At 40.3% G+C, this 288,358-nt stretch overlaps 2 protein-coding genes and 1 long non-coding RNA gene across 6 annotated transcripts in view; all 3 read right to left on the reverse strand.

Annotated features, from left to right (window-relative positions):
• Positions 1 to 20,664: 20,664 nt before the first annotated feature.
• On the reverse strand, positions 20,665 to 149,734 carry LOC117483113 (chemokine-like protein TAFA-5). Of its 2 annotated transcripts, none has more exons than XM_034131273.1 (5): positions 149,620 to 149,734; positions 71,518 to 71,667; positions 34,403 to 34,530; positions 26,422 to 26,641; positions 20,665 to 21,548 (listed from the first exon to the last, which is right to left on the reverse strand). In XM_034131273.1, the coding sequence occupies exons 1-4, from the start codon at positions 149,729 to 149,731 to the stop codon at positions 26,633 to 26,635; spliced, it is 399 nt and encodes a 132-aa protein (XP_033987164.1). In that variant the 5' UTR covers positions 149,732 to 149,734; the 3' UTR covers positions 20,665 to 21,548; positions 26,422 to 26,632. The 2 variants fall into 2 exon arrangements, with proteins under 2 accessions (XP_033987164.1, XP_033987166.1); XM_034131275.1 differs by lacking the exon at positions 149,620 to 149,734 and adding an exon at positions 104,231 to 104,872.
• A 103,928-nt stretch (positions 149,735 to 253,662) lies between these two features.
• Positions 253,663 to 258,724, reverse strand: LOC117483136. Its single transcript, XR_004555956.1, has 3 exons — positions 258,668 to 258,724; positions 258,286 to 258,336; positions 253,663 to 253,683 (listed from the first exon to the last, which is right to left on the reverse strand). It is a non-coding gene; the product is annotated as an uncharacterized LOC117483136 (long non-coding RNA).
• An 8,674-nt stretch (positions 258,725 to 267,398) lies between these two features.
• tbc1d22a (TBC1 domain family, member 22a) overlaps positions 267,399 to 288,358 on the reverse strand; it is a 112,167-nt gene continuing 91,207 nt past the window's right edge. For all 3 annotated transcript variants that reach the window (XM_034131438.1, XM_034131439.1, XM_034131437.1), the window contains one exon: positions 267,399 to 270,520. In XM_034131438.1, the coding sequence (XP_033987329.1) occupies positions 270,392 to 270,520 (129 nt within the window). In that variant the 3' untranslated portion in view covers positions 267,399 to 270,391. The remainder of the gene's footprint in view (positions 270,521 to 288,358) is intronic.

Below are 288,358 nucleotides of genomic sequence, written 5' to 3' on the forward strand. Positions count from 1 at the left end.
TCACATCTGAAACTCATCCTGTCTTTCATGGGTGGTTGGAAGACTTTGAAAGCCCACTTGCCCTCATGTGAATATGGCTTTTTATTCAATGGCTATTTATCCATCCTGAACAGTTACCTAACAGCGGCTCAGAGCAGCGTTTCCAAGGCAAGCTCGCTTTGAGCTTCAGTACAGTGAGAGTAATGGCTAATCAAAAGCTACCCCCGACTGTTTCATTCCAAGAATCACGTTGGCAACTACCAGGTAAGCAAAGACACTGCATTTAACATGTGGGCGGTATTTTCATGGCTTTGAAAATAGTCCCTTTCATACCAGTAATGCATAATGTTCCATGAATGTAGGACTCTTATTCGCAATGTCTGCTGGCGCTATAGGAAGACCTTTGTATACAGCTCAACATTAAAGCATGTAAACATGTCACAGTAGAGTCACAAAATACAAATATGAATCTGAAGATGTCATGAGCATATGTCCTCCTGAAGACTTGTATTGTCCTTATTTTATTCAAAAACCAAGACCCTATCTGCAAAATGAAATGACACAAATGGAAACAAAGCATCTCACCTTAATTTATGATATTAATATTTGCCTCTTGCCACTCAGTGACACGTAGTTTGCTATGTTGTTTTTCGATTCATTTTCAGAGTCATGTCATTATAGTCATATGTCACTGTGACTGACTTTACTGCTACAGAACAGCAAGACATAACTAATGTGACAAATTGATCAAACACACGTATTTCTATTCCACTTGACCTGCCCATCGTGTGAATGGATGCTGAGTAGATAATAGCTACTTCAATGCAGAATCTGCTCGGGTTTTTTAAGCTAAAATAATGACTGCTAGCCTTAAAAAACTAATTCAAACCTTCAGCTTTTGTTCGAGGGCACAGAGACTTTCGTAAGGTGTCAGGGTGCCACCATTAGATCATGCTGTGAATTGTGTCAATGTAACACCCCCCCCCCCCCCCCCCCCCCCCCGATACTCTTGCAAAGCTGTTAGTGTGCTAATCCCCTCAGCCCCGCTCCATGATCTAGGTGCAGTGTGCCTCACCTGCTCTTTTGGGAACACTTTCATTTCTCTGTGTTCCGTTCATGGTATGCACAACTTAATGTATAACAATTATTTACAAAACATGTCTCTATAAACACACCATACCCGAAAAGGAGCATGGAGAAGAAAATAATCTTATATTACCTGCCCCTTTCTCAAAAACGTATAATAAATATAAATAGATGCTCTGTCCTTCATATTTTCTTATTCACAGCAGTATAACAGTATGGTAGGAAAATAAGAGAAACAGAAAAACGTACAAAACAAATACTTAGTTCCCACTTGACAGTTAACGGAAAGAAAAAAAAGCAACAAAACATCACATGTACAAGGAAAAGTGCAACATCCTCATCCGAGTCCTACTTTGAATAAATTGATGATAGCAACAGGAAAGTATTAAAGAGTTGTGACTGACATCAAACAGTTTACTGAGTCATCCACTCTGTAGCAGCCTGCTAATCATTTTATAAAGAATAATATGTTTTATTTGAATAAATATAGTTTAGCAGCAGTTTGCTTTTACATCACGTTAAAGGATGCAGTGACTCGGTCCAAACTGGATTTTTTGACATCTATTATGTGGATTACATGGGTGGTTATGAAAGGATGAATCCTATTGGCTTTGGTTTTCCCCTTGAATTTCTTCTATCGCTAAATTGAGGCATTCATAAGAGATAAGATATGATGTACTTTATTGATCCCAATTTGGGAAATGTTTGTGTTGCAGCAGCATAAAAATACATGGCATTGTACAATACAAATTAAAAGACAAGAAATAAACAAGAAAGTAGAAAATATACAGTAACAAGATATAAAGCAAGGCATTATATATACATAAGTATGTGACAGATGGCATATTAAATATTAAACTGAATATATAAATGTAAAATGTACATGGGTTGTTGTAGGAGAAAAAACTCTATTACTGGATTTTTCCCTTGACACATTTTACATATTCTAAATATGTATGTTCTTCATTAAGATTAAATGCAGATACTTTCATGATCAAAACCTTCCTGATCTAGCATCTTACATCAATAAAACATTTCCCTGCACTCAGTTAACAACTCAATAACTGCCGAACTTGAATGGCATTCGGAGAGAATTTGTTATTATTTACATTGCTTTTAAAATCGTTCTGTGTGACACGAAAAAAATGGCGAAATCGTGTTGGTGAACACGAATCAATAGATTAATTTCGTGACTATAACACGAAATGCCGTGAGACTGCGTTGCTACTTTCGGTCTTGTTATTAGCCTACAGTGTGTGTTTTGTTTTATCCTTGGAGTAGATCTGTCTGTAACTATACATACCTACCTGTGTGCTTTAGTTATATGTTTAAAAAATGCGGTTAAAATGATTGTGTTGTTTTCAATGTTTTAAGATAAGCTAACTAGCTGCTAAGCTAACTAGCTGATAGGCTAACAGACAAAGCTAATTCTTAGCATAGGCTTTTGCTTATGCTGCTAGGATTTAATGGTTATGTTACTTGGTTTATTTAAGTTACATAGCTTTACTGCATTATACTGTACTCTATTTTGCATTATTGTTGCACATGTATTAAGTTAATTGTGTAACTTGAATTGTATTGTTCAGTTTATTCTTGCAGTTTTACAAACATAAGCCTCAGTAAGCGCTTTAATGTGTATAATTTGTGGTATAAGGTATTCCTTCTTTGTGTGACAATCCCTACATCGTAGCTCAATATGGCGTGTGAAGGTGCACAATCTATCGTACATATGGATGCATGTGCAAGTACCTATTCTTTAACTCTCTATTTTCCCCTACTTGTTCCATATTTCATTACAGGAAAGATTATTCCAAAAAGCAAGAACAATTACCATGAACTCTCATTCAAACGCTCCTGATTAAAAATCCAACTCTCCCTTCCTCAGATCGTATATATGAAAATACCATATAGGAAATTTAAAGAACACTCATCTCTGCTTTATCATTTTACCAAATGGAATTACAGTCGTATATCCATTAAAGCAGAAAGCAATTCAAAGTGAAAGTGATTGAAAAGTATACTTCATAACGTTAGACTAGTTTTACATACATGCCGACATTGCTGCAAGTCTCCAGCAGAGAGGGATATGATGATAATGATAATAATAATGCTATTACATCTCTCTGCTCTGTAATTTTGCCAAATTACTACTCTAAACCCGGTGGCCTTCTCTTATCAAATGAAGCTGAAAAACATACTGCATATGAGCAGTTAACTACTAAACGTCCACAGAGCGGAGTGTCTCGCCGCTTCACACAAACTGTCACGACCACAGAGTGAATTATAGTCTGATATAAATTCCCTGCATGGAAAAAAAACAAGACTGAGGAATTTATATGGAATTACTGAGATTACCGAGGCAAAGAGGAACACGGACTGCCTGTCGCTCTCGTCGAAGATAGAATACAGCCATTAAAGGCGTTCTTTTATAAAAAGCCATTACATAGACAAGAGATTCACTTCACTGTTGTGACACGAGACGTCTTTGATGATGCCGTGGAAATGGCGATTTGATGCGAGGGTGTGCTTTTGAAGTAATTACGGTGGCTTGACAATGCTGAAATAGAGTTGTCAAGCTCCTGACCCCATTATGGCTTGACATTTCCTAACCAACTTCAATCCTTTTGAAACACTGAAGAATGACAAAGCGATCTGAATGTGATCTAAAGCGCTCTGCCCTTGGGTACTTTCTACAGCGGGATGGTTAAAGCTTGAATTTACAGACTTTGTATTGAAATAAAGAGCTCCAGGTCTGCTTTTATTGAGCTACTCCTTCAATTTTCACATTGGTGTCGCTCTCTTGAGTAAAGTAACATTAGGTCATAAAACTGTTTAAATGCGTTGTGTCTGTCCCTTTCAAATAATTAAATATATCATCATTCCACCATGTGAAGCTGCTCCATTACAAGGGAGCAAAAATATACGCAGCATTGTTGCAGTCATCAAAAAGAAACAATACAATCAGCCACAGAGGTTTAGCAGTGAGACATTTCAACTATTCATCAACAGTCGTCACCTTAATGACATCCAATTAGAACAATGCCTAATCAGGTCACCAATAAGAAGTGTTTGTTATCAGATGACTGCATGAATAATAACGGATATGATGAAGGGTCTCAGTTCAGGGATTAATGCTGGCTTTTAATAACCTCAATGACATCTTTAGTTGGTACTACTTTATATACAATATTAATAGTTAGTTAAACTTAAAGGGGACCTATCATGCAAAATGCACTTTTGTACGTCTTTTATACATGAATATGTGTCCCCGGTGTTCCAGGGAACTCACCAAGTGTCAGAAAACACAACCCTCTCTATTTTCCTCCCTACCCAAATCTCTAAAAAAGGGGCTGCAACGGATCTGATCAAAACTGATCCAGATTTGAACACTGTCCTGACGTCAGGACGGTGGCGCTACGGCTATTGGACCAACTCCACCAATCAGGAGGAGACAGCCACGGCCATTGCCGTTCGAAAGCGCTGGAGACGCTGTAGTACATATGCCAGGCCTGTAGATGGTGCTGTTCTCACTGAATCTGCCCTTGCTAAAACAGAGCTAGAAATTGTCAAATTGAGCAAAATGAGGCATGGCTAAAATGCATGATCTGTTTGGTATTTTGAAGAAAAAAATATATATGCCTTATATAGGTATGGTCCTACACTATATTATTCAAATATAGCATGATAGGTCCACTTTAAGTCAATTTTACTGTGACAATTAGGTAACAATCAATTATGCTGACTCTTTATAAGTAATTCTAATTTATGTTATACATAAAAATGTATTGTTGTACACATTTTTTAATATATATATGTTTTTGTCTATGATTATAACATTAATTAGTAAAGCATATATAAACATTACATAGACAGATAGAACATATATTTATAAATAGCTCTACTTAATCTTTTTCAACTAGTTCAATATTAATACACACAATGTATTCAGACATCGTACAAGAAAGATAATTAAATATTTCATAACACACTCTTAGTTAATTATACATAAGCCATTATTTTAACAGTTAAGACATTCAATGGGAGCCTTGTTAATAACCACATGAGTGATATAGACTTTTGCTCATTTATTTTGCGCTGTTGGTGACCATTTTTCCCCTGAAGGACGGAGGGTATCACAGGTTCAGGTTGTCCAAACTCTCCAGCGATGTGACGCTCCGTGGCAGGGGGTGCAGTGATGGAAGGACTGGGCAGCAGTTATAATTTGTACTGTTGGAAAACACGTACACACGTTTCAATTCAACATTTAAAGCTTTATTGTCATATGCACAATAACTACAACTTTATTTAAGCAATGAAAACCCTAACCCTAAGTCCCAAGCTCCTGCAATATACTTCAGACATAAAACAATAGATAATTGAAACACTTCACAGCGCTCAGGAGTTTAACGGCCTTATTGCCTGTGGGATAAACTTAAGCTGTATAAACTCAATAAAGACATCTTTAATACAGTGTTAGAGAACATACCTGCACAGCACTCCACCACGTCTTGGGTTTGTCTTAACGGCCTCCAACTTCGTCTCACTTTGAGTTTTTTCAGAGGCAGTGATACATTTTTCCATATGATCACTTGTTACCTGGTGACAAACATATATTAGGTCATTCAACCTAAAAAAGCACAACAAATAGTAATACAGCATGAATTAGATGTCCCCTGTTATACTATATATTATAGGTCTCAGATATATACAGAACATGTCTCTGAAATGGCTCGAAATACCAAACAGATCATTGTAGCATCCCATAATCCCCTCTGTTTCAGCCCTGTTTCAAAAGTGCTGATTCTGGGTGTTTCTCAATCGCGAGTAAAGCTGCTGCAGAGCCACTATTTCAAGCATACTACGTCATCGAGTGCCGCCGAAGTACTGTTCCAATCTCCAGCATACTTGGAAATCTACCGAGCCCGGTGTACTCCGTTTGGAGAAATATCGAGGCTGCACATGAGTAGACTCCGCGGTCTTAAAATCCCCACAATGCTTTGCGCACGGACCAATTTCCAAAATCTGTGGCGGAAAATGTAAGGCGGGGCCTCTCATATGACGCACACCTGCACACTTGCTAGCCTGTTCAACTCTTTGTTTTCCAAATGTCAGGAAGTATTCTTGACTCGCTTCTGAAGCAAGATGCTCGGCAGACATGTGCTACCAAGCAAGCGTACTCGCGATTGAGAAACATCCTCTCTGTCTGTTACTTTAGATGAAAATAAGGAGCCCCTCCCCACGCCCCTCTGAGAGATATTTGGTTAAAATGAACCCAATGGTGCTCTAGGAGGAGATTCAGGTGATAAGGTGTGGGGGGGGGGTTACCTTGGTTGGTGATTGGCTAATGGGTACACAACCCAAAAAATCGTTATGACATCATAAAGTGGCCAAAATCTGATCAGCTCATTTTCATTTTTATATAAATGGATCAGGAGAAAAAGTGAGCAAATCTTTTCTCCTGAAACTTTCAGAATCTCTTTACACAGAGGGGACACATGTTGATGTATAAAATACTGTACATGCAAAAGTGGATTTTGTACAATAGGTGACCTTTAACATAGAAGTTATCACTGTCATAGTATATGATCACTAAATAAGTAAGTCTAAGGAAAGAAAACAAAAGTAATTATTAATCACCTGGGCATCAGTGGACTCAATGGTCTCAGGGAGCGTGGACTCGGTGACTTGTCTCAGAATTTGAGGATTTTCGATGCAGGCACTGACAGGTCGAAGCTGCTGTGCATTGTGGGAGAGTCCTCCAGAGGCAGGTGTCTGTTCATCCACATCCATGTTTGCTACTTGGTGACTTGTTATTGTCAGACAAGCAAAGTCAGCTGTTAAGTTGTCCATACCATCGCAAGATAACTGGTCACTTTTTATTGGCAGTCTAGCCATGGCAGCCGTCAACTCGTCCATATAATTTAATGTCATATATTAGGTCATTTAACCTTAAAGAACTAAACAAAGAAAGAAAAGTAATTAAGTATTTGCAATGAATAATCATATACATTATCACTGTAATATTAAATGATCACTTAATATGTAGATAAGTAAATCTAACCAAAGTAAATATCAAACAAATCCACTTAGTAAACTTAGAAAAATAACCTAACTGTGACACAGACATTTTAAACTGCTTGTTCAAATGCTGTTGTACATTGTCTTTTCTCAGCACATAAGGATGTATAAGATTAAAAACGTATACAAGCTACAAAAAAGGAGACTTTGCATTTTTATTTCAATTACAAAAAATCAACCAAATGAATACAACTTACTGTGTTGCCACTTAATTACTTCTGGTATCTTTGTCTGGTATATATCAGATAAATATAGGTTTGTAAAGTGTTTTCTCTCTCTCTTGCTATATCTCTGGTATAAAAACTTAGTTTGAATGACTGAAATTCAGTTGGATCTCCTTCCTGTGTTCTTGACCATCGGAACCTAGAACTGCTCTCTGTTATGTTCCGGAACACTGGAACACTTGGAACAGCACCTATTACTAAGCCTAAATGAATGAAAACAATATAATAGCAAATAATCGCGAATAAATCGAGGTCATAACCCATTGACCATAACCATTTCTACCCTTTTAGAGTTTTTTTCTGACCAACATACTTATCATCACCTAGCTTGTTTTTAGTAGCAATATTGCTTACCATCTCCCAGTTCATTTACATTTACTCAAGTAGTGTTCTGCAGTATTTTTTCCACAAAATTGTACTTTAAAGGGGACCTATTATACTATTTTTCATCAATATATTATAGGTCTCAGATATATACAAAACCTGTCTCTGAAGTATAGATCATGCATTGTAGCATCCCATAATCCCCTCTGTTTCAGCCCTGTTTCAAAAGTTCTGATTCTCTGTCTATTACTTTTAGATGAAAATAAGGAGCCACTCCACACGCCCCTCTGAGAGATATTTGGTTTAAAAGAACACAATGGTGCTCTAGGAGGAGATTCAGGTGATAAAGTGGTTGGGGGGGGTTACCTTGGTTGGTTATTGGCTAATGGTTACACAAGCCAAAAAATCGTTATGACATAAAGTGGCCAACATCTGATGAGCTCATTTTCAGACAGGTTTTTATATAAATGGATCAGGACAAAAAGTGAGAGAATCTTTTTTCCTGAAACTTTCAGAATCTCTTTACACAGAGGGGACACATGTTTATGTATAAAAGACATGAAAAGTGGATTTTGTGCTACTTTGTACTTCCACTCCACAAGGAAAATGTAATACTTTTTATTCCTTAACAATGACATTATACTATAATTTTGTATTCTTTTTTTAATATAATACTGTTAAATAAGCCATTCTGCATAACTATTTATTTTACTTCTGATACTTTAAGTACATTAATGGCGCGTTTCCACTACAGCGCGGAGCCCGGTTTAAGAGGGCTGTGACGTCAGCGGCCCGTTTTTGGTTGCGTTTCCACTTGGCCTAGTACCGGCCGGCGGGTCCTAATTCACAGTTTTTCTGGCCTCATAAAATCGCGGGTCTAGGGCCAGAGACAACGAGGCTGAGTCGGGCTGAGTATGCTAAACTAGAGAGAGCATCGCTGGCAAGGGGGCTACAACTACAACAAGATGGACATATTTGACCGTGATTTAATTGTAATACACGTTTCAAAATGATGCCGAAGTAACAACATACTGATACCGGTTAGTAAAAACCATGAATTAATGCTTTGACAAGTCTGCAGACAGACGGCAGGCGAAAAACCTTTTAAAATGCGTGTTTTCTAAATGGAGATTGGCTTAGCTAACACAGTATATGCTCCGACCGTCCACACTCACAACAACGGCCTATACAGACATAAATAAAGCAGCGACTGTATTCACCATGACACAGGCAGTCTGTGGTTTGTACTTGTTTAACTTTTGTCTAGTTTCTGAACATATATGAGGAGCTGTGAGCTCCGAGTGCTAACAGCTAACGGCTGTGTTGTTTTTCTGGGGTTCTCTGAAGATCACGTCACGGCTCCGCCTACACTGCGTTACTATAGATACTACCCCAGTTCCTAAACTGTAATGGAAATGCGCCATAAAGTGAGCCAGTCCTAACGAGGCCTAGCCATACCGAGCGGGGCCGAGCGAAGCGGTGTAGTGGAAACGCGCCATTAGCTGATAAAGCTTATGTACTCTATACAGTATTCTGAAATGGGCCATTGAGCAGAATGAGTACTTTGTCTACTTTCAGTACATTTTCATGCTTATACTTCTGTACTTAAACTAAAGTTAATTTTGAGTACAGGACTTTTACTTGTGATGGAGTTTTTAAGACCATAGTTTGGTACTTTTACTAAAGTAAAGGATCTGAGTACTTCTTCCTACACAGTCATCTCCCTAGCATAAAGCTACATTGTCACTGCCAATGGTTTAAAATAGTTTCTGTTGGCTTGTGACAATTTACACTACTGGTTCCCCTTATGTTCTCTTCAGAGGTCATTTAAGACTGAAATCTTTATTTGTCCATTTTGTATTGTTTAGTTTTCCCAATACTCTCTTGTGTTTGGATGAAAGTTACAAAGTCAGTCCAGTTATAGGTTTTATTCCTGCTACTTTTTTTCCAATAGTAAATGTTGTATTTCTATCTTCTAGTGATTTATATACACAGATGCAATTGATTACAGTTGAAAGACCAAATGAAGAAGCAATGCTCATTTTAAAATGTAATATGTGTATATTGAAAAGCTGTAGGTGGTTCTTACAGAGTTTACGGGGGTGATAAATCCTGCGCTGCTGCCGCTGACAAACGTTGTCTTGGTCCTGTAAAATAATCGAATTTGATTACATCACTGACTTTGAGTAATATGGCTTATACTGGTTGCAGTGATCAGTAATACAGAAGTTTTTGAAAATCCATTCCCCCCCTACGAGAAACGCAGACACCGTGACATTATTTACAACACGGACACACCATGCGAGATCTTTTAAATAACCGGACAACTGAATGACTCTAATAACCAAATAAAAATCAGGCTGTTATCTTGAGTTATGTTGAAGGACCGGGCTCATGCACCTCCACTATTATACTCCTGGGTCCAGGTCATCAATCCTGCCTTTAGCACTAAATCCTGGCCGGGATCTATGAAGCCCTATTGGTATTGGATTTCAGGACAGCCATGAAACCCTCAGTCAAAGCTTTAAAACATCATCTTTGTCTTAATCCACTGATCGATAGAGCTGACGGGTTGAAATAACACAATAAAGTAGATTTAGTAGTGTAGCAATGTGGGGACATTTCATACTTCAGATTAAAGGCTGGTGCATTGTGTTCTGAAAGAAGACGTAAAACACTGTCACTGCGACGAGAACACACCGGATCAGAACAAAATGAACAATAGAAAACCATTAAAGAAGATAATAAAGAGCATGTATACATTTAAAGAAAAGGTTATGGTTGTATTATACTGCATCTATTGAGCTATAAGTCAGCTTTATACCTTGAAGGAATTGTTAGTCAATATTTGACACAGCTAAGATGAGATAATGGGCTCCCAAACAACCTGATTTTTTCAATATTATTTCCCCTATTTGTCCTGCGCAGATGACTGTAATTATATATACAGAACAGATGTTACATCAACGTCTTACTACATGCTGCATTTGCATTATAAATGTGTTTCAGAAGGACATTATTATTGGGACAGCACTAATGAATAAAGCTGTCTAATATCTCTTTTGTATAATTTGTAATTGCATACTTAAGCTAATGAATAACAGCACATTTCCATTTAGTTTGGGATTTATCTGGGATGCATTTGGAAGAAATCTCTCAAGAAGTTGAGAATTGTTTTTGGATGTGCAATAAATGATTTTTGTCCAAAGGTCACACTAGAGTGGCACTTGGTTGGATCAAAGAGGAAACTATTTGGCATTAGTGATTTGGGCATTTGGGCGGCTGAAGCATTGAGATGTCACTTTGGGCTCAGATATATTCCAAAAAAGGCCAGTTTGGCACCAAAAGATCCACTGCTGTAAATGCATGTGATCAGTGTTGTTAAAGATAATGGCAAAAGTCCTTTTGCTTTAAGAAAAATGGCTTTTGCTGTAATACAAGTCTGTTTAATTTGACATGATCCACCATGCCCAACCAGCTTTTTTAAAATCATTTTGTAGTGTTCTTCTGCCTATTTTCTTAAATCACTGCTGGTAAAGATGCTATTAAAAATCCATACTATACAATGACGTATTTTTTTCCATTTTTCGACATTCTATACTATGTTATATTTTTTCATATATTTTTACAGAATATATCATTTCGTTTTTTTGCATTTTTTCCAACATAATGTACTATATTGTTTCTTGTATAATTTCGACATACTATACCATGTCGTTTCTTTGCATTTTTCGACATACTATATATACTATGTCGTTTTTTTATTATTTAGATTTTGTATTTGTTGTAAAGCAGTTTAGGTCAAAAGAAATGTGACCAAGCCAATAGGAAGGACATCCTACAACCTGTCAAAAAGGTTCTTACTTAAACCTCCTTGAAGCACATGGGATTCGAGCAGCAGCACTACAGCAAAGTCAAAAGGCTTTGCACTGATGTTCTAGCTTAATCCCACAAACAATATTCTTGAGTGTCGCACTTGACAGAGCTTTTCCTATGTGTCAGAAAGCCAAAGAGATTATCTGCAGAGGTAGTCTGCCACCATTAGCAACAAGCAGTCTGTCATCTACCTGATCAATCCAACGTATACATTCCAGGCGACATTGCGTTGACACATAATCTCACGTAGATGCGAGTGCCGCTCAAGAAGACAGATTGAGACTGGAATCTGATGTTTTTTTGGTGGTGTAAATTACACTGCTTGACAAGCTGCCACCACTGGTAAAAGCCCATTTAGATGTATATATAGGGGCGCCATGTTGAAATGTGTTGCCTGGAGGTTAGGGGAAGTGATTCTATCAGGAAGGTTCCCCCGGGGGCGGTAAGGGGCTGAGCCACTGAGTGCTCCCCCCATGGAGCCTATTGTTAGTCTAATGAACAGACAGGATTTGATTAAAACATTTCAAACATCATTTGGCCCGCAATGCGTTGTCGAGAGTCCCCCCCGCCGAGCACACTTAACACCCCGATGATCTGAGGCGGGTGGCCTCGCGCTCCCCGCTCAAAGGTGAGCCCACAAATCACTGTAATGCATTCAGCGGGGGTCTCTCTCTGTTTCCCGCCTTGCTTGTCTTTGGCGCTCACCGTTAAAAATGCATTAGACGCTGTTTGTATCGCCTCCTCAAGGATGTCACCCTTGATGGCCGACTGTGGAGGAAAAAGGCAACTTCCACATGCCGGAGGGGGTCTGCAGCTCCTCGTGTTTGCTGAAGTACTCTCCCCTGATTCCACGTGTGCTTCAGATCACCATGTTGCAGACATGTTGGCCGTTTGAAGACGCGTCCTGAATGCCAACAGACTATGACCTCTGACGGTTCAACTGTTAGAGCTTTTACTGCCAAAGTGCACTTGTAGGATGTTTGAATAGCCATGAATGACTTATGAGGTGCTGTCTTAGCATGCTGTGAATGTATGTATAGTTTACACAAGACAAATGGATGCCAGCGAGGACAATGCTGCAGTGAAAGGACACTTAAAGAGCTAAGTTGATTTGAGGCAAGTGTTTGAAATAAATCTTAGGCATGATAATAGAAATAATTTAGGTGTCATTTTAACATTTGTTTGAGAAGCCAAGTCCACTTGCTTTTCACGTTCCCCCCCTCCCTTTCCTTCTTTCTTTTTTAATGCTAACCCCTGAGCAGATAATTTATTCTAGGCTCAGCATTTAGCAGGCCTAATCCTCTCTGCTGATGCTTTTAGGTGTGCATACTGTACAGTAATTGTATAAAAGAGCAAAAGTGAGGTTTCAGGCACTCTGATAATCACCCACTCTTTCCCAAAAAGCACACCAAAGGTAGTGTGGAGAGAAAAGAAGAGGGGGGGGGGGGGGTCGGAAAGACGGAGAGAAGCCAAAAAACCTTGACACAAGAGAATCAGCTGTGTGCTGGAGCGGTCAGGCTGAGAGGAGCCTGGCTGCGCTCAGATCAGTCCTGTCCTGCAGCTCGGAGCAGAACCCGGCCATAATGGAATCTGACAGGATGTAAATGAGTTTTTAAAAGAGCTGGTGAAAGCTGGTCATTTTTCTCATTTAGTGGTCCAGTGTGTTGGCCCGGTCCCCAGCTGTCACCCGAGGCCCTGCCTTTTCCGAAGATACCGGGGGGGGGGGGCGTTCAGCGTACAGTAGCAAACCATGATTACTAATGCCACATAGGTGGAAGATGCCTTACACACTCTACCTGCACTGAAAAAACGGAAATGTTGAATTGGTTGACTTAATACAATCAATTCAAGTCAAAGTTCAGTTTTCCAGTTTGTCTTCAAAGTAGCATTTAAAGCATAATATAGTATTTCAGTGTAAAAATAACGTTTAAACAGTCAGTATCTCGTAAAAAGTGTCTTAAAAGTAATAGTAGCCCATAGTAGTCTATAAAGATGTGATGCCATAAGACATTTTTATTATACAGCGTGTCATAAAAAAAGTCATTAGATTATATGCCATAAAAAAAGTCAATACATTAATAGTATAGCCTACCATTAAAAATGTTAAAATTAAGTATGCCGTAAAATATCATAAAACATGTGATAACATTATCGTAGTTTGGTCTCTCAAATTGTCAAGACACACATTGTGTGGGCCCCAGTGTTCTAGTCAAGTCACCAATTCACGAGTCCAAGTCACTCTCGAGTCACCACTCTTCGAGTCCAAGTCCGAGTCACCAAGGGAGAGTCGTATTAGAGTCCGAGTCCAAGTCCGAGTCACCCAAGGAGTGTCCGAGTCGAGTCCGAGTCATCATTACCTGTGTTCGAGTCCGAGTCCAAGTCCAAGTCCGAGTCCGAGTCCGAGTCACCTAAGAAGAGTCCAAGTCAAGTCCGAGTCACAAGTCTTCATGTATTAATCTTCGTGGATATATGTGTTGTAATGTAGCTGCTCCTCTACATTGCTTTTATCCTGTCATGTTATACTAATCTGTCTATTGAACTGCTGTGAAGCCAGTTTGGCTACAATTCTTGTAATAGGTGCTATACAAATATAAAGCTTATTACTAATATTAATATTATTATTATTATTATTATTGTAAATGACCTATAATATGTCTAACTATATTTAAATTTAGTTACCTTTTAGAGAAGTGATTATATTTGTATGCCAATATTTTCCTATGGTAAAGTTTTCGTTTTGCACTTTTATTTTGATAGTAATAAGATCGGGACTCTTATTTTGAAGGAACTTTTACCGGTTAAATCGGTTTACTGATGAAGATTAAGGTTGCGGTCGAATAGTCCATTTAGCTTAGGAACCTTCCTAACGGAGTGAAATGACCCGGAAGTCCCTCAGTGGCAGCCATGATAAGTGCCGTTCGAATTCTCTAAATTAAAAGGAAAGGAGGTTTCAAACTTCCTTTATAACCTCCTTTAGCTTAGGAACCACTGGACCTCCCTAACCGAAAGGAGAGGAGAAAATGCTGCCCCACAATGCCTTGCGGCCGCGGCATTTGCCGTCACACAACAGTCGGCCGTTCACGGAAACAACCGATTATGAACGAGAAATGATATCATGAAAGTTACGGTGCTTATTAAGCTTTTTAAAACGGTAACTTACCAAAGTGCTTTGTTTTGAACGTTCATCAGTATTATAATCAAAAAGAGAAATATGAACGTTAGTTTTTACTGAAATGATCAAATAAAGTCAACATTTCAGTCTTTACTGAGCTGTGTGGGGTTTGTTCAACTTTTAAAAGATGTTTGAATGGTGATATACACAGTGATAGATGTTAAGGACTAACGTTTATAATAAATACATTTGTATTGATTTTAAGATCTTTTCATACAATAATACGTATTGGGATCATTTGTATTAATGTGGACCGGAGGGAGAGGGTGACGAGCATAAGTTTCACTTTCCTTTTTTATTTCAATTCCAACTTTGGTCATGAAGAATATGTTTCTCTGTTGTCCACGTTCTTAAAGCATAAAACAACAGCATCAGAGCACGGTGCAGAGTCTCTAGATGAGTTTACAGTAGTCCCTCGTTCTTATTAAACATCCATGTTGTAGTCCGCTGTATAGAAAACTGTAGTTTCCATAGTTTCCCCACAGCAGCAGGCGCACATTTATGACCTCCGCTGGCGCATCATAAACACGTCGGATAGTGAAAGTGCAGTCGGATTCTCTAAAGTACCGCAGTCTCTTCTCCTAAATCCTTTTGACTTCTCCTATCCACTATCCCTTAACCCCGTGACGTTTCACTCCGAGGTCAAGGAATAGACGATAGGGTTAGAACTTAGGAGCTGTTTTTTTGGAGTATTCGACCGCAACCTAAGCCCCAGAAAGCACATAGCTACTTAGCATGCAAAATGACGTCATTCTGCATGCTAAGTAGCTATGTGCTTTCGTATTATCGGCTGAATCTTTATTTATTGATTAGATCACGTTACTCTGATGATAGTGTTCAAGACAGCCTATATGTTTGAACTCGATGTTTAGAGTAATGTGTTACGGAGCCTTCTCTTCAATATTTTTTCCACATAACGAGCATTTTGCGCTGCTCTTTTCCAATGTGGAAGCAGAATGTGTGAAAGCATACAGCACGATGCGGGGTGTGTCTCTAGACATCTTTAGACTGGAATAGCGGGGCCCAGTACGTGAACTCGCCTCGCAGGTGCACACGCCAGGATAGAGGACATCAGACTCCAGAGAAAACTTGCTCGAGTCCAAGTCGGAGCGTCAATGTACAAGTCGAGTCCGAGTCATTGCGGGGGGAAAAATTCACGAGTCCGAGTCCAAGTCAGCGTACGCCAGAATTCACGAGTCCGAGTCCAAGTCATCGTGCGCAAGAATTCACGAGTCCAAGTCCGAGTCGCGTCAATCAGTGCGCGAGTCCGAGTCGAGTCACGAGTCCCGAAAATCGACACTGGAATCCGACTCGAGTCCGAGTCCAGGACTCGAGTACTCCATCTCTGGTGGGCCCTGAACGTAACATGCAGTATGTTTTAGGAATTTGCTATTTCCAAACTTTTGCTTTTTTGTATAGGTTACTTTCATCCTCATTTGGCAACTTTCAGCCATTACACACGTTCAATGTTCACTCCTATGTGCTACAGTTCAATAAGGTGAATGGGTAGATATACATTCTAAAACTTGAAACACAAGTTGAATTGTCTTTGTTTAATATCTCACAATTTCTATTTGAAGTATAATGCGTAATTTGAGTCCATGTCCATGGCAACTACAAATGAAGCACCTCAGAATGACTCACATATAGGGCTTTATTGCGAGGCTTTACAGATTTGTATCTGTCCATTTAGAGGAAAATAAACATTAGCTCTCCATTTTTATAAAGGTTTATGTAAAAAAAAAACTCAATAAAGCTTATATTTAGGACAGTGTGTCGTATGCTGTAAAGCCCTCTGAGAGAAATGTGTAATTTGTGATGTTGGGCTGCATATATAAAACGTGACTGATTGGTTGACAACACGCTATAAGGATTATGTTTCTACCATTAATTGCGTTCGATACAATGATGAAAAGAGAACCCCTGCATGATCTTACCAGGTATCCCCGGTGCAGTCCCCTCACCAGGAAGCTCTCAGCAGTACCAGTGCAGCATTAATGAGCAGCCATAATGACTAGAGGCAGTTAGTTAGAGTTAAATGGAGCCTGAACACCCAGCTGACAATGAACCATCCACCACAGAGAGGTTGATCAGGGGGAGGAAAGGCAGAGGCCCGGAGCTCTGGAGCTTAACCTGAGACACACACACTATCATACACACACACACGCGCACACACTGCAGCGAGGCACTCAATGGGGCACAGGGTGAGGACTGCGCTGCTGGAGATCTACACTCATTAGCTTCTGATCTCAGTGTGTCAGACTGCTTCATGTGTTCCTGTTAGTAAACTACCAAGTGAAGTGTAGAAATATCCATGTTTGATTATAACAAGTTGGGTGAAAGATGATAATACGCAGCATTTGTGATGTTCTTGCTTAGGACAAATTGTTTTAACTTTAAGGTATGTTGTTATTCGAACACTCTTCTTGGTCAAGTTATTAACAGTTTGCACACTGTGGATTCTAATTGGTCTTTAGTTTGAACAAAAAGGTTTGAATCTCTTAAAAACTGTACAACTGTTTAAACACTATATACATTTAGATTTAATATTTGCATGTGCATTAAAAAGGCATCTTATATTTTCTGTGTGCTTTTTGACGTTGTGCAGGTAGCCTACAGTGGATCTATCAAAGCTTTAATTAAGGGTTTAAAAAACTCTCAATGTTTTATGAGAATGGTGAGAACAAGCTAAATTGAACAATAACAAATAAACTCTAAAGGCTGGAACCCTCACTAGAGATTAGAAGAACTGCAGACTGTGATAATTATCCTCTGATTGCTTCTGCGAGTGACCCCTTCCACATCACTCACAGCTATTTGGTCATAAAGAAATATTGATTATAGCAGCTTTAAAGCATTAGATGTTGCTGTTAATTAGCATTCACTGTGTAAAAACAACAATAAAAGCTATCTTCAAACACTAGTTGACCTATTATCTGCCATTAAAATAATAGAAATGATGGAGGAACCTGTTTTACAACCGCATGACTCGGCATTAGTTCTTATGTAGCCGCTGTCACCCTCTGAGGTAATGTTGTGTCTCTCATTGCCCTAACCTTGACAGATTATTGGCCGCGCTGAGAGAACCCGAACCATTTTATAGCTTGAGAAATATTGGCAGGGGAAGGCATCCTCGTGAGGTAAGCAGCTGTGCTTGCCATATTGCGTATCGATCCGCCTTGCGATGTGATGGCTGCACTTAATTGGATTTATATTGTAAACAAAGACTCACAGTATGAAATTTGAATTAGCAGATAAATGCTATCCATCAAAGCAAATAATAATATGTTGTGCAGTGGGATGCAGTATTGGTATTTGGGAGATTTATCAGTGCTGTAAACGGAGGCAGAATCTTCTTCTCTCAGGTTTACTGGGTAGTCTCTGCAGGACACACGGGCCGACCAATAAACAGAGACCTGCTGGAGTGCAAACACATATTTCCCCCAGAAAAGAGAAACAAATGTGGCTTTGAAGCTTAAAAAAAGGACAAAAAAACACCTGAAATATACTATATATAATATAATATACTAACTGCATTGTATTAGAGTAGATATGACTCCCTAATTTAAACTCTACAGGTCTCCTTATTGCTCCTGCTTATAGTCTTGACTTTAGGAAACCCCGCATTATCCTGTCCTAAATGTACTAATCAAATATAACACATGTAGAGGCTGAAGGTACAACACCTTAAGGAAAACCAGACAAATTCAATCCGATGCAATTGAAATCTTCTCCCCCGTTTCTTCACCCCACAGTCAGTTTCTTACTAAGAGAAGAAAGCCCCTCGGTACATGTACTTTAAGTCTCAATTCCAGGTCCAGATATTTTTCTATTTGCAGAGTTATGTTCAAGGACAGCAAGATCCTTGTTAACTCTCAGAGTGACAGTTACTGTAGCTGCATACAGGTTCAACTAGGATTTAGATAAGAGTTGTTTTCACATTTCTTAGACAGACTATACTGTAAATGTCTTCAGATTCTTGAACATCTATTCTGAGACTTTTTTCACGTTTTAGACAAATGGAATCTTACCATGTTATTTTTTTGACACAAATGTTCCTTTTTTTCGTATGAACCTACTCTGACATTTGCTCAAATATTTTACTGAGCTGTATTGAAAAGCCATATGACAGCATGTATCATTGTAAATAAAAAATGTATAGCTACTAGTTGCACGTTATATATTTTCAACTTCTTTCAATATGATGACCTGTTATTGCGTGAACTCTGCTGTGGCTGGGGGGATGGAGGGGTCATCCTCTTATCACACTGTTGGTGGTTTGATTCCCGCCTCCTCCTGTTTGAATATCAGCGTCATTGAGCAACACACAAACCCCAATTGTACCTCATCTCCGCCACCATTGGTGTGTGAATGGTTGAATTAGAGGCACTTCATCCAGTAAGGTTAAAATGAGGCTGTACAAATGCAGCATATTTCTATTTACATGCAATATAAAATGTAACACCTTTATCTCGTTTTTAAATCAGCATTTCTCAGTTATATTTCCAGTTTCACCAAAAATGTGTCTTTGATTTGCCAGAGCTTTTAGGTTCATATTGTTTTATAATCACTGCTGACCGGTAAAGCTCATTGAGACGTTTTTGTGGCATTGACTTACCTTAGATGACATATTTTCTTGGTACCTTGTACAGAAATCTTGTTCAAACCTTAATTTCATCCTTACTGTAAATATGAAATGTTGATGTTTATACATTTTGTCCATGTGTCGTCTGAGCTGGGATTGGTTGAATCATCCGTGAACCACAACATGATTGGCCGTTCATCCTTCTGAAGTTCTCCTCTGCTGTTTGGTAAAGCAGGTTTTCTGATACCTGTTGAAAAAACATAATTCACAAAAGCTAACTGAGCCATTTCTACCACAGTGTTGACTGATTGGCCAGAAACAGATTCAGACTTTTACGTGGCTTACTTCGAGGAGGATACAAACTAGAAAAAACCCACTTGAAATGTTTAAGATGGTGTTACAAAGGCTATCAAATAGTTTTGTATTTTTAGTTTTAGAAGGATAAGGATAAACAGAATTATGTATGCATTACTTTTTCAGCAACATGCTGTCTCCATTGTCCGTTAATGGGAAATGTATTATTAATAACACCAGTCATGTTCTGATTTCCCTTTACATTATCTTATTATTTTACCTGCTAAAAAACATATAATTACCCAGGGCTCGGTGTCTTTCCCACCTTTATATATTTTCCTCTGAGCAGGATTTCATGTCCGATATCATCTGGCCATACACCCACCTGATCACCTGAAAAATCTTTCCCACTTTTAGTCACTTTCTTTGTGACCGAACACATTCAGAGTAGGATCATGTGAATGTTCCCTTGATGACCATGACCATCTAAACTTGCAGGGGACGTTTCTTTTTCATGTATTTAATTTATTCTTAAAATATTCCATGATAAAAAAATGTATGTAAATGACTCTAATACTTCTGCAATGCTTCCTCTGCTGTCTCTCACTCTCCCGTTTGTATTCATCTCCGTCGCAGAGAGGCCAGATTTGTGCGAGAACAAACACAAGCACAAAAATAAATTAAGAGATCAAAACCCATAGAGAGGAAATGAGTCAGTATTCCACACCGTGTACAATACAATATCATAGCAAATTAGCAGATTTCAATGGCTTCCACTACCATAGATTTACAATGTTCAGTTGGCTGCAGATCAGTCCTCGATAAATGGTGTCACTTTCCTTTTTTTTTCATTAATGGTTCTGATAGACAGTGATTTGTAGATGACCATGAAAAGAAAGCAGCTACTGAGGTGTGAACAGAAAACCTGGGACTAAGAGCCAGCAGTCATGAGAACAACAGCATTTGTTCACATCCTACTAAACTGCCATTGTGACCACATTTTAAGTCCGATAAGCTTCTCTACAAAGGTACAACATATAAAACTGTTAAATATATAACTTTTTAGAGCCTTTCAAAATACATTTAATGACATTTCTTCACTCCTTCTTTTCAGACTCCATAGCATTTATACTCTCTGTAGATGTCATCAACTCTTTGATATGATTTGCGCTCCTGATCCAACTCGACGTCGCTTCCTGCAAAGTGTCCCAACCGTAGCTACTGAAAAATGCAAATCAGATTTTTTTTTTTTTTTTTATACACAGTTATACGTATGTAGTACCTATATCTCCAGTTCCAAAATACAGTGGTGGGCTTAGTCTGAGAAAAAAAACGTCTGGAAAGTTTTAAAAGTACTCCCGTGATTGTGCCACCGGACGCCATGGCGACACAAACAGCAAGTTCACAAAGTCTCCATGTGTATTTGTCATAATGATCACAATTGTTCTTTTGTTCTTTGGTCTATAAAAATATGGGAGGTTTACTCCAGCAGAAGGCCTATTCACAGCAGAGAGCGCTCAGTTTTTTTTGTAACGGCCTCGCGAGGTGGTCCGAGAAGCAACAGGGTCCGGTATGTCTTCGCTCTGGAACTCCTGCTCTAGAGGCTATGGAGAGATATGTGAGAAATCCCTTGTTCAAGCACTTCCAAACACATTCCTTCCAATGAGGCAAAAAAACCATTCGTGGGATCTTTGAAGGTGTCCGATGCTCCGTGGCACGAGCAGGCGCTGCTTATTTCACAGAGCAGGCAGGTAGAGTGGAGAGGAGGTTGACGCTTTGACCCAACGACAGAGAGCAGGAGAGAGCAGTGACGAGCCCGGGGGTGGGGGGAAGTGGTTTACAGCGAGTCGTTTGTCCAGAGTCCGGGGGCGAGCGCGCTCCCTCAAACAGTCACTGCCGGGTTTGCCCAAATCTGGCTGTGTTATGAGACCTGTGAATCAATGAGAACAGAGCATCAGGGGAGTGTTTTAGCACACGGACAGTCACAGTCTTTGCAGCTCCTGACAGAAGGTAAATCACTATTAATGCAATATATTATTTCTACTGCTTCAAGATTCAAGGCTTTTAATGACAATGAAAATCTTAGGTCACAGGCTCCTCCAACAGTGCAACACAATAAAACAGTGCAAGTAAATAAAATAAAATAGAATATAATAGAAATAGTGCAGAATATAAGTTGCAAAAGTTGTATATTGACCACTGTGTGTTTTAAAATATGAATGGCAATAATGTGCTTTTAAACTTGAATGCAGCAGGTACGTTCATCTTTTGTTAAACAGTTGAAATCTAAGTTATAAAACCTGTGCACCAGTGCGTACAGTACTGACAGCTGACCTTATAGCTTGTGCTAAAAAAATCTGCACAAAATATAGCATTTTATGAGTAAACTTGAGGGGTTTAGTGCTAGCTGCTTTCCCCAGTTTTCTAGGCTTATTTTTGCTAAGCTAAACTAACTAGCTGCTGGCTGTAGCCTTACATTTATTATTCATGCGAAAAAGTGTTATTCATCTTTGCAACTAATTTCTGGCAAGAATATTTCCCAACATGTTGAAATATTCATTTGTTTTTTGGAAATAAAAGTGTGTCTTAGCAGTATAAGTGCCTCACCTCTTTGTCATATCACCTTTAAAGAATAGTTTGATATTTATAGAGACAAGTGTTATAAGACAAGATTGATACCACCATTACGTCTGTACGCTGAATATAAAGCTTGAACCTGCTTACTGATAGCTTAGCTTAGCATAAAACATGGAGATGGAGAAGCTAACAGGCTATATTTTGTTTGTCTATTCCTTACAAAAACCGGCAGCCTATTGTTATTTCCGCCTGCTTCCAGTCTTTATGCTAAGCTAAGCTAACCAGCAGCAAATGATGACCAAGCGTTATTGTCAGGTCGAGATTAAACTGTTTCTTGCATCATAGCAGCTCCATTCGCAACAATATCATAGAAATACATTGAAGACAAGAAGCAAGTATATATAATTGATCATAACATTACAATCCCTGCATAAAATATGATCAACACCCTTCTAGATACATTTGATCTATTAAGCTCTATTTTCATTTAAATGTCTCTTGGCTTTCACGCAATATAACAGGCAGATATTATAATAGTGTCAATCTTCTTTTGTACTGTAACTCCCAGCAAGAAGAACACATTTTAAAGAAAGAAATACTTCTTTTAGGGGGAATCATTGCACATTGTGTGTTACTATAATGCTTGTGTACACCCATTGCTCCTCCCCAATTGAAGGCGTTAATACCAGTACAGTATTCTGGTAGAATGGTGAAAAAACAACAATTCAACAGCTTACTCTCTGTCAAACTGAAGTGTTTTGCCGGTCACATATTTAGGATTCTTCAGCGGGTATAACCCAACAACAAAGCCAGTCTGGCAGAGCAGACACTGAGAAACAATAAATCTCCCAACAGAAAGACAGATCTGGAAGCCTCCCCACCATCTGGCCCCCGCCAGTCACACAGCCAACTTGATGGAGGCGCCGGTGCTTTTCAAGACTGTTGAAGTTTATTTCTTCATAATAAACTCTTGATGATTTTTACGCGGGGGCTAATTGCCATGAAAGGGGCAGGTGTTGGAGGGAGCTCTAGCATGTTTCACAGATGACAATGTGTGATGCTCTAGTAATAATAAACATCTCAATAAGCTTGGGGATACAAATAAATAATGTCACGGTTGTGTTGATGCTAGGAATGAAATAGACCATAGGAATGTGAATTTGGTAACTGCTCGGCTTTAAATGCTGCCCAAACAAATGAAATTCAATCCCAGTACTCTCAATACCTTCCAGTGGGCAAGCTGTGATTACAGTGGCACCAAATGGTCCAAGTGCCACAGACAGAATCATAGAATAGAAAGATTGTTGTAGAAATCTCAAGGAAATGGAATTCAAAAAGAGAGTGCTGTTTTTCCGATGGTAATTTTCTTATATTCTCTGTAAGGTTCTCTCCCTTTTTTCCTGACAGCCACACTGTTGCAAGCGATTCCCCATAAATCTCCCACACACATCTCATCTCAGGGAAATGCAAGCGTTCTATTAAAAAAAAAAAAAGGAACGAATGTCAGATGAGAATGAGATGAATGTGGCTCTATGAATAAAATTCACAGGCCCTAGATGATTATTACCTTGGGTTTATCAGGAATCGAGCATATTACTCTATTTTATACCTCATAACAGCGGCAGAATATTCTACATTCTCGCGACAGGGGAATGCAGCGCTGAGGTAAATGTGATGCAGAGCCCGCCTGGCTGTAGGACACGTGGGCAAACAGTGAAAACGGCGGGGTCTGGTTATCCAAACAAGACTTTTGGAGTGAGACTGATAACTGCTGCAGGTGTCTTTGTAACAGGAGGGGACATAATCCATCTGTGTTAATGTCCAATTTGTGCAGGCGTCTCTTGTTATGGAGCTAGCAGCCGCTCCACTCAATACATATTGATATGTACCCAGCAGCATTCAATGGAGGACAAGGAAAAACATTAAAACATTTGATTTCAGGGGCGTTACTTCGAACTTCCTATCCCCGGGCCAAGCTCAGATGCTTTGATGTCTAAATAAGCGTGCGTTTGTGCTGCCTTTCTTATGCATTTTGCATGGGCACTCAAGTGAAGGTGCATGCAGCCACATCTGTTAGAACTAAAAGGGAATTATACACAATACGAATGGAGGCGCTCTCCAGCTGGGAGTTAAAGCAAAGCACCGAACACATGGCCCCGGCTTGACATTTCCTCCCCGCGTGAACTCGCGCTGACTCGCTCCAAAATGTCACGGCGCTGTGACCCACGGTGAACGTGTGAGTGAGCGCGCGCACAGGGGGGAAATTGATCTGCGTTGCCTCTCCAAACTCTTTATCGAGACTCTGATGGATGTGAATGATGCAGAATCTCAGGAGTGTTGCGGCTGATTCATTAACGAATGATTGATCGGATGAGTTTGTACACTGGCTGAAAGCGTCGCCACACTACTGCCGAAAACATCAGCTAATGGGAAAAAGGCTTTTTCTTCCCATCTGTCATTCTAAAGTGCTCACGTGTTCTGCATCTTGTTTCTGGTCCTCGTGCCCTCGCTGTTTATTGGAAAGCCTCGTGTAACTGAGCCCGGCTCTCTTTTGGATGCACAATAGCTAGATGAATATTCATAAGTGAACTCGCAGGTTAGGAAGGATCCACAGGTTAATGAGGAAAGGGAAATCTCTCATTACACGCCATGAAAGTCGGATAATGCCTGAAGCAGACGCTGAGATGAAAATACATGAACATGTATGCGCAGGCCTCCAGACGCTAGGCCCCATTCCACATTAAGAGAGAGTTCAAAGCTATCGGGGGTGTTATGTCATTATCAACCCTTTCATAACGCATCTCCTCAGAACATCAAAGCAAACACAGTTCACTATCTGCTTTCTACAATGTGATCAGAACTTTAATACTCAAGAGGAAACATTAGAGCAGATTTACTGGGTAGGAATTACAAAATGTCACTGATTTGGTTCATAACTAAAATATGTTCTCCCCCCATTCCCTCGATACACTTTAACGCAAAGAAGATATCTGCTAATGCATTGTAAGCTACTGTATAGCATGGCACTGCATGACATCAGATGGTAGCAGGCGATATGGCGTTCTTTTATACTGTACATTATGGGATCAGATGTTTAAATCCAATCTTAGATAGCCTGCTCTGTTAGTAAATAGACAATAATCTTTTATATGATGCACTGGGAGAGGATCTGGTCTATTTATAGTGTCAAATCTCTTGAAGACTTGCTGTCTGGACTGAAAAGCAGCTGGATCAGATTTCTTTCCTCGAAAGCGAATCATAGCTCGGGCCATAAATGCTGACGATATTGACCGACAGGAAGAGCCTGTTCTTTACAAACTCTATGAGAGCAGGCATTTTTATGACTTTGGCCTCATCTCTTTTATGGCTTTGTACACTGAATTTACTACATGGCTACTCTCTGTTTTCCAATCACATGCATTAATATCTGTCTGGCGCCTTGTTTTATTCCAGCACACAGACGCCATCTGACACAATACTTTAAAGACAAGGCATACCAATAAAGCACGGCAAAAGGAAAGCCGATGGGTTTTAGTGGTATCGCTGCACACATGGATTTTCTGTGTTTAAACACACACTGGGGACCCGTCGAGCTTATGGAAAAATGAGTAAACCAAATAAAGGCATTAAACAAGCAGACGGTTGTTTAAATTGTATCTGGATTTATGTGCGTGCTTGTTTGTGTGTGTGTCTGCGCTTCCTGTTGTGTAATGAAATTAATCAGATTCTGTAGAAAATACATAAAAAAAGGACAAAACTCAATTACCCACTTCATCGTTTCCCATACATGAGAACAATTGATTTTTGGACAAATTGTATAAGTGCAGAAGGTGACCACACAGACATATGGTCATTTTATTGTTTTTAAATAAAATACAAAACATGTTGAAATAGAAATGTTTCATATTTGGTTATTTTTACAGTTTATTTTTAGGAAATAAATATATTTTAACATTTGGTCATTTTTAAAGTAAATAAATAAATAAAATTACCTATTATTAGATTAAAAGAAAAATGCATATTTCACAATTTTAACAGTTTTTTAAAAAATAAAATAAAAATATTTTTTGATAACAATTACTCACATATGGTTATTTTAACTTTTTAAATAAATAACAAATATTTTTTTAGATACATTTGGTCATTTCTACAGTTTTTTTTAATAGAATTTGATATTTTAAGATGGATATAATAATAATAACAGGGGAAGGTGTTTTGTGTTGTACCTTGTTTCCTCCAGGGGGCTCTTGGCGCTCTGTAGCTGCTTGTGTTGCTTCCTGTCTTTGCGGGACCAGGGTTTGGGTGGAGTTGTTGTGATGTTGTTGATGTTGGTGGTAATGGTGGTAAGGTGGTGTTGGCAGATGGTTTTTGGCTGTCTGTCAAGGGGTCATCAATGCTCTCCATAGTGCAGGAGTGTCGAAGGGGACTCTTGTCGCGTCATAGAGCCTGTGGGAGAGGAAGAGGGGTAAAGGGTTATCATTTTTCCTCCACATTTACACACAGTCACAGCACCATCACCACCACCTTTATAAATCTAAGTAAAGTGTCTTGAAAACCTGATGAGCTGTTCTGTGCTAGTGTATCCCAAAAAGACTGCTATGTGCATTTGAATATAGAAGTGTGTAAACAGGGTCTGATTCGGTTTGACAGCATAGCTCACTTTAATGCAAATTACAAATAGGCACATTTTCATTTGAAAGTAAAATGTCAATTTCTAATACTACTAATTCTTTAACCCTGTATAAGTATATCATTTTAAGCATCCCCTTAGCATCCACAATGTTATTTAGCCATGCCAAAAGAATCCTCCAATTTTTTCTTCAATATCTCTACACATATAGGATTTGATTGCCATGACATTTAGTATGCAGAGATTCAAAGGTTTATTAGTCAAATACTAGCAGAATGACATTATCATCCGCCTGCTTTGTGTTTATGGCTTATGAGTTCATATTAACATTCAAACACACTATATACTAACATGGCCGACAGGATAAACATTGCTCCTGCTAAGCATAGCATAATTATGAATCATCATGAAGCAGTTAGCATGGTAGAATGCTAACTGTCACATTAAGCTGAAAGCACTGATGTACACAAGTACAACCTTAAAGCATTGCTGCATTACTTACATTTATGTTTACAAAATAGTGGCCTGTAATTCTTCAAATCAAAAAATAGCTGAGTGTATTCCACAACTTCATTAGCTAAATAAACCATTTCAAAACCAGTATATTATCAGAAATCAAAGTTTTTATTTGGAGATATGTGATTTTCTCCATGCTAATATGCTAGTTGAAATACACCTGCAGCTCTTCTTACTGGGCGCTGTTAGCAGTACAAGCACAATCCAGCAATCATCCCATTTCATGAAATCAATTTCCCTTTTTTGGCCACATGGAAAGGAAATTATGAAACTGGGCAGTGTATCACACATGGGTGGGCTTTCATTGGCTAGCAGAGGCTCACTTAGCAGATCAATCCCACAAGCTCCTAGCTGCTAATCGGATGCAAACAGACATGCTAATAGTTCCAAAATATTTTCCCGGCTTCCAAAAATGGCGGATTTAGTATTTTCCGAAACGAGACAGCATGTGCCGACTTCCCTCTAGAAAGGAGACACAGCTCATGGGGAGCAGCAACAGCGCCTCTCTCCCTTTCTCTCTCGGCCTGTCTGGGGTGGCCAAGCAGCTGTCTTCTTAGCGGTGATTCTGTTCAACCCACTGTTGGATGTGCCTAGAGGGCCCAAAGGGATCAATTACCAAGGCCGGTACCGACCCAGAACCGCAGGGGCTTTGGTGGGGGGGTCAGGGAGATCCCATCAGGCCCAGCATGAACTATATCCACAGAGACACTGACAGAAAGGAACAGAAAGGAAGTGGGGGACTGGTAAATGTATAAATGCCTAAATAGTCTGGGAGACACAGACGGCCGGGTTTGTCATGTGACCTGTTTGTGTGGGGAGGAAAACAGCATTTATGTCCACACACATATAACAAGTCTGTATGATGAGTTGTACCCACTCTCCACAGTGTATAATATATTCATAGGCTCATAGTATCAAGCATTATCACCATGCTCCAACATGTTTCCTTTATCCCGACTCCTTTCTCCTCTCCCGATATGTCTTGATTACAGTAATCACAGTCTTTTTCTCAGGAGCTGCCACTTCTGTTCAGAGCACTCTGCTCGCAGCCTAAATACCCCAATCAGGACAGAGCTAATGAAACGTATGATTAAGACCTAGTTACACGTTTAAGGATCTGCAGCCATTTTGATTGTTCCAGTTCTTACATTTTGAGTCACTTTTTTCTACGAGTTAAGTTAGTCTTTCTTTTCTCTAAGATTTTCCAGTTCTTTTTACAGGGAACTAGTAATTGTTACAGATTACATTTGAAAAGGGGCCCTATTATGTTGATCTTCAGGTTCATATTTGTTTTTTGTGCCTCTCATACTGCCTGTATTTTCTCTTCACCCTCTGTCTGAAACCAGAGCCCAGTCTGCTCTGATTGGTTAGCTGAGCTGCCTCTGTTGTTTAACTGTTACAAAAATTCCAGCCACATAGCCTATCGGGTACAATGGGATGTAGAGCTAGCCAATAGGAGGGCAAGTGTTACACATTGATTTCACTATGTTACGGAAGTAAACAAAGGAATCCAATAGGGTGTTTCAGGCAGTTGGGTGTGTGGGAGAGAAGCTTGTGATTTTAGCCTTTGCAGACCATTTACACAAACCTATATAACACTACAGGAAAGGGTAAACTCTAAAAAGCATAATAGGGCCTCTTTAAAGTAACCCTCCCAACCCACAGCATGTGTATTGAATGCTATGGAAACAAAATGGCCGTAATGAAAAAAAGTTACAGATTCTTCCTGCAGTTATACAGTCATGGAATTACAATTTGAAAGGAACAAATACTTTTCAAATAGTCTTAAGCACTGAACGGCTTAAAAACAAAAGCCACTGCTTGACACGCACAGACTGACTTTAATAATGTTTTCAATGTTGTACGTCTGACTGGCTCAACTTCTCTGTATTTCACTCACATTGCTATTTTTCTCCTTCACACTGCTTTTCTGTTTTGTAAAAAATGAAATTAAAAATGTTCGTCTAATCAGTCTGTCACAAAAGCTGCCAGATAACCCAAGGTGATTTTGTTTTCTCCTCTAATGGCGCTCTCACTCTTGCCTCTTTCTCACCGAGCACCCCGCGTCGGCACATGCAGAGAGAGATAGCTCCTTTTGTCCTTTCATCTGCCAGTCTAAAATGGTGGAGGGCACAATGCAGAGCACCCTCCTCTCCGGAGAGAGGCGGTGGTAAGCCTTTCACAGGGAGAAGGAGGTATAGGAGATGACTGCACAGACTATACATCACTTTCCAAAAAGAGAGTGCTTTGGAGAGGCAGCATTTGACTGTGGTAACTGTGTGATAAAATGTAAATTTGAATCATTTAGTGTCATTGAGGGAGGAATGTATATTTGGAGTGGGGAGTTAACCCCTTGTTAGTGCCTAAAAGTGTTACTCTATCTGGTGATTAGCTGCTTTTAAGCTTTATTGGGGGACGTTTCAAATTGTGTCGTCAGGACACTGGGACTATTACACCAACATGCTTATCCATGGGAATATTGTTATGGTAGTGTTGCATACTATAAGTAAAAACAGACACATTATTTTGTAGCTACACGTTATTTAGTAGCTCTGTTAGAATAGGAATCTTAAGGTAGATGTCATTTAACTGTTTGAAAGGGTATGCACACCCGGTTTTAAACAAATTGTACATTGAGCCAACAAATAATCTCATCCATTTGACCCATTATTTACTCAGTCACTTTAAAAAAATGTCAAAATAAGCCATGTGTTGGGTCACTTATCCACTTGGATTGGGGAAGACTAAAAAGGCAAGACAGAAGAATGACTAAACTTAATTCACCAAGGCAGGGAATTCGCTCAGGTTCGGGCCAAGTCCCAAAATGCTTATTAGACATGAGCTATACTTTTTATATTTTCCAAAAACGGCCATAAGTACCCTTTTGGTCTATAACTGTAAAGTATTACCAAGAAAAAAACATAATTGATTCATCATTTTGCATTTGTTATACAATGATGCCATTACGTTATATGGAGAGAACGTGCTTAGCTACAGTTGCTAGGTTATGATTGGACAATTGTCATTCAGGGTTGAGGTTTAGTGAACGGACAATTGCCAGAACACTTGAACATTTGTTATGTTTTGACAGATATCTCCGGCCAGTACTTCTGCAAGTGATTATTTATCATTTTTATGCCCATTTGTGGTTGCCATAAAGCATTCTTTTTGGCAGGCGTCCCCTTTATGTACTCAGGTGAAACAAGAAAATAAAATTAAGTGGTTACTGATGGCCGTGCAGTTGAGTGTCCGTGTGCATTTTATTGTTTCATTAATGCAGTTAAGGGAACCTGAGGAGCTCATTTATAGTCATAGAATCTGATTCAATTTTCTGTTAGGTCAATTCTTTGGAGGAGAAACTTGTCACTGTGCTGGCGAGACTCTTGATACTGAAATAAATGATGTGCTCTGGCTTCACAAGTGCACCTCTGCTGATATGTGTCCTTTTCAGTTGTGCTGCTAATAAAAGAAACCTCACTCAAAACGTCACTGTCAACGGAAAGCAATGTACATATCAATCTTCATATGCTTCGTCTGGAGCTGGCCCTAGAAAATAAAATCCATATTGTGTTTTTATTGACAGGTACAGCGTGTACTCTGCAAACAGGGTCAGACTAAGATGAATGCACAGAGAGGGGGAGAGAGAGGGGGACAGAGAGACAGGGAGGGAGGCGAGTGAAAGTGAAAAAGACGAAAAGGAGTCAAGCGAAGAGAAAGTATGCAAGGAAATGATTTTTAATCTGAGGCAATCAGCGGCTCAGAGATTGAAGGGAAACACACGGCACACGTCAAATCTGCCATGCAATTTAAACCGAGCTGTCTTGCTGACTTGAGGTAGACAAGAGGTCAGTGGTGTCATCCTGGACAACTGTCTCCATCTCGTTTGACAGAGAAAACACACACTCTCAAACATTTGTCCAATACACACAAACCGCCTCCTGACATTTGTCCAAAATAGACCTTTATGGGGTTGAGTCAGATTGACTTGGCTTAGTCAAATGCCCCGAGGGATATGTCTGTTTGTCTGCGTTGATGTTTTCGCACAAACACCTGACGGACAGGTCGGACATGCTCACTGGACCGTGCTCAGCCAGCAGTCATCCTTCGGCGATATTGGGGCAGCAGTTTGGGTCTAACCTTGAAAAGCCTGAGGGGAAAGGCCAATGTGTTACCCAGAGGGATTCTGAGAAGTAAATTGTTTGTTTTGTTTTTGCCCGTCATTCTCTCTTGGGTCAGACGATAAGAGGTTTATGTAATTTTTCCTTTGGAGAATCAGCCTTAACCTTTAATGCATTTCAGGCGAAGTTATGTCCATGGTTGAGTAAAATCAAGTCAAATCTTTTAGGCTTTTTGCTCAATTTGCCCATGATTAAACAGAGCGGTCACATTAGGCCAGTACATCCATCACATAAATGAATATTTTCAGAAGAATTTTAAACAATGACCCCGAGTCTGCTTGTTGCAAGTTATTAGAGTCCTTGACAGTGAAAGCTGCTTAAACAAAGACACACACATACACACACGGACAAACACATACACACACACGGACAGGCACAGATGAGTGCACAGAGCCGTCCAGCCATTTGACTAGCTGTCACCGGGCTTAAAGTAGCCAATGAAGCAAGCATGAAATACCTGTCACGTCTCGCATATTGTCAGCGTAAGCCGATGACATTGACTGACGTCCTAAGCAGGATATGAAATGTGCATGTAGGCCAAAGCGTACAAGGCCACCCTTGGCAGGAAAGCAGGGACACATATTCATAACTCTGAATATGCAAGCAGCTAAAAACATCAGTAAGAACACTTTAACATACGCGTGCATCGCATCTATTAGTCTGACACACACACAAGCTCTTATATCTGTCAAATATAATAAATGGATCCAGCTATATGTTGCCTATAAGTGTGTGTGTGGCCTATCTGCCAGCCCAGATAACAAATGACTTTGTAGGTGGAACATGGCACGACTGTCAGCTCAGTCTCCACAAACAGGTATATGCAGCTTGGTGTCATGCAGCTGAGAGACTCACAACACATTAAGGGGCACAGAGGCTGACTGATATACCTTATTATCTCAGTGTGTGTAACTTCTACGTGTTTGTGTGTATGTATGTGTTTGTCTTTGAGAAGGAAGGCATAAACAAGTTAGTCAGCTGATGACTAAATCATGACAGATGCATTAATGATGCCCCACCGGCCCTTAGTGTTCACCCTATGACATTCAAAGATAGGGCAGCTTTGTTGTGTACGTGTGTTTGTGTGTGTACGTGTGTGTGTGTGTTGAGTAACATGCTACTCAACTGAGACTTCTTTAATTGGTACAGTATAGAGCGCATATACAGAGCAACAGTGTTTATGTGTAAAGCAGTGGGAGGATGTGAGGCTGCTGGAAGGAATTTGTGTGTGTGTGTGTGTGTGTGTGTGTGTGTGTGTGTGTGTGTGTGTGTGTGTGTGTGTGTGTGTGTGTGTGTGTGTGTGTGTGTGTGTGTGTGTGTGTGTGTGTGTGTGTGTGTGTGTGTGTGTGTGTGTGTGTGTGTGTGTGTGTGTGTGTGTGTGTGTGTGTGTGTGTGTGTGTGTGTGTGTGTGTGTGCATGCATGTTGGATTTGGGGTGAAGTGGAGAGGAGGATGCTTGGAGAGCTGGAGATAGGATTTGAATGGGAGGCTTCTCAGCGAGTACAAGTGGCAGCTCCCCATCTGCTGCCATCATTAACATTAAGAAGGTTCCTAATTCAAGCTAATTGCTGGTGACGAGGAAGTAAACAGACCGAATACAGTTGGTGGAGACGAGCTGAAGATGAGGAGTAGGGGGAGGGAAACGTTCTCAAGGCATTGTGAAGGGAGTGCTCAACTGGTTTTCTTGCTGTTATCAATAAGCCCTACTTGTGGCTGACAGTTGAAGATAGGGCTCGTAATCTGCAATCAAATTTAATGAACACTCTGAATGTTCTTAAATCACTCAAGAATCCCATGAGTATGACGTTCAAAGCTGCAATACTTTTACATTAACCATTTATTATCCGACTATCTGTAATGTCAAAACGGTATTCTGTAGTTCCCTTCAATTCAATAGAGTATTTTATCGTCAAAACCATTGTTTTGGTTTAAAGCTGACCATCTTCTCCGTGAAAAAGTTCAAATAAACCAAAATATTTGACTTGCCCAGCACCAAACGGCAGACAATAAAAGTTGGCATCGAGCTGGTGATCATAGAAAAACATTTGGCAGCTAAAGAGCCACAATGTTCCCTGGGTTTAGGTGGAGACCAAAACAGAGCTAAACACGGAGTGAAAATGGCATCCAAATGAATGCTAATGTTGCTCTGTGTTTGCTCATATGTGCAAATAGTCAAGCGCTAGCCTGTTAGCCACAAAGTAGCCATCTTAAGGTATTGGTCATACCTGAAAAAGTAGGCTGTAGCAGCAGAGGTGAATTTATTTAAGTAACGGTGCCTGTTGTAACAGGCAGATTCAGTTTTTTTATTTGAAGTATTTCTATTATCATGTATATTGTTTCAAAAGTAATGTTTTCAGAATCAGAATACCTGCATTCGTCCCACAGAGGGCAAATGTACATTGTTACCGCAAGTAAAGAGACAGAGATAGCGTAATATTAATTAAGAAGCATGCATAAAATATAAAAAATAAAAGTAGATATTCCACAATTTATAAAATACACATCCAGTACCAGTAACAGTTTTGACGTAGCAGCCAAGTGAAAGTATTAAAGGTGGAAGTATATATTGTACAGCTATTTACGGTATATATAGAGCATATATGGCACATAAGTAGTATTGCAACAGGGGTGCAACATAGTCGTTGTTATATGTGTGGGGGGCCACCAGGGGCCATGATGGTTGTACAGCCTGTTCAATCATTAATAAAAATGTGTCCTAAGTTTTTCAAATGTTATTTACAGCATAATGGATTTTATTTTGCAAACACTTCAGTCTGCAGCTGCCATGTTGTTCTCGGTGCCACTGAGGCAGTAGGTCCACACATTTTGCTAACACCCACTTGTTTGTGTAACCCTGAGGGGGGAATTGGGAACCTGAACTCACCGTGGTGGTTTTGACTCGGCCTCCGGGCTGTGTACAAGTCCAGCCAGATTTATTGACTAACAGGTCACAGCCTTCGTCCTCCAAACATGGCACCATCTCACACCACTGCTTTTTCCGAACAATACCAGCTGCAGAGAAACAGGGAAAGGAGGGAAAGAAGGATTAGAAAGGTGAGAAAGAATTGCAGGAATAAACAGATGAAGAGAGTCGGATGCAGAGATGTAACGATTTAAATAGAGGGAGTGGGTTGTGGGATGACAGATGGAGAAAGACAGAGATGGGCATAGATTTAACCGGATGGAAATTGATGAAGAAGGGGAGATTTGAGAAAAATGTAGAAATACATTTAAATGGAGTGAAAAAAGATGGAGGATGTTGAGGAGGGGATTGGAGGAGAGATGAGAAATGCAGGTGGATGAAGAGCAATGAAGTAAGGAGACAATTGAGAGATATGGGAGCAGGGGATGACAGGGAGCGATGAGGGGAAGATGGAGGAATCAGACAGATGGAGAGAGCTGTGATCAGTCAGGTAAATCAAATCAAACACCACAAATGATATTTGCTTTACAGCCTTTCTTGCACTCTGCGACATTTTACACAGGATACAATATTTGGTAGCTTCACCGCAAGAGGCATATACAGCTATTCAAATGTGTGACATTTAATACACTCGCCGAGACGTTGTCATGACATGTCCCAATTTGTATTTTGTCTGAGTCTGCTCTGCTGTATTTTGGTTGTCTACATTTTTCAGAAAAGCCCCGGGCTGCAGCTCATTTGTACTGAAGGCTTCAGGATTTTTCTTTTTGCAGGTGCAATGCAATATTTCAATTCAACGCATTTATTTTGGATTCTAATATTGAATAATCTCTTTTAGGTTTTGAGCATTTTTATACAGTACCCACATTTCCTTTATTTCTTCTAACAGTAAGGAGTTCATGCACTGAGATGTGCTCTTTTCTCGTGGATCCTTGAAGCAAAGTGCCACTGAAAGCATTCTAACCGAGCAGCAGGAGCTCTTACAGTGCAAGGACAATGACAACACCTCTCACTGCCACTTTCTCAGAACGCTGGTTAAATGATTTGTTGTGTTCTTTGTGTAAATCTGTTTACTTTGCTCAAATAAACATCACTATTAAGTTAGGAGTGATATAGCAGCAAAGTTACATACAAAAAGCCATTACAAAGGGTATTACTGCAATGCAAACATGACCAGATGGACAGAAAAATAAATACACATCACTATTTCCTTCATTAAAAAAAATACAGTAGCTTATATACAGTATCCACTTTCAGTTACAACAGTGGTGCTTTTAAAATCACTATAATGTAACTACTTTGAAAGAACACAGGTGATATCAAATAACAACACTTGAGCTCATCTGACTATGTGGGGTGGGTCAGGATAACATAATTGTAAGTGACTGCTCCATTGTCACTATCTTTATAGAAATACAGTAAATAAAGGAAAGTGTATCTATAGCAACAGCAGGCATTTACCGAAAAACAAATCAGACATAATATATGCTGTTTCTGCTAGAGGCTGTTAGGCTCAATAAATCATCACTCAGCATTAATAGGAAGAGGTTAAAGGATCGTTCATATACATTCAAACTTTAATATCACTTACACACATTGCTACACCTCATAATTACAGCTTGGAAAATGGTGCAAGAGATTTCATTGTAAAAAAAACGTTTTCTTTAAATAAATATGTTTGGGCCCAACAGAGTTTGTGAAATATAATGGCTGCTGGGTACAAAACAAGTCAATTTAAGGGTCATTATTATGTATGTGGTGTATTGAAGTTCTATTCAGCGTACACTCACTATGTAAATCAAAAAGACATTAAAAAAACTAGATAAAAAACTAGATAACACTTTTGACCATTACAGAATAAGGGCCAGATACATGAAGACAGACGTTCATGTGCATTTATGGATGAAAAATATAATTCTTTAATGGATAGCAGTAAAACAAATTAGTTATAGGGCATAGATACATCATACTATCTTTACCATGTAGCTCAAGGCATGCTGGCTCTCTTACAAAGCATGTGGGGATTGTGCTCGGTTCCATATCTATACATTTGCTCTAAGGGCACCTTGAGTAGCTGTCGTAAACTCACATGTATGTAGATCATATGTGAGCACCATACCTAATGCTAATACCTGTTCCCCATAAACAATATTTATATATCAATCAACTCATGAAATATGTATAGCTTCTCAAGCACTACATGGCTAAATAATGAAAGAACCATGAACGTTGTGTCAGCACAGTTAAGAGTGAGCTTGAAATTGACACCAATGTAATGCATGATTATTGTGAGTGCTTTTTGCTGACATGCTACTTGATGTTAAATTACCTGCCGCTACTGCGGTTTGCCTCAAGGCTAGCTCCACAAAAACAATCTAAAACGTGGGACTCGAATGTTTTCACTTCGGGGACAAAGTTGCACATGGGAAACAATGCAATTATAAAAAGCGAAGGAAAATGGGAAAATGATCAAGTGTTGTAATATTTCATTAGATTACCTGGACTACATACACAACCACATTCCTCCACAAGTACACAACTGATAGATCTCGAGTTTTTGCAATACATGTAGATTCAATGCTGTTAAACCATTTAAGCCAGTTTATTTCTTGCTATACAAAAATGCTAAGAATGAGTTTGTCCTGAAGTTGAACCCCTAAATGGTTTTCGATCCTTTTTTCACACGACTTCTTCCGTCATTATTGTGAACAACCAATGGAAACAAAGTAATGCTTTTGAGGAAAGATTTTCTGTTAGTGTGCGCATGGTCAAGCATAACCTGGTCTTTCTCTGACTAGCTTGTCCCTACAGGTGTTCCTCAGGGATGTGTTTTATTCCCCCTGATTTTCTCTATAAACATAATCGACATGCATTGTGAAAGCTATGATCTTGCCCTTATTAATGTATGTATGTTGATGATCTTATACTTGTTTTCAAAATAAGAACCTTTGACTACTTAGACATGTAAGCGTTTTTTAGACCCCAAACGTCACAATTAGCATGTCAAGAATGAAAGCAATGTAATAGAGCATATAGAATAAGTTCTACCTTCAGTACAAGCCAATCAACATGAAGGAAGGAGCTGATAGGTTACAACAGCAATACAAGAAAATCAACATTATGGTTGGATGCTGATCAAATGTTCTAAGTTGACCATAGATCTTCAGCTAATCATGTTCTCATATAATTATCTTATTATATGTAATGATGAAATCCAACTGCAGTACAAATGTACAGTCCAACACAAAGCATCCAGTTTCACAGAGTACCGAATGCTGCCATAAAGTGACACACTCAAAGTCTCACATTCAAGACATCCTTTATTCCACTCTCTGTGAATATTTATAACAGGTGCCTTTTAAGCACTTCTCCGCGACGCCCACACACTCTGAATCTTCTAGCCCTCGTCGTTTTCTCTTTAAAGTATTATTTTCTCTTTTAAACATTTCATCACATATTTATTTATTATTTGAACTTTGTGTTTTGTCCTGATGTTTTTCTGTGAAGTATGCCATAGCCAAAGACACATTTCCATTTTATGTAAATTTAAAGGACAAGAAAGCGTTCTGAGTTTGAACCTACAACGGGCTTTCCCGACAGCAGTGAGAGAAGTTTAGGGAAAAGGATGTAAATCACGCTTTTTAAATGGAAAAGGGAAGCAAAAGAGCAGAGGAGAAAATTAGAGGACATATTAAAAGCACACCATTTGCTAAGGTGAAAGAAAGAAAAAATGGTCAGTTGTAACAGCTCGGGGTTTGGCAGCGTTCTCAAGATTTTTCTTTTGGTTGCTTTTTTCTTATTTAATCCATTACTGTGTGAATTCATCACATTGTCAGCAAGGTCACTTATACATTCACTAAGCGCTTTTGTTTCGCTTCTAAATTACCATGCAGTGGGGTGACCCTCAGCTGATGAAGATGTATAGCTCCGTCAGGTCAATAATAGTAATGAGGGAATGAAGGCTGTTATGTGTGTGTTCAAGAGTTCCTCTACACAGGTATGTTAGAAATGTCATTTTTGACTTAAATACATATAAAACTGCTATCTGGGATTACTCAGTTCTCAGCATTTAAAGCAGTAACCGTCTGTCTGCTGTTCCTTATCAATATTTAAATATTTGCTTATATCAATAATGAATTAGGTGACTATAGTGTGACATGTGTTGTTAGTTGTGACAAAGCCACTCATAATCATCATCCAACTATACAGCTCTTCCCAGGTCACTTGCTGTTGAACACAGTGGAGCATTTAGCTTCTACAGTAAATAGCCACTTGTATCTTTCAGGAGGAGGCTAAAACAGAAGACATATTGGACTACATGTGACACTTGCCAGGTGACCAGAAACAACTATTTAATACTAATGTTCTCTAGTCTAGATGTGTTGATGGGAAAATGTTTGCTAACATGTCAGCCATAACATTTGTATAAGGTTATTAGTCATTGACATCTTGTTTTGCTGCTCAAAAGCGTCCAAATAAATAAATAAAATAATGCCGGTTCTGTAATCTATGAATGAAGTCAGCTCTTTGGCAGCATAATCTACCTCATTGGGATCCATGTGCTCAGTGGTTCCAAAATGCATAGATTTCAACCCGATTATTGCTTAATTATATCCTGTTAATAGTTCAAGGTTCTTTATTGTCAAACTGACATAGCTACAGAGTAATTATGTTGTTGAAAATCTTATGTCACAGGCTAACGGTTCTTGTGAAGATGTGTAGTTATTCATATTTGGCGTAGTAATGGTTTACTACTCAGCACTCAGGGTTCTTGGATGAAGCTGATTTTGTACAACATACCCGAACAAATGATTGGCTTCAACAGATTGTAAAGCAACTATCAGTAAGCCTCTACCAGTCTAACTTCTTGAATCTCACCATGTCTTTTTATATCAAGTTTGTTCATATTGCTTTGGACTTGATAGTGTTGTAAATAAATGTAGCAGCCGCTATGTTGAATCCCCCAATTTCAAAACCACCACACAAACTTCTTTTGCTATCAGGCGACTCGTCCAATCGCTGCTATTTATCCTATCTCCAATCATAAAGCGTAAAGACAAGTTGAGACACAGCTCTTATCTGTCACATTTGGATACGCTTCACTAACTAAACTCATCTCCCAGCGACATCTTGGCACGTAGCGACACGATCCGTTACCGGTCGACCGCATCACTGCTGGTGTGAGTGCAGGGGCTCGTGTTGAAACGTATAAGATTCAACGGTTAAATATGCATCCACACATGCTGGCAGCCAGGCACAAACCCGCCAGTGAGCACAGGCAGGCATTGACAGAAACACACACACACACACACACACACGGGTCTGATGCTATGTGTAAGGGAAGGTATCAGCCGTGGTTTCATCAGCAGGAGATAAGGAGTAGAAGGGGAGAGAACATCATTACACCCTCCATGGGACACTTATCTTTCCACCAAATGGTATATCACACTCATGTCAACAGCCAGCATCTTGGCCAAATACTTTCTGTCTAATTCCATGCCAAGCCTGAGATGGCAGGAGAAAAGAGTGTGTGTACAGGCAGGGAGATAGTAGGATAGCAGAACAGAAAGACATACATTTGACCCTAAAAGGAAGATCAGATCTGGTGTAATAAATGCAGTGCAGCAATCGTTTAGAGATAGAGCTTAAGATAAGATAATTGTACAAATCTGATATGACCTGGGCAGGTAGCAGAATCAGCAGTGTGTAAAGGGCTGATGATGTAGGACACCAGATGCAAAACAATACCATTTCAACTTTGGGATTTTAGCCTTTGCAGACCATTGACATGCACACAAACCTTTACAACACACTACAGGAAAGGAAACCATCAAAAAGCATAATATGGCCAGTTTAAGTGATAAATACCAGGTAATAAAATAAGAAAACTCAGAGACCTTGCATTAGGCTCCTATAACAATATTTACCTGTAGTAAAGTAGAAATATAAAGTAGCAGGAAATGGAAATACCTCCAAATTGCACCAGACACTTTTTACGCTGCTATGGACAATCATGCACTAATGTACATTCCCAAAGATATTGAAGTGACTGTTATTTTGTATATATTGATTGTTGTGTTTTTATCTTAATGTGTGCATATGTATAAATGTGTCTGTTGATTGTGTATATATAGGATATGCATATTTTAATATATATTTGTATTTTTGGATTCGGGATTGTGGGAAACGGTATTTCGATCTCTCTGTCTGTACACACAAACTGGAAGATTGACAATAAAGTTGACTTTGAAATTGTACATACGTAAAAATGACTTTCCTCCACCGCTTGTGTTTTCTATTTCAGTCATGTGCATGGACACTGTGTGAGGACTGAACTGCTGTCTGACAGAAGCAAATCAGCATCACTCCTGATTACACACACACACACACACACACACACACACACACACACACACACACACACACACACACACACACACACACACACACACACACACACACACACACACACACACACACACACACACACACACACACACACACACACACACACACACACACACACACACACACACACACACACACACACCTCCCCGTGCCCAGTAAAGTCAAAAAGCCTTTTAAGCAAATCCACTATATCTTCATTTCGCAAATGTTTGATGAACCTGTCAGGATGTGCTTCAAACCAAGCGTGTGCACATGTCCCTGTAGTATGTGCACGTAGGCATGCACAAACAGCATTCTTGCTCTTTATTATGGCTGCTTATATTCTGCACGGCACTTCACTTCAATTGGTGGGAATAAGGGCGTCAGCTGCAGAGAGTAAGCTACACCACACACTAATGCACAGCCAGCTCTTGCGCTGTACATAATGCAAACACACCCACAGAGACGGCGGGATAATCTCTTTGCTGACATGTCAGGCAACAAAGTCAAACAAAAGACGGCTTGGAAAAGCTCAACCGAGTGCCATTAAGACTCCAAGATGTGCTTTCATCGTGTAAATCCCCCTCCCATGTCTCCTTTTACAGTGGATCTACTATCTGGATAATTAACTGTACTATCTGACCTGCCGTGGTAGGCAGACGTTCCCTAAACCTGAATGGAGCCTGGCAGGAATTAGGAGGAGGCCCAGAGGAACGCCGGAGGAAAAGCCAATGCAAAGAAATAAATCCGAAGCGCTTTGTAATTAGCCACCAGCTCTCGATCCCTTTTCCTCCCAGCTCATCTCCTCTCAGCTCCCCTTGTCTTGTTTTCCCCCCTCCTCCCTCACCGCTACTATTTCCTCATTCTCCACTTTTATGTCTGCCCTCTATTTCCACTCTCTTTCCCCTCTAGATCTCATTTCTGTTTCTCTTTCTCCATCTCTTCCTTTTCCATCCCATGCTTGTTCCTTTTCCAGTCTATTGCTCCGCCTGATTTTCATAAGATTATTCCACCCGTTTGGAGGCCCTGATGAGTATCCGCACACTAAAAGCTGTCAGGCCCCTTTACATTTTTTTTTTAAAAAGCCTGAGTTTTTTTTGTGTGAAGGGATTTTGTCCCAAATAGCTCTTCTGCACTCATGGAACTTCAAGAGGCAGAAATAATGAGATAGCAAGATGACTGACATTTCCAGACCCCAGCCCTGTGTCTCGGTGCAGGCATGATGTATACAATAGAGTCAACTCATAATCTTTTACCAACATGAATATATGCTAATGAACGAAGAGAGTATATGCTATATGCCTCTTTAATTAATGGAATTCCGATATTTCAAACATTTTGTAAAGTTAAAGGAAAAGGAAACGGAGGCTTTCATGTGATATTCATTGCTCAAATCTTTCAAAACAGAGATAAATGCTCTCACTGAAGCGTTTCATGTGCTTAATGAACATCTTCAATGGAAAAAGACAGCAATGCTTACAACTTGGTTCACTTTAATAGATAAGACTGAAATGAAAGTTCCTAGTTTTCAAATTAAAGTGAAATCGGTCTCTACTTATTTCAATTTTTCCTTACGTCATTCCTTCATCCTAGAAATGCAAAAAGCCTGTTTTATTTTTACAAAATAAATGTTTCAGTAGGCCCCATTCCTGATGTACAGTATGCACTGAATACGATTGATAGCGAGGAATAGTTAGCGTTCTTGTGCGAGCGTAAGGTGAGGAGATTGTTTACCATTCTGTCCTTTAAAGGTTGATCCTGTTCTTTTTATTTAAAGGGGCCCTATTGTGCTTTTCGGGGGTTTTCTTTTCCTTTAAATCCAACATTTTTGCACATTTTATATAATGTAAATCTGACACCCCTGCAATGATAAGTCCTCATGTCCAAAACTCGACACTAAAGTCTGGTTCTCACTTTGCTGTCTTCCTTCTGCATACTATTTATGTCAGGTGCCATTGTGGTGCATAGCTGGCAGCTTTTGTGGCATACCATTGCTCCGGGGCTGTTTTCCTCCAGTGTGTGTGAGTGTGTGTGAGTGTGTGTGAGTGTGTGTACAGGCCACCAGGTACTGCTGATATCGTTCATTCGCAGATGTGCTTTGACATTTCCTCACAGCTGAACGCCAGCAGCAACCCCTGATTTGTGGACGTACACACACCCATGACATGCATCCACGTACACACACACACACACAAACAAGGAGAGCCCAAAGGCACCGTGCGCCAGAGGAGGAAATGTCGGTGCGAACAGGAGTCCGTGGGGAAGAGATGATTTCACACCAGAGTCTGCAGAGACACCAGTACATCAGCAGTGAATGGTAAGCCCCTGGCACCTGGAAGCAGCTGGGAAGCTGTTTATGCATGAAGAATTCAAACAGGGTCCAAAATGACCTTTTTCTGCATAATTGGTAATTGTTAAAAAGCCACATATGACACAACAGAGGCCCATTCAGTCACAGGAAGGCTGTGAGGAAACTAGTCTGGAGCAGAACAACAAATATTGTGTCTAAAGCCCTTCAATAGTGTTTTATTGTCAGAGTTTATAGATTTGTTATCTTCACGGTCTACTGTATATTTTCTACTTGTTGATGCTGCTTTAATTCTATTTTGAGATGTTTCAATTCTAGTATTGTTTATTTCTACTCTTGCCTTTTTCTGTTTTGTTGTTTTTTATGCTGCTGCAACGCAAACATTTCTCAATTTGGGATAAATAAAGTAACTCTTATCTTATCTTATGTTCTCAGCCAAGCCATACACACCTTCATTACATTACATTCAGCTGACGCTTGTATCCAAAGCGACTTACAATACGTGCATTCAACAAAGAAGATACAAACTTGAAGAAAACAGAATCATAAGTACATCAGGTTTCATAGAGCCAACACATTTCAAGTGCTACTCAACAGGCTTTAGATAAGCCAGTCCTTTGTTAGTATGTAAGTGCTTTGTTAGTCATTTTATTGCTCGAAGTGGAGTCGAAAGAGATGAGTTTTTAGTCTGCGCCGGAAGATGTGTTGGCTTTCTGCTGTCCTGATGTCAATGGGGAGCTCATTCCACCATTTTGGAGCCAGGATAGCAAACCCACGTGTTTTTGCTGATGGGAACTTCACCACTGACTTACTATTGAAGCTGCTTTCACACACAATCATACATCAGCCGCAGTGACAAAATCAAGCTTTTTGGCTTTTACGAGTATCTTACCACTAAATCCTTTGAGTGGGTAAATGATATGTACCCTATTGATGAGACCCACTTTTCTGTGCTCATTACAACAGAAGTTATTTTCCTTTTTCCAGAGAAAATGCAGTAATTGTACCCTCTAACAATACTTGTAAGTGAACACTTCCGCCCATCACAATAGCAGTTGTATCTCAACCTCTCGGGGACTCGCTGCCTTACGTGATGAGGCAACTTAAACAAATGAAAATAACCACAATGTTTGCTTATATTGCCATTATCAGCGGCTGAGTGAACAAGTGGAAAGCAAGGCGAGGAGCGCAGAAAGAAATTGACAAATGGACATGCACGGCAGCTGGATGGCATGGTGCTGTAATGATGGGTTGTCGTGATGTAGCCGGCGGTAACGAAGGTGACTACGTTGAAGTTGATGATAGATGACACAGTGACATACTTAGATTAAAGTAGAAAAGCCTTCAGGCTGCAAAACAGAAATAAACACACTGATATAATTAGCTCCTATGCCTTCTGCTCATGTGTGTACCGCTGTATGAGAAAGGTGTGTGTGCGCTCCTTTAATAAAGAGTTTGTACAGCTGGTGGAGGCCCCGGACCCCCGAAGACACGGCGTCTTCTTTCTGGATGTTGATGATTCTTGTCTATTTAGCCTTATTGACCTCTACATCCAAACTAATCCGCCTTAAATTATGCATAACCTTTTACTTGGCAGAGCTCCCTATAAATCTGTTTATTCCCTGTTTGCTCACTTACAAAGCCTGCTAAACAAATTCCATTAAGCAAAACAGCAGAACAGCATGAATGATAATTCAACTACAGTCCCCGCAGAAGATAAGAGCGTAATCATTGCTGTTATGTGTAAGGCAGCAGTTTCAGTCCAATCTGGATGCTGCTCATTAATTTCAGGTCATTTTGTCTTTGTGAATACGCAGCAGTGCATGTGTGTGTCCCTGTTTATGTATCCACGTCCAGTAGTATGGTGCGTGCATATGGACATACACAAATGGAACACTTAGAAAGAGAATGACATATAAAAAATTGAGTTTAATTCAATCAAAATCTTTGGGACTTTTGGACTACTCAACTCTATTTAGACCCTCCCCATACACATAGAGAAAAAACGGATACACTCTCCTGCCAATATCGTAAATTATAGCATTATTAATCACTAAAAGAGGCAATGCAAAAACATTAAAAGTGGGTGCAAAATGCGGAGGTTCAGCCAACTTGGAAACTGTTGCCTTCTTTTTCTGAAGTTTTTGCTAAGTATGTAAATGTTAAATGGACTGTACTCATATAGTGCTTTATCAGGTCTGTTCCACCCCTCAAAGCGCTTTACATACTACGAGTCATTCACCCATTCACAACTCATTCATGCCGAGCAGCACCACTCGCTCTAGGGAAGCTCACACACACACACACACACACACACACACACACACACACACACACACACACACACACACACACACACACACACACACACACACACACACACACACACACACACACACACACACACACACACACACACTCACTCCATTGGCTGAGCCATAGGGAGCAACTCAGGGTTAAGTATCTGCCCGAGGATACATCGACATGTGACTGCACGGCATGGGATGGAACCCACAACCTTCTGGTTAAAAGACCCTACAAGTTTTAAATGGGAAAATTATTTTCACAATAATTAATATTATTAATATTAATTTCTTACTTTGGGTAAATAATAAAGAGTCAAAGACTGAAATATTTAGTATTAGTATTTAGATTTAGCTAATGAGTGTCGTGGGAACAATGAATCCCTGATGGCAAGGGACCAACTGTGCGGCCATTTTGGTAACACACTTTCTTTTTTAAACTATCACGCGAGAGGAGGCTGAAATATTAATTAGGGGTGAGGAAAAGTTTAAAGACCCTTCTCTCACTCCCAAAAATGTCACACTACCTTCCCATTCCCCCTAACAGTTTTTGCACAATCCCCTTCGGAAATGTAACTTTAAGAATGACAATCTCCCTGTGACTAAAACTGTTCACTCACTGCAAATTGTTCTCATTAAAAGTGGGCTAAATGACAAAAGAAGGCCTGTGAAATATTTATAAAACACGGTAAAGCTTCTCCCTTTGCCTGAAGCGAGTCATTTTTATTCTGACTGCAGGCTGGGCGGTTTGAACAGGGAAGAGCTTCAGAGTGCTCACTTCTTCACTTTTTTCTTTCTATTTGCCACAAGCTAAAAAGTCATTCCGCTAGTACACTGTATGCTAATTTCATAATTACAGCAAGAAAACAAAATGAAAAAGTAATGGAATATGTGATGTTCACAGTCAAAACACTTCCCCGCGTCAGATAATTACCTTGGTGAAAAAAAGAAGAAGCTTTGGGCACATAATAATCTTAAGCTTTCATTTAAAAATATTACAGGAGCAGCAATGAATACAAATGGTATCAAAGAAATGGCCCAACAGAAGCTCATCATGTTATATTAAAAAGTTGTTGCTAAACTGTTATTAGTTTGTTCACCTTTAGAACTCGGAATACAATTATCTTTTTAAATCGTGTGACGTCAAGTTGTTTAGTGTTTTTAAAATACTTTTTTCTGGGCAACCAGTGCATTTATTGTAGAGACAGAATTGGCACTAGGGTCTTTTTTTGTTGCTAACATTTTGTACACTGTTATTAAGGAATGCATGACTTTGTAGTACGTGTACTGGTACTTCAAGACTTGATTTTCAAAAGAACATAACATGTTCTTCCATTATCTCTAATTATATATAAGAAAAGTACTTTTTCCCCGAAGTCTAGCTGCTTGTATCGTCGAGTGCCGCCTCTGAGTGTACCTTTTTCCTGATGATTGATTTCTATTTTTTCCAAGGCACCTTTCTTTCTCTAATAACAATGACTTATCAGGCTCCATCGTCCCAGTTTCTTTCACGGTTGCACCTTTTTTTCTCTTCTCGCTTTTCCCTATTATTATTATTACTATTCATATTTCCTTTGACATATGGAAAAGGTCAGGGAAGAAATGAGTTCTTCAGAAGAAAAAGCATAAGAAACAGAAGCATATGACTAGTGAGAGCAGCAACCTTTATCGTGTTATCTAACTGACTATAATGGCCGCCTTCAGATTATTTTCAAAGTATGTAAAACGATTAATTTAACATGATTTTGCCATTTAAAAAAAATCAATAAAAAATACGGGTTGAAGTACATAAAGAAAAAAAATACAAGAAATGCAATAATAATTAATTAATTAAATATTTAAGAAACATAGAAAGAGAAAAAATATATATTAAGATTGAGTCTTTTTTTATATATCCTTTTTCCTTATCTCTACAGAAATTGTCAGCCATGGCACCATTTTGCTCAAAATATATATATACATATAAAACGCTGTATGAACGTATTAACAAGTTTAGATGTGAGTGAATCTTTAACATGTCACTTTCAACGTAACATGAAGAAATATCGCGCCAAGCATTTAAATAAATATTTAACTGCAATTTAAGAAGTTCACATCACACAACTGACTCAAAGAGAAGGTATTGATTCGAGCACATCCAGCATGCACCAGCTGTCCTTCACTCGGCCGCATGAGTGCATTTCAAAAGGATAAACGCTCCAAATATATCTGTCCTGGTACTCTGAATTTCAAAGACCTCTCTCCAATAAGTGTGAGCGATACCAGGGCCCCAGCTGTGCCTTCAGCCACCTCCGAACACAGAGAGAAAGAAAAGGAGAGAGAGATTGAACTGATCCCCCCCTCTTCCCTCAACCCCCTCCACCTCCCCAGCGGTCTTGACCCAGTTAAGACGGTTCTGTGACTGATAACCGATGCAGAGGCCGTCAGACAAGCTTTATTGAGACAATAAATGAGCCGGGACTCTAGTTGCACCGCAAGGAACATTAGTTATGTATTTAGAGTACAACATGGCTGAGCTCCGTCTCTATCCTCCCTCCTCTGGTCCCTTTCCTCTCCATCCTTCTTCCTCTGGTCCCTTTCCTCTCCATCCTCCGTCCTCTGGTCCCTTTCCTCTCCATCCTCCCTCCTCTGGTCCCTTTCCTCTCCATCCTCCCTCCTCTGGTCCCTTTCCTCTCCATCCTTCTTCCTCTGGTCCCTTTCCTCTCCATCCTTCTTCCTCTGGTCCCTTTCCTCTCCATCCTTCTTCCTCTGGTCCCTTTCCTCTCCATCCTCCCTCCTCTGGTCCCTTTCCTCTCCATCCTTCTTCCTCTGGTCCCTTTCCTCTCCATCCTTCTTCCTCTGGTCCCTTTCCTCTCCATCCTTCTTCCTCTGGTCCCTTTCCTCTCCATCCTCCCTCCTCTGGTCCCTTTCCTCTCCATCCTTCTTCCTCTGGTCCCTTTCCTCTCCATCCTTCTTCCTCTGGTCCCTTTCCTCTCCATCCTCCCTCCTCTGGTCCCTTTCCTCTCCATCCTCCCTCCTCTGGTCCCTTTCCTCTCCATCCTTCTTCCTCTGGTCCCTTTCCTCTCCATCCTCCCTCCTCTAGTCCCTTTCCTCTCCATCCTCCCTCCTCTGGTCCCTTTCCTCTCCATCCTCCGTCCTCTAGTCCCTTTCCTCTCCATCCTTCTTCCTCTGGTCCCTTTCCTCTCCATCCTCCCTCCTCTAGTCCCTTTCCTCTCCATCCTCCCTCCTCTGGTCCCTTTCCTCTCCATCCTCCGTCCTCTAGTCCCTTTCCTCTCCATCCTTCTTCCTCTGGTCCCTTTCCTCTCCATCCTCCCTCCTCTAGTCCCTTTCCTCTCCATCCTCCCTCCTCTGGTCCCTTTCCTCTCCATCCTCCGTCCTCTAGTCCCTTTCCTCTCCATCCTTCTTCCTCTGGTCCCTTTCCTCTCCATCCTCCGTCCTCTAGTCCCTTTCCTCTCCATCCTCCGTCCTCTGGTCCCTTTCCTCTCCATCCTTCTTCCTCTGGTCCCTTTCCTCTCCATCCTCCCTCCTCTAGTCCCTTTCCTCTCCATCCTCCCTCCTCTGGTCCCTTTCCTCTCCATCCTCCGTCCTCTAGTCCCTTTCCTCTCCATCCTTCTTCCTCTGGTCCCTTTCCTCTCCATCCTCCCTCCTCTGGTCCCTTTCCTCTCCATCCTCCGTCCTCTAGTCCCTTTCCTCTCCATCCTTCTTCCTCTGGTCCCTTTCCTCTCCATCCTCCGTCCTCTGGTCCCTTTCCTCTCCATCCTCCCTCCTCTGGTCCCTTTCCTCTCCATCCTCCCTCCTCTGGTTCCTTTCCTCTCCATCCTCCCTCCTCTGGTCCCTTTCCTCTCCATCCTTCTTCCTCTGGTCCCTTTCCTCTCCATCCTCCGTCCTCTAGTCCCTTTCCTCTCCATCCTTCTTCCTCTGGTCCCTTTCCTCTCCATCCTTCTTCCTCTGGTCCCTTTCCTCTCCATCCTCCGTCCTCTAGTCCCTTTCCTCTCCATCCTCCCTCCTCTGGTCCCTTTCCTCTCCATCCTTCTTCCTCTGGTCCCTTTCCTCTCCATCCTCCCTCCTCTGGTCCCTTTCCTCTCCATCCTCTCCTCTCCACTGATGTCTGATGTCATTTCCTGCGAACCTGGCATGGCAGCCGCATCAGGAAGCAATCTAATTCTCACTCGTACACAATTCCTTCACCGCTGCACCCTTCCACTCACTCCTTGCCAGGAAAGTGCTGAGTTACCGATCAAAATCTGACTTTACCCTTGATTCTATCTTTTTTCTTTTCCCTATATCAAACTGCCAAGTTTGTAATAACGCTGAAACTTTCCCCACTACTAATTCTGATGGATTTGTACCTCATATAGCGCCTTTCATTGTCTTTTTCCTGCAGGTAGCCCCAAGTAGAAAGTGTTTCTTGGTTCGTCTCATGTGTGTAAAGCTACATTAACATTAAAGCATGTCAACATGGCACAGTAGAAGCACAAATATAAACCTGAAAATGAGCATAATAAGGTACTTTTAACTTTTACTTTTATATTCCAGCTAGATTTACTGGTACCTTTGGATTTCAGAATTGTTAGGATTCTTTGTTGGAAAAGATAAGATAAAATGGAGCTTTAATAATCCCCGTAGGGAAATTCACGCGACAATTTTACATATCTGGATGTCCAAAGATGTAAAATGATCCAATATTGAACAATCAGAATCAGGCCAACGAGGCCAGGAAATGGAAGTTATCAATATATTGACATGTAGAATTCCCATGAGAAACATGTGTCTGTATTTTTTATTTTCACAGAGCTGCACAGAGGATTCATCACCAAAAACAATCCCTTAAGGTCAATATCAGCAAAACCAATAATGTTGAGGTGGACTACAGAAGGTCCTGGTTATCATCCAGGGAGAGGAAGTGAAGAGGGTGGACTCATACCAAGTACCCTGGGGTCCAAATCAATAAACACTGAAGCGCTCTTCAGGAAGGTTCCTTGAGAAAACTAAGATTCTATGGTGTGTTGTAACCAGTGCTTTGTTTTTGGAGGTCAGCAGTCTGAACAAGCCGTTTAGTGAGGCCAGCTGATCAGGAAGGATCTGGACAGTGTTGGAGGCGGAGTGGGGGGGGGGGGGAGAGGACAATCTCAAAGCCATCTTGGGTAACCCTTTTCACCTTCTCATCAAAGGGAGCTGTGGCAGATTGGCAGCTTGTCGCAGAGAGAAGGATGAAGGATAACATCAAACCCTGGGAGTTGCTTCTCATTCAAGGATAGGGGACAATGTTTTATTTCCTGATTATGAAGCCCCTTGAGGCACATTTCTGATTTGCGATGAAGGGATATAGGAAGAAAAAGGATTTGACTTTGTTAACGTTGTTTGTCTTCTGCTGTATGTCTTATTGTGTAAGTTCATACAGAGAAACAAAACCAGTTAGTTTCCTTGAACGTGTTCACATGCTTAGCCAATAAAGCACATTCTGAATATCAATAGCATAAAAGGATCCCTTTCAAATCTGAGTATTAATCGAGACAGTGCCTTGACCTTAAATAGCTTAGCACACAACTCCATATATCACCCTATCAAGAGAATGGAATGGAAAAAAGCCAATGATGTAAGTGTGTGTATGTTAACACAAAACAAGACTATTTCACACAGTCTTGTGTAAAACGGCCAATAAAGTAATCTCCTTTGCAGAAGCCCATTGATGGTAATGAACAGTGTTATGAGGACATGGAAGAATAGACCGATGATTACAAGGCTTATGAATCATTTCATACCCGCAGACATCGCGCAATACAGCACTAACTGTTGTAATTAGACATACTCGACACACAATAATGTTGTCTTATAATTACATTTCACAATGAAATTAGGTTAGAAAAAAAAAAAACCCTCTCATGTTCAGTCTTGTATGTACGTGTTCTGTGTGTGCGGGCGCTGTCTTTAGTAAGTGTGGCGGAGGTTTAGAGTTTGTAACCCTGACATTTCTAAGGATCAGCAAGGATCAATAGCAAAGGTCAGGGAAACAATAACCTCAGACTTGTTGTGAGGCCGGTACAGGAAGTCTGTGCATTTGCGATGCCTGGCGCCTTAACAGTATGTCCCTCATGCGAGTCAATAAACTACTTTTGGACACAACAGAGATTTGGACATTGAGGATGTTTTGATCCTGATATCTTCCTTGAATTCATTCTAAATGGCAAATTGGTTTCTGGGTAGAGAAGAAAAGAAGGGGTATTACCTATATAAGCCACACTTCTTTATAGACTTATTTGCGTCAAAGCACAAGTGAAGTTCCTACCTGAATCACCTTTGTTTGTCATTTTATATTGAGCAGAGTGCTTGACATAACAACAGGGCTTCACATGGAGTACTGTAGTGGGCGTTCTGTGGCCCGGAGAGCTGTCAGTTAGCGGCTAGCGGCGATGGTATACCTCAGAGACCCGGCTATTATGAGGTCCATCATGCGCGCTGAGGGGGCATTGCGTACCCCCGGATTGTAAACAACAAATCGATAGGCTCATTTGTCATTTGGTTTGGAAGGAAACAAGTTTTTTGGGGGGGGAGAGATCCACTTTTCCAATCCAAATGAACCGATCAATCTCACCTCTCTCCTGGGGCCTTCCTGCCGGCGAGCAGAGGTGGGGAAGCGGCATAAAAAAAACCTCCCCCGTCTTCCTTTTTCTCGATCATTCCTTTCCCTATACGTCTTATCTCCTTTACTTGCTCATCTCTTTTACGGTGTCACAAATATTCGCTCTGCCTCTTTCTGTCGGTTTTTCTGAGTTTGTTCTCTGCAACACCCCACCCAGCAGGTTTTTTTTTTTTCCTGTGGTGCATTTGTAATCCAGGGAGGAGGAGAAAGAGTGGATAGGAGAATGGGTTCTACTGTTCCGCACTGATAGTATTTGGTGTTTAAGTGGGGGGCAGAATGTTCCTGCCAGAGTGCTGCTGATGCTGAACGGGACTGGCAGGTGGATTATACCTTGTACGGGTTTGTCCCTGGACAAATTTAAAGGCAGCCCAACAGCTCGGCACCCTGGGAGAATATCGGTACAAGAGAGGCTCGCTCTGGGCTTCTCTTCTCTTTTTCCCTTTTCCTAGATCCGGGCAACTTTTTTTTTTACTTGCAACCACCCACACGTCAAATGCGAATTTCACTTCCTGCTTCTTTCCTCGTCCAACATTTCTGGTTTATTTCTGATAAATAAATGAGACCCTACTCCCTATTCTACTATTCCGAGCATCCATTCTACATAAGAGTGTGTGTAGACTGTGGTCAAGTAGCAGCTTGTGAACATGATAGTGATGTGAAAAGATAAGCTGAAATACTTCAAGTGCCCCTTCAGACACGACAAGTACTTTCAAATTGGCCTTGCTGTTTACTTTTGCAATTATTAATCAATGATTTAAAAAAAAATGTGAGTTTGTTTAGTTTTGCTGAAATGAAAACATTAATGCCAAAAAAGAAAATAACAAAATGTTTACTTTTAACTATAATAAGTGGGATACATTGACCACTATTTCTGTAATATGTGAAGTCCCATTAAAACAATTACCTATGCCAGGTACAGAAGAAGGACAAGAGCAGTTTATTTTAGCATCGAGCATGAATCATAGGGAGGCAGTGATAATGGAGCACTCAGAGCGAATCGCCTAAACCAGAGGCTTTTAAGAGCCTCAGCACACAGTGATTATAGCAAAGAAGAATGACTTAGAACTGTAAATCTGTTGCACACACACACACACACACACACACACACACACACACACACACACACACACACACACACACCCACACACACACACACACACACACACACACACACACACACACACACACACACACACAAGCTGTGGAATGAAAGTCTCACAGAAAATAGTTTACAGTACTGTTCCTATTCTCTTCAATTAACTAGAAGTTGCTGTACAACTTTTAGCAAATTGAAGTGAATGTACATCTTGAGCTGAATACGTAAACATATGTCGCAGCACAGGCAGTATGAGAAAAACAAACATTCAAGAAGCACACAATTCAAATATGAACCTGAAAATGACTGTAATGTCCTCTTTAAATAACTATATATGTGTCTTAATTCTTGAAGTACAAACTGAACTACGAGAGGCTCTGGCTGCACATTTTAAGCTGCTAGTGAATATCAATATGCACATTGGCACATGCAGCATACTGTACAGATATGTTTCCTGAAGTTCACAAATGATTTTGACGTCAATGCCTGATTAAAGCCACGGCAACTTTACCGCAAAGGAGAATTCATCACTCCCATTCCGTAGCATGTGCTGGGCAAAACAACAGCTGTGTGCACCGGATATACGGTAAACAAAAGCATTTGTGTCCCGCTTGTCCTTGCACTCCCCCCCCCCCTCACACACACGGTAAAATCTCTTCTCCTTCCCTTATTATTTTTAACTGTTGGTATAAGTCCGGCCTCTGGTGGCCCGCTCCCTGCAGGCTCGGTGCTGCTCTCCATATTGACTTTGTCCCGTCTCTAGAGAGGATTCGTCTCCCACAGGAATCCCACTTTGTATGCACGTCCACACGCACCCCCACACACACGCACCCCCCCCCCCCCCCCCCCCCACACACACACACCACACACACACACACACACACACACACACACACACACACACACACACACACACACACACACACACACACACACACACACAAAGGACAATGTACTGTATATTCCTGGTGGATTCAACATAACACCACCCTACATTATAGAAGTATAACGGAATTTTTATGTTTTAAACTTTTTTTTAAATGACTATAAATAATGGGTAATCTACATTGGGATATATTTAATAAATGATAAGAGCCAGATAACTGTGTTTTATGACCAATAGTATTGGCTGTACCTTGGTGACATTAAGGTATCCAACAATCGTTGAGTGTAAGTGTAAAAAATAACAGAAGTTAGCTTTTTTTGATGAAGATTTTGAAATGTCTTATATTAAACTGGACGGTGAGGCTAGCTCTCCAAATTGACAAGCTTAGCATGCTTGCTAACAGACACACAGTTCATTGAAACATGGTATAAGCACCAGGTTAAATAAACGCTAATGGTGCAACATAGCTAATAAGCTACGATGGCTTCCTCTATTTTGGCATCTCTGACTGGTAGACCCAACACAGGTCAGCACAGTGAAAGTGGCTTGCTTACAGTCAACACGTAACATCTGAGCAGGTTGATTTGTATCTCTTCGAGTGAATCCTGTGTCATCAGTACAGTGTTAAAATTAATAATGAATACACATTATTCAATAAGCTTTTGATACCAAACACTAAATAAACTGATATTGTGGGTTTAGGTGACCTTCCTCTCCGCCGCCTCCAACATGCACACGCAGCTCATAAATAGCATACAGTCTGTCTGTCAGTATGCAAATGAGCTCGTTAATATTAATGAGTGTAATTAGTGCCAATGATGAGAGGGTAGGGCCATTGGCTGACTCATTAGCTCCATCCTACACAGCTGGACTCCATATAATAATATATACAGCCTTTGTGTGCGAGTGTATTCCTGCACTACTATTACTGTGAGTACATTTATTAATTCAAGACATTAACACTGAATATATGCCTTGTATTTCTTTTTGGATGGTTCTCACTTGATTAACGGATAGAGCAAGGAGATATACGATTAATATTGTCAATCAATGGTCATCAGAAGGACATAATTACAAGAATCTGTGTGTACATGCTTAAGCCCTCAATTGAGACATTTTAGTTATGTTAGTTAACAAAACCTTGAAATCGTATGTACGTGTACATTTAGATATCCCAGTAGAAGTTTCAGATCCCAACATTTTGAGTTGTATTTGGTCTTCAATTGATAAACTATGGATCAATATATATATATGTTTAAATGCTTTCACTTTTTTTTTCTGAATATATATATGAAAAACAATAAGGCAGACAGTAAGTTTTTCCATCTACCAGTCTCCTTGGTGGTTCAGTCAATAAGTTATTTTAAATAAACATTTTAAGGAGACTGCTAATTATTATATTACAATTATAGCTTTAAATCATGGATTGAAGACACAGCATTCTGAGGATCCCAGGTATAAAACAGTCCTTGACAGGAAAGTTAAAAAACTACCAGCAGGACTGCAATTTAAAATGACATCTCTTCTGAAGATAGTTGTTCTACCTCAATACAGAGTGTGGTTCCCATTAAGCTCATACAAAGGCTTTGACATGTTCACAACGGCTGCAGGGAAGTAAGAAAGGTCATTTTCAATAGTTTGTCGACCAGAGTACAGTAAAAATAAAACACAGTGTTTACTGTAATCATAATTAAGCATCTCGAATCCATGGACAATGAATCTTTGCTGTTTTATAATGCAATAAAAGCATGTTTCTATCCTTTCAAAGCCGAATTCAGCTCTTAAAGGAACACTCTACCCCTTCATTTTGCAACTTAACATTGTAATTAGTCTCACAACAGTGGACTCTTACAAAACCAGAGAATATCAAAATCAGTATTTGGCCAAAATCCATTTTTGGTACAAAACCCATTTCAACAGCCCTAGCCTTTAAAGTGCTATATCCACGATAAGTGCTCCTACAAAGTGTTGTTCCCTTTGGGACCAAACCTCTGGCCTCAGTTAAGACTCAGAGAGATTTGCGGGAAGCAAGGTTTGCTCGCCCGCGGCTGTGCATGCAACACACAATCACCTTATGTGAGGCTTTACCTCTTCCTCTTCCATCCATCAATCGGGACGTGCCCTCTGCTCCCTGAAATCAGTCTAGCCTGGTCCCATTTCACCACAGTTTATCCATTTTTCAGAGAGGAATAAAGGGAGCAGCAATTTCATGGGTTCAGAGAAGAAATGTTATTGGAAATATATAACCTTATATAACCTTGGATGTGATCTATTTTTCCGGGTCATGCCAGTTTAAACGTGTCTGCCAACTGGTAATGTAGATTTGGTTTAATCCATTACAGTTGGAAATCTGTACACTAACTTCTCTGGGGACATTTGTGTCACCCAGCCAACATTGGTTACATTGGTTAAATGTGGGCACTAACTGGGGCTGTGCCTAAAATGGTTAATATGTGTGCATCCAAAAAGAGGCCAAGTGTCAATCAAGTATCCAGACTTGCTTTGAATGCTGTTTGACACATAATCATTTACCTTTGTCAGGATTTTTTAAATGCCAAGAAATGGCGCAGAATATGAGCTCACCACTGTAGCAAACTGGTTTTGATTTTATCAACAAAAAAACTATGCCAAGACTTGCCCATAAGGTAACTTAACTTAGGGCTATTAGCCTACATTTGTAAATGGACACAGCATAGGCGCACACATGGGGCCTGAGCATTAGTGCTTACTTAGGCTCCGGTCATACAGTAGCCCACATTGTCCCAGTCCTTACAAACAACAACCTTGTGGCAATACAGTCTTGTACCACGACTCATCCTCACGTGCTCATTCAGCCTTCCTGTGAAGCAGCCTTTCTCAGTGGACAAAATGCCCAACCTGTCCTTGTGTAGCAACGCAGCTGTTTTCTCTCTTGTCTGCACTTTCAAAGTGTTGTCAGGAGATATTCCACACTAACATCAAGATGGACAACTGAATGTTGTTGCTGAAATTAACCAAACACAAGCAAATGGACATGCTGAATGATGTGGATGACATGCATGAAAAGGAACCATCAAATTGACAAGCACTACGCAAATAGCTGTGACTAATGGAGGAATAAAATGAGAAGAATTGTTTAACATATAGGAAATGGATAGCCTTCATTTTATAACTGCATAGGCTAACATGACATACAGTATACTATCCTGCACTCTGACCATATTAAGAGGAAAACAGAATCCACGAGAAAATCCTTCTAACTAGTAATTCAAATGGGTAAATATTTTATTAACTCGTTTTCTATTATTACTAAAAATATATTTAAGTGAAAATTGATTTTATTATTTATTTAATGTATGATTTAAACCTTAAAGGTGGGGTAGGTAAGTTTGAGAAACCGGCTCGAGATACACTTTTTGTTATATTCCATGGAATGCTCTTAACATCCCGATAGCAATGAATATCTTAAGTGCTTTGACAAAAAATCCATAAAAAAAATTCATCTGTGGAAGCCGTAATACTGTAAAAAGCACGACCAATCATTTTAGCCGGCCCGGCTAAAATAACTGGATGGCCTACCTGCCTGTCAGCCTTCCATCTGTGCACAAACTTATCTCGTGCCCTCATTGGTCATGTGCGCGTTCGTGTGTGTTGGAGGAGGAGCTCTGTAAGGAAGTGGCAGATTTTTTCCGGTTGTGTATTTTCAAATTCTAGCGCACTCGAGCCGGTTTCTCCAAAATTACCTACCCCACCTTTAACCAAACCACATTATTTTACCTTAAAAGCTAGCCTTCCATGCTAGCATCTTTAGCTGAATGTATCTCCATCATGACTTGATTTCGTTTTTTCGTATTCAAAGCTGTTGTTTTGTCAAGGTGGATATTTCTTAACCACAGACCGAGGAAAAGCTAAACAAAATCAAGAGAGCTTTAGCTTTAGGCGGGGGCTAGCCGTGGCTTACACCAGATTTTACTTCTGTAGATTTCTTTCCATGGGAAATTTGAACAATATGCATATTACAAATATTTGTCTTCGATCTGACTTGCATTGCAAATGATAAAACACATTTTCAAACTATAAGTGAAAACAGAGTTTACAGCAGATGCTCGGGTTAAGATTGCACTTCTGTTGCTAAAATGGAAACTTATGTTTCAAGTATTTGAATAGCCACTCAATTACTCACACTATCCTACTTTCACAAATAACACAGCAGGAGAGCACTTCAGCAGACATTTGAGAGTTTTATTTGTGCGAGTGTGCGCTTTAGTTTCCCATCGACCACATAAGTAAACGAGAGGCAAACAAACAAAAGTAAAGCATCACTTACAGGCAGCCCACTTACATAAGCCAGATAGCAAGGTCTGCTGCATTTGTTACATTCTGACACCTACGTACCGCAAGCAGAGGCTTTCAATCTCACCTCTCTGGCCGGATTATTATTAATACGGAAGGACATTTTGTAACTTAATCAGATGGAGTGAGCAGGAGAATGAAAGGCCACAGAAAAGAGAGGAAGGGAAAGAGGGAGTGTGTGTGATGGTGCAGGAGAGCTGGAGAGAGAACACACCACATTAGTCCACATATGATTTATTCACCCCTCTAGGTGAAGGAGACACCATTTGTATTCATTTGCCTTTATTTTTATCCCAGATTCATCTTGGCTTCACATGCCTGTCACCACCATGCTAATATTATTTTGCCAATGTTATGTCCTATAACTGGCTCTTATAAAAATTGCCCCAGTGCGACAGGAGAGGATGTTGCACAGGGAGAAGGGGGAGGGGCTATATTTGACTTCATTCATCTGATTTTATTCTATTCTTTTTATTTTTTTACAGGGAGATTAAAAGGCTCCCCTGGACAGGAGGGTGTGAAGGATGGGGATAATGATGTCTGTCCTCCTACTGAGGGACACACTAACATACACAGTTTTATGTGCGCGTGTACTTAACAGAAGGTCTGGCTTCTTTTTTTTTATTACTGGCAAGGTGAGCCAGTGGTGCTCCAATCCAAGGACAAAGACAACTGTGACCACTATCCTCCTCGCGGGGCTTTGCAGAACAATTAGATGAGAGAGGAGGGTGACTGCAGTTTCAGGACAACACACACACACACACACACACACACACACACACACACACACACACACACACACACACACACACACACACACACACACACACACACACACACACACACACACACACACACACACACACACACACACACACACACACAGAGCACAGAGAGCACAGAGAGCACAGATAAGGACACTGGGCCTGTGTAAGCATGAGCGCATTTTAAAAGGGATTGTTCGACATGTTGGGAAATATGGTGAATCTCTTAATGCCAAGAGTTAGATTGGAAGATAAAATGCTGAACACAAACAAATGTATTAATCAGTAAGCTTAACATGTGCAAACAGGGGGATTATATTACTTCTAGACATAGAGATTGGTTGTTCCTTCCTGTTTTGGGCTGAAAATAAACTTTGTGAGCTCTTGGATTAGTTATTTCACACATTTTTCAAAATCAAGACTATTAAATGAAAGAGGCCTTAATCTACTTTTTGGCAGCTAACCAATCAGAGCAGACTGGGCTCTGGTCTCAGAGAGAGGATGAAAAGAGGCGCTGCAGCACAGGCAGTATGAGAAAAATAAAGCATGTAAACATGTCACAGTCGAGGCACAAAATGCAAATATGAATCTGAAAATCCGCACAAAAGGCCCCTTTGATCAAATTAATGTGATATATTATCCACTTTGAAGGTATTCAGATCAAGACAATGCATACAGAACATTTCCATCTCCTACTTTTACTGCCTCTTTTCCTCCACATTGAGTCCTCACATTCAGCTGGCGCATTCATCCGGCCGAGTGCACCCAGCTGCACGGCAATTACAGGTGGAACAGTACACAACAACAAGAGGCATACATTATTAAATGATCCCATGTTCAGATGAAATTGCTAAGCCAGCCAATAAAGGTAAATTACCAAAGACAAAATGCGGTGGCAAGAAAGAGAGAGGTCCCTGCCCCGGAATTGCATTGCATTAATGAACAACATCATTTCTGAAAATGGAGAGGAAACGCCGAGACGCACCTATCAGCGGCAAGACAGAGCGGGGGGGAAGAGAGAGAGATGGAACACAACATTGACTACCTAATTATGCATTTTATCATTTCAGTCACAATAGAGTGCCTCCCTTCTTTAGTTGCCCAGTGTATCCGTGCAGCTGTTCCTCCACTGCTTTAATGAGGAAGATAAAGAATAATCACAAGCGTGGTATATTTACATCCACCGACCACCAAATGACTTCCCACTGCGGCATCACGCACAACCTCCTAATCATGTGAACGCCTCACAGTCACATAAGCAAGGACTTATGTAAAAACAATGCAGTCGAGCTTATTTGTCCATCATTAACAGACACATCCAATTGTGCTGAAAATTAGCCAACATGAGCTTAATAGCTTGATGCAAGGCAACGGGTAATTGCTTTCACTAAGTTGTAGCTGGTGTTTTGACACTGTAGATATAAGGCACCCATTTAAAATCTTACCAGACGATTAAATGAGCTTTATCTCTGGTTATTGCTATCATTTCAATTCGTCAAGCAGGCCAAACTGCACCTACTATGTCGTAAAAGTGTGTGAAATGTAACATTTTCACGATCTAATTAAAGTTTAGTCAACAAAACTATATCTTGTTGAAGTTTAAGCAACACAACTACTTGGTGAGGTCTAGGAAAAAGATCATGGTTAGGATTAAAATAACCAGGACTGATATTAAAAGTAAAACTTGATGGTAGTAGACATAAAGACAATGAAAGCAATACAAGCGTTGCTGTCGCGGTTGCCAAGAACCTCATTTTGTTTTATTTGTACTTCCCAGGTTTGACATGGTCCCAGGTTGGATTTAAACCCAGGAACCACACAGGGTCCGAGCCGACTGAGCTACATAGCGGCCCAAAAATGCAGTTTTTCTAACCTAAGTCACAATCTTTCCCTAAACCTGACCAAGTAGTAAAGTAAAGGGTTAGGGTTAGGTTAGGGTTAACAATGAAAAATATACTTTTGTTGCCTAAAGAAGTTGTTCTGCTTATTTTGAAATGTTATGATTAATTTAGTTCAACCTACATACGGTTCCGTCGCGTTGACGCTTGCCGGTGGGCGTGTCTGGCGCTTGGGGTTAGCGACCAACAACCAATCACATGAATCTCCCGCCCCAGACACACAAAGCACGCGGTTTGATTGGCTAGCGCTTGTACTGGCATATGATTTGATTGGCTGGCGCTTCCGTTGACGCTTGAAAAGTTGAACTTTTCTCAACTTTCAGCACGAGCAAAGCAGGCGAAGCGAGGCAACGGAACCACAATTCAGTTCAGCAAAGCGTGACCCCATTCAAAGTGAATGGGAAGCGTCTCCGTTGCAGCTTCCAACGGAACCGTGAGTAGGATGAGTTTTTTCTAACTACATTTGTGTGTAAAAGCAAAGCTACATTTTGTAAAACCCAAGACAACATGGTATTGTTGGTTGAATTAGGCCAATGCTCTGCCCCTCCATGTGAGGTCGGCCCAGACCCTAGGGGTTTTTAAATCAAAACTAAAACACACTTCTTCTCTCTGGCTTTCTAGTTAGAGCGGAGCACGACTCCTGACTTTTCTGTGTTTTATTTTTATTTTGTTTTTTAAGATATATCTGTTGTAATTTATTGTCGTTTATTGTGATTTGTAGTAATGTGTTTTTATTACATGTACAGCACTTTGGCTCGACCAAAAATCGCTTTTAAATGTGCTTTATAAATAAAACCTGATTTGATTTGATTTGAATGCTGACCCCTTTCCTCTCTCCTAAGCGTCACCCCATTCAAAGTGAATGGGAAGCGTCTCCGTTGAAGCTTCCAACGGAACCGTGAGTAGGATGAGTTACAATGTTACCTTTGTTTTTTCTAACTACATTTGTGTGTAAAAGCAAAGCTACATTTTGTAAAACCCAAGACAACATGGTATTGTTGGTTGAAGTAGGCCAATGTTGACCCCTTTCCTCTCTCCTATTATATTCCCCCTTCTGTCCCTAGCAGTTAAAGCTAGCACATGTCTTTGAATCCCCGCTGATCTGTTATATCACGGTGGCGGTCAGTCACGTTGCGACATCTGTATCCATCCATTCATACTTCCAACCTAAAAGACTAACCCACCTAGCATCTGATTCCCTTGGGAGCTTAAAAAAGAGGGGGAAAACAAGTGACTGTAATAAAAAGGACTAGATGAAAGGAGGGTAAGTGGGTGCAGGGGAGTGGAGGGGATGCACACTGCAGGACTCCGACACCCATCATATGGAAACAGTACATCGTGAGTAATGGGGGTTAAAAAGGGAAAGCACTTTCTTTCTCTGTGCTCGATGGGCTCGTGTGAGTTGGATCGGGGCTGTGAAAGCATGAGTGAGTGAAGCCGCGCTCTGTCGACTGTCAGAAATCAAATGGCAAGAGGACGATGATTGGTCCGCACATCGTCCGAGCTTCCATCACGAACTGGCGATGAAAGCCGCTTCGCAATCCAGAGACGACGTGTTTCATCAACGCTGTCACAGACCGACATTTAGACAAATACGAGGAATTACTGGGAAACAAGCTGTCTTTTTTACATATCACATCTCAATGTTTGCCAGAAGGGGAAATATTTACATGTATGGCGCTGAGAGATTGTAGCATTTTCAGGGGTCTGTGATGATGTCTGGATAACGTGTAGATGGTAAACAGTTTTTTCTTGGGGTAATTTCAAGGAAATGATTGGAAAACTGAAATGTCAACATTGTTTTTCCCAGCATAATGTTAGTTTGTGCTCTAAATAAGCTGTTCATTGACATTTTCAATCACATTTATAGCAGAAATGAAAATAAGCAAAATATTGATAATAATTTAGTACAAGGACTAATTGATTACTAAAAAATGTCAGAAGTAATAACTGCAAATTATCTCTAAATATTATCGGGTTGTTTGTGATCAAACTGTTTAATGAATATTTGCATTTAATTTTTCAGTTTTATCAGTATCACTCAGTGTGTCGTGCTGAAGACAAAATAACAGATTTCAATTATAGATAATAAATTAAAAGAAGGAGACTGGGATAATGTCAATTATATAGTTTTATATTTCTCTAAGTTACATTTATTTATTTCAAAGTCAATACCACATAATATACAGTATGAACTCTTTTTTTTTTCTGTTTATTCAATATATACAATTTCTGGTCGTTAGCATGAGTAACAACTGTCACTATGACATGAGAGAAAATGACACCAAAAAAAGCCCAAACTCAATGAATATTTCCACTGTTGGATTGATGACAGTGCAAGCAATAGCCACCAAGATTAGCAAAAAGAAGGATATCGTACAGAGAGACGATTTATCTGTTATACAATCACAATGTTTCATCTATTAAGACACTTGACGCCCTCCTCTTGCTCTAAATGGCAGCCTCTGCCCTGAGGGGGTCCGTAAAAGCAGTAATTATTAATAAATTGTTCATAGCCTAGCGAACAGACATAGCTCTTTGGACATGCGTTTCTACAACGGAGGAACTTTTCTCTTCCAATTAGACCAGCGAGGTGGAGAGGGAGCGAGCACGGACCATCAACCACGACAGCGCCGGAGAGCGGACTTGTGGGAAACATGGAGGACAGGAGGAAGGCGTTTAGGAGGGGGCAGTGCGTTGATGATTTAAAGAAAGAAAGAAAAAAGCAGCCTTCTTAATGTATCCAATCCAACTTGATTTATATAGCACATTTAAAAACAACAGAGTTGACCAAAGAGCTGTACATCAATACATATATAAAAAGCAGCATAAATACATTTAGACAAAATAAATGTAAAAGCAGGAGATACTAAAACCAGACTGACTGAAAAACTCTCATACACGATGTAAAAACATTTAAAAACACAACAAAATAGAAAACCTCAATTTAGAAAACACAGACTGATAAGTCTTATACGTGGTCTGCAAAAGCACGGGAGAACAAGTAGGTCTTTAAACGAGATGTAAAAACCAGCAAAGTGGTATGCCCACACTTATTTCATGCGTGCTTGATGTATAAGTGCATATGTCTTTGTGTGTTTGTAGAGGATGTAACAGGCAAGGCGGGATTGAATGACATGTGAGCTTAGACACATGAGCTCTGGAGGATTTATGTGGCCGAGATGTGAAGATGACTCTGATGGGCTTACCGAGTGATTGGTGCACTGGCCTTGCTAAGAATCCCACTCTATGAAGAGCTCCGTAATACTTCAGCACAAGGGCCTGATGGCTCATTCGAAAGCCTGACGCGGAGCCCGCAGTCAATCTAGCGAGCCAACATCCCTCTTCATGAACACTTAGTACAGAGTTGATCTTCAGCTGAACGCTTTAGCCTTAAATCAGCACAGAAACGTAGCAAGAATTATACATCAATGATTTTCTCCCGCTCTCCAGGAAGAAAAAGGCTTCGGTATCGGAAAAAAACCATGGAAGAAAACACCCAAAGTGACTGAAAGCTTAGGGCTTTTAACCGCTTTTTTGTTATATTCACATTTGCTTATGGAAGCACTTTCCAAGAGAACTTTCCTCTTTCTCTTTTGACCCGTATTAATTATACAAAAAAACACAACAATGGGGCATCAATAACCTCTGACGTTATCATCAACTCAGAACCTTGAACACCTGGGTCCACTTCATCACCTCGCGCCGGAGGATTTATGAACGCAGAGTGCAATGGGTTCCGGCAGAAGGGATATGAGGGATAATGCAGCTTCATTAAGAAAGAGCATAACTGCCCGCCTGAATGCATAACAGCATCTGTACGAGCTATATCATCGGGGGTATTAAATATTTACAGTCAATGTATGCATAAAGAATAACTCCTGCACACACACACATCGAGCAATTACTTATTCATATTTGGCCGTGTTAACATCCATCACTTGTAGCAAAAAAGCTATCTGTTTTTGCATTATCAAAGCAAAACATTTGAAATTATGTTTTAAGCCTCAAAGTTATGGGTGTTTTTTGGAATGAAACGGAATTTCAAAAATAAAAGTAACCATAGTCTCTTTGATCAAGGAGAGACTATGTTCAAAAACAGGTCCTTTTTTAAGGAACCGTGAAATTGATTTTCATTATTCAGGAATTCAGAGGGTTTTAAAGGAACGTAATGCAAGTTAAATGGATAGATAACTTACTGTAACTGCCAGAGAAGGAAAGCCAGAGCAGACACTTTGCATTATTTGTATGCTAATTCACACCACGGAGAAAACACAGGCTTTCTTTGTATTGTGTTTCTGCTTGTCATGCTGCAAAACACCAAGCAGCTCAGTATTCCTGTGCGTGCAAACCCACAAAGAAGCTGTTTTGATATCAGTCACTCTGGAGAGAGAGCTCTGCATTCATGTTTCTGAGGGGGGAAATAGGAGGAAAGAATAAAAAACACAAACACTGGATTGAAACTCGCTTGAAAGTTCAATCTGCCTCGATAATGAAAAGGGAGTGTAAGGTGAAAGAGGAGAAAGTTGGGAAAAACAGCAACTCTTACTCAACATCCAAAGAGTTTCTGAGGGCTTTAAAGGTGTAAAGAAATGTTGCTAAAGAGTTCTTCGAGTTTTTAATACAGCACCGATATTTCGACCGGATATTTTTGATTTCATCAATACAACTGTGCAGCAGGGCGGACAGAAATGTATTTATGTATTTAAAAGAAGGTAATTCTTTTCACACACAACTCTGCTATCTGGGTACACATTTCTCCCAAGATCACAAGATGCTGATATTATGATTTCCATCTTATAAAAAATCACAAATATGTGTTCAATTGACTACAGACTGAAGCCAATAAATGAAAAATACAATATTTAGACACACTCGCACAGAAAACAAACAACTCAAAATGTCAAATAGCAAAACACATGCATGCAAGATTATAGGGAAGGGTTAATATCTTTAAACCAAAGGAAATAAATCCAAATGCAGCTGAAAGGTCTATTATTATGCCATGTTGGATATTTAAGCGATAGTGAATTCTAAATTGGAGATTTCTGGAGTGGAAAAATGGTATTCTGTCAACAGCGCCAAGTCCAATAAGAAAAGACAGCATGCAAAATAGACACGGTCGTTTCCTGGATGTGATTTGTGTATAAAAAGCGCTCCAGTCTCCAATCCCACACACCCAAGGATACGCAAACCCCCCCCCAGGCTGCGGTCCCCATCTGCCTGCCCTGTCCTGCCTCTCTCCCTTTGACAAGGCTCAGGGTCACCAGTCTTCAGTCTGTGTCGCATATGTATGAAACAGAAAGAAAAAAGGCCAACAGAAAGAGAAAATAGAGAGAAGGAGCGACATCACAGATTCACCACAGGACCATCTTCTTCAGCCCCGTCCCTCTGGTTGCTAACTGGCTGCCGGAGCTGACATGACATGTTTCCCCAACAGACCGTGCGGCCTTCTCCTCTCGTCCCCGGATCAAATCAAACCAGTGGGCTGATGCAGTATGATTGGAGCTCTGGTACCGTCTAATAGCCCAGAGACTGAGCCTGACGCATGCTGTTGTCTCTTTCACTGCTTGATACGCAATTCCTCATGTGCAGGCTACCCAGGGATGAGCATCTAGTGGGATCCTTCTGATCTGCTTGGAATGTCACAGATCTGATAATGGGAGATCCTTTACTTAGGTAGCAATACTCCACTATAAGCCAAAGTCCTGCGTTCAAAAGGTTACGAAAGTATAGTCAGAAAGATGCACCTAAGGCATCAGATTAAAAGCGTTTGTAAAAAAAAAGGTATTACAACTACTTTAATTGATACTTTTTTCATGTGTCTAATGACAATGGGAAATCAATGAGAGAGGGATGATGGTTACATCGATTCATTTTAGCATCTTTCAGCTCCTTGTTTTGTCTTTTCAGCACACAGACTTCCTGTTTTCGTTCACTACCGCCGCTCTAATAGCATCATTTTCATAAAAAAATGTCTCACAAAGACCGAGAAAACAGCAGAAATGCACCGTTAGCAACAAGCTAATGAACAAAACGAAGCATTTAGCAGCTCAAGACTTTCCCTCAGGAGTTAGTGGGAGACCAATAAAATAAGTGAATGTCTCACTTACATTCTCAAAGTGGACAGAAACTACAAAAAATGTATGTGTATTAAAACGTACAATATTTTTCCTTTAAAATGGAGGAAAACAAAAAATATCAGCTGTTCTCTTCAACCGATCTCTGAGGGAGTCTTTCCTTGTACACATGTTTTTTCGGTATTACCAGCAAACTTAAGCCTCTAAAAACTGGTCCCCTTGAGGCTTTCATCATGTAAGCATCCCAACAATAGAAGACCAAACTCAGCCTTCACTTAAGGCGCTGACTCCCGCTGAGATTTGACCAGTGACCCTCAGCAGGCTCCTCCACCTCTCTGGATGTGAATGCGGCCCCTTTCTGCAGCTCTGTCAGTCTTTCAGCCGGCACGAGTGTGTTACTTTCCGTCTCTCGCTAATGGCCTCTTTCGGTCTCTCACCCTCCTAATAAGAATCAATATCGGCTCTCTTAAAAGTCATCATGCACAGAGGTAAAAAGGCTCAAGAGCATGAAATTGCAGATGAGAGAGGCTGTACTTCAGCAACACTAGGCTGGAATATAGGCTTCAAATGGGGAGAGCTGAAGACATACAGTAGAGAGGCAGACCAAAAGCTATAATGGTGCTGGAAAGAATAGAAATGGAAAAGGAGAAGGAGAAAGGGCCAAAGAGAGAAAAACATTTCATGCTGCAGAGATTTGTGAAGCTTTTGTTGTCTTTAAAAAAAAAGCTACTCTCCTTATGGACATCAAAAGGCGCAGCTACAAAAAGCTTATCATGTCAACGGCTTATCTCCCATCTCATCTTCTCACCTCCTCAAAGCAATAAACACACGTAGAGCACCTGCAAGATGGGGAAATGCACAACAACAAAGAGGACGACTTCAGGACGCCGCAGCACTCCCTCTGTTTTCATTACCACACGCTGTCCCGGACGCCAGGTGAGCGCGCTGATTGAGCTATGGATTATCCCACATGCACAGATGCAGAGTCTGAAGCATGAAGGACACACGTTGAGGCGGCCGAGGCAAAGGCACATTACAACTGAGAGCAGACCTCAAGGACTCCGGTAGATTAAAACAGGTTGAAATCCCATTTGTGGCGTTTGGGGTCTTTAATGTCAGCTTTCTCTCCTGCTCTCGCTCGATTCTCGTGTCCCTTAAGTGAGCCGAGTCAAGAGTCTGAATAAACAAATAAGATTGCATTTGTGGAGACAAGCATCTCACATTTGCATGGCAATAATATCAAGCTGTGGGCAGTGTAATATGAACAGCAGGAAAGCTGCAGGCATGGTTATGGTTTGTTTTGTAACACTTTATATGACGCCCATGCAAACCATACTTATAATGCATCAGGATCTGCTTATAACACGGTGTCATAATAGTTATAATCACCCTTAACGATTCATAATGCTTCACAATATTGATCAAGTGCCATCTTATATTGCAAGAATCATAGTATATTACAATAAACATTGTTGTTGTGAATTGTGTTTTCTCCTGCAATTATGATACCTGGTTATAAGTTACTATAAATGATCTTTGCTTGCTTTATTTGAGGTAAAATAAAGATTAAAAAATGTTTTATTTATTTTGTGTGATTTTTGTTTTAAGCATTATTTTTACGAGAGCTTGTAAATATAGTTTTAAATTCCTATAGGCAGGTTACCATGCATTATAAGTGTATTTATAATGTAGTATAGACATGTGTTCATATAAATGATAGGGAAGCAATTAAATGGTAATTTACTATTTAATTGCATTTTTTAAAAAGCCCCACATTTTTTTAATAAAGGTAAGCACCAAAGTTAAATAACAGAACATCTAAATATTAAATTACAAGTATGTCAGAGTTGTACTGAATTAGATACTCACATCTTAAGCTAGCTACCTTTTACTCGCTATGCATCCATTTCATACCCCTCACAAAGCATGCTGGGTATGGAAGAACAGCGAGAGAAGAGACTTTTGTTCCCTGAAGACAGATCTTCTCCTCTCCCAGGGTGGTACACTGCCTGGAAGGAAGCTCGAGTCAGGGAACACAAGTCCCCCAGTGGCATGAATGTCACCACCGATTGTGACGTGATTGGGTGCATATTCCTTTTTTTAAATGGTACTTTTTGTCCAGTATTCTGTGAATCCTACTGCCCAGAACTGGCTATACACTGCACACCATGACAATTAGCTACCCTTATTAAATTCCCACCTTTGAGTGACCTACTGTAAAGCCTTCAATCGACGTGTGTGTATTGGAGCTGTGGGAGTAATCAGAGGCACAGCAGACTCACACAGGTCGAAATGCAATCCCACTGCCTCCCTGATGAAGGCTGCAGAGCAAATAACCACCATTTTATAATTAATGAGAATTATAAAATAAAATAAAATAAACATGCATATGAGATTTATAGCTCGTGAATTTTATTATCATCATTTTTTTGGATAAGGAATGAATTAAACGTACACCAAAAGTGTTCAACAGAGTTTAAATGATAGGACCAAAGCACATATCTGTGTATTAGCATAAAGCCCTCCTGGGCCTCTGAGGTCATCTGGTAGCAGCATGCTAACTCTTCCCAGAGTCCAAATTAACATTATGATTATGAACCGTTTATTATCTAGTCCTCTGTTTTATCTCTTCAATTTCTTTGAGACGGTTTAATTTGCATCTTAATGTTTTATGCTTCATTTCCTTATTTATAATGCATTATGTCAAGCATTTGGAATTGCTTTTGTGTATGAAATGTGCACAAATAAACCTGCCCTGCCCTAAGTTCATGAAAGCACATTTTATCGACAAAACTCTCCATTTATACATATTTGTTTTGGAAAAATCACCTATATGAGTTTATATTTTAAGGTTCTTTTTATTTTTCGCTGTGCACAACTGGCATCCACCTGCGCAGGTCTCTAAAAAGTCAGCAGATAAGCGAAAGCCCTCTTCACAGAAAGAGTATCAAGCCCACACAAAATTCCACGGTACTCCACGGAGGCCACGTTGTGAAAAATACCTCCTGATATTATCTGGATAACGTAGGGTTTATGCAGCATTCAACTTATTTACTGGCGGGAAAGGCACACTTAAGGACAGCAGATTGACTCCGCAGTGCAGAGAGCATGTGGTCATGTCTTCCAGATCAGATTGTTCTTTGTTCGGGCTCAGGCAGAGCGCACAAATCTCAGTGGGAAGCGGTTTGGCTAAAGAAAGAAATTGAATTTGAAGACAGTCTCCAATGTCACATTCAGCTGTGCCTGCCGTATATGTACTTTTATTAAGCCTCGTTCCACTTACACAAAGCCATTCCTCATGCGATCAGCAGGTAGAGGCAGTCAAACAGCGCTGAGGATAGGCAGCTCGTCCAATCGGAGACAAAACTGTGAAGGCGCGGTTGAATCGCGAGGAAAACAAGACATCCAAAGGTACAGTTCGCTGCAGGTTATTCCAAACTAACAGAGCTGTTTTTTCTGCCCCCCCCCCCCCCGGGTTAGAGGCTACATCATGTGACACAGAGTCAGTGACAGGCACCCTTAGAGTCAATGAAGATGTCACAAAGAGACGTCAGAAACCACATTCTCTGAGCTTTCTTGAAATTACTACAGAAATGTTTTAAAGGAAAGAAAAATCTTCTTCAACATTAGATAAATATCTTAGGAAGCCATGGCAACAACTAATGAGGCTCTTTTTTCATCTATACACAAAGCTCAATCTTCTTATTATTATTATCATCTTTGAAGCCTCTCGTCTTCGCTGACCTGTGAAAACTATTCATCGCTAAATTTGGTGATTTTAATGAAGTGTTACTTTACTTAAAGCCACATGTAAAAACCTGTTACCTTATCAGAAAATAACGTTATCACTGTTGAAAACAAGGTTGTTTTTCTTGGATCGTGAAATAAGAAGAAGAAAGAATAAGAATAAAAAAAACACCAAAAGAATATGAATAGGAGGAAATAAATAAATTCAGGTATTTGTGACATGATCCCATCTGTTGGCGGCGGATTCAGAAACCCCCCTGCAGCCACGCTTTTTGAAAATGATTCAACTGTAAATAGATTAGCTGCAGGCTTTACTAACATCATAAGCACATCCTTCGCCTGTGATCTTCTCTGCTCCGTATCGTAGGTTTATCCACCTTAAGCTTCTTCTTAAGAACATCAACCCCTTAGCTGCCCTGATGCTGTGATTCAACGCATTGCTGTGGCTGAATTTTACACTTAATTATTTTCATGTACTTCAACACGCACATAATCCAACATAAAGGATGAACACACCTCCTGAAAAAACCTACTCATGTTTGAGTATAATTTGCTGAAGTGGCCACTAACTAAGCTAAACTAAGCTAAGCTGGGCTCCCTCCCACTCCTCCCCCTCCTCCTCCTCCTCCTCTTACCGTCCACACAGGCGGGTCTGGCTCTTGTAGTCCCGGCGATCTGGCCCTTCTTACAGGCGCAGCGGGCCGTCTGCCTGGCGATGGTCCGCCGTGGTTGGCTGCTGTCCCGGTCCAGCGTCACAATCTCACACGTCCCCGCTGCCAGCTGGCCTGGAAAACACATTGCACCATAGTATGTGAGGTCAGAGGGATGAAATCATAAACAGGGGAACATAAAACTAGTCTGTTTCTCCTGTTAAATGTGTGTTCTGTCACAGCTCTCTGTTTTTGGGAATCCTATGAATGCTTAAATTGGCACGGGACAAAAGTTACCAAATTCAAATGAGTGGGGTTCACTGGGAACACTGTCACTGTATTTATATACTGTACAAGATGTTAACACAGGCTAGGAAATTGACTCGAGTTTATGAACATATGATATGATATTTTTAACACCGCTTGGTCCATGGGTGGCTCAGTAGGAAGTGTGCTGCACTTCGAATCAGGGGATAGCAAGTTCGAGTCCCACTGCAGTCAGCATGTCGTTGTGTCCCTGGGCAAGACACTTCACCTCAAATTGCTCCTGTGTGGATTGTTCACAGTGCTGAATGTATGTAAGTCGCTTTGGATAAAAGCGTCTAACAAATGACATGTAATGTAATTTAAAGTGAGGTTTATAAGTTTTGCTGTAAAACGGCAATTTTTGCCACATTAACGACATTCCTAATTTCACTGAAATTCCCAAGATTCCCTTGAGTAAGGGGTTTAATTACTTGGGCTACCTAGTTAACATTTGAACAAGCTAATTTGCTAACATTAGCCACCATAAGCTACTGATCAAGATAGAAAAAATCGGTAGTGTATTGAATTGAGAAAGGGTGTGTTTCACTGCTAATTAATTAATAATAATTGCTTTTTCTTTTCCAGGGGTAGATTTAAGTTATTTCATTTTTCCCAAATAAAATGTACTCACTTAAAATAACTGATTGAATACGAGAAAAGGCAAAAAATGTGATCCCATACTCAAAAATAAAATTAACTATAGCTGTGACCACATACAAGCAGAGCTGGCCGGCTCTGTTCTGATTGGTCAACCACTTAGAGATGTCCTGTACCCTCACGTACTATGTGTTCGAGCGCTATCCAATAGAAGCGCGAGTGTTACATAGTAATGACACTATGTCAAGAAAAAAACAAAGCACTACAAGCGAGGTATTTCAGGCAGGAGAGGGGGGGGGGGGGGGGGGGGGGGGGGGGGGGGGGATATTTCAGAGAGAAACTCCATCGGAGAGGGCTTTGGTTTTAGCTTTTGCAGACCATTTAAAGTGGACCTATCATGCTATATTTGAATAATATATTGTAGGGCCATACCTATATAAAACATGTCTGTGCATTTTTTTTTTCAAAATACCAAACAGATCATGCATTTTAGCCATGCCTCATTTCGCTCTATTTGCTCTTTTCCAGCCCTGTTTTTGCAAGGGCTGATTCTGTGAGAAGTCTTCTTCGCTGCTTTTGTGGCAGACTACAGCGCCACTTACAGGCCTGGCATATGTACTACAGCGTATCCAGCGCTTTCGAGCGGCAATGGCCGTGGCCCAACCCCCCATTCCCCTGATAGGTGGAGAGTTGCCCATATAGGCGGAGCTCCCTGTTTCTGACGTCAGAACAATTTCAAATCTGTATCAGCTCCGTTGCAGCCCCGTTTTTAGAGATTTGGGTATGGAGGAAAAGAGAGAGGGTTGTGTTTTCTGACACTTGGTGAGTTCCCTGACACACCGGGGACACATATTCATGTATAAAAGACGTACAAAAGTGCATTTTGCATGATAGGTTCCCTTTAAATGCAAATAAACCTATATAGCACACTATAGGAAAGGGAAAAGCCCAAAAAGCATAATAGGGGCTCTTTAAAGAAATCTTTATCCGACCTTAATCACAATGGAGAGGTTTTGAAGATACTGTCTTGATATGTTCACATCAATGTCAGAATAGAGGTACGTTCTTAAAGGTTGAACAGACCCCAGAACAGAGGGACCACTGCTGGGGTAATGAGAAGCTCACAGATGTGACTGTGTGAAGGGACTTTAAAAGACAATGGGAAATGACTTTTTTCACCTACCTAAAGACTTACCAAAAGCTATTTCTCATTAAGGGCCATGTCCTATCAGCACCCCTCTTTGAAGGTAAAGTGCCCATTAGCCATGAATGAAACACATGAATACTGATGAACTTTGTAATTGCTGCCAAGGCCCCCCCCATCTTACACACACATGCTCGATGTATTCAATCAGGTGACCTTCGTCCTCGTAGCCGGGCCCTTGCTGCTCGCAAATTAACCTTTGTCTGTGTGTGGAGGCCCTCGGGTGCCGTCCTGCAGAGGCTTATCAGGATCTAATTGTGATTGGCAAGAGGATGGAAGTTGTGATTAAATCTGGACTTGAGTCCCGACCACTTGGGTGGCTGGCTTAATGAACTGAGCTGTGAGGGGTCACACCCGGGGTAATGGGGGATCTATCAGGATGCATCCGCACTGTGGTGGCCCTGGCCACAGATAGAGGAAATGTCTGATGTTAATACAAATAAAAAAAGTGGGTCTGCATATGAAGGGGAAAAAAACACCTTACCAAAACCTATCTTTAAAGGCCAAACACCAGATATTTTACAAAAGTCACGCAACTAGAAAATGAACTTTTTTGTTAACCGTTTTTATCTATGTAAATGAGGAAATATTTAGTACAAAATCATACTATACACCAATACTTTGTGTGATGCTCCTATGTCTTATATGCTAGTACTGAGATACACTAAACCAAAAATGCTGTATATGAATATAATTTGAACATGCATACAACAATTCTACATTGAAACGTTGATAACCATACGCAATTTCAACTTTTAATGAGCTGAACATTTCGTATTTATCATAAGAAATAGATTTTTAGCAAACCTTAGCAAATCATGTAATGTGTTGGAGCACTAGCGACCTCTTGGGTGTTTTAGCCTTTGCAGACAATTTAAATACGCAAAATCCACACTACAGGAAGATATACAGTAGAAGGAGTCCATATGAGGCGTTTCGGGCAGGGGGGTAGTGTGTGGGAAGAGCATAATAGGGCCTCTTTCAATGATAAGGTAATGAGAGGTTGTCTATTTAAATGTCAACACACTGACTCAAAGTGGTCAATTCATTTGAGCACAGATGTGTTGTTCATAATGTCCGACCCCATGAACCTCTGGCCATGTATATCTGTACTGCAGTCTCAAGCCAGAAGCCACACATTAGAGCCACATGCAGCTCTATAAATACAACTCTTCCAATAGTAAGAAGGGGAAGTGATTACAAATGTGCCAAAGATCTTAACACTAGATGTCTTTACTTGGAAATTCATGCCAACAAATCCAATCTGTCATGTCTTGTGCACTTGGGAGATCTAGACCAAACCCCCCCCCCAAGCACCACCACCACCCTTTCCACTGCTCTCATCCTCTTGCTTCACAATGCTGGCTCTTTTCTCCTTCATGTCTTCTCACTTAACTCCCACTTGCAACTCTTCTGTCTTCTCCGGGTGATGCCAGATAATGACTTGTCATGTAAGCCCTTGTGTGCGTATGTAAATCTGTCCATGTGTATATGTGCGTGCGTTCACTTCCTGCATCCTCCCCCGCCCACCATCTCTGCAGATCATCTTCTTGGATGCCTTCTTCCTGCTTCCTCTCTTTGTCAGTAGCTTCTCCTTTGGAACTCTTCCATTGCAAGAAGCTGAAAAGACTTTCTGGATGTCTTATGTAATCGTGCAGATCGCTGTGGCGCCGAGGTACCATGTGTGAAGTCAACATGCTCAAAGACTGGCAGATTTGACGTTGCGATTCTCTGATGAAATGTAGGCAATTAATGAGCTCCATCGAGTCAAGAAAGAACAACAACAAACAAGGGCCCCGCTTATACTGTCACAGCTGTAGCTCCAGAGAAACTGAATTGATTTAATTTTGATGATGTTGTCTTGTAATGTATTATATAAAACTGCAATGACTGATAATGAAACTTTTCATTTTGAACACAATAAAGGAATATAATAATTGTGCTCTGCCTCATAAATATGTGTAGTTGCATTCTCTCTAATGGCATTGTGCTTTAGCAGGTGTTCTTCACAGTTAGTGTGTTGTTGATACCACTTCTATTGTTAATCACTGTATTTTCCAAATGTTGAAGCACAATCCTTAATCAAAATGGTCAAATTGTTGTTTTATTAGATTAAGTAAGGCAAAACCATATTTCCACTTGTTTTTAATCTAGCATGATTCATAATCAAAGTCATGATAATTCATCAAGACTAAAATCCACAGCCATGCTTGTTCAGAAAGTTAGGGTTAATAAAGTTATTGTGATTCATTCTAAGGGGGCAACATTTCATCGTAATTCGTTCAAACTCAAGTCTGAGATTTCACTCAAAGCCACAAATATCAGAGGATATCCCAAATTAAATATTATATCGTAAGGGATCCATGAATATCGGTATAAAATGTTGGTGCTTAATCATCCAGTTGATGTTGGGACATTTTGTTGGATAAAGGGAAAGTCTTACTTGCTGTTTGTGCTAGAGGACAGTCATGGGTGACCAAAATCAGTAGGAGCCATTGTCTGTGAATGTATTTACTACATTTAATGGCAATCTACCATGGATGTAAGACAAGTAGATAAGGTGTTGGAGGCAGGACCCCGTTCATTCCTATGAAAGTTTCCCAGTGGCGCATGAAGCCAAAGTGGCCTGATTGGCGGTGTACAAAAATACCCATATCTAGACCCATAGCATGCACATTTCTTAAGCCCCGCCTCCAATCCGCAGCCGAGAAAATATTTCTGGGTAGTTGATTCAGTTATCCTCTGATTTACATTATGCATTTTTTCCAATGTAAGTCAATAGGAGAAGTATTTTTGGGCCGAATGACGTCATATATTTGGGATGAAAGTCCGTAGAGACCTGCGAGAGAGAATTTTAATTTTAAACAAGTTGGTTTCTGCTGCAAGCATACTAGGTGTTGTGCAGTCTTTCTAAATATTATGTAAGAACTTGAGGAAAAGCTGGTCTCAGCCCCCCAGTAAAGCAGGAGCCGAATCCATCTTTATTTTTATAAAACAAATTGCCCCAAGCTTCCCCGTGGCTGATACTCCAAGGCACAGTGCCAGGGATACCGCGTATATGCAACCATTATACAAAGCAAAACTAAACGAAAAATGAACTGAAGTAAACCTCTCCAACCCAAGAAAGTATTGCTCTCTTTGTTTGACTTGAGGGGTTTTGCAAAAAGAAGCTGAGAAAATGTTACACTATACACAGTTCTTCCAAGGCAGTTTCCAGGCAGCATGACTTCGCATTTGTGCAAAAAAAATAACTCCCATTTTTGCTCGGAATTAAAATTGCATAGTAGCTAAAATAAAAAAAGAGGTTGTTCAATCTCTTCACAGTCATTCCGCATACAAATTGGACTGTGAAGAGAGGAAACAGTAATCCTGTTTTCTGGAATAGCCTCATGAATAGTGGGAACATTTTAAAACTGGCAGGTGTTCTCAGAAACAAACCCAAAGCTTGTACCAGTAGCGCTATGATTTATCATCACCCTTATCAGCCTCTGTTGTGGAACAGTTGTCAGCATGGCCGGCCAAATGGCTGATTAAAATGTATGTGTGGCCACCCTGAGTGAAATAAAAGCTCCGACTGTTGCAGAAGATGGATTCATGAGGCGAGCGTACGGCTTAATACTACGTAATGTTATTGACATGCTCCTATGCTTTATTATTTTACCCCCGTTCCTCAGCACATTACCATTGCTCTGCCATATACGGCCATATATTGACAAATGTCCAGCCAACACATGCCATTCTTTCCCATGTATCATTTTTTTTTTTTTAAAGGTTCTTTCTTGGAACTATTATTTGTCTGTGTTGCTCAAGGTTGCTTCTTACAGGCTCAATCTGCTGAATCATATGTTTAAATATTTATAAAATGAGTGGTTTAGGCTTGGTAGGAAGGGGAAGTATTTTTTGTCCTTTCAAAATGTTCAGTGTGCCTGAGTCATGCTGGGCCTGCATGCTGTGCTGCACACCAAACAGGCCAGTTTAAAGTATCTCTCAATGTGTTATAAATCTGATACAAAAAACATTCTGCCATGAAATGTACTAAATAACCGCATAATGTTTTTTTTAATCAATCCTAATTTTTACAGTAACACTTTTAGCAGCATACATTAAAACACGTTGGCATTCTGGCCTGCATGTTTTCCTAGTATGTCTTGGCTGTTAGATTCTCACTTCTTGTTGAATCTACATAAAGATTATATGGTTTTGATCCAAAAATTGTTACTTTCTGCCTTCCAAAAGAAACAGTTGGCTAACATTTCTGCCTTAACGAAAAAGATTAGTGCCAGAGGTAACCTAGCTAAGTTAAAAGGGGCCCTATTATGCGTATTTAGTGCGTCTTCTGTGACATGTCTCCATGCTTTAATGTTCAAAGATCTCTTTATTTTTCTCATACTGCCTGTGCTGCAGCACCTCTTTTCACCCTCTGTCTAAAACCAGAGCCCAGTCTGCTCTGATTGGTTAGCTGGCCAGCGTACAATGTGTTAGCCAATAGAAACAGTTACATAGTGATGTCACTATGTCACTGAAGAAGACTAACAAGTCAAATTCACGTAACAGGCGAGGGTGGCTTGGGAGTATGTGGGAGGGAAACTCCCTTTTGAGGCAACAAATCCAATTTAGCCTTTGCAGACCATTTACATGCATTAAAACCTATATAACACTCTACAGGGAAGGGAAAACCCCAAGATGCATAGTGGGGCCGCTTTAACCAGAACACAATCAGGCTTTTCTTAGAAATTGCTTATCACATCCTAATTTCCAAATATTTGATAGATGACTGACGGGGGACAATGCACAGCATTCTGGCAGCCCACAGGGGCCATGTTCCTCTTCCAGACAGACCTAAAGTGGTTTAAGCCATCAACCAAACACACACCCACATCCTAACAGAAACACTGTGATCTTGCTGCCAGGGCTAAAAATGTGCAGTGAGGACCATGAAATGCTGAAATATAACATATTGATTTGTGTATTAAGCAAACAATGGTGGCAATGGTGTCTCTGAGGAGCGGAATGACTGTGTGTGTGTGTGTGTGTGTGTGTGTGTGTGTGTGTGTGTGTGTGTGTGTGTGTGTGTGTGTGTGTGTGTGTGTGTGTGTGTGTGTGTGTGTGTGTGTGTGTGTGTGTGTGTGTGTGTGTGTGTGTGTGTGTGTGTGTGTGTGTGTGTGTGTGTGTGTGTGTGTGTGTGTGTGTTTTGCTGAGAGAAAATATGAACTATAAGGATCACAAATGCACAAACTGCTCTCTTCTAAATATCAGAAAGATTCATGTAATGGATTGAGCAAACAAAAATGTTCTTTTCACAGATTCTCCATTTTACACAGAAAGACTGCATGGCAGCTTGATGTGAACCAACATCACATCTGTTCTGCTAAAGATGACATTTGTTTGGGTACATGTCAGAAATTGCCAAGCTAAAGTGCTATATTACTCCAGCACGCTACAGCTGTTCATAAAGAGAGTCCGGCGCCAAGACTGCAATCCTGAAATCCTATTTTGGATCCAAACGTTGCATTAGTAGAACCTAGATGTCATCCCTTTACCCTGAGGGCTGGCGGGCTGGTTTTTAAATGAATCCTTTTAACAAGCCTAATCAGTGGCTGGAAGAGCCGGTTGAACAGCATGTGGTGTAACAGGAACGAGAGCGGAGCAGACGAAATGACTGCTTCAGGTGGAAGAGGAGTGGGATGATGTAATGCCTGAACAGAATCGGAAAAACAATCCGCGCTCGAGCACAAGGAAACCGGGGTCCAGGAACATGAAACAGGCTACTTCAAAAGCAAGGTTAGTGGTTTTCCCAGCAAGTGGCTCGAGCTTCATATTGACTGGACAGATATGAGTCTGTGATTGTCATTTTACAGTTTAATCAAGGCCCATACAATGGATAAATATGACTAAATAAGAATCCTCCATTATCTTGCATTGAGCAGACCTAAGATTTTCATCGACATAACTACACTGTAGCTATGTACGTATGACAAATAAAAGCCTTGAACCTTGAGATGGTGTTGAACCAGATTCAAATCCCTTTAAATTATCCTCCTTTACAATAGACATCCATTTTCCCCGTCCAACACTGATTGAGTGACCAAAAATTCATCATAAAGCCAGCCTGGAAATTATTAATACCCTGCCTATGCAGCCATGAGTCAGAGAGAAAAGTTCTGGATTCTCATTGGGAGCGCTGTCTCGTGACTAGGAAGGCAAAGAGAGAACTGTGGTCTGACTGGTCTATTTTGGGTAAAGCAAGAGTTCTTCGCTTGCTTTGTGGAGCCACAAAAAAAAAAGTGATTTGATTTTTCTTTTCTGCCCCTTTTTTTCGTAAAAATGCTTGGGCAAGCAGCAACCACACAGAAGCACATACACACACTAAGGAATAAACACTCGCACTTATAAAAGAAAAGAAAGCACACTGACAGCATAATAAATATGCACATTAGTGAATGTTGCCAGGCAACCACAGCTTCTTCTAACTCCTACATGTTTTATAAAAATGCATACGGGGATCCTAACATGTTCTCAACAGGCCATTTAAAGCACAAGACCATACTGTAAGTAAATGATACAGAGCTTTCATTTTAATTGGTATGGAAACGCAATAGTTTATAGGCTACTTGCTAAACATTAGCATTAGGGATGTCCCGATCACCTTTTTTTGCTCCCGATCCGATTCCGATCATTTGATTTTGACAATCTGCCGATACCGATTTTTCCCGATCCGATCTTTATGCAATGCATTAAGAGAAAAAAAAGGTAACAGATAACGGCTGGTCATCCAACGCGGTGAATTCAGCTATCTTGGCTGTTATTTTTTTGGCCTTTTCACTGTTCTGGGGCAGTTTCTCTTTCCTTTTAAAAGTCTCTGAAAGTGTCGGTTGTTTCAGTGCCGTTACCCGAGTGGCCGCTGTGTACTCGTCGTGTTGTTGTTGGTGTTTGTATTAGATTGGTCGTGTTGAACGTAGCTCTGTTCTTTCCACCACGCGGAACCTCCGCCTTGCAAACATTGCATCTGGCTGTTACACTGCCTTCGCTTTCAATTTTATAATACTTCCAAACTCCTGACATTTTCTCTGTCCCGACTCCCGAGTCACCAGCTGAACGTAGCCGCTTGTTAGCTTACTGCTACTATTAGACACTGCGCCCACTCTGTTGCCGGATTTGAGAGAAATAAGCAACCAGGTCTATGAAAACAAGCCCAAAAGAAGCAACACATACATGATGTTGTGTAATTTTAAACCAAAACTAAGGCCTCAGGATGACTTTAAGACGTGAACATGGTCATTTTTGTTTTGTAACATTAAATAAAATTATAAAAATATTTTATATAAAAAAAATAAAAAAAATAAAAGAAATTCCCGATCCCCGATTTTTTTCTCCCGATTCCGATCTTTTGAAAATCACGTGATCGGCTCCGATCCCCGATCACGTGATCGGATCGGGACATCTCTAATTAGCATGCTGATGTTAGCTTTTAGCTCAAAGCAATGATGTACCTACAAAAAGAAGCTTTACAGAGGGCTAGGATTACTGAAGACTCAACGTTTTGGATACATAAAAGGAATAAATGGATAAAAAAAAGACACAGTGATTGTTAATAATGAACAATTAGTTACTGTTTCATAACCTTTTTCAAATCTTTGTTTTTTTTTTACATTTTCTAGACTTTTGAGACAAAACAAGACATGTGAGTTCTTTGGACTTTAGAATATGCAATGGTCCTTTCTTTAATGCTTTCTGAGATTTTTAGCAATGTCTTGAAAATAAAAACTTGGCAACCTCGCCATCTTACTGAGGGCCAATTATAAGCCCATACTTTTGTTCAAGTGCATTCAGAATACATTCAGAGGCTTTTAGACAAATTCTCATCAACCTAATGCATGTTTTGTTTCTATTGCATTGACTCATGAATCAAATACATTTAACCAAGTCCCCATGTAACTTAATAGGGTTTTTATAATAAACCTAGGGCCTTTTTTCCTACTGTGACCTTGTAAAGAATGGTGTTTTCCCATGAGACGCCCTCTTTCCTCCAGCGTTAGTGTTTTAGAATAATGAACTCGGCTTAATAACAGGGTGTTGGTTTGAAAAAAATGAATGATCATCAATTAAAACGGCGGGAGCAAAGGGAAAACAAATGACCCCTGTAACCCTTGGTAACGCAGGAAAGCTTTTGTGCATACACCAGTGCTGCTTAATTTGCTGCAATTATGCACATTGTTCTCCCCAGAGGATGCATCAAAACAGGGCAATGAAGTCCTTTAAATGTTTCTATGATTTCCCAGACAAAGAGCCCCTGGATGAATGTGTGAACGCCAACAATCCTTCTCTTTTTGCACCCTGAGGGAAAAAGGGAATGTGTGTCAGACAGTGTTAGGATCCTGATCAGGGCTCGCTGGTTCTATGTAGATGTTAATCTTAGGGTCGAAGACAAAACAAATATATACAATTAAATATATTAGTCAATTATCTTACCTGTATATTAACTGCTCCATTGGCAATTGGGGTTAATGTTTTTGAATAAGACTGAGAGTATGTGGGGACCTTTTGTGTCAGAGTAAGTATGAAATGGAATAAAGTGCATTTAGGTTACACAAATAAAACAAACATTATGTGGGTTATCAAAATAACTAATGTAAATACTTTTAAGGGCCAACTTAAGACCTACCTATTTAATTTGGCTTTTAATAGAAATGTATTTATTCAGGTTTTTTTTTTTAACCTATTTTCTTATTTAATTTATGTTTTATTCAGTCCTGTGTTGGTTGACTTCTGTTGGAAGTTTTTTCATCAATCCCAAAATAGAAATAAATGAATAAATAATATAACATTTTATTTATAGAGCTCTTTCGAAAGGTACTCAAAGACACTTGACACAAGCATTTGAAAATTCATAAATTATAAAATTGGGGGGTTAATGGGGTAACCAAAAAGTAACAAAAAGTAATCAGGTTACATTATTATTGTGATACTCAAAATAGGTTACTGATCACATCTTTTATTTATTTATTCATATGCACACCCACTTTACCATAATTGCAGTAATAAACCTGGACATACTGTAGCGGATTATGCAAATTACCTTTCAAGTTATAAATCTAATTTACAGTTTAGCTATGAGGCAATTATTATTCTTTTGATTAAAAAAAATGTCTGTGCAAAATCTGTATACGGTAACTCTACAAGGAACCCTAATTAGAAAAGTAGGGACGCTATCAAAGCAGTATTGAGTGCAGACAATTGCCTTGATGTTGAGCTCCAGTTCCTTATACCACTGAAATATCAAGCCAAAGTGGCTCTATTCCATATTGAAGTAGCAATGAACCCACTTTTAAGAGAAATGAGTGCTGAAATAATAACATCAGAAAATGCGATTAAAGGTCTTTTCATGATTACCAATCTGCAGTTTCGTTAAAAATTAATCTTTGGCAAGAAATTCTTGGCCAAAAATGATTACTTTGTATATATAATCAACCAATTTACAATCAAATGAAACCTTGAATCCTGTATGCCTAATGTATCTAGTCTAATAATCAACAGGTGATATTTAACACTGAATAATAATGAAAGTGTGTTGTTACGCCACAAGCATCTGCAGCAGGACTTAAACAAGGTTAAAGATGTGTATTGAATACTATTTACATGACGCTGAGTATAATCTGATACTTTTTGATAATGGTCCGGCACAAATGTGATATCACGCCCGCTACAAGTGTGTACTCTGTGCACTTGAGTATGGGAGTGGCAGGGTGCATGGCTCCTTTCACTGCAGCTCCATCAGCATGCAGGCGGAGGTGTGTGTGAGAGCGGTGATTGAATACAGAGGCTGCGGGCCCCGGCACTGCCTTTAATCTCCCCATCCCATTTAACTTGGCCTCTGTGCTGCTGCTCTGCCGAGGCTCAGCTGGGGCGCACGCACACACACACACACACACACACACACACACACACACACACACACACACACACACACACACACACACACACACACACACACACACACACACACACACACACACACACACACACACACACACACACACACACTGCCGTCTGTCTGCCTCTCCCGATCTTACGTCTTCAGATATGTCTGTCTTTCTGTTTGTGTGTGACCCTATATTCACACACAAACCAATATTTTTGGTGCTCTACATATTGTTCTTAAAGGTCACCTATTCTGCAAAATCCACTTTTTCATGTCTTTTATACATAAACATGTGTCCCCTCTGTGTAAAGAGATTCTGAAAGTTTCAGGAAAAAAGATTCTCTCACTTTTTGTCCTGATCCATTTATATAAAAACCTGTCTGAAAATGAGCTGATCAAATGTTGGCCACTTTATGATGTCATAACGATGTTTTGGCTTGTGTAATCATTAGCCAATCACCAACCAAGGTAACCCCCCCCCACACCTTATCACCTGAATCTCCTCCTAGAGCACCATTGTGTTATTTTTCTTCATGCTACAATGCACGATCTGTTTGGTATTTCGAGCCAAACACTTCAGAGACATGTTTTGTATATATCTGAGAACTATAATATATTGATGAAAAACTGTATAATAGGGGACCTTTAATGTTATCTCCAATCTGAAAAAATCTAAATAAATGAACACCATGCATTACGAACTTGTATAAAATGGAAAAGCACAGGTACCAAACTGTCATGCCCCTCAGTGAAATGACGGGTTACTCCTTCAAGGTAACACGTACCTTAAATACGTGTCAATGCCTATTTCAGGGCATGATCCATTTTATTTTATAAGCCAAAAGGAGAACATTGCACACTGCATATAATAAGATCAGTGAGCATGGTTTGGGTTGGGATGTAGTTACAGTTATCTTTAGCAATAAAGCACTCTTTTATAGGATTTAGAGATCGTCTTATTGCCAATCCTCAAATCCCATCATTTCAAAATGAACTCTTCATGCCGGAACGAGTGTCTCCCTGCTGGCAGCTCCTGCTTTACACTCTCGGGGTGATATCAGAGAGGTTAGAGAAATGTGCTACAATTGTACCAATCAATCTCTTCCTCCTATTATTGATGTTGTGAGAAAATACTAGGATCCTAAAAAGGGAGTCAATATTAACCAAACAGCAACCAACAAAGCCTTTTTTGTATGTTCTTGCTGCCTTTGTGAGCGAGTACAAAAGCATTTTTTTGTATTTCACCAATTTACTGTTGAAACCAAATCATTATTGTGGCATGGTGAATGCGGAAAAACTGCAGCAGTATTATTCAGTTAGTTTTGCATATTTTAGCTAGAGATGACAAAGCCCAATAGTCCTTAAAATGTCTGATTGGACCGAAATGCATTTTTACGAAAGTCTGTTTTCCGAAAACAAATGTTCGTTGCTCCAAAAATACACACCCTCCCAGCAAAAACCGAAGCACATAGGGGACTGTTATTCAAAATTACAACTATGGCATGAATTTCTAACCTTATTCTGCCTCTGATAGGCTCAGCCTCTCACGAACTAATCTCAGTTACCAACCAACAAAGGCAACAAGTCTTGAAAACGTTCACAAATGCTCAAAGTTCATATTTACGTCAATAAATCTAAGAAGTGTTCCCCCTTTATTGTCTTTTCAATGCACAAGGCTGTATGTGAAAATCGAGTTTGCTGAGGATGGTGACCCAAGCAGACAGAGGGAGATGATAACGGTTCTTAAGCTTTAAATATTTAGAGGCTGGGAGTCAATATATGAAGCTTCTTGGCCACAAAGGAGAAAACAGCTCGAGCGGGAAATGTTGATGCAAGGGCATTTCTAATGTACTGCTATATTGCAGTCTTAGGGACAGAGGTAGTGGAGGTCTATAGTATAACGCAACAACACAATGAATACAAGAGTGGCCAGCCATTTTTAAAAGAAAATAACTACAGGCTCAAAGTAACACGATAAAAATAGTCTAGCAGGTCACTGGTCACCAAAAAACAGACGAGGCAACGCTGCCAGAACCCACGTCTAAAGCAGTCTCTGTAATGGACAGAATGTGCCGTGAGTTGCAGGAAATTTGGCAGCCACACCAGGCTGAAAGTGAATTTTTTTGTGTCCCAGCGGGAAAATAGTCTGTAAGCACAGTTTGAGATACAGGAGATGAAAACAGAGAGACAAGACCCATCAGAACCTCCACTCTCGCTGATGGCTCTCAGCTTTTGGCTGCTTTTCAGGTGAACCATTCCAGCAGCGGGCATAAGCAATGAAACGGAGGTTGAAGCATAACAAAATTAGAAGGGTCTGCTATTTTGAAATGTTTTGAATAGACTGTGTAGCATCTGTGTGGAGTAAGAGAAATGAAAATGGTTAGAGAGACTACCTAGAGTGTAAGCTAACGTTACTTCCAAAGCCAAGGAGCACATCTTAATCGAGAAACACTAGTTATTAAGTTACACAAAAAAACACATTCATGAATAGCACATCATCCTGGCTGGTCCCAGCGCTAGGATAACATTAGCAACCTTCAAGCTCTTTAGTACATTTGGAGATGTCCAAACTGCAGCAACACCTGCTAACGTTAGCAAAAACAGGGCTAGCTTTGTTTGCCGAACACCGGTTATTGTTCATACATCAAGTCGTGAAGATTTTACTTCCAGGGACACACCATCTTTAGCACAGTCTCATTCAAGTACATATTTTAAAAGATTATAATGTTAAAAATTCTGTGGGAAACAAAAAGGCAAAGAAAGCACATTTAACCAACTTGTGAAGCTAATTTGAGCTAAATTAGCTAGCTAGCTATAGCCTAGACAGAAACAGTAGTTTTCTGGATTCATTTACTCATCTCATCTTTTGGCTAGAAATGAGAAGGCTACTTGTTTTAACCTTTATCTGACACATTGTTAAGAAAGTTACTGAGAATTTAGAGTGTTACATCTGCCACTGTTATCATTTTAAACTGCACACGTGCTACGTGAGAATGGTAAAGTGAAAAGGTCTATAAATGCAAACTAAAGGGGGCGGAGTTTATCAGACATTACCAGATGCCTCTAGCTGATTCATGCAAAAATTCTAACAAAAAGATGAATCAGCATCTCAACCATTTACCCTACTGTTACCAGAGTCGGGGCGCCAATCAAAGGCGGCATGACAGTGAGAAATCGTGCAGCTGTCAGTCATACTTCAGTTGAAGATTGCAAATTGTGTCTGGGCGGTTACGCAGGATAAATACCAAGAGGCAAGGCAATCAAGAGAAAGAGGGGAAAGTGTGATAAAGTGAGTAAGAGAAAGAGACGAAAAATGACAGAAAAGCTGTAAAATATGACTGTGTGTGTCTTTGCGATGACAAAAGCTATTCAGTCATATTCATCAGCCCTTAATCCTCTACCTCCCTGTGACCCTCCAAACGAGCCGAATAGAGATGAGACTTTGAGATTTCTTTCCTAATCATCGCAACAATGGGGCTGACAGCTGACTGATTGACAATGAGACAACAACGCAGATCATGAAGCACACATCTCAAGTGGGACCATTGTTAAGGAGGGTCTTCATTCAAGTTCACACACTCACTCACACACACACTTGTGCATGCTACCATCCCTCAGAGCTATTTGTCAGTGACGGCAACGGATTTTGGTTTGTTGGACAACCCATAGTCACGATTGCCAGAGATGCCAAAGAGAGGAACAAATATATTTGTTGCTCAGCGTTTCCACATTTTTTAAATGTTCCACATGAGAACATTTGGTGTCCATACGATGCCCGCTATGGTGGATTGGATGGAGTGAGGAACGTTTAGCAGACGCATGGACAAGCTGTCAGTCTTTTCTCATAGTCATACAACATTATTATTTTACTTAATTTTGGAGAAAGCTCCATTTGTTCGTGAATAATATCAATTTGAACCATGTGGCTTGTGCTGAGATGGACTATAAAATAAAATTGATTTGACATTAATTGTAATGGAATACAATAATTTGCTCAGGGTTTGGATGCATTCTTGTTTTATAAAAAATGACAATATAGTTCAAAAGTTTTTGCTTGAAAACTATACGTTCTTGGAAATACGAGTTTAGATCACTTTTAGTCAGGTGACAATACATGTTACAGTCGATCCAAATAAACTTTTAAAGATCACCACCAAAGAATATTTTGCTTTGGATAATCATTTGTTTTGAATGTTGTTTTTTCCTACAAAAATGTTCTTATGTACAACTAAGCACATCTACTTCGTCTGCCTCTATAAGATCTATGATTATGCATCTGTTATAATCAGTATTATAACTGAAAGACACGCCATTAAAAGTCCATTCTGAACCAACGTACGCTTGGGGCTTTAAAAGTCCACCCTGACCTGTTAACTTACAGACATTGTTCCTTTAATTACACTCAATGAATCATTAACAAATATAAATGATTGTGTATTATATTAATAAACCTTGTGTTGGATGCTGAAGTATAACACAAGTGCAAGAAATACACAAAGTACACAGCCTATTAATCATGGTAGTGAAGACGCTATAAATAAAATAAATTCCCTAAAGGCATTTATTTATTTTGCATGACATATAATTGGTTACTTAGCAGTTACCCCAATCTTATAAGCACTGTCACTGTGTTCAGCTAAGCTTAAATCATCCGGTTTGCATTATATATATATCAATATCCAGGATGTCCTTTTCCTTGTTACCAAGAGGAAGAGTTGAAGTATAAGGTTAGAGGACCATTAGTAATGTACTCTTTGATGTTTCCAGGACTACAGCGCTCCGCGGCCAATCTGAATTGCTGGTACTGTAATTGGCTCCCTTGACAACACAGGAAGTGCTCCCTAACTCCTGTCCCGATTATTACTCGTAATGTTAAAGATGGGAAGATAAAGGTCAGGAAGTGGGGTATTGCTTTAAATAAGGTCTAAATGTCATTGTGGATATTACATTTAAATGTCTGTGTGCTGTGATCAGGACTGGGAGGGTTATTTTAAAAACGTGTTCCTTTGCAATTACTTATGCCCTGTAAAACAATGGAATCAGTAACGTGATCTGAGCATTATAATGCATATATAATGTAATGTGATTTGTTTCTGTTACTTTTGGACTAGATCAATATCAAATGCAATGCAAATACATACAAGAGAAATGTTTACTTTAGGCAATGTAATAGGCTTTTTGCTAGGGGCCCTAATAAGACGTTTGTGTAAGTTTATGTAACCTTAGAAAAGAAAAGAAAAAGTTATTTAATTTAAAAATGTGTCCTTCAGTATTAAAAGAAAAAGAGAAACCTGCCTTCGATTAAGCTTATTCATGCAGTAGTCTACAGACTGAAAATGAAACACATAACCATAAACAACAGTTGAAAAAATGCAAAAATAGGATATAATAAAACAGAAAATGGTCCGTTTTTGTTAAGAACATAAAGTAGATGGCACATTTTGCACCCAGTGAACTCATGTATTGTACCCTGCCAGTAATCTGATTACACAACGTCTTCTGGTGTATGAAAGCCTAAACATGTCTGCCATCAATCTGCTATCGTGGTATACATCCAGAGATTACATAAGGTGTTTAAAATAAAAATTAAGTTCTTTCATTGTTTTTTGTTTATCTGATGACATCTCTAAGACGTTGCATTCATTTTGATTGGTAAAAATAAAGATGTCCTTTTTTAGTTTGCAGATAAACAAGGGTTTTAACAGAACGCATCATCTCCAAAGTAGATGTAACTGAAAGCAACACTGTTCAATACACAATAAGGGCCACTTGATTTCAACTGATAATATATATTAGGTTTGCTGTTTTGTTTTTGGTTGTGGAAAAGCGATATAGATGCATCTCTTTTTTTACATGGTAATATGTCATTTATTGTCGAAACCATGATGTATGCGCGCCATCTCTGCAAAAATAAGCCCTATCAAAAGTTGTTACTCAGCTCATTTTTCACAATAAACTTCCAGCTCCTTTCCAAAACAATAAGTAGGAACTACCGTGAGGTCGTCTGCATGGTCGGAGGGAAAATTCAGCACCCATAATGCTCCTTCAGACACGCAAATACATCATCTCCTCCAAAACTTTACCACCCATTTCCTCAAACTGCAGAGAAACAAGCACATAAAAAGGCAAAGTGTGTCTTATATTTCACTATTCTGGCTTGGAAAGCTGTTTGGCCAGACATTTGCTCATGAATATTTAGGTAGCGGTGTTATGAATATGCATTAGGACGCTGGAGCAAGCGCGATAGGCACACAGATTTATTAGCTAGTTTGGGAGTTAATGATAAAGGAGGAGATAACTTGGCAACTGGTATGATACAAATAATGCACATAGCAAAACAGAAACAAAATGTGCAATGGCATAGGAAACTGCATATTTGAGCAAAAAGAGAAAGAGCTGTGGGACATAACATAAAATGGCATTTCTGTCATTTTCAGGGCGTGTTGTTTGTTTCTCCGTGCCCCTGAGGTACATAGAGGAGGAAAGTGTCACAATATTTTTTATCAGTGCAATGCAGTACCTGTGTATGTGTGTCACTTGTGCATGTGTGGTGCCCCTTAAAGTGTGTCAACAGCGATAACACACCTTACTGCCCACCCCGTGGTAGCAGAGATATCGCAATCTCACGCCTCAGGTTCAGGAAAGCCAGGAGAAAGAAGAAGAGACGTACAGAAAAATACGGATATAGTTTGGAATATTCCCTGCAGGAAAGAGGTGCAGATTGGCATGGACACCACGCTGAAACCTCCGGGATATCATTTCCTTCTAAAGAGACGTTTTTGTTGTGTACAGAAGTGATTTTCTGGGGAGCAAAAGTGGTGGTGCAGTTACTGGTAAATATCCCCTAACTGAGCTGGTCGGGTCACAAAAACACAAAATGTTATTTTACAAGCTTGAGTATTGGTAAAACATATGGCACTTCCACCATGCTTGATATTAGTGTAATGCATCTGAGGCAACCGATACAAATCACTGCAACATCTATGGTTGAGCTAATTCTACTATTGCAGGTCTGTGGAAAAATGCTCAACTTCATTTCTCATGCATGTGAGTCACTGTGAAATTATTTTATTTAGTTTATGCAAACGTATTAGAGGCAGCTGACCCACCTCTAAAAAATGTCAGAGGAATTCAAATTTGACTTTCAAAAATCCCCTATGTTTGAGGACTGCTGATCAAACATGGCAGCAATGCAAATGGCTTCTGCTAGAAGAAGTGCAAGCAAGAGTAAAAATACTGGTCTTAAAGGGGCACCATTATTCTAATGTTCAGGTTCATATTTGTATTTTGTGCGTCCATGTTTACATGCTTTAATGTTCAAAAAGCTCTTTATTTTCCTCATACTGCCTGTGCTGCAGCACCTCTTTTCACCCTCTGTCTGAAACCAGAGCCCAGTCTGCTACAGTACTTTGTAAGGAATTATTTAGACTTTAAACTGGGATTTTAAAAAGTATGCTTAGCCGGCGGCTCTGTAGTGATTTTTCAACCGCTTAGAGATGTCCCGCCACTTAGCCTGTCACTTACAATGTGTTGGAGTGCTAGCCAAAAGAAGTGCAAGTGTTACATAGTGATTTATTTGACGGAAGTATAAGAAGAAGTCCAATGGAGGAAAACACAGGAAAGGGAAAACCCAACAAAGCATAAAAAGGACCCTTAAACCAAGTAAAGTTGTCTCTATCTGTTCATCCAAAGTCACACAGTAATGCTAACATTAGCAGCTAACACTGCTTCCAAAGCACACTGGTCAATTTATTCCCAAGAACATGTGCCAGCATTGTGCTAAGCAACTGATTTAAATCATATAAATGTAAATTACACTGACATGGGAATAAAGGTTAACAATTTCAGTAATGTTTGTGGCAAATGATCTGATTTATTCAATCATAATGGCTTCTAAAGTTACATGTGTCACCAAAATTACACATTACGCCTTTTTAGTAAACAAATAACAATCAAATAATCTTAAATAAAGTAATCCTAAATAATAAGGTGAACCTGCAATAATAAAGGCTATTATTCACTACTCTACCAGATATGCCATCAATGACATGTTATAATATAGTTAGGTTTGTGCAATTGATCAAACACAACAAATTACCCATCATGCAATTCTCTACAGCTTCATATATGAAGATAGTGGAACTCCATAGGGCTCTATAAGAAGTACAGTATGATGGTGAAAGCATTTAACTTAATCCCACATGTCGACATAAAGCACAAGTGCAGAAAAATACAACTATTCAATTGAAGAAAACAGCTACGTTTAAAATGCAAAGTTGAGAACATGGGAGGAGGACAATCACTTCCAATGCAGCGGAGAACGATGTGCACCGTAAACACTTCATCCCACAATAACTGGATGAGCGGGAGCTGATGGCTCGGCACAGTGGCTGCTTTTCAAAAGTCCTTGTTGGGCTCACTTTGGAGAATGAAATGTTGTGGACAGAGGGGGTGCTGAGGGAGTTAAGTGCCAGTTGTTTACTGCTCCTCACGCTCCCTGTTTTTCACACATTCTGTCAAAAGATAAACAGTCTCTTATTCTGCGATGTTTTCTCCTTTCTCTTATTTCTACCCACTCCCACTTGTCGTCATTCTATACTGTCAGCTAAATCCTCTCTGTCCCTCTCTTTCCTTGCATTTATCTCACCCGCTGCCCCTCTCTGCCCCCCCCACCCTTGCTCCCACAACCCCTATGTCTGTCTCTATCTCCAGTAGAGGAGGTGCCAGGGCAGTGTAATTGGTATTCATGCAGAGCCCTGTTAGCAGAATAAGAGTGGAAACATCCTTATCTGGATTTCCCTGGTAACCAGAGGGTGGGTGTGTGTGTGGGGGGTGGGGGGGAGACAACGACTCAGCTACACTTGCTGCTCTTATTATTTTTTAGTTTTCGTTCCTTTTTCTCTCTCTTCTTCCTCCCTCTGCTGTATGTGCTAATTATTGACTGGCTGCACACACACACACACACACACACACACACACACACACACACACACACACACACACACACACACACACACACACACACACACACACACACACACACACAAACCCACCCCAGGATGGCACACATTTACTGGAGTGTGTTCACAACTGCATAGAGGCGCACAAGGAATCATGGAGGAACACCTGCCTGTACACACACACACACACACACTTGCACAGACATTACACAACCGTATGAAGCCCCCTACGGAGGCTTTCACTGGCGCAGCATCCCGACATCTGCATCTACCACACTTATTACACACACACACACACACACACACACTCCTCTATCTCCTCTCAATTCCAGAGGGCTACACTACAAGACACATGTACTTGCGCAAGCACCATTATGGAGCTATTTTTGGGAGGTTGAGTAAATGCGACCAGCTCTCGAGTCCAGACTGCAGCATCCACACGCACAGGAAAATGTGACATCAGCTTGAATGAGAATTCATTAAAGACACTGTTTATATATTGGAATTGAAGAAATAGGGTAAGTTATTGTACAATAGAACACTTAATCAGTGATAAGGAACAGAGATTAATGAAAAATACAGCTTAAAACATCCCAAATGCATCAAAATAAGGCTTCATATGGTTCTAAAAATGGACAATTCCAGGTAAAACCTCTACATTTTAATTTGCATGTTACTTTGCTTGACTTTTCTGTAATAATGTTTACAATAAATGAGGCAGAGACTTATGGAAATGCAGGAACCAGGCATTCACCATCATTAACACATTTCACCTTTCACCCCGGTGGAAATGTTCCTACTCCTAATTGGCGTTTAGTACATTCAACAGTCCGGATAACAATGGATATTATGTTCAACAGGGATTTATTGCGTAAAAAATAATCGATGTGGAATGCCAATTACATTATTTTCATTTCTAAGAGGTTGTTATTTAATTTGAAGGTATAAATCTATGAAAATGTATGAATTTTATACTCCTATAATATAATTATTTTGCCTTTTTTACCTATGGGAGAGATTCAACAACAATTTAACGACAAATGATGATTGTGTAATTAACCGCAATCAACAAAATCATTAAAATGTAAATTCTACATGAATGAATTAGCAGTCATGATCCAGAACTATAATATATAACCATTTTTAAATGAATAGTTTGGCCAAAGCCTTTGCTCACAAAGCTGATTATTTATTTGTTTTAGTATTCACCGAGCCAACACAGCAGGACACAAACTACACAAACATTCTTTATTTACAGTAAATGTTGTATTTATGTAAGTTTACACATTTTCGCATAATTTTAGAGACAAGGAGATGCTGCAATCTGTTAATGTATGCACTGTGCACTAAAATATTATTTATTTTTCAATAATTAGCTTGTTTTCCTAATGTTAGTTTACTGCATATTTATGAATTTAGATGTTGACGTTATTCCAATAATGCTGGATATTAATTGTAATGTTTCTTTATATTGCAGTGTTGCCACCACCAGTGTTTGAATATCAAATCTATTTTCAGTAACCACAGCCAGCCTAAAGTCAGACGTCTCATCGTGACATTTGGGGGGCACCGAGTTTGACTCTTGGTTGGCAGAAATGTTGACACCGAGCACATTAACATTGCAAATAGACACACCCTATGACCTCTTCCATGTCATTCTCAAAGTAATGACAGCGATAAGCATCTAAAGTACAAATTAACTCTCAGCAACAGCCAGTACATTGACTTCTTTAGCAGTAATTATCTGAGTTCTTATCCCTCCAATGAAGTACTTGAAATATCCAAATAGGATTGAATTAAAAAGTAACATGGAGAACAACTGATGATTTTCTCTGTCTCTTTGTGCTGGTTACTAGCACAACCAATCCGTGTCTGACGTTACCTGGGTTACCATGGTAACCCTCCTCTCAAAAATAATGTATTTCAAGAAGCAACCCATCGGCAACAACCTGTGACTTTCGTTCTCTCTCGCCTTGTTTCTCTGTCATCATTCTACTTTTACTCTTTCTTTCATGCAATTTTTATTCCTCTCAGTATATAAATACACCGTATATGATATGAGGCGTACGGAAATATATATACTAGATATGGTCTTAGAGTTGGCTTGCTGTCTTTTCCCGGGTTTCTCTCCCACAAACCCCCCCGCCTCCCTGCATGAACGGCCTCCATTGGACTCCTTTGTTCACTTCCGTAACAAAGTGCCATCACTTTGCAACACTCACGCTTCTATTGGCTAGCGCTCCAACACATTGTACGTGATAGGCTAAGGGGCGGGACATCTCTAAGCGGTACCCCATTGAAGACAGAACCAGTCAGCTAACCAATCAGAGCAGACTGGGCTCTGGTTTCAGACTGAGGGTGAAAAAAGGGCGGTTCAGCAAAGGCACTATGAGAAAAATAAAGAGCTTTTTGAACATTAAAGCGTGTAAACATGTAACAATTAGGGATAAAATACACATGAACCTGAAAATGAGCATAATATGTCCCCTTTAAATATTTGATTTTCTCCGACCCCTGTTGAAAATACCACTGTTTATTTTTAGCTCCAACCAGAGGAGATGGTGCATCAGGCTCCGTCACTACACTCTTATCTTTACTCATGGTTGGAGCTGCATGCATTTGTGTTCTCATGAGTGCGCACAAGCGACGAGAAGTCGACCTATGTGTGTGTATTTATGTGCAATAGTGCGATCGTGTGCACGGGAGCCCGCATGTATAACCCTGTGTGCCAATTATTTCATTACCAGCTGACGGATTTCTCTTTCCACCATTACTGCTCCCTCAGCCACAGGCCCCGGCAGAAACCTCAGCGCACACACACACACACACACTGACACACACGAGCTAGCACACAGCAACCAGTTCAAGTCCATCAATTAAGGAGGCAATTTGCTCAAGTGGTTTCACCTGGGCCAAAAGGCAGGTGGGTGGCTATGCTCTGTTTACCTATCAGACACTATTAAGGGTGAAATGTCACCGGCCAGCACTGCCTTACTGATGTCAGTAATGCCTTTTTGTCTGCCTGAGGGTCCGATGGGGCTGTGTATCTGTGTGTATACGACAATTATGTCAAGTCCTGATATGATAACTCGAGTGTACTGTATCTGTCAATGTGTGCCAACCAAATGACAGATGACGCTAACGTTTTGGTGTGTGTATGCTTGTTATGTGTCAGGTTATCAAGCTGCTGACATGTAGAAGACATTTTTTCCCGACCACACATATCTCCATCTTTGACAAGATTGCTTGAGTGATCCGTCAATGTGTGTGTATGTTGTTTAAGTGTAAGTGTGGACTGCATGTGTGTGGCCTCTGCAGCAATATTTCATTCTCTCTAGGTTCCCATAAGATCCTGTCGCACTGTGTGTGTGTGTGTATGTTTGTTGTGTGTGTGTGTCCCATTGTGGCTGTGTATGCAAATGTCCACAAGTCTGCCAATGTGCCTGTCTACTCTTGCTCGTAGCATTTATTCACTATCTCTGAGAAAGACTGTGTTCTGAATGTATGATGAAACTTCACACACACTCACACAATCTGTTTGATAAATTAGACTTGGAGCTACAGGAATTTGCCTTAGCAATGTATTAAAGCAAACACGAGACAGTCTGTCAAGCTCCGGTGTATATTCGACAAAGTGTATGTGAGCATAAGTCTGCATTTGCATTTGTCACTCTGCATGTTAACTTGCAGGATTTAGCGTCCGTTGCGTTTATCTGCACAAAGAGCGAGGCTGCGTGTTTACATGCCAATGTTGTCGTGCAAATGTGCTCCGAGGCCCATTCAACAACAGGACCTACATGTCAATGTATCCTTCCACTGCTGTTTGATTTAAGCAAAGGGCATTCTGTTTCCTGCGTCCCACAAGCCCCATTTCCTTTCAACTCATTGGATGTGGTATTATCCTTGGGCTTATGTGGCGGTGCACAAGCTATAATTTATTGTCTGTTCAGCAAGGCAAATGTGCAAGCCTGGCATATTTCATTTGCTGAATACATATCATTATTAAAATGTGATTTTCCTCCACCTTTTTTTTTTTTTAATGTGTTTCACACTGTGTGCTGGAATGCTATCTAGGGTACGTCTGATTCATGCCCTAACTGTGAATTTCTTGGTGATAATAACCTCTGAAATATGGAGTAGGGGGTCCGACGTGAGAGCCAAAGAGGCTACAGTAGCTGAGTCAATGTTATGAAAGGGAAATGATGTGTCACATCACATCAATGCATACCAAATAGTGCATTAAGTCTCATATGATGAAACACTATGTTTGACCCACCTGCCCCCTTATATATATGAGCTTTAACAGACGGATCCTTTAGCACCCGTAGCACTGAATCTGGCACAACTTGTCAATTATTGAGTACACTGTTTGTTTACCATATGCATTACTTTTAAGTGTAGACTGTAGCTTTAAAAATTCCCTAGCGTTAGCACTGTAAAGAAACAACACATCACGGAAGAAGAAAGCTTTCTGTATTCATGAGTTTGGTTTTAACAGTCCCTGCAGGTATAATAATGAAGTCCCTCTCCCCCATGTGGAATGGAGCGTAATGATTATGATGAAGCAGATTCGCCGGCTGTTTTTCTACCCCCCCCCCCCTCATGTATCGACAGGACTGTAAACATAAGCATAAAAACTATGTGTAGTAACAAAGTAACTGTAAAAACTAAGGGCTATTAACAGAAGGAGATATTCTAAAACAGATGCACACTGCATGAAGATTGCACAATATTAACTTAGTTTTTCTTGATGGAACATAACTCAAAAGTGATTTTCCTAGCATGAAACTTTAATAATGTAAACTCAGTTTGTCTTAGCATGTGAACTACAAGACCCATCGATCAATCCAAGATGTTCCGCCTCTGTGTTTTAAATTCCACCCATCACATACTCTTCATTCAAACTACTCCACAACTTCATGAAACAGGAGATAAAACATGCAATCATTTGAATAATGTTATTCGAGAAAACATGTTGGATTACAATTCGACACCGTGACGCGTCAATTATGTTGACGAAGATCGCCATAAGTGCAGGAACGGGTCGAGTTATCTCGCTGTGTTGCATGACTAACATCCATGTCAGCACCTCTTCCCTCCGCACGCCATAATGGCATTAGAAGATAAATGAGTGGCACCGCTCGTTATGACCCATAATGTTATGGCGTGTCCTTTACAGTGAGCTAAACCCATTTTTCTCTCGCAGCGTGAGATGGAGAACAAGGAATTGGAAGCCCACAAGCAATCTATTCAAGGGTGCAACAAGCTAAGGGGATGTGACGTGCCAATGTTTTTTAGTGATTTTCATTATGTGTCATTCTATTCTAATTCATTTTCAATTGGGCCATAAGAGTCACCGCCGTAAGCAGTGCAAAAAAAGGCCGGGAACGAGCGATAGAGGATCTTGGTTTAGCTGCAAGACATCCAGAGAAAGAAAATAATGATCTTTATGAAATTGCTTTAGACACAATCTGACAGCCGAGACAAAGCAAGTGGCTGGCCTTGTTCGAATCGATAAAGCCTCCATTAGTTTTCTAAAGAGTAACATGCCATTTGTTTCAGTGGAGCAGCATGGCATCGGTAATATTCCGCCACTTTGACACCAAAAGTGAATGCACTTTGGCCAACCCTAATGTGAGATTATACCTTCATTTCTATCAAATGGAAATGGAAAACGCTCCGAACGCATCGGATCCATAAAGCATGACCGAGCCCGTTATCATAGTCACCACGTTTGTGTCACAATGGCTGCCAGCGCTGAGCTTTTGTGAAGACTGAAAAAAACATTCTGGATCAGTTGAAATGACTGTGATCTCACGCACAAAGAAGATCAAACTTCTTAAGTAGCTATTGATTAGCCAGATGAACAGAGACATGTCATTGATCTGAGGGATGACCTCATCGCTACCTTTGACACTGAAGGGAAATCGCAAATTGAAACTGCGGAAGGGTAAGCACACTTCTCACCCATCATTTCCTCAAGAATGTGTAGATGTATCACACTCGGTGGGTCATGGAATCAATAGCCTAGAGAGGGTTAGTTTATGAAAAGAACGGACAGAGGCTCAGATCCCTTAAATCAGCTTATATATCTTGATGAATACGCTAGAAGCTTGGGTTAGATCATCCGAAGGGGAGGAACGATCTCTTTGAGGGATGGTCATGATGGACATGTTGCCGGTGTTGCAAGAATAAGCCTAGAGGAATCCGCCCTCCTCGGAGGAGGAAAACGCTGATCTGAGTGGATCTTTCTCCCACCAGCTGACATCATAGACAAATGGCCTCACTAGTCTCTAACCTCTCAAACCACTGGCCCTCCTTTTTCTTGTCCTGTGCGTGTGCCAAACACTCCTCCTCCTCCATCCAATCTCGTGCGTGTACATACACTCAAATGAGTAATTTATAAAGCTCTATCGCAGTGACCAGAACACATTCCCTGGCTACCTCGTTTAATTCAAGATACAGCTGCAGTTATTAAAATCCCTCAATCCTTAATGCGTTCCCCACACATCAAGGAAATCTAGCAATCTGCACAGGCTTGCTGATCTGTGCCACAAATGTACTGCGTGTGTTTCACATTTTATCCGCAGCATCTATTACGTTAATGCGCCCTGAGGATGGGAGACGAAGCAATCGCATGTCCTTGCTGATTCAAGGTTTAACAGAGTAGCTTTAATTCTGTGTCTTGGAGCTTGGGGCCTCGGGAGAGTTTTAGGCGGCACTTCACGGGTGAAAGGGCAGGAATGAAGTGTGTTAGGTCGATGTCTTTCTGACATCACTATTTCCAACGGTCTCTCCAGTAAAAAGCTAGAACCTAGAGAGGGTCCTCACAGCCAGCTTTTCATTAGGGTCTAAATCCAAGCACTGCCTTTTTTTATTGTCCCACAGCACTGCCAAAAAGCAATCAATAGGACTTTAGGAAAACTGGGTGCAAGAGTGCACACTTTTTTACTGTCCCATAATCAATAGGAACTGTGAAAACAGTGCAATGAGTGAGTATTGGGAATAACACACACACACACACAGATGAAAAGTGCCCCTAGACGCAGGACTCGAGGGGGTCGTTTGGAGTTGGATTACCTTGTAAAACCACCACAGGTTTCTGCTGCAACTGTGATTGATTCATCGAAGTGAATTAATTAACAAACCCTTTAAGTAATGAATCAATTACACAATTGATTAATGAGCATTGCCCTCATGGATTACGGTTGATACTGACCATTAAGGATAAATTGTGCGCAATTTAAATCAGTTTACAGCAGATTACACGTGGATGAACGCTTACTGTACCTGGTGCTATGAGGGATTTCACTTCGCTGAGGATTTGTAAAGTAAAGCAAGGTGATCGTGACACTTCAGTATGCCAAAAGAGTATTACTGCAGCATTAAAAACATGCTCACAATCTTTGGGGCTAAATTCCCTAAAACACCTACTTTCTCTACATTAATATGCATGAAAAAGGAAGGAATACTTGAAGACTATGCCTCTCTGAGTCATATTTAAGACTGAGCCTATACTGCAGCTCACTCTGGCCTTGACTGTAATTAAACTGATCGACATCGTTAAGATGCAGGTGATGCTACTACGCCTTTTAACGGCTGTGCCTGAAGTGTACTCAGCACTCTGCTCCTTTAGAACAAACACAATATTATATTCCGACGAGAAGGAAAATTGAAACACTCACAGATGGCACAAGGAAATTGGATAGTAAAGGCTGAAATCTGTGCAATAAGAAAAGAAACACTGAAAAAAAATAGTGTAGCATAAAGAGAAATATATTAAAAAACTGTCAGGGTAAACAACAGTTGTGTCGCAGTGCTTGCGTCTGTTGCATAACCATTCACAGCTTGGCAATTCAGAGAAAGCAAACAGTATATGTTGTGGAACTCTTTCCATTCCTGTAGAAAGGCTTGATACGTCTACATGTGAGGGAGAAGCCACCTGACAACATGCTATTGACTATAGAAGTTCCTTTTTTTATTTTGTCCAACCGTTTTTCTTAAGGGGCCCTATGATGCTCATTTCAGGTTCAAATGTATATGTTGTGTCTCTACTGTGACATGTTTACCAGCTGTAATGTTCAAAATGGTCTTTATTGTTCTCATACTGCCTGTGCTGCATCACCTCTTTTCGCCCTCTGTCTGAAACCAGAGCCCAGTCTGCTCTGCTTGGTTAGATGGCTGGCTCTGTTGTGCTTGGTCAACCGCTTAGAGATGTCCCGGCCAATAGAAGCGCCAGTGTTTCATTGTGATGGAAGTTAACAAGAAGTCCAATGGAGGCGTTTCAGGCAGGGAACTTTGGGATTTTAGCCTTTACAAACAATTGACATGAACAAAAACCTATATAATACACTACAAGAAAGGGAAGACCCCAGAAATGTTAATAGGCCATCTTTAAGGAAAGCAGTTAAGGCTACCCAAGCAATATTGACAGACAGAAGCTCCTCGGTAGTGCATTGCTTCCTAAACTCTTAAGAGCTTCCCTTTCGACACCTATGATTGCCACTTCTTGACCCAAATCTGCCCGAGGCTGCCATGAGCAGAGCTGTCACGCCACAGAATGCCATTCTAATCCATATTCTTAAAAAAATAAATATGAATAAAAAGAGGATCCCCTGGCTAGCCCTTCTCTCTGTGGTGAAAAACTGATTTTGGGTCGCTTGATGTCAAGCGCAGTGTATGAATACACATATCTCTGTCACTTCGGCCCACCCTGCGGTTTTACCTGAGGATCAATAACGGCAGTTGTCAGGCAGACTGGCGGTGGGGAGGTAGAAGACATTAAGAGGCCATTGGGGTGTGCAGACACAAGGCTTTATGAATGAATAAAGAAGAAACATGATGCGACGGCACTGCAATTCAACTTGTCATTGCCACAGAGACGTGTTAGGCAATATGTTTCTCTTTGAAGTATGAAACAGCGATGGTGTCTACAAGCTAAATGGGCACAGTTAAAAGGTAGTTTAGCAGAGAGATTTATCAGTGAGCATCTTCATTACAGTCTAAAACGTGACTTACTCGTAATGTACTTTGAATTCAATTGTATCTTCTGTCTTTTAAAGTATGTTTTTTTCAGAACCTGGTACACCATATGTTCAATGGTCAAAGCCAAGATCATTCTATTGTATGACCAACATACAGAGGCAGGTATAAACAAATCATGACATTCATTGAAAGGAATTCATATTTGGACAATTTAAACTAACTGATACTGATTTTCTCTTAGCTGTATGTTCTGTAGGTTGTTTTTTTTAAAGCTGCTCTTCATAACTTTAATTGTTACCTACAGGGTGCCTCAAGATAATGCTAGAAAATATGTTACAATAACAGTGTGACAACCTTACCTCATTTCGCCAAACAACACTCAATATTTCACATCATCCTGTGCCATCTGGATCCACCAGAAACCAGAAAACTATTCCATGAACCTGTCAAGACTCTTTATTGCCATGTGACAAATATCTCGGCCAATGAAGAGCAAAATGGGATTTGCTCCATTGCCTGAATTATTGAAGTGGACAGTATGAGAAATTGATGGCGCAAAATTCATCCACATTCCCTATGCATAATGTTTTAATACGTTTCCAATCCCAATCCGCCCTCTCGGCATCCTCATTTCTCATTGCACAAGTCACATTATGCAAGGATGGCTGACACAATGAGGTGCACGACTCCCAAAAATACACTCGCCGCTGTGTTGGGCTAGTGGCATAGGGGTGACAGTTTGCTTCTTTGGGAGCCAAAATCACCATCCTGGAAGTGCTACTAGCTAGCATGATAATGATATAATGATAAAAGGATATCAAGCTACTTTCAGATAACACCACCAGGAATAACACATGCATGTAAACACACATGCAGATGAGAGGATAATCTAAAAATACAATATGATTTATTTGCCTTTTGTTCTGTATGTGACTCCCATTGGAGAGGCTTGTGTAGCACAACCCTGATGTTTTAATGAAGGCATATGTGAGCGAAGATTCAAAGGGTTTCTGTTCTTTTTTAAGGCCCCTCGTGCATGCCTTTCATTATTCTCATCCCCCAAAAGATTGTCACTAATGCGGTCCTTTGAATTCATTTTATCAGTTTGTGTTATTAGCACTCACAGCTGGCTTTGACCTTGGTCGCTCTTGTAGCCTAAAGTGAGCTTATTCTTCAACCCTGCTTTGTGGGCTTTCTCTCTCTCTTTGACTCCATCTCAATTTGAACCATAATGAACTTTAATCGCAGCCCCACCCCCCACAAAAGGTAACAGCTATTCGGTTTCCAGTTTGAAACCAAAGAAAATGCAGGCTTAGGGGGAAAAAAACACTTTGGTGTAAAAGCACAACATGATACAGGCAAACAACGCGGCGAGTGAAGGTCAAAAATATTGCCTTGCCAGTTGACAATGCTGATGGCCTGAATCAAATGAGTCCCTCGCATTAACACAGCCATGAGCAGCACTTATTTTCGTATTGTGAGGTGGCCGCACAATCCTCTCTTTGACCTCTGTGGAAGAGGCTAGCATGCCACAGTAAATTAAAACTCCAAAGGAAGGCTTTGGGACATGTGCCAGTACAAAATCCTGAACTCCCCTTTGTCTCTCATTCTGGCTGACGGACAAGTTTTTTTTCTTCTCCCCTCTTCAGTATTGCTGGACATTCTCCTACCCTGCAGTAGTCATGGACTCACCCCGGTGAGGAGAAAGTGTTTGCCACTGCTTGACCTGAATATTTGCCCAGAGCCGGAGGCAGGGAGAGGGGATGGCAGGCCATTCCAAGCCACGCTTCTCGACAAACCGGCACAAAGAGAAACCATGACAGTTCCTAAGTGCCAAGCAGACTCTGCTCGCCCTGGGGTATACATGTACAAAGGGAATATTAAGTGCTGTTTTTTATGCCAGGTTCACACAGTACAGAAATTCCCTGGGTTACACCGTTTGACTTTCATAAGGAGTTTGAGAATAAGTGTGCTCAATCTCTGTGGGAAGATCTCCCAGTGGACAGATATGATGTATATTGATTATGCTAAATTGCGTCTGGAATTAGTGATGTTTAACACACTGAAACAACAGAGCAGATTGGGTTTCTAGAATGTCAGCACATGCAACTCAGTGAATAACCTCCCAAATAACAGCTGAACCACCTGCCACAACGCAGCCATGTCCGCAAACCATACAGCAAAGCCTCGATTGCGACACACAGTGTACTGAAGCATGAACATCACTGTAATTTATGAAGCATGATCGCGATTAAAATGTGCATATATGGTGCAAGAAAACACAATCAATTGAACATTAGAAGCACTTGACCTCAATGTTACCCTAAAGCTAGACTCTAGTGCCATCTATTGAAAACGTTTACAACACATCAGTATTCTATACAAACACTGAACTGCATGTCTACTGATTTTTATTTTCTGCACAGCTTGAATTTATGTCTTGCTGAGGGTGATCGATTCATCAATTTTTGCTCAATCGATCAGCTTGTGACAAATTACTTGTTGATAAGGGAAATCACAATTGCATATGTGCCTCAGTGTTGTCTGGATTGGATTTTTATTATACAAGAAAAAAGTCGACATTTTCCTACGATTGAGCCGAAGCCACGGAAACTCCGCATTGGAATTATTGTAGCGAGAAACTTAAAAAGAACTACAAGGGAAGGCGATGGCGCATTCAAATAGTGCAAAAGTAACATGTGATTTTGCGGAGTTTTGAGTGATTACCTTCTTTGAGCAGGCGGGAGTGGAGAAGGAGAAGGAGAAAGCAGCAGATCGCTGCTCCGGTCAGTGCCCACGCAACTCGGAGCAGCTGCATCCTGGCGTAGGAAGGTTTGTGGCGGAGCGACACAGCCGAGCAGCGGAAAGAGACACACTCCACCTCAGCTCACAGACACGCGCTGACTCATATTCTGTTGGCCATGGAATTCAGAAATCCCTTCCCTTAATGCAAAATCCTCACTTGATAGTCCAGTTTGGATGTGAGATTCCGTATAGAAAGACAAATACGCGCTCTCGGTGCGTCAGAGTGGCTCCAAAACAGGAGAGCGATTAACCCCCAATCAGCGTCTGAAGGGCTGACATGTTCCCTCACACCACTTCTCTTTCCTTCAAGTAGTAGCAGTCTCCCGTCGGCTCTCTGCGGGCGTTTAGCGAACGGCAGGTTGGGGAGAGCGGGCTGCGCCCCTCGGTGCGTCTCCGTCTTCGAGTGCGCACGGCGGTCCACGGCGATGCGGCGCGCAGATGATAATCACCGCTCTCCGCTGCATGTTACGCACATCTCTCCCACTGCTGGGGAGGCAGAGGCAAACACTGGCAACCGAGTCGCCTTGCAGCCTCTCTCTCCCTCTCTCTCTCGTTTTCCCTCCCTCTCTCTCTCCCCCGGTTCTCCACTATATTGCTCCGTTGTTCCGTCACTTTCCCTCTCTCTCTCTCTCTCTCTCTGTGTCGCCCCCCCCTCCTCTCTCTTTCTCTCTTGAATAACTCCAATGCAACCCCTTGCTCTTTACGCACGAGAGCTGCCTGTGTCATGCGTCCCCTGGATAATCCCTGCTCTTCTTCATGTGCGTCTTCAACATTTTTTGCTTCCAAATCACTGTGGATGGCAATTCCCCCCCTGACTTTTCTTTGAAGGCAAATTAAATCAAACTGATCTGCGCATGATCTTCCCCCTAACCTTTTTCCATCAGATTTTGAAGATCAAAACAGTTGCAGGAATGCCGGCACACTTCTCTTTCCTACATTTCCCTGTGTGCTACTCATACAGAGATCGGCTGTTTTTTTTATTATCTCTGCTTAGCTCCAGGTTACGTCACAACTCCCCCAAATAATCTCCTCCAGCTACAGATAGTGCTGCTGCTATGAAAGGATGTTTCCACTGATAAAACAAATGGCACACTGTGGGCTGCAGGTGATCATCAAGTCATGTTTGAGTGTTTAATGTTCAAATGTAGCCCCTGTTATATCAAAAGTGTACGGTGGCCGAACCGTGCAAACGTGATACAACGACCAGAAAACACTTACATTAAGGGAAATGCACTGCACCTTGAAAAACAATGTAAATGTAAAAACATATTCACCAACTTGATGAAACATGTGCAGGGTTTACTAAAAGCGCTGCATAAACGAAATGCTGAAATACAAAAATACTGCAAGAAGCTCAAAACACAACGGAAACAGGGACATTCAAAAGTGATACACAATGCTGGGACATGAGTTTGTTGACAATCAGGGTTTTCAAAGTGGGCCAACTGTCACGGTGTTTTGGGCCGTTGTTACGCGTTTGACCCTGTCAGCCACCATACAGTAAAAGTGGATCAAAAAGATTGATTTCCGGGAATGCATCTTCTAGAAATCCTAAAAAAGTGTTGATTTTACATGGATTATCCAGCACCTCATCCCATATTAGCATAGTCCCCTGGTTATTGAAACAGGCAAAAAAACTCTTTGGGTAGCCCAGCCTGCAGGCTAATTTTTAAGAATATTCAACAGCCCCCTGAACCGCATTACAAATGTAGCCCAAAATTTCATCATATTAGAAACATAAAGAATTGATACGGATTGCAATTTCTCTAAAAGCCTCTTCTGCTCTGTTCTCGGTGTGATATAAAAAAAAGAGAAAAAAGGAGAGCTTGATCCTGAAAGCAGAAGCACTGGAGGAGGACCAATTTTGAGCGGCAAAACAATAGCTTGTGTAATCCCCCCCTCCCACTGAGCGCCAACACAGCCATTGTTTTGTATATTTTCACGCTATGATGTGGAATATCCATTCATGCAGCAAGTCAAGCGAGTCATTTGGAAGGTCCGTTTCCACATATATGGCGGCTCAGCGTTTTCCTCCTTGGGTTAGGTTTTTATCCCTGTGTGTTTGTAATTAAATCAGAATGATATGGCTGGACGTACTGAGGGTGCCACTCAAACCAGAAAACTGTCATTGCAGTGTCAATAAGGTTGGGCCCCTGCAGCTACTCGCGCTAATTAGCTGATAACCGTCTCTGCTGGCTGACATGCATGCCAGACTGTGTGTGTGTTGTGGTTTGGATGTGTGTTGCTATCATGTTTGCATTCATGTTTTTTTTTCTCTTCCTGACACCTCCCATCTTCTTCTCTCCGACACTGTGATCCATCCATCAACTGCAAGGAAAGCAATTAACAGAGACTTCACCTCTGCGAGATTTAAGGTGGGCAGACTGTACAGTATGTGTGCTTGTGACTGTGTGGATGTGTGTGATACTTCTATAGTTACAAGAAGAGCGAACTAAATATAACTCTGTGCATAAAGCCTAATTAGCAAACAGTTGAAAACACTGTGACAGGATTGTTACACTTTGCTGCTATGCCAGTGGAACCAATTACAACTACTCACAATGTTGCCATGTTTGTGCACTTCTGACATATCACCTAATGCAATTGGATCCTCGAAGAAAGTTTAAAATCACACAGACCAAATATACCGTTTTTGGGAGTTACTTTTTTTTCAAGTGCCTTTATTTAAAAAGGGCCCTATTATGCTTTTTGGGGTTTTCCCTTTCCTGTAGTGTGTTAAATAGTTGGTGTGCCTTTAAATGGTCTGAAAACACCCCCTTGGACTCCTTTGTCAACTTCTGTGACATAGTGACATCACATCTTGCTTCTATTGGCTAGCGCTCCAACACATTGTACGTGAAAGGCTAAGGGGTGGGACAGCTGTAAACGGTTGACCAATCGAAACACTGCTGTTCATCTAACCAATCAGAGCGGACTGGGCTCTGGTTTCAGACAGAGGGTGAAAAGAGGTGCTGCAGAACAAGCAGTATGAGCAAAAATAAAGACCTTTTTGAACATTAAAGCATGAAAATTAGCAAAATAGGGCCCCTTTAAGTGACAGTGTAGAAAAGGGGAGACCAAGCAATACATCACTTTTTAACACCATTTAACATGGCAACAGTCATTTGTGTAACTGCGAGGGAAATATTTAGAACAAGCGAAGATAACGCCTTTGCAGCTTCAACACCCGAAGGTGATTAGGCTTTTCTGTGAAGTTATTTATAAATCAGAATTGTGTGGATGAACATTTGCTTCAATCTCATGTCAGCTGTAGTGTGTTTTCACTTGGCACGGAACAACGCGCACATAGCAGCGCACCCCCAGCTTGGTATATAATTGCGTATATGATAAGACAATAAACCTTTGAATCATGGAGAAGAAACACAAGGAATGTTCCTGGAGTTGTTCTTTTGTTTTTAACAGGTCAAATATCTATGCATATTCAGCAACCATTAAGCACGCAATTTCATACTTATTCCATTCCATTTGTTGTGCATGAGAGTAAAATAAATGCTAAAAGGCAGGCACATGTTTCCAGATGTTATGCATAAGGATTTATTTCAATTATTTAAATCAGCCTATAAGCCCTCAACCATTCCACATAGTTGTTGAGTGCATAAATATTAATATAAATCATTGAAAATCATGCAATTGTTTCCTTTTGTAAAGAAAATCACAGCAATACAAGGGACTTAAAAGAGATAGAAAACCAACAATAGTCTTAATTGGTAAAGCTCCAAAAATAAATGATTCTACTTTTCAGATTTTCCAAATCAATTGCATCTTCCATTAATATTGATGGCATAATTTAGGATAATAATTTCAACTATGGGAAGTTTTCTTCAAAGCAACAGAAGATGAATATGTGTTTACACACTTTGTAGTCATGATAAAATGGAATTTCATGTGCAACGTTCTTATTTATCTTTATTTTTGTAACTTTATTAAAAGAAGAAAATGAACAACAGTACTCCAAACCATTTTCTCTGCTGCAAACCAAGCTTGGACACTTGCTGAATGTTATAAAAAAAAACGTAGAAATAACTGTAAGAAGTTATTATACGTATAAGGAATTGTATAGTCTTTTTGATTGCCAAAAAGTCTTCAACAAACCAATACATGTACAGTATACTAGATTGTGACAATTTGGTTCAGTTCCAAATTGTATAAGTCAAGAGGTACTAAGCTATGGAAAAGAAACATTGTTAAATGCGTTTTTCGCAGATATTAAAGAGCCATTATGTCTCCAAGACCCAGAACAATTAAGCATGTACAATAGTGTGGCAGTTTCAATTATAAATATTTGTCTTTTAGTGTGGCAGGTTTCTCTCTGAACTTTAGTTTTTATCACAAAGTACACAGGGGCTCATTTTTGCAATGCTTCCTTGGGGACCCACTACTCTGTCTAGACACCATTATAAATCCTTGTTAGATGTTTGCTTGCATTTCTTTATACCCTCTTTCTATATTACAAGGGATAGCAAAAAATGTTTGTGATGCGTTTTGTGCCACTGTGGAATTTTCTTTTCTTTTGTAAATTATTAAACCATTTCCTCCTCCTCTATCCTCACACCACCCACCTACACTGCTGCCATGTCTCTTCTCTCACTTTCTCCCCCTCCGTACTGCCACCCCCTCACCGCTGCCTTTTCCTTGCCAGGAGCCAGGAGAGGCGTTACTTGCTTTGTCCTCTGTGCAGGTCACTGGCTGTGTGCCAGACAGAGCCCATGCCAATAAAAGCCATGAGTAATGGGCCTAAAACTTCTACATTCGCTGTGTTTCCCATTATTTCCCATGCCCGATAAATCTGAAGGAGGCCTTAATCAGAAGGAAAAGCTGGAACATACGGCTAATGTCCAGCAGGGTGTCAGACTCAAAGGTTCCTCGACTTTAATCAGAGATAGAAGTTGAGGTAGCAGCCACCGGTTTGGTTTCTCTCATGGCTTCTGACAGGTGGAGCCATTATTGTTCGGGCAGATGCACACACTGCTGCTGTCTGTCATAAAACAATGGCTGCCTCCTGGATGAGGTCGCCTCTAAATAAAGTCCTTTGAGAAGCTAATAACAATATAATTGAATAAACATTTCATCATCCATGAATTACTCAGGGAAGAATCAAAGTTTAACAGCAGCTCTGGAAAAGTCAGTGCGCAACAATCCAACAGGATCTAAAAGACGGGTATTACACAATGACACATTTATATTTGCACTTTCTTTAAAGGGGACCTATCATGCAAAATGCACTTTGTGATGTCTTTTATACATAAATATGTGTCCCCGGTGTGTCAGGGAACTCACGCAGCGTCAGAAAATAAAACCCTTTCTCTTTTCCTCCGTACCCAAATCTTTTAAAAACGGGGGCACAACGAGCGGATACAGATTTGCTGCCGATATTACGTCAAATCGGCAGCGGACCCACAGAAAGTTGCTATCGGAAACAATGCCTGACGTGTTTTGGACGTAATCTCGTCTTTGTTTACATTAGCAAGCCTCGCTAACACTCAGAGCTATAACCTGTACTGGAGAGCACATGTGTTTAAAAAGCAGGAAATAAAAAAAGGAACTCACCTTGTGATAAACCCGCAAGAGAAAAAGCATTTGAGCTCCATACTGTTTCAGAAATAATCCTTGATGTGGTTTAGAACAGGATGGCGTTTTATCACAGGAGAATTTAACTTTATCTCTGGTAGAATTCTGATCAGGCATTAGCTCCACCACCTCTTTTGTTTTTGTCAAGCTAAGGACGCAACATTTGCGTTTCTCTAACAGGGCTGCAAAAGAGGGGTATGAGCAGTATGAGGCATGGCTACAATGGGTGATCTGTTTGGTATTTTAAGCAAAAAACTTCACAGAAATGTTTTGTATAGGTATGGTCCTACAATATATTTGTCCAATATAGCATAATAGGTCCACTTTAAGCATGAGATTGTTTTGGGGTTCTACTACATCTTTACCCCACTAAAACTCAAACATCTTATGAGTTTCGATACATTCCTCGATATGGTCTTTATTATTTTCTAACTCAACTTATAAACCTAATAATACTGAAAAATAAATATATGTATCACATATTTAGTTGAATGGACAATCACAGTACTGAAACATACAACTGCTGTTTTTTTTTGGCCACTAGGGGGCAGTGGAAACAAGCAACAAGTTATAATCTTTATACATGGATTATTATATAGCCAATATGTGTGTTTCTTTGATGCATTGGCCTTTGTTTTGAAGTGTATTTATGATTGATGAAGCTATTCATTGCTGTGGACCTGTTTGTATTTGGTTTCCATAAAATCAAAAAAACAAATTAAAACCTTAAAAAAATTGCTTACATTATATTTAAATGACACAAACAATGTAATCGTTCCGTTCACCTTTAAATCATCTCCAGAAGAATCAGCACACAGCTACAATGAATACTCGGAGAAAAACATGGATCAATACTTCTAGAAAACCACGGAGTGAAGTAATCCATCACTATAGCACCAATGAGGCTTTGTAAAACATTCTGCTTAATCAGTATTTTATTCAAATAGCATCATTTTTCTTTTTGCTAACTGTCAATCTCCTGACACACAAGAAAGAAACACAGTGACTGCCAGGAAGTAAGCTATCAAAAACTCGTCACCGCAGACATCTGTCATGACATTCAAGGAAATATTTGTTAACTGGGATGTCAGGTTATTTTCCGCATCGTAAATGTGTCTGTTTTTTCAGTGAACATGTCTAGTATCACACAGAGTGCAGACAGAAATCTAAAAATAGAATTACAGGTATGGTAGCTATAGACAAATATGCAAGTGTACATGTTGGTTTGGAACGGAATTGGACATATCCCCAGCCTCGCCAGTGTAAATGACACCCATGCTTAAAGGTCCCCTATTATACTGTTTTTCATCAATATATTATAGGTCTCAGATATATACAAAACATGTCTCTGAAGTGTTTGGCTCGAAATACCAAACAGATCATGCATTGTAGCATCCCATAATCCCCTCTGTTTCAGCCCTGTTTCAAAAGTGTTGATTCTGTGTCTGTTACTTTAGATGAAAATAAGGAGCCCCTCCCCACGCCCCTCTGAGAGATATTTGGTTAAAAAGAACGCTATGGTGCCCTAGGAGGAGATTCAGGTGATAGGGGGGGGAGGGGGGGGGGGGTTCATTGGTAGTTATTGGCTAATGGTTACACAAGCTAAAAAATCGTTATGACATCATAAAGTGGCCAAAATCTGATCAGCTCATTTTCAGACAGGTTTTTATATAAATGGATCAGGACAAAAAGTGAGCGAATCTTTTTTCCTGAAGCTTTCAGAATCTCTTTACACAGAGGGGACACATGTTTATGTAGAAAAGACGTGGAAAAGTGGATTTTGCATAATAGGTGACCTTTAAAGAAAAACGCAACACATGATATATTTTCATTCTTTTTGTTTAATTATGCTCCAAATATCTGGAACAAACTCCCAGAAACCTGCAGGTCCGCTGCAACTCTTACTACTTTTAAATCCAGGCTGAAGACTTTTCTTTTTGCCGCTGCTTTTAATTGAACTATTCACATCTTAAACTGCACTGTAACTTTTAACTTTTATCCATGTATTTTTTCTTTTAATGTTTATTTTATTATCTTTTCTTTTTAATGACTGATTTTAAATGCCATTTTTAAAATGTCTTCCATTTTTGTAAAGCACTTTGAATTACCTTGTGTTGAAAGGTGCTATATAAATAAACTTGCCTTGCCTTGCCTTGCCTAACCATGGAGGAGTTTTTTTCTAATACGATATGTCTCAAATGGAGAATGTCATTATAGTAATTTAATCCAGGTGATGACATGCCCACACATTTCAATCTAAACATCGTAAACGCTCAAACGGTCTCCTCCTTTTAATTGGAAGCCGTGTCACTCACACCGACTTAAGTAACAAACTTATTACACTATTCATTATTATCTGCAAACACACAGGGCACGCATTTAATTAGGTGTTATTATAGGAAATGCAATATATTGAGCTGGCATAGGCTAGATAGACTCATCCTCCCGAGTCTCTCGCTAAGCTTCTTACATTTCCTGTGGTCACAGAAAAACAAACACCCACCCAGGAGCTTCCGTTTACGTGATCTTCATTCCTCCATCATCCCTGACTCCATGAGTTCACCAGTTAAATACACTAACGCTGAGAATAAGTGGCATTATAGGCTGTAATAGGTTTACTTACATGTACATTTTTCATTTGCTTTTCATCAGTTTCCACCAGCCCAAGAATTCAATAAAGTGTTGAAGCAACTGCTTTGTCAATCCATGGCATTGGTGTCAAGGACATTGATACATCAAGTAAAGAACATAAAAAGAAAAAAAATCACTATAATATATATTACTCACTGTAAAATGCCAATTGATTTTCTTTGTTGTAGTAGCTGTAGAACTGACAAATTAAGCAAATCTGTGACTATATTTGTTGGCAAAAGTCCACAAAATTAACTCCAAGTATTTCCTGCTTCCAAATTACCCATGGGACTAGAAACAACAACGTCTTACTTTAACGTATTACTTTAACACTGTCTTTTTTCTATGTTTCCTAAGCGGATTAATGGACGATTATTAGCAATGGATAGAGGAGATGACGAATCCCCTGAAAGTGGATATCTGAATCTAAAAATGTGTGCTTCATATCCGTGAGCTTACCATACATTAAGTTAAATTGTCTTTCTCTGAATGCTATTGCTGCATTTAGGTAATGCCAGCATTACTTTCTACAGATAATAATTACATTCCCACACTGATTTAATAAGGCTCTAAACTGATAGCTAATAAGGAAGTCACCTCCTGCTGTGCAGCACATTCCTACTGCCTGTTTATTTGCAATATTCGTGGGCTCAAGGACAATAAAAAGCAACAAAAATGAAATTTAAATATTTAACAAGAAAGCTTCATCAACATCAAACACAAGTCTACCTAATGTTTCCATTGTCTCCAGGGAGCATTGTGGGTAGTAATACCAAAGGACAAAAGCATGTATGCATCTAAATGTACTCAAATAACTTGACATAAAATAATACATAAAAACTTTTGTTTTTATTTTATGCCCCTTTTAGTTATGAAAGGTGCTTTGCATATCAAATGTATTATTAATAATATTATTATGATTATTATTAAAATCAATTTGAATGAATTACATCCTGAACTTGTTGGAAAATTAGGATATATATAGATTTTAAATATATTATTTTCCGACCATACTTTGGAATGTCCTTTTCCTTACTGCCAACATGGTTTAAATAAGCTTAAAAAACATAGACGATAGAAGGCTCTCTTAAAGTGTTGGTTGAGGAATCAGTAATTACGCCATTTGTATCACTTTAGATGACACTGTTTTCTCATCAGTGTCACCCTAAATTGCTCTACATAACCATCTTATTACGTTTTTTTTAAACTTTTTTCTTACACCAATGTCAAACACCTCACTAAATATGGCTTCAGCTCTCGTTCAATTTCAGCAATTCAGGAAGAAAGCCGACTCCATCATTTAAATATTGATCAACTTTTGTAATAAGGATGTCATAGTCAATCTGTTCCGGAGTAATTAAAAATCAATATGCTATCAACATAAAAATGAACCACAGTTTCTATTTTGTTCTAAATCGATAGAAAAGGCACCCATTGACCCGAGTCAACATTTTCATGCCAATGTTCTCTGTATGGAAACTCCTGCCTGGTGTTAAACGTGGTCAGTATCGTGTACCGGCACACATGGGAACAGATCACAGAGCTTTGGGAGGTGAAATACAAAGGGAAAAGCTTTCAGGAAGAATGTTTGCCCTTCTGTTTGAGCTCACAGTTTACAGAAGAGCTCCTCGGAGAGCAAACAGGTGAACACAGCGAAGATCGTGCCCACAAGGCAGGAAGGAAAATATATATATGGAAATGAGGCAGAGAGAAAGCAGGAGAGGAGGTGAGACACTGATCCAGGTGACATCAGGGCTTTTGGCCCAGATGAAAGCAATACAAAAGGTTCAGGAAATGAAACAATAATTCAATTTGGCCATGTGCTCTGTCCAAACGTTACACGATCCGCCTGCCAGCTCCACTGAAGCTCACTAAGGAACTCGTATGGTGTATCGTTTTTTTATATCTTGTACAAAAATGTGTCGTTTTTACTACTTTTTGGCAGGGTGCAGTGACTTCCTGTCGTCTCTAACAGTCATCCATTCAATTGTATTTATATAGCCCACATATCACACATTTGTTTTAGGGGGCTATACTGTGCGTACGTTATATCCAGTGTGTATGACACCCTCTGTCCTTACTAAACAAAACAAAAAGCCACACTTAACGGGAGAAAAAAATGAAGGAAATCTGAGAAAGAGCAAGAGAGCAGTGTTGGACATACACTACACTACATGCTGTGTTTGAAGATTAAAATGCTATGTTTGAAGATTAAAAAAGGTAAAAAAAAAAAGTTCCAGATCCAGGGAAGGATCCAGATGGATGTCCAAAATCTTAGTGCTGCCAAAAATAATAATATGGGCATCAGGCAGGAGCACAGGCGAAGCAGCGACTCCAGATGCAACCTCAACCACTACAGAAATAATGCCCCGGATGTAAAGTTAGTAAACTGCATTTAAGGAACATGAGTGAATACAGAGAGAGAGAAAGAGAAGTAAACGAGGACAGGTGAGAGTTCCCTGACAGTCTAAGCCTATAGCAGCAGAACTAGGGGATGGTTCAAGGTAAACCTGGGCCAGCCCTAACTATAAGCTTTATCAAAAAGGGAAGTCTTAAGCCTAGTCTTAAATGGTTAGTGCTCTTGCTGTGTTAACCTGTTCACTGTTAAGCTTTAAACGTGCAGGTAGGCAGATTTTGTTTCTTTTAGACATTGCCAGGCTAGCTGGTTTTGTTTCAGTCGTCGTGCTAAACTTACCTTAAGTTGTTGTCTTACTCTTTATTTCTCCAAGCATATTTCCAAATCTGTCAAACTATTCCTTTAAACAGCCAATCCTTATTGTGTATAGGCCCATATAGGCAGGACTTTACCTGCAAACTGATTTTGTTGACACCTGCTTCAAAGTACATGCATATGGGAATTTTGAATTATGACAGGTAAAATCTGACATTAACGGAAATATGTCAAACATGCATTGTATATTTTATGCCTGGTGGGTCATTTACGGCACACTTCGTATATATTACTATATAGCTTTAAGCCCATTCTGAATAAATGATGCACAATGGCCTCCGTGTATACCTGCTCCGGGATGAAAAGCAATACAACGGAAATTGAAAAGCAGCAATAGCTTTAACGCAGACGAGGCTGCGGCCTCTCTGGCCAAAACAAAATTCAATTGGGAAAATAGAGTAGATAATGATAATATTTGGTAGGAGCATTGTCTGGCAAGGTAGAAAGAAACAAACTGAAGAAGAGAGCAGTCTCCTTTCTCGATTTACTGTAACCTTGAGTCACCCTGGCATGCCTGCAAAAATCCAGGAGAGAAAAAAGGCAATTGAAAAGAAATGTGATTATTAGATGAGGGCATGTAGAGAAAAAATAAATGCAAAATGGAACAAGAGAGAGGGGGTCAGTGGAAGAACTCATTTTGGTGTTTTGAAGCATGAGGACCAAGCGAATGGAGTGACATGAAGGGTGACATGATTCACAATTTTGCAGCAAAGCTTGAGTCAGACACTAACGCGGTGTGTCTGTCAACACAGGAGGCTGATGGACACACACTATTGGATCCACACACACTACTGGATCCACACACACTACTGGATCCATACCACCGCTCTGCAGCCTTCCCTGTAGACGCTCAGCCTTCAGTTTAGCAGTCTGCGAGTGTTCGGGGATGAAGGCACACACATTGAGCTCAATATCAGACGGCAAGAAGAGCACCAATACGTGTTTATGGTTCTTATTCCGTCCTACAGGGGAACATATCTATGTTCCCAGGGTCCTCTTTTCCCCAGTTCAATTTTCTGTTAACCTGTTTACAGAGTGTTTGCTCATTTACTATAAATCTCTTTTCTGTGAGCAATGCCACTGTGCTTTGGATACTTGAAAATATATATTTTTACTGATCCAGGGATCTTTTGGTTTCTATTAATGGACAGACAGCATCGAAATCTAGCGGGAACATTGAAAAATGGGTGAGATATAGAACACATCACAAATGACCCTGCGGTAAGGTTTTTATCAGTGTTCATATTGTATCTGTCATTTGTAAACTATATCCTGTAAGTTATTGTTAATTATTTTGAATTTTTGTCTCTATTTCTCTGATTTTTATACATTTATTTTATGTATTTTAGTTGTATCTCTAACTCTTGTAATGTATTCCCTGTTACCAAATATTTTCAAAAAATGCAACAAAATAATTAAATAAAAAAATCTTATTGACTTCTTCATTTCAATTCTTCAGCTCAAATATACAACAAACGTTCTTGAAACTTGCTTGTGACGTGTTCATAATCATTCATTTTGGTTTAGGTAAAGATAACATCAAAACGTATATAACAGGCATAAGGAAATAATCAGCATCTAATTATATATACTTGAATGGGCCAACACTTGCAAACTCACTAGTATAATCCAGACTAGAAGACTAATATCTGGGCTTTTTACCAATTTAACCATATTTGTATGTTGTTTCTAAATAGTGATGTTTATATGCTATGGAAGAGTGGAAGCATATAGCGAGCGCATTGAGGGAACAAGTGTCCAACAGATGGACAACAGACAAAAAAAGAGTGAAGGGGTATGAGAATCAAGACAAACACTGTAAGATCGAGCACCGTGCTCTGGCCTCACGAGGGCTGAAACTCCCTCTGACAGCAGTAGAGAGACAGAGGATCAACCCTGACTCCAACCAGGCTTTGTCTCTTTACACCATGAAAATATGGCCTGGAATCCCATTATCCCCGGCTATAGAGATGCGAGGGCTCCATCTTCATCTCTTATTCCTCGGCACAGAGGGTATGGCACCACCTGCACTGTATATATATTGAGGGGCTCACATATTCTAGGCTCCAGAGGCTCTTTATAGGGGAAGGGCAAATAGAGCTAGAGTGGAGAATGGATGACACTCATTTGGAGCGGCAGCCGCATTCACAATCTCCCGCAACTTTGGCAACAAAACCGTAAACCTAATTTTCTCCGGAGTAATGTTGGAATGATGGCACACACATGCATGTTTATTCCCACCCCGCTTTAACGCGTGCACACACACACAGATCACTTAGAGAATTGAGTCAGTGACAAGAGCTAGATTTGATTTTATCCCCTCTCTGCCTCCTCGGCTCTCCTTAGGGCCGTCGCGCAAACAATCTCCCGGCAGCAAAAGTAGATATGAGATTAGTTTTCGCGGGGTGCTGGCAAGTGCCACATGTTTGCTTGCTGGCCTGCCTCCCCCCTGCAACCTGTATGTCTCTGTGTGTGTGTGTGTGTGTGTGTGTGAGAGAGAAAAAAAGGAGAGAATTATCACACAGGAGAATTTATAGATCCCGCCCAGATGTACAGGCGCAGCGGCACACAAGGTTGCATCTTGCATGAGTCAAAGGCAGCTAACATATTCATCATCACATCTCTCCTACACACACACACACATATAGGGTATTTATGGTCACACACACGCAAACACATCACCTCAATCCCTGATAATGATCTCCTTTTGTAGCCGCCAAGGGCACAAATGTCTGGTATTACTTTGACTACGGGGGGCAATGCATGAAAGGGGCCCTATTTTTGATCATTTAAGGTTTGATAATTGTATTTTGTGCCTTTACTTGACATGTCTCCATGCTTTAATGTTCAAAAAGCTCTTTATTTTTCTCATACTGCCTGTGTTGCAGCACCTCTTTTCACCCTCTGTCTGAAACCAGAGCCCAGTCTGCTCTGATTGGTTAACTGGCTGGCTCTGTTGTGATTGGTCAACCAGTTGGAGATGTCCCGCCCCTTAGTCTTTCACGTACAATGTGCTGGAGCGCTAAATAGGAGCGTGATAGTTACATAGTTATGTCACTATGTTACAGAAGAAAACAAAGAAGTCCAATGGAGGTGTTTCAGGCAGGGGGGGGGGGGAGTGTGTGTGTGGGGGGGGGGAGAAACACACACAACTCCTCTCTATGTACAGTAAGGTGCAGGTTGAACATGAACCGCAGGAGTGATGACAACAACATGTGTTACTAGGCTAAACAAATAAAAAGAGGTTTGTTATTTAAATTACATTACATTGTATTTAGCTGACATTTATCCAAAGCGACTTACAATAAGTGCATTCGATCAAGAAGATACAAACTTGAAGAAAACAGAATCATATAAGTACATCAGGTTTCATAGAGCCAAACCATTTCAAGTGCTACTCAACTGGCTTTAGATAAGCCAGTCCTTTGTTGGTACATAAGTGCTTTGTTAGTATATAAGTGCTTTGTTAGTTTATAAGTAATTTGTTAGTATGTAAGTGCTTTGTTAGTATATAAGTGCTTTTTATTTTTTTCATTTTATTGCTCGAAGTGGAGTCGAAAGAGATGAGTTCTCAGTCTGCGCCGGAAGATGCTTTCTGCTGTCCTGATGTCAATGGGGAGCTCATTCCACCATTTTGGATCCAGGATAGCAAACCCACGTGTTTTTGCTGATGGGAACTTGGGTCCCCCTCGCAGTGAGGGTGCAGCGAGCCGTTTGGCTGATGCAGAGCGGAGTGCACGTGCTGGGGTGTATGGATGAAAGGAACAGATTGAGAAAGAGAGGAAGACTACGAGAGAGGAAGAGGTTGATTAATTAAAAGGGAGAGAAAGAAAAAGAGAGTTCATGTCATGAAAGCTTCCTCCAGAGGAATGCTATCAAGCAAGCCTCTGACTCTGATCACTCATGTGTTTGCATCTAAAGTAGGCTCAGAATGCTTGGAAGGCAATGGCGATGTTTCGCAGCATCGAGGCAACATTTACATATTTATCCACCGACAATTTTATGCCCACAAATGTGTGCTTTCTTTCTTTTTTTCACCCTCTTTCCCCCCAACGTTTGCTTTATTTATTGATTGATTTGAGCGCAGTAAGCGTAAAAGAAATGCATAAAAATGAGCTGAGGCCTGGGTTTTCTCTGTAGAAAGATCATTTGCATTCTAACCAACCATTTCCTGCTGTACTGTACAAACAACCCCTCCCTGTATCTCTGCATGCACTTAAACACACACACATAAGCGTTTTGAGGTGATGAAAATCCAATATTCACATTCTCATAAACACGTATTAGCCCAAACGGCTTAGAAATCTCGACACATGCCTGTTTGTCACACACACACATGGTGGACTACTTGGCTGGTGCTGGGTAGCGTTGGGCTCCATCTGTGGAGGGAAGTTGGGGGCCTGGCTGTCTCCACGGGGCCGCTCGACCATCCATCCGCCCCATCCATCCCTCCCCAAACAAACCCCCTAACCTCCCATTTCCTCCCCCCCCCAACCACAACCATTTCCATCCTGCCTCCTTTCATGTGAGGGGCGGAAGTGTGGCTGGCATCCACTGCTGTTGTTTGATACAGTGGCAGCGTGATGCCTGACTGCCTGCTTGGCTGCCACACACACACACACGCACACATGGCCGGTCTGTGTTGACGTCATGTGCTACCACCTATTGAGCGGAAAGCTCTTACATGAGAAGAGAAACATGGACTGCTTTAAAGGTCTCCAGTCCTAATTTATACTAGTCACAACTCAAGAAAATCATGTTGTTATGTTTCTGTTTAGGGATAGATTGCGGTCCTGGTTAAATATAAAAAAATCCACGATGATGTTAGATAAGAATATTAGACTTTGAGGATTAAATAGTCATATAGATGATACACACACAAAATATGTATTCTTCGCAAGACGTTGTGAAATAATTCACTTGTTAAACTCAAGTCAATAAATATAGATGTATTTCTTTCACTCAGTCCTTAACACCGACTATTCCATTAAACATAATACGCGCACACACACTGGTACACGCCGCAAAGTCCAAACCCATTTTCTATTATTTACTTTGGTCCACTTTGGTATTTTTGTCATTTGTTTTCGTAAAATAAATGTTTTGTTTTCATATGTGACCCTCTATTTGTATTTGACTTATCCAGTCCTGTAATCACTTTATCACTCAATTCCAAAAAATCTAAAAAACATTCATCCCACTTCTTTTCACAATTTCAGAATTTCATGTAGGGACTTTTAGGTTATTTTAGTTTACTTTAACAGTTTTGTCCTTCCTATTTTTTTTGTCTGATTTTATGTCAGACTGCTATTTCGCTAAATCCTTTTTTGTTTTACAAGAGCATCTCCATCAATTTTGTCCGAAATAAAAAAACACTGTTAAATGTAATCTGCTGAGTTTATTTATTTTTTTAATACTTGAGTGTTTTCTTAATATATTATTTATCTTTATCTTGTCATGTGATACAATTTATCACATTTTTTCATTTACTTTTTACAACTGGGTTTAACAACCCATCTATGACTTGTTAGATTTACTGCATTTTAAGCAATCTTCCAAAACATAAAGGCATTGTGATTACAAAACTAATGCTCTATACAAATACATGTTATAGAAGACAGGGCTGTTAGATTCACATATTTGACATTTGTTGGAAGCCAAGAGGAAATTATATCTGTCACATTTATATCTTAAGCATTGTACTACACACCTTTACAGTTGCCTTGCAGGGCCATTGAAGAGCAGTAACCAAATGACTGTTATTTATTATCCGTGCTCCAAGCTTGCCTCTAAGACTGTCAGGTTATTCCTCCAAGGGACTAGAGGGGGGGGGGGGGGGGGGGGGGGGGGGGGGGGTAATGTAAGTAACTAACCTATGATTTACCGTGCCCTGGGGTAAACATCTGCCGCCTGTCATCTGGACTGCTTACAAAACACGACTATTTACATGCGTTTAACGGCGTAGAGCCTTAAAAAAAGAAAAAGCAGGTGCGAGGATTTGTGAGTCCTCAGCAGTTCTCGCTACTACCCTGCCGACCTCATCACCACACCCCCCTGCGGCTGGAGGAGAAGAGAGACCCAGAGATGCAGGTTTCACTGCCTGGTCCCTGATTCATCTTTGGGTTTATTGCTCCCCCCCCCCTCCGCATCATGCCTCTCAATCACCTGTCAAGGCAGGGGGAGATAGAGACAGGCTGTCGAGTGGCAGTAGAGGAGAGGAAAGTCAGGTTGCGGAGATAACAAAAAAAGCAGCATAAAAAAACGCTCATAAAGTAGGCTTTTTGGGGAAAATGGCAACATTCAAACAGTGCTAACGGACCAATTGTGCAGCCTTATTGTTGTACTGTGATGAGTGTATTTATTCTTTTGAAGTAAAGGTAGCCTGATATTATTTTTCAACCCCACATGCATAGTTTATTTTATTCCCTTGGGAGATGCCTTTTATATAAAGTAGATCAAATGGCAGAGCTATTTAAAAAGATGGCTTTCATTTGTCCGACAGCTCATCACAATTAACTAGAAGTTAATAAGACCATGTTTATTTTACAGGCACCAACCCCCAGTATAAACAGTGAAGCCACTGTGAAATGTCGTTGTTTTATAGAAGTCTATGAAAAAATGTGCCTTATTCTTACTTGGTTTATTACTTTGGTAAAAGTTGTCCTAATGAGTAAATGGTCCCAATCACTGGTTCAAGTCTTATTTAATACAACATGATGTTTAAAGTGAAATAGAACATAAAACAGTACAAGTACGCTTTAGGGGGCGGGGCTTCCTTGTGATTGACAGGTTGCTATCACGGTGTTGTCAGGCCTGAATGCTCTTCGTATTTTTGTTTTTGTAACGTTAACCCTTTGTTTTAAGTACAGGAAATATAAGTGCAACTGAGCGCCAAAGTGCACCTACTGTATCATGCTATTTTTAGGCATATATTATGGGTCTCAGATATATAAAAATATATAAAAACATGTCTATGATGTGTTTTTCTCAAAATACAAACAGATCATGCATTTTAGGCCTAGGCTCCACGGGAACGAAAACGGGTTGTATCCGCATATTTCTCTTGCGTATAGCCCTTTAAGCTACACGACGCCGTAACGGAACGGTAGAAACGGACCCTGCAAACGACAACGGGTCCAAAGGTGGATAGATCTGGGAACGGAGCGCTCTGGGGGGTCCAACGGGGCCGCGGAGTCGCCTATACGGTCATCCGTTTCTGATAATGACGACGCAATAGCCCCGCCTCTCCCCGCCTCTGCTGCTCACCCCCGCAAAAGTACACTGCACACTGAATTCAGATTATTTATCTTTATCTCGATATGGACATAAACGCGAGTGAAGTCTAATCTGACAGGACAGAGACACGCAGCTCCTCCCGCTGTAATGCAGCGGGAGCAAAACACACACTTCAAGTCAGATCATCACCCTTAGCTATTTTAATTACCTCTCAAACTACCTAAACTAGTTATAAATATGTTTATTTTTACTGTCGGGTTTACTTACTGGATCAGCTGCTGCATGAGGAAGCATGAAGATTTAAACTTTAACACACGTTGACCGGCGAAAAACTCTGCCCGGATCCCTCGGCCCCCACCGCGGAGAATAAACAGAAGTGCAGCCATGACAACCATTCTTCTTCGCTGCTTTTGTGGAGGAAGTTGCTGCTTTTGTGGAGGAAGTTACAGCGCCATGTACAGGCTCGGCATATGTACTGCAGCTTTTCCAGCGGTTGGATCTAAACGGAGCTGTCTCGTGTAGCAAGACACAATCCGGTGTATATTGCGTGTGGACGGAAGCTTTTTGGCGTTTGCGTTAATCCTATGCGTTTTGCCGTATGCGTTCCCGTGGAGCCTGGGCCTTAGACATCCCTCATACCCCTCTATTCCAGCCCTGTTTAGCGCGGATTTTGGGTCCTTAGCTTAAAAAAAAAAAAAGAGGAGGCGGAGCTAATGCCTGATCAGAATACTACCGGAGATAAAGTAAAATTCTGCTGTGATAAAACGCCATCCTGTTCTAAACCACATCAAGGATTATTTCTGAAACAGTATGGAGCTCAAATGCTTTTTCTCTTGCTTGTTTATCACAAGGTGAGTTCCTTTTTTTATTTCCTGCTTTTTAAACACATGTGCTCTCCAGTACAGGTTAGCTCTGAGTGTTAGCGAGGCTTGCTAATGTAAACAAAGACGAGATTACGTCCAAAACACGTCAGGCATTGTTTCTGATAGCTTTTGTTCTGTGGGTCCACCATCCGAAATTACGTCATATCGGCAGCAAATCTGTATCCGCTCGTTGTACCCCCGTTTTTAAAAGATGTGGGTACGGAGGAAAAGAGAAAGGGTTTTATTCTCTGACGCTGCGTGAGTTCCCCGACACACCGGGGACACATATTTATGTATAAAAGACATACAAAAGTGCATTTTGCATGATAGGTCCCCTTTAAGGGTTGAACTTTGCTCCACTCTCTCAAGAAGCAAGATGGTTGCAGAAAAAATTATCATCGTATCATTATTATTATTAGAGGCCTTTTTTTGGCATTTTTGTATATTTAATCTTTAAATCTTGTTATATATCTATATAATGTATATATCTCCAAGGAAAGGTGTTTTGTCTTTACTTTTTTAATCAAGGGGAGGGATAACACATATTAATAATTCCATGGAGGGCCTTTAGAAAGTTAGAACTTAAGGTTCAGTCTCTCCAACCAAAGCCAATCATTTTTTGACAACCCCAAATAGAAAATAAAGAACAGTATATTCCGATATATTTTCATTCGACTGACATGCTGGATCTCTTTCTCTCTCCTTTCTCCTCTGCAGATGCCTCTCACCTCAACATCCTAACCCCGCATATATCCCCTTCATACTCCCCGCGTCCCCTCACTCACAGAGCTAATGGTGACAGATGGAATGAAGGAGAGCTGCCACGAGCTAATCGATAATCGGCAACTCAATTACCATCGCTACTGCCAAGGCCCCTGGCTGATGGAGCGCGCTACAGTCAACACGAGGAAAGGTGGCGACTGGGGGGAGTTTGAGAATAGCAATTTTGATGAAGTCCCTTTTCAAAGCTGGAGTTGAAAGCTTTTGATAGCCTCTTTGTTTTCATTGATTCTCTCATGATTTCTTTCTTTTTCCTTATCTGTCTGATTAACACTTGCACTTTCAATTGTATTTCCCACAGAGCACTGTTATTTATTTATGTCTCTGTCATTCGCTCTCTCTCAATCTTTTCAACCAGTGTAATCAATCTCAGAGTCTCCCGCCTACAACAAACACTTTGTGGGCAGATGAGCGATACGACACATTGGGAGGAAGTGTGCTGACTAATAAACCAGCCGAAGCCCCGGCAGCCTGACATAATCCAAGCTGCCACGGGCAAAGTGACTCCCACATTTAGATAGATTAAAGCCAATCAATTAGTACACACAATCTTCAAAATAGAAATTAAATTAATCCCAATAAAATGAGCTCAAATCATTAGCGTTCTCCCGTCTGGGCGAAATCCAATAATTATAATTGTCAATTTGCAAATTCAGAGGCCGAAAAGTATTTAAATCATGTTGGAAAACACTTGATTAGGAGAGCCAATTAATTAAAGTAGTTAATTTATTTGCAACATCGCTGAAAGGACAGTTTATGTGGGCTTTAATTTGAGTTTTGAACACTTTCAGATTCGTGTGCGGTTCGCCATAATAAGGACTATCATATCACATACAACAAAACCTTTCAATTACAAGTGTAATTTAAATGGAATTGAAGTGCTTTCTGTATTCACCAAATGACATCCATCAAACCTTCGTACTTCACAGAGGTTAAAGGTCAGGGTGTATACAGGGTTGTACAAATGTCCACTAAAATGATTTACTTATTATTTTGAAATAAAAAGGGAATGCAGTCCAATCGCTTCGCTGTCTCAATTTGATAGTTTATAAATGTTAAAAGGTTACCATAGAACATGCATGGTTAATTTGCAAAGCTATATGCTATTCCTGTGCCAATAATTGGGTTAACTCAAAAAAGAAAATGTCATAGACCTCTGTTTTGTTTTCTTGTGGTGTATGGAGACATTTCATGATATTTCCAAAAAAACCTGGGCACTTAATAACAAAACTATCTGACTTTATACCACTTAAATTGAGAAATGATGTAAATATGTAATCTCTAATAGCAATTAAACTGTACAAATATGCGGATATTTCTATCGGGTCATGAGTATTACATGTAATGGAGGAGTAGTGCTATGAAAAAGGAAAAAAATGATAAGCTGTTTTTATAAAGTTTACCATCATCACCCTCCCCCTCAGTCAGTCAACCTCATCCTTATTTCCTTGGCCCAACCATGAATGCATGCTGGGAGCCGCGACCTGCTCCTTTATCAACACAGAGCCAGGTGCACTCTGGGAGCTTCCTGCTCGCCCTTTATCAGCACTGGCTAAAGAGATGTGTGTGTGTGTGTGTGTGTGTGTGTGTGTGTGTGTGTGTGTGTGTGTGTGTGTGTGTGTGTGTGTGTGTGTGTGTGTGTGTGTGTGTGTGTGTGTGTGTGTGTGTGTGTGTGTGTGTGTGTGTGTGTGTGTGTGTGTGTGTGTGTGTGTGTGTGTGTGTGTGTGTGTGTGTGTGTGTGTGTGTGTGTGTGTGTGTTATTTCTGCACACATCAGATTTATTGGGGAGCTTGCTTGGGCGAGATTTGTTTGGTGGATGTTCCTGTGTGAATGTGAATATGGGAATATGTGTGTGTTGGTGTGTGTGCAGGAATCAGATCCAGAGCCTCTCCCAGGGGACTCTGTCACTTCAAAGGGCCACGGGGCTCGCTGCCGGCCAAAAGGGGGAAATCCTGTTTATGTGGCGGGGCATCGCTTGGCAGGAGCGGTGCCTAACACCACAGCCTGGCGCTTTCACACACTGCCACCACCCATGCAGGTTTAAATCCTAAACCACAATGTTATGCCACAATCCAGCTTCTCCCCTCTATACTCTATAGGATAATATTTCAGGATGGATACATATCTGTCTATGAACTTTTTAAATCTCAGCTAAACACTCACCTCTTTGCACTGGCAAACCAAGTATGAATACATATATTAAGGATCTGTCAGCATGTGCTGCCATGTATCATCTGTATACTGAGCTGTGTTTATTGACATGCCTATTCATTTGATTGTACACTGTATCTCCCACCTAGACTGACCGTTTTATGAATGTGTCATGTTCGTAAAAAAAAATAAAAAGAGTTTCTTTCTGATTGTTTGACAATGGAAATATAATGCGTCTGATACAATGACTGTATAATTTTATTTTATTTAACCTTTATTTAACCAGATAAAAAGCATTGAGATAAAATCTCATTTACAATGCTGACCTGGCCAAGAAGGCAGCAACGTTACACATAACACATAACACAAACATGTAAAGTACAGAGAACAATAATGGTGGCCTCTTTCTGCTTCATGCTGTGCTTGCAAAACGAGAAGCCCACTTTGTGAGAGAAGAAAAAAAGGGAGAAATAAAAAACCTTAAGCCTTCAAAGTGGCTGACTGGGGAGATGGAGAGGGAAACAGCTTTGACTTTAAAAACGTTTCCAAACACTTTTATCCCACCGAGCTCGGCTGATCACAAAGGAAATTGATCTGTACTAGGGAAGAGATTCTTCAATGCACTTTGTACTCCTCAGTGATTTGCTTGACAGGTTCCTGCTGAGGGACTTAGTTTGAAGAAGGTTTTGATGAGGCTGGGGGAATGATGTTGATGTGACAGAAATGTGCCAAGTGGTTTTTACTTTCTTTTAAATGCCGATTTAAGGACTTCTGGCAAGTGCTTTAGCCTTGTTTCCTCTCAAGTCGAACACAATAACACAAGTCTTATTACTTGATTTTAGCACGAAATATAGATACATCATTTCGTGTTTTGCCAGGGTGTGAATAGAACAGGACAAGTTTGCGTCATTTTAATACCATCTATTTTGGTCACCGACAAACAGCTTTTGACACCAAAGTAAAATAGAATTCTTTGAATTACAGTGACATTTATGCAACAATAATAGAGGCAATGAAGACCCCCGTGGTGTGTATTAGTGGTATGACCCAGTAATGTCAAACTACAACCCATTTGAGGAGGTTTCCTATGGGAATTTAATCTTTGTAATGTATGACAACTCTGGGTTTGAGATGATCTGCTTTGAACTGCGTTCCTTATACACACACAGTTAACACGATTTAAACTGCAATAAGGTGGACTCCAGACACAATTGAACCCTGGACTGGACTATCCCTCTTCGCTCTTTAGAGTTATTTTAGACACAAGGAAGTCCATGATGTAAAAGTCTTCTGAAATCCAAGACACATTCTCCTGCTGTTGAGTTAGCTCATTATAACTATATTCAAATGAAAGCTATTTCTACATTTTCCAAAGAATCACTGACACAAAACCAGAGAGTAATGGCTGTCCTTCCTTGCTGGGATCCTCTGAGTGAAAAACCTGAAGATAAGTGTAAGAGCAGCCTCCCACAGAGGGTCAGATTTACGGATTCAGCTCAGCAAACTGCGACCCCAGAAAGCCAAAGGTGCACATAAACACAAGACCACAGTCGACCCCGACATTACAGCCAGAGGTTCGAAACATTTATAAATCTCAACGAGACAGAAGTGGAGATGGCAGCAGATAAGAGGAGTGGACATGGGGGGATTATATGTAGAGTGCAAGCCAACAGAAAAAGGGCAAAATAGGTCTCATGGGAAGCATAAGGGAAAAAACTAGTGATGCATCATTTTGCAAGACGATGCAACCTCACAAACAGCAGCTCGTGGTGTGAGGTTGTTGACAATCACTTAACGGATCCGTCTCCTAATTCCTACTCCTTTCATTCTCTTGTCCCCTATTTTCTTTTAGGTAACAACCCCTAGTCTGAAAAGTGAAGCCAACATGACATTTCTTAAGAGTTCCAAAAGAGATCCGTTTGTATAGAAGTCTACGAGAACCTTTTTACCTGAATAAAAATGGTCCTGGTGAGTTCATGGTCCTAATCGCTTGTTTCAAGTCTTCTTTAATACAGCATGATGTTAATTTAGTTAATGATAGACCTATTTAGAGTACAATAGAACAATAAAACCGTATGCTTTAGGGTGGTGCAACCTTGTGATTGACAGGTCGCTTCCACGTTGTTGTCAGGCTTGTCAGGAAACATTTGGTCGCTATAAAGAATGTTAAGCATTTGTTCATGTCAAAAAACAAGATGGCAATGCCAAAAAAACAAAGGAGATGTTGAATATGTCGAGGTATACAATCCTTTGTTCTGCATAATAACAGAAAGCACTGTTAAATGGAAGCACTGGTTAACGACGGAATTCACTTCCACGTCGTACCCTTCCACCCTAACTTAGATCGTTCTGTAACACCAATTTGCTGATAACCAACACGACTACTTCTTTGTCAGGGCTGATGGGACTGATAAGGCCAGCAAGGTCACCAAAAGTCTGTCTCATCCGTCTCGTCCCCAAACTCCCATTTTGGGGACATCTCCAACAAGCTGAGATCAGAGATTAAAGAACTGGACGTGATGTCCATCGATCCCACTAAGCCGCACCGCCACATCTCAAATCACTGCCATTCAAATCAGCACCAAACTAATCTGGCTGGCATCAGAGGGGGAGATGCCCAGAACTGACAGAGGCCATATCTCACTTCGACTACCCCAAAAGTCTGAACATTAGACAAGCTGTCCGTTCGTCCACATCAAGTATAGCGTCAGAGTTTCTCTTGTGTTCACTTAAAACCAAAGCAAGACTCAATTTGATCCTATAAGCAATAAAACCATCTTAAATTGTGATCATAGACTTCTATACATCCTGCTGCCTTGACGTTTTTCAACAATGCTTTAAAGTGCACAGCCTAAGTTGTATTGTAAAAACAAGGAACAGTGAATATTTTTGACTGATTTTAGAATAGCGATATGATTTAAGATATAAAAGGGAATTACCATTTTTAAATTGTATTCACATTATCATTGAAAAATAGATTAAAAGGATCATAGTGTGATTATTTTTAAGATGATCTGTACCACACATGATTTTGTATTAACTCTGTCATATACCATTTTCCAATTATTGTGCTTATTGTGATTTGCATATTTTACCAGTCCATATTGCGATGTTGATGCCGTTTCGATTAATCATGCAGCCCCAGTCTTTCAGATCGTCCGGGAAGAAAAAAAGACAGGCTTCCATCCTCCATTTGACTTAATATCCCTTTCAATATCAAATTATTCTGGATTATTGCAATTTTACTGCCAGCGGAGTCAATTGGGAATTATTCTAAATTCTGCCTCTGATTTTCTACCTGTACACTCATAGTCATAAATATGCAAAGCACAAGGACACTCTCAAGGCAAAAACCATAAAATGAATCCTTTTCTTATTTAATGTCCTCCCCTGCCCTTTCCCGCCTCACCCTCTCCCACCCTAGAGTCTACATCAGCAATAATGCAATATGGCTACACTAACTACCTGTTCTATATCCCCTATGGTTTTCTACTTGAACCGTTAACAATCACACAGCCTTTTTTTGACCAGGTTTAAACCTTGTTTCTTTAAAGGTGGTGTTGAAATACTAATCATGTTTTATCATTACATTATTTCAGTTCTTGGAATTGCTTTGTACTGTATGCTGAATACCTCCCACTATTGCAGAAATGAATGGATGAAGCCCCCTCTAATCTTATTATGGTTACTATTATATGTGTTAAGAAAAACTCTTGATGGGTTTTTCTGGGACTGGTCACAAATGGCATTAAACGTGTTAAATGAATGGTAAAGTGTTAATTTTTTTGGTCTGTTTTTGTTCTGTGGGTTTAACTATGTTCTGTCTTAAGTGTAGGACTGTAGGTCATGGTATTGTATTATCCTGTGATTGTTGAAAAGGAAAATATTGAAAGCGAGATTCCGTTGAGACACATCGTTGCTATTTTGAAAGCACGAGAGTATAAATTGCAGAATTTTTTGTGACGTCCAGTACTGGTATTATCCGAGTTAAGATGTCATACAGACAGCTGTGCATGACAACCATAACATATGAGACTCTGAGTCAACCAGAGTGTGTACATACAGTATGGTGCATTTGTGAAAACGCTGCAAAACAACCATTGTGTTTGGTGTCCTGCTGACATTGTTGTGCAAAGACTCATGATGCTCACACAGGGCTGACATGGCCCCGATCGGCATTTATATTCTCCGTATAGTTATAAAAACAAAAAAAGCCACCCTTTACTGTATTGGCCTATCCTGAGTTGACTTTATTCTTCTTTCCTCTGCTCCTCAGGACTCTTTCTTTAATCTACTGCCGTCTTTGCTTTCCTTCCCTATTGTCCACATGTGCCTCCCTCCTCTACTTATCTCATCTTCCTCGCCATCACTCCCCCTCCCTCCCCTTTCTTCCTGCATGAAGGGATAAATAGAGAAAGACTAGACAAGTGGAATAGACCCGAGGTTCTTAAGTAAGTAATTGGCCTCTGTACACTTTTATTTTCTATTTAAATCATATAAAAATTGCTGCCTGTGACACCAACTGATGTGTCGGACGGCCATTGTGACTGCATGACTGGACACAATTGACCAAAGAGTTGTTTGGGGCCATAATCCGTACAGTAGCATAACGCTCTGTATAGCTCTGCTGCTGCTAATAGGAGGGAGATGCACACGGAGCAAAAGGAAGAGGAAATAAAGAAGAAACTCTAGGATAGGAATGTATATGAGAAGGAGAGATAAGGGAGTAAAACAAGTAAAAAATAATCATGATAAAACATGTAAATAAAAGTGATCTCCAATAACCACCATAGTGTTGTTATTATTCCCTTTTACTTAAAGGCCTTGGGGGCAGCACCTATAAAATACAGCTTTTATTTCCCATAGTCTGGTAGTTTATTCCCATGGCAACACACTATCTTGGGCGGTATTTAAGAATATGCTTTTTCTTCGTAACCCTTCACTCCCACTGTGTTGAAGAAAAGCATTGTACATGCATGCTGTCTAAGAGTGCAGTGACTTACTGTGCCTTGGGCTTTGTACATGCCCCTATACTGTATATATTCCACCTACACTCTCTCAAGGGGGGCCCTTACGTGTTCTTATTTAACACAATGAGGCGTGCTGCATGTGACTGTATGTTATGTGTGCACAAGTGTGTGGGTTCTTTAAAGGGAACAAAGCGTAACAGGCCTTTTGTGCTTCTTTCTACAAGAGAAGGTCGGTCGGTCTGTCTGCCGAACTGGCTGTATTCCCATTGTCAGTCAAGGCAACAAGTTGTGTGTGTGTGTGTGTGTGTGTGTGTGTGTGTGTGTGTGTGTGTGTGTGTGTGTGTGTGTGTGTGTGTGTGTGTGTGTGTGTGTGTGTGTGTGTGTGTGTGTGTGTGTGTGTGTGTGTGTGTGTGTGTGCTGGCTCAAAGAGATCCTCACAGCTGGGGTGTCTACTTCAGATCCCTTTTAGTATTTTCTTTAATGATGCAACCAGTAAAAAGGTTTTGGCTCAAATGTAACTAAAAAATACAACAGCTTTCGGGAGCACTTTGAAATTACAATAGTCAGGTGTGTCGTCCTTGAGTCCAGTGTGAAAGCAACCAACTGTTTTCAAGTGGACATTAATAGCCATTATTAAAAGTAAAAGTAGAGATAAACATAATGCTAAAACTTGACTTTTTAGCCTCATAAGCAATTAAATAACATATGAGACATTTTCGGGGTTGTACCTAAAAAAGATTACAGCTTCTTTCATTGTTGAAATGTGTTGCATCGATTCAGTCGTCTTGTGTCTTATCTGTCGGAGAGAAATCATTATTTACTTAATTGTACTTATTTGTATTTTCATACCTTTTACCTCCTTGTGTCGATTAACCTTTTTCTGCATGTACCTGTAAAGTTCTTAACAAATAATCTGAGGGGAATTTCTTGTTGTTTAGGTTTAACTTGTGATGTGTCATTTTGTAAAGCACTTTGAGCAGCATGTGAAAAGTTCTATATAAATAAAGCTTTATTATTATTATGATGATCTCATCAAACCAAGATGGAGTTGGCCCTCACATCAGATTTCTAAATTAAACAGGGAGACGGGAACTCTCAAGGAACCACACACAAAGCAATAATATATATACTCCATCACCTTTAGTAAACACACACTATCAGATACCAATACTTTGACTGCTTCACCCCGGAGCCTCCGTTCCATTTCCACAGCACCGGTGGTCCCTTTCCACTTTTCCTCTTAACAACGTCTAGAGCTATTCGATAAAGAAGCTCCGGGAGCTCAGAGGCGCAGGACGGAAAAATAGAGTGAGCATTCAATTCTGCCTGAATTATCACAGGGTTTGTGTGCTTACGCTGATAAAAGAACTGAGAAGAAACCTATGGCTTATTTAAAAGGCGTCTGCTGCATCGTGTTCAAATCCTTCTTCCCCAAAACAGGAGATGCATTTTGCATGCCTAGAGGGGACGGCTTCTACAGCACGCCTCACAGAGAAGCATGGTACAACGCTAGTGACACCAACTGTTGTGGCTTTATGTTTAGCAAGGAGAGGGGGTGCAGTGTAACAGGGGTGGGCGGAGTGTGTGTCCTCATGCAAAGGTCAAAGCTAACAATTACAGTGGAGCATTAGGCCGACCGGTGGAAAAAATAAAGCACTGTTTGAACATTAAAGATCTCCTATCATGCTATTTTTAGGCATATATTATGCATCTCAGATATATAAAAATATATAAAAAACATGTCTATGATGTGTTATGCTCAAAATACCAAACAGATCATGCATTTTAGACATCCCTCATATCCCTCTATTTCAGGCCTGTTAGAGAATGGCTGATTCTCCGCTGGCCCCGCCCCCTTTTGAGCATGCAGGCACACTGTGAATTCTGTGACGAGCTGTCTGCTCTGCTCAAATGCAGCTAAATGCTGCCGTGATGAAACGCCATATCATGTTCCAAACCACTTCAAGGATTATTTCTGAAACAGCATGGAGCTCAAAGGCTTTTTCTCTTGCGGGTTTACCACAAGGTGAGTTCCTTTTTTTATTTCCTTCCTGCTTTTTCACACATGCTCTCTCCAGTACAGGTTAGCTCTGAGTGTTAGCGATGCTTTTTAATGTAAACAAAGACCATATTACGTCCAAAACAGTCGGGCATTGTTTCTGATAGCGACGTTTCTGATTGGGCCGTTGGTGTAAAGCCAGCCCACATTTCCGATATTACGTCATATCGGACGCAAATCTGGATCAGCTCCGTTGTACCCCCGTTTTTAGAGATTTGGGTACGGAAGAAAAGAGAGAGGGTTTTATTTTCTGACGATTTGTGAGTTCCCCGACACACCGGGGACACATATGTATGTATAAATAACATCAAAAGTGCATTTTGCATGATAGGGCATCTTTAAAGCATGTAATACTGTCACAGTAGAGACATAAAATACAAATATGAACCTGAAAATGAGCATTAAATGTCGTTTAAACTTGAGTTAACCTCATTCCAGGCATCTAACCACAAGTAAGTTAAAAAAAAAACATTGACGAGACATCCAGTGTCTTGGATTTATAAAATGCTGAGTCATTTCCTGGTTTGAGGACTCATTCCTGCACCACTTTTTACTACTCCTATTGAGTCAAAAAAGTGTCAGTTTGAACAGATTTCTGGTGTCTTAATGAACTTCAAGTGTCTTGTTGCGAGGAGAAGATTACACACGAGCCACAGAGGAAGCCATTTGGCCCTTTCTTTCTTTCTGGAGGAAATGTAAGGCTTAATTTAAGCACAGCAGCTTCAGGAGATGACACAGCAGAGAAGAAGAATACGGAGGGAGGGCGGGGAGGGATAAAACACTGCAGATCAGCTCTTTACTATTAAAAGAGAAGCAAAAAGAGGAAAAACAGCTCCCTTCCTCACAGTTTACATTAAGTGGCCTGTGCACAAGAAAACCAGTGATGTATAACAGTGGACCTTGCATTTAATTAAGCGGGTCCCCTCAGCCGCTTTCTTTTTTTCTACCTGCTCGCCTGCATAATCATTTCATATACGCTGTGATATCATCTGCTTAATGCGCTATTTTGCCATACAGTTAAACCTGGGCGATAAATCTGTCCGTGCTCTCCATTAATAGATGCAGGGCCCCTCTGAATAATGTGTGCATTAGATTAGCAGCACTACAGAAGTGAACCACCATGGAGAGAGAAATACTTCACGTTAATCTCCCTGGGTGGTTCCCAGGAGATGGGAACTTAGTGCCCCTTCCTGTGGCTGGAGGTGGAGGGTGGAGGAAGTGTGTGTGTGTCTACATGGGACGATTAAAAGATGGAGTCGAAGACATTTGTGCGTGTGTGTATAAAAGGTGTGTCGTACCGTCTGATAATTCATTTCAATGCTCCGACAGCAGACCTTAACAACACTTCTTTCACGCTTCATGCCCGCGGGTTAAATCGCAGAATTTTCAAAGTTGTCAACGCTTTCTATATCTACGCGGTTAAGATTGGAGCCAGAGAACCTTACATTTCAGATATAACGTTTCATTTACTGCCTTTCCTCTCTCAACATACTCCTTTTCCCTCATTTCCGGTGGATGAGGAGGTGACCTCGCCACTGAGGACGACAATGCAACAAAAGAACGAAGGTTATGAAATCTAGAAATTCTATTGCCACCCTCCTGGCCATTCATCTCCCTCCATTAGTATGAAGAGGATTCATTATGTACCCTCCTGCTACTATCTTTTACATTTGCATACTATACAGATGAGTGTGTGTGGAGGGGAGCTGTGTGTGTGTGCGTGTGCGTGTGCGTGTGTGTGTGTGTGTGTGTGTGTGTGTGTGTGTGTGTGTGTGTGTGTGTTTGTATTCAGCTTTAGCTTTTCTTGTGAGATTAAAACTGCAGTTGGGTTGAAAAAGGGGGTTAGGTTCAGGTTAAAGGGGGCCTCCAGGATATGAATGTAATTATGACGCTATGTCCTCACGAGAATGTGTGTGTATGCACTGAAAAGAGAGCGCAAGTGGGTGGCTAAAATGCAACCGGATCGTTTTTTAAGGACAAAGATTCACGAGGGAAGTCTTAAAACAGGTTTAAATATCCTAATTCTGGGAATTGAAAAGAAAAGTGGTTTAAAGGTCAAAGATGGGTTCGGGTAACAGTAAAACAGGGGGAAAGGTGTTGTCTGGGGATGCAAAATGGATGAAAGGAATATAAAAAGCTTAGAAAAGTGTCAAAAGAACTAATTCCACGGGAAGACTAGGGGTAGAGGGATGTGAGGATTTGGTTAGGGATATTGCCAAATATCTGGACCAAACTACCAGGAACCTGCAGGTCCGCTGCAACTCTGACTACTTTTAAATCCCGGCTGAAGACTTTTACCGCTGCTTTTAATTGAACTATTCACATCTTACACTGCACTGTAACTTGTATTCATGTATCTTTGCTTTTGAATGTTTCTAATGTGTTTTATGCTCTTAATGTGTTGAAAAGTGCTTTATAAATAAACTTGCTTTGCCTTGAACGTATGGAAGTCTTGTAAATGTCTCGGTCAGCCCCAGTTCCCGGTGAGTCGGCCCTCTGAGCGGACAGTCGGCCCTCTGATCAGACACTCACAGCTGAGTCAACCAGAGTCCACCCACAGGGCGCTGAGAGTCAGGTCATCAGCACAGGAAGAGAGGGGGAAAACAGTTTAACATTTTGAGAGGCGATATACGTGCGTGCCCAGATGAGTAGTACTGTATGACCCATTGGTATTAACTACAGAGACATTTTGTTTGGCGACAGGATTTGTAGGTTAAACTAGGGGAAACACATACAAGCTTGGGTTGAATGCCTTCCTGCTCTTGTTGTTTATGAAATGTAAGATCAACTTTAAGCCAATAACAGTAGAGAGACTTCTAAATTACTTTCATAAAGATATAATAAAACAACTATTAAAGAAACAACTAATAGCAATAAGACGAAGCCCAGCAATGTAGTCTTGACTTTTCATAAAAATGCTTGCAGTAGATATAATAAAATATATATAGTTGATGATTTTTTGTTCCCAGTAGTGGTACATCTTCAAAAAAAGCTGGAATTAAATAACCCAATATTCACCTCAATTGCATTTTTAATAAAGTGTTCTTTCTGCTCAATACACATCTTCGAAGCAACTATAACCAATAATTGTTACACAAAAAATGTATCAATGTATCATAAAATTGCAGTTACCTTTCCTGCTTCTCTGCATTTCTTAAAGGTTGAAAGGGGAGCGTGGTCATAACTAAATAAAAGTAATCTTCAGACGCAAGCTGAGATAACATCATGATGGGGTCATTTCTCTGTCTACAGAAACTCCTTTGGAAGCCACAAAAAACACATAACATCCATTTTATAATCCGAGTAGCACTCCCAATGACAGATAAACTGAACATAATGGGCCTCTTTAGAGAACCATTAGGCGCTTTCACACCGGAGTACTTTTCCCAGGAATAGTTCCGATAGTTCCTGGGATTTTGCGTTCACACCAAAAATATCTGGAACTAGAACTTTTTTTTGCCAACCTTTTCACCCCTTTTTAGTCCCTGCTAGAGAGCAGGGACTTTCCTGGGGAGAAAAAGGTTCCAATTTCTGATTGGCTGGGCGAATTGCAAACCACGACCAGTAAAACTCGGAAAAGTTTTGTTGTATTTGCTGGCATTAGCATTATTAGCATTAGCATTAGCCCAGCGCACCAACGGAGAGAGACTAACTTATGGCAACACAAAAGAAAACATGGGAGCGGTGGAGATGAGGTGTCGGCGTTCTGGCGATTTGCTCGGAAGGCTTCAGTAGAAGCTGCTGGGAGTCCCAGCAGCTTCTACTGAAGCCAGTCCCCAACTCCGGGGACTTCGGGTGGCAGTATACGCCGTGAAGTTGTTTGCGGCCTGCCAGTAAACCCAAAGCAGCAGAAGAAGAAGTGACGTCAGCGGCTTCATTTGCGTAATCCTCCATCAGGGACTTATTCCGGTGTGAACGCGATTTATTAGATAGTTCCGGGAACTATTCCTGGGAAAAGTACTTGGTGTGAAAGCACCTCTTTCTTGAAAACATATATAAATGATAAACAAATGTAAAATGGAGACATAATACATAAAAATCACTGCTATGTTGCAAAAAAATTGAAATATTCAGTATTTGCCGATGTATCAAAGCAATATTTATGTTGCCTCTATCTCGTCTGGCATGAAATATCAACAGCTGATGGCTGGTGATGACACAGTGTGTCAACAGGAAATGGAAAAACGAGTCACCCCACCTCCTCCCCGCCTTGTATCTCTCACTTTGGTTTCACTTGCACTCATGTGTCACTCCAAAAAGAGCCGGGGATGAAACTGTGTTGGTGTGCGGGGAGAGCGAATGCTACAGTTTATACACACACACACACACACACACACACACACACACACACACACACACACACACACACACACACACACACACACACACACACACACACACACACACACACACACACACACACACACACACACACACACACACACACACACACACACACACACACACACACACACACACACACACAATGTGCTTGTGTTTTCAGATGCTGACTGTGTATGATCCAACAAAGCATCTCCCTCCCCTCCTGCATCCTCGGCACGCAAAGACATACTTCGACATCGCCCAAGGAGTTGTTAATTAGCTCGCTAACATCTGTCCTCTCCATGCAAGATGGGATTAGAATACACAAAAAAAAAAAAAAAAAAAAACGCCTGTCATCTGAACACCACCTCTTCGCGACAGCACCCATAACAACAACAGATGTCAACCACCCCGACTCACGTATACATTCAAAAATAATGGTAATTCCTTATGTGATACACCTTGAATTGATGTTGTTGAATAATGTATGCCCTTCTACGGTAAAGCGCTACACTCATTTGTGTGTGTGGGAACAGGGATAATATCTACGTCTATGTGAAACTCGCTTGTAATGTCCTCCACGGGCCAAAGGGGATTGATGAAATGATAACTTCTGATGATTATAGCAGTGATTAAGATGTACCGGACGGACCACACAGGGAAAGATGAGGGCAAAATGGAGAGGCGTTCTCTCCATCCGTAAGCTTTGGGTAGAAGGAGCTCGACGTGCCCCCCCCCCCCCCCCCCACACAGACGTTGACAAATGAAGTAATTACATTTTTGAGAGTGTGTAGGATTGATCCATCAGCCAACGCTCGCTACCCAGAGCTTCAGATTTAATTGGGGAGCTGGTGACACATGCATCTTCCCGCGATAACAGATCATTTTTTATCACAATGAAATCACCCCCACCAATATTACGTACACAATTCAATACAGCCCAGCGTCCACGATGCACAATTTGGTTTATGTTAGGATCTATGCGTTGGGATTACTCACAATGTGAAGGTTAGAAGAAATATGTTGGTTAATTAGTTTGAGACGTGATGCAAAATCTGTTGAAATACCTCATCATTGATGTTACAGTTATTAATACAAAATGGGTACTGGAAAAGTATTTATGAGCTGTTCTGGAGTGAAAATCTTCCATCTTGACAGAACCAATTCACAGAAATTATGAATATTACTCTATAGCGCCTCACTAGTGCAACACAGCCTACTGCTTGTAGTACTTACTTGCAACAGCAAAACATTTAAATGGATACAATTTTAAATGTGTAATCAACATAATAAAGACACACTTTGTAATGTACAAACACATAGTCAGTTAGATGTTTAATTGGTCACTTTAGCTATTTCTTTTACTTTTAATTTGAATAACTTTTTCAAAGATCCCTCCAGATGTTTCTCTCCCACAAACTACCTGAAACGCATCCATTGAACTCCTTTGTGTTTACTTTCGTAACATCATGACATCACTATGTAACACTCTCGCTTCTATTGGCTAGCACTCCCAACACATTGTATGTTGTAGGCTAAGAGGCGGGACATCTCTAAGCGGTTGACCAATCACAACAGAGCCGGCCAGCTAACCAATCAGAGCAGACTGGGCACTGGTTTCAGACAGAGGGTGAAAAGAGGTGCTGCAGCACAGGCAGTATGAGAAAAATAAAGAGCTTTTTGAACATTAAAGCATGAAAACATGTCACAGTAGAGACACAAAATACAAATATGATCCTAAAAAGGAGCATGGTGCCCCTTCAAAGAGGTGCTTTACCATGATTGTTGGTTATGTAATCGATAGGTTGACTAAATCATATAGTTGTTAGTCAACTAAGATTTGTTTTCCTCGAGGACAGACCTTTTTTCTTAATGTAGCGCTCCTAACACGGGTGTTGTGTAATTGCAGGTCTGCACATGAAATATGGGGTTTGCCAGCTACATTGTAAGTTATATATTCCACAAAAGATAATATCCAACAGTATCATTCATAACAGACTGCATTTGCATGGATTGTACTCATCGTGCCACATGCACATGTATTGTTGCTTATAGGCTCCCTGCTGAGGAGTCATAATGAGCTCTTCAACCCTGCAGAGGCAGGCGGAACACGCATGTTCTGCTGTCACTGCCACAATGGAGGGGTTTATCACTGCCAAGGGGCTCAGGGGGGGGGGGGGGGGGGGAAACTGGTGAGCGAGAAACAGATAGCAAGAGAGCATGAGAGTAATATAAATAATCTCCAGTTCTCCATGCATGTAGAGGAGAGGCTGGAGGACTATGAGGCAACATTTCATACTGTGTCTCTCGCAGCTATGCTAACCTTCCGAGTGCTTCTAACACTCTTCTCGCTGCTTCTGCATGCTGTTCTGCTCTCCCTATGACTGTGTCTGAAGGGTAAAGTGAAAGAGAGAAGACAGGGATCATCTTCAGCCCCATTAACACCACAGACCACAGACCAACAACCGGTTATTGTGATGAGAAGTGTGTGTAATGTTGCCTCACTATGTACCAGACCTTTAAATATATATAGCTAACATTGACCTACATTCACTGTCCTACTGAAACATCTTTGGTGTTTATTGTAATGATGGGGGGGTTATTTTACAAAAGTGTTGGGGCAGCTACTTTGAATAAATAACATGGCGACACTGTAAGAAGTTGAGGTACACCCAAGCTACCCTAGGGTATCTAGTGTTGTTACCTAATTAGAATAAGTAAGTACAACTATTTAGTTAAATAAATAAAAAAATGTGAATGTCTGATCAAATTTGATACGGAATGTTTCCAAAATATCCTAAAAAAAAGTAACATGCCAGCAAAAAATGCCCCTTAATTGAGTTGACTTGTAAAATGCCCGCTTGTTAATAGGTTTTAGGTACACAACAAAAAAACAAAAAATATAATAATAATAAAATAACAGACACATTCAAAGAAAAAGAGGGCAGGGCTGCTCAAAGGAGATTCAATTACAAAAAAGAAAGTTGGTCAAATATAAAAAAATATTCCTCCTTTTAAAAATAAAGGTTGCAACACAAAACAAATGCCCATAAAAGGCAATGTCACTTATTGAATCAATGTAGCTGAACAACCAGCAAGCTACTGCAATATGTGGATAACTCCTAGTTTAATTACAATACCAATGGATGTGAGTTCAGTCGTGATAGCGGCAATAAAAAATACAATCATAGGAATCAAATCAATCATAAACACAAACATACACTCCAAATATAAAGCAGGGAGTCTCGTCCAACTCCGCCTGCCTGAAAAAGGGCAACAGGCACTGAGCTACTGTCGGATGCCGGTACATGAAAGAGTCTGACAGGCCAATCCCCCAAGCTGTATATTTTCTATTCTTTGTCATTCTCTGGCATACAGGCAGGAATGTGCGAGGAAGTGTCAAGGACAGCGAGTGTGTACAAGAAACTTGTATCACCAGCAGACGAGTCATGTCAGGTCAAGAAGAAGAGTGTGAGTTTTGTAGCGCGGCTGCCTGGACTGTTGAAAGCGAGCTAAAGCTGCTTACATAGCACTTGGGTTAGTAAGCAGCGATGTTTGCTTCCGTCCAGTAATACTTAAAACCAGGGTGGGCGGGAAAGGGCGAGAGCTTTTGTCTGTGTCGAACTTGAGGTAGAGTCTTTCCTGGTAGGAGTACATACTACTCACTGAAGCTAAAAGCAGTGATGACATCAATTGTATGACAACAAGGAGATGGGAAAGCGCTGTGTTGGCAAGACACTATGAGGATTCAACCTCAGCTATGTTCACAAAACTGGGAAAGTGAAGAGATTGTAACTGTAATAAGTCATCGTTAAGGCTGAATGTTAGGTAAATGGTGAGGTTTTATAATCAGACATGTTAGTTATTTAACTGAATTGTAATATTCTTCATGTGTTCAGTGCTAAGTTTGACTCATGACATGTGTTGCTGCTGGGATCCATTGTGTGTCGTTGGCAGTCACAGTGGTTGTTTTTCCATTAAAAACAGGACACCTTCCTCATATTCATCCTCTGGGCTTGTGCATGGTCTCAAATCTAATCTTTACAATATATCCGTGTTGCTCTCCGCAGCAGCAGCAGCAGCCTCAAATCAGTTCATCGTTTCTGCATACCAAAATGGTTGTTGGGCAACAGTGCAAGATTAATGAGGGCACATGATCATTTACATCTCAATCACAGATAGTGTCAGCAGCAGGGAGAAAAGAAGGAGAGGAGAGAAAGGGGGAAATAGATGCTTTTGTTATTATGAACATTCGGCTCCAGCTATTATTTAATGAAGAGTGTTTCATATCGAGAGCAAGGTAATGCACATGGTGGCACAGAGCCAGAAGCATACTGACTGACTGACCAGGTGACTGACTGACTGACTGACCAGGTGACTGACCAGGTGACTGACTGACCAGGTGACTGACCAGGTGACTGACTGACACTCCGATTTCAGAATCTCAACCGTTCTGACAAAGGGGTGCAAGCAGAGTTCAGCTGTCATTTAAGCCATAAATGTCCGGCAGATTTATCTTCCACAAACATTAACATTGAATCGTGGCTGTCAGCATGCATGTCACCGGGCTTTGATGTGGAGGTGGTGCGGCTGACAGGAAGGAAGAGAAAAGGGGATAAAAGAAGGCAGAATAGAGAATGAGAAGTCCTCAAGGCACCGTCACGAGTTCTCCAGAGTTGTGCTGGGGGAACTTTACGCCAGCGTTATCTTGTCAAGTCATTGAAGGACACCAGACGAGTGAAGAGAGTTGACTTCAGCACAATTTCCTCTTCGTGGCGACATGTATCAACCAGGCCATTGCTCCCTATATTCGGCATTAACTACCTCTCAGGCCTCCCACAGTGACAAATGGCCTCTGTCTCTTCTAATGTAATATTTGTTTCTGCTTCTGAGAGCCTCTCGGTGAGTCTGTCTGCCGACTGCTTCATTCTGTTAGCCGACTTTATTCCCCGACCGGCTGTCAATTGGCCGACCGTCTGAGTGTTCCCGTCCGTCTGTCTTTTGTATCAATGCCTGCCCCCTCCCCCCCCCCCCCCCCCCCCCCCCCCCCCCCCCCTCTCCCAAGCTTTCCACTGTTCCCTCGTCAACTCTTAGCTCTGTCTCGCGCTCACCATTCCTCTCCCTCCCTTGTGCACTCTGTCTGTCGTCTTCTCCTACTCTTCCATCCAACCTCCCCCCCCTCCTTTCTCTCTCTCTCTCTCTCTCTCTCTCTCTCCACTTTACCGCTATGTCTTTGCTCCAGATGCTAGCTGTCTCAGCTCCTTGGGCCGCATCTCAGTGATGGGCCCCTCCAGGAATTCAAAGCACCATTCTGGCATTTTCTTCCGAGCAATTGCTTTTTGCAGTAATAAAGGGGGAGTAGCTTTAGCATGTCTCTCTGAATGGACTTACTGGCCCCAGGCAAAACATGCACAAGTGCACATCCGTGAATCCTCTTGAGGCAGGAGCACACCGCAGGACTCTGTCCGGACTGCGACCCAATTAAGCCGTCGCACATAATTTACAGCACCGGTCTCAAGGACGTAGCATTAATCACTTTTTCTTTGTCAAAGACTCCGAATGAGGCTACTGAATCTTAAATACTGACTTTTTCATTTTAATAAGGAACGCCTGAACCATTTCACACAAACAATGTTTTCCTTTGACGGTGACCTGTTGAGCCCCGCAGTCATACACCACTAACAAGATGATATGTAAATATTATACTTGCCGTTTTAATGGTAATTAAAGTCACATTGACACCCAATTAATTCACGATAGGACACGGAGCATTTAAGGTGCAATTAGCCATGGAGGCGGCCACGGCGATAGCGCCTAACTGCAAACTCCAAACTCTCACATTAGGTAAATGTCACTGCTTATTAGCAGGCTATTATGGCATGTTTTTTCTTTTCTTTTTTCAACAAGGTGAAGGTAGAGGAAACTGGCAACACAGGAACACAAACAGAGAAAGAAAAACAACAGAGGAGAGGATGAATTGAGACAAAGAAGTGTCTTCTAATGCAACTTTGACTACATCCCAGTGTAAACAAGTGCACCAACTGTTAGCAGTTCTGTGACAGTGGAGCAGCTGGGGAGGAGCAGGCTGTGTGCCGTTTCAATACAGATGAAGCTGTGATAACAAAACTGCAAAACGCAGCCATGATGCTGACTTGTAGGATTTACAGTGGCGACAGCAAAGTGCTTACTAGACTCGCTCTGTCTCTTTGTATAAGGAGAGCAAGTTCTTTGCCACATTAAATGGCAATACATTTTTTATTTTTTTTCTAAGGAGGTTTTTCCTACCTACAATCAATAGCTTCAATGAGAGGCAGGCTCACACACAAACATATATATAAAGTGGTTTTATATCAAAAGGAAAAGCGCCACGGCGGTAATTGATTGCATAACTGCATTGATAAGTGTGTGTGTATTAGGCTTGTCAACTAAAAGGCCAGCATTCATCGATCCAGTGAGATGCTGCAGAGAACATTGAACTGTTTTCTGCAATGTCATTTCAGAAATAATTCAGTTTGACTTCTATGTTGCGATGTAAATCTCATTTTTTCTAGGGAATGCAGGGTAGCTGCAATATAACAGTGGTCCTGTGAATTTAAGCCTGTTGTGGACTAAACCAAATCAACACTAATACACAGGGGAGTATGCTAAAAGAAAGGTGCCAAAGTCAACCTTTGAGCAAGTCTAATTCTTCTAAAAACCCTAACCCTTTACGGAAAACCTATGCATAATTAAGCTATCTCCGTCTGGATCCAAAGCACACTGACAGACAGGCATTGCCATCTACAGAGTCACATTGCTGCATGAAGTGTGCTGGAATTCAAGGTGAAACAGCCAACTCTTTATGCAGCATAACAGATGTTCGCTGTAAAAGAAAACAAATGGGGAATGCTGCTCGGAAAGGAAGCAATCTACTTGTTAACTTTAGCACTATGTCACTGTAAAAGAAAGAAAAGGGGTCCCAGGTTTGATGTAATTGCCTTTCCCCGGTCCAAAGTGTGCAAACATCAACACATTTTAAAACTTACGGGATGATGGATGCCCAATGCCTCACAGAAGGGGCCAAGAGCGGCAACCATATGCCTGCAGATCCCCATCAACAAGCATTCCCTTAACTCCAAATTGGACTCATTTCCAGACAAAGCAGCTTTGGGTCTCCACATGAGTGCAGCATGCATAGAAAAACACACTGCCTGTGGCCAAACCGCACCTCCAATGTAATGTCAAAGGGTCCCGGCACACGCTGAAAAAGATCCCATTGCTGCTTAATATTTCATACCAAGAGTCACAAAATGTCTTAATATTCCTTCCTTGAGTTACCCAACTTGACGCTTTCCATCTGTGGCAGGCTCATTACACAATAACGGCAACCCCCCCTGTACCCTAAATGACACTCATCATGGTGTTTAAATGTTGCAGAGCACTTTCTAAAAAGCTGCTCGAATATGCATGTGGTCTCTGGACGGAATTTCCGATTGGTTAATTATGTCGCTTTGGAAAACTCAACAAGTTGACTCCCTTTATGAATGTACGTCCCCATTTCTGCTCTCGTCTCCCACTCCCTCCCCACAGAGGAAGCGGCTTGAGGCTATGCTGAAAATAAAACATATTGAATACCGACAAGTCTTGTGTTTTTTCCGAGTCATCCGAGTCCTTGCCTGGTGAGTCAGACGTCTCTGATTGTATTGCTGTGCCTTACTGTAAGTGTGATTATGTGTTTAGGTGAGATGCCTGGGCGCGTCACCACCCCATCTTTTCTCCATGGATGCCCCCGAGCTACGGTTCAGTCAACAGCCAACAATCCATCGATTGAGCCGCAGAACAACAGCGAGTCATAAACAAACACAGGAGACCACACTGAGAGACAGAGTGGGGGTTGTGGGGGGGGGGGGGGGGGGGGGGGGGGGGGCTTCAAGCAGCAAGAGAGAGCTTTGCTCACTGACAGCAGAGGAATGTGTGCTCATCCACATGTGTGACCTTTCTGCATCCTTAAAATCGGGGCGATGTTCATGTATGTGCATCATCATGACCCTGAATAACTGCTTTGAAGCCGATGCGTGTGACTCATGTTCCTGCTTTGATGTGATGTTCATTAATATTTCTGATGTGTGTGTTTGCCCTCCAGTGCTTCTATCTGTCTGTGCATCTAGGTGTGTTTTTGCACACATTGGATTGGAATGAATTGCTTATTTATTGCCACATTTTGCACTGAGCGTTGCTTTAAGATAGGACTCTTGCATGACCTCTCCACCTTATTCTCTCTACTGCTCGTCAACATCTCCCCCTCTTTCTCTCCGTCTGCAATTCAGACAAGGACCACAGCCACGGCTACATTACTTAGCAATCCCGAGCTTAGATTAGCATACTGATTAGCTATCCTCGTAGCCTCAACCCCCCTCCCCGAGCTCACATGACGGGGTCTACAGCCTCATGAATACCTAATGGCAAACAAATGCATGCCTGAGAGCTTCCAGAGGAGGGAGCTAGTGCACAGAACACAATGCTTTTTATTTTTATTTTATAATTTAATCACAGATTACTGAGGCATACTGTGATTACAACACAGTATGAGTGGTTAATTTATCCATCTCTATGATCGCAGTCACTTTCTTTTTCACCCTTCTCTTTCCTTTCCTCTTCTTCATTCTCCTTCAAAATCTCCTTTTCATTAGTCACCCTCCTCCTGCCTTTTCCCCTTCTTTTCTTCTCTCTCCTTTGTTATCAAGGCATTAGCGAGCATATCAAGCCACCTCCTGCTCTCACCTCTTTCAATGCCACCACTTATATCCCTCCCTCCCTCCACCACATCTCCCTCTCCCTCTCTCTCTCTCTCTCCTCTTAAATCTCTCCTCTCTGAGAAGGGCCTGAGTGAGGACGGCAGATCGTGTGAAGTTGGATGTTGATTCTAGGTGACAGGCACCATATGAGTCATAGCCATAATCACAGAGCTCCCTTCAACATACCCCCCTCACTCCCTTCCTCCCCCCCTCTTTTGACTGCACAACACAGCAGCACAGCAAAGCAAAAATTGCCCTTGGTACAAACAACAGTTATACAGTACACACCATGCACGGGGATGGTTGCAAATTGTACAGTACTGGTTTTTCTGCACTTTACATCACGACTAGCTCATATAACAATCCCATAATATAATTACCACATGGGTGAAAATGTAAATTAAGTTTGGCATAAAAGCAACACTGTAGTACATGTTATGAAGCATTTTCCAACCTATGTATGTGTAAATATTGTAGGTGCAAAAGTGAATGCTATTTTACAGCTAATTTAAATTGGGTTGTCTCCATTATAATTATAAATATTGAACAAAACATGTATTGATGGCCAAAAAAGAAAAGAAAATGTATGAAAACATGTCAAACTGTAATGAAATTGTGTTAGAAAACAGTAAATTAAAGGTGATTTGTCTTCAAATAAATCAATAAGTCTTTATAAATAAGTTATTATGCGCCTGTTTTCAAATGATTCAAAACAAGGATGACACATTTAAAGGTTCCAGCTTGTAAAGTGAGAAAATTGGCTGACTTTCCTTGTCCTTGTCAATTATAGTATTGAACATCTTTGGGGTGTAGACTGTCAAAACCAAGACATTTGATGAGCCGAAGAAGATGTTTCACTGACATCCATTGGCAGCTTTCACTGATTAACACAAAGTGATTTATAAAACAACATGACTGGCGGATAAATCAGTAGCAGCAGATAGTAGTATCCCAAAATATAGAGACCTTGGAGAGTAAAGTATTTATTGTAAGTAAATATCCAAAAAGATTCAAATGAAAAGCTAAACATATTATTTGGAAGTTCAATAAAGGTCATCAGAGTGTGAAAACATATCAAAAATTGGACGATCTTGCATAATTTCTTGGATTTGGGAAACTAACAGTACGAGAAGAGGTGGAATAACAACCAACAAGTTAACAGCTGAGAGATCAGAGAACTGGAATATATCAAAATGATGTGCGGTAGTCATCTTAACTCTTTACCAGGAAACAGACCCAATAATAATAGGGCGTTAATAAAAATGGGATAAAGAGGAAGATAATGAAAGAACATGTGCAACAAAGAGAAAAGGAGAATGTATGAGGGACCTGATCATGAGATGAGGATCAAGATACCAAATTATTACAACTAATAAATGAATTGGAGTAAAATAGGGAGGTTTGTACTGTAGCATAACAACTAAGGGTAAGTGGACCGAACCCCCTGCTGGGACATCCAAGGACACAAGTAGAGGAGAGGGTGAGATAAATATATAAAAGCTGAGGGGCCAAGGTCAAACAGAAATGGAAATGGGTGAGAAGAAAGCTTAGAGATAAAGCAGTGAAATCATCAGAGCTGCAAGTACAGAGGATTGTCTGCCGGGAAGACCACAAGCTGAGACAAAAGACACATTTAAAAGGGGAGAGCTATAAGAAAGAGAAGCAACGGCCCTCAGATACAAATATCTGTAGAAACAAAATAAAGATATGGATTGAACTATTTTTTCTACACATGTCATACCTCAGAAAGGCGATTAAAGCCTCACAAATATAGCATTTCAAAAATAAAGCGATCAAAGAATTGTGAGCAGTACGAGTTCAAGAGTTTATGAAAGAGTGAAAAACAGGAAATCAAAGAATCACTACTGCTCAGATTATTAACTCCCAGAAGGGGTGAGGTGGTGGAGGTCCTTGGGGGGGGGGGGGGGGGGACTCAAAGACTGCTGACTGAAACAAACATCCGAGCTCCATTGATTGGACACAAGCAGAAGATCAATCAACATGGCCAAAGGCACCGTAAAGGAAGAAAGAGCCCCCCCCCCCCCATATAGAGAAGCGTTCACTCTATTAACACTGGCGCCTGTTTGATTACAAAGCAAACTCAATACCCTCCTCGTTGCAGGAGTAAAAATAAGTAATATATTCATAATCACCAGCATAGTTAATGTGCTCGAAAAATATATTAATCATTACCTCAGCGACTAATGAAATACCTCAGTTTTTTTTTATATATGTATACAAATGTGCTCTTTTATGGAATTTGTCCATAGCCTCTGTTTTATTCACACGTAGCAGACTGGAGAGCACAGTGTTCCAGCTGGATATCGCCTCAAAAGTGAGTCAGAGATAGGAAGCGAGAAGGTGTGAGGGTGCCAGGGAACGGAAAAATGAAAAGACATCGTCACAGCCAGAGAAGTAGACCTCAGAGAGATTGTGTGACCATGTGTGTGCTTCCATATATGTGTTTATCCTCAGGCAATTGCCGCCTGGAGTATAAGATTTGTCGAAGTCGAAGAGCTTTGTCATAGATTTATTTAAAGTCTGTTTTTTATATTTGAGACAATATGACAGATGCATGAGTGTGTCACCTCGGTAAGTGAGTCTGACAGTAACACACCCCTAAGGAGTGTGTGTGTGAGAGAGAGAGAGAGAGAGAGAGAGAGAGAGAGAGAGAGAGAGAGAGAGAGAGAGAGAGAGAGAGAGAGAGAGAGAGAGAGAGACCAAGAGAGAGAGAGAGAGAGAGAGAGATAGTAGAGACTAGAGAGAGAGAGAGAGAGAGAGAGAGAGACAGAGAGAGAGAGAGACAGAGACAGAGACAGAGACAGAGACAGAGACATAGATAAATAAAGGGAGCCTTAATTAAGCCTTTGGGACACTTGAGCTCAACTCTTGTCAAAAAAAAGAGTTTCCGTAATGCCCATTTCCTCCTTATCTAATCGCCCCCCCCCCCCCCTCTTCCCTTCCTTTCCTGTCTTTTTGCATGAGTGAGAGCATGAGGATTGAAGGGAAGGGAAGGGAAGGGAATACATGGGGTTTGGTGTGTGTTTCCAATAATAACTGCTTAGAAACAGAAAAACAATACCACTAGTGAGATCGATACCATTGCCAAGAATGTGGTGCCCCAACCCCCTCCCTTGCTGCGCACCAGCGACATTCACCCAAATTGCCGATACGTGTGGTCCAACACTGAGCGCCGGGACTTACCGCAGTAGATGAGCAACAGCGCGGTCAGAAGCACCACTGCCCAGAAAGTTGACGACATTTTCGGCCAGTGACCGGCATCTTTGCGCCTCGCCGACCTGGACACTGAAGCCATTGAATAAACGGTGCACTTCCTCTTCGAAGAGACGGATAATGATAATATATATATTTTTTTAAAGGCAAAAGGTGGTAATCTCACAATCCAGCTCGGCCTCTCACAATGCTCATAGGTCCGCGTGTAATCCCACAAAAAGACATGTCAAGACGAAGCAAGTGGCAGAAAAGCGCTGATTTGCTCCTTGCGCAAAAGAAAAAAGGTCTCATCCTCCTTATGAGTCGGAAATAATTGCGGTTTTTTGTTTCAATTCGTGCAGAAACTCAAGTTAGTTGTCCCAAAGTTAGCGTCAGTATCTCCTTTAATTCGGTAAAAAAAGAAACTCGGAGCGTTGAGTCACCGCTCAAAGTGTTCGATCAGCTGTACCGCAGCGTCGTAAAAACCTCCTTTACCTGTGGTATGGTTTCATCGATTCTCTCCAGACTCACCAGCCCAGCAGCATAGCCCCCCCAAAAACCGAGTGGTCCTGTAAAATCCGCTCAGTAAACGTCTGGATGGATGGTAGACAAAAAAAGAGGGGGGAAAGTCCTTTAAGCTCTCGGTTTTGATAACGAAGTAGCTGAGGATCACAGCATGCTTGCAGGAGGGGACGGGGGAAGGAGAGTGGAAGGGTAGAGAAAGGCTGTGGGAGGAAAAGTGCGCACTGTGCGACCAAGAGAATTTTTTCCAAAGTGAAACACTCAGATAATCGATATTACGTCAGCAATGAGCTACTTCAGGTGCTGGAATATTATCCTGTATAAAAAACGTGTTATATAATTTTTAAAAACCAGCGTGAATCTCGGTTTAATGTGGTTTTTCTTTTGGAGTTTGATTTTTGAATCGAGAGTGGCTGAGTGTTATTTAACCACTCAGCCTTCAATAAGAGCCACGTCATTCACATAATGTTTAAGTGATTTTCTTTGTATCCTGTAGCAATTATGTATCACTAGTGCACTTGTTTTTACACACATCGCCAATTTGAAAGGAAATAAATGACATATGTTATGTGTGACTGAATTGTTAAAAGCTGCCATGCTCACAGCACGAGCTTTCATTTTAATTGGACTCCGGTCATGTCAGTGACCGGATTTTTCAGCATTTCATTAAAAAAATAAAATATGCACATTATTTTTAAGGAATATTTAAAACTACTCTGTAAAGAGTGAGGAAAATGTAATATCTATGGAATTGTAGTGCATGTGTACTTTTGATAAAAGTGTCAGCTACTGTATTTAACATCTTATGCAATATATGATGTTATAAAATATGATGCATCGTAGCCCCAAATTGTCCACACAAAAAAGTATTTTTTACAGTTTTCAGGGTACATTATATGCTAATGTTTAGGTTCATACTTGAGTTTTCTGCATCTACTAAAACATGTTAACATCCTTTTATGTTCAAGAACACAATATCTCATAAGGTCTATCTAAATGTACCTGTCTTTCCCCTGTGTCTTAAATGCTTCCTTTTAACACCAATCCACCCTCCAGAAACAGTCCAGTCTGTTCTGATCGGCTCGTGAGAAAAATGACCAAAGTAGTGTTGAACCGCCGGTGGATATACTCACATTGGGGAAGGGGGGGTATCGTACAGTAGACACTCTTTTGTGTATGTGCTACAACACCAAACAAACTAAAATTGTACCTAATATTTCCCCTTTAAGTTAGATATATTTGAAGTGCAGGATATTATCTTCTAATGGATATTCCAACACTATCCTACTGCTATTCTTATAGGTCAGCGGACCTTAATAAGATTCAAGGCTGTTTTTGTCATTTGTACATAGATACAGTGTAGTTATGACAATGAACATCTTAGGTCACAGGCTCCTCCAATAGTGCACACAATAAAACTGATAAAATAGTGCAAGTAAAAACATAAACTGTGCCCTCATAGTGCCTCAGTTTTACCCACAGCTCCATGGACAGAACAGCGTAGCATTGGTGCCTTGGACAGCGCCAGTGACGGCACCATGCTCGACTGGTACCATGGACAGCGCCAGGTCCTGAAGCTCAGCCCTACAATGGAGCTGCATTACCAAGGACAGCACCAGTTCTTGGCCCTCAGCACCACAGACAGCGCCACAGAGGGCTCTGGCTGCTATCGTCAAACTGGAGCTATAGCTGTCTGCTTGCGGTGAGGCTCTGGAGGCTTCTGTGCATCCACCTGAGAACCTACCGCCTTGCATACTAAACCTTAAGCTCTCGTCTAAACATCTTGTCATCTTCCTGCAATAAATAAGCAAGAAAAATTCAATTTCCAAACCCGAGAAAGTTGAACTAATGAAGATAGTATGTCATGTTCTTCCTTTATAGAGACTGTGAGTTATCCCTGCTTAGCTTTGCTGCAGTAATGTGCATTAGACTGGAGCTCTTATAAAGCGGACTGTTAACCACTCTGGGTGTAGTTAAATAGTTAATTGCAGCGTGTGTCCCCAGCAGCCCTTGTAAACCTCTAAATCTGCTCTAATCGGTGTCTTTTAATGGTAAAAAATGTAAGAGTGGACATTTCCTCCCTAAAATCCTCTGTGTCTCCGCTCCCTGCGCCTGTGCCATCTCTCCTCTACAGTCTCTTGCTGCAACACTGATCTTTAAAGCAATGGACTCAATGTAGACAGTCAATTACAGCCCTGGTGGGAGAGTACTGGCATGCTGCCTCCTGCATGGTGTTGTGTCAGTGACTGTTTGTCCAGGCCAAAGCCTCCTTGGCACAGGCACAATGGCACCAGCAGAAACACCTACACACATTTAATGCAAATTATGCAATTACGCACATACAGGCTGCATTACCCTTTCAGATTTCCTCTCACTCTAACGAAAGCAGGTCTGAAATAATGCACAAGCTGCGTCCTACATATGTTATCCCCCCCTCCTTCACTTTTACGTAACATTTTCTAAAAGTACAAACAGAATGAAACACACACGGCTGACTAGGATATTGCTATTTTGGAGGATGTTACCCCCCTCTTCACAGGCTTCAAAGTTGAACAAAAAGATATTGGCTGACTGTTTTGGCGCAGAACCATAGTGAACTATTATCTTATTCTCTTTCAACGTGAATAGACATTGTGGCTCCGGGTCCATTGACGCTCAACATCATTTCTACTTAGCTCCGAGGTCTGGCTTCAGCTGGTTTAAATGATGTTTTAAAATGTAGATGAGGAATTTAAGTGATATAATCAGACACACTGCCGCCAAGCCAAACAACTAAGATATATCAACTATGACTAACATATCAACATGTTCTTAGGAAGAGATATAAGCCTTAGTTTTTGCAGTAAGCTTAGATCATCTTTAGCTTGGACTACAACAATACTGCATGGAAAAATACCTGTAAACAAGCAATGTTCTTTTGTTTTACTTGATCCTTTGAAGAGCTGCCCCACCTCGTTTAAAGAGGATATATTTAGCTAATTTCCAGATACTAACATCAAATGATACAAGCGGCCGAGATGGGTTTTCTCCGCAGGGTGGCTGGCGTCTCCCTTAGGGATAAGGTGAGAAGTTCAGTCATCCGGGAGGGACTCGGAGTTGAACCGCTCCTCCTTCGCATCGAAAGGAGCCAGTTGAGGTTGTTCGGGCACCTAGTAAGGATGCCACCTGGGCGCCTCCCTAGGGAGGTGTTCCAGCTGGGAAGACACCGAGGGGTAGACCTAGGACCAGGTGGAGGGATTATATCTCTTCGCTGGCCTGGGAGCGCCTTGGGATCCCCCAGTCAGAGCTGGTTGATGTGGCCAGGGAAAGGAACGTTTGGGGCTCTCTGCTGGAACTGCTACCTCCGCGACCCGACCACGGATAAGCGGGAGAAGATGGATGGATGGATGGATGGATGGATGGATGGAAGACGGATGGATGAACATCAAATGAAATAGCATGAATATTTAACTCAGACCAAAAAATAGACTTTGTCAGATCCATTCAAGTCTTAACCTCTTTATTCATACTTTACTTCTACTGCTTGCTGTGATCCAGACGTCAAATCTTTAACTGAAGCCGAGACCTGGATTTCATGCAAATTTTAGAGCCTCAATTTGAAAGGAATTTAGACCAAAGCCATCTGTTGAACTTGAATAATAACAACTTCAACATCTCTAAATGGTGAAGAAAGTAGCTCAATTAATGTTTGAAAATCTACTGCTGCATCTAAGCTTAGAACAAATTAAGAAATAAGAATCGGGCTTTGGTCATTAAGGATTTTTGCTCCCTTAATGTTTCCCATTGAAATGCTTTTATGCAACTTGAGTATGTCCATTATCAAGAAACACGTGTAATTCTACACCACTTCAATTTGAAGCCAACTAAGGCTTGTGCATTAGAACGTTATATTTGAGTGTTTACACGCTGTTTCTAATAACAATTCATTATCACCACTGTCAACCTTTCCACGTCTCTTCCATTAAAAAGCCTGCTGCTGCGGCTCTGTAAGTGATTGTGGGCAGGAGTCAACAAGATGTCTAATTGATTTTGCACGTGGTTTACAAGTCAGTTAAACTTTTATAGGACAAAAGGGAGGAGGTGGAAGAACTTAACGTTATAGTACCAAAGCAGGAAACATGCTGACTCAGCAGATACAACACTTAGTTATGCTTAATAAGCAAGCCACAGTTCATATGTTTTCCTATATTGAGTAGCTCCTTATAAGAACACAGTCTCAAAAGTTCATATCATATATTGGCCACTGTGAGCCTAACAAGCTGGGTCCTAGTAATGGATAACTTAAAATCCCTTAATCACAGGATTTAGAAAACATATTTGTCTCATATACCTTCTAATTAAAAAGAGAAATGCCTATCAGCAGCAGGCATCTTCAAACAAGGTGAATCCATGAGGTCCTAAACAATGGTGGAAAGTAATAAGGAAATCTACTCAGGCAGTCATCACAGTAGAGGTACAGTACAACATATAAATATGAACCTGTAATGAGCATAATAGGGCCCCTTTAACAATTAAAGGTCACCTAGTATGCAAACATCCATTTTTTCATGTCTCTTCTACATCAAAATGTGTCCCCTCTGTGTAAAGGGGTTCTGGAAGCTTCAGGAAAAAAGATTCTCTCACTTTTTGTCCTGATCCATTTATATAAAAACCTGTCTGAAAATGAGCTGATCAGATTTTGGCCACTTTATGATATCATAATGATTTGTTGGCTTGTGTAACCATTAGCCAATCACCAACCAAGGTAACCCCCCCCCCCACCTTATCACCTGAATCTCCTCCTAGAGCACCATTGTGTTCTTTTTAACCAAATATCTCTCAGGGGGGCGTGGGGAGTGGCTCCTTATTTTCATCTAAAGTAACAGACAGAGAATCAGCACTTTTGAAACAGGGCTGAAACAGAGGGGATTATGGGATGCTGCAATGATCTGTTTGGTGTTTGGAGCCAAACACTTCAGAGACATGTTCTGTATATATCTGAGACCTATAATATATTGATGAAAAACAGTATAATAGGGGACCTTTAACTATTGCTACTTTTACTTACTGGTCTGAAAACTTCTTCCACCTCTGCCGAAATAGGTCAGAACGGGAAGCTTTTCTCCACCATTTGATCTCTAAGATAGAGGCAGTTTGGAGCAGACTCCCTGCTGGATTTTGATTTATTTTTGTGCAAAAACACACTCCAAACTTGTAAAATAAGAATTAACCTAGCAGCAGCCGTTGAGTCAGTACCCGAAAACGTTGTGGGGGGCTTGTGCAGCAGTGAGCTTCTCAGTGTGGAAGCGTCTGAGACCTGACCTTCTCTCTGCGCGCCTTCCCTTTGATCCGTCCAGACACAAGCTACTTCCTCTTTATTGGGCCACCGAGGAGGGCTTTGTTCGCTTAAACCACTGAGTGGCAAGATAAGTTCAGAGTGTTCTTATTTGTGCCACAGCAGGCTCTCTTTGGCTGTCATGGATCAAGAGGAAGAGAGGAGAAGCCTTTTCAGCTTTCTGAATATCTGCGAGACCACGGAGAGGAAGGAAGAAAGAGATCTCAGAATTAATGCTGGAGCTGAACAGCGTCACAGAGTCAGCGAGTTAATTGCTGTGCTGATAACGCGTCGGCACAATAGTAACATTTCTCATTTTGGCCTTCAGCGACGACAATATCATCTAATTTGGAGTTGCAATGAAAATGATATCAATGCGGCATAAAAAGCTTTGGAATAGAGATAAATACTGCATGTCTTCGGCTTCTTTGACAACTACTTCTGGTTTAAATGGAGAAAGTGAAAATAACAAGTACAGAATACGCGAGTTAAGTAAGACAATTCCCAGCATTGCACTCCATTAACAATGCATTTGTATTCAACTAGACTGTGGGCCTACCGCCACTGTAGCAGACTAATGAGTTCTTAGAAACTGGGCTAACATTAGCACGCTAACATGTTCACAATGACAATGCCAGCATGCCGATGTTTATGCTGCATTCACTCAAAGTGGGCCAAATAGGAAATATCACATGTTATTATATGCCTATTATATGTGTTGGAAAATACTTTTTACTTGTAGGTCAGTAAGAGTGCAAGGTAGAAGTTAATATGTATCTCAATGTTCAAAATAATGAATTATTTCTGAAGTCTCTCATGCCATGAGGATGTCAATATCATACCAATTTGCAAGAAAAACAAATCTATCTGTGTGCTGACGTACGAGATGAGAACACATTAAAACATTGATTCCTCTCATGTCAGTACAGTATGACACATCATCCTCCTCTCAAATGCAATTTCCTGTATACTGTATGTGGGAAAAACAAGTCACTTTTGTGCAATGTATAACCGTGTTGCCATGGTGTTACTTTTCAATCAATATTGTGATTCAATGGGTGAAAAATGTAATGTTGTCATTTAATCTGCGTGCGAATCGGACGGTTATTAACGTGGAATTGAAAAATGATTTCCCCATTCTTCCTTCTAGTGTTTTTGACAGCTGCCCGTCACCCACAAAGCCTCGACAGATATTCCAGCTATGAGATGGTATAATGATACTATAGTAATTGTCCCCTGCACTAATGGAGATGTGTGACTACAATCAAAGTACATTCCATCGCAGCACCTCCTGATTACCTGAGCTCCCACAGGGAATGATCCCACACTGTGAATGCATGTGCACGTGAGTGATGTGCATGTATCTTCTCCGACATGTAGGAGAAAGAAAATCAATCGTTAACATTGCAGATGATGATACTGACAGTGATGATTACACGCTTCAGATAAATGTCCTGACCCTCCGTTGCTCCATCGTCGAGTTGACCACATCTTGTGAGCCCCTCGTGACCATGTGCGAATTAACATTTCAGCACAGCCATTTGACTAATGGATACGTAGCGTAGGGATAATATGCCTTCCAGCAGCAGGGGTGATTCTTGATCCTGGGTAAACAACGTGGTGGGGACAGAGTGACCCACCTGTTCCCCCCACCCATCTCTCTGCTGTCATTTAACAAATGGATAACAGGTGCATTTGCTTGTGTAGCCTTCCCATTTGGCACCAGGCCAAATACATATTAAATACTGACGGGGAATAACGGCACATTGGAAAAAACAGGTCAGATTTGTAATTCCCATTTTGTCACATACTACAAATATCAAAAAGAAAAAAAATCAAAGACAGTTTCGCCCTGCTATTGTAGTGTTCTTTTGGCAATGTTTCCACATTAAAGAGGCCCTATAATGCTTTTTGTTACAAAGGTTTTGTGTGCATGTAAATGGTCTTCAAAGGCTAAAATCCCAAAGTTTCTCTCCCAAACACTCCCCCCAACATATTATACGTGATATGCTAAGAGGTGGCACGTTACAGACACATCCTTAAACGGTTGACCAATCACAATAGAGCTAACCAATCAGAGCAGACTGGGCTCTGGTTTCAGACAGAGGGTGAAAAGAGTTACAGTAAAATGAATATTTATAAACACTTTTCAAGAATTTTTTAAATATGATGTTTTGATGTGGATTAAACTCGCCAACATTATATTTAAGTCCTACAAAATAAATGAGTGGGTTGTCAAAATTATATATTTTTTATTATTTTCTTTTCACCAATACTTCTACTCCTTTCACTGATCAAACTTTAAAACTTTTACCTATATGTACCATTATCAAAGCAGTACTTTTACTTGTAATTGAGTATTTTTATAATGTAGTACAAGCACTTTTTATTAAGTAAAGGATCTAGATACTTTTATAGTATATAGCTCTTTTGTGTATCTGTGATATATTTTTCTTTAGCAAGTGGACTGTTAGCTTGGCTAAGGCTAGCCTGGCTTTGTCCAAATATATCAATATTCACCACCTGCGTCTCTGAAGCTTCCAATAAAAAATGTTCATGTACATTTTTGAATCCGTACAAGATCCGTAATATAGGCAGCTTTTGTTTTTACCACACCAGCTACCAAGTTTCCAGTCTTGTTGGTTCATATGTCACAGGGAGCCATTAGAGCGGTTTGATGCTTACATTTAGCTCTTGCCAAGAAAACAAATATATTCAAAAATGTTGAACTTGGCCTCCAGTGGTATTATCATTCACTTGGACTGGTGTAACTGGCAAGACCTCTCTTTTATTTTATTTGAGCTTTTAACCAACTTCTCAGAAAAAAACTTTAAAATGTAATCGTGAGAACATTTCTGGTGAAAAAGGCCGCTGGAAACAGTGTTGCTGAGAGAAAAGAGACAGAGTGTACTGTAAAACCAAAATAACGAGCTAATAAATAGTTTGGGAATAATTCTCTGTGTCAACTCAATACTAACTAAAAAGTTATGATAAATGCATGTTACGTCCTGAATAAATCAACTTACCAACTCGTACTTTAAAAAACAAATAATCACAGCCAATATTTCTGTTTCCTCTCCATGGCAAATATCTGCTGAGCTCGAGCACACACAACATCATCCAATGACTCGGCCTGGATTTGCTCGAGGCTGTTTGTCTGTCACCGGTATCTGACCCCTAACCATGCTGGATCATCGATTATCGTCATAGCGATAGACTGGTTGGCCCGGATTTAAACACGGAGCCTCCTTATATACCTTCAAACAAGCTCATCCAAGTGACTGCAGCGACCCTCCTTCTGTAGTCCTCCAATTGCATCTGTCTTTTTATGTTTCTTTCTTCGTTTTGAAATGTCTCCTCCCCCAATCCCCGCTAAGTAGGATTTCCCTCCGTCACAGCTGGGCGCCGCAGGTATCCCATTTGCATAGATTGTTCAAGAATGGTAATTGAATGGGGTACTCTCAGAAATCATGTCGGAAATCATTTTGTGTCGCTTTGTTGTGAGTATCGCTTCATTCACGGCAGATGAAAGGGGTTTTATTATCCCATTATGGGGCCCTATGTTGCAGCGACGCGGCGGATACCGTTCCCCTCGCAACGCTATGTTTTTACTGGGGGGAGAAACTTTTTAATAGGATCCCGACAATGACAATTATCTGCAGGCCATTCTCTTTTCTTGTGAACGAGGTCCAATTAATTGCATTTACAGACTCTGAAATGAAGTATGGCAAATGCTTTAAGTCAACGACTCCCAAACTAATTTGCATGGTAATGAATATGTTTCTGTGGGAATCTGAAATATTCCCATATGGGGCTTTTTTGGAAGCTATGAGATGTTTGGAAATGGAAGTCTGGGAATAGGAGGTGAGCATGAAGCAGTGCTATAATCAAAGCTATTGTTTGTAAATTTCCCATTGGTTTAAATCCTCCACGCTCGGTGTAAAGCCTGTAAAAGGGGCCATTTATAGAAGGGGAGCCGCGCCTCATACAGAAGCTTAACTGACGTGCATTGTTTCGCCGTAATAAGACGATGTCTCAGTGAAACCAATCCCTCTTTGAAAACATGATTGATTTCTAAATGGGTTAAGAACTTTTTTAATTAGATCATAGTCAAATACAATGCTAAAGATTTACATGTGGAGTAAGGGAAGATTTTTTTTCCATCATTCTTTGGGGCTGTTTGGCAATCTGCTATCTCATCACCCATATTCGATCAAGAACAGCCACCTTGTTGTGTATTAGATCAATTCCAGACAGGCAGGCAGCGGTCTAATCTCTCCTCCAGTCATAACCCTGCTCTAGCCTTTCCTCTGCCTTCATCTCCAATCGTCAACAACTTTTCTAAACTTTCCCAACCACTGCGCTCAGCCATTCCTTCACTCCCTTCCCAAATATATATTTTTTTTAACCCAGATTCCCCTGCGTCTATCTCAACTCTTTCCTCCCAAACATACCCTTCCCTTCAGGCCGTTTCCATGCTGTTGCTTCCAGCTTTCCCCTCCAGCATTTTAATATCCTCACTTCATTATCTACTCGCTGCCCCCCCCCCATCCCCCTCCTGGCCTCCTCCATCGCACCCTTTCATATTTGCTGCTGAACCCCAGGACCTCTCTTTTGGGCAAACTCTACCTCAAACGGCAGACTTCTCCTTGGCTTGGCCCAGTCTTTTTGAACATTCTACTTTCTGTCTTTTCATCTCAACCCCATGACTGAGCAATAAAGGGAGAAGCATGAAGGGCAGGAATCAGTATTCTTGAAAGAAAGGATACAAAAAAAAGAAAACACAAATTGACAGGCCTGAATCCTCGGGGTGGCTTTATGGATTCCTGGAGCGGGCGTTGAGCAAGAGGCTTGTGCAGCCATGCGAGACCAGACACTAGAAGGCTAAATACAAAATAACCCCGAAAGAGATCCGGGGATATGTGTCTGCGCTATCTAACAATCTCAGGCGGCTAGAATAGCAATATACAGGAAACTTGGGAGATAAAAGTCTGCAGGAAATGGCAGTTTGGTGGGTATTTATTTACATCTATGTGGTAACGATTAGAACGATGTTTTAGGTGGTAGAGTTCTTCTGATTTTCATTCAATTGTGACCTTGTTTTTGTTTTGTAGCAAAATGTGTTTACAGCCTAACCAGTTCACGAGACGAACCGCTGAGTGCACCCATGAATTGGCCGACTCTCAGATGACTGAATACAAAAAAAAAAACTGGTTTGATCCAAGGGACAAGCAATGCCACAGAGCCTGTGTGTGTACTAGCTGTGTAATATGAAGAGGTGGAGGAGAGCTCAAGGGAATCACTCCATAATCTACTCTACCCATTCACAGCACCTTTCTCGCTCAGTCCATAATACCCCCCAAATGGGTTTATACTGCCCGGGCACAAAGCTGGCCAGCAAGCTCTGGAGAGAAAAGTCCCATTCCTATGAAAAATGCCCACCTGCAAACAATTCGGCAGATATGAACACACATAACTCACACACAAATAAACAACAAAGTCTCTACATCTGGACGTGAAGTAATTAAAGAAGGTGGCATGCATCGCTGTTGGCATATCAGTCCATAGAACTGAAGGACTGTTTTCTCCTAAATGACCTGCCAATGTCTCCCAAAAGACAAACACAATTCACTGCCAAGACAGTGACAATGGAAGATGGTGGTATTAAGCGAGTGATACAGGAGTGGGGATTATAGTTAAAGCAAAGAGAAGCAAGAATCTGTGCATGTGATATTCAAAGGACTGACAGGAGATTAGGTTAATGGCAGAAAGAAAAAAACGAGTGAGAAGAATCTGTACACCCCCATTGTTTATTTTCTGCCTCGTAATTACTGGAATGATTAATGGCCGCTATCAGGAGTCTTCATAGCATGAGAGATGATCTTACAGGAGCTGTGATGTTTCTTCGTGCCGCTGTCATGCCTAGATTATTGACAATCATTTTGTGTCCATCTACAATTCTGTCAAAACTGTAAGGACCTTATGAATGGTGATGGGAGGATATGCAGTGTGAAATAGCTCAATGTTTACATATGGAGTGGTTAAATGGGCACATTTTAGTGTGGGAATAGTCTCTGCGAAATTGGTTAAATTGAGTGTTGAGTTGAGTCACGTAGTTACAACCCAGTCTCACGGCATTTCGTGTTATAGTCACGAAATTAATTTAATCTATTGATTCGTGTTCACCAACACGATTTTCGCATTTTTTTTCGTGTCACACAGAACGATTTTAAAAGCACTGTATTTCTATTGGTAGTATGTTTCGTGCCTGCACCACGTCTCTTTGTCCGGTCGGGTCTTGGAAGACCAGAGCTGTGGTTCATAAAAACATTTTCTTACTCAATATCTTACCTCAAGCCTAACCCTTCCGCGAGGAGAAGAAATGGGGCTCAGAGCCTCAGAATACTGCAATCTGTATTTTTTTTATTTTTGTTTCCTTCTAATTTGTTATTATTTGGTGCAGGCACAAAACATACTACCAATAAAAATACATTGCTTCTAAAATTGTTCTGTGTCAGAATACTGAAATCTGTATTTTTTTTTATCTCTTTTTCCTTCAAATTTGTTATTATTTACATTGCTTCTAAAATCGTTCTGTGTGACACGAAAAAAATTCGAAAATCGTGTTGGTGAACACGAATCAATAGATTATTTTGTGACTATAACACGAAATGCCGTGAGTCTGTTTTGGTAGTTAAACTGGACTGAACAAACTCCTAAAGCTCTGTGCTGAATGTTGCTTATTGCCACTCTCTCATTACACATGCCATTAATCTCTCTCCTGTAGCCTACATGTTATCTTTCGCCAAAGACATTTTTAAAACAGGAAGACATTTCACATCTGTTAGCTAGCTTCCCATAAAGACTTAAAACAGCTTGTTGGCTCGATCAAAAGGTAACAAATAGTATGGCCCATAACCTTTCATAATAACCTTTAACATAACCATGCTAGCAAGTAACAACCAACTATCAACATGTTCAGCTTACTAACATGCTGCTTGAGCCAGAAAACAATTTTCCTAATCTAGCTCAACTTTACAAAGAACCTCTATCTTGAATACCACCAGCTGTCACCGTTAGCTAACAACAACTAGCAAAAAAAATCAAGCTAACTAGCATGGAAGCTAGCCACAACACAAACCAAACAATCGTTCTTGTCCATCTCACTTTCACAAATGATACATCGGTTTATAATATTGTCAGCTAACAACAAGCTAGCTAACAGCAACCAGCTAACATGTTAAGCTAGCAGCTCGAGGAAACAGCCTTGACTGAGGCGTTTTATATCAAATCGTCAAAACAAAACTAGCATTACAGATCCAGATCTGTGAGAGTGAATCAGTAGAATCTTTATTCTATTAGCCCAAGTTAAGCTTATGTAGAATGGATTTCTCATTTGTAGAATTTTTTATTTCTATGAAATTTGATCCAAGATGGATAATACTCAAAACACAACCTGTGCATGCGAGGACATAAATGCAATAATAACCCCTGTCGCGTTGCACGATTTGGCTGAATTAGAAATGTCTTGTTATCAATAAAAGTGTGGCGCTCTATATTTAATTTGAAATGCCAATAAAACCAGAGTGAGCTTTTTCAAACACATCAACACAGAGGAATTCACATGCTTCCTGTTGAATCATCCAGAGATAAGATCAATATCAGTTAAATACAAGATTAATATCAGTTAAATACAAGAGTTCTGTGTCTATCACACAATAAGTATATTTTTTAGTAGTTGATGCAATCCAATACTGATTCTTAAAAGGGAGGATTTTATCTTGGCTAACTATAATGTAACACTGTCACTTACTTCAACTGACTTTTTTGTTTATATACTGATGCACAGGACTTGGGGTGAAGAGTGTCATCCACATTTCACCATCAGATGCAAGCTTCAGCTAGTTATCACAGTTAAAATGACAAGTCTGAATGTGTGTCTGTGTCCTCGGTGAGGCTGCAGCATTTCTCAATCTGTAGGCGGACATCTGATAAGATTCTTCTTCCACCTCACTTGGCGTTATGAGTGTGTCTGCATGGGTTTTATATGTGTGTGTGTGTGTGTGTGTGTGTGTGTGTGTGTGTGTGTGTGTGTGTGTGTGTGTGTGTGTGTGTGTGTGTGTGTGTGTGTGTGTGTGTGTGTGTGTGTGTGTGTGTGTGAGCACCCATCAGCGGATGTATACCTGACACCATACCTGTGTACCAGACCTGTGTCTATGTATGTCTGGGTGTTAGTTTGGCTTTGTGCATGCCTGTCACACTGTGGATAGCTCCTGGGTGTGAAGAAGGACAGTCTGGAGGCATGACAGCCTACGGAGGGAGTTGTTTTTGGGGCACATATTGCCAAGTTGTACAGCTGGCAACGTTGAGTGAAGGGCTGGAGCTGTCAGGTGTTTCTCAGGCTGTCTTTTTCTGCCATTCGCAGCTTAATCTTTGTCTACATACTTTGTCTTCTTCTATGAGTACTGCCTCTCCAATTTCCTAGAAATAATTGCACATGAAACATTTCTGAGAAGTAAAATGCTTGATAGTTCTACGCAATCTAAATATCTTAAAATGACTTTAAGTGCAGTGTAATAAGGGCTGTTGTAAAAATAAGAACAGTAGCTCCGCTTTCATCCAGTATGTTAGAATTAAAGCTTGCGACGCTGTCATTTCCCCCGGAAAATATAATTACTCCACAATTCTCACTATAGTTACTAATCACAATTCAATTTAAAAAAAGAGTCAAATGCTAGGTTTAGTCAACCTCCCACCAACTTTTCCTATGTATACACTCACTGTTTCCTTTCAATTATACCACACAGACCTATCCTTCCTCTAAAATATATGGACGAAAACATTTCAATATAGAATTATGCCTCTGTATGACCTACAAAAGCAAAGGAGACCATAAGGAAGAACATTGGCTACAAGCATGTTGGCTGTAATTCTCATGCTTGTCAGTGGTACCATGCGGTGCGATTTGGCCAAATTCTGGCAAAATCATACAGTTGCACAAGAACGTTTTTACACTCAGACTACAGGGGGGCTTCCGTCAGTGGACAAATTGGGGAGTTGGAGAGCTCCTCGCCCGGAAGCGGCTCTGCCTCCTGAAAAGAGTAAAGCTTCACCATTCCCCGCTGGGAGCTAACTCCAACACCACAGTGCTGGAGGCCCCGGCCATGTTGCTAGGCCTGCTAGAGGGGGGGGGGGGGGGGGGGGGGGGGGGGGAAGCATGAGAGAATCAAAGCCAAGACTGAGCGAGACAGGCTGTCAGTAAAATATGAGGTTTCCTAAGGGGGGTCTGGTGCTCAGAAACACTACGGCTTTTGTCTATAGGGACCAACAAAATGACTCAGAGTTCCTCAGAGTAACTTTAAGGATACAATCCAATCCATTTTTGGTTAAAGAAAACATGTTATAATGTTTATTTTTCCTAAGACATTAAATAAGCACCAGCTTTAGCATCTGTCCTCTTACAACATGGGGGTCTACAGTAGCTTGTTATTTCTAAATTAATATTGAAACAGATGGAAACCGTACTTCCATCAGTGAGAGTTGGAATGTTTTTTTTCTTACAACAATGGCTAGGAGCACATTAAAGGGGCCCTATTACGGTTTTTCATTTCCTGCAGTCAGAAGGGGTTTCTCACCCACACACTCCCCTCTTTGATTGGATCCTTTGTTTTCAACACATAGTGACATCACTATGTAGCACTCATGCTTCTATTAGCTAGCTATTGCTCAAACACATTGTACGTGATAGGCTTGGAGGCGGGACATCTCTAAGCGGTTGACCAATCACAACAGATCCGGCCAGATAACCAATCAGAGCAGACTGGGCTCTGGTTTGAGACAGAGGGTGAAAAGAGGTGCTGCAGAATAGGCAGTATGAGAACAATAAAGAGCTTTTTGAACATTAAATCATGTAAACATGTCAAACTAGAGGCACAAAATACAAATATGAACCCGAAAAAGACTATAATAAGACCCCTTTAATGTTGGTCTGCCACCTATCAATGTATATACAGTACAAAGGGACTTTTTTGTATTTAAACCACTGTGAGTGGAATGGTTGGTGCAAACATTTTAATTTCCACACCTTTATGAAGCAGAATAAACATACTGTGTTGCATTGGAAAAGATCACAGCAGGTTTACATTGAGGCTGAAAGCTCTTCCCCTTGGAGATTGACCAACCCACTTTACACAAGATGACAGATCACAGCAAACAGCACTTAACAGCAGCAGCAATGTGCCGCAGGGAGGACGAGGAAAAGGCAGAGGTAGGCATCCAGACACAACTGGATGTTTGCATAAGCGCCAGAAGAAGCTAGACGCTGTGTGCTACAGGTGCAGCTAATTGGATTGATAAATGTGTAAGTGAGAGGAGTGGTAGCTCCAGGCTTACTTAATTGGACAAAATGAATCAGGAGGGAGTTGCCTCTTACATTAAAGCTCATACGATAACAATGGGAAGCAGGGAAATATTGGAAAGGAAAGGAGCCAGGAGGCTAAGAAGATGATGAATGAATGAAAAGAAGTACAGTACATCAGGCTCCATATCAGGTTATTATATCTTGCATTATAACACGTTGTCAGAGCCTAAGGGTACTTGTATGAGCCCAAATTTGATTTTCATGCTGAGGTAGTGCAAGAGTAAGTAGCCTCAGGGCCTTGGCGGTGCTTTGGAAAAAGGTTTGTTAGCTGGATTACCAAGAACATGGTGACACCAGACCATGAAGACCCAACTGTCCAAAGAACAGATTCAATAAGTGATTGATGTAAGGTTATGAAACATCTGTGACTATATATACAAATTGTATTAGATGTATGATGCCTTCCCTGCAAGCAAACACCCAAAATCATATGCCCCTGCATCCAGTGTTTTTCTTGAGATATCCAGAAATACACAACATCCCCAAGTTTTCACATGTTCTTTGTCTAGTCCGCATTGAAGGACACTTCATAAGCTGGAAAAACATCAGGTGGTTGTCAAACTTAGACAGCATTCTTGATTTCTGTTGGAGCTCTTCAATAAGGCTCGAAACTGACATGACATGTGATGGGAATTGTTGGCTGGCTGGAGGAGTAAGTAGAAGCGGCTGTGGAGGCGTGTGGGTGTAGGAAACATCCTTTAAGTGTGGTTTGTGGGTGGAAAAATCAAAGAGGAAAGAGAATGTGTGCAGTTTACTAAAACAGAATGCCTCAAACTTAAACCAACAGAAGAAGATCCATTTGAAGATGTCTTGCAATGCAATTACGCAGCATTTACTGAGGTAATGAATTCTTATTGGTGCCACCGTAGTCACAATATTCTGGAAGTGCAAAGGCAGACGGGTTCAAACACGATGCAATTTCTCTGTCAATGTGAATTCTGCAAAAGTGTTATTGATTTCAATGGACCACAAGCAAAGACTTGATGTCCAGAAAGACGTGTTATCCAATAGTAAGCAGCTCTGCAGTGAGCACACAGATATGCACAAATATTTTCATGCAAACAAATCCCTTTACAAAATGACTTTTTTAAACTCAGAATGAAAGTTGTTCTTTGGCAGTTCTCAATTCCCAACAATTGTATCCTCACCACTACATGCATATCATTAAGTCTTATCCTTGTCCCAATTCAAATGTTTGTAATAATCAATCTCATGTGGAATGTGATAGGACACCTTGATCATAGTAACAAAACCACAGAGAATAAACCCTTTGCTGTTCCCCAGCCCCTGTAGCTAATCCAACAAGCTTGAGCTACCATGGACTTTTGGGAAATGGAAAAAGCAATATTAAAAGAAACAGACAGCCTAATATAGGCATTTGACGTTATCATCACAAATGTTTTAGAGCACAGAGGTTCAAAAGCTAGATAATTAGGTGCTAATGTTAATGATGTTAGGCTATGAATTATCAGTCTGTGATTTGGGCAGGATTGAACTGATGGTAAATTATCATATATACAGTATTTATATCAAATATCAACCGACTCTGCAGTTACCTCAGCTTTTTGCTGCATTTTAGCATCTTTCTTCTTTTTTTGTTTGGTTTCGTGCTGTACATTTGGCTAAAGAGCAAGGAACCACATGCACTAAAAATAACTAAAAGCTTAAAGGTCCCATGTCATGGCCATTTCTACTGATCATAATTCCATTGTTGAGGTCTAATAGAATAGATTTATATTGTGCAATTTTCCAAACTCACATTGGTTTCTCATACAGCATCTCTGTGTATAGTATGTGTTCACTCTGTCCTAAACGGCTTGTTGGAGCTCCTGCCCCCCCCCCCCTCCCTGTGAGCCCAGTGTGCTCTGATTGGTCAGCTCGCCCACTCTGTTCTGATGAGTCCACCACCGTTACAGCGGAACATCAGTGATTATGTGTTACAATAAGACTATTGGCCAAAACCAAGTCGTATTTATCTTTTAACCTCTTAAGCCCTGAGCCTGTTTTTCAGGTCTCATGCTCGAAAATGACATTCCCAGAACAAATGACCATATCTTCCCTTCTAAAAGGGTTAAATTAATAATCTTTTTTCTCAAAGTAATGATAAACCTGTGAGTTGGATGTAGAAAAGTCAGAATCAATATAGATGTTTTTTATTTTAAAGAAAATTCAGATTTTACATAGTAAAAAACTGTAAATTATAGTGTCCGTCCAAAAATTCTTTTTTACTTATAGTGAAAACTACCCTTGGATGATGGGTTAGTAGACTAAAAGCTTTAGGAATCCAAAGTACAACATATAATAAGTACCCTGTTTCAAGATTGATGCAAAACAAGTGAAATTTGACCTTTTTAGAGAGATTTAGCCAAAAAAAACCCACTTCTGGGGTCATTTGGGTGGATTTGACCTATCTCTGGCCCCCCTTGCTCGATTTTGATGAATGGAATCTCTTTATAACCGCTAGAGCCAATGGAATCGAGGGAAAGTTATATACACACCAAAACGTTAACAAATAAGGAGTGAGAGTGGAGCGTTACCAAAACCGGAAGCTGCATACACTCTGGTGGCTACCATTAGCAGCTAACTTTTCCGCTCCGATTTTTACATAAAAAATGGAATTTTTTTTTTTCGTTTTGATGCCATTGAACACGTCTTTTGACCTAATTGACAGCTACGGTGAGACGATCTGCCGTAAAAGCTCCGTGTTGTGATGTCTGTGTTTGCTTCCCCTGTCGCAAGTTCGGATCGCTCAGTGATGATACTATAGCTAAATAATCAGTGGAGTCTCAGCTTTAATCGGCTATATTGTATGTGCAGCTACGATAAGTAATAAGGGTATTTTTATCTTGAATTGTGTGCCGCAGTGCGTTAGAATTTTTTCGCTCAGGGGTCATTTAGACGCTTCTTATGAGACTTGTGTTTTGTTTTGGTAAAAATGGTTCATATCTTCAGTTAGCTGAGATTCTTCCCGTTAATCTGGTGCTACACATTAATAGTTTCATAAATGTTAAGAAGCCCTGAGACATTATCTCGAAAAAAAAACGGTGGGAGGGGTCCAATGGGGGGACCGCCGTGCTTAAGAGGTTAATGACTTAGAAAGGGTTATTAACGCCTTTGTTACCTCAAGACTGGACTATTGCAACGCTCTGTATGTGGGTATAGACCAGGCCTCAATTAAACGCCTGCAGCTAGTCCAAAACGCAGCTGCACGTTTGCTGACTGGCCACAAAAAGCGTGACCACATCACCCCAATTCTGGCCTCACTACACTGGCTTCCAGTTCGGTTCAGAATTGATTTTAAAATCCTTTTATTTAAAGCACTAAATGGGCTGGCTCCGGCCTATATAGCCAAACTCCTCCATCGCTACACCCCAGCCAGAGCTTTAAGGTCTGCTGACCAGCTGTTGCTGATAGTGCCCAAGACCAGGCTTAAAACCCGAGGGCACCGAGCCTTCGCAGCAGCTGGCCCTAGGCTCTGGAACACTCTGCCCCTCCATGTGAGGTCGGCCCAGACCCTAGGGGTTTTTAAATCTACACTAAAAACGCACTTCTTCTCTCTGGCCTTCTAGTTAGAGCGGAGCACGACTCCTGACTTTTCCTTGTGTTTTTGTTTTATTTATTTTTTTATATATATCTGTTGTAATTTATTGTCTTTTATTATGATTGTAGTAATGTGTTTTTATTACATGTACAGCACTTTGGCTCGACCAAAAATCGCTTTTAAATGTGCTTTATAAATAAAACCTGATTTGATTTGATTTGATTACAATGGCGTTAGCAACCAGAAAATGACACCAGTAATGACAAACAGATGAGAATGCTGCGTGGGGTCTGGGTGCCGTTTTGGCGGGACGTTGCGGGGCTCGCTGCTGTGAGGAGGGGACAGTGAGCTCTATTACTGGTGTCGTTCCCTGGTTGCTGCGTGGGGTCTGCGAGACAGCGAGACATCGCGAAACTCAGCCTGAACTCAACCTGAGCATGGACGCGGGAAGGGGGGGGGGTGCTGAGGGGGCTGCAGCACCCCCATCTGCGAGGCTCCACTAGCGGGTAATAAGGGGACGGGTAATAACCGGAAAAGCATGTCATGGGACCTTTAAGTTAACTAATGTTTCTTTTGATTTGGTGGATGTGTATTGCTTTTTTAACATGCTCATCAGTTGAACATTAAAACATGAATATTGTGAGCCGATCCTGCTCTGCTAATGATGTCACTCCTTGTGTAAAATGCTTTTATTTATTTTGTATTTACTTTACTATTATTAATTTATTTTTTATAATTATCTTATTTATTTACTTATTTTAACTTGGAACTGTTTTACTTAATTTTTTACTTTATTTTATTTCATATTCTGTTTTGCCATATTATTATTTGTCATTTGAATGGAAAAGTCCTATGTCAGGATATGTCTTGATTTGTTCAAATGAAAATAAACAGTTAAAAAAAAAAAAACATGAATATTGCTTGTTCCATTGCCCCCAAGGCATGTGTGCAGCTTTACTGTAAATCTCCAAATCCTGGTTCTTATCCTTAAACTCACCACTCGGGAAGATTTCCTTTCAGGTGGTCACCATAACTATAGAAAACTAAAAGTGCTCCACAACACACTACAATCCACTCCAACACACTGCGGTAGACCACACGCAAACAGCAGGGAAGTGGCAGAGTAATGGGACAATCCATCACCAGGGGCTACATGCTGCTGCAGGGTCCTACTCAAAGAAACCCCCCCATGGACACAGTAAAGCAGCAGGCTGGAAGGAAGCAACCACAAGGTGCCGATTTAGAGACCAGAGGTGATAACTGGTGAGGAGGAGGAGGAGGAGGTGGCAGGAAATGTGTGCCAAAACTGCTGAGTGATGACTGTAGGGGTGTGTTAGAGTGTGTACTGTATCTTGTGGGCAAATTGTTATACAGTATGGTGCATTTAAAGAATCTAATATCAAATAAAACAGATCCAGATTGAAAGATATAATAAAACATGTTGGTTTTAAAATGATTTACATGTGGTGGCCGTCAGGTGCAAACATGCTACAACAGCCTAAAACACTTCCATAAAGAGAAACACGCTACACTTTAAAGGGGACCTATTATGAAAAATGCACTTTTTGATGTCTTTTATACATAAATATGTGTCCCTGGTGTGTCAGGGAACTCACAAAGTGTCAGAATACAAAACCCTCTCTCTTTTCCTCCGTACCCAAATCTATAAAAACGGGGTACAACGGAGCTGATCCAGATTTGCGTCCGATATGACGTGATATACGTCATATCGGACGCAAATCTGGACCCACGGCACTATCAGAAACGTTGCTATCAGAAACAATGCCCGTCTGTTTTGGGCGTAATATGGTCTTTGTTTACATTAGCAAGCATGCTAATGGTGCATTTCCACTGCAGCGCGTAGCACGGTTTAAGCGTGCCAAATCCGGCCTGTTTTTTGTTGCGTTTCCACTAGGGGTAGTTCCGGCTAACGGGTACTGTTTCACAGTTTTTCTGGCCCTCCAAAATCCAGGTTCTTTCCGGGCCATGACCGGGCTGAATATGCTAAACTAGTGAGAGAATCGCTGGCAAGGGGGCTACAACTACAACAAAATGAACATATTTGACCGTGATTTAATTGTAATACACGTTTCAAAATGATGCCGAAGTAACAACATACTGATACCGGTTAGTAAAAACCATGAATTAATGCTTTGACAAGTCTGCAGACAAGACGGCAGGCGAAAAACCTTTTAAAATGCGTGTTTTCTAAATGGAGATCGACTAAGCTAACGCAGTATATGCTCCGACCGTCCACACTCACAACAACGGCCTATACAGACATAAATAAACCAGCGACTGTACTCGCCATGACACAGGCAGTCTGTGGTTTGTACTTGTTTAACATGTGTCTAGTTTCTGAACAGATATGAGGAGCTGTGAGCTCTGAGTGCTAACAGCTAACGGCTGATGTTGGTTTTGTGTGGTTCGCATTGAAGATGATGTCACGGCTCCGCCTACACTGCGTTACTATAGTTACTGCCCCAGCTACTAAACTGTAATGGAAACGCAGCATAAAGTGAGCCTGGCCTACCAAGGCCTAACTATACCGTATTAAGCCGTGCGAGGCCCTGCAGTGGAAATGCGCCATAACACTCAGAGCTAATGCAGTACTGCACATGTGCAGGAACAGCAGGAAATAAAAAAAGGAACTCACCTTGTGGTAAACCCGCAAGAGAAAAAGCCTTTGAGCTCCATACTGTTTCAGAAATAATCCTTGATGTGGTTTGGAACATGATGGCATTTAGTCATGGCAGCATTCTGCTAATTCTGCCGTGTAATTCTAGAAATAGAGGGATATGAGGGATGTCTAAAATGCATGATCTGTTTGGTATTTTGAGCAAAACACATCATATACATGTTTTTTATATATTTTATATATCTGAGATCTATAATATATGCCTAAAAATAGCACAATAGGAGACCTTTAACAAACAATGCAAATATTAAAACGTGGGCCAAAACACATGCAGATGAAGAAACAGCTCACCAACTTCACAGAGCATAAACGAAATGCTTATTAAATATTGTTTATGTTAATTTCGCTCTCTCAATGATTTACACCAGTCAAAATATGGGCTTCACCTCAGTATTACTTATAACGTAAAAAAAAAAGGTATTCATAAATTAATGAATAAGGGCCTCAGTTACAAAGGACTCAAATGGATTAATTATTATTTTCTGTTTCACCTGAGTCTCTTCCAGCCTCAGCACTCTTTTAGTGTTGTATTGTTACTCCCTTCATACCCTTGGATTCTCTGTAGGACGTAACATTAGTAATAATTAATTCTGCTTCAATAAGCCGGAAAGGACTTTTTTTTTTCTTTTTCAAACAGCCCATTTGATTTAAGACCGATTTAATCTACAAGCTCAAAATGTTACAACAGAGCGTGTCCCTTTTATCCTACAACACCTGATAAGACAAAGCAGGAAATCCTAATAAAGGCACTTTCAGATGACTGTTTGAACACAAGGGTGTCTGGTATAAAAGAAGGAAATATAAAAATAAATGGATTTATAAAATAGTGTTTGGTCAGTTATACTATTACTTGGATGTTATCACTTCCCGTTTGTTTACTTCCACTTTGACCTCCCATTTTTCAGCATCTACGAGGACTTTTTCATCCCTTTTGCAACAGATGAACAACACAAATATTGCTTTTGGGCTATCACAACACATATAAACATACTTCCTGGCACAATCAAATCAAAAACACGCACCTGCTGCCATGCAACTCACGTCTGATCTCTTCAGAGGCAGATATGCCTTGATCCAATCCAATCTAGAGCTCATTTGAGACCTGTGTTGCTGGAGACATGTGGCCGAACCAGCAAGGAAAATGAAATTAGAGCGGATTTAATAGAGCTGTATCGGGGCAATGAAGAAACCTATCGTGGAATCAGCCCACCATCAATCGTCCAAATGGAGGGAGATGATCGGGAAAGACATGGCCCGCAGATACGATTAACAACAAGGCCAGAAACGGTGCTCACACAGAAAAGGACATAAAACACAGTGTATTGAAATCAATGGAGTGCACACACAAAACTAGACGGTTTAAAGGTCATGACAAATTCAAAAGACACACTACTTGGAGAGAGTTACACAACCACACACACCAAAACAGCACTCACACACACTGATCCAACCTCCTTAGTGATTCATGCCACAAAGGGACAGATCGATTCGTAACCCGGGTATTCAATAGTAACCACATTAATCCACCACTGGGCTCAGTCGGTGTGTCTACCAGACAGCCACTCAGTCAGCTACTCTGCTGGCTTGGGATCAGTATTGGCTTACACAGGGGGGCTTAGGAAGAAAGATGGGGATGAATGAAAGACCTGCAATGCCCCCCGAAAATGTCACTACGTTCTTCTGCCTGCCCTTTGCAAAGAGGCCTGGTTTGCGTGCATCAAATCAAACGACTGTGTACGGCAAAGTTTAGGCAATTATTCCGCTGTGTTTTTTATGTACTTACAGGAAAATGTCATCCCAATAATAAAAAGACAGCATTAGTTGTGTCCATCAAATGACTAAATGTTAAATATGTTCATGTTTAGAGACAAAAGACCTCTAGAGGATGTAGAAATCATGACTAATCCCAACAAAACATTGGATCGCACTTCATTTCCCATTAACTATCAGCAATTATCACTGGTTTCTTAGTCATATTTGTCAAAATGGTTATTTCAACCAAAATTGTCTTCTTTCCATCACTCTAACCAAGTCATTGAATAAACATGATTAAATCTTAAAGAGGAACGTATTATGCTAGTTTTTAGGTTCATATTCGTATTTTGTGCCTCTACTGTGACATGTTGACATGCTTTGAGGTTCAAAAGCTCCTTATTTTAACGGAACAATAACTATGCTATGTGTGTCAGTTACAGATATATTAATATTGTTCTTAAATATAGTTGAACAACAAGTATTTAAAATATATAGAGATAAATATTAGTGCTACATCAGCAGAAGAAAACTTTTTGAAGGTAACATATTTTATTTTATACTTTTTCATGCATAAATCTGTGTCTTTGCCAGGGAAAGAATTCACAGACCTCTTCATGCCACCTGGTCTTCTTCTCAAACGTATCAAGTGTGCTCACCTCCTCCCGATGAAAAACGACTCCCTGGGAATCACTGAAAGGACGATTTGAGTGGCCATGCCGGTGCGCGGGATGCTGGCAAACTCCTTGATGAACCCATTACAGCCAACACTCATTTCCCTGAGTGGATTCAAAGAAAGCCCACTTTCCTGGAAAGCCCAATCGTCCCTCTCTCTCAGCACTCGTTTGGATCAAGTGTGTATTCTCTCTTTGGCTCAATCGTCTCTTAACAAGGTGCGAAGCTGATGCCTGAACCAGAAACCACCTGCAAACACCCACTGGCTTTAAATCAGGCTGTAGTTTCTACTACTTTGGCTATGATTATTGGTTCAACACATGTTATTCCTTGATTACAATACGAATTTTGAGTAAAATAGTGTTAGCTAGTATGAGTGTTTCAGTACAGAAGACGTCATGTGATGATTGCAAACGTTTAAGGCTAAAGTGTTGAGTTTTTGATGGTGTAAAACTACATATAAAAAGGGAAATGTCTCTGATGATCACAGAAAACTCTTTAGATAAGTGTCAATTTGTGAATACATTTGGATCCAGTCACTTGTTTTCCGTGTTTTTAGTATTCCCATCGCTGTCTCTCCCTCTCTTAAATAGCCTTAGGAGATTTTGCAGGCATTCTTTTATTGATTTCAACTTCAAAAACATTGCATAAATGCAAGAGAATGAGCTGCGAGAACAGAAGAGAAGCTGCCGTTCAGGATGGATTACGTTTTGAGATGATCACCTTCACTGATATGCATGAGTGGCCTTCTGCTACGTGTGTGTGCATGACTTGGTTTGCATGTGTGTAAGGATAGGTCTGTCCTTACATAATGGAAGCTACTGCATCTGTGCCCCATGGCTTTCCAGGAAAACTAACCTAGACACACACCAACACACACACCTCTGTTAGTAATCAGATAGTGTTCCAATAGCTATTTCCTCTCACTACGCGCCTGCCTTCTTTTGTCTTTCCTTCAGGATCCTCACATCCTTAATTCATGCCACATGAAACATTTAGCAGCAGAACTGCTCGGTGCAGTTTCCATCCTTAATCGATGCGAGGGAGTAAAGCAAACAAACCACGATTCCTGAATCACTTGCTCCACCGATCTGGCCTATCATATCCTGAGACAAAGCCATGGTCACGACAACGCTGCTAATATGGAATAATTGTGGAATTGCCTTGAAGCTAAATAGCAGATTTGCAGGTGTTTATTGAGATTAGAAATCTGCTTTCATACTCCTAATGCCTTCCAACCACTTTGAAATTGGAATGAGTAATAACTCTGCTGCATTTTATGATTGAACTCTGTTTTTTTAATTAGAAATGCAATAAACAAAGGCAGTCTTTGAGTCGGTTAACTACTTAGCTCCAGGTTTTGAAGAAGGGACGATTAATACTGAATGTTTTCAGCCGCACAATTGTTGGCATTGTAAGCATGTTGGTCAGTCTACTTTGGTTTAAAAGTTAATATCACAACAAATAATGGGAAATGTTTTATTTGTTGTTCCCAGATGATAGACCCTAATGTTTGCGATCCCCTTACCTTTACTCTAACGCCACAATTGTGTTTTTGCCATTAAATCTATATACAAATGTCATGTCTTCTTATGGATGGCTTGTAATCACTGTGGTGATGCCTTTAAGGAGAACTCCACTAATTTGACACACCAGATTGTTTAAGGAGGAACACTAATGTGAAAAGAATTGTGTGAAACCCTCCAAATGACTTGAATCAAAACCAGTTTATAAAAGCAATTATCTGAGAGTACAGTACTAGCACAACACAGCAAAATATCCCAAACTGTCATGGTCTAGTAGCATTTTATTTTCGGTAATTTTGACACCATTTAAAAGAGAAGAAGAATCCATGGCATGAATTAGAGTAGCACTTCTACCAAAGCTAATGATGCCTTCACATGCTCCTTAGGCTGTCAGATTCCCCTATGGTTGAGGTAAGCTAGGTGGACTTACATATCGTTTTTAGAAATAAAAATGTAAACGAACAATACAAAAAAAGAAATTAAATCAAAGACTGTTTGAATAAAAGTTTTTGGACAATCAAAAATAACATTGTACTTGATTTATTCTGGGCTATTTGTTGTTGTGGTGACGGCAGTTTAAAAATACAGTTTTGTTTTGTTAAGAATTTTCAATAATAAAGCAATAAATATAGGTTGTGTGGATGTAGATGCAAAGTATTTGGGTTTATTCTGTATTAAACTACAATGCGTATGCAGGTGGTGTTCTTCTATTTGACAATTTCACAACTGCTGTTATCTTAAATGGTCATATTTGGTTGATCCATGTGCATATAAAGTAAAGAAGAGCCACATTTGAGATGGAAAAGTGAAGGAATTTAGTTGATGCCGTCCCCCAGGATTCCTATCATAGCAGGTTGGTGTGATTGGTTCCAGCTCAGCGCTGCCTGGGCCCATTTAGATAATAAAAAGGCCCGCAGTCTCGGGACTCAAATATACAGATGCAAATGCTGTTTATGCACACACAAATAGACACATGCAGATAGGAAGAAGGACAATATTTTCTCAGGCTCATGTGCACAGATGGTCCAACGAGCACAAACTGGCTTCATCTGTACTGTAAGGGTAGATGTGAATGGATGGCAGTGGCGAAAGGAAGGCTAAATTAAAACAGCTAAGATCGGTGAATACCTATATTACTCTTAGGATTGTTTGGAAATCGTGCCACTGCTTCAAGTCTAGTTTGGATTTTTCTTCCCCTTTGTGGAAAATAAGGAAGGATCTCTGCAGGAGGAGGAAAAGCATCACTGAGGTCTCATGAATCATAATCTTGTTAGGAGCTGTATAGGATGACCTTTCCCGGTGCTTTCGTGTTTACCTGCCTGCAGCTGGGTCTATTGCGCAGTTTATAGGGCATGGAGCTCCTACACACTGTTAGTCAAGACTAGGGTCAGAATGAGTCATTTTCTAAACCATTGGGTGCGTGACTGAACTCATATGCGCATATAGCTGGCTGGATACAAAAAAAGTCATGGAAAGTATATAAAACTGTGGGTTGCTCTCTTTATCCAATTGTGGCTTTCATTTTCAGGGTTTAAACATTAAAACGTGCCCATACAAGAGCATGAGAAAATATTAACAACAGTATCTGCTCTATTACGTTTAATCAGAAAGGTAATTTCATGGTCCCCAGAGGATAGATCGATGTTTCAACATCTGGATGAATTAAGGATGGTTTCGGGATTGTTTGTGACCTATTAACTTTCTTTTCTACTACTTTGTTTTAGTACCAAATATGTGAAAGTATGACAGTTGAATCTAAAATGTGTGTTTCTGGCTAATTACGATAACATTATTATACCAACTAACACGTTAAATGGTATAGCTGCGTATCATTAGCATGTTAGCATTTTCTTTGTGACCATGTTAGCTTGTTTGACATTAAGCTCAAACCAATGTTGTGCCTAAATGGAGGCTACATTAGCAAAGCTGCTAGCATGAAGACTTTTGGAGTGTGATACAAAGAGGTGGTGAATATTTTAGAGAAGCTACAATTGCACACAACGTTTTTAGCCCAAGTCTAAGCAGGAAAATGCTTTGTGAAACGTCACGCTATGAATCAACTTCATAGCGTGACGTTTCACAAAGCATTTTCCTGCTTGGACTTGGCAGAAAGAACTGGAGTTCCATGTGAGTCCTGAGATTAGTCAGAGGCTAAGCTCATTTCAAAACCAACACACTACCAAACATACGATTGGAGCATTTGTTTCTAGATAGCGTACTTTCTGGACGTAACAGTCCTTTGAAGAAATCCAAAGCAGCACCAAAATGTGTACAGGTTAACATTTTACCCAATGACAGACCAATGGGCTTGCAGGAAAAACACGTGCCATCACAAGATACATGTGCATGCTTTCTCAGAAAACAAAGCTACATGTCAATTATATAAATACAGATCTGACATTTTGAGTGATACAGCTTCCATGACATTTTGCTAAAAGCCTCCAATCTTAGTGTGCAATACATCAAACCACTAAGACATTTCCTGCTCATGAAAACATGAGTAATCCCAGGGACAAGGCCTTCTTCAAGTATGTATGAATAGGAAATCTTTCTCTGTTTGAGAATGGCTCTGAGGAACGATTCTGAAAACTTTTAGAGGATAATTTTTGTTATATCGCCACATGTTTATTTTAAATGTGAGTACCCGGAGTTATAATCAAACCGCTCAACCTAGGAATTTGCAACATATTCTCACCACTTGGCACCAAAGCTTCCCATGTTATCTTGCCAGACAGTTTGGAGCATCTTTGTCAACAGTGACTGTGTGTGGATATCATGCAAGCTGTTAAAAGCAAGTTATTCCTTTTTTTTTTATCCAGCTATAGCGTGTTTATGGAGTGGGCCCACTGAAAGGAGCGGCACTTAATCCTCCTAAGACACATGAAACTTGTCTCACACGCTTCCAAACCAACAATCCTCCATACACTTACTACATACCTCCATACAACAGATGTCATAAATCCCATTACAACTGATTTAATTGCTCTTAATTTCTGCCTCGCAATCACGCTAAGTGACATGCAATGTCTTAAGATCCATGTCCAATGCAATACCAACTGCCACGAAGCATGCAAAGGTCCATTTTATAACCCTAGACTAGGGGTTGAGGCGTGCACAACTTATACTGTGAGATGTCAGCTCCAGATGCCTATTCACATCCTGGAAATTATTCTTCTGCGTGCACAATAAAACAAGCTTTGGTTCAAACCAAGACATGACCCAGTTCATCCCACAGCAGAGGAGTCATCTTGTCTAAGACTATCATACCTCCCGCTGTCAAAGGTTCGCATCTGACCTTCTACAAAAAGATTAGGAAAATCTGAGTTTTAGTTCATGAGTAAATACAAAAGAACCACATATCAACTATCTATTTGGTGATGCCAGGATTTCTGGCCATGTGTTGCACTAAAACTAATCTAATCCATCCTATTGGTGTAGTCACAATGTAATGGGTGGTTATGGGTTATGGCCACTGGATCTTCTATTATTATTATTATTATTATTATTATTATTATTACTACTTTGTTCCGACAATATAGAGGTATTTTTAAAAGGGTCAATCTAAAACCAGACAGATAAGAGATTATAGCAGATGCCAGCCTGATCATGTTTGAAGGATGCACCTGTCAATTGGTCAGGTAATAGATAAAAGTTACAGACAGCTGACATCTTTCCTATAAAGATGCTAAACTGCAGCTGTTTGAATTTGTTTTGAATTCTGAAATGTGTGACACAGATATTCCTTCATTTTACCAAGTAGCAATTATCTGTGTGCCCATAATATGGGCTCAGAACAGTCTCATAATACACACATGCACACAGAAGGATTCACACTTCTATTTCATGATCCGCAAAAGGATTCACACTTGTATTTCCGGATCCACACTTGTGTTTTTCAATGCACACACAAATATGTTCCGTTTCATATACATGTAAATAAAATCCAAATACAGAAAAAAGTTTTACATATGTATTTTTGATCCTCACATATTTGTTTTCCGTTGAAAACCGCTGCACCTACAAACACAAACCGCTTTCTGTGCATGGATCGCTCTGCATTCGTGTGTGGGTTTTTTGAGACTCCCCTGACGGTGAACCGATTCGTACTTGTAATTTTTTCTATCTATAGCCAATCAGATGTCTCCTCAATTCTAAGCCAATCACATGAGCGCGCCCCCACGAGGGTAGATTTCTTGCGTTCATGACGTAGCGCTTCATGTACGCATTTTGCGCTGTCCGGAGCTGACAGGTCCATGGAGCCTGCCTGCAGGCGCTAATCTCAGGACACCTCCACTCTCAGTACATTGCCACTTTCCGAACAGGAAATGCACGCAAATACAAGCCTTTATATTATTAAGGTACAGTGCCACTTTCCGAGCCATTAATGAATGCTTGTGTACATAAAAACGGCAGGCAAAACCGTTTTAAATGTGTGTTTCCTGTATGTCGAATACAGCTGCTTTATTTATGTCTGTATGAAGTTGTTGTGAGTGTGGAGGGAGCAGCTACAGGTTAGCTTAGCCTAATCGATCAGTGCACTACGAAGCCAGTGCTAGACAGTGAACTGTCAACGGGGGAGCCCCGCCGGTCATTATCGGCCGATATTCACTCTTAATAGTTTGATCGGTGCTGTAGTGACCACTATTTAACTAGGGTACATAATTCACGCATGGAACTACAGGTTGGGGGTATTGTTTTCGCCCGGACATAAATGTTGACGGTACCTCCGGGGTACCTACAGTGTGTGTCCCTTTCACTTTCTCTTACTCTTCTCGGCTCGACCCGACAGCATGTCGATTTCTGCTCCTCAATAAAGCCAGATTTGTACCTCCGATGCACCGCCTCCGACTCCCTTCTCTCGGCACTACAGTGCTCTCTATAAAGGCCGATCAGGAGAGCTGGATCTGATCGATATGGACATAAACGCGAGTGAAGTTTTAGCGAGCTGCATGAGAAACTGACGGGCTGTCAGGAGAGAGGGAGGGAGAGAGGAAAAGAGAGGATCCTTACTCCCGTGTTATTAGCCATATCCGGTCATAGTCCGGTAATTACCTGCTAACGGAAACTCTGCTACACAATTCTTATTATTATTCTTATTATTATTGAAACATGACCGGTAAGTTTCAAATTTGTCCGGTAAAATTAAATTCTGTCTGCGGAAACCCTGCTCCGGACAGCGCAAAATGCGTATATGAAGTGACATGAACGCAATAAATCTACCCTCGTGGGGGCGCGCTCATGTGATTGGCTTAGAATTGAGGAGACATCTGATTGGCTATAGATAGAAAAAATTACAAGTACGAATCGGGTGACCGTCAGGGGAGTCTCAAAAAACCCACACACGAATGCACAGCGATCCATGCACAGAAAGCGGTTTGTGTTTGTAGGTGCAGGGGATTTAACGGAAAACAAATATGTGAGGATCAAAAATACATATGTAAAAATGTTTCTGTATTTGGATTTTATTTACATGTATATGAAACGGAACACATTTGTGTGTGCTTTGAAAAACACAAGTGTGGATCCGGAAATACAAGTGTGAATCCTTCTGTGTGCATGTGTGTATTATGAGACTGTTCTGAGCCCATAGTCCTGCACACCCACCCACACCCACCCACCCACACACACACACACACACACACACACACACACACACACACACACACACACACACACACACACACACACACACACACACACACACACACACACACACACACACACACACACACACACACACACACACACACACACACACAGTTTAAGCGTTGATGAGTTAGGTAGCAAAGGGAGTCTGATGACCATACACATATAGCAAAGGCACTTATAGGCTTGCATTGCTAATCTAAAATATAGTGTGTGTGTGTGTCTTCTTTGTGTAGAATAACAGAGCAGGTCAAAGCTTGCCCTCGCATGTGTTGTTTACCATGGACTACAAAGGATGTTTGGATGGGGCAGCAAAGGTGTGTGTGTGTGTGTGTGTGTGTGTGTGTGTGTGTGTGTGTGTGTGTGTGTGTGTGTGTGTGTGTGTGTGTGTGTGTGTGTGTGTGTGTGTGTGTGTGTGTGTGTGTGTGTGTGTGTGTGTGTGTGCGCGCGCGTGTGTAATGATGTGCTGATGTTGAATAAGCAACTGTGTCTGAATTAAGCATCATGAAATATAGATGGATGGGGTCAGAATCATGATGATGACACACCGCCCTTCATTTGTGTACACACACTCTCAAAAAACAAATACAGCTTGAAAAGCATTTGTATTATAACATAAGAGAGCAAAATCTGTTGCTGTGACACACACACAAAAATTGACATTTGTTGAGTAAATAACAATAATTGAATTACAGGTTACGCCCCACTTCAATGAGAATGTAATGAGAGAGAGGTAAAGTGTGCAGTACAGAGAAACTAGATCAACACTCAAAAGGCTATTGAGTCTGACGTGCAAGCCAATTTGTTAGGAGCTAATTACTGTAGAAACAAGCGTTCTTAGTACTTCTTATGTCCTTATTTTGTGAGGATGCGCAAATAAAACCAAATCTTGAAACCTATTAAGGATCAATACACATAAACAACAGCCTCCTTACCAAGAAGAACAACAGCATCAGGTGTTTCAGAAAAGGCCCCAAAACAACATATGATCCTCTTTAGCACCTGTATTATAACGAGAACAAAAGAGAGGATGATATAATAGTGCTTTAAAGTCAGAGAACCTGTTCAGAAACTGGCATTACCAAGCGTATTTGTTGATCCAATCATATATGGACAGCTTTAAGTACACCAGTGTTATGATTTTACTGATTCTTTGGTACATTTTATGAACCTCAACCTCAAATGTATTGCACAAAAGTCAACAGAACAGCGCGTTTTCTTACTTGTAAGTAGCAGACGCGAGTCGTGTCTTATTCTTGAGGTCCAAAAGTCAGCTGCTGTCTGTGTCGGCAGTGCGGGTTGGATAAAGCTGCTTATGTCACCTTTCTTGTACCTGTTGTACACAAAGAGCAGCAATACATACTTGTTGAGTATGTGAACATATAGATACATGCTTGTGAGAAAGAATTTAAAGTGGAAAAGGAAAGAGGATCTGAGGATGTAGGAGAAATGAGACACTTGACACAAAGTAACCTGGAGCAGTTATCGAGTACAAAGCTATAAGTAGTGATGTTACGTATTGCGCCGAGGCTTCGGAGCGTGTGTCGTGTAATCCCCGAAGCTTTTTGTGAAGCTTGTATCGAGGCTTGTATCGTTTTGGGCCAGTGACGTCATCGATGACAAACGAAGCCTCGCTGCCTGTCGATACCACGTGACTGCTTCAGGAAGTGATTCAGATCAGTTGAACCACAACGCTCATATTACCCATGGATGTATAATAAGAACCATATTACCCCTCCTGTACCCGGGCCCGGTGACACGATGGAATTAAGAGAGCTCAGACCCTCACTTATATAGAGGTCGGAACATGTCATAAGTATAAATAAATAAAAGCATAAATAAATGTAGGAATAAAAACATGAATAAATAAATACATTTAATAAATAGGGTCCAGTGTTTTCAAGTTGATTTAGTGTGTGGGCTGTGGCTCAGCTGGAAAGCAGTTGACTCTCAACTGCAGGGTCCCTGGTTCAACGACTCGTCAATAAGTATTTTTTTTTGGTTTATAAAAGCTACAGCTAAATGAGATAATGTAGTTAATAATGTAGTCTTTGATATGGTTTAGCCTTTCTCAGGCTACAACATGGTTACGTTTATGAATACAAATCCCTCTTTGCAATGTTTACCAGCTTCCTTAGGCTTTTGAATCACAATCATTAAACTGGAATAAAAACAATATTCTTAACATGAAAATATGATTTTACGTTCGTTGTTTAGAGTTATTCTAAGGCTTTACTCACTGGGAACTTGGTATGAGATAGAGCACACTGTTGAGATGTCAAATCTGCCTGTTTTACACACTTTGACCAACAGACAACAGTGCTTTCATTTTGCAGAATGGTTGAACCGATTTCCTCACTATATGGGAATCAGATTTTCCAGACCCCATACACACACCCACCCACCCACACACACACACACCCACACCCCCACCCACACACCCACACACCCACACCCACACACCCACCCACCCCCACCCACACACCCACACACCCACACACACACACACACACACACACACACACACACACACACACACACACACACACACACACACACACACAAATGCAGACACTCACACAAACAAAATCGGAAATCTCCGAAAAAAAACCTAATAGTACAGTATGTATAAAATATGAGAAAGAAAACAACAGTATAGTATTTAGAAAAATATCCGAAAAAAAACTGTTGAAAATGTGCAAAAAAACACTTGAATTTAGCATGTGCAGTTGCTACTTCGGAGAGGTAATTTAATGCAAAAACATTCATTATTGCATTATGGAGCTAATTTGCAGCTTAAGGCCATTCCATGGGTCAAAGATGCTGCACAGATAAACCCTAAACGAGCGTATAAATACCATCGTATCTCCACAAAATGCTGACCTTTCCGTTGTTTATTGAGCTAAATAATGTTAAGTTTGAATTTGCCTTGCGGGGGTGACTCATGCTACTTATTAATTCTTACACTAACGGTAGAATTCATTATCATTAGACATGTATGCACTGACACTGGCTGTTTAATTAGCTGATCAAGATTACATTGTGCACATAGCGCTGGGCCAAGTTACTGTGCACGAGTGTGAGTGTGTGTTATATATGTTACTGGATTTTACATGTTCTATGAAGCCTAATGAAGACACTAGAAATGGAAATGAGCAATCACTCAGCGATACGAGCACATCATTAAAATGCATATTTATGGTTTTATAATGTTATTAAACACTGATTTGTGTCTTAGCTGAAAGGCATCTGTTCATTTGCGTTATATAGTTTGGGACTTCAAGAGGAAACAATTTGTTTAGAGTGGGATGCTTTTGGTAAATCAGCAATGACTTCTGTGTAAATGCATTCATTATTTTCCTTTGATTCCCGGGAAAAGCATATCACATTAATCTTATTGTTTAAATGCAGTCATCCATATTATAGTAATTATCTGATTATGTCAAACACAATCTTCCCGACAGGCTAAGCCACATCAATCATTCCCCTGCTGTCAGAAACGGCACGAATACTGGTCCCGTGGCATTCTCTCCTGTTGCCATTTTCTCATTTCAAAACAAGATCGAGGACACTTGAGAATTGGATACTGAACATAATCATAAAACACAAAGCACTACATATCAAGTGTCACATTTACCTGCGGATTCAAGATTTGAGTGCCCTCGCTGGTACTTCTCAACCATGAAGTAAAGCAAGTCACACAATTAAAAAAATTAATGTGATTCAGCATTAGTTCAATGATGTTTGTTTTCGTATCTTTTAAATGCAATTTCCAAAACAATTCTCACAGTAACATAAAGGTTAACAATCTGTCTTTTCCTTTAGATATTATAGTGTATGTGTATAAAGTTTGTAAGTCCAAGGCTTTTTTGAAATCTAAAAATAAATTCTCATCACATTTATTTATGGTGATTAATCAATTATTGAAGTATGTCCAATTATCTTTCCACTAACTCTTGTTTAGTTTGGGGGTCTTTTATAACCTCCACCGAGATTTTTCTGTTTGTCCGCAAGATTCCGGAAAAACTACTTGCCATATTTTCATGAAATTTGATGGAAAGATGTACCATGGTCTGCGGAAGAACCCAAAACATTTTGGAGTGGATCCACATCACAGATATTGTGCTAAACCAGCTTGGTATTTCTCGTCCTTTGTTCTAGTTTAAGTCAAGTTTATGGGAGGTCTGTTGTATATAAATATTAATCAACTTCCTGATCATAAAAAACTGACTTTGAAAAGTCCTAAATTAGAATCACTAAAGGGGCATATGCTTTCAAATGTCTTAAATGTTTGTAGAATTTGGTTGGGAATTTAAAAAGGTACATCTAAAACACTGTTGAACTGTCAGCCAATGGCAGTAGAGGACATCATAGTGGAGTTACAATCATTTTCTGTTATGTTCTGATGTTGACCAGCATTTAAAGAAAACTTCAGCAACTTTAGGGTCCAGCTGGAACAAGATAAATATGAGCAGTCGAGTGTACCTGTTCTGCTCTCTTTATTGGCCAGCTAGCTGCTCTGCCAGTGTCAGATGGGCATTAGCCAGACCATCAGTACAATCAGAAACAGATCTAAAATGTGAGGTTATTCATCACCAGTTCCCACTGGGAGGTCTTTGAATTGACACTCAAATAGCAAAAATGAGTTGTAGTGACACTGCCAGTGCATGCAGGGAGACCATGTCCGAGCCAAATTCCCCAGTTAATGTCAGAACACATCCCAGCAGAAGTAAATGCAGCTGGAAGGATTTAGAGCACTGGCAAGTGTTAGGAATTTCAATCAATCTAACAACACATATTAGAAACCATAATGAGTCGGAGGATTGGCAATGTGCTTATTTAAGGCAAACGTAATATGCAATTTTTCTCTCCAACAACAATATTACATTTGATTGTTCTCTATCCAGGGATGAGCAAAGATATTTTAACTTGAGGTAATTACATTTTTAGAAAACATAAAAGAAATCCCTGCAGGAAATGTTTTTATTTTCAAGCTAAAAGGGGCCCTATTATGCTCTTTGGGGTTTTCCCTTTTCTTAAGTGTGTTCTATAGGTTTGTGTGCATGTAAATGGTCTGTAAAGGCTCAAATCCAAAAATTCCCTCCATTGGGTAACACTTGTCCTTCTATTGGTTAGCACTCCAACACATTGTAAGTGACAGGCTAAGGGGCGGGACATCTCTAAGCCGTTGACCAATCACAACACAGCCAGCTAGCTAACCAATCAGAGCAGGCTGGGATCTGTTTTCAGACAGAGGGTGAAAAGAGGTGCTGCAGCACAGGCAGTATGAGAAAAATAAAGAGCTTTTTGAACATTAAAGCATGCAGATATGTCACGGTAGAGGCTCAAAATACAAATATGAACCTGAAAATGAGCTTCATAGGGCCCCTTTAAGTACAGTTGTGAAACTTTCCTTATATAATACAAAATATATCCTTAAAGCCAAGAGGGAATTTAATCTAAAATACATGGTATTTACATAGAGAGCAGTGACTGGCTTCTGTTTCCAACTGCAATATCCTCCATCTTTCCCTGTGAAACTGTCACTGTGTCCACATGCATAATGATTAGCTCCAACCATGCATGAAACTACATAGAGGGAGATTGGGACAATGGTCACGCTTGTCAGTGGCAGACAAAGGATGGGTCCCATTAAAGAGATGAGCTTTCTCACACCAGGACACACACATGCACACATGCTCACTCTGTCATGTAGTCACACAAATACAGCATCAGAAAAGTAGACGCATGAGTAAGCCACCCTGCATAGAGGGTCAAAAATGTGACATGTTCAAGGAAACCAGTTAGAGACTTAAGCTTCTGCCACTTCCTGTTTCATGAAAAAGTCCTATTTTTCTTTTGTTTTCACCAGTCTGTCTACACACAATACAACCCTGTCTCCTAAAAAAATAAGTTGATATATAATGACAGGCACACAGATACACAATCTTTGTCTGTCATCTCTAATTGGTTTGTTGTCCATCAGCAACCTTTTTTCCCGGCCTCCTTCTCCATCATCTTTTTTTTATTTTTTTTAATAGTCATTGTTTACCGGGGGAATGGCGGACATTTTCTGCCAAGATTTGAGTGACAGCCATGATATCAGCCTGAAAGATGTTGTTGCTCTAGCGGTTGGCTCTTTGAGAAATAAGGGTCAGGTTAACCTTGGAAAAAACTCTTTGTGCGAAGATGCGCTTTGAGGTGTCAGGCTAGAGGAAAAGCTGTGGGAGTCCTCATCTGTTGATGAGCTCTCCAAGACCAAATGTCTTTTGATGAACATATGTTCACCAAGAAGGAAGAAAATGCACCTTTTTGTCTCTTTTTCTAGTGTAAAGGTGATGCAAAGAATGTGAATATGAATTATTTCCATGCATCATATTTGTAGTAATGCATTTTGGATTCAAGAATATTGTTTATTTTTACAGGTTACAGAAATAAAATATTAAATGTGATAACATTCATTGAGGCTTGGATGCAAAACAGCCTGTTTTAATTGCATAAATGTACCTTAGCAGGAAAATGAAAGGTGTATATATCATTAAAGAAATAGCTTAGCATTAGAACATGCTTATTCACTTTGTTCAAGAGTTATAGTAAAAAAACAATATACTTTATATCTCTGCACTACCTTAGATTACGCACCAATGGGCTTTTTCCATGATTACAATTATAGAGCTTTTTTTGAATGCGGACATTTTAACTTGTCAAAGCAGGAAATGCACAGGTGTAAATCATTATTGGCTGTTCTGTAATCATTCAACAGTGAGCCAGTGAGCATAATTCCAGGTCGCAAAATTAGAGAATAGAGAAATAATTTATGTTTATTTAATTACATCTGTGTTTTTCATGCCGTGCCTGGCCTGAAGAAAAAAACTGTTATCAAGCTCAAATAAACCAGCTTGAAAATTGGTATAATTACATCACGTAACAGATTATCGACCCCATTACTTTTCATAACGCTGCATCCACACCCAGGGCCATGCAGCTGGTGCATTGTTAAAAATACAACCAAATCTTATCCACACAATTTAAGTAGGAAAGAAAGAATAAAAAAAACTGTTCTCAGACAGTTTACCTTGAGGCTTTTTGTTGGAGCCATTTATAGCTTTGATGTATTATGAGGACATCTAAAAGCTATATTTCGACTCACGTATGATTTATGAAACATATTATTTATAACTTTTAAGATACATTTAATACAGATACAGATAATTAGGATTTTAAATGATGGGCACCTTTTGGCGGTAAAAAGATGAGAGAATGAGAGATGGCGGAAAGCCTACGATCTTTCTCGGTTTTCTGACCACATCATTTTACATAGTAGATCATATTCGAACAGGCTTTTTACATGCAAACGTACATGTCAACATATACATGTGTTTAGCAGAACCTTCAGCATCACTTAGTAATGTTTTTTCTTCCAGGAAAAACAATATGAAATAATTGTCCAACGTGATTGTGTGTGTTTTCTTTTAGCAACATATCCACGTTTGCTTTCATAAACGTTAATACTAGAATAGATGACTGTAGGTGGGCACATTTAAGTGATCGTAGGCAGGGTGACATAAATGAGTTTGTTGAGTGTGGTTAATATGAATGATGTACCAATATGTCAGAGCAAAACAACAAGCATTTGAGAAGTTAAGTAATACAATAGAAAAATATGTAACAATGACTAATATGAAAGAACACAGAGTTAAAGCACAGGTGCAGTATAACGAGTGGGTGTTTTTTTTATCCAGTAAACAATCCGCCCGAGATATTATTCCCAGAGGAGTGTTATGTTCTCATTTACCCTTTCCTCCCACAAGCGTTATACTCATGTACATTAGAAACATATCTTGTTAAATTAACGAGCATAAGGTTGCAATTAAAGACGTTATGAAGCATCTGTCCTTTAAGCTCCTAACGCAGAAATGATTGGAATTCGGGCGAGTCTGCCAAGTGTTTATTTTTTTCTATTTCAAGTTGTACATAGTAAATGAGGACAGGTGTTATGTTGATGCTCTTTTTATACTGTGCGCATATTTTTAGATGACAGCTATGGGGTGTGGAGAAAATGTGGCTTTTTTTTTTCTTGACAAAAGAAGCAACTTGGAATAAATACTCAAATGGCTTGCCGTGTGTGTGTGTGTGTGTGTGTGTGTGTGTGTGTGTGTGTGTGTGTGTGTGTGTGTGTGTGTGTGTGTGTGTGTGTGTGTGTGTGTGTGTGTGTGTGTGTGTGTGTGTGTGTGTGTGTGTGTGTGTGTGTGTGTGTGTGTGTGTGTGTGTGTGAAGGAACAGGAGATCAAATGAGGAGGAGGAAGGGTAAAGACGAGAGAGATAGAAACCTAGCAGATTGAGATGAAAATGTCAAGGACAAAATGTAGAGATGGAGAATCTTTATTTGAAAGATCAATAAAGAGAAAAAGTCAGTTCCGTAATATACAATAAAATTGCCTTCTTTATTTATTATTAAATAACAAATTGTTAACAAAGTAACCGACCTTTTGAATTGTGCCCTGGGGGGAAGAACTTTCTTAATTTAAGTACAACTTATTTGGATGGATGTGTGTGTGTACGTACGGTATGTATGTATGTATGTATGTATGTATGTATGTGTGTATGTATGGATGGGTGTATGTATGTATGTATGTATGTATGTATGTATGTATGTATGTATGGATGGATGTGTGTATGTACGTACGGTATGTATGTATGTATGTATGTATGTATGTGTGTATGTATGTATGTACTGTATGGATGGGTGTATGTATGTATGTATGTATGTATGTATGTATGGATGGATGTGTGTGTGTACGTACGGTATGTATGTATGTATGTATGTATGTATGTATGTATGTATGTATGTGTGTATGTATGTATGGATGGGTGTATGTATGTATGTATGTATGTATGTATGTATGTATGGATGGATGGATGTGTGTATGTACGTACGGTATGTATGTATGTATGTATGTATGTATGTATGTGTGTATGTATGTATGTACTGTATGGATGGGTGTATGTATGTATGTATGTATGTATGTATGTATGGATGGATGGGTGTGTGTGTATGTATGTATGTATGTATGTATGTATGTATGTATGGATGGATGGATGTGTGTATGTATGTATGTATGGATGGATGGATGGATGTATGGATGAATGGATGGATGTGTGTATGTGTGTATGTATGGATGGATGGATGGATGGATGGATGGATGGATGGATGGATGGATGGATGTGTGTATGTGTGTATGTATGTATGGATGGATGGATGGATGTATGGATGAATGGATGGATGTGTGTATGTGTGTATGTATGGATGGATGGATGGATGGATGGATGGATGGATGGATGGATGGATGGATGGATGGATGTGTGTGTGTGTATGTATGTATGTATGGATGTATGTATGTATGTATGTATGGATGGATAGATGGTAAGATGGATAGATGGTTTGATAGATGGATAGATAGATAGATACCTACATGAATCTGAAGACAAACACATAGAGGATGTGGGGGTACACCGAAAAGTAAAGGAGATATAAGCCGTGTCTACCCCATCATCATTGCCAACGTAGGGCCAGCGGCTAATAGAATGGTCGAGCTAACGGTGTATCTAGGAGTGAGACGGAATATCTGAAGTGAAGTTTAATGCAATTAACAGAAACATTGCTTCACCAGAATATACACTGTTTGGGTCAATAGGGGTTGCCTGAGTCTTCACCATGAGTCTGAGTCTTCACCATGAGTCTGAGTCTTCAGAGGGTCCCTGTGCTGTGTAGGACGTCCTGCCTCGTTCATGTGCCTAAATGATACAACTGCAACTGTCACAAAACCTAATTTCCCCCTGAGATAAATAAAGTCTTCTGATTCTGATTATATACCAAGCTGTGATTCTATGTATACTCTGTGATGCACCCACAGTGGGCTATATGTACAACACCAGAGTAAAGAGATGACTCACTGTTCTTTTATCATATTTACCCGTTTATTTCTGTTCAGCATCTCAGAGGGACTGGAGCCAAACTCTGCAAGCATTGGGCAGAGCATTGGACACAAGGCAGGGAAACTTGGAACAGCCTAGAAAGAATTGCGTCGCCATTGAACTACAGGTCTGAAAGCTGGTACTGACGAAACCAAGAAGGTCTGTCGGTCCAATGGGGGCAAACTTTGAACTGTGCCAATGTTTAGAACAAAAACGTTTGATGAGGCAGCAGAGATCATATGTTCCCAGTTCCCACAGCCTCCCTTAGCCTCTGAGGTGAGCTGGACATCTTTAATAACCCTAAAAAAACAAAGAATGTCTGCATGTACAACATATATTTGAAATGAGGCCTACCCCAAGAGATAGGAAATGTTTTTTTGCAGGGCATATGGGAGGATTATTTTGACCAAATATTTGTGTAAACCATTTAATAGCCCTATTCTTGTTTATTAAATTTAAGGGCTTTCAAAAAACAGAACTGTATGGTAATAAAAGTCAGAACTATTTGCTGTGCTCAGCCTTTCATTGAACCGTCTGGGGGAGAACATGTAGGGAAGGTAGTCTGTAATTAAAAACAAGCTGCATTTACTATGAGAGGATTTGTATTTACTTTGATAAAGACTTGGCTAAAGTAATTTAATCTCAGATGCAATAAAATCTTGGATATTCTGATGTAAATTAAATTAACCATATAAATTGGGAGACAGATATTTTTCTTAAGTAATTCTAGATTCAGTTTTAGGGTATTTAAACGTATAGGACCTAATGACTTGAACAGCTATTCAAGTGTTCATAATAAGAAGTTCATTTACCAAAAAAAAGATTTACAGTCGTCTTTTACCCAAAGTATTTTTGGCCCCAATTTGGCATCATGTGACCAACACAGAAGTTGTAGTACCATGTTTGGCCACTACAGAAATGTACTTTGCTGGCGCTCTTTCGGGGGTGGACGTTATCCATTTTGTCTGCAGTGAGGTTCTTCATATTTCGAATGGTGATTAAAGAGGATGTCTAGTAAAAGTAAAATACTTAAGGAAAACTTTCGACAGTGGCCATTTCTTAATATTTCCTTTCTCTGTGGATTTGCCAGCCAGCAGAGATTAGAAAAACTATGTTCATGGATTTAGGTTCCACGTAAAGATTTGTAGAGCATAAACTGGGGAGTTGGTTTTGAAATATTAAGCTGTTACTGGCTGCTTTTTCCAGATTCTGACTGCTGATGTTGTAAAGTGTCCTATTTTCAGTGTATTTAAGTACAGACATCTAAGTCAATGTACTGGTTTTATTACTTTTTTCTACCGTTTCAAGCTTAATATGCTCAGTTCTGTTTATGCTGTACATGTTTCTGTGTGTGTGTGTGTGTCTGTGTCTGTGTCTGTGTCTGTGTCTGTGTCTGTGTGTGTGTGTGTGTGTGTGTGTGTGTGTGTGTGTGTGTGTGTGTGTGTGTGTGTGTGTGTGTGTGTGTGTGTGTGTGTGTGTGTGTGTGTGTGTGTGTGTGTGTGTGTGTGTGTGTGTGTGTAGCAGTTTAGGGACATTGCTTGATCACCGTTCCTCTGCAGCACAGAATGAACTACCTCTATTAAGTTTGAATTTTTAATCGCTGTACAGGGCCAAAGTTGATGACAGGAGCACTTTGCCTGAAATAGGATCCTTTTTTCATTCAAATAGTCACTTGTATTTATACAGCTCAATATTACAAACCCAAATTTGCCTCAGGAGGTTTTAGAATCTGTACAACTCACGACAACCTCTGTCCTCGGCTTGCTTTTAATGGGATAGGTTTAATAACTTGCTGATGCAATAATATATTTTGCCAAATGGCAGTTAAATGTGACAAAGGTGTTTGAATCAGACACATGGTAGAACTGCTGTGTCGAGATTCTCTGAGGTAAGGCAGGTTTGTTGTTTTTCCACCCTAACAGCGACGTGCATTGAGGTCAATGGATGGAAAAGCACCGGCTAGTATCAGAGCCAGATTTAAACACATATTAACCCCATTGAGCTACCTTTAATTAACTATTCAATAGGGAGCTTGCACAATAACCAGCCTATCAGCATTATTTAAAGGGGCCCTATTATGCTCATTTTAAGGTTCATATTTGTATTTACTGTAGTGCAATGTTTCCATGCTTTAATGTCCAAAAACTGCTTCTCTTTTCACCCTCTGGAGATTTTGACTATACAAACATATGTATAAAAGACATCAGTGAAACAATCTTACAGAAATAATTTATTTTAAGTACTTGTCCGTGACTGCTTGAATTATAGTTATTCTTTCATTGCCACAGCTAGAAACTGGGTACTTAAAATATTATTTATTCATTTCCAAATATCCTTTCGTAATGTGAAGAACCATGACAAAACACAATTTTCATAACACGCTGTAATGAATTGGTCTTGCTTATCGTTCAACATCGATCAAACAGCATGACACGCACAAGAAACATGGTCCATTTATGAGTCATTCTTTTAAAAAAATCTATTCAAATCTGTGCTGCTCTATTTATTTATAATAACATACTCTACTTGTTGAAGGGACCAGTGTGCAAGGATTAAATTAAACACCAGTTAAAAAAACAGTGTACATTTTTAATGTTCTGAGGCCATTTTATTCATTAACCTGCATTAATAAAACATTTTAAGATTAAATAATATATCGGCCCATTCTTCTATATCACAAATGAGCTTAATTGAAATGTTCTTTTGCGGAAACCATGAAAGGACTTATTGGAGTTTGATGCTGTCTTTTAAGATGTATTTCTAAATAATAATATAATATAAAAAGGTGCTTTTAAATTACATGTACGCAGCTGCCTGGGAGCCCAGAGGAAATTCTAAGTATTTCTGCTACTGCACTGTAGCTCTTTGATTGTGAGCATCGTGGAACATTTAGCGGCATTGACAATGAGATGAGGCATGATGGGACATGTTTCATAGTGTATGAAGGTCTTTTGATTGCAGATTGATTGATATTCAGGGTTACATGAAGCATGCTAGTGAAAGGTACAGTTCTCAGGGAGAGTATATCGTCCGCTAACCATTCAGAAGATAAAATATCAAAAGCACAGTGAAAAATGCCTGGTACATTTTCACAAAAGTGACATCCTTAAATTGCTTGTTTTGTTAGACTAACAGTCTAAAAGGTTACGATGATATAAAACAGAAATAAGCAGCAAACTACACATTTCAAAAGGAATATTTGGCATTTTAACATATTAATCTGTTTTGAAATGATCTTTATAACATCTGGCTATTGAACAGTACACTATTTATATTACATTACATTACATGTTAGACGCTTTTATCCAAAGCGACTTACAGTACATACTCAATACTGTGGGCAATACCCACAGGAGCAATTTGGGGTGAAGTGTCTTGCCCAGGGACACAACGACATGCTGACTGCAGTGGGGTTTGAACCTGTGCTCCCCTGATCCGAACACCAACGCACTAGTAGACCAACGCACTAGTCCACTGCGCCACACGCCTCCTTATATCAGCATTAAACCCTATAAAAGGCAATTTTGTTTGGAGTATTGATTAAAAGTTGTGGTCAAGACCCACTGAATCAAGTCCAAGTCAAGTCCAAGACTAGGTAAGATAGAGCCTTGGTCGAGACAAAGTCCAATGGCGGGTCCAACTCGAGTCCAGACAAAATGTAGTCCTTTTAAGACCATTTAAGGCAATAACAACTTCCAATGTTAACACGTTGCTCTCCTGCGTACACTGGGATATCATACAAAGTAGTAAATAACAGGGTAGTAACATATACGTAGCAAATGTAGCAAAGTAATATCTCAATTTGCATTAAGCGTCACGTCTAATACCAAGACAATACCGAGGTCTGACAATGCACAAGAATAAACAAATTAAAGTAAACTCCAGACAGATCTATCTATCAGCACTAACTCTATTCTCACGCATCCAGTTGCTAATCAAACAGTTAACAATATCCAGCGAACAGAAGATTAATGAGTTTTGTCGTCAGACTGTTAGCCGTTGTTTGACGGTCTGAGCACCAAATCTAAATCTTTACCTACTGTCTCTAAGGCTACATGCATACATTAGCATACAAAAAGATACCCTTGTTAACCCTCTTTATCCTCAAATCAATTATACATCTGCTAAATCCTTGAGGACAACATTAAATCAGTAGCAAATCATGACTCTTTAGGTCAGGACAACGCCATTGTGGGTACCTCAAGCCTCTGTTAATCTGGGTCCTCTGCAGCTAAGCATGGGAACGCTATCCATTAAAACATGGAGCGGCGGAAGATAATTCACCTGATTTTTCTGACTCAGACTGAAGCTTAATATAAGCTTTAACTGAACTTTGCACAGACTGTGGATTTTGTCCTAAATCTCTTACATCACATGAGGAGGGGATTTCTTCACAGCCAGCATGGGCAGGAGGAATGATTACAGGGATCAAGAGCTCCTCCACTGTACACATGGCCATAAGAGTATTGTACTAAGATGGATTTGAAAATATCTGAACCTGTACTTTGAGGATGTCCCAATATTATGGCTAGATGCTTCAGAACAACTTAAACAGTGTTATTGTACGAGGTTTCTATTAGCAGAAGCAACATGCTCCCACAGTCCAGAACCAAAGGACCACACACACACACACACACACACACACACACACACACACACACACACACACACACACACACACACACACACACACACACACACACACACACACACACACACACACACACACACACACACACACACACACACACACACACACACACACACACACACACACACACACCTCTTTGCTCACTTCCACTGTCTTGACTGAGTCTTAGTCTAGCTGTCTCCATGGGGACTGTCTCCTAGCTACACACACACACACACATTTGTCCCATCCCATTTATCTACTGGCTGATCAAAAGCAGAGGGCTGTCAATCTTACGCACGCCCCTCCAATCTGAACTCTGTCCTTGGTTACAGTCATCAACTCTCTCCACGTCTCTCCTTTCCTTTTTTGTTCCCTTACATCCTTTCCTCCCCAGCCTTCTCATATCAAAGCCAGAGAGGACAGCTGTCGGGCTGAGGATCCAAGCAGCGGGCAGCCGTCATTGCAGGAGGGGAATAAATCTGCGCTGGCATTTTAAACCTTCCGGGCCCCTTCCAAACGGTTACATCTGTGCGGCCCCCCGTATCCACCCCAGTTATGACATGCCAGGCACTGATGTGGACAATGACACAGTTAGAGTACTCCATCAGGGTTTTGTCAATTAATGATATATGGTGGCAATTTCTACTTGCTCTCGGCGGTTTGTGGAGGGTGAGTGCTGGTTGTTGCTGGTTATTTCTGATTTAAAGGGAGATCCGAACTGTCACTGTGAGAAATGTTTATGAATATTACAAGACAGTTCTGAAGTATATAGGCTGGCATCAGTCAAAAAGATTAGGTTCTGTAACATACATGACAGTCATATTTATATGTTGAGTTTCAGGTACTTTTCCTGGCAAAGATGGCCACTGAGGGGTGTGAAGAGTGAGAAACCTTTTTATTGTGATGTCCTTTCCAAATGAAAATATGTTCAATGTATTACCATGAAGTTCGTTTTTTTTATTAACCATTTGATTAATTATACAGTAAATTCTGAACATTAAATGGCACGGAAATGCCACCCATAGTAGGGGTTTATTTCATGAAAATATTAAGGATTGTAAGTGAATTGTTTGCAAACTCTGTTATTGCATGTACTTATTGTCAGAGTGTTTGAAATCAGACCAGTCTGCACTCAGCATCTACAGTACACTGACACACTGACTGAAAACCCTCTCAGCAGGTTTCCTACATTTCAGTAAGAGAAGCCAGAGTTGTATAAGAGTGAGTGCTTTGTTGTGACTGCCTGTAAGAACTTGGCTTCATCTTCCGTTGCATTTTACTAATTCAGTTGAACTAAAACCATATTCTTTTGCCAAACACTAATAAAGCCGTTCTGAGGTACTACAGATTACGTATTTGTGAACCTTCCCTAAAAGGGTGATTCTAAAGGATGTCAAACTTAAATGCTCAACTCAAAAAAATGTTTAAATCTTAATAATATGAATTTCATTTTAAATGTCTATGTTGGAGTTTCTGTTTGCTTTTAAAAAAGTGTTTGAAACATTTTTTACCTTCATTTCTGTGTTAATAAAATAGTAAATATACAATCATTTTACATTTTATTTTGTTTTTTCAATTAGTTTTTGTCACTTTAAAACCACCGAATGCATTGTTTTCAGGGCTAATTCAATCATTACTGAGATAACACCCCCACAGAAGCAGGACTTAATAATAGAGACGAGTTGTGCGAGTGCCGGCCGCAGAAAAATCTTTTTTTTCTTCTGGCTTCAGCCCAGTGACTGAGAAAACTAGGGTGTCTCATTTGGCTGCTCACATATCTACATGGAGCTCGAGAGGATCATTATTCAAAGTCAGGTCCCTGGACCCAGCGGCCCTGATTACAGCCATGTTTCTCAGCACTGTTGGCTGGTTACCTGACAGAAGAATAGATTATGCTTCGAATGAAAATATGATATAGTCTAAATGTACATCCATATATAAGAAAGATGTCCTTTTTTAGGAAGGAAATATCACAAAAGCAACAAAAAAAATATATCCAATTTGACCTTTTCTGTCAGATGTTCACATGTGTAAAGCATTTTGTTCCCCAAAGAGATTACATTTCACTGAACATACATGGTCCATCACGACTAGCAAGTCATTTGTCATTTGGTGCACACACATCTGATACCTGAAAGCATTCTCTGACATTTTTGGTTCTGCCTCATATGATCCAACTTTGCTGGGGTTATCGTGCTTCAGAGGGTGTGTGGATAGACACATCAATGAGGATTTGCCGTGAAAATCCATATAAGAAAGGGAAGCAGAGAGAATGCAAAGACGGATAAACCTTCACAAGTGTTGCTGTTGCTTCACTGAACCAAACCATTATCACTTTTATTGATAGTCAATACCGGGATGAAGCTTGAGCGGACCTGTTTCGCTTGATACTAAAACGGTGAATGACAGTCTGCTGTTCTTTCTTTTTCGTGCAATCTTTTGAAGCTCAACCATGCGGCGAGAACTTAACGTGCATATGGCTGTTTGCTGTTTTGGCAAAGAGAGACTACTGTGACTTTTCCTGGCTGAAATTGTTCAGCGGATAGAGAGCCCTATGGCTTCTCTGGCTGGGGACAGTGATTGAGAAAGGCCAGCTGGCTTACTGCAGGTCTGGACGTGAACTGACAGGAGAAATATGGTCTTGGGGACTGCCAGAGGAGAAAAGGGTTCTGGGAGAACTGTCTATTGGCCAAGGTTGGCCAACAACACTCAACCATTCATGGCTTAAAATCCAATGATGGGAGAAAGGACCCAGCCATACTTGGACTGGGTTCGACCCGGCAGGAGCCCAAAATAAAAGATAATGTGATGTGAAATTATGAAGCCTGATTTCTTAATTTTGTGTAAAATAAAGCAGATGGGAAGCGACTTGATTGAACAAAACTGGTTAATTTACTGTTAGAAGCGATTAATCCTAACACATCAGGTGCAAAGATATATATACACATGTTCTAGATTAACGACTTTCTTTAGGCTTATATGGGAGGATACTTAATTAAAACGTAATTTACACCTCATGATTATGATAAACAAGCCAAAACAAAAGTGAAGTGACTATTAACTGATGGTGTTGACAGTATCTTTGCAGGTGTTGCCATATTTCATGTCTCTAGGATCTTGAAAGATAACTATTAACTCAGAAATAATGAAGTAAATTAGATCAATATCATTAGGTATAGCAGTGTTGATATGGATCATATCATAACAGCTGTAATATGTGTGTGTTTCTATATGTTGATGCATTGCAATGCTCTTTTATATTACCGATTTACACAGATTCTGCATCCTCTGTTCATGCTGTATATTTTAACAAGAAATATCAATGAGTTAAGTACATTACGAAATGTCACTTCGTCACATCATTTCATATCACATTTTCCTTTATATTGGGCTCCTGTAGCAGGGTGCTTCTCTGGATTTCAAACCAATGAGTAGTTGTGTGTTGTCCAACCTTGGCCAAGAGACATTTCTCCCAGAACCCCTTTCTCCTCTGCAGGTGAACAGAGAGCCATTAAAACACAATTTACATGTCCACTTCCCCATAGTGCAGCTGCCAGGATTGACCGCACTCATGTTAAATTAAGGGCACTAAGGGATGATGAATTGGTTTTCAGCGATTAAAAAATAATGCTCCATCGTGCGCTAATCATTTGTGATGCTTAAAGTGGTTCTGACAAATGTGGTTGTACAACATGTCCAATGCTGAGTTAGTCTATTTAGCATCTTCTCTGACACGTCCTGAAAAGGTAAAAATAAACGGGTTCTCACAACAGACGGTCTGCAACGCCGCATTCACGCAATAAGATCAAATGCGCCATTGGTTTCTTAAAGGTCACCTATTATGCAAAATCCACTTGTTCATGTCTTTTCTACATAAACATGTGTCCCCTCTGTGTAAAGAGATTCTGAAAGTGCTCACTTTTTGTCCTGATCCATTTACATGTATATAAAAACCTGTCTGAAAATGAGCTGATCAGATTTTGGCCACTTTATGATGTCATGATGTTTTGGCTTGTGTAACCATTAGCCAATCACCAACCAAGGTAACCCCCCCCCCCCCTCCCCACCTTATCACCTGAATCTCCTCCTAGAGCACCATTGTGTTCAAATATCTCTCAGAGGGGCGTGGGGAGTGGCTCCTTATTTTTCATCTAAAGTCAAAGACAGAGAATCAGCACTTTTGAAACAGGGCTGAAACAGAGGGGATTATGGGATGTTGCAATTATCTGTTTGGTATTTCGAGCCAAACACTTCAGAGACATGTTTTGTATATATCTGAGACCTATAATATATTGATGAAAAACAGTATAATAGGGGACCTTTAAAGAGAAGCAAATTATGTCTGTACTAAAGTGGGGTGAAAATGCCAAATGAACCAAAGAGAGCCTGCAAGTGTCTCTCACATCCCATGAAGTATTCTTCTGACAAACACAAGACCCAGAAAGCTCCTTCTGGCAAGATCCATTCTGTACCCTTGAGAAGTCATTGACTTTATTTTCACTATTCATTTATTCAGTCCTCCTGCTGTGAATAAAGTTTGTTCAGGAACAACTGGTTTTCAGGATAGTTGCAATTTTATGGAAGATAAGGAATCACATCTGCTGAAACCCCCTTTTAAAACCTGAAGCGGTGAATGAAGTTAAAACCCTACATATTATCAAAAGGGACATAATGTGTAGCCAGTTTGCTCGGATACCAGATTCAATTCAGATAATTGCTACTCTTGTCCATGTTGTGTAATAGAGGCTTCGAATGAAGAACAAAGAGAGTCCAAACTGAATGTTTTTACTGTATATTAATAAAACAGTTTCCAACAAGAACGGTAGAAGACGGGGAAAATGCACTCGACATACTCGTATTCATTTCAAATCAAAACAGGAAAGAGAATTAGTAGGACACTACTACTACTACTACTTGCACTTCAAAATAAAAGCATTTTCTGTCAAAAATACCACCCTTAACTTTTGTCAAGAAGCAATTAAAAATAATTGTACTGCCTTAAATAAAACAAGTTACAACAGTCCACATTTCCCGAGATAAGGGACACAAATAATTAAACTACATAAAATGCTATTACAAGCTAACAAATACAGCGGATACTTGATTAAAACTACATTTTCCCTTGTGGAAATGTTAAATCTACACACGTAAAGGACTTCAAACGTGCACCACTATGATAAAATGACCCTTGGCAGATCAGACCTCAGTAGTCATTTAAGATGGATGGCCCTAAACATTTATGGCATTAGAAGTGAACCAAGGTTGAGCTGCTAATGCTTCTTCAAAAGAATACTGGCCCCGAATTCCTGCTTTTGATCACTGAGGGCAGTGGAGACAAGGTGACATATCATCACCGATTCACTACGAGAGGCCCATTTAAATCGGGTCTTTGTCACTAACCGTTCTTTAGAAAAAAAATCTTCAGGTTTCTGTACGACCATTTCTGAACATTCTGACATTCATAAAGAGCACACTTGAGTGAAAACATATTTTTACTAAATAATTGGTTCTTAATTTTTCTTGAATTATACAGTTCATTGAAAGAGTAATAATTATAATACTTATATATCTATAATTATACAATGGATTTTTGTAATCTGCATTTAACCATTAAAAACAAATAAATAAAATAATTGCTGCTGAATCAAAGAACCTCATTATATTGCATCATTACTAATTTATCAGTAGAGAACCATGCATAAATATATACACACTTCTATCAAACACTATTAGACTCAACTGTCGGAGTATTACTTCTTTGTGAACATTTTCAGCGTCATCTTTTCCCTTTTATCTGGGAATGTATACAGAGTTAAGGGAAAAATAACTTTTACATAAGTGTTCCTTTATGAATATGCACAAGCTGTACATTTCCAATTAGTTCCATATCATGCAAAGCCTATAGAAAGAGACGTACATAATTTACAGAAATGCTTCTTTGCTGTTCAGTTACTCACTTCGGTTGATGCCAAGTTGTGTTTGGAGCTTACTATCGTTATTGTATCCACGCGTCGTATTGTTTCTCTGCCATAGTGTTCATAATTCATAATTCATTCTTGATTTCCTGAAAAGCCTTGAGAGCTTGTCAGTCATAATGATTTATTGATGGAGGTTTGTAGAAGTAGTTCACCTGTTGTGACCTAGATGCTAACAAGCGCTGGGAGTAATGCAAATTGAATGGTCCATACAGTGCCCTCTGAAGGCGAGGGAATATGATAATCAATATTTAAATATCAATCGCACTGTGTGTTGATGGAAACTGAATGGACTGAATCCAATTTCATGTAAAACATTCAGAGATGTGCATAAATGTGAAGATAATCAATGCTTTTTTTGCTCATTATTATACTGTACTGTACATGGTCTTTTGATGGATATTCTCACTGTGACATTTACTCGGTATTGATCAAATGGATCACAAATCCGTCTTTGTACAACACAAGAATGGTTGGCTGATCATCGCACTTCAACAGGCGGCATTTATCGCGCAATAATTCACAGACTCATTGCCATGGATAAGAGGGTTTTACATAATGCCGCTTGCTATTCATTCCAAGAACAAAGTGGAGCCCCTCCTCGTGTCTCGCACCCAAATCTGCGGGTGAGCTCATGATTAATGTGTAATTGACTTGATGAATGGGTTTCCCATTCAGAGAATCCATCAAAATACTGCTTGATTAAGCGTCCTCTGCGCCTCTGATTAAAAACCAGCAAGATCAGCTTCATTTAAACACAAGCACGAGGCCATCATGTTTCAAAATCTGGTCACGCCCACTGATTATCTCTGTGCGATGTCGGGTAATCAATGCACGCATAGGGCCGGGCATCGGAGGTGACATAGTTGTGGTTGTAAGGGATACTTTGCAGGCAGAGCGGCGGAGATTCGGCCTCAGTTTGAGCAATCAGTCATGCCAACAGAAGTAGAATAGGATGGATAGGGGGGCGGAGGAGGAGATGGATAGTGGAGCGTAAGAGTTTGAGAGGTGAGAATGAGATGGAATGGGATTCAGACAGGGACGGAGAGATGGATTTAGAAAGCAAGACAGTGCAGTGGAGAAAGTTTGATAGGAAAATCAGGGAGTGAGAGCAGAGGTGTGGGGAGGGTGGAGATGAGAAAAAGGTGCTGACAGAGGAGATGATGAGCAGACGTGGAGATATGTTACGAGGTGTTACGAAGAGAAAGATGATGAGCCGTTCCTCAATTCTTCTCGCTGTGGAACTCTATCCTTCTTACTTTATACCTGCTCAAAGTGTGAAAGTGTAATTATTAAGAGGATGACAGCCAGGATCTCACCCTCAAAGCCACGGTTCAAGCCAAGCCCCAAGGAAGTACAGCGGTTGTTCAGGCACATTTTCATAGTGGCCAAACGGTGGTACTACATATTCCATGTCAGTCTTGTGATACCATTGGACCAAAAGTGTTTTTTCCCATTGATTTACATTTGGGAGATTTTTGTAAATAATGATCTTTTTACGTAGATCAAATAACCACTAGGGAGACTCGAATAGCCCTTGTTTAAATCATGTCTTAAAGGTCACCTATTACGCAAAATCCACTTTTTCATGTCTTTTATACATAAACATGTGTCCCCTCTGTGTAAAGAGATTCTGAATGTTTCAGGAAAAAAGATTCTCTCTCTTTTTGTCCTGATCCATTTATATAAAAACCTGTCTGAAAATGAGCTGATCACATTTTGGCCACTTCATGATATCATAACGATTTTTTGGCTTGTGTAACCATTAGCCAATCACCAACCAAGGTAACCCCCCCCCCCCCCCCCCCCCCCACACCTTATCACCTGAATCTCCTCCTAGAACACCATTGTGTTCTTTTTAACCAAATATCTCTCAGAGGGGCGTGGGGAGTGGCTCCTTATTTTCATCTAAAGTAACAGCACTTTTGAAACAGGGCTGAAACAGAGGGGATTATGGGATGCTATAGTGATCTGTTTGGTATTTGGAGCCAAACACTTCAGAGACATGTTCTGTATATATCTGAGACCTATAATATATTGATGAAAAACAGTATAATAGGGGACCTTTAAAAGTGTTAGATTTGCTTAAAGCCAAATCAAGTGTTTGGGAAATCTATATTTCATTCAGTAGTTAAACATTTTTCCAGGTTTAATATTTGTTTTTCTCTGCAAGCTTAATACAAACATTTCTGTCTGGTTTACCATTAACAGTTTCTCAATGATGTTACGGGAATCATTATATCACTATATAATTCAATATAATGTGTTCTCAAATGACACATACTACGGTTTAGGATTCAATCCATATTATATAACCCTATAGACATGATTATAATTAGTTTGAAATGCCAGTGGAACAAAATCTAAATATCAAAGAAATAAAACCTTTGTTTGGGAAAATTCCCTTGTACTCCAAACAATGGTATTAATGGCCGACATCTACATGTAGCTCACATTGGACTGTCCCAGATTTGATATTCTCATTTCCTTTGTGGTCCATTCACCCAGTTTAGTTTCCAGAGCTTTGGAGTTAATGAGACTTTGGCTGGTGCATACAACAGCATTCATTAACACTCGGATGAGTATAAGCTGCAGAAAAGCATTTCCCTCCTCTCTTCTCACCGCCCATTAGTTTTACTCTCTTGGCAGCCATTAGTCAAGTTCTGTTTTCTTACCTCGACACAAATTGTTGATCTCCCCGAGTTCCTCCATCTTTAATCTAACTTCAACAACACTCTCTTGCTTTCTTTAATGTTGTGGGCTTAGTCAGTCTATATGCCTTTGTCTCTACCAATCTATCCTTTTATTTATATTTTTCTGAGTACCCCAACCCTTTTACTTTCCCATTCTCCCCTCCCTACCACAGCCACACCCCCCCCCCCCCCCCTTGCTCGTACTGGACATCAAACAGAATCCATTTCCCCATGGAGAGCAGGGCCCCTGTGAGCGGCTCTTGATCTCTGTCCAGGCATCTCTGTTTGACAGCTTACAAATTAGCCTGACCCCTTGTAAATAGAACACACACACAGATTCAATACTCAACCACAAATGCAGTGCGGTTGTAACCTCTGTCATGTACGAACACCTCTGCTCGCCACTTGGCTTTCTGAGACAACGACAGATTGTGATTCCCTACACACTGATGTCTTCCTGATTGCCTGACCTTTCACCCTGTGGTGTCGCCCTTTGGCCTTTAATGGAAGAACAGGAGGGAAACAGTGAAGATCGGAGCGCTTTTCAAACTGAAAACATGCACACACACACACACGGGTCAACTCGAGACAGTGTTTAACCCCGCCAACTTGACAAAGTAACCCTGTATGTTATTCACTCCTCCAACATGTTTCCTGCCTGCAGCATTAGTATCACTGGAGTTGAACTGTAACTGTGACATCGACCCACTGCGGCTCCTGACATTAGGGACACAAAGCTCCCAACACGCTTCTGCCGTGGATGAAAAATTCATAGGGAAGCCTGGAGAAAATCCTGATGCAGCTTTATCCCATACATATTTATCCCTGCGTTAACTACTGTGTTTGCCATATAGAGTGCAAAGAGGGCTACAGGGGGAAAGAGGTCACAACCCTACAGAAATATGATGTTTTTGTTAGGTGAGTGCCCATAATGTATCAGCTTTCCACAAACTTTTGCTTTTGGGGAATTGAAGATGGACTGTTTTTGGATGCATCTCCAACTTAACTGAAGTAACGTTTATGACATCATGAAATAAAAGCTGCTGTCTACTGCAATGCATGACACTCTTTAGAGGTAGCATCTAAATGCTAACGTCAGCATGCTTACTGTACCTGCTCTGAGACAGTTCTAACCTGCTGATGTTTAGCATGTTTACTATCTTATTTTAGCTTGATGGAATGCATTTGCTACCTACCATTAAACACAATGTAAACTTTGCAGGTGCAGTATTAGTAGTAATAAAGACTTGGCACTAGATTTAACGTTAAAAGTGTCACCAAAGTCACAAAATAAATAGATGTCCGCACCAAACTTCATGGCAATCTAAGAGACCTTTGTCGTCAAAACCACAATTGTGAACATGACAAACCGACTGACCAAGCGGTACAATATTGCCATCCATAGAGCAACGCCAATCGCATGGCAAAATGTTATACAACATGTCTATATAAAGATCCAACGGATAACCAGATGAAACTGGTAAATATATTCCATCAGTACTAACAAAAAGGTGAGAGCTTTAGCAGTAGATATTACTCTTCCCTCAACTTCCTGCTTTATCGAGTTGAGTAATCGGGTGTGAAGGACCTCGATCAGGAAGATGACCCCAAGCAGTAGGCCAAGTGTTTAAAGAAAAATACATAATGTTAAAGCTCTGTGAGCATGACAGACAATATATGTGGTCTGATGATACACAAATTGACCTTCTGCCAATGTTATGTCTGACAGAACCCCCGGCACAGCACAGCTCATCACTCATCTTACACTATCATACTGTGATGCATGCAGGTGGAAGAATCAGGCTGAGACTGGGGGGGGGGGCTTTTTAGTGGCATGACTTGTGATGATTGAGGGAAGAATACAGTCACATTCATACAAGGTAGATAGACAGTGTGTACAACCAAAAAATCATGTTACGTTCTTCATCATTACACGATAGATACATTTAGTCGATCATGTTTAATAGCCATATTCAAGACACGAGATCATTGATTTTCTAAATTAGGTTGATTTCTCATGTATTTACTTCGATTGATTGGCAAAAACAGACTTTGAATGGTTTGATAGTTGAAATAATCCAATAGATTTCTATACTGCATCATGATTGTCTCTGCCTGTTGGGATATGAAATTGCTGTTGCCTTGGTCCTTACTAAAATAGCTGAGTAAATATTGGTTTGGACTGGGATGACATTCGGCTCATAAAATCCTCAAGAGTGAATCTTCCTGACTTTGGTGATCCCCCAATCTTGTTGCGCCACCATTGGATAGATATTTTTGAATTTAAATACTTTGTGTTTAGGGCTAACGTAAGCATGCTATAAGAGAGAGAATTGTAAACATTTGACTTACACACAGCAGCATTTAAGGCATTGACATTTCAAGCCTTATTATCTAGCTCAAATCACAGATGTGTCCAAGCAGCCTACAGCCTCACAGAGCCCCTGGCATAGCTGCAGGCTCCCTGTCTTGTTAACTCACCATTTGTTATAAAAAAAACCCACTTAATTCCATTGTAACCTCATTATAAAATAGTGTTTTTAGAGCACTTTCAGTTCTTTACTCTGATGTTTAAAGTTCCATGGCATCCCACTGAGAACATGACAGAAATAATTACATGGTAAAATAAAACGTTAGGTTCAATTAGCAGAAGTCGGTGCTGAAGACAACAGTTACAAGGATTTCCCCTGACAGATGCTGTCGGTCGCACGCGGTAGATACAAGGAATCTGTTTGCATTCACCAACACACAAATCTGTTCCATGGAGCTGATTTCAGGGCTTCATGCAGATAATGAATGGTGTTATTTGCTGAAGGGAGGCCACTGTGGAGCAGTGAGAGAGAGAAGATGGCTCGGAGGCAGGCAGATGTGTGTGTGTGTGTGTGTATGTGTGTGTGTGTATGTGTATGTGTGTGTGTGTAGCACAGATGCCCTGAGCTAATCTAGCCCGTCCTGCTTCTGCAAGGCGGGCACCCTTACACACACATACACACACACAAACTCCCAACATAACACCTCCCAGGCACATGCAATTGCACACACATACACACACACACATACACACACACACAATCACACTCCTACGCAGCATCTGTCCTCCGCTGGCTGAAGCAGCCCATGAGGTGCTGTAGTGGTGAACGGTTCCAGCAGCGATTTGGCTAAACTGACAGCTGCAACAAAGCAAAGTGTGTGTGTGTGTGTGTATGTGTGTGCACAATGGGTCATGTGCATTAAACGTGTTGTTAGGCATCAGCTCCTGGAGTGTGTTCATGTAGCAATGTGTGTGTGATGCACGTGTTTCCATGATAAATCTCTTGGTGTGTTAGCATTCATGTGTGTTTGTTTGGAATATGTGTGTTTACACTTGTATGTATTACATGTGTCCGTATCTACATGTGCATGCTTCAGCCATCACTCGTGTGTGTGTGTGTGTGTTTCAGCAGTGTGTTGGCTTTGGGCTGACAGTAGTAAAGCAGCAGAGCCTCTAAGCAGCTGTTGTCTAATATTACAGAGAGTTGTACTGTAGCAGTTTGGCTCTGTTCATTGTTCAAACTGCAGACTAGCTGGTCAGTATGTACACATGCACCATAGCAACCCCTGTACAGCCCCTACACTATCTGTATTGATTCAGGGGTTAACACTAAACATGTTGGTTGCTGCTGCGTTTGTATACCTTTCTCTTGAATACGATCATTCTGTTAATGTACTGTGTGTCCTTAAGCCGGTGACCTCCATATATATATAAGAAATTGTGAATGTCATAAATGCTGCTGTGACGTACAATACAACTATGAAGTAGATGTTAAGTGTTTTGTTGTTTTGTACAGTGTACACATGTTTTTTTCCAGTTGACCTTATGCTGCCATTCATGTTCTGAACATTAGGCATATAAATAATACATTTCATTTTGTTTCCGTTTGTGTTATGTTAGGAAGGTTGAAGCAAGTTTATAATGCATAACATTTTGGATTGAACCATTTTATTCCTTGTTTTTTACTTTTTGACAAACACCATTAAATCATCAAATGAACTACTACTTTCTACTTTAACCTCAAAGTTGAATATGCCTCAAAACCTAAAAACTTGTTAAATTGTCAACATTCTTAAAGGAAGAGTTCGGACTTATTGCTTTGCCTTAAGCTTACTTAGTTTTTTTAAACAAACGATTTATGAACTATTCTTGAAGGCATATTTAGTTACATTTGAAGAGGGTCAGTTGAGCTTTACCACCAATTTCCAGTTGTTGTGCTAAGCTAACCTGTTCCTGCTTGTAGCTTTATATTTATCATACACACATGACAGGGGTTTTCATTTATTTCATATAACTCTCACCTCAACAATGACTGGATTATGGACAGGGCGAGTACGGCCAGTACCAGGAGGCCACAGACTGCCAGGGGGCCTCAAAGCCAATTGAGGTCTATCGCACTTAAAAATAGAAGTAAGAAATTAGTTGTTAATTATGTTTCTGGCCAATCAGCATAGTGATAGAAGTGTGGACACATCAGGTACTTGGATATTTTTAGAAGCTTTATACGTGTCCGTTCTCTAGCCAGACCTGTCTTGTTGCCAATTTCACTCCAACCTTTTACAAAAATATACATGATAATTATATTTTTTCTTTACCTCTGTCTTGCTCTTCTCAGCTTTAGTCTTTTGTGACTTTTTCTGTCATTCTCCACGTCTTCATTTCCCGTCCCCCTGTCATTTCTACATAAATCCATCACCTATGCTGTCTCCAGTCCTCCTCCCCCTCCCTACCTGTTTTGTCTCCCAAAGTCATCCTAATTAGTGTTTAAAGCTCCTGCTCCCCCACGGCGAGGTCGTCTGTGCCCGTAAGCCACCGCTGCCTTGTCTTTGCCGTGCCAGCCCTAATGAAAGAGCCCTATCGGCTGCCATCAACGCTCCTGTGTGTGCGTGTGTGTATGTGTGTATGTGTGTATGTGTGTGTGTGTGTGTGTGTGTGTGTGTGTGTGTGTGTGTGTGTGTGTGTGTGTGTGTGTGTGTGTGAGAGAGAGAGAGAGAGAACCGCTCACACATCATTAACAGTATTACCTCAATTACACAGCCTGAGAACTAGCTGGAAGAGATGGAGAGTGAGTGAAAGGAGGGAGGGAGGGAGAAATTGACAAGAAGGGGGGTAAGGAGAAGTAGGAGGAGGTCTCACTCAGCATAAAATGAAGGAGCTCAGTAACCCGCTTTATTCACCTGTCAAGAAAATGTACAACAGCCCCTGTCCACAAAACCAATTTCTCCACTACACTGGATTCAATCCTCCATTTGTGTTTAAAAAAACATATTCATACCCAACACATCCCGGGTTTGATTGAATCCACTTTGACACCTCACTATAACAGAGATAGCAGAGCATGGAAGTGGGTTTTCCTGCGACGGGGCGCTGATGCAGTCATTGCAGCCTTATATTGTTTTTCACACCCCCCTCTATCTCTTTGCATGACAGTGCTTTCCGCTGCCTCCGTGACAAAAGGTAACTAGATTTGACTCTTGTCATGATTTCCCACCCCTTCGTTCTTCTCTCCGTGGCTGCTTTTTTTATTTTTGAAAAAAGACCTGATGTCTGTCTTTTATTCATCACCGACTTTCCTCCGGGAGCAAGAAACAAAACAACAAAAGGTTGGATAAAAAAAGAAAGCAAAAGAGACATGATGGAGGAGGAGACGACGCCGGCGGAGGGAGAAATGGTTTCCAATCAATATCATGAATCTACGGGGATTTGAAATGGTGCCCAGGGACAGTTTAGGAGCAGCACATCCGCTGCCGATTGTGTGTCTCACCCAAGGGGCAAGGCCATTCAGGGCTGCTCGACCACAGCGCTCACAAAATCAATAGTCCTGTGTGTGTGTGTGTGTGTGTGTGTGTGTGTGTGTGTGTGTGTGTGTGTGTGTGTGTGTGTGTGTGTGTATGAGTGTGTGTTTGGCTGTGTGTGCTATCTGCCCACAAGCCTAACATCCATTGACAGAGAGGTGCCAGGTGAAGTGAGTGTTTGGTGAGAAAATTGTGCAAACAAGGAGGTTGTATGGGAGCGAGGGTAAATAAAGGTCCTGAGGCGGATGTAGAGCTGGTGTCTATTTACTGCTTCTTGGAAAAACTGCTTTATATAATCAAGCAAATTATGACACTTAAACATGAAAACATGTCACAGTAGAGGCACAAAACACAAATATAAACCTGAAAATGAGCACAACAGGGCCACTTTAAATTACTTGTTTTTTATCTGGACCAAAAACATGATTGGGACATGCCAACATTTATTTTATCAGTATGCAACATTCAAACTAACCTACAGTGGTATTGCATTGCTAAAATCAATATCATTGCATGAATAATTTAAAATAATGAATGAAGTGATTGAAAGAGATAACCAAAAAGCTTCCGTACAGTACATGATATTTTAACTTTGATGCATCCAATCCACTTTATTCAGTTAAAAGAGAATATGTACTGTAGAGAATGTTTGATTAGGCCTACTGTACTGTACTGTACTGCGCAGAACTGAAACTACAGCAAATGTAAAGCATCAAAAGGCATAAAATATAAACTCAATTAATATCTAAAGATTCATAGAAAGTTGGGATAACCCAATACGCTTCCAGAAAATGGAATACATTCAGAGACATGTTCATTCAACATTTGTGATAAAAAGTGTATATGTTATGTGGCAGTGTCTTTTTAGTATCAGGAGTCACAAGGAAGCATGCAGCGTGACAAGATGGCTCTGTAGTAACAGCAGGGGAGACAAGGGTATACTGTAGATGTTAAATCAGTTGTGTCAGGGAAGTGGAGTTACGCGACAATATGGTGTTAAAACGACACTCTGCATGTAAGCACAGCACAGATTTTGACATTTGCTGGTAAGTCCTCAAGCAATCCAAACAATGTTATAGCTCAACACGCACTCGTTTCACCTGCATACGAGTGATTATAATTCAAAGCTTAGTCATATTTAAATAAGCTAGCTGCGGGATTAAAATGCTAAATATGAATCTTAATAGATTTAGCAGAAAATACACATTTTAATTTCCGCATGACGATGAATGTGCATTTTATACACACTCCACACTTCACGCTACATCTTGCAGGCTGAGGCAATACGGTATGCTCTTATGCATATCTATCCTTTCAAAACGGTGGCAATTAGCATACTGTACTGCAGGCAACAGCTGGCGCTCCGTACTTGAGTGCATTATCTGTAAGCTAGGGAACAAACACTTGTACTGTGTTGTTGTTTTGCAAGTCAGAATCATTATTATTTCAAAGCTATAAAAAAAAAAATGGAATACAAAAATGAGGAAAGATGGCTCAGGGCAGAACAAGATTGTAAAGATGGTGGAAACCAGATGGGTGGTTTTTGAAGCAACCAGTAAAGCTATGCAGTAAAACACACTCATAAACAACGCTAACCAATAGCATAATAGTAAGTACCAATATCACCCTTCAAAGACATTTCTTATTTCCTGTCTGTTGATTTTAATATAAAGAAAATAGTCTATGTACAACATCGTTAGCAACCAGACTACCTACCGCTAGCTGGGCAGTGGTAACCTTTTTGCAAGAAACTGTAAAAATCATAGTAAAACTCTTGATATTATTAATAATCATTGTCAGGCTGGATTTGAGACCGATTCTTTTTCGGTCTCCTAGATCTCATTGCACTTTTTGGACAGAGACATTTTTGTAACATCACTGTGGTTGAACTGCTACCTATGGATAGCTACTGCAAGCTTTATTGTTAAGTTGGAGCCATTTATTTGATTTGCATCTTAGCAAAATGCTCTCCGATAGACATTAATGCCATGTATATATCTATGGTTTATGTGGGCAGCGACCCGACAGACTGAATTGCATCTTAAATGCAGTAAAAAAGAGGCTTATAGGGAAAGAATCTTAACACAGATGGTGTCATTGTGCAATGCGCCTGTACCTTTTATTGGTAAAATAAAGCATATTTGTTGTCTATTGCCACTTTAATCTTCAACACTTATGCTAAACAGAAAATGATAATACTATTGCAGTTAACTGATTGGTTCATTGAGCCCTAATAGGGCAGAATTATAAAATAACAGTCAGTCATGCTGATGTACTTGTCACTGGTCATTGAGTCCATGAGCAAATAAAAAGCTGTTTGATTTTCACTCTGTTTATTATGCCTTTTTCAGATTTTTAATGTGCGACAGTATTATTTTACGATAAACAGGTCAATGCTTTATACATTGGAAGTCATTTTTATAGTTTTTATCTTATCTTGTGTCACCCATTGAGCCATTTTACATGGATTTACCATTCACTGACTGACATGAATTGCTGTTAGGTTGATTCTTACATTGGAAAGAGGCACTTGCTCTGCCTGGTGAGTTTTCCCCTTTGGTTCATTTAGCTGAGTAGTACAGAATGGCTTCAGGCAAATTCGATGAGTCATCCATTCAAAATGATTTTTTGATGCTTCGACTCTCTCTTACATCCCTCGCGATATTGAGCTAAAACACTCACTTTCAGAGAAAATCTCCATCTGAATTTAATCTGCATGTTAAGTAAAGTGGAACAGTACATCAGAGCGATTGATCTGATGTATCCGATTTGTGATTCTGAGTTGTAGTAAAGTAGAGAAACATTTATTGTTCCTCGGAGGGATGTTAAACAAGTGAAAACACAATTAAGCAATTCCTGTTTTTTGCAGATGTCTGCACCTGGGGGATGACACTAATTATTGACGATGTTGCCATCATTGTTATTTCTGAGCCCCTGCACTGAAACAGAGACAGAGTTAAGCTCTCTCTAAATCTTTCTTTGTATCATAAAGAGAGGTGGAATAAAGGAGCTTGTACCTCCATATATGTTGCCAAATATATCCACTTAATTGTAATGTTCTACCTCCAATAGAAGGTGCCTGACACTTTATTCTGCTGCATGTTATGATTGTCTTTTCAAGTCAAATGAGTGATTATGAAATGCCACAGTGCATAGAAGTCTTGCTAGGTGGCTAGGCTGGTGCATTTTTGCTTGCAGTCGGACTCTAGAAAACTTGAGGAGAGCTTGTTTATAAACAGACTGAAAAAGCAGTGGACCAAGGAATGAACCCTGGGGATTCCCTGGTTTGTTGTTTGCTTCTTTCACTGTTACGGACCGTCCACACAGCAGCGTTAAAAAATCTTGAAACGCTTCTGCCCATTCACTTTGAATGGGGTGACGTCACGTTCCCTCACTTTTCGCCGAACTGCATTGTGGGCAGGCGAGCGGAGATTTTCAGGATTTTCAGGATTCAAAGTTGAACAATGTTCAACTTTTGAGGCTGAGGTGGAAGCGTCAGCCAATCAAATCCCGTGTACGCAAATCTGACCGTTCAAGCTCTAGCCAATCAAACGGCGTGTATGCTGGGAGAGACATACCGCAGGTCATTTCCTCATATTCCAAAAAATGGAGGAGAAATTAGCGGTAGGGAATCACCCGGTGCTTTATGACCAGTCCCTATTTACCTACCGGGATATAAACCGGAGGAGCCAGGCATGGAGGGAGGTGGCAGAGACAGTGGTATGTTTTCGCCTGTTTGGGGAGTTTATATCCAGTTTACTTCAAACTTTTTTGCTTCGTATGTCGGGGGCGGGAGATTCATGTGATTGGTTGTTGGTGCCTTGCTCGCAAAAAATCCCCAAGCTTCAGATACGCCCACCTCCAAGATTTTTTTAACGCTGCTGTGTGGACGGTCCGTTAGGGTTACTCGTAAGCCCAGTATAAAAGTCCCATACGAGCCCTCCCATTCATGACCAACCAGGCAACAACTGTTTAATCAAGGGATTCAAACCAGAAAGAGTCATATCTGGAAAAAATTGAAATAGATGGAGCAAAGGATAAAAGACAGATGTTCTAAGGGGTTGCTAAAAGACTATGGTCTTTAGAGATCTCTATAGATTGTGGGTTGAACAGAGACTCTCTGTTCACTGTCTTGAACCATATAATACACAATGTCACTTACAGACACACACATGCGGGTTAATGTCCATATAAGCCATTAACCCGAGCCCTCCCATGGACCTTTGTATAATTACAATCTACAGGTAATCTTGGGCAGTAAATGTAGCGAATAACCCATAACTGACCCGATGATCACTTACTGTGCGATAACAGAAGAAAGGTCACTAAAGTGATAAGGGTCGTGATGAAGAAATCACACACTCTGAGAGCATTGTCACTTCTCTCGGTGTGGTATGTGACAACGCAATGAGGTCCTGACCTTTTCACCACACACTGATGCCTCAATTATTAGACCATAAGGCCTTAGGGTGAAGACTTTTCTTTTTGCCGCTGCTTTTAATTGAACTATTCACATCTTAAACTGCACTGTAACTTTTAACTTTTATCCATGTATTTTTTCTTTTAATGTTTATTTTATTTTATTTTTAATGACTGATTTTAAATGTCATTTTCATAATGTCTTCCATTTTTGTAAAGCACTTTGAATTGCCTTGTGTTGAAAGGTGCTATATAAATAAACTTGCCTTGCCTTGCCTTAGGGTACACATTTCTTTTGAGCCCTGATTTATTCCCTTAATTCACTTTAACATGAGATCTATATTTATAATCCGGGTTCATTTAAAGGTGAAAGGTCAAATAAAGTGCAAGGCAAAGAAAGAGATAAAGCATGGAATAACTTGAAAGGAAAAAGGTGGGTAATTGTGTAAAATCTTTTGTCATATGTCGTGTGACGTCAAAGGGAAGAGAGCTTTAAAATGAACCATCTAAATCATAGTCTTCTTTATTGTATTCTTCAATAATGGGGATAAAATGCGTTTTTTAATCCGCATTAGCTGTGTGTCTCTGTGGATGGCCATGTCATTTGGTAAATTGCTTAGTTACTGGAATCTTATAATTACTGGGTTGTTTCTTCAGACAATTATTGTCCCAAGAGGATGAACCCCAATTAATCTACTGATCCCTTGAGTTTTTTTCCAGCACCAATATGAAGAAGGAATTGTTTGCCCATTAACGTTCTTACGAATCCTAAGGAATGAATCCTGAATACATTGGTGATCACCTTACTTTTCATATAGTGTCACAAGCAGATCAAAGTTTTAATGCATACAGTTAACTATAATTTATCAATTAGATTTCTATATTCTTGATCGTACTTCTTGTAAACTATGGCAGTTAGAATTGATGATAATACAACGCACAGAAGTGATAGGTACTCCTTAACTCTCCTGTTGTCTTCGGGTCAAATCTGACCGATTTACTCATCAATCTTAACTTTTTTGTTTTACATTCGATTGCATTAAGGCTTTATGATATCCTTCACAGTAGACATTTGAACATATACAATTGCTGATCACCACTTTCATTGAATTTTGGATGATTTAGTCAACTTTGTAACACCCATGGTGTTCCCGGTAAAAAATGACCGCCATAAAGAAAAGGAATTAGTAACCATCCGGATCAGATCACACACACACACACACACACACACACACACACACACACACACACACACACACACACACACACACACACACACACACACACACACACACACACACACACACACACACACACACACACACACACACCGTGTTCCCCCCCTTATGTGCCCAATCCCCCCATGTGAATCACACCTGGCACACACACACACAGAACAATTTGACACATTTCCCGCTCTTATGTGCCCATCCCCCACATGGATCACACCTGGCACACGCAATACATATTCAGTGTCTGTTCTTTGTATATTTACTGCAGTTTTTCATGTATACCAGTAGTCTGATACAATATGTACAGTTTGAAAGGGTGTTAAATGAAATTTGGTGATGATTAATGGTTTTTGTGTTAATGTAATAGCAGTTAAAACAGGACCGGTCAAATTTGACCGCGAACACCAAAGTAAGGGGGGAAAACGAAGACAATAGGAGGGTTGATTACTCCCTGAAGACGTATTATATTACAGTAAGTTTCAAGTTCTCCATTAAAGTTGTGAAACAATCATTTAAACCACTGACAGACACTCAAAGCGGAGATCCAGCTATTACACAAGTTTTTTCACTCAAGCCCTTTTGTCTTTTCCCTTTGAACTAAATTACCTGCTTTTTTAAAACGGAGCCCACACACTAATATGCACAAAGGGACGTAATGAAGGCAAAGGATAACTGGGTGAAGCACGACACAATGGCGGTAATTGTTTTCGACACGATCTTGATTAAAACACACTTTTTAACATTGTTATTTTCTTTGTGTTGCTTTTAGGTTCCTTTGAAATTCAAACTGCTTTGACAAATGACGTCTGAGCGTGGGAAATGCTTTGGCAGCCACGCGTTGATAAGAACAGTAGGTGAAATACCTCAGCAGGTGTTTGAAATCTTAAAAGCACTACAAAAGTGCATCAAGCTTGGAACAATGGAAAGACGGAAACTTTTGGGATGAGCGTGTTGGGAATACACTCAGACAACTTCGTGTTTGAAGTGATTTCTTATTTAAGAACCTGTTTATTGGACTAAATATGTTGCAGAATTAAACACGGCAACATCCCCTTGTATAGAGTGTAACGGCTAAAGATATGGAGCGATGCTGGCTGGCGTTTTTTCTCTACGTGTGTGCAAAGAGAGGGAGTGGGGCTGTAGTACTGAGATTTAAACCCACTTGGTTAGTTTGATTGTTTTTCTTAGCCTGCCTTACATGCCAGATGGCCATGGTCTATGATCTGGGACTGCTGTGGCACAGTCCATAAGGCAGCTGTCTCTCAAACCCATGTATGAATCCCCGCGTGTAGAGTTTTTTTTTGTCTTCTGCAAATTGTCTTTGTCGGCTGTCTCACTGCCTGAATTATAGAGAAGATGCACAACAAGGCCTTATGTCGGTGGTAGGCTAATTGATTGTAAGATTGAATATTTTTACATTGTGTCATAGGTCTCATGTTCCTGATCTCATTTCCTCAATGCTCCAATTACAAGATGTGTAAGACACAGTAGATGAGGATGTATTTGGTCGATACTATAAATAAATGTAAGATATTTAAAAAAAAAAAAAAAAGTCAAATTATCGACTTAACACATTTTCAGTTAATAAATAAATATGAATGCTTTCATTTTTTACAATATTCAAGTAAACGTTGTTTCTTTCAGAGAGCTTTGTAAATAAGGGTGAACTGAAACTCAGCAAAAGATCTTATGTCCACTTTAAAATGTACCATGCAGCCTCTCCTTCCAATTGCATTTTGTGCTAAGCAATTCCTTCACACATGTTAATTCTGCCCTTCTTTATTCTTCCACAGTAATTAAAGTAGCTGAAAAGCAGTATTGATCAAGCAGCACACTGCTAAGCAGGATCAATGAGAGTAGTTGTATTGATAAAACCTTAAAGGCATAGTTCAGATAGTTTGAAGTGTATGAGGTGCCTATCCAATCAGTGTATTAGCTAAAGTAGATGACGGCTGGCAGGGCTCCAGTTTGGACAAAGACAGGTTCACTGTGAACTGCAGGAAATGTGTTTTAGCCACCTAAAAGCAAGGCCCATCGTTAACATAATCTGTTTAAGTATTCAGTATAATGTTGCCTTCCAGAACACGGTAGTTGCTGGTCTACTGCTGCCTCAATATTTCTTTATGTTATAGTGTGACTTTGGTGTTTTAAATTGTTCAGATTCACACAATTCCCACAAAAACACAAACAAACAAACAAACATATCCAGGCAGAAAACAGCTCCCGTGTGTGAGGTAAAATTACTGTTTTTGTCAATGGAGTCTGGTGGCTTTGGTTTTCTGATGGCAAAGAAAAGCAATGAAAATACTCTAAATAGTGGACACTCAAACTGATGTTGAATGTGGGCTTCCACAGCAGTTCCTTGTTTAGCTTTAAAAATCCAAACTATCCCTTTAACAGTACCAGCTCCACATGGAGAGTAAAGCAGTCCAATGTTTCCTGAAGATGTATTGTTATTGAAAATATTATGGGAGGATGGAGAAAGCTATTATTCCTCAGCCACTGGCTTAGAGGTAAAATCAGAGCGTCAATCACGATTGAGCATAACACAATATCAAATAAGCTTTATGCAAAACAAAACATAAAAATCATTGCTGATTTATTACCATTCTGCATCAGTTGTTGCCAAGGAGAAGGAGAACACATTGCGTTACACCGCATGGAGCAGGGAAATTATTGTTATTGACATCCTGGTTTCCTTCTCACTTTACTTCTGTTGCTTGCCTGTTTCATTTACTCATCTTCGTTTCCCTCTGTTTTTTATTCTATGTTGCGCCTCTGCTCGCTATTTATTTTTAGTTTTCTTCTCTGGCTTGTCACATTTTTCCTCCCTTGTCACGTCTTCCCTTCCTCTCCCTATCCATCCATCCCTCCCATGTGGACGGGCCGCTCTGACCTGTATCTGTCTGGCATGGATGAGTCCCAGGTTTGGTTTTAAATGCCCCAATTATTCTCCTGAATTATGATGTCCTGCTCTGGGATGTGTGGCCGTGTCTCTGCGGCTCTCATATGAAAGCTGGCACGGTACAACAGAACCATTTACACAGGCCAGATTAAGGGCATGTCCACATGAGCGCTTCTCCCCATGCACCGAGCTGCAGAAAACTGACCACATGAAACACTCCGACCTGGACACACTCATCTATCCCTGCTGTACGTACCTTCTGCCTTTACAAAAAAAAAAACTCTTTTGTGTTAGGGAATATCAAAGTCATTACTAACCGGTTCATTTTGGAAAGGTGGGATACAATGAACAACATGAAATCTGAATGCATGCATGCTGGTATTCATGTTTGGATAAAGAATTGTCCATTTCTCATTTGAAATATTATGTACAGCAGAATAAGGAATATGACCTACCCTTTGTGGTGTTTTATTAAGCATGTTATTTCAGGACCTTTCTGTCCTCCGACTCAGCAGCTGTTAGTATCTTGTCTGCAAAAAATATATATTTTCACCTTCACTCCACAGGTATATATATATATATATAGATTGTTCGACACAGACCATTAAAAAAGAAAAAACACTTGACATACCCTGTTGGTAAAAGCCACAGGACTGTGTTAAAACTAGTGTTAATTCTGCTTGAAAGCACCTGAGAATGTACAGATAACACGTAGCGTCACTACCAGACCATGAGTCCCTTTTATGTTATTTGCTGGGTCATTAATCTGCTACGGACAGTTATGTTGAGCGGCTGCTCTGAACTCGTAGCTGAGGTAAAGGCATGCGGTCATGTGAGGATACTGACCAAAAATATATGAAGGATTACAGTATGTCCTTCAAATTAAGCATAATCCTCATAATTGAACCAAAACTGGAACGGAAGCTTATACAATTATTCATTTAATTAGAGATAGTTTAAGTTTAATTTGTTCCGTTTTAATTCTGTCCCGCCTTCTCTCGTCAATGGTCAAGATTATATTGATTGAAATCAAGTACACAGCTCAAATGAAATGGGAAACGGATGAATAGGTGAATTAATCAGAAAAGGAAGAGATGTGTATGTGTGTGTGTGTGTGTGTGTATATATATGTGTGTATATATATATATATATATCTTTATTTATTTATTTGACTATTTATCTATTTATTTATCCATTATAATTTTTTTTGTTTTATAATAATAATGAGAAAACAAGTATATCTATATTATGAAGCAAATCATGTATAAATACAACGCCATATGCATACATAAAATGTAACTGACACTGTAATCCCCCTGCCCTAATGTTATTGTCCTGTTCTGTTTGTGATGTGTGTGAGCCATGTCCTTGTCCTTATGTTTTTGTCTTTGAAAATGTCTAATAAAATATGTTAAAAAAAAAGTACACAGCTAATGTAATATGCTATTTAATGTGCACAGCCTGGAATTAACTTAATTCTGGTCTGGAAATTGCAATTACATATTTTCCGCAAATTGTTAAGCCCTATGAGAGAGCAAGATGGAATGACAAAACATAAATTAACAATATGTATTTTTACCTTCCACTTTATTCACTTCTGTTCATTTTGCATTTGTCATATAACTGAAAAGGAAAATTGTTTAATGTTTGAGAGTATTTCAATAAAAAGCCAGGCAGGCTCCACAGTAAAGGTGAATGATACAATACCCGAGGACATGTGGTGCACTCTCTGTTGAAAAAAGAAATCAGCTCACACTTGAATGAGCTCCATATAGCCTAAACCCTCCCATCTTTTCAAAGCAACTGTGTAATCCAACCTCTATGGTTACCCTTTTTTACCACCAGTGTAATCCTACATTACAACTGAGCCCACTAAACCTCGGGTGACATATGTTCCCTACTCAGGAAAGGTAGTCTAATCATCCGGCTCTTTTTTTCCCCTCACCCTATAATTGATCATATCACATGTGGCCTTGATTAAACACCCACTCACACTTCAGAATTAATCATGCATTGCATGAACTTAGCATTAATCACGGTATAACCCCCGCTCCATCTCCATTCCTCAGTCGGACTGTAATGGGATATTCATCTCTGAAACAATTAATAACATCGGCATGGGGGCTCCTGCACACGGGCCCTATTCTCTCCGTTCCCACAGTGTTATTTTAAGCTGGTCGCGGGCGATGATTGAGGGGTCGCAACAAGAGCTTAAATGGGATTTATTAGCGGAGATGCCAGGGGTGAAGAGGAGAGAGAAGAAGTGCAGAAGCAGTGGGCTGCTGTGAGATTGGAAGACGCGCAGTGAAGGAAATAGAGTGACTGAAAAAGAGAGAAGACCTAAAAGGTGATCGAGTCATTGGCATGTTTTCACACGTGTGCCTGCTGGAGAGGCATCAATCTTCTTTATCTCCTTGAGATTTTTTATATCTCAGTGTTTTTCTCTGGGTAATAACCCCCTGCCACCTACCAGGTGATTCATCTGAAACACTCGCCGGCAGAGCTCCTCTGGGGTTCATAGAATACCTGCCACCGCCACCCACAACCGCACATAACGAAACACGGAATAAGAGAGCTGGAAAATAGATTATTATGCTCTTCTCACAGATTCACTTGACCGTAGCAAAATGAGGGTAGCCTATCATATTCTGTCGCCCCTGCAGAGCATAAAAAGCAGCAAAGAGATGATTGACGAATACAGGAGCCGACATCGAGAACTCATTCTTCAGAACTGAGGTCACACATCTGATGAGGTAGTGATAGATCACTTCAGAGGTTTGAACATCTGTTTTGTTTTTTAACTTGCAAGTAATAATGGGAAAAAAATGGATTAACTCATGCTATGGCCAAAAGAAAACTCATGACAATCGACACAGTGACAACTGTCCAGAAAAAAGCAATGCAGTCAATTGTTCCAAGACTTTCTAATCAACCAAAAAAATATTTTTCTCCATCACGGCTTTGTACACACAAGAAGTGTGTCATTTCCTTTCATAAATGTAATTCATCTACATACATCTGTCAGTAAAAAGTATTAACATTAAATTATTCTGAGATAATGTGGGACACATTTAAAACAAAGGCGAGTAAGTTGAAAACACTCCAAATGCAACTAGGTCACTCTTACCCAGTTTAAGAAACGTTGTGTTTCAAATGAATGATAGAAATACTCCAAATAACCGATTGTTCAAATTGAATAAAGATTACTAAGAGTTGGAAGATGTTGTTACAACTTATTTTTAACAACTTTGGTCAGAAATGTCAGTACGTTAAATAATGTTGGCAAACAAGCACAATGACATCCACCTCCTGCTGTTGGGACTATCAGCTCCCAGCTATGGATGCTTTCCCTGGCGTCTCTGGTGTGGCACCTGAAGCCAAAAACAGGACGTGTCTTGGCGAGTACCGACAAACCAAAAGAGCTTCAAAGGATGCCAGGTTCTTTGAAGCTTCTTGGCAATGGTCAACCAGTCCAGATGTGAGGCACAGCTCCCCCAGTGGACAGGTTGTGGAACAGGGACAGATGTTTTGCCTTCTGCCGTGGTGAAAGGACAACTGAGCACACATGGTGTACTGGAGAATTGTCCAAAAAATAAGGTTCTGCGTCTTTTACCATCACCTTAAGCATATTGAAACACACCATGGGGTTGAGGAACGATGTACCGGTTTGATCAGAAGTTAGGAAAAGACAACGCAGTTAACAAAATTGTTGTGTGTCGTATGGCATAACGCCCATAGCGAGGCTTTTTACCTAAAGTATTATTTTTTTCTAATCCCCACCAATTACTTTTGTTGCCTTAACCTTACCAATGGTTTGTTTTGCAATTGTCATACTTGGCTGATACGAACTCCTTCACGAAACATATTATTGAAAGGTCTTTGAAATGTATCATATATCATCATTAACAGAAATGAACAAATCTCACTTGATTTCTTCAGACGTGGTTTCAATGTAAGAAGAAGAGCACTCCTTGAACTATGAGGATTCAGCCTGTTGCTCAAGGCTGGCTCGTTGAACATTTGAAATAGTATTGAATTGTCTCTTCGTACTCTGAGTTTCACTCCCTTCAGCAAAGTGGAGATTGTGAGCATGTGAAAGTTGAATTGCACAACACATATCTCAAACAGCATAAAAGGCACAATCTTCAAACGACCATGCAGACCTTGAGCAGAGATGAACATATGCAGTTAGTTCATTACTGACACGCAGAGAAAGGATGCAAAGTGCACATTTGAGAATGATGTTGAGGGAAAGTGATAAGTTGTTAACCAATTTAAAAAAAAATTGTGGCAGTCAATACCAGATTATTCCTGTCATTTACTAATGAAGAGCAACTTCCAAACTTAAAATTGGTTTGAGTTAAATAGATTTAAACTCAAAATGTCAGCACAGCTTGTGATGTGTTTTTCAATAATGACTGTGTTGGGATCTTGCTGTGTCCAAATTCAGAGATGCAAGCTAATACAACACACATACAAATGTATTCTTTTAAGATACTCATAGAACATGCTAAAACACCATTAAATATTATATACAATACAATCAACTTAAGGGTTAGCATAACGGAGACATCTAGCCTTTATTATCTAACAAAATAGTGAAAACAGCAACCTCTTGCCATGAAACAATTACTTAAAGAGGACATATTCTGCTCATTTTCAGGTTCATATTTGTTTATTGTGTGCCTCTACTGCGACATATTTACATGCTTTAATGTTCAAAAAGGTATTTATTTTTCTCTCTCTATTTTCACCCTCTGTCTGAAACCAGAGCCCAGTTTGCTCTGATTGGTTAGCTGTCCGGCTCGGCTGTGATTGGTCGACAAGCTTAGAGATGTCCCGCCCCTTATCCTATCAAGAACAATGTTTTGGAGTGCTAGCCAATAGAAGCGTGAGTGCTACATGCTGCACAGTGATGTCGTTATGTTACAGAAGAAAACTACAATCTTTGGGATTTTTGCCTAAAACATAGGAAACACAAAGCCCCAACACGCATAATAGGGCCTCTTTAACCTGTATCACAACAAGAACTTAACGTTTTATATATTTCAAATGCTGGGCTTATTGGTGTGAGAATTGGGGGTGTCCATATTAAATACAGTTATTATGTGTAGCTGGGTCCAAAAATGTGTGGATGGTGCTACAAACGCAAAGACTTGATTCCATTATTCACTCTTCGGTCAGAAACACAGCAACCATTGTCTACATTCAGTCCAAAATTATCTTCTGCATGATGTCAGAGCTACTGTCCCATTTTCCCACCTGTTTTGCTGCACTACTCTATGCATTATATGAATCACCAAACCTTTTTGTACACGTGCGCGTGTCTCCTGTCTACATGGAGAGAGAAAAGTATTCAAAAGGTATGCTAAACCCACAAGTGCATTGAGTATTCTCTGTGGGCTGTTTGGCTGCGTGTGAGTCACAGCTCCCATTGCTCTTCACAGTGTCGATGGCTCTCAGAACAGCAGTCTACAGTGATAGCACTCCACTCTTCTTTTCATGCTCGCTGCTACTTCATGTCACAGGGGGGAAAAGACATTCTTCAGAAATTAATTCAGCAGAGATTTCAGCAGCTCGAGGTAGCACGATTTAGCTGCGTCAACCCTGAAGGAAAAAAAATCAGTCCAGTCACTTTTCTACTACAAATCCACAGCACTTTTCATGGTGATAGAAGCATTTTTCATTGCATAAATATCCGTGAAACTAAATAATACATTCATCAGGCATACATTTTGGTACTATATTATCCTGTCTTTCAACGTCTGTAATATCCCACTGGACACTAAAGTAATATAGCAAATTATAGAAGAGAAGAAGACTTTTGCTTCAGGCATTACACGTCTGTTTAATGTAAATGTCATTGTACAGCATGTAACTAAGTAACAGTCATGCAACAGGAGACAGCTTTAGAGTTCCTAGCAACAGAGTATAATTATTTTAATGGGCAGTAATGTCAGACGGACCAATTACATTGTTCCTTTTCTTCTGAATTGCAGATTATGATGAGTTTTTATCCCAATTACACATCAGAGCTCATTACTTATTCAAAAACTCTTCATGCAGTGATTTATTTGTATTTTAAAAGTATCTGGAACTATCCCTCTGGTAGCTTTTTGCACTAGCTGCTTGCTGCTGCTCTTTAAAAAGCCCCAGGCGTGAGGCCAGAAGTCACATTTTAATTGTGTTCCATCAAAAACAGGAAACCACTGACACAGGCAGCATGTAGCGTGCTTCATAACTAAGCTTTCAAATCTGTTTCAGAAATAAAACATTTGTTCCAATGCTGCTTACCGATATATTAAATGCAAAACTAGTTGCAAATGAGATTCAAGACAGACAGGCTGAGAGGATACTAATCTATGTGTAATACTACCATATTACCAGAATGGGAAATCCCATTAGCAAATAGCACGCCTGGCGGGAGACATTACACTGCTAAACTTTACTCTGAATATCAATATAGAATTACATTTTAGAACATTGTATTGCTAAGCAGCTTTAAGGATGACAGGGGTTTCACCATATTGTTAATATTACAAGGGAGTACCAGACATAACTAAGGTACACAAGTTATGTGGCTGCTAGCTTAAAATACTTTAGCTGTAGCTGTTAGCAGGGTTTAAGAAATACAAAGAAAAAAGTGAGCATGCGAGGGGGTTCAGGTGCCCGAATGTGAAGGGTCGGGACTATGTTTTTGCCCCAAACACACATATTATAATTTTTTATACAGCATCAATATTTAATCTGGTTCTGTTTAAAAAGGTAGCGAAATCTGAATGTTTTATTGGTTTCCATTACACATGGGTTTATGTTTCCCATATACTGACCAGCACAACAACAGACTTGTTGGTGACCGCCAGTGAAGGGTAATGCGATTTTTGGTTATCAGATCACGCATTCTGTAATGAGATTACAGTCATTATTTAAACCCTCCATCCCCCTAAATTATTGGCCATGTTCCCCATCAGTTCTGGCTGTACTGCCATTGGTGGTGTCAGCTCTGCTGTCAGCCAGCGCTCAGTAAGTAGGTCTGATAATGTCTGCTGCAGATAACAACGGCGGGATTCCCTGAGCTTGTGTCTCTCATGCCTTCCCAGTCCATTAGCCAGCCGTACTGCCTGTGTGGCTGACAAATGACTGAATTAGATCTGAGTGTCCTCCGATGGGGGAAAATATCATCGCTCTTCTTTCAGATCCTTGTAACATGCTCCTTTCCTCTGCTGAAGTTCTCTCTCTCTGATTTTTTCTCTTTCTGTGAAGTCTATTTCTTTCTTACATCTTCTCTTGCTTTATTTGCCACTCAAGCAATTCCTTTTTCCATTTTATTCAAGACCATTTTACTTTCCATTTCCTATTAGGCTATACTTATTTTATATATATTGAGTGCAGGACGATATTATAAAAACGTGTTTTTAGTGTGATGTAGGGCTCAAGATAAAACAATACCAGGGCTCTTGTTTTGATAATGAGTGATTTTACTTCTCTGATCCTCATTGCAAATAAAAGTAATCCATCATATAAGTTTAAAATGTTAGCCATGAGCTGCTGATGCCAAAGTTAGCTAAATAAATTATTATAAATGTCTTTTTTACCATGCTTTTTAAGGTTTTCCCCTATACAGTAGTGGGTTTTTGTGCCTGAAATTCTTCCATTGGACTCCTTTGTTTACTTCCGCGACATAGTGACATCACTACGCAACACTCACTCTTCTATTGGCTAGCGTTCCAACACATTGTACGTGAAAGTCTAAGGGGCGGGACATTTCCGACACATCTCTAAGCGGTTGACCAATCACAACAGAGCTCTGGTTTCAGACAGAGGGTGAAAAGAGGTGCGGCAGCAGAGGCAGTATGAGAAAAATAAAGACCTTTTCAAACATTAAAGCATGGAGACATGTCACAGTAGAGGCACAAAATACAAATATGAACCTGAAAAAGATGTCCCCTTTAAACATCAAGCTCAGTGTAAAATAATCTTGATAAAACGACTAATCTACTGATCCAGACTGAAACATTTCCAATATGTGTTCCTACAAAAAGGTATTCAGAAGTCCACCTCTCCTATCTAAACTCTTATAAGTGCCACTCTGTGTATCCCAAACTTTTTATTATATTTGATGAGCTGCCATAAAAATCCAATTTTCCACCGTGTCTGCAGGCCCTCAATTATTGCTCTTTTACAGGAGACCTTGCGTTGCATGTTGACTACAAACATCCTCCTCACAGAGCAGCACGACCTCCCTCAACATCCTCCATCTCTGTGTATTTCTATATTCTAGTTCTTTCACCTATTTTTCCCCCTTCTCTTTGATTCAGTTTTTCTGCACTTTCTCCTGATATTCGTACAAGTCTATCTTATATCCTTCTGCACATCTCACCCTTTTTCTCTCCGTCCTTCACACCACTCTCTTTCCATCTCGGCCCAGAAGCAAATATGGTCCATTACATTTTTAATGTTGTTTGTACTTGCTTGGCACTCTCAACATGTCAAGAGCTAAGTCATTTATCTAAAGTGTTTGTTTATGTTTGTCGCGCAAGGATATCCACCAACCCTCTGCGAGTGTAGCACTAAAAATATTTGTTATCCATGCTGACTGTTAGCATATCGTATTACTTGAGCTGAAGGAGCTCTTAATGCAAGATGAGGGTTTAAAGCTGGAGATATTTCCATTCTGAGAAATATAATATTTGTTGTGGATCTGTTGCGTAAGTTATAAAAGGCTATAGCGATTTAGCTTTATGTACGTACAGTTGAGAATAGTTCCGTACTTCCCGTCTATTTATAAGCATTTCAACAGTTTATTGCCTCTGTATTGATTTCTTTTTCAGCTGCCAACAATCCATTTAAACAGTATTATGTTGCATGTTTTCTCAATATAACTTTGCCCAGTTGTGCCAAGAGGAACTCCCGATGGAGGGAAATCTGGGATTTTAGCCTTTGCAGACCATTTACATGCTATTACACATATATTTAACACACTACAGGAAAAAAACCCAAAAGCATAATAGCGCCTCTTTAAGTTGGAAGGGTAAAAAAAAGAAGGTATAATGTTGTTTTCCGGGGTTAGTGGCCAGAAGAAATACGGAAAAATTACAACAGCAAGCCACAATAAAATTAATAACATTATGATTTCGACCTTTCGACAGAGTCATACTGGTTCCCCTGTTTTGAGTCTTCATGTGAAGCTCACCCACTGTCTCCTTGTGCCAGCTTAATATTGAATGGACTGATCAATCTTTTCCAAAACTTCAAACTTCTCGTTTAACAAAATGTGAAGAAAGGTTTTCTCGTTCTAAAACTGTGAGATGGCAGTCAAGACGTTTTTAAGACGTATTTTACTTTTTATAATGGGGTAAAATTCTCCTCTTATGCCTTTAACTTGTGCAAAAGGTCGGCAATAAAAGAGGCACATATTTTATTACAGCCTTAATAAAAAGCTTGAAAAAGGGAAATGTATATTTTACATGAAACTAACGTCAAACCAATGTCTGTTCCCAAGTCTCTCTTATCTAGCAACTGAGCGCCTCAACAAAACGCAGCTCCTCCTACCTGTCAAAACACAAAGCCGCTCAGGAGGCTCTCACAATATGTCATACAAGAGCACGGCTCTGACTGCTTAGTGCGCAAAATCGGACTTTCTTCTCTCTACAAAAAGCACTTTGAAATACCCCAAACTAACAGATGAGATAGAGGAGGAAGACAACTGAAGCAAAGCACAAGAGGAACAGAACAAATTGAAAATAATGTTTAGAACACTTTTTTTTAATTAATCGAAAGTCAACAAAATCTTGTGTTTGCAACCTTCACCTACAGCCCTTGACAGCTGGCATGTCAGCCTCCACCGATGCGCCACACACACACACAAATGGATTTATACTATATAGTTGTGAGGACCCTCATTGACAGAATGTTATTACACATTTCCAAGAGCTACAACTGTAAATGGTCCTCCCGAAGATATAAAAACAAGAACGCACACACCTTGACGATGCACCACCTGAATTATGTAAAAGCTTGCCAATTAAATATTGAAATGAACAAGAAGGGACGGGGGAAATCATGATGAGGAAATGCACAAAAAGGAAGGGGAAATTATTAAAAAAAGAAAGAACGGAAAGAGAAAAAAGGGTGGGGGGGTGTTGAACTCCGAATGATTTGCAGTTCTTGTAATTACATAAGCAGTTTTTTCTCATATCCCCTCCATGCATAATGAAAGTGCTAACACTCAGTCATAACTGATTTCTTTTTCTTTTCTCAGAGACACATTTTTGCATTGGTTATTTTCAGACCTATAGTAAACAACGGCTTCTCTCAGCGACTCCAACATTTCTATTGACGTAAGTCTTTGCTTTCGCTCACATTTGATTGACAAATGACTTAACTGAGGCACAAACATGAATCCTTTATAGTAAGGATCCACCAACAATGGTAAATTGCTGAAAAAATAATAGTGTTTTATAAATACAAATAAAACAAGAATTTCAATTTGTTTATGTAATATACAATTTTGTATATTAAAGGTGGGGTAGGTAAGTTTGAGAAACCGGCTCGAGATACACTTTTTGTTATATTCCATGGAATGCTCTCAACATCCCGATAGCAATGAATATCTTAAGTGCTTTGACAAAAAATGCATAAAAAATGTCATCTGTGGAAGCCGTAGTACTGTAAAAAGCACGACCAATCATTTTAGCCGGCCCGGCTAAAATAACTGGATGGCCTACCTGCCTGTCAGCCTTCCATCTGTGCACAAACTTATCTCGTGCCCTCATTGGTCATGTGCGCGTTCGTGTGTGTTGGAGGAGGGGCTCTGTATGGAAGTGGCAGATTTTCTCTGGCTGTGTATTTTCAAATTCTAGCGCACTCGAGCTGGTTTCTCCAAAATTACCTACCCCACCTTTAAAACAATATATTATGACTGATTTTAACTTGTTTTATTTGTTGAACTATGTAGCAACTATGCTGTAGCAGTAAAAAAGAAAAGAAAAGGAAAATATATATTTGATAAATTAAAACAAAATAAAAAAATCACTGATTTGACTAATTCTACAAAGAAACATTTGCAGAATTTAGGTCGATTTCGTAAACTGTTAGGGGACTCAAACCTGTGGATCCTTGGGGTCTTCTCACTATACCTCTCCAACATCTCAGTCTTTAATACCCACATGCAGCCCCCACACAACCACAGACACATTGACACAAGAAAATAAATAAATGGAAAGAAATAAACCTGCCTGGATTTTCTCGCCGTATTTAGTCACATGCAAATATGTCTTATGCAGCATGTCACGGGGTTAGTGGAGCACATAATCCAGACAGTTCATCCTGATTTTATGTGAAATTGGCGCTTACTTGGATTAAATTAATGTCAAAGAATGTGTCTGATACGGACATGGAGTGATGCTTTTACAGCAAATCAAGCACAAACCATGCCTAAAACCTTACCCTCACATTAGCCAAAACAATTTCACACAATATTTACTTAAAGAAAAAACAAAGCTGGAATGAGTAAATGTTATGCATCACTATGAATAGACAACATCCAATCGTCACAGTCGATATGAAAAACTAAAACGCTCTACGAACCGATACAAAGTCAAGTTGTGGCCATATGCTGAGACCTTGAGTGCAGGGTGCATCCATGCATTTTAAAGTGGTCACATAAGATGGAAACAAAAACAGATGCAGATGTTCCTGGCCTCTTTCAAAACCTTCCTCCTCTCTGGTGTAAGAGCCCAGGTCATGTCCCATCCGCTGCATTACACATGCACACACCCTCCACATAGCACTGAATCACACGGCCCAATGGGAGTGGGGACGCTAGTGCAGGGAATAATCTGGAACAATCGGCTACCGCAGTGCTTCTGTTCATGTAAAACACGAACAGAAGCACAGTGTGGCAGAATCCTTGTCCTTGGAATTTTTTTACAATATCTTATTAAAGTACAGTCTTTTTTTTTTGTAATGTACTGTAGAAATGCGTTACTGCAGGACACAAAGGGAGTTGGAAGGGAAGTATCCAATGGTCATTGCTGCCTTGCGAGATCCAAACAAAGCGTTTGTCCAGAGAAAACAATAAAACATTTATTAATCTGCTACTTTTTCATTTATTGACATAGATTGTAATGCTGGCCTGCCATAAACTCATCTTCTCCCATTCTCATCTGCTCACCCTATAGTCACCATTCTACTCTACAGTCCTGTGTGTGTTTATCCGTCCGTCAATCATCTTGGAGAGGAACGACAGCTTTAACCCTCTCTGGCGTGGCAACTCATATAAAGCTTACTAACGGGAGATAATAACAATGAAGCACAAAGCCTATCTTCGACGCGTAAGTGTTCATCCATATGATAGAGAGAGATGTGAAGGTGGGGTCACAAGGCCTCCGTAGATCCACTTAAGTCTGGTGAAAATGAAAATTGTTCAAAGCACTCAAAGGAATCCGCCACACGCATCCTTCGCCGTACTGTTCTTCCAGCTCAGACTCGGATTGCCAGTCATCTTTTCCCCCCTGAGCTGAATAGAATTTGAAACTTGAGAGGCAGTCGCTTGATGATCACTGACATTGAGAGAACCCTGCTCAGCGACCCCTGTGACCCAGAGCCTTAAATCTCCGAAACGAAAAGTATGGGAGGGTAACAAAGAGGGAGGACGAGCAGGTTATGATATCGCACTTCAGTGAGCACCGGAGAAGAGAAAATAAGTATCAATTTTACGAGGGGCTCTAAATCAGGATGGGTTTGCGGAGACGACTTTATCATTCAATCTGGCCGCCTGCTCGGGAGGCGTTAGCGGGGTTAGACAAGCGAGCGACGAGCACGCCCGACTCGCCGTAACAATAATCATCTAGCTAAGCCTGAGGCTCACGACCTGTAAATTGATTAAGGAGAGGACGGCGACAGAAAGATTCTCGGCGAGGTTCTACGAGGCGTCGCTCGATGAATTTGTAGGCCTTCATTAGAACGACTGTCTGTCCGAACGTGCTGAATCCAGAGTGGAGATGATGAAAGGGTGTGAGGGGGTAATGGGAAAAGGCTAAACTCATTGGCGGTGTTTATACGAGCTGTCTACGGCGAAGAGAAGGGCCATGGCCCGCTTTGTCCAGAGATGAATAAAAAAAGTCATCTTCTCTGTCTGTTTCATTACAGAGAATCATTTCTCCCAAATCAGAGCAGATAAATCATTTACAGAAAACAGGAGGGTGTGTGTGGAGCTTTCTTTCGTGGATGTGTTACAAAGCCTGTGTGTGTGTGTCTGCCTTTGTGTCCGTCCACCCCGTAGATGTGCTCCGTGTGATACAACTCCCATGTTTGTGCATGTGTCTGTTGGTGCGACTGTCGGCTTGAGAGTCAACAGACGGCATGAAGACGTGGATGGTTATTTCCGTATCGGGTGGGTCTTGCCCGAGGAAGCATGAGTAAGACGCTGAATCAGACCCCCTGTTCAAACATCACAGCACAATCATGCAACTTTAACTTCTTCCGACCCGTTGACACAAACAAGTTAGACATGACTCCATACAACATTAATCAGCCCCTCCAGGAAACTACGGGATGCTGCAACCAAGGAGCTTTTTTTATATGTCACATCTCTTACACCACAAGTCATCACTTCAGGACTAACATTTTTAGAAATCATTAATTAACTACAGCATTTTTAAGCAAAAGGTTACAAAGCAGGAACAAATATCCCAGTTATATAAAGGCCAATATTTGAATCGATGTATCGTCACCTTTCTGGCTGAAAACACACACATCAAATTGCCCTGTATATGTATTGGTCTTTTTTAATTCAATATGATTAGAGGATTCTGAATCCACATGTAAACTGTTAAGTCAAAAAACATTACATTTTATAAGAAATCTATAGATATAGAAGTCTTTAGGGTCAAACCGTGCAGTACATAGGACTGTTACACCATACCACAAAGTGTAATTTTATTATTATTATTATTATTTTGTACTCCTACAAAGAAGTATAGATACAGCAGGAAATTATTTGAAAGGACATCAATTATAAACAAATAAAAACATACTATTTTTGGTTTTAATTGGACACTGAACATTACATCTAGACTTTGGTCATCCCAAATGATCAAAAATCTTCAAAACTAACGACATTTGCCTCAACATCAGCACTTCTGTGTTCTTGGTGCAAATTAGCAAATGTCAGCATGCTAACATGCTCAATTAAGATGTTGACTATGGTAAACATTACCTGCTTTGTTAGCATAATAATTGGATTAATGTTAGTTGCTGACATGACTAGCATTTAGCTCTACATCAATTATATATGTATAGTAGCTGATCGAATGATAATGGGCAACTACGAGTACAAAGGCAGACAAAAGGTTGCCTTGGTGACAACGTAAAGATCAATGAAGGAACAATTGCCTTTCAATACACAAATATTGTAGGCAATCACTAGTTGGTATTCACTGTAGCACACTGCCTCCTGCCACCATCCAGATAATTATATTCACAAACATGTTTTTATTCAAGCTGTTTGTGAGCAAAGATCAGCTGTGAGATTTTTAAATACTCTTTTTCCACTGTTTCAATAATTCTCCCTCTATCATTAACAGCTCTCTTTCCACTTATATTAATTACTCTCCTCCAACACACAGCCCTTGAAAGCTGTGACAGCCCAGGCCATAGATGAGATTGCAAAACAAAAGTCCTGACATTCTGTTAAAACCGTCTCCAGAGGCTTCCCTACCCTCCCGGCAGTAAACTGAAAATCCCTAATTTAATATTTCACCTGGAGACGTGTTTTCTTTGATTCCCTGTCCTCCCAGCACACCAAAAGAGTGTTTTTCTTGGAGAACAGAAATGAAACAACAGGCATGGCTTTGTTTCTACCGGGATTTCTCTTTTGTTCTTCCATTTCTTTTTTTGATATCCCTGGGCATGTCGTGTTGCCCTGTTACAGTTGATTCCTACTGACACCGAGCCAAAAGAGCAAAAGAAGTGAGGAGGGTGGCGGAAGAGGATTAAAGCAAACATAGACCTATATCAATGGAATTTCCAAAAATGTGCTTTGTTTGTGACAAATGTAAAGCCAAAACAATGTATTCCTGATTCCTCTCCACAGCTTGTAAAGCATAGTCCAATTGTTCTTGACCCAAAGTGCAGAATTTTGAGTTATTACACCGGTTTGTAAAAATTAGCATTTGACATTTAATGCTGTAGAATACATGTCCCTTCATTATCTTGGGAATGGCTGCAATGAAACTAGAGGGAATAACTCACTGGTAGGTGATTTTACAACTGGGATTTCAGTACATGTTCAAGTGACATCAGGCTATTTTAAACACTCTGATGGTAGAAGAAGTACTGTAGCTATACCACAATGAAAAGTCCTACATTCATTATTTTATGAAATGCTAAATATCCGAGAAAATAGGAATTATTTTAACACATGGCTGAATTTGACTGATTTGGAATATTGGGCAGGAATTTGGTATCAATATGTGATTAAAGTGTATTAATAGAGCCACTTTCATCAGAAACCATCATGTCTGAATCTCTGTTCTGTTTATTTTTTCCGTTCTCACATACACAATAAAAAAACGTCTTCTTATGCTTTATCCTTAAAAATGTGAGGGGGAAAACCCACATACAGCAAAAGCTCTCACACAACTATATATATACACAACTGGTGCTGTACATGCCCCTGTATATCCTCTCTTCACACCACACAGACCAATGAAAGTGGAGAAAACCAAAGGGTTCCAGAGCAGCCGGGCATCTCTTCCATTTAAGGACTGTATTAACCTTTCCACACATGTCAGTATACTAATAGGTAGTACTGTGCGCCACACACTGGCATTTGTCTTGGATAAGGTGCAAAGGTCCTCCTGCTAAATGCCAGCAGTAATGAAGCAGCTCTCTGTCTGAGCCCGTGCTTTCTCTAATCTGCAGTTAATGCCCCTCTAGAGTATATGTAGGAAAACGTGTGGGAGTGTATGTGCGCAAATGTTCTGTCTGTGCTGAAAAGGATGCATAAATGAACGCAGGTCATCAATGTGAGTTCAGGTTATCAGTAATTGTGTTTTCAGTCTTTTTCCTTTTTTAAATAAATCAAATTAAATAGAAAACATACAATCTAGCTAGTTGTATCTCAATGAAAGCGGTAGACACACTGCAGATGTCTTCTAGATGAAACCACCATGTTTGCAGTTTTGAGTGAAATGCCTCCACAACTGTTAGATGGATTGCTATGACATTTAGTACAGACATTCACGGTCCCATCAGGATGAGTTGTAATACATTTGGTGATCCCTGACTTTCCATTTGTCCAACACTTTGGTTTATGACCAAATACCTAAAAGATAATGACACTTCCATCAGACACAGCTGTACCCTGTGAATTGTTGCAAATGTTAGCATTCGAAGACATTCTAATTCGAGGCTCCGTCACCTCATAAGCGTTTCTGGGACTTCAGTGAAGTGGATCTCCTACTACAGGGCTTCTCAAACTCCGGATCCGGACTGAACTGCAAATCAATCCGGACCGAACCCTGTGTCCAATTATAAAAAACTTTTCTGGCATTGATCCGGACAGTGACCTTGTATAAAATTCACAAGTGGACCTTTAACAAAAAAGTTTGAGTACCCCTGTCCTACTATTTCACAGATAGGACAGCGTCAGTTGCTTCTTTGTTAGCCAAGACGTTGGTGAAGATGGAAAACATTATATCGTAGACAAAAGCCACCAGGAAGTATAAGCTAGTGTACTTAGGGGTCAAAAGGTGGTACTACACTATGGTGTTAGTCTGTTACAAAAAACACTTTTTTCTCCTTGAATTACATCGGGAAAGTGAAAAAAATCAGTGTGTAATTTATTTGAGCCAAATCAAATACCTAGTACGAACACTTAAAGGTGGGGTAGGTAAGTTTGAGAAACCGGCTCGAGATACACTTTTTGTTATATTCCATGGAATGCTCTTAACATCCCGATAGCAATGAATATCTTAAGTGCTTTGAAAAAAAAAAAAAAATCCATAAAAAAATGTCATCTGTGGAAGCCGTAATACTGTAAAAAGTACGACCAATCATTTTAGCCGGCCCGGATAACTGGATAACTGGATGGCCTACCTGCCTGTCAGCCTTCCATCTGTGCACAAACTTATCTCGTGCCCTCATTGGTCATGTGCGCGTTCGTGTGTGTTGGAGGAGGGGCTCTATAAGGAAGTGGCAGATTTTCTCCGGTTGTGTATTTTCAAATTCTAGCGATCTCGAGCCGGTTTCTCAAACTTACCTACCCCACCTTTAAGTAGATCCTAATTAAATCATGAGGTCCTAACAGTTGTAAAATGAGACCAGACGTGACACAATGGAGGTGGTGCTTAGGGAAAATGCAAGTGCGCATGCTCTACTGCGCAACTTTCATAGAAATGGACGAGCTGTATCCAGTTCTCTTTTGTACATCCACGGCTAGACATCAGCATTTCATTGTGAAAATGATTGCATGCTGCCATTAACATTAAGCTAGCAAAAGTTAATTTAAACTGTGACTGGTTTGTGGTGAGGTCAAATTGACAATCTAACTTGCCACATTTCGCTTTTACCGTCTTGTTCCCTGACATTTCTTTCCTCAGGTTTGAAACACACTACACAGGTTTGAACTCTGTTTCATCTCCAACAGCTCGACATTGCCATATCCACGGATTTGTGAAGGTTGGTGGATCGATACAACTCGCTGGATCTCTCAAAGCTCTGAATGGAGAAAGTGTAGTCTCCTAAACTAATTTGCTACAGGTGATTGGACAAATTATTGATTGAGGTCATCCATAAAATATCACAAATGCGAAAAACTTGAGGCATCAAGTTGTCCAAATAAGTGATCATTTTACATGCAAGACAATTGTTAGGGAAAATACAACGGCCATAACTTCCTATATATATACTAATAATTAGAATTTCACAGTTCAGTACAGTCAGTTCTTTCGGAGCCAGCATTTAGTGGTCATCAGATAGACTGGGATTTGAGGCACTCTCAAGCTGCTTGAGTTGAACACGCGCTGGATGCATTTTTTATGATTCCAGCTGTGACAGGCATGCAGAACACCCGTGGACGTTGGAAGGTTTGCGCGTTTGATTCTAGGGTAATTCTGAAATGGTGATCAAAGATGTACATGTATTAACACAGCTTGATACATAATACAAATTAACAATGATTAGAGCTTGTAGTAGTCAGAAGAACCTTGCTTTCTGGGGAGGAGAAATGCATCGAGGATGTTGGATTATATGGATAGACTTTTTACACGACATAATGGATAAATGTTGTCTAACTTGTTTGTGACCATTGCCCTGAAGAACCACAAAGGCACAGTTAGTATCTATTGAAGGTCTTTTCATTATCAGCCACTCTCTCCTCTCGCTGAGCTCTTTGGACCATCCAGAGCAGAGGACCCCGAGGGCCTGACCACGCAGCGCACACACGCTAAATAGGCCAATGCTGCTTCACACAAGAAGGATCTGCCCCAGAAATACTCCATGAAAAAACATATTGTTCACTTTTACACTATGGTGTCATGAGATTTCCAAAGCAGGCGTCAAAAGGCATGACCAAAGTTGGAAAAGGAGTGATGGATAGAGAAGAACCTTGAAATTAATGTTGCCCTGTGTAGCGCACATTAAACAGAGGGTGATCACAGCGGCTCTCCATTGTCGACGCTTTGGCTAAGTGTCAGAACATTTTCAGACTTAATGCCAGTCATTCAGAAAACATCTTGTAAAAAGAAAAAAAAGAACTCGGACCAGTTTGTCATGCATTGTTTTCATTACAAAACCACCCATGTATTAGTTCTATCTTCCACCAAAATACAAGTAAATACTAGTATTTTAAACATATTATTGTTTTTTTTGACTGATTGACACCACTAATAGATATATGTAAGCTACTGTTGAAATACATAAATGTAATGTTAATGTAATCATCTAAACCTGAGCATGTTAATGATAAGAAAAGACCTGCACAGAATGACATGCAAATATTAAACATTTAATCTTGTGCATACGGATGCTAATAGAAAATCCACATTGATGGTCATATTCCATTAGTGAAAATAAGATATCAAACACCTGTCCAATTAATTTCCTCAAGCGCCTGGATGTGGACAACATACTGAATCCTCTGTTTGAGAATGATTACTGTGACCGCAATGTTACCCTGCCCACAAAACCTGCCCTTTAGTGTATGTTTCGGTGATGAGAACGGCCTGGGAGGAAAAGAGGTAGAATGCAGGGAAATCTTGACAGGAGGAGACATGAATAGCATCGTCCCTACAGCTCATATCAAGGTGAAAAAGGCAGCAGACTCCCTCAGCAGCAGCAACAGTGTAGCCAGCAGCAAAACATCCTGTGGCACGGGGCACCTCACAGCTGTGAAGGCTTGTAACAGCATTTAGCATGGTGCCTCTAAGAGAGAGAAAATGTGCTCAAACAAACCGATATTAGAGGGGAATAAAAAAAGAGCAGAAAAAGTAGTTGATTTCCCCCCCCCCCCCTAAACTGCCAGAATGTCCATTATTCCTATCCTGTGGCAATGAAGGGGAAGCCAGCTGGCTGGAGACCTCAACAATAAACAAACACAACAATGTCTGGCTTGAACAAACAACCTGCAGTTTCCCCAGAGCTAACCTTTCCTCCCCAGCAGTGATGAATATTCTCTGTCTCCCGCACGCAGACATATTTTCCTGTTGGCTGCGGCGGGGGTTTTCTGGCTGCAGGGCCGGATATTGATAAAGCTGGAAAAGGATTTTCTGTACTGTATAATGTGGCTATCGCTCAGTGGCGTGTGAGGAATGCTCTGTGCCGCTGTGGATATAGATATCCAACCTCCGGCTTTGACATACAGGGTGGCTTGGTGGGGTTTTTGTGTAAAAGCCGAGCTAGTGTGTGTGTCACTCTTACTAATTTCATGCCACAAATGTGTGTACTGTACTGCCGCCCGCATTTACACACAACAAACACAGAGGGATGACAAAGAGACCAGCGCACACTGCTCTATTTGAGTTATTTACCCATTTAATCCCAGTGTGTGTGATGAGCTCCCTTTCAACGACAGTAATGAGCTGTGGCTGGAACCTGCTGCGGGTGTGTGTGTCTAAACTCTTCCTGCCGCGAGGTCTATAGTATAAACCCTGTCGAGTCACCTAGCACAGATCAGCATAGCGGCCCCTCGCTGTGTTTGTATAGGAAGAAGGAACCTCAATCCTGTGCCTCAATGAGTCCATAAAAAGCATATCAAAACACAAGCAGGCTCATCTACTCGCACACAATGTTCTGCTTTTATATTTCAGGAGCACAGGAGCTGAAAGAAAATTGCTTTCACTGCTGGAGGTATGGAGCAGTAAATAAATATAATTACCGTATAAAGCGATTTTTTAACCCTGACACACAAGCTGTAGTACTGTAGGGCTAATGTGCTGTATTAGTCATTAGTAAGTCTCTAAATATAAAAGCCGAAACCAGCATTTAAAAAAAAAAGAATGGATTTATTTATCTAGTATCGTTCCCTACTTCAGTTGAACATAATGTACCATGTATGGAATTCATTTGCACATGCTCCAGTTAAAAAAAGACCAAACTTTTGTATGCATGTCAGGTTTTTTTAGCCATGACAAAGGACAGGAAGGGGCCCTATTATCCTTTTGGGGGTTTCCTTTGCCTATAATGTGTTGTGTTTTTGTTCATGTAAGTGGTCTGCAAAGGCTAAAATCCCAAAGTTCCCTCAAGAGAGCCTTCGCATTGGACTTCTTACTTCCATAACATAGTGACATCACTACGTAACACTTGCACTTGTATTGGCTAACGCTCCAACAAATTGTACGTGATAGATTAAGGGGTGGGACATCTCTAAGCTGGTTGACCAATCCTAACAGAGCCGTCCAGCTAACCAATCAGAGCAGACTGGGCTCTGGTTTCAGACAGAGGGTGAAAAGAGGTGCTGCAGCACAGGCAGTATGAGAAAAATAAAGAGCTTTTTGAACATTAAAGCATGGAGACATGTCACAGTGGAGGCACAAAATACAAATATAAAACCTTACCTGTAAATGAGCTAAATTGGGCCCCTTTAAGAGGGAGGACGGATTTAACAGTCAATAAAATGGGATTTTCAATCATGTTCTATCTTGGCAACCTTGAGAGATCCTTAAGCATACAGTCTGAAAGGTAAAAAAAAAAAAAAGAATCCAGGCTGATAGGTCCAGTGTTATGCAACATTATCTGCAGACTACTACTGTATATGGAGCGAACATGTTACCTCCACAAAATCCTACGTCTGTACTGTACATACATACAAAATGGGGTCATATTTGGTATAATATATAAGTTCTACATGGAAATGTAAGATAGTGCTGCAGTAGTAAAATGTTGATAGGGCAGGTGCAGTGCAGCAAACTTTAAAGATACAGTGCTCTAAAAATGGCAACAGTAAGCTGCCAATTTCTGCAAAGTCCTCTGAGGGGGTAATTGCTTTGATGGGGAAACGTGTTGTTCATCAGCTAACATTAATCCTTTATTAGAAAACAAACAGTCTGGTGCCAGAAACTCTCCGTGTGAACCTGTGCACAGGCAGACAAAGACAGAAGCAAAATGGTTTGATAAAAAGACCTGGAAGCAGGAAAGCTTTGTGTGAATCCCATGAGTTCTTTCAAAGGTGCAAGCAGGGTGGAACTAGGCACACCTGGGACTTGAGTCTGAATGCAACGGAGCCCATACAGCTCAACACTTTATTATTCATAAGGTCCAAACTATTCAAGGAAAGTCAATCCACATGAGCACTGCCTGCCTGCCTGCTCCTGTGTTAAGAGAAGCTTTGCCACAGGAGAGCTGGCTTCCTATACAGATTCAAGGGCTCCACCCACACAGGAAGTCTTTTGGGCCAGGTGGAAGGAGGTTAGTGTGGGAGGGAATTTTCCACAGAGCTCAAAAAACTTTTCTAGAGGACAATATTCAAGAGTGTGAAAACTTTAACAGCTTAACACACATTTTGGTTCATGACACACAGCTTACATTTACTAGGTCAATAGCAAGTTGGGCTAAATCCTGAAATGACTGTAAACTCAGCTGATAAATGAAGTCATGTCAACATGGCGCCATGCTAACATGGTCACAGTGACACAGTTGAGTGTACTTGGCTAACTTCATAGTGGTACTGATATGAAGGGAAAAGTCATTGTGATGCATCCTATGGGAACCCTAAATATCCATAAAACATTTTTACAGGTTGTAGGCTATATGAAGGAAGTAGATGTACTCACCCAAAGGTCACCGATTGGTTTGAGGACTACAGTTACATTACATTACATTACATGTCACTTGTTAGACGCTTTTATCCAAAGCGACGTACATACTCAATACTGTGGGCAATCCCCACAGGAGCCATTTGGGTTGAAGTGTCTTGCCCAGGGACACAACGACATGCTGACTGCAGTGGGGTTTGAACCTGTGACCCCCTGATCCGAACACCAACGCACAACCCACTGCACCACACGCCACAGTTCTTAAGCGTTACATTTTGGCTGCCACCATGTTGTTTTTTTGGCATCACGAATGAAGCGATTGAGAATAAACACTCAACAGGAAAATGTTTACTGAGGTAAAATTTTAAATAATAAAATGCTAGGGCTTTTGGCATTGGCTTTTGATTTTAGACCAGAGGTGTTGCTACTTTGTCTGGAACAATGAAGTGGACTGTCGCCAACTATGCTAAAAACTATAACAAATATCATCTTCCAGGAGAATATACTGGTATTACCGATTGTTAGAGACCCAGCAGGTGTTTGGGGTTATCTCTGCCCTTTCTAACCTCTACTCCAACATGACCTCTGTGCTTCAAGTCCTGCATTCATAATACAGCTGATGCCCTCTAATGAAGAACATGTAGATCTACAGTAATGTAGCACAGCAGTGGCCTTGAACCAAATAAATATTTAATAACCCATTACACTTAATGGCCGACTGGCTGCTCACTGATGAGCTACTGGAACGTGTGGCGTAACGAGCTGTTAGCTGCTCACTTCTTCTCTGCTCTGATCACCCAGACTAAAACCATTACATTATGCATGAAAGGGTGCAATGAGAAGCTGCAAATTGCTCCAAAACAGACATGTTTCTTTACTAATGGTCGGATTTATGACGCCTAATGGTGCCCACACTGTCCACGGTCACTCTTTGATTGGGTCATGTGTAAAAATAGAGTTGAAAAAATGAGGAAAAACATACAATGACTTTACATTATCTTGATTTAATCGTGTGAATAAAATACCTGGTGTAAAATAATAAATATGATATTGAAGACCGTGGCTACACCATTTGTTTTGGAGGAAGATTTCTTAAAAATATGCAGCCATTAGCGTTAATGATTACAAAATGGTTCACGATATTTGACATACATTATAAAATATTTGCCACTTTCCCTTTCTCCTATTCATAGCAATTGAGCACATTACACAGTGCCTAGACACATGTGTGAATTGTTATTGTATTCCCCAATAACTGTTGGCTAGGTTAGGCATCCTGCTTTGATTTGTCTGGCTTGAACTAGGTCACAGAATCATACTTAATTGGTTTTCACAGACTTTTTGGGAGAGGAAAAGCCAGTAATTGGGGGACATTTTTGGTCTTTAGAGGATTAGCATTCTTGATCCAACTTTTCAAAATGGTTCTTGTTGTCTTGCCTCGAGTATTGAATGATCTTAAAGGGGCCCTATTATGCTTTTTGGTATTCTCCCTTTCCTCTTGTATATATATATATTGTGCTTTTAAATAGTCTGCAGAGTAAGTTTCCAACAAAGAGTGTAATCACAGTTTTAAATCATCTCACGAGCTCTGCTGTATTGAATGGAGCAGACAGAGAGCCATGATCAAGGCCAGGAGTTTTGTGAATTTACATGTTTTAGCATCACTACTCGTACAGAAAGGAAATAGCCTTCCTTCCAAACCTCCCAGGTGCATCCAGCAGCTGTCGAGCTCGTGCTGAGAGGAAGAGGCCTCTTTCTGAAGCACCCACTCACGCTGGATGCTCCTATGCTCAGTGCGTCACAAAGGAACTCAAAAGGGCTCTTCTACTTGCAAGCAAAATGAAATCTAAAAACACATCCTGGAGATTAAAGGGGAAAAAAACCAATGAAAATGTTAAAGATTCTTGTTCACTATATGTTTCTACATTCATGGACAGTATAACAACCAAATAAATCTGCTATTTGGTGTGTCATAAAAAGCCATACAGTATATTGCCATGTCAACACTTAATATTAGGTCTCTTGTGAATTATGCTTTCATAGTGTGACATTTATGTAGTTCAACAAAAAGTAAGGGGTGTGGCAGATGTGCTGGTAATTAAAAATGATAAAATAAATGCCCATCTTCATCACCTGTGACATTGGGTTTGTATCCCATCTCATAGTAGCCACCTTGGACGTTTTTTTATTATGTAATAAAACTGGAGATTTCCATGTCATCCTTACTCCTCCTGAGTGTAACTTAGTCAGTAAGTGGTGATAATGGCAGCTGATGTCACACTGCAATAAAAGGGAAATGAACAGCTTAATGCATGTAAAGTGACAGTTAGAAAGCCAGATGATCAAGAGATTTCACTTCCAGTCAAATTCTGGTTATTAATGACAGGAGGCCTTCTACTTAATAACAATATTTCCATTACGTCTGTCTGGAATTAGAACAAATATGGTACTGTTGAGTGCGATTTAATGAGCTTAAACTATTCCGGCTTATAATAAAAGTTTACCACAGAGACAAGAAGACATGCAAGTCAGTGATCCTCACAGTAATCTGCCAAACAGCAAGACAATCAAGACGGCTTCGACTCTAACAAAAAAATAGATTTGCAAAAAGATTTTCTCCATTTAGCTGTAGCTTAGCGTCATACTGTAGCAGAGTGGAAGCAAAAATCGCACTGGCTCCAATTAAAAAATGAAGTATTCAGAAGCCAATATAACCGACTCCTTTTTGTCAAAGAATATTTGAAGGAAGGAGTAAGCAAAAGATTGTAAAATAATCTCCCTGCTAGCGAACAAACGCCACTGTTTGGTTAGGATTTAAGATAGGTAGGTGTGTGTGTGTGTGTGTGTGTGTGTGTGTGTGTGTGTGTGTCCACACCATTGTATTAAAGACGGGGCAGGGGGATGTATCACCTACAGGAAGGAGATTATAACTCGCTCACCTGTGGAGCAACAAAGCATCATAGACATAGAGAGAGGGAGTCTCCATGGTTACTGCTGTCATCTTCACTCCTATGACCTTTTACACACAGCAGATCAATAATAGCGTGGTAAAGTCTCCTCGGTAAACGAGGGAATAGGAAGACGGTTGACGGTAATTGCTGACATTTCTGAGGCAAAATATCCTTCCAGACCAGTCCGCACACTTTTTTCTCTCAAGTGTGCTGCTGTACGAATTGGACAAAGGTGTAATAAAAGCTTTAATCTGCTGTCAGATGTGGTGCGCCACATCTGACAGCGGACTTAGCCCTCAGCTAACTGTAGTTTTTACCGAGGAATTAAGTGCACAGTGTCTGAGAAAGGCAACAAATCCATAGTCAAATGGAAAGGAGATTATAAATGTGGTCTTACTATCCTTCTTTATTGCACCAAAGGACTTCAGATGGAGCGCGCTTATTAAAAGTCCTCTCACGGCTGTCTTGGAGCGAGCGAGGCAAACCCTTGGCAGAGGAGTAGGGGTTGCCTTGGTGAGGCTGCGTTTGAAGTTGTGGACTCCTAATTTGTTTTCCGTTTTAGGCTGCCAAGTCAAGCCTTTTCAAGATGCCTTTTTCCAGCTCTTCGTGGATAAAGTTGGTTCGGTGCAGATGTTACGCAAGGAAAGATGACAAAGCTTAGAGAAATAGACAGGGAAGGGAGCAGAGAAACACAAATGGTCAATATGTGAAAATGGTCTGTACAGGAAATTGAAGAAAAGGGTCGACAGGAGTGGACTGAGTGTTACTGCGATACACAGCAGGAAGAATGAAGGAGAAACACATGACTTGTGATGCAACGTTTGCTTTCTTGCACTGGTAAATCAAGTGTAAAAGCAAAAAAGAATACACCTTCAATTTGATTGCTTCTAATATATTTGGCATTATCTATATGAATTCAGTAATATGGTGGTGACAGCCATTCTTTTACCAGCAGGTCAGAGGTTATTGTCTCTAAACCTAAAAGTGGATGGACAATATGTCATTTGTTACTCATTCACGTGAACTTGACAGTGGTAACAGTATCACCAAAGCATCAAATAGTTTTTAAAGAGGACATGCTATGCTCACTTTTAGATTCATATTTGTATTTTGTGCCTCTACTGTGACAAAATGAGATGTTGATTTTTGTCTCCGTGTGTGATCATTATTTTTAATTGCTGTCTCATTATGTGTTATTATCATCAAGAAGCACATTTTGTTTTGTTATTATTAGTTGCTAACATTGATTTTGCTGATAAACTTGGTGTAAAAACAATATTTGAATTTTAAAAAAGTGCATGTTCTTATATACAGTAGTTCTCACACTCTTGAAACTCAAGCAGGAAGGCTAATACTTGACATTTGTCTGATCCTATATTATCCTATACTGCCAATCTCTAATGAAAGTGACTCAACCCTTTAGTGCTAGCTTTATCCTATCGCCATAGCAACTGGTATTACAGGTTTAAGCTGATGTAATTTATTCTAACATGTATTTTCTTTTGTTGCTTATTCTCTACCCTAAATGGAACCCATTAAACCACAGGTCCTACACACAAATTCCCATTCTCACACACACACACACACACACTCTAATTCATACACACACACAGGAGCAGGCCGCCCAGCATGAGTCCGAGCAGCCAGGAGCACAAGTACAATGGAGAGAAAAGAGCGAGAGCTTGAAAGCTGGTTTTATTCTAGAAGGTTTAATACCTCACTTTAATTTCAGCAGCAAGACGGGGGGCTCGGCGGGGGTCCGGAAACCTGGCAGGGGAGAGAGAGGCTCTGGAGAATCGGACCGGTGGGCGGCTCACAGGTTCAATCTGCTGCTATGTTCCCCTCCTGAGCCCGGCCAATGAAACAGTCACACAATTAGAGCTGGAGTTTAGAGAAAGGTCATGAAACTAAAAGGCTGCTTTGATAAAAATAACTAAAGTAAATGTCATACTTTGCAACCAGGAGTTCTGCAAAAGAGCAAAAAATATCAAAAACGCTTTACAGGAACTTTTACTGATGTTTTTTTCCCCAAAGTAAACTTTAACTATCATATTTTGTGCTACCTAACTTAAAATTGTAGTCATTTAAAAAACGTTATGTTATCAGGTGTTTTTAAGAATTCTTTAAACATTTATTAAAATGAAATGTACTTACTGTCTGTATTGTGCCTTACAATGACTACGTGTTCTGCAACCACATTTAGTGTTAACATTAGATAGCAAGTATAATGTGTAATTAACTCTTGTGTAAGCTTGCATTGTATTTAATAACAATTTGTATTTTAACAATTATACTTGAATATTTATATATTATTTAAAACTCATTATTTTATCATAATTTGGGTACTTTTGGCTACTAAAAAAGGTAACTTTGTAGTAAGCACAGTGTCTTATAATAAATTGACTTTTACAAAATATTTATCTTTATATTGGAGAGTTATGGCGTCACAATATACTGAAGGTGGGGGAGTTATATACGTTTTTGTGGATGTAAATGGTCTGCAAAGGCTTAAATCCCAAAGTTCCCTCCAGAGAGAGTTTCTGCATACAAGTCGTGTTTTTCTATCTGATAAAAAACTACAATACCTGGTCAGAAATAACTTTGTCCAACACTATTAATAAGATGCAAATTAACACCAATTGTGTTTTTCAGCTAAATGTGTAATACCTCTATATTGCAGACACTCTTTTACGACTGGTCAAACATCTGGTTGCCCTTCTCATACACCTGCTTGATTTCCTTCCTCGGAAATGTTTTGCCCAGTGTGTTGTATTGTATTCTCTGTGAAGTCAGGTATGCCTGCCTCATGTTTTTCTGTTGCTGTGCGTGAGGCTCCGTGACCTCCATATAAACATGCAGAGTTATTGGATCACTTGCCTTAAAGAAAGATCCTGGAGGCGCCCAAAGCACCTGTAATGTAAAACCATGAAGAAAAGAAGGTTGAGGCTAAAAAAAAAGGTCTTACTGTATATCGCTTAAAGGTCACCTATTATGCAAAATCCACTTTATCATGTCTTTTATACATAAACATGTGTTCTGAGTGAACTGAGGCAGTGGATGGAGCCTCAGTTTTAAATATGTGGAAACGGATTGCCCCAAAGTCTTGTGCAACCCAGCGCCTGAACAAATCGTCGTCTGAAGTGTGGAAATCTACGGCGCAAATGAAGAGTGTTAATCTGGTGCTACACTTGCGGAGAGGAAGTGCTGTGAAATCTTGATTGTAACCCTCTGCTCTCCCTAACTTCCCCGTACGTTATCTTCTCTTCTCCGCCCTATTCCTCACTCACCCCCATTTTTCTGAAGTGTTTAGAGCCTGAAACGAAACAGGCAGCGTCTCTCCGTGGGAGGCTGCCGGCGGAGATGAAATCTGCCCGGATTCCTCCAACCTTCTCCTCCCTACAGTCATCCACAATTTACACAGCTCGCTGAAATGTTAATCTACCGATGTAATTCGCCATGCAACATTGATGGGACCCCCTGCTGAGAACAGAGGAGAAGGCTTCCAACTTACTGTATGATCAGTGGTTGGATGTAGGATGTACTTTTCCTAGAGCAGATTGATGACTAACAATGCCTGTCTGTTCACCCATGTGGTGTTTACTGTACTGATTTATATTACATAATGTCTACATTGCAAACACACTATACATGATTAATATAATTCTCAAACATTTACAACTGTTTTATTCGTGGAGGTCTTCAGAATTCTCTCTGTTGGTGTCAGAAAGTGGTGTAGATACACGGAGGGATGATACATTTCACTTTGTCAAACAAGCTGCAGGTTCCATCAAAAGCTTTGCACTGATAGTAGAGTTAGACTCCGGGAGCTGTTACGTTCCTACAAGAAATGTGGAAGTCGTACAGGGATAATCCTGTCATCGTGTAGAAGGAAATGGCAAACGGCAAAAGTATTGAGAAGAAAAAGAAGAAGTGTCAAACGCAGAATTTGACAAGAAAAATAAACGCCAGAGAGTTTGTTACGCTCAGTTGAAATGTGGAGTGGTATGTATTTTGGAATAACTACCATATAGTTGTAAAATAAATAGAAATGCATCGGCAAGTTTAAGAAGCAATGCCTACCCTCTCAAAAAGAAAATGTTCAGTTAAGGGAAAGACGGCAAGATTGGAAAGTGAAGAGGATTCATGAACTCAGTTTTATTTTAAGATGTGGCCGTCTACAGCATTATTAATATTCTATTTCCACTCTCCCTGCCTCAAAGATACTGCAATGCCAATACTACACTACTCAAAATATGCATGTATTAGAAAGGTGTGAGAATACAGACATTTGATTAACTATGAGTTTGATAAATAAATAAAACAATATCAGGTAGACTGCAGGTATTGGTCAAATCAAATAAAGATTTTCCATAGAGGATTATTAAAAGTTGAGCTACTTATAGGATATAAAACCTTTTTTACTTCATAATGTTGAAAGTCACGACCATCAGGGGCTCAAACTGCCTCAGTCTGTGTGCATTCATGGCCCACTATTCGGGGCACATAGACTACAACTCATTTCAGACGAGGTTTACAGACGACAAGATTATTTCACTAAAGGAATCTGGACTCAAATATCACATTAGTACACAGGAGGGGTCACTGCAGGGCATTCTGTGTATGTATCAAGCAAAAGAGGGGGTGTCAAATGAACACAGAGTGGATACATGAGCCATATAGAAGGTCAAGGTTGAGAAAAGAATCCCGACTATTTATTATTAAGACTTATCCATTAGAACAAGTGCACCACAGAAATATTTAAGTAAACTAATAAAGAAAAGGCAAGAAATGTGTGACTGATTATCACAACTGAATTTGATAGAGCTCTTTTCTTCAATGTACTTCAAACTGCAAGGCCATCGTGGTTTAGGCTATGAAAAATAAAAAAACATTTGAAACTATGGTAGTTCATGATGGGCTGAACCCACGTCTCTCAACTGCTTTTATTTGAGGACCTGTCAATCAATCAAAAAGAAGGCCTTACTGTAGATGCAATAACCACTATTTGTTTTTCTCCAACTCAGCTTACAAAACAGGTGGATTTGAGCCTTACTGTCTAAATAAATGGATGGTTTTTTCACCTTTATTTGGGTGGACATGCAAAAGTTGTAAACGTCTATTTTGCTGTCCTGAAAAACCCTGGGAGGAAACCACTCCTGACCCTGACGTAATTTCTCTGTCTCATTCCGGGGGTGCGGTCGAATAGTCCATTTAGCTTAGGAACCTTCCTAACGGAGTGAAATGACCCGGAAGTACCTCAGTGGCAGCCATGATAAGTGCCGTTCGAATTCTCTAGATGATAGGAAAGGAAGATTCAAACTTCCTTTATAACCTCCTTTAGCTTAGGAACCACTGGACCCTGGACTGGCAAGCCACCTGGGTTCTTTCAGTGGTAACATAAGGGCAAACATCAAAAACCTTGGTGTAACTTTCGATCAGTCTATGCTACTAGACAAACACATAAAACTTCTGACCCGTACCTGTTTTTTCCATCTCCGAAACATTGCTAAGCTCAGGGGGGTTCTATCAAACACAGAAATGGGGATGGCTATTCATGCCTTTATTTCATCCCGGCTGGATTACTGTAATGCTCTGTTCTCCTGCCTCAACAAAACATTAATAAACCGGTTACAACAGGTCCAAAATGCTGCAGCCAGTTTACTCACTCGGTCCAAAAAAACATGCCACATCACTCCGATCCTTTCTGCCCTGCACTGGCTCCCTGTCCATCTCAGAACCCAATTCAAGGTTTTGGTCTTCACTTATAGAGCTGTCCATGGCCAAGCCCCAGCCTACATTAATGACCTGATCCTCCCTCATAGCACAACCCGGGCCCTGAGGTCCTCTGAGCAAGGCCTCCTAAGGGTGCCCCGAACCAGGCTAAAAACCAAGGGGGACCGTGCCTTTGAGGTGGTGGCCCCAAGGCTCTGGAACAAACTCCCCCAGACACTAAGAGCCTCTGCCTCAGTAGAGATTTTTAAGGGGCAGTTAAAGACCCACCTCTTCCGTCAGGCCTTTGGGGCATCGGAGGAGGTGAGTTAGTAGCTGTCTTTTATTGGTGTTTTATCGTATGTTTTATCCTATGTATTACCTGCTGTTGTCTTATGCCTTTTTATGCCTTTTATTCTACATTTTAGTTGTACTGTGAATTGTGTACTGTACTGTAAAGCACTTTGTACATTCGTGTTGTGAAGGGTGCTATATAAATAAAGCTTTACTTACTTACTTACTTACCTTCCTTTACGAAAGAAAAGGAGAAAATGCTGCCCCACAATGCCTTGCGGCCGCAGCATTTGCCGTCACACAACATTCGGCCGTTCACGGAAACAACCGATTATGACAGAGAAATTATATCATGAAAGTTACGGTGCTTATTAAGCATTCTACAACGTATGTGGTAAGTTGCCAAAGTGCTTTGTTTTGAACGTTCATCAGTATTATAATAAAAAAGAGAAATATGAACGTTAGTTTTTACTGAAATTATTAAATAAAGTCAACATTTCACAGTCTTTACTGAGCTGTGTGGGGTTTGTTCAACTTCTAAAAGACGTTTGAATGGTGATATACACAGTGATAGATGTTAAGGACTAACGTTTTTAATAAATACATTTGTATTGATTTTAAGATATTTTCATACAATCATACGTATTGGGATCATTTGTATTAATGTGGACCGGAGGGAGAGGGTGACGAGCATAAGTTTCACTTTCCTTTTTTATTTCAATTCCAACTTTGGTCATGAAGAATATGTTTCTCTGTTGTCCACGTTCATAAAGCATAAAACGACAGCATCAGAGCACGGTACAGAGTCTCTAGATGAGTTTACAGTAGTCCCTCGTTCTTATTCTACATCATGTAGTCCGCTGAATAGGAAACTGTTGTTTCCCCACAGCAGCAGACGCACATTCATGACGTCCGCAGGCGCATCATAAACACGTCGGATAGTGAAAGTGCAGTCTGATTCTCAAAGTCCTTTTGAATTCTCCTATCCACTATCCCTTAACCCCGTGACGTTTCACACAGAGGTCAAGGGATAGACGATAGGAGCTGATTTTTGGACTATTCGACCGCAACCCAGGTTTATCTTTCACCATTGCCCTTCCCCGCCCGGTTCTTAGCGTTTCCCTCCTGCAGGCCTGACATGAAGGGAGATTCCTCTGAGGATTACCCCGCAGGTCCCATCAAAGCCACGCTGCTGACTGCCCGACATCTCTAATGCTTAGATAAAGAAGAAAGGAAACTCAATCCAGAGCACGAGATTTCAGTACCCTACATTATCTGACATTTCTACAGAAGGGAAGACGGAGTAAAGGCAATTCACGTAGAAACTCCCTAACCAAACCAATGGCTTTAATTTTCTTAATATTAGTGGTTTATTCTCTGAATGATTGACCTAGGTGAGGGGGATTGTGATGCTTTATTGACTCACATCAGATCCCCTTAATCTTGAGTATTACTGCAGCTATGAGGTGTTTAGAAAGCAATAAATGGCCTAGAATATTGGTAAAGTTAGCTATTCAAGGCAGGTAGGACAGCATGACAGTAGTATAAGCAACCATTGAGCATGAGTTTGATTCATTAATAGCAGGTAAAGATATATCTGTGGTGCATATATTATACAGTTCCATTGTGTTGGGCACTGATTACAAAAAAATCAGTTTAATATAAGATTTTTAAAGAGTTTTTTTTGAGGCATCCCTATTGAGAGTCCAATAACATTAAAAACCTGGAAAAAACAATATCTGAAAATATATATGCCACCAGACTTCAGCGAGAAAAGTTAATTTAAATGAAGTCGCACAATGATATTCCAAATACACATCACCTAAAATATGCTCTCTTTGTTGTTGACCAAATGTTATTAGTTAGTTGTTGATTTTCTTAATCCTGAAAATCCTGTCCATGCATAACGATACAAAATAGACACATGGGGTGTTTCTCAATGTCGAGGAAGGCTGCTCCAGAGCCACTATTTCAAGCATACTACGTCATCGAGTGCCGCCAAAGGACTGTTCCAATGTCCAGCATACTAGGAATTCTACCGAGGCCGGCGTACTTCGTAGCGAGAAATGTCGAGGCTGCACATGTGTAGACTCCGCGGTCTTAAAATCCCCACAATGCTTTGCGCACGGATCAATTTCCAAATCTTTGGCGGAAATCGCACTCCATTTAAGGCGGGGCCTCGCATATGACGCACACCTGCACACCCGTTAGCCTGTTCCACAATTCTTCGTTTTCCGAGGATTCTTGCCTCGCTTCTGAAGCAAGTGACTCGGAAGACATGTGCTACCAAGCAAGCGTCCTCGACATTGAGAAACACTCATGGTCAAATAAAAAAGGTAATTTTGTTGCCTATATCGGACATATTTAGTCATTTAACTTACCAGGGGAAACAGCACTTGTTTTTTGGAGATCCTTGCATAGTATTCAACCTGAAACAAACAGAAAAATATACAGTAAGCATGATGGAAGGAATAAGGAAACCTAAATATTTCTAGAAACAAAAATTGATACCAAAGGAGAGATAAGGCAATGCTTAAATAGGTTAAAAAGAGACATTGTAGTACTGTAGCGTTTGTAAGATAACGTCATGTGTGAGTTTGTATCCTGCAGAGAAGTACATGTGCAGATTTCTCCCGACTATTGCCTGAACGTGCTTTGATTCCTCTCGTCTCCATTATCAGATGTTCTTTTGGAGGTATATCTTACGTAACTGTAACAGCTGCTGCCCGAGCGTATCCACTCCACTGACAGCCAGGTGGGAGCGAGACAAACCGCACCAACTCCATTTTGTTTTCATTTAGAAGTGGTGTGCCAAGCAGCCAAAGATGAAAAACACATTAGTCCTCTCTAATTAGTCAGACATGACGGCGTTCAAACACAAGGCTTTTACGCTTGAGCGGCGCATCAAATCAGTCTATGAAACCCACATTCCACTTAATAAAAAAATAAAAGAAACATCATTTTAGAAACATGAAAGTACACATTTGAATTAGTGCTCCTTTGTCACAGCTAAGTAAGCTCTTTGGTTCAAAACAATGCGTGCACAGTCGACTACTTACTGAAGCAGCTGCTGGTTAATTGTCAAGTGGCAACCTGGAAAAACAGGAAGGAAAGTTTGAGTATGAAAGTGTTTCAGGGTCACAGTACCAAATGCGGATGGATTTTTGATGTGAAAAATGTGGAAGACAATGAAAAAATGTATCCCTTTCCTGTAGTAGTGTGTTATACAGATTTGCGTGCATGTAAATGGTCTGCAAAGGCTAAAATTCCAACGTTCCCTCCATCATCTTCACAGTGTTGATGGTAACATGTAGGTCTAAAGCGGGTTTGCCATGTTCATAATCTTAGCTGTTAGTGTTAGCATGTTAATATTTGCTAGTTTGCGGGAAACACACAAACGACAATAATGATGGGAATGTAATTTGGTATATTTGAAATTCTGACCGAAAATGTAATCAAATCAACAAAGTGATTACAAAACATCCTGACAGCTGCATGAATACATGTAGGTGCACCAAATGTAATGGCATCCAGTAGTTGAGACATTTCAGTACCTCGTTTAGGGTTGGGTTTTTTAAGTATCCTGTTTATGTGTTTTAGGATAAAAATATCCCATTCTGACTTCTAAAGGAATTAAGGAGGGTTTGAAACTAATAATCATAGTTTTAAACATGAACTGTGCTCAGGCCCGCGTGCAGCCCTCAGAAAGGGGGATAAGCATTGGAAATGAATGCAATCTTTTGAGGAATCAAGTAGCAATAAGCTAAACAGTTCCAAAGTGATTGCAGCACTGACGTTTCTGTTACGGCGTCGTCGAGCTTAAAGGGCTATACGCATGAGAAATATGCGGATTCAACCCGTTTTCGTCCTCGTGGAGCCTAGGCCTAAAGCAGCTGCCTCACACTCGCAACAAATCTCAAGGTTTTTTCCCCTCATTCCAATTTTTTCTGCGCTTGTTCCTCTGTAAAAAAGTGGAAGACATACTGCACCAACAAGGTATATCACAAAGGATTTATTTTGACATTGCAGCCTCCTTCTCAATCCAAATTAGTGTGGCTGTATTGTGAAGGGAATGGAAAGCCTTCCAGTCTATTTTATATTTATAGCGTTACACCTGTCACCACAGGGGGGGGGCAGATCCCCTTTGGGTTCTGGGTCTAATCCAACATTGACAAGCGAGGGGTTTAAAAGTAAAAAGTAATAAATCACAATATTCAGCAATGTTCCTTTCTGCTACGAGTCTCACAATACATTTTTTGAAATGAGAAATATAATTTGGGTAATTTAAATTCAAGTGAGCCAGCATTACTATATACTAAAGAAATAACTGAGGTGGAACAAATTCAACAAATCAAACTAAAGTTGGGAAATAGAAAATAGGGCTTCAGTGTTATGGGAAGGAGATTGCAGATTGATGTTGCTGACATTTCTCACAGTGTGCTTTCAGGAGTCTGTATTTTTGCCCACATTTCCACTGGCACAGATTAATGTGACAAATACAACGGGTTGTTTGAAAAGTCCAAGCTGTTCTTGCATTTATGTATTGTCAGCAACATGTAGAAATACAGGAATAACTCTCTAAATGTATTCAGCTAGCCTTAGTCACATGGCCTGAAGATGTGTTATCTTTATCATGTGACCTATGTGTAGGGGTCTTTTAACAAGCAATACGAAATCAATTTGTAAATAGCTCATTTAAATTGGCTGAATGGATCTTTTAATAAGATAATACTTGTGTTATAGTAAAACAGAAGAAAAGTTCCATGAAGGGATGACACCAGACAATCAACTATTTTACGAAATGATCTTGGGAGCTTGATTTGAAAGCCAATCTCACAAGGGAAGCATCACAGTTGTGGGGAAATGTGGTTATAGAACAAATGATTACTTGTTTTGGGCTATATTGACAACCCAGTCTCATGGCATTTCGTGTTATAGTCACAAAATAAATGTAATCTATTGATTCGTGTTCACCAATACGATTTTCCCAATTTTTTCGTAAAAGCAATGTATTTCTATTGGTAGTATGTTTCGTGCCTGCACCACGTATTTTTGTCCAGTCGGGTCTTGGAAGACCGGAAGCTGTGGGGTTCATAAAAACATGTTCTTACTCAATATCAAGCCACGATTATTGTTTTTATTTTAAATTGTATAATGTCTGACTTTTTTTGCCGTCCGTGAGGAAAATAAATGGGCTCAGAGCCTCAGAATACTGAAATCTGTATTTTTGAAATAAGTTTCCTTCTAATTTGTTATTATTTGGTGCAGGCACGAAACATACTACCAATACAAATGCATTGCTTTTACAATCGTTCTGTGTCAGAATACTGAAATCTGTATTTAAAAAAATCTTTTTTACCTTCTAATTTGTTATTATTTACATTGCTTTTAAAATCGTTGTGTGACACGAAAAAAATGGGAAAATCATGTTGGTGAACACGAATCAATAGATTACATTTCGTGACACGAAATGCCGTGAGACTGGGTTGATATTGATGTGCTGAATGTCTGTTTTGACATATACTTATTTGGTTTCTCCCTTTAAAGTAATATATTTAAACTATTTTGGAGAAAATCAATCAATCAATATCCTCAATATGTTTAAATAAATCCACAGGTAGAGTAATTTGCCATTACCAAATTTGCAGGACCACATTTGAAGATAGACAACATCATAAGGGTGCTTTTCAAAACAAAAGGAGTCATTTATTACTCAGACCACTCACAGGTTTCAAAGCAGTGTCCATACTGTAGCATGTACACCCCTTTTTTTGCTACGAATTCCCCCTATGCGAAGTGTAAATTACATATAATCAACACAAATGTGACTGTACTGAAACTTTACATAATGTTGTGTTGTGATAAAAAAATGCTTGAAACTTTACAAGCTTGTAAATGTGCTTTGTAAGGGAGAGCACAAAAACTAGCGGGCTTGCCCCGGCTCCACATACGGCAAAACGCATCGGAGTAACGCAAACGCAACCGCAAAAAACCTTCCGCCCACAACACCACGCAATATACACCGGATTGTGTCAAGCTCCACGAGACGGCTCCGTTTACATCCAACCGCTGGAAAAGCTGCAGTACATATGCCGAGCCTGTACGTGGCGCTGTAACTTCCTCCACAAAAGCAGCAACTTCCTCCACAAAAGCAGCGAAGAAGAATGGTTGTCATGGCTGCACTTCTGTTTATTCTCCTTGGTGGGGGCCGACGGAACCGGGCAGAGTTTTTCGCCGGTCAACGTGTGTTAAAGTTTAAATCTTCGGGACAAAATTATAAAAGTGCCGGTCAAAGGTCTTCATTGTTATTTATTGAGCTTTAAAACAAATGAATAACGACGATATAATGATATATAATCATAAAATACACGGAGCCTGTCTCTTTTTCCTCTCTTCTGACAGCGTCAGTGTCTGTCTCATGCAGCAGCTGATCCTGTAATGAGTGACCCGACAGTAAAAAATAAACATATTTATAACTAGTTTAGGTAGTTTGAGAGGTAATTAAAATAGCTAAGGGTGATGATCTGACTTGAAGTGTGTGTTTTGCTCCCGCTGCATCACAGCGGGAGGAGCTGCGTGTCTCTGTCCTGACAGATTAGACTTCACTCGCGTTTATGTCCATATCGAGATAAAGATAAATAATCTGAATTCAGTGTGCAGTGTACTTTTGCGGGGGTGAGCAGCAGAGGCGGGGAGAGGCGGGGCTATTGCGTCGTCATTATCAGAAACGGATGACCGTATAGGCGACTCCACGGCCCCGTTGGACCCCCCAGAGCGCTCCGTTCCCAGATCTATCCACCTTTGGACCCGTTGTCGTTTGCAGGGTCTGTTTCTACGTTTCCGTTACGGCGTCATCGAGCTTAAAGGGCTATACGCATGAGAAATATGCGGATTCAACCCGTTTTCGTTCCCGTGGAGCCTAGGCCTTAGGCTATTAACTATAGAGTCTTGATCACTTTAGAGTAATTAAATAGAGCCTTCCTGTTGCTTAGCAAGTGACAAGGTAAACAGTAAAACTTGTGACAATAAATTCACATAATAAAATTGTACAATAAATCAGGTTTGTGTTAGACCAGAGAGGCTGGCCCTCAAAGCCCAAATAGTGAATTGAATAAGGTTTACCGAAAACAGAGTGTTCCACTTTGGCAAACCTTTTGGTTTAAAGGCTCTTCAGGGGAGAGCAAAATAAGAAGAGATTGTCCTTTTTTGAGTAAATAAACCCTCTTTTTTGTCAGCCTCATGAAAGTATCTGAAGGTCTTTCTTTTTCTTTTAAAGAGCTGGCTGAAGGAAAATGCTCAGTGACCTCGGGCTCTAACAGAGTTCAGAGTGTCGTCCACTAGACAGAAAGAGAGAGGCCAACTTTAAATAGATGACTCCAGCACAAGGACATGAACCTGGGCCACCCTGACCGTCATGTTGACACCATTACAGTATATCGTGTTCTTGATAGTCTTACTGAAATACTATAAAACAAGCAGCATTTTATTTATATTCAGTAAGATAGTTGTAAAACTTTATTTCCCTCTACTCCCAAAGGAGTCCTAATAACCTCAAAGTTTGAGGCTTTTTCTCTAACTCGGTTCACGTCGGTCTGTTTTAAAATCTCTTCAAATCCCTTAAACCACCACCTCCATGAAATGCAGCAGTTTAGACCTTGTCTGAAATTCAAATAAAGTTCAATTAGCATTACTTACAAGGCAGCTTGAGTTACGAGCCCTCTTAAGTCTGTGTGATTCACCAAAACACTAAAAGATAGGAGGAAGGAAGTGGAGGGAAGGAATGAAACAAGGTGACAAAACTGTGTTATGTTTACAAAAAAATATACATATTTTATTAAGGCAGGCTTGTAGTGAAAGAGGAACATTTTTAAAACAACAAGAGACACAGAAGTTGAACAACCACAACATTAGCTTTCTAGTTAAAGTCTCCTTTTTGTCTATTTAATAAACATGAACCCACATCTTGTCGTGAGTGGTGTTGCACGAACAACCAAACGAAAGTGCTCGGCTAACGTGATTCACTTTGCAGGCTAAATAGCGTGTTAGCTGTAGCACATTAAACAGCATGTAAACGCACCTCTAATGTCACTTTGGGTCCGGTAAATTATGCAGTTGTCCTCCCTCCTCAGACCAGACGTCTCCCCATCACTGTAGCTCCAGGTGAAGTCTGATAACTTTCGGTAACACCGGGATTCTGCAACCTGACAGCTGCTTTCAATCAAACACTGACACCTGCAGCAGTGACGTGTGCAGAGGTGCTCTTACCTGAAATAAGGGAACCCAAAAACTTAAAACAGTAAGCCACGGACAATTTCCTTTTATGTTTTTCTTTGAAAAGCACATACAGAAAGTGACTGTCAAAACTTGTTCTTCACTTATCCTTAAAGTCGTTTTTAGAGATGTGTGCACTCAAAGCCCTCGGGGACCGGAGCAGGGTTAATGCTTTCTTATTATTTGGAATTCTGTCTGGCCTTGTTGAAGAAAAATCTGAGTGGTGGTGCCTTTTAGTAAGAGAATGTTCCTCCTGTTGTTTGAGTGCCATCAATCGTGTTTGCTGTTTTTCCACTAGCACCTTTTCATAATGGAAAGAGTTGTGTTAGAGCTGCCTGGTACTTCACCTTCAAGGTGGTCTATAGAACCCTCAACACTTCACAAAGCACCCAAAGAACATTAGCTCAGCTCTTTGAAGGCTGCTGTAGATTAGTCCTCTGTAGTCCATCTTCTCTTCACAGTGGTCCAGTGGGAGTGATATAAATTGAGGGGGTGTTAACTCCATAACCACAAACTGTCTCACAAAGATGCTCACTGCCCTCTAATGGCTGTACTCGCCTGAATGTAAACTGGCTGTTGAGAGTGAAATAAAAAATACTGGCAAACACAGTCCGTTTGTGTGCTTTTTTCTGTTTTTTGGACAGCTGTTGGTTTTGTATTTCCGCTTGCATCCGTTCAAACATCCCTGGTCTGCACGGGTCAGTAGAAACCATGTGATGTATCCCTGTGGGAAAAGTAAAGCGGCCAACCATCTAACGCAGCTCAGATCAAATAAGCCCAGCGCAGAGATCATCACCTGCTGGCTGCTTTGGCCTGATTCAACGGTACCATTCCACTATTTGGGAAGACATTTCCCTGAAAGAAATAAGGAAAATGGCATTTCATTGAGGTTTAAAACTGATTTTTACAACTGACTGCAATAGACCAGGGCTGGACAATACCATATCTTAAATTATTGTGGGGTAAACTGACCCACTTGACCTCTTTCTGACCCAATAAACGAAGCAGAGACTGTATATAAGCATCTCCTTTCTTATTGCCAATGTTGGCTTAGAGGGTATTTTTTATGTACTCTCTAGATACTACCTATACTTCACTACAAAACATAGGATGAGCTCCTCAGGGTGCTATAGGTGGCTAACTCAGTAGGGTGCATTTTTGGAATAAAACAAGTATTTTAAACAAATATTCTGCATTTTTAGACAATCTAAACTCCTGCAATGTTATCAGGAATGTGTTGGGAGAAATGTGTGTTTATATGTAAATCCAGAACCAGAGCTTTGGCAGCCAGTTGAATAGACAAGCTCTTTTTTTTGTCTGTTTCACTTTTCAGCATCACCAGCAGGTACATCTCAAATAAACCAAATAAACCATGTTTATTTCTGCAGTCTCTTTGTAATCAGTCCAGGGTTTATTTGATTTTGTACAATTTGGCTCTGCATCTGTTTCAGAGCTCATGACTTTCATCAAAATAGACAAGTTTAAAAAAGAAAAACACGGAACAAAACATATTTTTAACATAAATAAATCACAGAACAGCAAGCCCCTTTTTCCTTTTGACACACACACACACACACACACACACACACACACACACACACACACACACACACACACACACACACACACACACACACACACACACACACACACACACACACACACACACACACACACACACACACACACACCGCCAAAAGCCAAAATACATAAACCGATGCACATACTGTATGCTTAGAAATGAAACAATTTGTCACTGTAACATTTTTAAAATAGTCCTAAAAACGAATTCACCAAACACCAATGAGAGAATTTCCAATGAAATGTCTCTAAATGAATCTACTGTGGGAGGATTGAATTGGTTAAGCTGAAGAGCAGCAGCACACACACACACCAGTTAATTACATACCTTGAGTATGTCATTGCTAACCACTCTGTCTTTATCGCTGCAGAGTCACTTAGGCTTAGGCCAGCAGGGTCGCCTGCTATTTTAGCCAACACAGCAGCTTGGTAGAGCTTCACTCTGATAAAGAGGGTACACACATTCACATAGAAGCATGCATGCCCACCGCACACATCACAATATATGAGGGTTAAGACATTCCTATTGCAGTTTTTTTTAAATGATGTGGGCCTAAAATGCTACATTTGTTTGCCACTCTTACCTAATCACTGTGAGAAACAGCCACCACAGCATTGAAGGGATGAGAGCAACCTTCCCTGTACAGGAGGCGCTATGAAGCTATTAGCTTATCCAGTTGAAGGGCTTCATTGCAAAAAGCCATTTTTATTTTGGGAAGATTGCTAACTTGTTTGTCACCAAAAATTGGTTATTACGCTCTCTCAAATATTAGTTTCCAACCTTTATAGGATAGCCTCACAAACCTCACATGAACTCAAGCAGGCCGACCTCTTTATTGGCATCGCCCCTTGCGTTCCATTTGTGGTCATCTAAAATATTTATAATAGGTGGTTTTTTCTATACAGTTCATGTGTAAAACCTTTCCTTCACCATCAGTCTACTCTGTGAAATGCATCTGTAAAAGTCTCTTCAGACACACACAAACTGCAGGGCATGATGTGGCGTATACTTCAGCGTGTTGCAGTCTGGCTTTTACCTGTTTCTGCTTCTTCCGGAGCTGTCAAGATGTGATTCATCATCAGTCAGATTTCTGCTCCCTGAATTTTTAGGGGGATGAAAACCTGCATCAGCATGGAGGTGCTTACTGTGGTTGCTACAGAAGATAATATTATTTCTCTTGGATGGCACTTGTGAGAAACACTTGAGCAGCACTTCGTATTTCAGTCACAATTTAACATCTATTAGTCGTAACAAGGTCTGCAGCAATTTGTGCATTTGTACTTCAGTATAAAAAAAATCTCAAATCTCACATCTCAGACTTTACTTGTCTGTGAGAAAAAAATACCAGATATAACTGGTGTTGTACGTGTTGGAGAGTATTTCAGAAAAGATTGGAATTTGATGGGTAAGGAAAATAAGATGGGTTTCAGATGCAGCTACAAAAATGTAATACAATCCAGGCTTGGTTGGAGTAGTAGATCCTTGAGTTTGGTGGCTTATCAGAAACACTGGACAATTGGATTTGTCACTTGTAGAGACACAAAGAAATGTAATATTATTACCAGAAATGCTCACCAAAAGAGAAAAACTGACACAAAACGAAGAACAAAACAACTGCAAATAGACACAATAATATTAAAAAGAGACACAAAAGTCAATGTTTCAATTTATCCACAGTTCCTTTACCAGGTAAATTGTATGATGACAGTGTTCACGCAACAAAGCCATCTACCTAGAGATACGTTCTTGTAGTCATTTGGTAATAGAGTGATACAGGAATGAGTCCTAAACCCAGAAGTCAGTTAGCATCTTAGCACTTAGCTCCTTCGTCTCAAATTCAACGTTTTACTGAATTCGTTTTTGGTTGATTTAATACAATCGTGTGAGGCTTTTACGTGTTTTTAAAACAGCGGTTGCTTATAAATGGCTCAACAAGACTATTTATGTCTTCACAACATTAGCCACCTTTAGCTTAGCGGTGTTGACGCATGTAGTTTATAGCATCACGTTAGCTGTTGACTTCTGGGGATTGCATTTACGCTTCAACTATTATAAACGTTTTGTTACTATGTGGAGATTGGTGCTGAACAGATCTTATTTTTTGATAATTCCAAAACCAATGGAACAATTCAATGACTTTCTGTCGAGGGAGCCCTTGAGATGCTTGCTTCCAGGTAGGCCTTCAAAAAATACATTATCACTGCAACACTCAAGCACTGTTCCACCGTGTATGAGCAGTTACAGAAAATGGATGGATGGGTGTATACCACAGGTGTCATATACTGTAGACCATTTATAGCCCCTGATTTCAAAGACGCCATGTGTGATTTGGTGTATACAGCATTCTTATTGAGATGAATGATATTTTCCATGCAATGCTAATGTCTGCCTCACTGCGGAGATGTATTCAGAGCGACAGACGTTTAAAGCCTCGTGGATCTCGGTCAGTGGTTCTGATGGGAGCTCAGTCTGTTGAATCCAGCTCAGTGTGATCAGTAGAGTCAAAGTTAATTTTGGGAGAGTTCAGCTTTCTTATCTAGTAAATATATTCCTCACAAGTCTCCTGAGTTTAAGTCATGCTCTAATTGTGTGAAGTCAAGTATAAATATTCCTGTGTGAATCTTAGTTACTGACAGAGAGGCTCTCTTTTTTATTAAAGATAAAATAGATGCCATGTCAAAAGTGTATTACTTCTCAGCTCCATAATGCAAGTGAAAATATGACGGAAGAAATTAAAGGACAGATCAGTGTTTTTGTAGCGAGTTCAGATGAAGTGCATTCTTTTAATAGCCCTTCAATTAAGATACTGCTCACATCTTAGGAGCCGGAGAGGGAACCATTTCAGTAGCAAAGTGTCAGTGTCCCAGTCGTATTAAGAAACTTTTTCTATTGTTTGAAAAGTGATTACAGGACAAGTTAAGACAAGTACAGGGACACATTAACAGTCAAAAGAGAATATTCAAAGAGACGAATGATAAAGATAAGCCAAGGGGGCCAAAGAAACTACACTTCTTGGAGAGTGCGTGCGTGCGTGCGTGCGTGTGTGTGTGTGTGGTGTAACTGTGTTGCTTTCTTGGGCCAGGACTCCCTTGTAAAATAAGTTTTGATCTCAATAAGACTTACTGGTAAGATAAAATAAAAAAATTAACTATTTTAGTAATGAGGGTAATAACAATAATACAAATAATAATAGTTTTAAATATACTTTAGTATTAAAGATAATTTAACAACATACAACCAAAATCCAACCAACAGTGGCAATGATGTTAAACAATAACATAATGAAGTGAGTAAGTAGTATGTACAACGGAAATAATAATGTTTTATGAGCAGTTAGAGCAAAAGGATAATTTCATTCATTTGTAAAAAAATATATATACAAAAAATATGGCAGATAATTGTTAATTGATTTACATGATTTGTAGATTTTTCCATGGGGTGATATTGAATTTTGCATGTTTGTGTAGGTGGATGGAGAAAAGATGTTCCAAATGACTTGTAGCATTATACCAACAAAAACATGTCTTAACCCAACAAGTAATTAAGTATAGTACATCTATTTACCATCTAACTGCTCCTACTAGACTCCTGGTACTAGGATGGGTTAAAAGCAGAGAACACATGTCACTGTGTGTGCTGTGTGCTCTGCATGTGTGACCATTAAAGAGGGTTTCATCCCTCCCAATTATATTATATTCTATAATGTTCCAGCCATCTATGACCTGTGGTGTTGAACCCCAGTGAGAGCAGTGAACTCCAGCTCACCCCTTTCACACTGTTCTGTAAACGTGTTGTTTTCCTGGCATGATTTCCAGATGGTGGCTTTACCTGTGAGACTGACTTGTAAATCAGACGTCAGCGGCAGCATTTAGCGGCATGTTAGCTACACCTAAACACCTGCATGCTGACCATGGTGATCTCTGAGCTGAGATTAGCTGTGCCTGCTGCGCTTCTTTAGTTAAACATTATCACGGTCAGCGTGCAGGTGCTCTTATTCATCCCCTCAGCTGCATGACAGGATCAGACAATAACAGAATGAAAAGAAAAGTGCTATTATTCAACAGTTACAGACAACAATACAGTCATATTAAAATCAGCAGATTAAACAGAGTGGTAAATATGAGTCCCATAATGAATCATCAGATTAAGACATTATGACATCACTATGTAACACTAACGCTTCTATTGGCTAGCGCTCCAACACATTGTACTTGATAGGCTAAGGCTGCCTGAATCCCTCAAAAAGCCTGTAAAAAAGAAAACAAGGATTATTTGTAATCTTTTCACGAGCTCATTCACTCCATTTAAGCATCTTCTGGAAACTCCTAACATATTAATTCATCAAACTAGAAAGATGCTTAAATTACTTTGTACACAAAATGCGGCGATCAAAAATCTGAATGATAGGGCGTAAATGCCCCGAGCATTGGCTTGCAGGGTCGAGTCTCAGCTGGCAGTTTGCTTCAATGTCATTGTGATATATTATATATATTTACTGTCTTTCTCTCCATTTATACATTTAAATAAAGGCAGATTTATCCTTGAATAAACTATAAACATATGCGTTTTTACCTGCTGTGAGAATAAAAGCAGCAAGGCACTCTAGTTCTAAATGTACTTCTGTAGATACAACGGTGACAGCACACATATGCAGCTCCTGTATATATTTCCTACCAACTCAAGCCAGAAATAATTTTTCATTCTCCTCCCAACTTCCCCTCTGTTGCCTGGGTAAAAACTCGAAATTGAAACTGATTTACATCACAGCTGCCAGCGCCCCCACAGCGCAGCTCAAATCCTCTCCGGAGACATCCTCAATCTGCGCGTTATCCTTCATTGTGACAATAACTCCGTCGCCGAGCAGCTCCTTTTTCTCAAAAAATTGAATCAGGAAATTGATTTCAGACAGGGTCTTAAAATTCCATGAAAACGCCTGTGAAGCCTGCCTCCACATTTCTGCCTCCGTGATCCCAGGGAGTTTGACAGCGTGAGTCCTTTTCATCAAGGGCTCACGCTGGCAAGTGGTGCTTTATAACGGCCTGTAAATTGGGGGTGTTAGAAGGGTATTGGTAGGAGACCAGCTCCTGCTATAACATGACATACCGTACAAATAAACACCTTCAACTAGAGAGGAAAATGGCCGTGAGGAAAAGTAGATTTTGTTAATATTTGCACTATATCATTTTTACTTCGTAGTGTGCTCCAGCTGGTTCTTTGTTGAGACACACACACACACACACACACACACACACACACACACACACACACACACACACACACACACACACACACACACACACACACACACACACACACACACACACACACACACACACACACACACACACACACACACACACACACACACACACACACACACACACACACACCTTCCTGCGACCATTGTTGGTTTTAATGTATTTTTAATTTCCCATGAAGTGACTGGAGTCCTCGGTGACCGGCACTCCGTAATTGGCTGCCTGTGTGAACATCAGTCAACCTAACGAGAGCGAGGGAGCTACTACTGCTGCCTGCACATACACACACACAAAGGTATGTACCCTCATTTGCAAGTGAATGCAACCTGTCTTCTCTCCTTCCTGTTCTCTGAAACACACACAGAGAAAAAGAAAGTCTCATTAACCAAGCTTCTGCTGCCATTTCCTCCACAGGGAGCAGACAGGAAGTGTTTACCTGTTACACCATGTATGTGGGGATGGTGTGTGAATGCACAGGATACAATTAGCTGGATGTGGTGCATCAGCTGAGGCCTGCTTGAAATGCTGGGGAATGCATGCGCAGACACACATTTCTCTTCCATTTGACTCACATTGAAGAAATTCATTCTTAAGGCTTACTGCTGCTAACCCTTTTCGAATTGCGAACCAGTTCTTTGTGTTTCAACTGCAGCGGTGCTGGTTCTCGGACCAGAAAACTCCCAAAAGTATTGAACCCAAAAACTGCTGGGCTAGAACTGAAAACCACATACGTGAGAGGGTTACTTCGGATGCTGGGGCAAGATTAAACTGAGCATAACAGTTTATGGCATAAATAGATTTTTAATGACCACACATATGCCATAACCCTGTTTTGAACACCAGCACAAGCCATCTTTCTGTAGTTGTTATACTGGCTATCACGTGTCATCAACACACAGGCTAAACAGGTTGTCATATCACATCACAGGTAAGATCAATGTGAAAAAGATGCTGTTAAAATACACCGGCAGCAAACAGCTAATGCAGTCAGTCCTCATTCAGCCATACATAGACCCGGTTAATGTTCGGCAACCTGCGGTTTTATATAACATGTAATGCATTTACATAATATACACAATTATTAGTTTGTTTGCTTTTAATTTTGTCATTGATTAGTCAGACTGGCAGCAGTGGCTATGCTAACATCATCCCTGTAATAAGATTACTTTTTTGGCGCTATGTTGCCAAATATTGCATACTAAAACGGAACAAACTAAATCATTTATGTGGAAATATGCATCAAGGGACGTTGCTTTCGTGACATTTAGACAGTGGCTTACTACTTTCCAGCGGCAGGTGCCTTTAGCGAACGGTAGGCTAACCGGCGATGAAGCACAAGCGGCGTACCATTCCAGCACTCGGCAAATGGTACCCATTTATGGCGGCAAACCATATTCCAAGTCAGTCTGGAGAACAGTATGGAGCTGTGGAAGTCGTAATTCAATTCAATCTTCGTAAGAGCAACAGGAGCAAAGCTCTGACGCAGGCCGCTGCCTTGATTTAAAAAAAAGTGTCATGGCTTCCTGCGAACCAATTGCAACCCAAACTAGCACCAAAATAGAACTAGAGTGGAAAGGGGATTTGGGGAACCAATCACAGAGTAGTCATATATTTCAGTCTACAATAGATCATACACAACAGTACATTAATTGCGCACACACTCGGACGAAACACACAACACAAGGCCTTGTCCAAAGCAGTTTTGTCATATATAGGATTTATTTACACTTTCTATTTACAGATTCAAAATCATCTCTGTACACATTTTTAAATTCCAGAACCAGGACTCCTGTCACCCACACGCTCTAGTATTATTAGATTCTTCCGAATACTCAAGAGGCAAAAGACATGGATGGAGGACATTTTTTTCTTTCAGTTTCATAAACATATTTTCATGTGAGCGCGAAAAGAGGAACAAAAGCTGTTACTTCAGGACACCCTCATGAAGACGCTCCAAAGTGTGTTGGATAACAGATAACGGGCTCCAGCCAGAAACCAATAGGCCTTCATCACCATTGAGATGTTTGAGGATAGATTTGAAGCTTGTGAATGTGTTTGTTAAAGCATCTCAAGTAGTCAACTACTTCTGTTTAAAGGGGAAATGACTGCATATGTATTACAGCAAAAATAGCGAAACTGTTATGATTTGAAGGGGAAGGGGTGTTCTCTTTTCTCCATGACGCACACACACACATTCACAGAGGAGTAGCTGTCAACCTCATACATTATTTGCTGCCTCAGGCATAAATATACATAACCTGTAATCGCACAAACTAATGTAGTTAGCTAGTGAAAGTAACTCTAGGTTACTACTGTAGGTTTTTTTAGACATGACTTCTTGTGTTTTTGGTATCGGAAAGGCTAAAAAAAAAATTAACTTACTACAGCAGGAGGTGAAATCCAAAGCTTGACATGTACTTTAGTAACAATCGCTGTCCAGGGGAAGGAGATGGTGACCTATTCAAATGCCCAACGATTTATTAAACAGTTCATGTTGAAAAAAGACATGTTCCGTCCTTTCACAGCAAGTGTCATACTATTGCTTCCAGAAATCTAAAATGTGTCATTTAAGGTCAGAAACTCTCCGCAGTCAGGCACAACTTAATAGGCTCGTCATGTAAACAGCATAAAAAAATAAAAAAGGAAAATCTTTAAAACGCTGGTTGAAAGAATAAATCTCATATAAACAAAGACAGAGAGAGAGAGAGAGAGAGAGAAAGAGAGAGAGAGTTTTGTTTCCTTTGTCAGAGAGCATGGGAGATGAGGTGTGTAAAAAAAAAGAGGAAAAGATCCCGAGTGTGATCAAAGACTGACGGCTCTCACGGTAAAAACAAAGGAAAAAGCGCTGAAACTTCCAAAAGAAACACGACCCCGTCCCGCTCTCCTTCCATCTCCGCTTCACACACCTACACACACAGTCAGGCAGGGTGTGTGTGTGTGTGTGTGTGTGTGTGTGACAATAATGGGTCCTGGCGGTGTCACGGCGGGAGGCTTCAGACGTTAACAGCTCAGCGTTATGTCATGAATGTCTGATTTCCCCCCCCCCCCACCCCCAACATTAACACCAATATGGTGCTGCTGGCTTTGGGTAAGACATCCCATGATGCTCAGGGGAAAGAAGAGGGTGTTGTTGTGATAAGACACAATAATTAATAAGGTTATATTTTTAACGCCTCTGCTGCTTTTATGTGCAGCTCGCTTTATTTTTAGTAATTTGTTTTCATTATTTCACATTAAGATGAGTTTATTAATTCTTATCTGTTAAGCCTGTCCCGTTTGTCTCGTTGACATTTAAAGCCATTATTTTTGCACTATTCTATTTGTGTTTATATCACTATTATTAAGACCAGTTGGGGAAAAAGAGGTGCCGTTATTGTTTTTGAAAAAGCATCATAGGGGCCTCTTCAATTAGGAGAACTAATATAGATCAAACATGTGTAATCGCTTTCTCAAATGTGCAAGACTTCCTTAAAAACAGTCCGTGCACCTGCCGCTCGCATATCTTTATCGGAAATAAAATAAAGTGACAAGTGTGGATGAGATATGTATAGGAATAACTCGATACTGATGCTCAATAACTTCAATTAAAGCTGTATTTTTGAGTTTTTACTACTTTTTGGAGTGTTTGTAATCAAAGTGTCTGCTTTATTTTGAGTTTTTCAGTAACTGGTGCACATTAAGTTTCTTTGCAAAGGCAGAAGGAGAGGACTGAGGAGTAAACAAAGAAATATGTCTCCTAATTAAGGCTTTACTTCAAGACCAACGCTGCGAAAAGGCCTTTTTTTGAGGATGATTTCATTTCAAATTGAACTGCAAATTGTTATTCTTAACCCCATAATGATGTGTGTTCTCAATTTAGCAGGCACATATGTGGAATATGTGATGTGTGAGGTAGAGCTGGGTTCAGAGAGGGGGGGGGGGGGGGGGTAGATAATAGATAAGGAATAAGTAGCTTTCTCTCTCTAAATGGCTTCTGTTATGTCGACAGTGTGATGCTGCAGAGGGGTGGGAGGACGAGATAAAGTGGGAATGAGTTGTGTGTTTGTTATTTTAGAAGGAAGGAGGCATGTTTCCCCTCACAGATCTCTGTCTGTAAAGTCCTAGTGTTAGTTTGTCATGAAGGTGAACATCCCGTGTCCCTCCTGTCACACCGGCAGGAGAAAAAAATAAGAAAAACAGGAGAGGTCGTGTTCCTTCAGGTTGACCAGGACAACGGGCTCAGATAAATAAACCATGTAGCACGGCGTCCTTTTGCCATCTTTCTCTGTCGCTGCAAACTGAAAAAAAAGAGTCACATTTTGGCCTCGGGTAGCAAAAACAATGTATTGCCTTGGTATTGGATTTGTTTTGTTTTTTTGCAGAAAATATTTGTTTTCTGAGCGAGACTGGACCCCCGGCTGCTGAGCATCACCTCAGCGTCCTGCATCACCAAACTCCGACAAAAAGTCCTCAGTTTGTTCAGAGCTGATCAGAGAAAAATCATTTAAAAAAAGGGCTCCACATCAACGCGTTAAAATGCTACGCCACACGTCCTGCCAGTCATTGGTTGATTCAAATCTCTTAGTAGCTGAAAGGCTGAATAAGGGAAGAGAGGTTAAGAAAGAGGGAGGTCTGTCCCCGCAGGAAGGCCTCGAAGTTCAGAAGCAGGAGGAAGAGGAGGAAGAGGAGGAGCTGCAGAGAGTCACGCCTATCATCTCTTGTAGTGGTTGGGCGCGTCGGCAAAGGCGAACTTCAACCTGTAGGCTTCGGCCAGCAGCACGCTCACTTCCTCGTTGCCCCAGTGCATTGTGGGAAGGTTCTGCAGGAGGATCATCTGACCCTGTTGGGAGAACAAGCAAAAAAAGAACAATTAGAGCGGGAGAAAATCACAACTTTCTGGATAATTGATACATTTTCTAATGTTGGATGATGATTGCAATCCTAATTTGGACCCCGTTGACACCTTCACATGCAATCTGTGACTGGATATCGTATCTGGATGAGTAAAGATCCATGTCAATACAATTGTAATGGAAATGCGATCGACCATGGGACATCTGACGGTGATCTGGCTGCCGTGGTGAGCATATCACAGCTAGGTGTGATTGCAATCAAGAAAAAAACCGCCAATTTACTCTTCATCTTCCTTGTATCCCAATCAAGCCCGGAAAAAAGCTACAGACAACTCTTTTCACAGCAAAGGGATGTAAATATTAGCAGAACAATTTAAATACATTTGAAACTGCAGGGCCCATCTAAAGCAATCTCAATGCAACTACAGACTGAAGTTGGATTCTGGATCCGACAAAGTACACCCGTTGGGGTAATGCTAGTGTAGCAGACAGCGTTACACATGGGCTCTGCCTCTCTGAGTGTGACACAGATGTTATTAACTCAGTGGTTTAATAACAGCTGTGAGAGAGATAGAAGATAAAGAGGCAGGTACAGGGTACGGGGGAGGGGAAAGAAAGAATAAAGTGTCAAGTACAATCCAGTGGGGCTCAAGTCTTTGCCCAGATTCCCGTTCCGTACATTACCGTGTAAGTAAAAAGACAGAAAACAGGAACACACACACTCGGGTTCAATCTGGCCGACTAATGCGAGGGGAATGAGGCTGGTTAGCAGTGGGACACCCTGGTTCTGGGTGTGTGTGTGTGTGTGTGTGTGTGTGTGTGTGTGTGTGTGTGTGTGTGTGTGTGTGTGTGTGTGTGTGTGTGTGTGTGTGTGTGTGTGTGTGTGTGTGTGTGTGTGTGTGTGTGTGTGTGTGTGTGTGTGTGTGTGTGTGTCATGGATCAGTGTCCCGGGAGCTTTCATCATCAAGGCTGAAATCATTGCCGTGACAACAGGGTTTACAACCAATCACGGTGTTGATAATCACATTGAGGGATACATCATGTAGGTCTGGTGCTGTCGACACTGATCTGACTCCTGAGCTGCTATCGGAAAGGACACAGCTACGAATAGCATCTTAACACCGCATAACGTATTTGAATGTAATAAAAGGACATTCTTTTTTTATCTAAAAGACAAAAAATGTAGGGAATATTGTAATAAAAAACGTCCTTGTCTGATTTATCTGTTCGTATGCCTGGCAAGGACACTTAAAGTTCAACCTTATTCTCAATCTCAACATTGAAAATTCATTTTTTTAATTCAAAACCCATACTTTAATTGTTGTCCTCTTATGCAAGGAGCTTAACCTCGTCATATAATTGTAATACAGGCGTTTTATAACAGTCTAAATGCATTTTCCACCCTCATCTTCATCAAACTACACAAAACTTTAGCCAGGTATTTTCACTACAGCGGGACTCTTTGTATTATTTAACCCTCCTATGTATTAACGTGATGGTGTTTGGCTCCATTAATTCTTTCCTTCCTCGCATGTTTTTAATGAGCCGATGAGACGACCCTGATGACTTTTCAACAAAAAGCATTTGTATTCCACAGGAGGATGGAAAAGTACAAGTTTCCTACAACTAATTAAACTCAGAGCTGCCATCCAAGCCAGATTTTACAGATTATGCGGCAGCTGTGTTTCATCTTCTGAATATCTTAAAAAGGTGAAACTCAGTTTTGAACTTGCGTGTTCAAAATGTTTGTTGTTAACTGAAAGAGTAGCTGGTGATTGTTTTCACTTCCAAGAGCCTTGGGCCCTTGAAATGTGTTCAAACTGTTTCAGTATTTAAAAATATTCTTAGAGCAAAAAAGCTAATTTGCCCGGCAGTGTCGTCAAACATAAAACTCACGATTAGATTCCCTCTAAAATAAAACTTGTATCCCTATCATCGGAATCCAGCTGCCTGTTTCCACGGTTTAAAAAGCGCTATAATAGATGCTCATTTAAGGAACAAACCTGAACCCTGACTTTAAAAGGCTGACCTAATAACATTCCCCCTGGTTCTGAAAGACGCACTCCTCTGAAGTATTTTCGCTCACAGGGAAGGAGAGGCAGTCTGATCAGGATTCAGCACATCTTTTCTCTCATCTGTATTCAATAGAGCATCACTATAGCGCTCCGCCGTTCACCACTCACCCTCTCCCTTTCACACACACAAATCCAACAATGTAGCTCACGGCTAAAGGAGTGCGCATTAAGTGGGTTCATGTGTTGCGTATTTATGATTAGGTTATGTTTGCTCACGGGGAAATGATTAAATGCTTAAGAGAAAAAGGTTTTGTCCTGCTAAAAACATCAGGCAACTGAACTTCTCCCCATGTACCAGTCAGACTTAAAGAGCGCAGTTCATGTGTATGGATGCTTTGTGTTTATGTAATAGTTTGTGTGTAGTAAGTATTCTGTGTGTGGCCGCGGAGGTCCTGGGCGCCTGGGGCTAGACACCATGTACCTCCCCGACTGCACCGCCCCAGGCTCTTTAGAAAAGAAAAAAACGTAAGCCTCCCTATGGAATAACAACACTGTATCCAAGCTATGACTTTTAGTGAAACAACAAGCCGAGAAGCTAACAAGTCCACTAATATTCTTTCCTTAATCATTAGAAACTCTTGAATTCAGTGGAGGGATTTAACAACCAAACCAGATCAATAGGATGCTGTTGTTTTAAAGCAACACTTCGTAACACGGGGTGGAGAATGTTGCCTTATAATATTATCAGTAATGTATTTGACTTTTTTTATATTTTCTTGTTGTGTAACTATGTTGCAACATGTGTACCTAGAGACAGCTAGTGCTAGCTAGCGCCCTGTCTGATATGAATACAGACAGACTAGAGCCAAACCTCACATATAAAAGGTCCTATTTTAACGGCAACAGCATAGTGATGGGTGAATAAGAGTAGACATATGAATCTTTATTTTTATAGAATGCTGTAGGAATGAGTCCCAAAACCCGGAAATGAGTCAGCATTTTTGCAATTGTCGTTCTGTCAATGGGCTTTGGTAAAAGGCCTGAAATTAGATTTAACATATAACATAAAATATAGGGATGCTCCGATCGCCGGAATCACTATCGGCCGATACCGATCGAGTGGGTGGGTGCTATGGGGAACTTCCATTTAAAGTGATGTTCACAACTCAGTTAATGGGGCTCATTCACTGGCGCTTCCACAAACAACAACCAACATAATTATTACATTCAAATTAAGTACATTATTCATGTTTACATTAACTTTGGATAATAACACGGGAGAAATGACCTCTCTCCCTCTCCTGACAGCCCGTCAGTATCTCATGCAGCTCACTGATCCAGTAATGAGTGACCCGACAGTGAAGAATAAATATATTTATAACTAGTTTAGCTTGTTCCAGAGGTAGATAAAATAGCTAAGTGTGTTAGGTCTAACTCTTGTGTGTTTCGCTCCGCTCACCGGTCTGTCACAGCGGGCGGTAGGGCTGCTCGATTATGGCAAAAATCATAATCTCGATTATTTGGGTCAATAATTGAAATCGCGATTATTAAAAACGATTATCCATTTACTTTGAAAACATCAATTTATTGAAAAAAAAAAATGTGAACAGTATGTTTTTAACAGTTGATTACCCTGAACTTTAAGTATAATTCAACTGAAAAACCAATAAAAAAATAAATAAATAATCGTTTTATTTCGATTATGTTGTTTTCATAATCGTTGCAAGCCAAAATCGTAATTGCGATTAAAATACGATTAATTGAGCAGCCCTAGCGGGCGGAGCTGCAGAATTTCTGCTTCACACACGTTGCATACCGCTATTTTATTGTCATTTTCGAACACCTTAAAATACTGTCAGAGTGGTGAAGCCATTTTGGCGAGCTTGTTTTGCCGCACACAGAGAAAAGTGTCATGTTTTTTACGTCATGTGATCGGCTCTCACGATCGGCCTTTATAGAGAGCACCGATTGATCGGCAGAGAGTGAATATCGGCCGATCGATCGGAGCATCCCTAATAAAATACATCAGTAAATTGTGATGACTAATAACAAACAAATCGTTGAAAATCAAAGGTTGTAATCAAAAATCAAATCCAATGGTGGTCTTAAAATCAGAAGTTAAATTAAATCGTTGAATTGTAAAATGGTGGAACCCATAATAAAAAAAGGTAATGCCTGACATGTTATGTGTATATAATGAAGTGTTTGGGTGCAATAGCATCTGTTGGGGTTAGAGGATGATGGGTAATAGTAGGAGGGAAATTTACCATGTGCTACCATGTATTTATAAATCAACAAAATGCACTAATTGTTATGCTACAGGAGAAGGACCAAATACTTTCTAATCAAATCCAGCTTGGAGTGTTACAGTTGTTAAGGCAACACACCCAAACACACACACACACACAGGACACGTTCACTGGCGCACCGACACACACAAGTACACACCCATAGTGACTGAGGAGCTTCATTAGGAGCATATTTCTGCACGGTAACCATCTGCCGGCTATCACTTCTGTTGGGCTAATGACTTTAATACGGTTTAATTGCATACATCTCGCTGTCAGGGGGGAACGCTGTATCCACTCCACTCCACACAGGTGGCAACACTCCACGCTGAGAGGCCACGAGTCTGTGTGGAGGAGTGTTTGTGTGAGAGAAGAAAAAAAAAATGATACAGTACATTTAAGGTAAAGGCAGACAGAAAATAGCAATGTGGGTGTGTGGGTGCTTGTGGTTATTGAAGCTTGAATATCCCACAATACTAACAAACACATTGATCCACCATTATTGTATACAGTACGCTACAAAAGGAACACAATTAGCTCTCCATCTCCAACGCTTGGCGGGGCTTAAAGTGGTTAATGGCTATTGATAGTGAAGGGAAAGCAGATTGTCAATAGAGTCAGTGCTCAGGCTCTTTCTTCGCAAAGTGAATGGGATAACATAATGGTTACGCAGAGATTCAATGCAACCGTCAAGGGGAATTTCTTCACAGTGTGTATAGTTGTCGTAATAACCTACGTGTGACATAAAAAGTGGCACATGCTCAGCGGAAAATGGGAAGAGCCGCTGACTCACCCCACGGGGAAATTTAGCGAAAAACAAAAGCCACACAATTAAAGCCCATTCTTCCTGTGAGCCTGATGGTTTATTTGCTGGCAGAATGAGACAGTGCTAAGTGAAGGGAGTACAATGGGTTGCCAAAAGTCCTGCGAGGTGCCTTGTGGTCTTTCCCGCGGTTTCAACTACAGCTCCCGACAGCGTGCCGCGAAAAAACCCTGGTGAAACTAACGGGGGAGAGATGGCAGGCTCACAATCACACGCACTTATGTGGCTAAAATGGCTTGTAGTCCCTGCTGTATTCCTTCGACACGTGTCACTCTAACTCTTCAAACAACGTATCTACATGAACACACCGATGAGGTTGCTCCAACAGAGACTGTCTACCGCGTGTTCCAACGCTCCAGGCTGCTGCGGGTGGTGGTAATGGTGTTTTGCAGCACCCCGAGGTGTAATGGGCCTGGGCACGGCTCTGTCAGGGCCATTAGCTTGCTGTAGTTCGTATAATTACACAAAATGGGCACTCTGGCAAACAGTGGGTGCTAATGTAGGAGTGGAGCACTGTAGCATGTGGAGGTAAGAGCTGACGTAGCATGGTAATGCCAAGTTATCTTGTGAAGGCTGCTGGGTAAATTGCTAGCTTTTCTAGAAAATAGTAATAAATGACCAAAAGTCATTATTATATAATGATGCTGCTACGTAGTCCCCCATACTGTGTTATAATGCCGCTAAAATCCCTATACTGTTTCAATTGACCTATTTTAATGTTTTCAGCGCCAGATAAACAGTGTAAAAAAAGTAATTTAATTGCCCATAAGACGGCATGTTTCTCATTAGTCATTCCCAAGCGGCTTTGAAAAAATCCCTACTTATACACAAATAAATTACACATTCATGCCTTTCAATGTATGTATTTTCCTTACATTATTATACTATAGCAGTATATATATCATTCTAGCAGTAAAGTTGTATTCCATTGTTGTAGTAAGGGACCATACGAAGGAACTGTGCTCTGCAGGCGTGTCAGGTTTGGTTTAAGCGGATAGAAAACAGAGACTCACACCTCGCCTGTCTTTTGTCTTGAAAATGTCAACAGCTGTCTCTAGGGGAGTTCTCTTTTTGTACCTAGGGCAAGTGGGGTGCTTTCAGCTGTCTTTAGCACATTTGGAGGAAACTGTGCTGTCCTTTTTACAGAGTACATAAAGCAGAAGTCCCCAAACTCATCATAAAGTAAAATATGCTCCAATATTATGCATTTATGTGATGTCCATGTAAAGGATGTAGGATCTGTATTTTCAGGAAGATTACAAACAGGATTTATAATAATCTTCAATGTGATAATGAACAAAAGACTAAATTCATTTTCAAGCAACAGTGGCAGTGAACAAATGTTGCCAAAAAAAAACATGAAAAACAAGAATTTTACAATCCTAATGATGTCCCTTTGGCAAGGAATTCATAGAATATTGTGAGAAAACACAGATAGTAACGCAATATGGTGACTTATGAAACTATATAGCCAAGGTTTAAGTAACTTCCATGCAGGACTGGAAAGAAAAAGGAGAATGAGTAAATAAACAATTAGCTAATTTGTCATTGACGTATTTCTAGCATGCATGTGCAGCAGAGTCAAAGTCTGTCCTCGATGTGTAAATACAATTAATTCCTGCGGTTTATTTTATAAAAGGGAAAAGATAAGGGACATGTGGGATGTGGGTTCAACCTTTGGTAATTTAAATACTGTGGGAGTGTGAATGGGAATGGATGACAGATTGGTTGAAAGCTTTCAGTACACATAAGCGTGGGTGTTGGCGTTGAGGTTATCATTTGGATACTTCGACCACTAACAGCACCACAGAAAATAATGTATTTTAATGGTTTTAATTCAAACTGAAGGATCAAAAATAGTTAATAGGTCTGTGAAATAACTCTGGTTTCTTTGCTCTCAGCGGTTCACAGCGGGCTTTAGCCTTGCACCCGTTCTGTACCAGTCAGTGCCAGCCCAGTGACAAGTTCATAACCTCTGGAAAAATGTAGCCGGAAGCAATCTAAGTGCTAAAGCAGTTGTCTCTGCTTTCTCTGTGTAGTGAAGCATTAACGGTGATATTTCACCCTGCTTGAGAAGTTTCACTTTTCAGCACGTATAACTTCAAAGTTCAAGAGCAGTCAATATTTATGCATTTGCCCCTTCCGCTTCAACCGTTAGCGCCCAGAATCACACCGTTTGGAACATGGAAAAGTACTTCAGGAATGTATGAGCCAATCCACTGCAACGCATGTCTGTTGTTGATCTACACTTGGATACCATGCTGATAACTGCAACATTTGAGCTATTAACAGATCAAGAGGCACTTTACCAAGTAGAGGCCATAAACGTTGACATACTGAGTAGTATCGTATGTCAAGAACAAATGACATAGTATCTAGGTTGAAAAAAGTCATAATAGTATAGTATGCCGAGTTTTTACCCAATGACGCATACAAAAACCCTCTACCCCAGCTTTACCCGTATAACTCCAGTCATCACCAGGGAAAGAAAGGCCATGCTAATCAAGGGTTCAGAAAAAAAACCAGGAGCAGAAATGCCTCATTTCTGGCTTGCAGTGCATATAAGAGCATTTCAATCTAAAATTCAATATTTATGTGTCAGTTCATGACCTGGCGCATTCCTCAAACCTCTCTTCTCTTTTTCTTAAAAATCCATTTCCCCCTGCTGCTGCAGTGTTTATCCCTCAGAAGCGGGTCGATAGTGCTGTTTATTTGGTGTGTTTATGTCTTAAGTGAGTTGAGCAGGCGGGCATGCAGTTGGCTGACAGAACAATTCTGTAATTCTGTTATCTTAGGGCAAAAAATACATAAAAATCTGACTCTTCCTATCTCCATGTTCCTCTCTCGTGGGAGTAAACCTCAGCCAATGATACTGTCGGCGATGACTCTCCCAACGAAAGCTAATCATCCCACAACTGGCGGCTTTGAGGTGATGAATGCTTAAACTCCTGCTTGTGCTCAAAAGCAATGAGCAATAGCAACAACACAAGTAGATATATCAAACAAACACATATTTTAGGAGAAAACACTTACACCTCGGCTTTTGCCAACGAAACAACATAAATTCAGCGCACAAGCCGATGGAAGTTAGTTTTAAAGTTTGGTTGTCAGGGATGGAGAAGATATACGTATGAAAGATGGATGCCACAGAATAAAAGGCAAGATGGGGTTACATAATTACTCCCACCATAATAAGCCCTGTCTCTTTTTCATCGTCTCCTATTGTTTTTAGCACAAATAGATTCATATGGGCGCAGCACTCAATCAACGGGGTGATTCATAAAAGTTGTTTAGCGGGGGTGGTCATGTCTAATGTGTTGCCATCCTTCAACGAAGCAAGAGGGTTTGCTTTATATCAGTGCATTTTGGGGAGAAAGTCATGGGGGAGAAAATGAGGAGATCTTCTCATGATAAATTAGGGGAAAATGTGGAATTAATAAGAGGAGGGATGAAGCTCTTTACAATGGATTGCAAGTTGGATACTTGCTATTGCTCAAAAAAAGAAAAAGAGTTGCACATAATTCAGGATCAATGTTCTAAATTGTGGCTACAGATAGTCTGACATATAAGACAAGACAAGATCAAATAAAATGAGATAAATATTTTTTTCCTACAAGTCAACAAGGAGCCATCAACTGTGAAATAGACTGGCGCAGTTATAAAACAAGGGTGATTATATCGAATGATTAATGAATATCAGCATATCACATATTATTAAATGACAGAATTACAAATGTGCATGGGGAAAGCTTTGTCATAGAAATTGGAAAAAAGTGATTTCCCAGTAGGGGGCCCTGTGGACTACTTTGTTTGCAGCCTATGTGTTGGCAAAACAAAACAACGAGTGACCAGATGTCCTGATTAGACTGTGTGAGTTCCAGTTTTCAAGCATTTGTCCTGGCGTCCTGACAGGGACACACTTTGTTCTGATAATTAGAATGAATACATTTAGTTTCACCCCCAAAATAAACTTTAAAGGAGGTCTTTGTGAAATGTGTCAGCAGGCAAAAATAATGGCTTAATTAGGACAATGATTGGGGTGAATAAACACGCTAATGTCTCTTTCTCTTTTATCAGTATACAGAGCAGTGGCAGGGAACGCACAAATAACAAACTGATTAAATTAGGGTTCTAAATGAGGTAAAAACTCTTCATTGGTGGAGAAAATAAAGGTGGCATGATCCGTTGCTATCGCCTCACATAGAAGAGAACAAGAAGATCTATCTGTTTGGTTGAGTTGAAGGGGCCTCAATTTCAGGTTCATATTTGTATGTTGTGCCTCTACTGTGACATGTTTTTTCACCCTCTGTCTGAAACCATAGCCCAGTCTGCTCTGATTGGTCAGTTGGCCGGCTCTTTTGTGATTGGTCAACCGCTTACGGCCCGTCCACACGGCGGCGTGTGTTGAAGCTTCAACGCTTCTGCCCATTCACTTTGAATGGGGTGACGTCACGCTTCGCCCAACTGCATTGTGGGAGCGTCGCTACGCGGCGCTCGCTTCAAAAGTTGAGCAATGTTCAACTTTTGAAGCTTCGACGGAAGCGTCAGCCAATCAAATCATATGCCAGTACAAGCTCTAGCCAATCAAACCGCGTGCTTGTGTGTCTGGGGCGGGAGATTCATGTGATTGGTTGTTGGTCGAGTTTCAGACACACCCGCCGGCAAGCTTCAACGCACGCCGCCGTGTGGACGCTGCGTTAGAGTTCTCCGATCCCTTAGCCTATCACTTACAATGTGTTGGAAGGCTAGCTAATAGTAGCATGAGTGTTACAATGTGATATCACTATGTTACGGTATTAACAAAGTAAGTGAGTCCAATTGAAATGTTTCAGGGAATTTGGGGATTTTAGCTTTTGTAGACCATTTACATGCACAAAGACCTATATAACACACTACAGGAAAGGGAACAACCCCAAAAAAAGCATAATAGGGCCCCTTTAAGACAAAAACAACTAATAATTCAAGCTAAAACAGAACCAATTGGCTAATTAAATCCAAGCAAGAATTTGTGGATTTCATCTTCTCTGCATTATAATAATTCATCTCAAACAACATGTTCCTGGTTGCTGTGATTGAAAGAGTGCTGACATTTCCAGAGCACTGCGGTTCCTCTGGAGTACCCTCCTCTACTTTATTGCCAAGGCGGTCTAACCCAGGGTCTGCAGAACTGATCTGAGGACAGACGCTGACATTTACAAAAGGTCCACCGTTTTTCACACACCATTAATTAAAGTGAAAACAAATCTTTGCCTCCCTTCGCTTCAGCTGCTCCTGCAAGTCTTCGGGAAAACTGTAGTGACACAGTGATTCCATTTAGACAGAACTAATAGGTTTACTTTCACGAAAACGCTTGGCCTCACATTAACGATGACGACGGGGGAGCCTCGCGACGGGGACTATTCAGCGGCGCTCGCTAATGAAATCTCAGGGAAACTCTGTTAAAGTGATCAAGAGGTTTGGAATGACGGCCATTAAATCAATGTTGACAAATAATGCTATAGTTTTGTTTTGAATGGACACAAAAAAAGTGTGTCCTTGTGAGTGTGCAGATTATTTGATGTGCTGCTTGACTTTGAATGTACAAAATGTAACACAGAATATTAACTCCATGTTATCCTGGAACATGTGAAATGCATTAGACTGGAGAAGGTACACATTACAACATTAATAAAGTAGGTCTTTTACGCATTATTGAGTGCCCAGCTGTTTCTTTAATCACCTCTTATGAAGTGTGAAAGTATGAACGCAATATGCATCTTAATAATAGCTATGGTGCAAGATTGGCATTGTAAAGGATGACAAAATAATTAGATGTATGTTAATGGCAAATATATATGTTTTGCTGTAAGAAAATTGACTTTAAATCCACATTACCAAGTGTAAAGGGGGTCTTATATAATAATGTTCATATAAATGGTGTATGTTGATCAGAGGTACAGACATAGTTTGCAAAAAAAAATAAAGCTTTGAGTATGTACTCTTTGTGCAATTTTCGTTCCTACTCTCACATGGAGGAGGAAAGTGTGGGCCCCTCTGCTGGAAATACTTTACTGGGTGACCTGACCCCGGATGAGCGCTAAATGATGGATAGATGGACTCTATGTGCCTTTTCAAACTTGGGAAAATGACAAAGTACCATTTCTGCTGCCAACTTCAAAGCATGAGTGCCGAAGATGTATCATACCGGCTGAATACTTTCAGAAAAACAACCATTTCTTTTTTTAACAGGGTAGTTGCAGCAACAGATTCCTTCTCAAGCACCAAGAACTCCTGCAAATAGTGACAATTTGAGTAAAATGTACGTCTGTTTAAGGAGAGGGACCACCTGGAATCGTCCTTTTTAAGGGTGTCCTCTTTGAAATCAAATTATAAAAATAGCTAAATTGCGAAAATAGCCATGATTTTAAAATGTCACTGAAAAATATGGCTATTACTTTCTTCCGAACCTTTAGGGCTTTTTCGATGCAGATTGGCATATTTTCTATTTTCCCAGATGATGTTCGGTTTCACAATTAAGAAGCTCTACTAGTGCAGTCTGAGGGACCAGAGGGCAGAGTGTTTTCTTACTAATTTAAAGGCAGCTCTGCAAAGTCCTGCTGGTGTCTGCATGGACTTATGGGAAATGATTGTATAATATCTCTACCTATTACTGTGTGTATTGTTTGTTTGAGTTGTCTTGTCTATGAGCGCGAGGGTTAGACCGGCACCGAATTGCGTGTGTGTTGGTGCACACGCTAACTTATCCTTGCATTGCAGGCCTGCAGTTAGCGGTTGTGTGCTAGCTGAGCTGGAACGGGGTAAGGCAGATTGCTTTGGGAGTGCTTTACTCCTCCTGCTATTCATTTAGCAGCTTAACCAATCCAATCCCACAACCAGGAGAGGAGATTTAACATTTACTCTCCTTACTAGTTTTGATAACAATGCATGAATTATCCTTTTTAAATTACTTTCTGCATGCGTTTTTAAATTAAAAACTATTAAAGTGAATCAATCATTCGTGTTCCCTCTCAGGAGCCGGAGCGTGTAACTCTGTGGCAGTTTGTCACCCACTGCATTTTACATTAAAGACAATTAGCTCACACTTTTACACAGGGCTTGACTGAAATGCAGTGACGGAGCAGATTTAGAGGGTTACATGTATTAAACAAAATGCCCTCCGAAGAATAACTTGTTTTTCAACTCCCGCATTTAAGAGTTTAAAAATGCAACTCCAGCTTTCATAAGAGGTCAAATCTAATACAACACAATATGATTTATAAACAGGATGTTAATAATTAAGTAGACCAGGGGTTCTCGCAAACCCAGTATCAATCAAAGCAGTAATATACTGCAATAACACAAAACAACAAGCTGTTAATGTTATGCTGTGCTAACTAGCATCTAGCGGGCCTACAGGCATGGGAAAATTGGAGTAGCAAATCAGTTTAATACCAAGTAGATTGAAGAGAACAGGTTGGAAACCTTTATTATATTGCTGGAAGGCCGTGTTGTTTGTGTAAATGCATGTTGAAAAGACAAAATTGATTTCTGTTTCTGTTAATGGGTGTGTTGGATTGTCTTAGACGGAATAATGGTATTGCCTTTGGACAGTTAAGGAGCCCTAAACTACTGGATGTCCTCATAGAAAGAAGACAAGATGTCTCTTAAGGCCCAGACACACCAGTCTGTACGGTTAATCATTTGAGAACCATGAATATCTAATGAAATCAATCAATCAATTTATAGCCGCTGAGACATTCCACTAAAAACCACAATGTAGACCTCACTCAAAGAAAGCTCAAAGGATCTCCATTGTCAGAATGCATGATCCTCTGGGAACCATGAAAAAGACAAATTACTGCAATCGATCTAATTTGATATTTCAGTCTTCAGTCAGGACCGAAGACTGGGGCTCGACACACAATTCCATCCCTGAAGGCCCTTTAATCATGATGTTAATGATAAAGTGCCAAAGAAAGAGCAGGAAGAAGTATCAGAGTTACGCGGGGAAAGGAAAGAGGAACAGAATGAAAGACGGAGACCGAAGGAAACGGGAAAAACAAAAAAAAAGATGAAATTGAACAGCAAGAGAGGCTGTGAATTAGTAACACGAGAGGGGAACGTGAGAGGAGCGGGATGCTGTGAGGGTTGTTGGATAAAGCATGTGGAGATAAGAGCTGTTCAACAGGCCCTTAAAAACCTGCCAGGCCTACGTTTGAACTCTGAGGCTCAGTGGATCCCAGGCAGAAATCTCTTGGAATTAAACCACTAAAGCTGAGAAGAGAAGAAATCTGAACTTTTTCTCTTTCCTCACTGACACTAATCTTAGTCAAAAAAGTACTTAGTAAAATTGTATTATATTTGGTTGATAGATTTCTGAAAAAGAGCAATTTTCCCTCGAAGCCACAACCCCATGAAAAGTCATTTATTATGAATTATTATTTGTAACTTCACGATTTTAAACTGAATACATATTAATTTAATCTGCTACACTGACAAACTGAGCCAGTCAACACACACACACACACACACACACACGACATCTGTGTTCCATCAAGTACAAACAACAGACTTCCGTGAAGACATAAACAAATAGGCGACGAGAGCTCATTTGCTGTATACTGGGCAGGGGAAAATGCCAGGATGACATTTGGCTGTATCTGATTGTAAGCGTGTGTGTGTGTGTGTATGTGTGTATGTGTGTGTGTGTGTGTGTGTGTGTGTGTGTGTGTGTGTGTGTGTGTGTGTGTGTGTGTGTGTGTGTGTGTGTGTCAACAGAGACAAGTGTTGAGTTTGTATAACCAGAAAAGAACATTAAGAGACTTCTAAAGCAGGAAAAGATTAGAAAACAGAGAAAGTTTTACTTAAACCTGATATAATAGAACAAAAGGGGGTATTAGAAATAAAGATATGTCCTTAATACAAACCTGTTTTTAATCAAGGCCAAGTGTTTCATGCAGTTGAGACCACTTTCTAGGGTATCTACAGAGCCCAAGGAAGTACAGAGTATAAGGAAAGTTTTTCTTAAGATTCTTGCATTAAGTATATACCATTCCTCCGGTATGATATGTTTTATTATTTAGGAGTCTAAGTCCCGAACTAAGGCAAACAAACTTTGGACTGACACTAGGTTGCATGCCTGAGAACATGTTGGATGTTGTACTGTATATATATATATATATATATATATATATATATATATATATATATATATATATATATATATATATATATATATATATATATATATATATATATATATTTGTATATATTTTTTTCAACCTTTCGAACTTTGCCTATGAGCTGAGATACATTTTAAAACAAGACTAAAAATATACAGCCATGCTGCTTTATGAGGTTGTATTCACAGTGATGCTTTAAACTCAATGCTAGAATCAGTGCAGTGTTAAGATGATAATACTAAGCTAGTTCACCATGTGAGTTTTGCTAATGAGTGATAAACAGAAAGTACAGTTAAGGCTGATGGTATGGGTAAAGGAAAACTCAGGGGATCACCAAAGTATTAAAATCCATGCTCTGGGGAATATGAATTTCTGAATAAAATGTGCCAATTAATCTAGATGGGAGGATATTTCACTGGATAAGGGAAAACGTTGGAGTACTAGGGCTGATACACATCACCAAAAGTAATTGAGCTGACATGGACTCGTAACGTCTGTACAAAACTCCCTGGCAAGCCAAGCAGTATGCATTGAGATATTCCATTCTGGGCTATAGCTGTGGACAGGCATTGGCTTGCATAGACTCATACTGCTAGAATGGCTAACAAGCAGAAGGGAATAAATTAAAACTGCACAGATTAAAAGTCCCTTTTTCTCCCAGTGATGTTAAGTCACAAGCTTCTCCCATTCTAGTGATCAAAAATTAAGCTGACCTAGCTGTCTTCAAGCTGATGGTGCAGAGGAGCTTACTGAATTCATTATGATTCTCAAGTCTGCCATTGTTGACTCCCCCACAGGCTCTGTCTGCTCTCAGTGTGCCTGCCAAGTCATGTTCAAATTATGAATATTTTCATAAATGGATTGCCTTTTTTTTCTTTTTTTCTCAATGCAAGAGCGGGCAGACTGTAACTACATAAAGGTTAGCGAGGCTTCTCCGTGTGCATAGCTCAAAACGCTGCAAAAATCCATTAAAAAAACCTATAGCCATCTGAAATTCAATCTGAAAATGGAATCCAACAAAAAATAGCAATCTTAACTGGAGTGAGAATAGGGGAGAGGGTGTAAAAAGAGCATGAAAAGTATGAAGAGATGAGTCAGTTGATGCCTCATCTTCAAACTCCGACAGCCTCCAAGTGTCTCAGTGGGTGGACCGGCTTTAATCAACTGGCCTTCATCTAAAACACAGGTTATTTAGAAGCACAACCCTCCACTGCTATCGCCTTTGAAGACTTCTGATTTATGATATGGTGGGAGTGACAGAAGATTGAGTGCCCCCCCTGTATCAGCTGTAATTGTATTGGGTTTATCCCTTTTTTCTTCAGCGTTAGCGCCTAAGGCGAGCTACGGGAAAAACTCAGATCTGCAGGACCTCTGAAACGCTTAGGGTCATTTCTCATTGAAGTTCGAAATAAAACAACTCAGTGCACTGGTTTTGATAAATAAAAACAAGCATGACGGCAATAGTCACTGTTGCTATGATCCGACATGTCATTACTAGCTATTTTTGTAATTTATTCACACTGTGGGAAACTGCTATTCTCCCATTTGTCATGATGTGCTTTAAGGATGTATTAAAAAAAGCCACAAAGTGATAATGAAGTAGTGGTATTTTAGTACTAGTATTAGTATTTAAAAATGTGATTAATGATGATAATTCACATATTATTGTGGTTGATGCGAATACATTTGATGTACTGTATGTTTTCTGTAAAAGAGTCCTCACTGAGTACACATATATAGCATTTGTTAATAAACACATCACCCTCAGGATAGCAGTTTTCCTTACTTTTATTTTGAAACCACTGATATATAAAACCTACCGCTTATCGTTTGCATTTTGAAAGGTTGTTATAGCCTTTAAGCCTCAAGCGTGTGCGAGCTGCAGCCCGATGCATAGTCAGCTTTAATTAATCATCTGTAACATTGTGTCTTTAGAATAATGTTGTAGGGGTTGTAACATTAGACAAAAGAGTGCTACACCATATAACAAAAAGCTTTCTTTTTCCCTTCCGTTGCACTAAAGTTTAATGTGTGCTTTTGTCTCTTACCACTCTCCCTACCCCCTCATTGCCACCCTGATCCTCTCCTCCCTCTACGCCTCCTCTTTTCCTCTCATCTTCACGAGGAGGGAAACTTTGCCCTTGGCGCACGACTTGGTAGTCAGTATGGCGAGCCAGCGAGGAAAGCTATGCGGAGTTGGGAGGATAGTGTGCTTGCATTCTTGTAAATGTGAATATAATACAGTTGACCACACGGTACCATGAGATGACAATGATTGATTGATCATATCATATGTTTACTTTAGTGTAATGAATCAGGGCAGCACGTCCCTATGTCCCGATGAATAGATAACCATGTGAGTTATTGCAAAATTGTGAAAAGAAGAGGATGAATGGCGCTATCAGTCACAGCCACATGAGAACGTGAGATTCACTTAACAAGCATAGGAGAGAAAACAGCGTTGCTCATCAGACTGCTGCTAACGTCGGTTTGATTTTAAGTTAAAACATCGGGATTGATCAACCACACTCGACTGACTATCATCAGTACAGAAGGTCAGTTTGCAACAGTGACTCATATCTGGTCCTTTTTGATTCCCTCCTATTGTGGCGTTTTACACTTCTCCTATGAGTGAGCAATGAAAAGACAGAAGGAAAGCGTGTACAATGAGTATAGAAATAATATAAGTGGTGTCAATCCATATTGATCCCAAGCATTAACCAGTTGAGCCCCGAGCCTGTTTTTCAGGTCTCAGGCTCGAAAATGATATTCCCAGAACAAATGACTATATCTTCACTTCTAAAAGGCGTAAATTAATAATCTTTTTTCTCAAAGCAATGATAAACCTGTGAGTTGGATGTAGAAGAGTCAGAATCAATATAGAATTTTTTTATTTTAAAGTAAACTCAGATTGAACATAGAAAAAAAATGTAAATTATAGTGTCCGTTTGGGTGCATTTTACATATCTATGGCCCCCCTAGGTCGGTTTTGATGATTGACACCTCTTTTTAACCGTTACAGCCAATAGAATCGAGGGGAAGTTCCTAAAATCCATCTAAACATTACCCATTGGTGAATGAGTGATGCGTAGCCAGAATGCCCAAAACAGGAAGCTGTCATACACTCTCGTAGCAGCTAATATGAAATCTCCGTTATTGACATAAATATGAAGATGGATTTTCAGTAATAATTTCAAAGTGACACAGACACATTGGATTAACCTATGGATTAACCTTCAGTAGCGTTTTAATGCCATTGAACACAACTTTTGATCAGAACAACAGCATAGGTAAGAATTGATCCTGTGTTTGCGCCGTAATGCTACGTGTTGTGATGTCTATGTTTGCTTCCCCTGTCGCGAGTTCTGATCGCTCAGTGATAATACTTATGTCTAGAATCTGTGGAATCTCAGCTTGCTAATCGATATCTTGTGTGTGCAGATCCGATAAGTAATAAGGGTATTTTACCATGAGTTCTGTGCTAATTGCGTTAGCATTTTTTCGCTCAGGGCTAATTCAGAGCCTTTGTTATTACCCT

This window comes from Trematomus bernacchii, unplaced genomic scaffold, assembly GCF_902827165.1.
Source record: "Trematomus bernacchii unplaced genomic scaffold, fTreBer1.1, whole genome shotgun sequence".
In the NCBI taxonomy this organism is placed as follows: Eukaryota; Metazoa; Chordata; class Actinopteri; order Perciformes; family Nototheniidae; genus Trematomus; species Trematomus bernacchii.

Bases quoted from the DNA above. Each gene is read 5' to 3' on its own strand.
- LOC117483113 (XM_034131273.1), bottom strand. From the start codon at position 149,731: ATGGCTTCAGTGTCCAGGTCGGCGAGGCGCAAAGATGCCGGTCACTGG. The intron at 71,668-149,619 runs GTAAGTCCCGGC...TGTGTTTTCCAG, and splicing joins GCTGTTGCTCATCTACTGCG to GCCAGCTGGCAGCGGGGACG. The intron at 34,531-71,517 runs GTAAGAGGAGGA...GTTTCTCTGCAG, and splicing joins CAGACCCGCCTGTGTGGACG to CTGGTATTGTTCGGAAAAAG.